This window comes from Amblyomma mixtum, chromosome 5 (assembly GCF_055824585.1).
Source record: "Amblyomma mixtum isolate Tamu chromosome 5, ASM5582458v1, whole genome shotgun sequence".
NCBI classification, from domain to species: domain Eukaryota; kingdom Metazoa; phylum Arthropoda; class Arachnida; order Ixodida; family Ixodidae; genus Amblyomma; species Amblyomma mixtum.
This window is the reverse complement of record NC_143016.1, coordinates 4,935,187-5,223,544: the sequence shown is the minus strand read 5'-3', so window position 1 is coordinate 5,223,544 and position 288,358 is coordinate 4,935,187. Positions and strand designations below refer to the sequence as shown.

General features: G+C 48.7%; 5 protein-coding genes across 8 annotated transcripts in view; 2 read left to right on the top strand and 3 right to left on the bottom strand.

Annotated features, from left to right (window-relative positions):
- LOC149341213 (uncharacterized) overlaps nucleotides 1-43,536 on the bottom strand; it is a 279,591-nt gene extending 236,055 nt beyond the window's left edge. The window contains exon 1 of the mRNA XM_089543164.1: nucleotides 43,221-43,536. Within this exon, the coding sequence (XP_089399290.1) occupies nucleotides 43,221-43,257 (37 nt within the window). The 5' untranslated portion in view covers nucleotides 43,258-43,536. The remainder of the gene's footprint in view (nucleotides 1-43,220) is intronic.
- Nucleotides 43,537-55,780: 12,244 nt separating this feature from the next.
- cold (coiled) lies at nucleotides 55,781-70,518 on the top strand. The gene is made up of 4 exons (XM_089543158.1): nucleotides 55,781-55,902; nucleotides 56,209-56,328; nucleotides 59,326-59,504; nucleotides 65,232-70,518. The coding sequence occupies exons 1-4, from the start codon at nucleotides 55,860-55,862 to the stop codon at nucleotides 65,316-65,318; spliced, it is 429 nt and encodes a 142-aa protein (XP_089399284.1). The 5' UTR covers nucleotides 55,781-55,859; the 3' UTR covers nucleotides 65,319-70,518.
- Nucleotides 70,519-74,023: 3,505 nt separating this feature from the next.
- On the bottom strand, nucleotides 74,024-174,802 carry alpha-Catr (alpha-catenin related). Of its 3 annotated transcripts, none has more exons than XM_089543156.1 (17): nucleotides 174,708-174,802; nucleotides 101,415-101,598; nucleotides 101,067-101,227; nucleotides 100,190-100,309; nucleotides 97,880-97,969; nucleotides 97,020-97,259; nucleotides 96,296-96,499; nucleotides 96,140-96,226; nucleotides 95,891-96,049; nucleotides 94,102-94,194; nucleotides 93,573-93,782; nucleotides 91,345-91,395; nucleotides 90,563-90,745; nucleotides 88,783-88,860; nucleotides 86,477-86,599; nucleotides 86,250-86,333; nucleotides 74,024-83,685 (listed from the first exon to the last, which is right to left on the bottom strand). In XM_089543156.1, the coding sequence occupies exons 1-17, from the start codon at nucleotides 174,795-174,797 to the stop codon at nucleotides 83,527-83,529; spliced, it is 2,316 nt and encodes a 771-aa protein (XP_089399282.1). In that variant the 5' UTR covers nucleotides 174,798-174,802; the 3' UTR covers nucleotides 74,024-83,526. The 3 variants fall into 3 exon arrangements, with proteins under 3 accessions (XP_089399282.1, XP_089399280.1, XP_089399283.1); XM_089543154.1 differs by lacking the exon at nucleotides 174,708-174,802 and adding an exon at nucleotides 135,863-136,333; XM_089543157.1 differs by lacking the exon at nucleotides 174,708-174,802 and adding an exon at nucleotides 135,863-136,333 and having other exon boundaries at nucleotides 74,024-74,206.
- Nucleotides 174,803-175,189: 387 nt separating this feature from the next.
- Nucleotides 175,190-186,165, top strand: LOC149341210 (ATPase family gene 2 protein homolog B-like). The gene is made up of 9 exons (XM_089543153.1): nucleotides 175,190-176,399; nucleotides 178,233-178,400; nucleotides 179,336-179,503; nucleotides 180,666-180,878; nucleotides 181,358-181,499; nucleotides 181,580-181,614; nucleotides 183,036-183,152; nucleotides 183,699-183,821; nucleotides 185,751-186,165. The coding sequence occupies exons 1-9, from the start codon at nucleotides 175,323-175,325 to the stop codon at nucleotides 185,874-185,876; spliced, it is 2,169 nt and encodes a 722-aa protein (XP_089399279.1). The 5' UTR covers nucleotides 175,190-175,322; the 3' UTR covers nucleotides 185,877-186,165.
- A 446-nt stretch (nucleotides 186,166-186,611) lies between these two features.
- ash1 (histone-lysine N-methyltransferase ash1) lies at nucleotides 186,612-254,068 on the bottom strand. Of its 2 annotated transcripts, XM_089543151.1 has the most exons (29): nucleotides 253,855-254,068; nucleotides 249,295-249,477; nucleotides 246,322-246,753; nucleotides 236,938-241,552; nucleotides 235,739-236,183; nucleotides 232,006-232,164; nucleotides 230,469-230,546; nucleotides 226,351-226,458; nucleotides 224,229-224,394; nucleotides 223,626-223,674; nucleotides 223,194-223,302; nucleotides 220,885-221,039; nucleotides 218,434-218,632; nucleotides 216,363-216,471; nucleotides 215,186-215,353; nucleotides 214,405-214,586; nucleotides 212,325-212,608; nucleotides 211,558-211,612; nucleotides 209,341-209,473; nucleotides 206,816-206,966; nucleotides 204,044-204,135; nucleotides 200,708-200,794; nucleotides 200,373-200,457; nucleotides 199,370-199,625; nucleotides 196,107-196,191; nucleotides 194,246-194,427; nucleotides 188,847-188,919; nucleotides 188,629-188,709; nucleotides 186,612-188,369 (listed from the first exon to the last, which is right to left on the bottom strand). In XM_089543151.1, the coding sequence occupies exons 2-29, from the start codon at nucleotides 249,412-249,414 to the stop codon at nucleotides 188,268-188,270; spliced, it is 8,760 nt and encodes a 2,919-aa protein (XP_089399277.1). In that variant the 5' UTR covers nucleotides 249,415-249,477; nucleotides 253,855-254,068; the 3' UTR covers nucleotides 186,612-188,267. The 2 variants fall into 2 exon arrangements, with proteins under 2 accessions (XP_089399277.1, XP_089399278.1); XM_089543152.1 differs by lacking the exon at nucleotides 226,351-226,458.
- Between the last annotated feature and the right edge of the window lie 34,290 nt (nucleotides 254,069-288,358).

The window sequence follows — 288,358 nt, the reverse complement described above, 5'->3', positions numbered from 1 at the left end:
CACCGGAAGGCAGCCTTTAGCGTAGCACAATGTATATAGACGAACCGCGCGGGCCCACCATAAAAAGAAAAAAACGATGCAAAGAAACCGCGGGTACGAAAGAAAGGATGGGTACGCCTTGTGCTAAAGTGCACGGGCTGTGTTACAAAAAAAAAAAAAAAAGAAGATCAACGCGCAAGAGCGAAGCTTTCCCAAAGTGTAGTGTTCGTGAAAAATGTCCGAAAACACTATGCGCAGCAGCACACAGAAGTTATCAGCCACAAGATTACGAGAGCTATGCATATGAGCTTCGGTTGTCGCGTGGGCAATGACGTGAGTGAGCAACTCATCGGAATAATTCCGGGGCGGCGAAGAAAAAGAACCGCACCGCGAGGCCCGGAAGAATAAGAAGAGAAGTGGATCTGATTAAAGCGCACGGCGCCCTTATTATCGTCGCCCCTTTTCAGGCGGCTACTCCAATCAATGCGAGGAAGGGCGAGAAAGCAGCAAGAATAAACTTCGAGACACGCGAGGCGCATAAATATGTCGGCGAGGCAGCGCCCACCAGCGCTGGTGGGGATCCGCGCTGCGCTGCGCACCGCTTGCTTCGCCGCACAGCGCCGCGGCGGCCACGCGAGTCAGCTTTACGATGGCCACGCACAACATCCACTTGGGCAGTGTTCGGTGGCCGCGAAAGGGGAAAGACCTGAAGCACCGACCGAAACTGAACTGATTTACAGTCGAACCTCGTTATAAAGAAACGGTTTATAATATAATAATGGATATAACGAAGGAATGACGATTTCCTTAGGAGCCGCCGCGGTGGCTCAGTGGTTATGGTGCTCGGCTGCTGACCCAAAAGACGCGGGTTCGATCCCGGCCGCGGCGGCTAGAATTTCTTTGGACGAGAAATTCTGGAGGCTAGTGTACTGTGCGATTCAGTGCACGTTAAAGAACCCCAGGTGGTCGAAATTTCCGGAGCCCTTCACTACGGCTTCCCTCATAGCCTGGGTCGCTTTGGGACGTTAAACCCCATAAACCAAACCATTCCCTTTGGAATCACAGTCAACACGAGCTATAACGAAGCTACGGCTATAACGAAGTAATCACCGGGCCCCTTGAACTTCGTTATGAGGAGGTTCAACAATAGTTTGTACCACATCAAAATTAGGGAAGATCAGCTGAAACATCGGCTGGAAAAGGACACTCCGACCGCAGCGGTGGACTAGTAGTTTGGAGGGATCGTGGCTTGAGCATCCGACTCGCCTGCGAGAGGTGCAGGTTTCGATTTCCAGAGTAGCAGGGTGCCCATCATTGATACAAAGGACACAGCCTTTCCCCTGGGCTTGCTGCGCGACTTCTCTAGGGTGAAATGCTTGGGAAATGGGTCACTTTGACCTCACCTCGAGTACAGAGAAATACGGTATGCCATGGAGCTCAGTAGTCAATGATGTTTTTGGGCCACAAAAACTCGTCACCATCAAAAAAGACATTCCTTCGCGTCTATCAGTCTTCTAGCTTTCCTCGCTCCTTCCGAATATTTGAGCTCGTGTCCCTTCATTCAGCACAGATTTGTCTGCGCTGCTCGCAAGAACGCGTTCCCAGCAAAAAGAAAAAAAAGCAGGATATGCGCAGAAAAACTCAACGGGAGCAGCACTCCTCGCGGCCGTCGATGGCGTTTTTGCTTGGTGGCCTGGTGTCTAGTTAGAGGCACCGATAACGAGCGTAAGGTAAGACAGCTTAATTTATGGTCATTTATGGTCCTAAATACCATACGGCGTTTTTAAAGGGACGCTGAGGGCAAACTTTAGTGGCTGTGTATCGACAGACCATGGCACTGTGACGACACAGAATGCCGGAGCTTTTACGCAGATCAGCTACAGAAACAAAACGGCCGGTCGTACCAAGGAGACTTCTGAAGACTCGCTGTACATGCACTGAACGATGGCCCTCGGCTTCCCACCGTAGCTCAAGGATGAAAGGCGTGGCCAAGAGCATTAAGCTACAGAACAACTCATGCCGTAACTATCCCCCCCCCCCCCCCCCCCCTTATCATCATTTTTCATACGAAGAACTACAACAGAGTGACCGCTACGCCAAACTGCATGCTGAAACGTTCAAGTCTAAAAAATACGACCCAAGCAACTTTAAATTCGTGCAAAGTCAGCAGTTGAATGCGAAATGATGGAAAACAAAGGCATGAGAGAGTGCTCCTTAGGTCGCTTTTCCATTCGTCCCTCTCTTAATCTTCGCCTTCTTTTTGTGCCTGTATAAAAGGTTTCTCGCAAACCCCTCTTCCTCCTCCCTCTTCCGTGCTCCTCTCCCCGCCTGTCGGCAAGACTGGCGCCAAGGAGCGGAGCGCAGAAAGTGACAGCCGCTGGTGGACGCGCCCGATCATTCGCTCTGACGTCCAGGCAGCGCCAAGGACGCCGGCGAGACCTGCGGCTGCGGACAAGAGCCGACAGCTCAAGGAGAAAACGGCCAGCAGCGAACCCGAGGCTGCCGATGCAGGCTTGGAAGAGCAGGAAACAACGCTACGCTCGTCTCACCGCGGACAGCGAGAAATGCAGCACACGAACGCGGGGTAAAAGGGGGGAGGGAGCTGAGGAAAGAAGGCGCCCTCCCCATTCCCCATTCGGAGCGTCAGCGCGCTGTCCAATTCCCTAAATGGAGTCGGCTATTCGCGCGTTCCGCGGCGCAATCCAACGCGCCCACGGCAATCGCTCTTCTCTTTTTTTTTTCTTTTCGCTTAATTCTCGCTTCTCTTTGGCCACGGACACGACTGCTCTCCTCTTTCCAGTGTTAGCATAGCGATGCCAAAGGCACCGACAGCGCGCGGGATCAGAGGCGAATAAAGAGGCGCAAAACTAGGGAGGGGGCGCCCCGTCTCCCCATCCGGCGCATGCGAATGCCAAGGTTTCCCGGGAGACGTCCCGGGAGCCGGAATGGAGAGCAAAAAACAGTGCGCGCGTGAAAGAAACGACCCAAAAGCCCTCGAAGCCACAACAGAACGGCGGGTCGTCGTAAACACATAATCGGCGCCCACGCTGATTGGGCACAGACCCCGAGTTTTTCTTGTGTTGGCGACTCCGCGGCGACTTTGAGAGGCACGCATACAGTTGCGCTATAGACGGCGCGGCCTCACGCCTGAAACAGGGTCATCACTGACGTCACAGACACACTGTGCGCACCGGCCTTGCGCTAGTGTACACTCCTGAGAAAGCGCTGTATCCAGTGCTGCCACAGAACAAAAATGGTTCGCAGAAGCCACTTTGTTCAGATGTTCAGCGCGACTTTTCACTGCAACAAAACAGACAGTTACAGCTTCTCCATCATGACCTTTCCTCCATTTTCTTCTCCATCCAGCTGCAAACATTGGCAACAATGAGGCCAACTTGAAAGGGCTGCCACAAATAGCTTCAACAGAGCCGGTAAGCAAAAAAAAAAAGTAAAGGAACTACGGTGGCGTATGACCAGCCGCTTTGACTGACATGAACAGCCTCATTTATTACGCGCAGATCGAGAAAATCCACAGTGCATGTCTAGTGTCCGACATAAGGTACACATAAGAAAAAACTCCGGAGGCAAAGCAAGGTAATTTCTGTGCTCCGAGATAGGCGCAGAGGTGACAGGACGTCGGAACAACGCACTCACAGCAGAAGAACGTAGCCACGTTTCCGGGCCGCAACGACCAACGATGCTCACTTACCTGCAAAGAAAAGAAAACATACGAAATAAGAACACCGGGAAACGTACGCTATTAAAAAGCACAGTTCAATGAACATCAAAGAAGAGCTATAAACACATAAAAAAAAACGAGATTCTGAAGTCGCGTGCAAGCAAGACATGGAAACGCCATAGTGTGCCGGTGAGCCACGCAATGCCGAAGGCCAGTGCACCGAGCTATCCACTACCTTATGCCTTCTTATTATGTAGTATGGAGCGCGATAGTCCGGCAGCAGAGCCAGCTGTGAGCCTGAATTGCATGCTGCTGCGGCCCCCGATGCGACGGGATACTGACAGGCGGCCGTTCACTTGACCTGCACGCGGTGAGGTCGGTCTCAGATTTGAAGAAAGTACCAGGGTTAGAAGATATCGAGTGCCTTTCCAAGAGACACGGTGCCGTGCCGTGCCGTGTGGTGCCGTGTGGTGCGGTGCGGTGCGGTGCGGTGCGATGTCGTGCCGTGCCGTGCCGTGCCGTGCCGTGCCGTGCCGTGCCGTGCCGTGCCGTGCCGTGCCGTGCCGTGCCGTGCCGTGCCGTGCGATACGATGCGATGCGATGCGATGCGATGCGATGCGTATCAGGCCTTGGAAAACACCGCCGAATTTTCCAAAAAACCCAGAAGACGCAAAATCCTACAAACAACCACCATGGCTCGACAAGATACATAAGTTCAATAGTTCATTCGTTCTCCATCCACTAGAAGCGTCCAATGTTCCGTCACAACATGTTCCGTCACACATATGATATCTCACGCAAAACAGCGGCAACGCAGGGTGTTGCACGGTGCGTAAAACCGCCAAGACAACGGACGCAGACACAGGGGAGTCTACCGACGACCTCCTTGCATGCAGCTCACAGTGCGGGTTAAAGAAGAGCAGGCCGATCAAATCGCAAACAGAAGGATGCAAACTAGTCAGCCAGTGATGACAGGCTACTTGTAATGAGCTGCGTCCTTCGCAACTTCAATCACCCGGGCCGTTCTTCCTGCTCGTGTGTCAAATCGTTCAACGCCACGATCCCTGCGGGATTCTGAGCGGCACTCGCTCAGTGCGCGAATGAAACGACCCTATCACTAGAGCCTGCAAACGACAGCCGCAAAAGATTCGCTGTTCATTTCCCCAGGACCCCATAAGGGAACGATGACAAAGAAAAGGAAAAATGCTACAGCCACCACCTTTTTGCTGTAGCGTCTCGAAATTCCTCATCCTTCGTACAAGAGGAGGCAAGTTCGATCAAGCGCAGGTATGCCCCGTCAAACTTCGTTCTTCGCTCCACCTGCAGGCTCGCCCTTCACCTCGTTCCTATTTTCACTGAATAAGCAAAAGGAGGGAACACAGTGGGGCCGAAAGAAAAACTATAGACAAGTCGAGTAAAAAAAAGAGGGGAGCACGCATGCACACAGCGCGACACAGTGGGGCGCCCGACTGCCGTCATTTGCCGACGACTCCGAAGAAAGGAAGCGGTGGGTGAGGAAAAGAAAAGGCGAACAAATGTTGACTCAACGAATGCACAGAACAAACAGGCGAAAAGCAGAAATCAAACAGGGCGCTGCAGACTCTTCAAAGTGGCCCGGAGAGTGCGGGGAGACTCGCGAGAACGGAAAGTTCCCGTTCCGGCGGGAGGAAGACGACGCTCGCAGGCCGAGCGGCGCGTTTAAAAGGTATTACATGCTTCGAGACAAAAAAAAAAAAAAAGAGGAAATAAGAGAAACGGTTCCTGGAGGCTCCGGGACCCGATTGTGTTTGCTCCCCTCGACGGTTTGCAGCGTTCGCAGCACATGCACGTCAGTCATGCGCTTATACGGCCATGGCCTGCCTTTGTCTATGTACGACAAAAAAAGGCTGCCTGAGGAAAACGACGACAGGAAAGCAGGCAGTCAAGCAAACTTTCCCAAGATTCAATTCCGAAGCAGCGATGGAGAGACAGGGTTCTCTAAAACGACGCACTATGTAGAACGTCTCAAAAGAAATACTAACTGGAATGTTGCGTCGCGTTCGTTTCAAAACATTAGTGTGATACGGTGTCGAGTGACGCCGCTTGGAAAATATGCGATCGTGAGACACGGGGTAATTAACGCAGCCAGAAAAGAGACTCCTGTGCAGAGTTCGTAGGTAGCGAGACGAAACGCCGATTGACCTGCCTGCTTTGAAGCGCCACATGAAGACGGCCGAATGCGAGCAAGGCGACCGAACAGTCTCTCAATCAGCACCGAGTGTTCAGGGAGGACGAGTGCTCAGGGAGGACGAGTGCTCAGGGAGGACGAGTGCTCAGGGAGGACGAGTGCTCAGGGAGTACGAGTGCTCAGGGAGTACGAGTGCTCAGGGAGTACGAGTGCTCAGGGAGAACGAGTGCTCAGGGAGGACGAGTGCTCAGGGAGGACGAGTGCTCAGGGAGTACGAGTGCTCAGGGAGTACGAGTGCTCAGGGAGAACGAGTGCTCAAGGAGGACGAGTGCTCAGGGAGGGAGAACGAGTGCTCAGGGAGGGAGAACGAGTGCTCAGGGAGGGAGTACGAGTGCTCATGGAGGGAGGACGAGTGCTCATGGAGGGAGGACGAGTGCTCAGGGAGAACGAGTGCTCAGGGAGGGAGAACGAGTGTTCAGGGAGGGAGAACGAGTGCTCAGGGAGTACGAGTGCTCAGGGAGTACGAGTGCTCAGGGAGAACGAGTGCTCAGGGAGGACGAGTGCTCAGGGAGTACGAGTGCTCAGGGAGTACGAGTGCTCAGGGAGTACGAGTGCTCAGGGAGAACGAGTGCTCAGGGAGGACGAGTGCTCAGGGAGGACGAGTGCTCAGGGAGGACGAGTGCTCAGGGAGTACGAGTGCTCAGGGAGAACGAGTGCTCAGGGAGGACGAGTGCTCAGGGAGGGAGAACGAGTGCTCAGGGAGGACGAGTGCTCATGGAGGGAGGACGAGTGCTCATGGAGGGAGGACGAGTGCTCAGGGAGAACGAGCGCTCAGGGAGAACGAGTGCTCAGGGAGAACGAGTGCTCAGGGAGAACGAGTGCTCAGGGAGAACGAGTGCTCAGGGAGGACGAGTGCTCAGGGAGGACGAGTGCTCAGGGAGAACGGGTGCTCAGGGAGAACGGGTGCTCAGGGAGAACGGGTGCTCAGGGAGAACGGGTGCTCAGGGAGAACGGGTGCTCAGGGAGGACGGGTGCTCAGGGAGGACGGGTGCCCAGGGAGGACGGGTGCCCAGGGAGAACGAGTGCTCAGGGAGAACGAGTGCTCAGGGAGAACGAGTGCTCAGGGAGAACGAGTGCCCAGGGAGAACGAGTGCTCAGGGAGGACGAGTGCTCAGGGAGGACGAGTGCTCAGGGAGGACGAGTGCTCAGGGAGGACGAGTGCTCAGGGAGGACGAGTGCTCAGGGAGGACGAGTGCTCAGGGAGAACGGGTGCTCAGGGAGAACGGGTGCTCAGGGAGAACGGGTGCTCAGGGAGGACGAGCGCTCAGGGAGAACGGGTGCTCAGGGAGAACGGGTGCTCAGGGAGAACGGGTGCTCAGGGAGAACGGGTGCTCAGGGAGAACGGGTGCTCAGGGAGAACGGGTGCTCAGGGAGGACGAGTGCTCAGGGAGGACGAGTGCTCAGGGAGGACGAGTGCTCAGGGAGGACGAGTGCTCAGGGAGGACGAGTGCTCAGGGAGGACGAGTGCTCGAAAAAGACCACGCGCATGTCGCGGTCTTCTTTGCATGCACAACGCGTGCTACGATTCCTTCCCTCTAAACTAAGACACCAGCTCAGAAAGATGTTAGCTAAGTAAGGAGAACGGCACTTCCTAACGCTGCGTGCTGCTGCGGCCTTCGGCACGGCACAGCTTTCCGTATTTTCACCAAAAAGCGGCGCCAAATCCCTCCAGCGTCGTTCGGCCTTCTAGCACGCCGCTTCGCTCTACGCGTATACTAACTTCTATAAAGAATAAACGCCCACACTGCAGTGATGAAAACAACAGAGGAGCAGTAACAGCATTTTTTTGTATGATTGCGGAATAAAAAAATGAAGCGTGCCACCAACAATAAGGGAGACTACCAAAGGAAACAGCCAAACAAGGAAAGGGCCGAGAGCCGATCTGTGAGAAATGGTATGAACCGCGATGACAATAAAAAAGAAGAAAAAACGAACTGTTCGTCTTCCCCCTCCTCCGAGGGTGACAGCGAATTCCGTATCGTGCACTACCCCCCCCCCCCCCAACCTTCCGCTTGAAACACGTGACCTCCACAGATGACACATTTTCCAGGATCCCGACTTCGTAGACTAGCTGTCGCTTTATACGGTTCAGGCCCGCCTGGGCCAGACTGCCTTCAGCCAGCGGGAAGGAGCAGTTTTCTGCGGCGACATACTACGCCGCTACCGCTAACCCTGGAGAAAATACCTCACAAAGGTATAGTAACATGAAACTGCGGGGAAGAAAAGAAAAAAAAAAGGAGAAAGTGTGCGTACGTGAGCGCACCTCTTCTGTTGTGAAACCAGAGCGAAGTGCGCTTAGTGGGTGAAATGTCTTTATGATGGGAAAAAAGAAAGGCCTACCCCAGGTGGCGAACAGGGGTTGAAGAAGGCATATATAGGGCACGGGGCGACGCAGGAAAGCGCGAAAGAGAGAGAGACAGAAAAGAAACAGCGGAATCCGGGAAATTAAGGAACTACAGAAAACTCGAGGACGCTCAGCACGAGGCGTACCGAGAGTAAGCAGAACCGATTCCCGAATTCCCGGGCAAAGCAGCGATTTGTAAAACTCTCCACTGATTTCTGTAAGACGTGCACTGGCTGCGTCTTGCCTCGCTAACCGCTGTTCCAGATGTGCGGGCATAGTTTCGGTTTAGCTTTTGTTCACGGCACAATGCCTGTCCTTCTTTTCATCAAGCCGTATCAAAGCTCGCAAGTCCTTGACCATGACACGCCTGACACGCGAGCTATTGCCATCGTCTGAAATAAAGCGCGGTCCTTTTCTTTCAAAACGTGGTGGTTCGAGGGCTTCCAAAAAGTTGGCGATGTTCCCAACGTTTACGAAAATGCCAACTGTCGGAGGTTTCAGTGTATCGAGGTATTGTCCGAACCTTTACACAGCACAGGAACACAAAATCACTTATAGCTCACATTAGAAGCTAAGAGTACCGTGTGCCCTATTTCTTTACAACTGCTAAAAAAAAAAGAAATGTCATGCGTTTAGGCACCACACTAGAGAACAGTGCCCCAGAATGTTCGCGTCTTGGCGCTTTGCCGCGAACGGGCCGCTTCCAGAAAATCCGTTATCCCGCTCTGAGCACAACAGAGACGCTGCGCTTCGGAGAACCTAAGCCTATACCTTGCTTGGCTCGGCGTACGTTATCTCCAGCATCCCAGAGTCGCTGCATGTCCGGCCGTCGATTCGCCTATCCCCCCTATTTTTTTCTGTTTCGGCAACGGCAACTGGTAATCCTCCCCGCCCTCCTCCTCGAGGACACGCCTTCACGGGCGCAATAGGATGCACGGTCTGATCGGGCCGCAAATCCAGGCTACTTTACTGGCACGGCGCAGCAGTCGGAAGATCCCAGAGCGAAGCACTCGCCACCGCTCGATGGCTATAGCGCTCGGGGACGGTCGCGTTCGATTCCTGGCGCTCACGGAAAGGGTAAAGCCGATGTTATTAGCAATTTCTAAGAGCACTTAGTAAAAGATTAGCTTTACATGACAATGCGTAAAGAGTGTAATGAAAACATCCTCACTCCTTTACTACTGAGAGAAAGACTCAAGGCAGGCACGCCAAGGTTGTTTTTATCGCCGCAGCCTTACTTTACTCCAACGAGAGGCGAACAGTGGCGGCCAGTGACGCAAAAGCCCCTTTACGATTCCCATGGGGGATAACGCCAGCTCCTGTCAAGCGTTCGCATGGGCCGCCAATGTCTCGATGCCGCCCGACAAACCAGCGGCTACGGAACCCTAGAGTCCGCGTTATCCCGCAACATTGTGGCATCGCCTCCCATTGAGACCGCGGCCTTGCACACACTCCTATGAGAGCGACGCTGAGCGGCGAAAGGAAGGATAGGAGACGACTTCAGCGACAGTCAGAGCTAGCACGGGTCTCTTTCTCGAAATGTCAGCCTGTCTGAATTTCCCTCTTTTAAAAATAACTTCGCTTCCTTTCAGGCTAGTGCGTCTGACATCGCAGTTGAGTCAGACAGCGTGCGCATGGTAACCTCTATCAGCTGCAGAAACACTTTTTCGCATCCCAAAAGCGTCTCCCATGCATCAAAACTCTGCGTTCGAACCGCTCGAACAAACTCGTTTATTCGAAAATCGACACCGTACCCCCCAAACCAACAAAGATGGAGCTCTGTGGTGTTTTTTCTACGTTTTGTCCTTGTCTGCCGCGCCGAAGCATTCCTTGAAATAACACACAAAGGCGCAAACACCCAGGCCGTAATGCGAGCCTCGTACTGTTCAAGATGCCAGGTTAAGCGCCCTACAGTCCCACGGTCCAAGAACCATATACCGTGCACACAGCATCTCCTAAAGAATCCGCGGGACATCCCGGAGTCGGCACCACTCTCCAGTCCCGATAAACGCCTTCGGAATTGATCCGGAGAAAGCGAAGATGAGTGGCCTTCAAGCATGCCTCCCTCAGGGGCTTAGGACTCCATTCTTTTCTCTTACATTTACTTTCGGACCTTCGTATAGCAACGCGGCTTCACCTGTATACCTGCAGGGAACAGGGGACCAGTGGCGCGAACGATCGCAGCTCCGAGTCGACTCCCTGCCCAGATTAACTCGGTTCCGCCCCAGGGCATCGGAGCTGTCTTTTCGAATTTCAAGCCTTCCTCTTTTGCTCAAACCTCCTTACAGGCTGTCAGGTGCCGGGCCGACCCAGCGAGGGAACTGCGCCGTTCCGCGTGTGAGCCCGTTCGGCTCCGGAAGCGTGGACCACGGACGCCCTCTGAGCAGCCCCGGGCAGCCCTTATAAATATAATCTTCGGGCTTTTCGCACCTTTCGACGTTCCAGAAATGCAGTTAAGCGGGAGAGAACTACAGCATTCCGTTCCTGTGCTCAGCTTTACCAAATTATGTCGCATGAGAAAAAAGTAGACGCAATGACTTAAAAAAAGCAACACAACGAAATCTGATCAACGAAAAGCGAGTGGATCATAAGCCTGGTAATTAAACATAGCTACGTTACGATAATCACAAAACGCTGGCCTCTCATGACAAAAGCTACGTACGCTATGCCTTTTCGGCAAATAAGGAAACAGTACATGCGGAACAGCTTTCAGTGGGCGCCACTGGCATGAACGGTACGTCCTCTCTCTCTCTCTCTGTTGCTCGTTCGTTCCTGCATCGTTTCGCTACTGGCCGCTGCCGACAGTCGCAACGCGTCCATTCGCCCCTTCATCACTGCGCAGTTACTCTGGCCCGTTAGAGGGACATCGATCAATTTTTCGTTCCTTGTTAAAAATTTATTCTGTGGGTTTTTCTCGCTACGTTGATGTTTCTCAGGCGGCAAAAGACGCATTTATTGCTGAGAAGAATTGGATTCAAAACTGGGACACTTCTTTTAGCCCCAATCGATTCAAACTCGTGAAGACAAGGCCGAGAAGGAATCCGTGATTACCGCTTGGAAGCAAATGGCGGTGCAGCCTAGCCTCAGGGATCCGCACAATAATAAAAAAAAAAACAGGGTCTTGAAGTCACAGCAGTTTCCATGCGGGAACACCCTGTGGTGGCAATACCTATATACGCATGCATTTTTTTCTTACTTTTCTAGCTTATAAAACCTCTGTCTTCACTGTCTGTCTTAGACCGCGGGGGTCAACTTCAATTTGTCCCTAGTGCCCCTAAACTCGAACATGCGGCTGCCATTGCAGCTGCTGCCACCGCTACTACGCGAGGCTTCATCTCCACTGCACTCCTCCCTCTACTGGACAACCACAGCGATCGAAGATAATATTTGCGAAGGCGAATAATTCCAGTTCACAATAGAAATGCTTACATCATCTCGCAAAGCAATAACAATGGCGACAGAAACCTGGTTACACGAAATTACTCGTGGCTTCCCGTGACTACAGTATACTGTTGCGTCACCAACATAGAAAGAGCTCCAAGGCGAAAAAACAAAACAAAAAGAGGTGTCCCCGGCCATGTTCTGTAACGCTAACTTGAGAGTGTAACCTGCGTGTCGTCTAAATGGAAACAGCGGCGGGAACATGAACAGCGACAGGGAAACCTCTAGGGCGAACGACAGGAAAAGTGCCGTCATTGCATCAATGGGGAAAAAAAATTAGGCAAGAAACAGAATTAGGTAAGAAACTCGAAACAGCATCCGAGTGAGCACGAAAGACGCCCCGAAGAAACCGACAAAGAACGAACGGAGCTACACGGCTGCGCGACGCTCCGCAGCCACAGCGCGAGCATGCAACAACAAAATAAGGTCGCCGAGGGCACAGACACCGAGGACGGGTTAATTAGCGCAGAGGGGACCTCTGGGGTGCTAACGCTCAAGACGGCTCTGCCCTCCCTCGTCCAGGTCCACACGCGCCCGACGAGTGTTTTCTCCAAGAGCTGCGTCATGACTGGAAGGTTAGAAAACCGCAGCTGCTAGCCAGGCAGCTTCGTATTTTCACCCTCTCCTAACCTTCTTATCCGCGCCCAGGTCTCTGACCTCCCAGTCTTCCACTCGCTGATTTTTTTTCAGTGCTCCTCGAGACGCAAGCGCGCTCGGCAGGCACCCGGCTCACTATCTCTCTCTCCCCTCCCCCATTCTAGCGCAGTTGCTTGGCAGCCGAGAGGGTCAAAACGCATCTTGATAAAATGCTGCGCACATGCGGGACAGGTGAAATGCGGGCACGGGCGACCAGCCTGCAGGGCAGGCGCGGAGAAATATGCGCAAGGCACAACTCCCGAGAGGACCACGAAGTGGAGCCAAGCCCGATGCGTGGACGAACATTCACCTCAGCCTACTTATAACGCAGCATCGCTGGCGTGCGGCACGCTTGACCGGAAGTAAAAGAGCGGACACAGCCGAGCACGAAACTTGCTCTGTCGACAGGCCGAAAACGGAAAAGAAGGTGGCCTCGGATCTCAAAGAGCGGCTCGCACAGATCGGTTCGTTGAGCGTGTCCGCGTGCTCCGAAAAGCCGCACGAGGGATCAGGCAGTATCGCGAACGGGGCGGGTCGCTGGCGAGCGACACTACGCACAAGAGGGCACCACGGCAGAGGGGCCGAGGAAAAGACACGAGTCGCACGCGGGAAACGAATCTCATTTCCCGCGCTCAGACGAACCGCGGCAGCCGAAAACTAACCAGCACCTCAAGGAATTAAGACCATCGGTCGCGATGGCGGATGTGGAAGAAAAGGTCAGCGCGCACACTCGAGAGGAGAGATCAGTCCATACGAGGGAGAAAGGAGATAGCGCGCGGCAGGCCACGGGGACATGGACTCTACTTGTGGCCCAAAAATGTTGAAATGTTGATCTGATGTATTTATCCCAGGTCTCGCGCGTTTTACCAGCGTTGATTAATATAAATTAATTGATTATTGATATGCTCTGTTCCTAATAAATGATTAAACATCAATAATGGAAGCACAACGCTGGTGATCATTCTTCAGACGTTTTCGTACACAAGGATGGGCTTCACAGCAAAGCCTCGTCGTTCTATACAAAGGCAACTTTCGGCCATACCGTACCAGTGTTTCCCGCAGAAAGTGAAGGCGCCCAGGTGCACGGCAAAAACCAGAGAGCTTGATTTAGAAAGCTTTAAAAACTTACAGAACAAGAAAGGACAGCTCCAAATGGGACGACAGAGTCTACCGAGACGCACGGACGCCGGGACAGAAGCCCTTAGAGCGCCTCAGAAAATCCCTATTTTGCACGGCCAGTTTTCTTCGCCGACGCCTCCACGTGACCAGTGAATGTAACTGCGTTTGCCTGTTGCATGAAACAAGGGATACCGACTTCACAAGTCAGGTTTGCAGTGGGGCCATTCCACGGCATATGACCCTGACTTTCCGCTCGACCACATCACATTTCTTACAAAGAAAGAAGAAAAGGTATTTCGTGTCCCTGCGGTAAACGCTTTCCTCCCTCGCTTTTTGGCGAAAACTTTTTCGCGCCACGGCCGCCCCCATGAGCTTCTTGAAAGTTTACACTTATGGCATCCTTCGAGACTTCAGATCGTGTCATTCTTAGCAGAACGTTCAGTTGGGCGAGTTGGTATAAGTTCATATTGGAAAAAAGGAGCGCACAAAAGACAGAAGACCAGAAGAAAGAATGACTTGAGGATGAGCTCTGCGTATTAGTATTAGTAATGCTTTCACATTAAAAGAAACGTTTATCTACATTATGTACAAGTGTTTATGTACAAGAGAGCGTAGAGGCGTGCTTAAAGGGGCTCTCAAAGGGACTCTCAATAAAGCTGCGACATTCCTGGGAGGTTAAAGGACGCCACTTCACAAATATCCTCCTTCACGATTTTTTTTTTTTGTCATGCGTTTTGTAGAAGGTGAGTTATCTCTAGACAAAATTTGAATTTCAACGTCTTCGCACCTTTCCCTCTCCTCTCGTAACTTTTTGCACGTTGAGAGGTTGGCAGGGCCCCGGAATAATTTCGACCACGTGGGGATCTTTGACGTGTCTGTGCACATTAAAGATTCCCAAGCGGTCTAGGATAGGATAAGATAACTTTATTTAGCTCTAGCGCAAGTGCTCTTATGCGCGTCAGATTAATCCATCTCCGCAACGGTCGGTTGCCCCTATTTCAGGGCTCCACTGGATGCTGCCGTCAGCTGAGCTCGCCGTATCAAACCGTTCTGGTCATCGCGGCAGTCGCTGGAGAGCAGACCCTCCCATTTCTTCGCAATTGGGTTTGGTATAACTGGAACGACGTCGACTTTTTGGCTTGCCCATGTTATGGGATACAGTGTAGGTTTTTCATGGCACCACGGGCAATTGTGTTTTGGATATTGTTTTGTTTTGGATATAACCCCGTTTGTAGCTGTCTCCATGTGACAGCCTCTTCTTTGTTTAAGGATTTGTGCGGTGGTGGGTACCGCATCCTGCTGCCTTTGTAGTTGTTTAGTATGGCCGAGTATTCCCGAGGTACTGGCAGGGATTCCTCAAAGTCGTTGACGTTGGATGCTCGGTAGTTAGTATATCCTCGAGCTATCTTTTCCGCCTCTTGGTTTCCTGCCACCCCTGTGTGCCCCGGTTCCCAGATCTTATGTTTGATCGGCTTGTGTGGTTATGCATCTGTTTGTTGTGTCTTACAGTCTACAGAGCGGAGTACGCGGAGCGCTCTGAGACCGACTCTGCCGCAATGATAGTTGCGGCAGGCTGCTTGTGAGTCAGTAATAATTGTCAGTGACCACCCAGTCCGATAGCCCTCCGCTGCCGCTAGAGCGACGGCCGCTTCTTCAGCCTCGGCTATCGTGCAGTCTTGCAATGAGGCGCTGGTAATCTCGTGTAATTCCGAGTTGACTACAGTTGCCACTGCATTGTTGGTGTCTTGTCCCCTGGTCATGGCGTACGTGGCAGCGTCCACGTACACTGTTGTATCCTGGGATGCGTGTGTTTTCTGTAAGCGGTCGGCCTTTGCCTCTCTGCGGTCTTCGTGGAGGTTAGGGTCCATGTTTCTTGGTAATGGTGCCACCAAGCCACGCAGGTGGCCGACTCTTGTAGCCTATCCTTTTTCTGGCGGAGTGAGCCAGTATTAGTCCATATGATGATGTCGCCGGCATGAATGGGTCATCGATTTCTTTTAGTTGCTTCGCCAGTCCGATCATGGCCACGTTGAATAGCGTGGGTGAGATGATCGACCTTTGAGCTGTTCCCTTGTTAGGCATTCGAAACTTCTCTGACCGAAGTTCTCCTGTACCGATGGTTGCAGTTCTGTTTGATAGGAAGGCTTTGACGTAGCTGTGAATCCTTCGCCCGCAGTTCAGGTCGTCCAGGCCCGTAAGGATTGCTTCGCGGCTCACATTGTCAAAAGCCCCTTTGATGTCTATGGCCATTATTACGTTTTCTCCGCCCCTAGGAACGTTCCGAAGTACTTCTTCATATAATTGAAGGAGTACTTTTTGAGTTGATAACTTTGCTCTAAAGCCGAACATGCTGTGAGGGATCAGTTCGTTGTCTTCCATGTAGTTTTGAAGTCTCTGCGTTACCACTCGCTCGTATAGTTCCCCAGGCATGACGTAAGCGAGATCGGTCTGAGATTTTCTATGTGCAGTTTCTTGCCTGGCTTGGGTATCATCACCACTTCGGCATGTTTCCACTCCTCGGGGACTGTTCCAGCTTTCCAATGTTTTTTGAGGAAGTCTGTCAGTTCAGCGACGAGCGCATCGCTGAGGTTGCGAATGAGTGCGTTGTTTATCTTATCCGCACCCGCGGCCGTATTTCTGGTGGCGTTTCGTATGACCGCGTAGACCTCTTCTCGTGTGATGGGTCTGTCGAGATTAGCGTTATCGTCTCTCCGGTACTTCCCTGTATAGACCTTTTTCAGGTGCGCGCGGCCATCTTTCGACAGCAGCGCCGTCTTGCGTCTGGCCGATTTCTCCGCCATGTTGGCTTATGTTACTTATGTTTTGATTTTGCAAAGGTCACAGACGACACATATCTTAGCGACATCAGCAGTAGGTGCTCGCGTGTAAGGTATGTGTAGCTGAAACAGCCCGCAACGGCACAGCCGCCGTGGCTCTCTGTGTTCTTCACACTGCTCCGCTTCAAGCCGCCTTCGCTTCCTGTAGTTGTTTGAACAGCAGACAACTGCGCAGTGGTTTCCCGAAGACCTCGTTTCAGCTTTAATCGCACATGCCCCCAAATCGGGCTACTACAGCTAAGCAACCGCATGCAGTAAACACGGAGAACCGCAGAGAACGCACGGGACGCACGGACACCGCCTTTCCGCACCAGCCAGAGAGGAGGAAAGCAACACGGCGGCGTTCGGCGCGCTGGAAGCGAGGCTAAAACTGAAAAAGGTCTATAGGTCGGCGGGTTAGCGCTATCAAAGCATTTGGCCGTCGAGGAGTTCCGAGTCAGTGCCCTCGAACTGGTGAATCAACCGGTATATGGATTTATTGTTTTCTGCTTTTGTATTAGTCGGATCAAGGAGCGCTCTAAGGATATGCCAAGTCCGTGTCGTGCTTAGCACCCCAATCCCTGAATTGTCGCGACACCTCTTTCTCTCTTCCTTCTTTTCATTTCCCTTTCTCTTCATGCACGGCGCGGTTGAGGTGACCACCGAGAAGTGAGACAGTTACTGCTCCATTTCCTTTCCAAAAAAAAAAAATAATAACTTTTTTTCTTCCGCCGGTCCCATCACGGGAAGGAGAACGCCAGCAAGGACGCTGGCTGACGAGAGCTCACCTACGAAAAAATCCCGATAAAATTGGAATCTCTGCATCAAAGAAAGCCAACGCGGATTTCCAACACAGCAAGCCCTGTGTACAAAAAGAGCACGACAGCAAGCAAACCAGCTGTGTTCCGGATGGACTGCCTAGCGGCCGTCATCGGCGGAGGATGTTTTCCCGACAACGTCGCAACCTTTGAGCCACTGAAATAGCCTACAGGACTTTCTTTTTTTTTTTCGTTGATTTCAACGCCTTGCAAGAAGTAGAAAATGATAGCACGTGCGCAGCGGATGCTCGTTTCCGGGACGACAGGAGCGCGGTCGACAGCGAAGCAGCAGCGTCGTCGACACGGCAAGGCAAGCTCAGGCTTAAAACCGCGCCTTGAAGGTTCCTGGACAGCGTATCAAATGTGCTCATCGCAAGCGGTGCAGGTGCAGGGCCTACAGGCATAAGCAGTGAGAGAGAGAGATCACCTCACTGTCATCACACCAATGACAACGCCCCAAGTATACAGCTGAGAAGCATGGCTTTTACGGCGACAGCCGCTTATATGGGATACTACACCGAGTAGTCGAGTAATCAATCTTTTAGAAGAGTATTCAGGTTTGGACCTGACAAAAGTTCTGTAAGCCAAAAGCTCAATATGTCTAGGAGTACGCTTTAATTTACGTGTCAAGAAACAAAGCTTAGAGAAAGCGGCTGAACAGATCTCAGAAATATGAGTGACTTCGCGGCTACCACCGGATGTTTTAACTAAGCCATAGCTTAGTTTAGCCAGTACTTTCTTTAGCATTACACTGAACAGATTATCTGTATAATTCAGCTTGCCAAAGACTGCATACCATTCGATGCGGCACGAAAATAAATTTGGTTCTTGCCGCGCTCGTACTGAAATCGAAATGAGATCTCACTCCTCCTTACATCATCACCGAAAAAGACGAAACCTTGATTGCCACTGGAAGCAGGGAGTGGATACATACGTAGAGGGCGGGGGGGGGGGGGGGGAGATATATTTAAGATAAGAAAACTATGCTCCCCCCTCCCCCCCCCCCCCCCCTTTTTTTTTTGACGATAAAAGTCTAAGAAACGCATGGTGCAAATGGGACCGCCGCCTCCAAAACTGGAACTCCACCCATGGCTTGAGGCGAAATAAAAATTCACAAGAGCCAGAACTTTCGGGCAACCACGCTGCTTCAAAGTGTCCACCGTCCAGAGGTCGTGCGCGAGCGGATGCGACGGCCGCTCTACGTGTTTACCAAAAACACCCAGCGATGGAAGAGATCCGCCGCAGAGCAAATGCTAGATTTGCGCGCCAGTCGGACTGAGGCCAACCACGGAGCAGGGCTACCGCTGGAGTCGACGGGTCACCGGCCCGCACCCATCCATCAGACCGCAGGTCGGTACCGCGACGGCCAAACAGTGCAGTGCAGTCTGAGGACCACCGTAGAGTAGGCTGTCAAACTGCGACCACAAGTAAGCCTCCGGGACATATCACCTTCCCAGAGGCGAAACTGTGCGAGCGACATCCTGCACCAGTCTATAGCGTTCACTCTGCATGCGTTACGATCGGCCGCAACGCAAGTCGATTCGCTCTGTATTCTGTTGCGTTCGTCATCACGGCCTCCGCAGCCTTCCCTGATGCAGCTATTTCTATAAAAATGACGATCGCTCTTATGGAAAAATCGTGCACGGTCAGCACGTGCACTCAGCGCAGTCCGTACTGTTTTTCAACGGGCTGCACATATAGAATATCTAACGGGGAAGTGCTGAGGGTAGACCTACATGTTTTGGCAAAAACAGCTGCAAACAGGAATTATACAGCGGTTAATTGAAGGCCAGTCGCCCTGTAGTACTCCATTTCTTCAGTCACCGACTCATCACCGTCGCGAGCGCCGGCGCCAGGCGCTGTCTTAACCACAGAATAAATAAAATCCGCTCCTTCCGAATACACGCAATAAAAGAGAAGAAACCGCGCAGTTCCGGGCATGGGAAAAAGCAGCGCGCACGGTCTCCACGCGCTCCGAAGGTCGCATCCGCGTACAGCAGGGCCGATAGCAAGGGAGCGATGAGCAAGACGCGGGCGAATGCGGCGATCGGACGCGGTCGCTAGGCCGCACACACTCCGGGTAGAGACGCGCCCGCAGCGTGTGCATGCTCGTATCGAAACGCGGAAGGATAAAGTCAAACTTATCGAAACAGTTTCTCCGATGCCGATACTGTTCCGCAGATGTATACGACGGAGCTTGGCGCATTTGTTCGTACAGCGTGACTGGGATAAGGAACGCTGCGGAGAAGGAGCCGCGCGTATTAAACTGTGCACACATTCATGTGGACACTGTTTTCAAAGCGCGCTCAGCAAAGGCGGGACCCTCTCTTTCCAGCTAAATGAGTTCCTGCATTCGTGTGGCAGCGCAGGTAAAGTGAGGACACAAAACATGCACGGTGAACGTGGTCGATAATTATCGGCCGCTCAAGTTGTAAACTGTGGAATTAAACGTCCCTGAGAGACACATGAGCTATGAGGGACGCCGTAGTGGAGGGCTCCGGCCACGGCCTCCATGGCCGGGATCAAACCCGCGACCTTGGAACCAGCAGACGCACGCCAAAGCCACTGAGCCACCGCGCACGGTCAGTTCACGGCCCTGTGCGCCGGCAGCTGCAAGAGCGGAAGGTCATTATCGTGTACTCGTGCAATAGTATACTTGCTGCGCCCTTTTCGAACGGCAGTGATGCATCTAAACACCCATTCAAGAATGGGTGTAGCTTTGTACAAAGCGCCTATCGTACGACTGTCTGATCGTTGATAATTGCCCTTTTTGAAAGGGTGGAAGTTATACACACCACAAACCACCCCTAAGGGTGTAAAAAGTGGTTTACAGTGCAGTTGTACACAGCATTAAGCGCATACTGTAAAAGACGGCATACACGCGAACCTCTCCACCATTTCGCTCGGTGAACATTGGCATCCCCATCGCGAACCGCTGCGGCGGCCACTCGGCAGTTTGCCACATGAAACGCGCCTCTCTGGTTAGACCGAAGGGGGCGGACCTCTCCTCGCTAATGGCAGTTTTACTGCGGCGACAGCACCGAAGACTTCCCGCACGCCGCTCCGGCTGTTTTGCAGCCGGCAGACCCCACCGCGCTCGCCGACAGTTCGCGCGACCTTGTCGCGGCTATGCGCGCCGAAAGGCGCGCGCGACCTTTTCCCGGTGCACGAAACCACGCCAAACGCAACGAACAACCTCTCCCGCGCTCGCTCGCATCCTTGCACGAGCCGTTGGCGGCGTACAAGCGCCACGCCCTCTGAGTGACTTCGGGATCGACAATATCACTTTGTTTATCATTTTGCGCGCGAATAGAGTTGAACCTCGTTAAAATGAATTTGAAAAGGTCGGGCTATTACTTCGTTATAGGCGTAGCTTCTATGTAGCTCGCGTTGACCGAGCTTCCGAGGGGAAACGTTATTCCTTCCTTATATCCATTATTTAGTAATAAACCGTATCGTTATAACGAGGTTAGGCTGTATACAAAGCAGGCTATAGGACAAATAACAAAGGATAGCTAATCAGTGGCTTGACAAGCAGCGCACCGTGATTAGGTGCCTGAAACAAAGCTCAATAGCAATCCGGCTAAAGACTACAGGAAGCTGCGGCAAGCCAGCGCAGCTCGAGGAAGCACACGCGGATATGACGCGGATTCTCGGTAGCGGAGGAGATGCTCGGAAAACTCGCGCCGTCCTCAAGTCACATCGTTGAGCTGAACGGCTCAGTTCCTCTAACGGCAAGCTTTGACGGTGCTTGCCTTCTTGGAAGGCCACCACGCATCTGGCGGGAAGTTGTTTCGAGCCCAGAGCCAAGTGTGAACGTTGCAAGCGCACGCTGGAGCTGGCCAATCGAGCAGAAAACTGCGCCGAAGCTGGCTCTCGGCACCAACCAGCGCATCACATTCACTTGCGAACTCTGCACGCAACTTTCAACAAAATCCGCAGCGACGAAATACTGGTTTTCTTTATCAAGGGGCGTCCCAAGGACGTTCTAAATTCTTTGAATTGAAAGTGCCTGTAGGAGTCGCACCTATTGTATACTCTACCGATGTTGTTTCTTAATCTGATTCTATGGGCACCCCTGTATAGCACTCTATTCTACCCAGGCTACACCGAAACATCGGTAAAGTGCTAAGGCTGGACCTACGCAGATGCTCCCAATTAAAAACGAAACTGATCTCGTGCAGCTTGGAAGCCAGCCAGTAAAGCTGCGAACGGAAATTGCTAACCGACGACGAAAGCCTTCTTGAAACGCAAGCGCAGCCGTCTTCCAAGTCGCTTCGGGTCTTGTGGGTGGCGCGCGCAAACGCGTGAAGCGCGCTCTCCCAAGTGATCACTCCCATGTTGTCAATGTTTTTATTCCATATCATCATCATTACAACTGGAACATCGTGGCTGCTCTGAGTGTGCCTCAGGCAAGCGACGGAGGAAATTCCACTGCACGCCGGTTCCGCGATCACTGTAAGACGTTCATCGAGGCCGGGCGCATAGGACTGCCCGCTTATGCTGCCCACTCTTCCTTCGAGAACTCACACAAAGGAAGGCCAGCCACAGTGCACAACTTGAATTCACGTCTGCACTCAGTTACGTCACGAATAAATCGAAACTTGACGCGCGGCGCCCACGCCTTCGTTTCGAAGTCGCTGTGAAGGAGCAGAGTAACCGCGGCGCGGCGGTGCGCGCGCGGCAAAAAAAATACATCTCGCTACAAGAATAAAGGAGCGAAGATTACGTCAACACGGCGCGACAGACACATAGGCCGCTAAGCATTTCAAATGCAATCTTTCCGCCAGCGCGCTCGCTTTTGCGAGAAACAAATTACGTTACTGAGCGGGGCGGCGGGAAAGAGATCTCGGGGAGCAGCGCCGCGGCAGACGACGCGCGGCACTGCTCGCTGGCAGACGACGAATGGCGCGCAGCCGAGTGAAAACCCGAGGCGGAGCGAGCAACGAAACAGACGACGACCCAGCAATATGAAAAACCGCAGCTCCAAAATGGCAAAGGGCCGCAAAGCGAGACAGCGGTTTCCCATTTTCGGTCCACTCGGCGCGGCGTCTGGTGGTCGTATCTCGCTGACTGCGGGAGGGAATATGCGCCATCCGTTCTCCTCCAGGGTTCCTTTCTCCGGGCGAAAAGTAAAAGGACGCAAGCGCGCATGCGCGCTGCAGATACACACAACTGTACTTGCAGTTTCCCCGCTATCGTGAACGCTTTGCTCTTTCTCCATACGAACAGTGACGCCCACCGCGCAGCGTGCGAAGAGAAAGACGTAAATGCCAAGAGTGCGAAGCACGCGAGGAAGTTCTCACGGGGCTGGCGTTCTTCACGCATTAGTGCATGCATTTCTACACGACGCCCTCACAACCGTACGCGCTGCAGTCGCGAGAAAGAAAAAAAGAAGCTCGCTTTTCGTGCCTCGAGCTGCGCGAAACGGCGATAAGGAAGCCCGTACATGGTGCGTGGGCGCGAGCCCGAAGCAGTTCGCGCGTTTACGGCGCTCGTCACAAAGCTCGCCGTTCAGACGATTTCAACTTCCAATGGCATCTCCAGCGCGAGGTGGCTGCAAAGCTACGCATCGATGACCCGCTAGCGATTTCGAGGTGACGCACTCTCCCACCCTTTCCCCCTAAGTGACTCTCGCGCCCTCTAGGAAAAGAAGAACATATACTAACATATACTGGACACAATAGGGCTCCAAACGGTTTTTCGTGAGCGCACGGAAACAGCGAAAGCGCCCGACTCAGCAACGCCTGAACATTGACATGACACGATTCGACAGGACTCATTTTTCAATCAGAGCGACCAAGTGGAGGCGCACCGGCTCTAATCACTTGAGCCCAGTCCACATCAAATCGCACGTACTCAAATTCATACCGCGTCACATGAGCTCATACCTGCAAAAAGCTGACTTCCACTTAAATTCACTGAGACTCACACCACACTCTAAGCGTAAGATCGAGTTTACGTGGGCCACAAGACCAGTTTGCGACCCACGTGAGAGCAACCCTTAACGGGGTACAGACACAAAATTTCGAACGATGTGATCTTTTTTTTTTCATGGGCGTAAGAAGATACCTTCCAGCAAGTTTCAGTCGCTGTCGTTGCGTGGAAAATAATTTTATATGATATTGAATGTTGTCCGAGCAGCCGCTCGGCATTTCCACCAGCACTGAGTGACGTCAAGGTTCACTTGCCCTAATTATAGCGACGCCATAGAACAACCAGTGCTTGACGGCGACGCCGACGTCATCAGGAACGTGGTAGTCCAGGCTGGCCGATCGACCGGCAGGTGCACCTTAGTGCTGTCACCAACCGAAACCGAAACTGCCGGTACAAAATAGTTTGTAATTATTAACGCTGCGCACTGCTGTTTTGAGCTCATTTTAATTTTACTAAGCCCGTAGGCCCATTTCAAGACAAAAGAACGGACGCCCCAAAATCTTTGTGCCTGTGTCCCTTAAAAATACGCGGTACGCTTATGCTTCGCCTTTAAGAATAGAACATGATAGCGTTATCGGGTCCGGACTGCTCGCATCGCCTACTCAATTCACTAATTCTTAATTAACATACCCATAATTACTCATGTACACATCAGTACATGCCTCTGACAATTCATTATAAGTTGAAGACCACAATGCATTCCCTATATGTACCCAAATTCTGTACATAGATGCGCATTGCGTCAATTTTGTTCTTTGCTTACTTTGTGAATGCCTGGGCTGCTGTTTCTCTTTTTTTGTATTTACCTGCATTTATGTGCTGGGTTGCTGTATCAACCCCCCCACTGTAATGCCAAATGGCGCTGTGGGTAAAAGATAAATAAAATAAAATAAATAAATAAATAAAATAAATAAATAAATAAAATAAATATAGTTCCACCTTATTCAGATTGAACCAAGGAAAACATTGCACCACTGAAATGAATTGATTGAAATGTTGAAAAACTAAAGCCTTCGTGGCATATGGGTAGCGTACCGTCTCGCAATTCGAAGGTCCTGGGTTCGATTCCCTCCCAAACCCAGTTTTCTTTTAAACTCATTTCTCGCTCACGGCCAGCGACACCGACACCGGCTCTTCTGCGACACAGCACCCTTAACGCTGGTCATATTAACAGTCTGTCGAGCTGCTCTTTTTGTTCATTGTTCATCACAGATTTAGTGGCTGGTATACGCTAAAGCAGCGCTTCCCTTTTAAACCATCAGCTGGTTACAGGGCAGGTGAGTCCCAACGGCAAAAGATGTCGCCTACCGCGCCTCTCCCCTTTACTTTCTTTTACGCCTCCGGGCGAGTCAAAACTGCTTTTCTCCTTTGCCACATAATTAGTTATCATTATCATTACGTTAAAAGCCTGGTTGGTACAGGCAAGGTGTATGAGCGAAGTATTATTTGTTATCATTCATTCATACGCCTCAAGTAATATTTGTATATAAACACTACGCAGTCCTCACACAAAACATGTACAAGCTAAAACTGTCACTACTCAGTGTTTGAGCCGTACAGCGCCTATCGGATATCGACGGCGCCTACAGTCCGAGAAAATCAGAGGACAAGAGAGCAGGCGCGGTGGAAAACACAAAGAAGCGCGCGCGTGCGAGATAAAGGCAGGCGAGGGACCCGGCTCGCGAATAAACATTTTGCGACCGGGAAACTGGCGCAGGCTACCAAAGCGGAGGAAAATCGAATAACGAGAGTAGAGGCGGCCCGTGACGTCCTTAGGAAGACGGAGCGCCGCGCTGGGATTGCCGGAGCATGATGGATGGGTCACCGAACGAGGAGATGCGCCCCCGCCTCCCGGCGCGCTCGTCCCGACGCAGGTGAGCGGGATGGAGACGCGCATCACGACCAAGCGCCGGACGGCGCCGATGCGAGGCGCACTGCGTCCGCGCTGACCGGACAGGACGTCGACCCTGGGCCGGCGGCTCGTCCCAAGTCTGGGACGGTGCCTGCGTAACGTAGACGCTCCAGACTGACAACTGCCTGGACAAAGCGTGCGACTAGAGCGTGGGGACGCGTTTTTATTTTGTCAGAGTAGGCTTTGGACACGGGCACAGAACCGCGATGAAGCTTGCTTCGTTCAATACGCGATCCGAACTAGCGACAATGTTCTTCCTCGACCTGCCACGCGACTGAACTGGAGTTGGGGTCGCAAAAAGTGGCGCGGATAAGGCCTATTCTATCAGCCTCAACACTCTTAATTTTGAGGCCAGAGCTCCGCTAGAAGTCGTTGGTTGTCTGCCGAGTCCGAGTGAAGCCAAGCACTCCAGGAGGAAAGAGGAGGCAGTGATACACGTGTATAGTATGCGTTTTATATCTACCCTGATCTCCGTCAGTCGAAGCGCGCCACAAATCACGCTGACGGCCCCGCAGCCCACGGCTACACTACTGGCTCAGTTTTGTTGGCCCGCTAATGTATACATGCGGCGCCGACACAAGCTCACTGGACCACCAGGTCCTATCGTCCGCCACCGCAAAAGACGCATAATTAGCTCATAGAGGAAGCAAAGCACGCCACCCAGCGCTCACAGTCTACACACCGCTCGCGTCTGTTCCAAACTGGATCAAATTGTGAGTGGTGCATTGGACCGCCTTGCACGAACCTCGCCCGTTGACGAAGGCGAAAATCCTCGAACGATATACCACAGCGGTCGCCAGCTCTGGAGGCCCGCCAGGCACCGTTCCCTCATTTATATGCAGCCGTCGTGGCTGGGCGATAGGCCAGCTGGACTGTGCCACACTTTACATTCTTTACTTGTAAATAGATTTTCTCTTCCCTTTCCCTCAGTGCTGATTAGCAAACTGGAACGTTCCCCTCTACCCTCCCGAACGTGAACTTATAGGTGGTGGGGGGAGACAGACACGACCCCCCCCCCCCCCCTCTCGTTCTCCCTCAAACAAGCGAGAAATTTTACACGGGAAAGCTACATACAATCCCATTTTTTTTTTTTTAGACGAAAATAGGGCAATAAATACATCGGTCAAATGGGGAGCTTCCAAAGTTGAGTGTGGCCTGAGCACTGCCGACCAACTCTCTGCATGCGAAGGGTAACGGGTGGTAAAACGAACACGGAGGTAACTTCCGCCGCGAAGGTTTCCCTCGGGCTTTCGCGCGACTCCTGCCAGAGATTACTAGCGCTCGCCACCAAGCGGCCATCGACCACAGCCAGCGACAATTGCCACGTGATCACCACCGAGTGACGCGGCAGTAGGCAGCGCATATACATCAAACTAAAGACCAATATAATTAGCGCGGGCGCTGTTTGTCTCCTTGTTGACCGGCGGGGTGCGTGGCATCGCTCCGACCTCTTTGGTGTCGCAGTCCTTCCCCCTCTCTCCGGCACCGCAAACAGCATGTGCCGCGGCGGCTCTCGGGGCCGATTACGGCTCAAGGACGCGCGGCTCGCCGCCGTCGTGCGTGCGTGCGTGTGTGTGAGAAAAGGCCGACAAGTCGCCGCCCGCCTCGCCAGAACCAGTCCGAGCTGCCAGCGCGGCGCAAGCGAAAGACGAGAGCGACTTGAAACTCGCCGCCGCTTCTCTTCAGAGCGGACGGCCACGCTGCGGTTGTAGAACCCTTCTTTCTGCTCGGCCGCCGCAGTGGCCGGCTCGTGTGACCGGAATATTAGGGCGAGGAGGTGGTGAGTTTTGCGAAACTCCGGTCGGACATCGCGACGGTGCCAGCAGGGCAGAGTAGCGGCACTGCGCGCACGCCGCACTGGCGCGCAGGCATAGGCTTTACGACAACCGCTGTATGAGCCTGGCTTCGCCGTCGTCGTACGCTGCAACCGAACACTGCCGTCTTCGGTGCCGAGAAGATTGCCCAAGGACATCTGTGGGCGGTGAACCCATGGAGACGGGCAGGGCGACAAGCCTGGAAGTGTCCTGCACTTGCTTTTCAGCCTGCAAGCGTAAGCTACTTGGCGCTGCACTGGTGACAGGGAAACAACGCGGAAAAGAGAAAGGAAATAAAACACTGAATGCAGCACATTACATACACTAATGTAATACTGAGGTGTAGCAGCGTGAAGCAAAGCCGTAGCGGCAATCAGTAGAGGTATACATCCAAAGCTGTTTGCACATGAGGGAGGCTTTGCTGGCTGTGGGTGGTTGCGCCGTGGCCTGAGCCAGTGTGGTTCATTTTCTTTATAGCAGGGGGTAAACTGAAATGTACAAAACCTGTGACCCTGTCTTGGTACTCTGAAAACGATGTCTGGGCTCCAAGAATAGTGCGTGTCCATTCATTTTTCGTTTTCCGTCACTTGCGTGCAACGGCGGTAATCTAAATATATCACCACCTAAGCGTAACACGTGGCAAAAGTGTGATGGACGTGAAAAATGTGCAACGGTTAGTGTGCAACGGTTAAAAGAAGGCTGAGCGTCGTGTGAAAGCAAAAATAAAAAGAGAGAGAGTAGCCTCGGCCACGAGGAAGGCAGTAGGTCGACATAGAAGCAACCTTTACGGGGACCTCCGGCTGACGCCGCTGAAAGGATAGCCGTCGGCATTCCCGTGGGATCTCGGCGCACCATCCTGCATGAAGAGCTGGAAGTGCGGAAGTTCCCTCCAGACGGGTTCCCCCGAATCCCGGCCGAAGAACAACGCTTCACGCCTCGCAGTGCATGATGCAATGTTGGCACGCGATGACGTAATGAACAGTGCTCTCAATCCCATCAGTTTCTCACAATGGATGAGACGTGGATTCCGTTTATCAATCCTGAAACCAAGTGGCAGTCGGCTCGGCGATACCACACTTATAAAGGCCGCCTCCGAAGAAATGTTCGCTAACCGCCAATGCTGTGTAACTGATGCTTGCAGTTTTGCGGGGAAAGCCAAAGCGTTAGTATCTCTGCGTTCCGGAAAGCACAAACATAACGGCTTAAAAACAAATGAAGATGCTAAGCAGAAGTTTCTTCCAGCCTTCAGGGAAAAAAAAAACGATCAGAAGGGACTGTGTTTCCACTAAGATAGTGCTGCCGCTAATGGGAAGGCGCGTGTTCAAAACTGTATTTGTGACGGCAATTTTGAAGTGCTTTCCCATGCTCCATGCTTACCTGTCTTCACAATAGCGAGTTTTTTTTTTTTTTATTTATTGCGAAGCAATACTACTTTCGCTACCACCTCAGCACGTGCCGTGCCGCGGCCGCATAGCCACGCTTGACCTTTCGCGTGACCTCGCTGCGTGACGTCATACCATCTGTGTAAAAACGGGGCCCCATCTCACGCCGTCGCCTTGCGCGGCGCATAGCCAGGGCCGCGGCCTGACTGCGCTCTTCTCGTCAAGCCCATGAGATGCCGCCTCCAGCCTATACGCTTCAGCAGGTTGCAAGGAGAAAGCATCAGCGAGCTACGGAGACAGAAGAAGAACGAGAAGAACGGCAGCAGAACCACGTATTGCTTCGCAATTACCAGGCTTAACCAAGCTAAGCCACAGCCTTTTTTTTTTTTTTCAACGCCCAAAGACTCCCACCGGTCACACATTTGCAAGCCATTTCGCTCTTGGATCAGATTTTCCGGTGGGAGAAACAGACCCCCAAAAAGAACCGTTTGCAATGACCATTCAGTCACAGCGTTATCGGCGAGAGGAATGCGCGACTCTGCAAGGTATTGAAAAATGAAAGCAGTCGCAGGTTTCGCGAGGCACGGCTTCTTTTTTCCAAGAATAAATTTATTTATTTATTTATTTATTTATTTATTTATTTATTACAACCATCCCAGCGCAAAATTTCACAAGGCTTTGCGTGAGGGGGCGGGGGAGGGGGAATATCACAGAGAGCATCTCAGGTGAAGATTTGTATATGCATACATGAAGACTGAAAACAAGAGGTCCCTTTTCTTTGTGAAGACGTTAAAATACACTTCAACAACGAATAGCAAAAAGTGAGGATAATAAAATAAAAACAAGACTCAAAGAAGAAGCAATGAAGCATACGTCACAGAGCCTAGTTACTACAGATCAATTTCTCATAAACTGCAGTGCTAGACATATTACAGCAACAATGAAAAGAAAAAATTTACCATCCAAATTTTTCACTTTTCCTACTCGTTGAATGTTAACTTTGAGCCTTGGATCCCACGCGGTACCACCAAATTTTGCACTTTTTCTACTCGTTGAATGTCAACTTAGAGCCTTGGATCCCACGCGCCACAGACCTTAAAACATAAACTCTCATCTCATATTCGGCTTGCTTCAGTAAAACACTGGTGGATAATTAAAATACTCGGCAGCGACGACGCGAAGCTCCGTGATCGCTCCGGCGCAAGCATCACCGCCCTGCGCAACCACGCGGAACGGATTCGCCAGCAGCGCGGGGGCCGCGTCCTCCCGCGCTCCTTCGAGACGGCCTCTCCCCTGCACTTCTATCCACCTCACTCCGCCATTTTTCGCTCCTTACCTTCTACACCACGCCGTGACATCGCAGGCGCTGCTGACTACTCGGGCGTATAGTTACATCTACACACAGGAAACGCGACACAGGAGGAGGGGGGCGGAGCGCGTAAGAACAGGCTGACTAAACAACTGGTTCCAGAAGGACACCACTTCAAGCAAGGCCAACTGCCCACGCATAGACGGATACGAACCACAACGGTGGCACTAACGGCACAGGCATGGGCGGGCTGAGTTTTTCGGCCACGTCATTTCTTCTCGGTCCAGCGTCAGAAGAGAGCCGCGTACGTTCACGTTGCCGGTGTCATGAACACGTCCCCGTAAGCGGCTGAATTTCCCTCAGGCATACAAGGGAAGGGAAAAGAGATGCTCGTTAGGACATACATGACGGAAACCAAGGGATATAGGGGATGTTTCTTTATTTTTTCCAATTTGTGGCGTTAATTATTTAGAGATTAACAGTGTAATTATTCTATCTCTTAAACATAATTGATAAGAAAGCAGAAGAAAAAACAACCGAGTGCCACTGGTGGGATCCGAACCCACGACCTCCGAATTTCGCATCCGGTGACGGCTGTCCATTCTTCTCAGTTGGTAGAACACAGGACGCGAAATTCGGAGGTCGTGGGTTCGGACCCCACCGGTGGCAGGTGGTCGCTGCCTGCTTATCAATTATCTTTAAGAGATAGAATAATTACACTGTTAATCGCCAATTAATTAACACCACAAATTGAAAAAAAAGACATCCCTTATGCCCCTTGGTTTCGGTAGCTGCTGGCTTCCGTCATGTAAATTTCCTTCGTGTTGTGCGCTGTCTCACGCAGCCGTTTGTTCCTCGCCGCTGAAAACCGTCTGTCCGCGGCCTGTGGTCAGCAAACAGCAAAGTGAAGTTGATGGGCCACAGGAAGGCCACGCGACTTGTCGCTAGCTTGCTCCGGCGGACTTCGCGCGCTTTGCTCTACCGCCGGAGAGCCTAAATTTCATCATCACGAGGTCAGTAACGTCCGGCAGAGTGTAGAGCTAGGCTCAATAAAAATCTCCGCTCAACAGCGTGGCACTTGCGGTAACCGGTGCGTTGTTCACGGTGCCACGCGACGCGCGCACACGCGTGTTCGGATACACCGCTTCCATTTTTGTAAACAACTCAGCAGGGCGCTGCAGACGTCGTCTCGCGACAGTCAACTGTTGGGGAGTATCGCCAGCTGCGCCGAACGACGACCAGGGGCTGCCACACGCGACGCGAAGTCGCGCAACTGGCCCCCGAGGCGGATGCAGCTGGGAGGGGGCGGAACGAGGGGGACCCTCAAGAGCATGGGCAGTTTAAAAGAATGGCTTCCAAACCGGGCTGCTGCACCGCCAGTGGCATCTATTCGGGCGGCTATAGCAAACTGCGGGAGTAGCCAGGTTCGAACCCGACCGCGGTGACCGCGTTTCGATGCCGGCGAAACGCGAAAGGCGCCAATGTTCTGTGCGATATCAGTACACGTTAAAGATTCCCATAGGTGGTCGAAATTATTCCGGAGACCTCCACTATGGCACTTCTTGCTGCCTTTCTTCTCTCACTCCCTCCTTTATCCCTTCTCTTAGGGCGCGGTTGAGGTGTCCACCAAGATTTCAGACAGTTATTGAGCCATTTTCCTTTCGCAAAACAAGACAAAAAACACCACCAATTGATCCACCGAGCTATTGTGGGCAAACAACAGCTGACAGCCTGACGCAGAAATCCAGCCAGTTTAGAATAGGTTTGGTCTGTTTTTTTGGGGGGTTTAACGTCCCAAAGCGACTCAGGCTATGAGGGACGCCGTAGTGGAGGGCTCCGGAATATTCGACCACCTGGGGTTCTTTAACGTGCACTGACATCGCATAGTAGACGGGCCTCTTGAATTTCGCCTCAATCGAAATTCTACTAGGAGGGAACCTGTCCACGTAGGCCATATAGCGTTTCACTCTTGGCGTGCCACGCTATCTGGGCAACCCGTGCGCACACCTATCGAGGCTTCGGTGGGCCAAGGTATAAATAGCAATACTAAAACTGACCTCGATGTCTCTGATTTTAACCGAGGGCGAACTACATTTTGGGCGCCACACTAGCCACAGCGAGCAGGCACGCTAGCTTAGGAAGTGTCGGGTTCCTGGGTAGAGACGGAGTATGCATGGTTTCGGAACGCCGCCATTTCCGACGGGTCTGTTGGAGCACGTCATCAACACAAAATCACGCGCCAGGACTTGAAACGGTGTTTGCTTTCGAGCATACGCCAGCGCGTTGGCGGTACGCCATTCAGCTCCAGGCAGATATATCGCGTTCCACGTGCAGTACAAGAAGACACCGCATCGCGTACGTGTCACCACTTGCTTATTGCGAACAAGTGAGGCAGAGTGCAGGTAGGAATGAAAATGCGAAGAGCACCTGCTATGCGTCGAAGAACTCGAGGCGGGCAGCCGAACGCACGGCTGCTTCGACGCTTGCGAGTTCGCCCTCAAGTGAGCCCGCGCTCGCCGAAACACGGGGCTCGGGGAAAAAGCGTCGCTGCCCCGCTTTTGTTCCCACCGCCCATCTTCCGGTACTCCCCGGCGTTTCGCGAGACAAAAGGCTACAACGAAAGCCGAACGACCCGCGGACGCAAGCGCTGGCGCCTCCGACGTCGCGTCACGCGAGCGGCGCTCGTTATCGGACCACGTTTCCCGCCGGGCCGCCATCGGCGAGCGGGCGCTTCAAGCGAACCGTAGCGCAACCCGACCTGAGCTGGGGGGACAGAGATTGAAGAGATAAATGCGCGGAGGGAGGAGGAGTGAAAACTAAAATAATAACAACAACAACGTCCGACGGGCGCGCACATAAATCTGGTGCCACAGAATACACGCGGCCAGTCGCGCGCGGACGATGTCAGAAGCGGAGCAGCCGCGAGTTAATGTGCGCCTCCGGTCCACTGCACTCGCGACGTCATGGTTCATTACGGAACGGCGCGCAGTTCGCCACCGGCAGATGAATCCGCGCTAGGGAGCGGATTCAAAAAGCCCCGACTTGACGTCACGCATTCTGTCTTTCCGTTAACGCATAAAAGCACGAAAGCATCTCCAGCAACTAACAAAAAAAAAGGAAATACACTGGAACAAGCAACCGTGCCGCTGTGCAATACCACACCCGCTCGCATACCTTAACATCCCTCCTCCCTTGATTTCTTCGGAGGGATATAGGTTCATTCGCGGAACGAGTATTTGCTGCTGCTGCTTCTGTAGTCGCCTTCTCTTCACTTCGAACTCTTCGGCCGCCTCTCTGTGGTGGCTGCGGCAATGGAATTCGGCTGATCAGCGGCTCGAGGTCGCGATACCAATCCGCGTCGCGGCGGCAGCATCGCGATGAAGAAGAAATGAATATGAGGCCCGTGAGCTGTGCGATTTCGGTGCACGTTGGAGAAGTCAAGGCGGTCGAAGTTATTGCAGGCCTCTACACTACGGCGACTCATTTTTCCCTCCCACTTTTGACGCCCTCCTTCTTCCCTCGGCCGTAGTTAGGACCGGGCGTGCCTCCTGAGTGAGACAGTTAATGCGGCAACCCTTCGTCCGCTCCCTTCTCCTCTTCCGCCAAGCTACGGCGACTCAACTCTGGACAAAGCTTGGCTGTCGGCAGCACCACGGTCCGCGGCCAAAGTCGAGAGGTGGCGACCGAGACTGAGCCACGGGGCCGAGAAGATAGACGTGTAAGAGAGTGCAGTATAATATACCGCTGCTCCTCTGGGCTTGACACCCGGCGCGCACGTCCGACGCTTCATCGCGCCGCGGCAGTCGCCGAGTCAAAGAGCTGCCCACCTCACGGAGCTCTGGCCCGTTCCTAAGCAAGTCCTCATACAAGTGGCTGCCCGCCAGACTCCCATTTATCGCCACTGAAAGAGTGCCTCCAAACCCAGCACCTCGGAAGTCCGAACAATATTTTCATACTGCTGCACCAGAGGGAAACCTGCAGCCATCATTGTGACCCAGCTGCCATGGAAACTGTAGAGACCATAACACAGTCAGATTCGAGCATGCTTTAGACTTCTTACACCAAACTGGGGCCAATTTGGCAGCATGTGTGTCAGCCTCATCACAATGCATTATGTGCATTACTATGTATCTCGCCTTCTGCCTACGAAAAGGTCAAGCACTCTCGTGAGATTGCTTCATGGTTCGGCATTCTTGGAACCTCTGTGAAACCAGCGCCTCCACGCTGGTGAAACAATGCAAAAGAGCCTGCAAGATACTGAAGTCTGAACGTTGGCAGTAAACAGGGGCGGATTTGTGTCCGCGCTATTTCTTTGTCATGTCCGCAACTAGCCCGCGACAGTATACATTTCTGTCATGTCGAACCAACTAGCCCGCAACCGCAACAGTACACTGTTGCGGTCTAGTTGGTTCGACTTGACTGAAATAAATACCGCGGACACAGGACGAAGGTGAACGACCCAAAAATCCTCCCCTGCTTCGTTGAAGGTGAACGACACAGGCACTTTTGAAGCAGTCAGTTTTTGAGGAGGGGGGAGGGGGAAGCATATTAACCATTTACTTCTTCGCCTTTTCTTTTTGTCATTAAAGTGGTGTTCAGTATTGTCTTCCTATGTAGAATTTCTCGCCTGGTGGGGGAAGTCACTCCCCCCCCCCTTCCTGTAAATCCGCTCCTGGCGGCAAGTCCGGTTATGAGTGGCTACGAGTTGTGTCAGCGCTTGTGGCGCGTGTTTTTGTTTGTCCTGGATGTATGCGCCAAGCTAGTCTCATAATGTGTTAACCACTGATTCATTTTCCATTCTGCACGCTATTACTTTATTTTTTCAAAAGCTTTTTGGGCTAGTTGGCGGCCCACACAACTGTCCGACGTTCCCACACACGAAGCAAAGCGAAACAACGCATCACCGCTCTGTACACACCGCGGACGACAGCGACAGGAGAGCCCGACAGACATGGACGCTGTGGAACAAGAAGACCAAGAAATCGAACAGACGTCCGAAGCACTTGTCATCCTTCCCGGCGTGGCTGCAACTTTGTTTCAGTACTTCACTTCAAGATAGTAAGGTACCATAAGCACCAAATGTGACGCGAAAAGGGGCGACTGAATAATCGCACAAAAAAAAATGTTAGCAGCCGGAGAGGGAATACTGGAGTGGTCCATTATTACTTCCAAAGAGCGGCGTTCACTCTTTGGAACTGAAAATAACCTGCACTGCTTTTCAGCCTCCCTCAGGTTTGTTCGTGTTTCATTTGACGGTGACCGTACAAAAAAAAACAGTTTTGAACACCTGTCCTGAACAATTATTTCGTATATACTACCTTATTGTCCTGTTAACATCGACAACCTCCAGAGGGCCAAGCTGCTTCTACTGAGTGTCTCCCTTTAAAGATGACAGGCAAAGAAAATGTAGAGACCGCAACTCCGTTCGTGGTACTTAATAAGCTCATTTGTTTCCTTCCTTTTTTTTCCGCGTTTCGTAATGGCCTTCTGCTCTCCGCAGTCTTCCGCTCGCGAAACGTCCGCATGAAAGGGTCATTACTGCGCCAGTGAGTGCCCGATAGCCAGAGCCGTATACTGTGTGTCCTGCACCTTCAACAATTCGTAAGAGGAGATTCTTTCTGCCTCTTGCCTCGGTTTAGCTCGGCCGGACTGAAAAAATGTCTTCAGCGACTGATTGTTACCGCATTTTCGTTTAAGCCAATGCTGTACTGGTTAGAGGAAGACAAAGAAAAAAACACCGAGCATGGCGACCCCCCCCCCTTTATTTTTTTAGGAGGGGACGCTCCTAACAACCATGCATCCACTCTTATTATAATCTGTTCTCCCGTCCACACACGCGCGCACACACGCACGCACGCACGCACGCGCGCGCACACACACACACACACACACACACACACACACACACACACACACACACACACACACACACACACACACACACACACACACACACACACACACACACACACACACACACACACACACACACACACACACACACACACACACACACACACACACACACACACACACACACACACACACACACACACACACACACACACACACACACACACACACACACACACACACACACACACACACACACACACACACACACACACACACACACACACACACACACACACACACACACACACACACACACACACACACACACACACACACACACACACACACACACACACACACACACACACACACACACACACACACACACACACACACACACACACACACACACACACACACACACACACACACACACACACACACACACACACACACACACACACACACACACACACACACACACACACACACACACACACACACACACACACACACACACACACACACACACACACACACACACACACACACACACACACACACACACACACACACACACACACACACACACACACACACACACACACACACACGGTGGCTTTCAGGACGGTATCGAAAGCTGTCGGGCTCACTCAGGCCGTTCCGTTCTAACTACACACATCGATGCGGAATGCGCGCTCCGCCGAGAGCTTCACAGCCGGAAACGCACTTGCCATCAGATGCCGTAAACAAGGCGGGGGACCCTCACTCTCTCAACAAATGACGGCACGCTTGCCTGCTCCACAAAGCTGAACAATTGCACAAGAGCGCACAGGTGACTAGAACAAAAAAAAAAACTACAGAAGGAATGCTAACGCGAAATAGCTTGGGTTTGGTTCTGTTCGTTAGCGACAAGAGGGATTTGGCTCTGGTCCTTAACTATATACCTTCCGCGTTTTAACGCCACCACGGATAACGATGTGCAACCAACAGCCTGATACAGCTCGGCACAACATACGTGCTCGCAGCGCTTCTGTTGGTTGTGCGCGGTGCTAATGAGAGACTAGCCCCCGCAAAGCAGAATTGCGCAAGAAAGAAAAACAAAACGTGCTTCGCTTTCTCTGCGCAGTGTTGGAGAGCAGCGCGCGTTGCAGGGCCGCACACTTTGTCCCGCTGCAGCCGTAGGCGTCTTTGTACGTGGTTGCCAGCAGTTAATCGACCGTATGTCTCAAGAGGCTATATGACTAAAGAGATCATGCCGCACTGCATAATTCCATAATCAAGTCGTGCAAGAACACAGGGCGGGTTGACATTGCATTCAATATGCTCAGAAGAAATAAAAATATTTATTGAAATAAAGCGGCCGCGGTGGCTCATTGGTTATGGCGCTCGACTGCTGACCCGAAATTAAGATGCGCTGTCAGTGCACGTTAAAGAACCCTAGGTGACCGAGGTTTACGGAGTCCTTCACTATACGGCGTCCCTCATTGAGTCGCTTTGAGACAAACTCCACAAACCATAAACATTTAATGAAACAGAGAAACAACAAACATGCAGCAATTCGCATTCAAGATAACCTAATATCGCTGCAGCGACACATCTTGGCCTCGACAAAACAGCCGTTTTTTTTTTTCGTTTCCTCTTCTCTATGCAAGCGTTTTTATCCATGGAGAATCGCTCTCCGGCTATTGTATAAGCGCCGGGGCGTTGCATTGCATTGCCGGAAACCGTCCAAGCCTTTCATTGGTCGACAAAGCGGTTGAGTGTCAGCGTGAGGTGGCATTCAGACTGTATAATGACATCATCGGACTGACTAAGCATCGCGAACCACAACCATCAGCACAAACCACCGCTGCATCAGCAAACACTGACCACTATAGGAACTTAGAGAACATGACACCCAGTCAGAGCGTAGCGTCACTATTCTGACATCCAGCACGGGCATACTGGAGCTATTGTGTCCCTCGGTAACCTTGACAGCAACTATGATGACGCATTTAGAGGTCGGCAAGCTGACCGACATGTCGGGCACGCACACGGCGCAGTCTCGTGCTGTAAACGGACACCACGGCCACATTGCGATCGCAGGGAGTCCATGAGTAGCATTTTCTGACTCCTTCAGGAGAAGCGAGCGGTCCAGTTGAAGATTTGAAAAAAGAAACGGGATGAAGTTTTCGAGGCACAACCCGCTGAAAGCATAAAAAAAAAAACTGTATGCGGATACCCTGAACGCAAAACAAAGATGTGTGGCTTCGCATATTCCGTTCCGAGCCGAAACTACCGAATACAACAGGAAGACTTGCGTACGAATACATTCGTTACATTTTAGCATGCAGCTGTTCAAATGATCATGCAGTTGAGCACCGTCAGTGATTGAAGTAACACTTTGTGGTAGCCAGTTTCCAGTGGCGCACTGTGCGAGCAAAGACTAGCAAAGACTGCAAACACAAATGTGCGGCAAGCAACTTCGCGTAATTTACCCCTCCCTCCCCCTGCACGGACTCGGACCGCTCCCGTCTCGGCGACGACCATACCCCCTCCCCTCTCCCCTCCCTACATCCCCCTACCCCTTCCCCTGGTCCCCAAGAGTGATGCCACCAACTGGCCAACATACGTCGGGACCAGTACCCCCTCCCAAGAATACCCCAAAGTAATAATCAATAATCATTACCCCTGCAGGCTCGACCAGCGGAAATAAACGCAGACGGGCTAATCTGACGGCTCCAATTGACGGAAATCTCTCCGCATGCTTTTTGCATGTTCCAACAACGTCATCTACGCAATCAAGGAGCGGAGTACCTCGAGAGGGTGTTAAATTTTCGTACTATTGAAAGGCGTTGCGTCTCCAACACACAACCGTCTCATTTATTTTAATTAATCGTCGAATTAACCATCGAAGTTTAACCGTCGAATTTATTTTATTTTTATGTGAATAAAAAAATGTAGAAATGCGTATAAATTAATAGGATTTTTTTTACAGAACAGTTCTTACGCTAGTCAGTGCACCTATTTTTTCTATTTTTACATGTTGCCGAGAAGGTAAACTAATCGACAAAAACGCTGCGAATTGCAAAAAGCGTAAACGCGTCGCATTTAAAATTCTAAACTTGGAAAGACTGCACAGTTAGGGGTGCTAGTAAAAACATGAAAGACGACCCGCTGCATAGAAGTATTAAACGGCATTCATTTCATGAAATTTAACCGCAACAGTTTTTTTTGTTGTTGTTTTAAGCGACAAAAGCATTCTTTTTTATTAAACATCTGCGCCCTACACCCTGCGAGGCTACGCGCGCGCTCTTCACTGCAATGCACACTGCAGGCGCCGGCAAAAGGCGGCACAGAACTGGCTACGGCGCTCCAAAGCAGTGGTGTGGTGCGCTTGGAAACTGCCTGCGAACGATCTGGCGAAAGGCGTGGTTACGAAAAGAAATAAATAAATAGAGCGTACACGTAGTTCCCGGGAGCATAGCGCCTCGCTTGATGCAACTGAGACGCAGACCGAAGTACGCTGCAGACTCGCTCTGCGCGCGGCCGTTGTTCGCAGCTCTGCTAAATGCAGACGAAGCTTCCAGCCTGAGAGCGACAGCTGAGACCAGTGCTCCTCCATGTATCCAGTAGTAATAGTAGTGAAAACATCTTTATTTATATATACAGTATACGCAATTTCAACACCCCAACTTCCCATCCGGCAGGAAGCGCACTCAGCGGTAGGTTGCAAGACTACTGAAAACAGTTCCGCGGCTCGTTTTTGGCACAGAGGTCTTAACTTTGGCTAGGCGACAACATGCCGTTATTATGGCGTAGGTGCAATAAAATTAAAGGGATCAGCTGGCAGCAGGCGTAGCGGCGCATTGGCTTCTCGATATGTCTCAAGGATAATGCCTGGTTCAAGATTCGAGCTAAGCGAATATGCCATAATCCGCGAGCGAAGCGTCTCCTCTTTCGTGAGTTTGGCAGTGTCTACGGAGAAAACACGTGAAGGTCGTTTGTACGTGTCAGTCGTGCGAACTTACACAGACTACATAAGGAATGAACAAAACAGTGCGAATGTGGCTTTTAAATGCTTGCTGGTTTTGCCCCTCTTCCCGGCTGTTTTTAAGAAGAGGTATAGCGGCACTCACACTTTGTTTGTGCCTAGAGCATCAGAAACTATACGCTACTGGCCTAAATGAAGCCACCGAAGCACTTCTGGCAACGACAGTGTGGAAGCTGGGTAAGACTACACGTTTAAGTGAAGTGACATTGGCCCAGGTACTGACTTCGCCGGAACTCTGGTTCAATGTCAGCAGCCAACGTGTTCCGAGGCAAAGGCCATGGCAAGTACAACCGTAGATCAGCCCCGTACATGGTCGACTAGAGACAACTGCTTTAACGCAAGGAGAGCACAGCGAAATCCGTAGTGTTCTCACTCAGCCCAAGATTCACCCTTTTGTGAACAATTAACAAGCAATGTGCTTGCGAGAGTTAAAAACATTCAGACGATGCAGTCGCACTCGTGGACTTTGCTGAGCACTGCAGCTTCACTGCTTAAGGCGCCCCACAATGCAATCATACCACGGGATTAGTATACGGAGACTACGTTGTCATCCAGTGGTCGTACAGTACTTCCCCTCACGAGACAAAAGTGCACACATTTCAGTAAATTGGTTAGTTTTCTTTTAGCGTGAAAGCGTTACTTCGCTAGCAAAGCTGAGAATCCCGAGGTATGTGTGAAGCCTCGACCTTTGACCTTTGCTCCGTCAACGCGAGGAACCGGCACCCCATCCCAGCGCGCGGCTGCCGATAGCGGCCGACGGTAAGGTATAGCACGCGGTTGCCTTTGAGGGGGTGTTGCCTCGGGTGTTTTCACACGTCCAACTACGTTAGAACCCTACTAATTTTTTTTTCGGCCGCTTAGAGCACAACACAGAGGCTGGACGGTGACTTCAGAACGAAATACTGAATTGGAATAACAATCTAACAAAAATTAATTGTTTACTGCGCTTCCAATTACCTGTCCCCTCAATATATGAATAAATTGATATTGTGCACTTCTCGTACTATACATATAAAAAAATATTTCAACTTGATTGAATGGAATCAAGAGTGCATGCGAAGACGTTGGTGACAGTGTGAAGTGCTTGGAAACGGGCGCCAGTATCCAGAGGCTACAGCAAGGTCAAATAATGACCTGTCATCGCCTAATTGCAGGAAGGTAGGAGGGAGACAGAAATAGGAAGCCTGCAACGCGAAGTTACTGAGAAGTCTTCATAACGTCCGAGTGCAAAAGGTGGACCCTTGTCCTATACATGACGACACAAGGGTTTCAAAAGTCGAGACATTGACGAACATGTGAAGCAATCTTTCGAACGCGCGAAAGTTAGCAGCATCCACCTGAAGCAGAGCGGCGCCCGTGACATATGCCTCCTTTCCGCTGCCGGTAGCGTGCATTGCAGTGAAGCGCAAGAGCGGACCAGAGGCGGGGTAGGGCGAAGATGCTAAACTTAAAAAAAAAATTATTTTCTCGCTTAAACTCCGATTAAACTTCTTCCCAAGAATCCCATTGAAAAGTCATACGTGCACTAACATTTCAGAGCAAACGGGCGGTTTTTTTTTTCTTTTTCATTTCGCCTTCGTGGAAGTACGGACGCCTAGGCTGAGCCCGCGCCCGCGACTTTTGGATCAGCGGCCGAACGCCAAACGCTCAGCCACCATCTCACAATGAAATTAACGGCTAAATTTGCGGTAGAAAAGGGCTTTTTTCTTTACCCAGACTTTTATTTGCTATACGATTTGCGTTCTTTTACAGACCGAAAAACTTTTTTGTTTTGTTTTTCATCTTGTGAAAAAAGATGTAGTGTACTGTAAAAACAAATATTTTCCTTTAAAAATTCATAACCCTATCAATTTATGCTTTTTCCATAATTTTATTCATGTAAAAATAACCAAATTTGTATGAGGTTATTATGTTTTGAGCTGAATGTGTCCTCCGATTATCTAAAAAGTTTCATGGCGATACGTAAAACAAATAATTTTTACAACTTTTATTTTGTTATACTATGTTCTGCTACCAAATGCGAACTTAAGATAGTGGCCACAGCAGGAAAAAAAAATTATTCCGCCTCAAACAAGCTCGGAGAATGTTTACCACAGTGATGACATATACCGATCAATAAGTGCGAAAAATTTGTTTTCGAAACATCACCAAAGCCTTCAACGCGAAGTGGTTAACTGCCACCTTAAAACAATGCAATTATCCAGGTTTTGCTAAAACTACTATCTTTAACTCCTTTCCAGCAACAAAGAAACAACCCTCGGACAAAGAAAAACAGATATCAGCTGGGAGCCGTGAAAAACGCCGCGAAGATCACTGGTGTCAAAAATCTGGCTAAAAAAACGCATCCAGTTGCTGCTCCTTCACAATGGAGCCGTTGGTGACAAGGCAGCCGATTAATAATAGTCACAACGAGTCACGGGAAAAGGGAAGGCGCATGGCGTTTCACTCAATGTGGACACCCGAACCGCGCAGTGATGGAGCGCAAACGAGTGAGGTGCTGCGGATTAAATCCAACCGGCGGATTAACTTGAGCAAGAAACCTGTTCACCACCGAGATCTGCGATAGCGAAATCTGAATGAATAGCGCGTGGCGCATGACTTCTCCGTTCCGCCCACTGAGCAACTTTCCCTGTATTACACGAGATCTACCGCGAGAGAAAGCCGCTCTCCAGCACGTGTCCGCAGCTCAGCTCCTCGAGAGAGAGAAGGGAATAAATTTTATTACGAATGAAGGCGAACCAGAGACGATCGGCAGCAAGGAGCAAACTGAGCGGAAGGCGCTCACTGCTTACGAAGGCTGCGAATTTCAGAGGGTGCGATCAATTAGGGAAACAAGAAAAGGAAACTAAATGAAAGTAACAGAGAAACTACAACCTACCGAGGAGCTAAGAAACTTTGGTTGACATCGTTAAGAACACATGAGCGAGGATTTGCGTGGTTGACGCTTTTTTTTTTTTTTTGTAGTCAAATGATACCGAGTAAGCAGGCCATAGAGTGGTTCTGAGAAACCCAAAATCTCTTCGGGTAGCGCCCAGATCTCTCGAGCTGGATAATAAATGCCCAGCTGTGTGCTGCACGAAGGGGCGAATTAACTATCAGAACGACTGGCTGGCAACAACGCCTTCTTTTTAGGCAGCCATTTCCTAGATAGCAAAACAGTTTCCTCGGCGTGACGATAAGTGAAAGATGGGTGAAATGCTCGCGCGCTCGTAAGGAAAGGGAGCAAGCGGACCGCTCCTATCTGTTTCTCCGAAGCGAACGCACCAGCAACAGGAGCGAGCAACATGCCTCCGATCTCGAGTCACACATACCCTCGCAGAGGATATGCGTCGAAGCCAAATTTCTGCAGAAATTTATCGATAGCTCCCCGTAATGCCTGCTTTCAGAGCAGTTTCCCGTATAGTTCCTGACATTTTGCAGTTAAAGAAGCCAACGCAAGTTCAGTCCCGTATTGTTTGATCAATCCAACACGCAGCGGTTCGTGCAAAACTATTTTCTTGCACCAGTGTAGAGAAAAACTGCCGTCTAAAATATGCGACTTAATCAGGGCTACCGTCTGTTTTCTGTTAGACAGATGCCAGGATAAGTAAAGCGTGGCTCAGTAATTAGTGAGGAAGAAAAAATACGCACATCTGGTAAACAGCGTCACTATAAAGCAATAATTACAATGGTATTTCAAGCAATATTCAGCAAAAACCCGCCAATAAGCCAACGAGATAAATACCATATGCAATCTTTCACCCGAGAACTAAATACGCGAAGCGGGAATACAGCGCTTTCCATATTTTTTCTCGAAGTAATCACTCCGATGCGCTCACCAAAACAAACGGGACGCTGGTACAACAAGATGCGCTCGCGCGCAAGTAGTAGCAAAGCGTCGGCTACGAGGCGCCGAGTAGCGCGACCAAAACTCACCGATCGCAAACAGAAGCAGATGACGGGCCGGACCCATGCTTCCGCCACGCTCGCCTTCACAACACTCTGGTGCAATGGAAGTTTGAGCGGAGTGCACTCCAGTGGTTCGCGTATTCCAAATGGGGTGTCGGTTATTCACCGCAACGACGCTGCACTGCTGCCTCGCAGACCAAACGACAAGCCACCAACGACGAGCACACAAATCATCGCGCCGCGCGGACCGACGCGAGGCTTACGTGCCCACACAACGCACAACCCAGCACGAAATGCGCGCTGCTCGCCAGAAGCCAGCGAACCAGCCAGCGACGCTCGCTGCCAAAACAGAACACCAACAAAAATCTCACTCGCCGGAAGTGAGGTCACAGTTAAGTGACGTCATGAAACGGAAGCTACGACGCGGAGCGTTTTTTTTCTTCCTCCTCCTCCGTCGTCTGCTCGCGCTTCGGCTAGCGTTCCGGCGGCATGACGCGCTCGCCGCTTCTCTGCAGCTTCGCGGTTTCTGTACGTTCTTTTTAAGTTTTCGTTAGCTTGCTTTTGTTCGGCCGCGGGCATCGTATTTCCTAGCGCACAGAGATTACAGAAAAGCTACTCCGATCAAATTTCGCGGCGGCGCTAGATTTCTACGAACTCGAGCGCAATCTGTTGAAAAATGAGGCCAGCTTACCGGGCGGAAGCTGAAAAGACTGCACAAGACATTCGTGATTAATTGCAAACAGATTCAGCTTTAGTAAAGCAAAAAAGTGCGCAAAGGCGGTGTATAATAATGCGTCGAATTCGAGCATCCGCTTTGTATTATTATTTTTTTCAGCTTTGGCAGTTTACCTATAGTGAAACAAAATGAACGCGTGAATAGCTTGAGAAATGAGGCCTCTATAATTCTTTTTTTTAGCTACAGCCAACTAAAAAAACACCACTAAAGCACATACCGCGCTCTTGACGGCGCGGAAGTATTTGGCCGTCGTCTGATATCTATAGTTCATCATCCACAGCCCAGTTGTGTGCACGGGACAAATTCAGTTTTGGCCTTGAAGGCATAATGTACTGAATAGCTCGGTCATCAAGTAATATATAGCAGTACTGACGTTATAGGCTTACAGAGACTTGTTTCTGTTAACGTCGAGCAAAAAACATCAGCAATGATGAAAGAACGGATCACCGCAACATAAAATATTTACAAATTTTTTGCGCCAAAATGTAGCGCCGCTATTATGTTCTCTCCATTTCTTTTCTCTAAGATAAGGCACGTAATTATACATAGCAATGAACAAAAAGCTCGAGATTTCAGAAAATTTTGTAAATGATAAGCACGATTGCCACTTTGCGCTTGGATTAGACAGACACAGACAGACACAGACAGACAGACACAGACAGACGGACGGACGGGCAGGCGGGCAGGCAGGCAGGCAGGCAGGCAGGCAGGCAGGCAGGCAGACAACATCCTGGCTAAATTTTATCTCCCTCTGCTCGTCTTTCATTTATATTTACTTTCTGATAACCGACTGCACGTTGGCTGCCTCTAAATATCAAGGCGTCTCGGATTTCTGTGATGGCCTCGTTTCCTGACAGCCGAAGGGTCTGGAACATGCATGTGGATAAGTTCTATAGTGTCTCCCCGTCTTGCGTCCGTCAGCAACGACTGTCGCCTATGGAGTTGAAATTTTTGCCAGCAGAATTCCGTTCTCCAGCAGCCAGCCTTGATACGGAAAAGCAGAGCTCGTACCTTGAGATCATCGAAGAGGTTTCCTAGTTCTTAATCCCACCTTTTCCCGTAAGTCGGTTTACACAACGTTACATTCGCTGGTGATTATTTGCTTAATTCTGTACTTTGGATTATGATCACTCAACTATATAGTGCCTCCTCTTTCCATTTGCATTTATTCAGTACCGACTTCTTCACCTTTACAACTGTCCTCTGCTGTATTTGAAGTGTAAAATTGTTCTTGGGTAAGCAACAGCGTTTGCAAATGGCAAGCCTGGCACAGCTGTGTCTTTCCAAGTTCCGGAAATTATTTCACATTCACTGCGCCTAAAAGGGACCCTATGCATCATCATGAAAACTCTACACTTTCGCTTTCTTCTCTGCTTCTGCGCATGAATGCCCACGCTGTCATTCCTTAAAAGGTAGAGGGTGTTGTTACTGCATGCAGCAAGATAAAACGGGTGAATGTTGCATTCCTATTAACGTGGAGCCCAACCTATATAAAACGGCCAAACAAAGACACCCAGCCTAGGGATCTGCAACAGCGTCAAATACGAGCTCGTACACAAATGGTGAAATTTTTCTGGCTGTCGAAATGGTATCCTAGCACCGCTTGATGTGGCGCAGTTAGGTTTCACCTTGGCGCTTTCGGCCGGCGTAAGCAGCTGCGCGCAACGGCATACTCTTTGAAGTCAGGTTTCAGCTGGACAAGGACATCACCACGCGGGCGACACAGCCCCCGTGAACGAAATCGGAGCGAAATGGCACCGCTAGGGAGGCGCCAAAGAAGCAGCACACAGGCAGCGTAGCACAGCACAGGCAATGTCGCGCGCTGATGACAAAGGTCTTGGCGGCCGGTGAGAATCTGGATCAAAGGAGTTTTGACAGCGGCGCAACTGCCGCCTAGTGGCAGAAGTGTACACTGACACGCATCAAGCTGCGAAGGCTTTTTCACTGACGTGGCTTCATGACAGGGTTCCGCGAAATCTGAAAACAGGGCATGATATGGAGAAATGGTTTGGCCTAGGATATGGGCTTCGGGACATAGGAGCGGCAGTTCTTTAAATCCAGCTACTGGAGGGCGTCTTAATGGAACGCAAGAACGTTGAAGATCCGCTGAAGATAGGATCTACAGGTGAATAGCAACCTTTGCCTACCGATTCTTCGCCGATCCCCCAGTGTGGGTCATCATCATCATCATCATCAGCCTGACTACGCCCACTGCAGGGCAAAGGCCTCTCCCATGTCTCTCCAATTAACCCTGTCCTGCGCCAGCCGCGGCCACCATATTCCCGCAAATTTCTTAATCTCATCCGCCCACCTAACTTTCTGCCGCCCCCTGCTACGTTTGCCTTCTCTTAGAATCCACTCTGGAGTTTTGACAGCGGCGCAACTGCCGCCTAGTGGCAGAAGTGTACACTGACACGCATCAAGCTGCGAAGGCTTTTTCACTGACGTGGCTTCATGACAGGGTTCCGCGAAATCTGAAAACAGGGCATGATATGGAGAAATGGTTTGGCCTAGGATATGGGCTTCGGGACATAGGAGCGGCAGTTCTTTAAATCCAGCTACTGGAGGGCGTCTTAATGGAACGCAAGAACGTTGAAGATCCGCTGAAGATAGGATCTACAGGTGAATAGCAACCTTTGCCTACCGATTCTTCGCCGATCCCCCAGTGTGGGTCATCATCATCATCATCATCAGCCTGACTACGCCCACTGCAGGGCAAAGGCCTCTCCCATGTCTCTCCAATTAACCCTGTCCTGCGCCAGCCGCGGCCACCATATTCCCGCAAATTTCTTAATCTCATCCGCCCACCTAACTTTCTGCCGCCCCCTGCTACGTTTGCCTTCTCTTAGAATCCACTCCGTTACCCTTAAGGACCAGCGGTTATCTTGCCTTCGCATTACATGCCCTGCCCAAGCCCACTTCTTACTCTTGATTTCAACTAGGACATCATTAACGCGCGTTTGTTCTCTCACCCACTCCGCCCGCTTCCGATCTCTCAAAGTTACACCTATCATTTTTCTTTCCATAGCTCGCTGCGTTGTCCTTAACTTAAGCTGAACCCTCTTTGTTAGCCTCCACGTTTCTGCCCCATAGGTGAGTACCGGTAAGATACACCTGTTCTATACTTTTCTCTTGAGGGATATTGGTAAACTGCCATTCATGATCTGAGATAACCTGCCATATGCGCTCCACCCCATTCTTATTCTTCTAGTTATTTCCCTCTCATGATCTGGATCAGCTGTCACTACCTGCCCTAAATAGACATATTCTCCTACTACTTCCAGCACCTGGCTACCAACTGCGAACTGCTGTTCCCTTGCTAGGCTGTTGAACATTACTTTGGTTTTCTGCATGTTAATTTTTAGCCCCACCGTTCTGCTCTGCCTGTCCAATTCATTGATCATGCTTTGCAGTTCATGTCCTGAGTGACTTAGCAAGGCAATGTCATCAGCGAATCGCAAATTACTTAGGTACTCTTCATTAACTCTTATCCCCCAACTGTTCCCACTTCAGGCCGCGGAATACCTCCTGCAAACAGGCAGCGAATAGCATAGGCGAGATCGTGTCTCCCTGCCTGACACCTTTCCTTATTGGAATTTTATTGCTGACTTTATGGAAAACTATGGTAGCTGTGCAATCGTTATAAATATCTTCCAATATTTTCACATAACACTCTTCTACACCCTGATTCCGCAATGCCTGCATGACTGCTGAGGTTTCTACTGAGTCGAATGCTTTCTCGTAACAAAATCCGCAATGTAGTCGACAACGTTGCCTGAATAGCAAGGGCCCCGTAGGACAAGGGACGATGCCTTCAGTTCTTGCTTCCGGAACCTCGGCTCTTCTCATCGACAGGATGTGGCCTACGGAGCATAAGTAGAAGGGAACGACGGCGTGGACACGGAAATCGTAAGAGGCTGTAGCTGCAATGTCGGTGTCGACCGTTCCATTCGTATCGGTTCGCGCTAGCTCAAAGATGTGACGGGCTAAAGTATAGAAGACAAGCGGTGGGCCACCGCCGGTCAGAGTAGGCGGGCAGGAGGACACAGGATGGGCGATGTCTCTGCATGCTTGGCATTTCAGCAGGCTGATGTCGGAGCTGCCTTCTCAAATGATAGCCCCATCATTTGAAACCTCTTCGCCACAGGTATTGTCCTTAAACCCTTTCATGGTGTGTTTTATACGTTCAGCCTCGGTCAGGTTATGCGCTTCGATGTGAAGAGGATTGAGGCACAAGGTGCATGCGTCAATATAGAATGATAAGCCGAAAACAGGCGCTCTTTCTTTAAAACGTCAAACCTTTCTTCAAGTTAAGGCAAGTTGAAACGACATACATAGCTTGTGTGGTGCCGGATTAGGAGTGAATTAGACAATGTTTCAGTTATCTCGAAGGACGAGTGGGTCGGCTGGACCTCTGGGCTGAATGTGCCTCTTAAAAAGACCGCAATGCTCCTCGCAATGCTCCTTGCGACACAAAGCGGACGTCCGTCACATGAATCGTCAACGCAGCGCCGTGGCCGAACACTGTGAAGGGTGTGACCACCCAATTGACTTCGACAGCACCATTGTATTGGAAACGGAAGCTAACCCACGCAGGAGGCTTCTACTCGAGTCGTGGCACATACAGCAAACACGAGAGAATGTTAATCGTTCCCTGGGGACTCTCCCCTCATCCTACGTCCATGGGCTGCGGCCATTGACCCGCAGGTCCTCCACACAGGGGCCTAAAAAGCCAAGCTGCGCTCGCCCGTAGTCACACCGTGAAGAAGGGGCCGAGCCGGTCCCGAAACGTCGTGTTTTTCCTGTATTTTACTTGGTTGGCGTCACTTACCTTCTCCTAACATTAAATTTCCCAACCAGACAGACTTCTGTCGAATGTTTTCTTTTGAGTCCTTGCGGTCTGTGTGCCGCACTCCCCCTTGTCACGCACTGTCTGTGTTGTATGAACGGCGGCAGAGTCACACAAATCGAAGTGGAGGTTCCGGTTCCTGCGAATTTGCGGCCTGAGCCGGGCGAGAAGTCTACAGCATTCCGGTTCTTCAGAAAAAAAAAACTGGCTTTTTTTTCTCTTATATGACTATCTATCGCACTAAAATTCGCTTCAGTTTCACCTTCAGTTTCGTACTCAATTTCGTCGTGATTTCGGTAGGATGTATGTACGACTGAGATTGCCGAGAATGGGCATGCTGAGGCGTATCTCCCATTTACTACGGGAGTTGGGGCCTGACCTCCGGAAATTCACTCCATGCTGAGGCTATCACGACGCGAAGCAGCCGCTTCCCCTGAACTTGCTTCATTACATACAGCGAACTAAGACAGCGAGAGCACCAGCTACACCGACGAGAAACTCTTAGTGCTCACTCGACACAATTGGGACGGCCACAAATCCAAATCCAAAGAACGGCTGTCATCCTAAGGACGGGTTATAGCATATGTAGGTGGCGAATCGTGAGGCTCAATAGCGTCATCTTTTATCTTAGGGACATTACAAACTTGTGGCATCGTAGCCATGAAATCAACAGTGCCACCCTGTTGGCGTCCAGGAACAGTCTCGCTGAAGTCTTTGACTGTCCTACTACATGGAAACATAGCGCCGAACACTGTCTGCGCGGCTGGGTGCGGCAGTGGTAAGGGAGCTTCCCCAGCTGCACTGAAAAGCCATTGCCTCTTGCACGCGGTTATGACCGGGACCCAAAAATGCAGAAAAAGGCAGCTCCTCAAGGCCCAGCGTTCACTGGCGTAACGGGCAACGCCACCAATATATGGAAGAAGGAAAAACCCTTCACAACGGTCCGTCATAAAAATTTTACGGTGGTTGCGGACGGGTTGATCGCAAATTCGGAACCTCTCCGCCGCCCCGCCTTCCTTGAGCTGACCAAGCTGCGGCGATGCCACAGTGCATGAAACGAAGCATACATGCTTAACGAAACATGCGTGCATAATGGGCCCGGCCTTCGCCACTACAGAGACCGAGTGCCTTAGCACCCCTTCATTCCGTGTGCAGCTGCTCCGCAACATTAAAATGACTCGGGCAGCTGCCCTTCAATCCGCTACCTTTGGTTCCTCAGTCTACCGTCAGTTTTCACTCATCGAGACTATACATACTTAAATCGATGTGTTGTTCACCTTCAACTTTCCGGGACCCCACTTCAAGAAATTGTGACGGTTAAAGCTCCGACGTTTATGATAAACCTGTCGGTAACGGGGACTTCGATTTGCTCAGGCCAACAGGCGACTCAGACATTCGGTCTAGTTCGGCGTTTTGCTCCCAATATTATTGATGGCGCCCGCTGACGTGTCGCATGTAACTTGGTCAGAACGGTTTTGCAACTGCGCCTGGTGGCCACCACTGGCATTCGTCGTCTGGCAACTCGCAACTGATTCGTGCTGATTGGGTCTTACGAGACCTTTGCACTTTAGAAAGCCTGGCATATTCGGCCATTCGCCTGGCAAACCGCACCTCGTAACCGTCTGAACTCCTCCGCATTGATAATCCCAACCCCATTTTGATGAGAGAGGAGCACCTCCGGCGCCGCACTCGTGTGTTCTTTAGTCCCTCAGAGTAACTATTGCTCACACCAACTATAGCATCAAACATCACAATCATGCTGTAAAAGTTGTGCACGTTAAAGATCTCCAGGTGGTCGAAATTATTCCGGAGCCCTCCACTACGGCACCTCTTTCTTTTTTTCTACTTTCACGAGAAGAGAATGAACAACTCTGCATTTATGGGCATTAACCCATTAAAGCTATCGGGTCATAAAGCTTAAGTGTCCCCTACAATTTTTGCAATCTTCTTGCGAGTCTAATTATATATGTAGTTTGTCTCCTCGCCCTGGTGAATGACGGAAAGAGCGATTGCCGCTTCCTCATCCTTGAGGATGCTGCTGCATATGATCGAGGTGCAGTTGATTTCCCTTAGCAGGTGGTTAACCACTCTGGCTACCGCCCCATACTGTTTTCTTTAGGTGGTCGCTCGAACTCCGGCCGTCATTTGGAACTCCATGGCCGCACTACCGAGATGTCGAAGCCGACATCCACCGTCTGGCGTGGTTCTGCCAGCACTGAGGCCAACGAGAACACTGCAGCCACGGGGTTCACCCTGGAGTGTGATATGCGTCCTGTTCTGCTTGGAAACGGGGACCCCACCATAGGTCCCTTCTTGATTTTGTTAGAGGATTTTGTTAAATCAACAAACATCTTTTTAATTTGCATAATGTTCCCCTTTTATGTCCTGAGGCAATCAACATAGCTTTTAAAAAATGCAGTCGAACGCGTCGTTGACTACAAATAAAGAGAGCGGACGAACGCTGCCCCACCTATACACGCATGCAGCCTGGCCGAGAGAGATTCAAAGACCGCGGCTAACAGCATATACTATCTGTTCTATGTGTTGCGCTACTCCTGCAAAGGCTTTCATACTGCCACCTACTTTCGAGATAGATCTAATTACTTTTTTTTTCTGCACCGCCGCTTCAGCAGTCACAGTCGTCGAGTGAGAGCGGAACCAAAGTAAAGATTTTGCAGTCTTTACTAGGAGTGGTGGACCATTGGTTCCCTCTGGTGGCTTGCTGGACGCGCGTTTTGATGCGCATGACTTGCTGCAGCCATAGAAACGCGTGAAAAAGGAAAACGCTCAACCGATGACAGCGCGGTGGCAGTGATGGTGAGGCATGTGTCACAGCACCAGAAAAATGTGCAAGGCACCCTCCCAAACTGAGGCAAAGGGGATGGCGCCTGACTGAGACTGACGACAATGCTATGTCAATAACGAATACATATTCTGATACACAAAAGATAAATCACACTCAAGTTGTTGCACTAAGTCAAAAAGGAAATGAAGAGGTGGCTATAGAGTAGTACTAAATAACAAGGCACTACATTCTAATCGATCTCGTGCACATGTGAAGTAGATTGCCGTTTAGATTCAACGGGTGCAAAAGCTTATGCGACATCTTTACCGCCATAATCATCATGCAGAGAGCATGTCAGCGAGTATTCATACATGACATGGAGGAACTAAAATGCTACATGCTGCAAGGAATCGGGAGATGCTTCATTTCATATGCCGGCTTATTACATGAAAATTATACTTGATATCGGACAAAGCCTTTGTTCAATGCCAAATCTGAGTGGGGTCGAGTAGGCGACAACTTTGTTCACGGATAGGGATTGTTCGTGTCTTCTACGTAGTTTGACACAGCAAGCTTGGCCACTCACCGCAATGATACTGCGTTTCCAGAAATCCGAGTTCGACTACCTGAAATAGTCAGGCTGAACCAGCACGCAGTGCCGCCGATGGGCCGAACGATCCCTCATGCAAGAGAAAAGAACGGCTTACCTTTGTAACTTGAGTGCTGTGGGAGCACGATGGTGGAATTGCAGCTACGAGTGAGAAGCAATGCTTTCTAGATCCCTCTAGCGGGCTTAACTTCGAGCACTTAAAAACAGAAAACTTGAGGAAGGCACGGGGTGCTGGTGTTTCTCGGTGGGCTCGTGTCACGCACTCACCTTGAGGACTCTGAGATACGGACACTTCCATCACTACACTGTCATACCATCACTCAAGATATAGTGCCTGAAGGACCCTTGAAATGCGCACGCGAGTGACTTGCACAATAGCTCTCTATAGCAGCGGCCGCAGCTGTTCTTCCATCGGTCAACCTTGTTGAACACATTACTTTTCATGGCGAATATAGCTTCCCCTATACCAGTGTTCTCAAGTGCTTAAGAACAAATAAACAGGTCTGGAAGCTTACGGCTCACGCTAGCAGCTTTCCCCTCATTGTGAGCCGTAAGCTTCCAGAACGCGCATACAACTACATTAAAGACTTTCCGACCGACCGCACCACCGAGCTTCAAATTGATACTCTTTAATCTTCTGTGATCCCCATGAGGAACGCTGGGACGCCGCAGGGCTCCGTGTTGTCGCCCCTACTTTTCAATTTGGCACTGCTTTCATTACAGTGGAACTAAATCGCATCCCTAACCTATACCACACATTCTAGCAGATGATACCAAACTCTGTAGCGATGAATACATCGAACGTACCCTACAGCAAGGGATAGACATTATTGGGGATCATGCAAACGCCCCAGGCTTATCATGCTCCCCACAACTCACGTCTAACACCCGCTGCTCTTTCCATCCTTCGGACAGTCCCAATCAATAGCCGCACCATTTCCACCACCTTGCAAAATCTGAAACAGTCCTTCGGCGGCTGCTTCAAACGCGGCCTCTCCCTATGCCGATCCAGTATGCCGTCATGTTCCCCGGTAGATGTAGCCCCGACTGCGCCCACTGCGGACAACGCATTAATAGAGCCCACATCCTATGGGTTTGTCCCGCTGATCTTCCTGAACCAGAGCTGCAACTCAGTACTTCTGAGCAATGGGAGGTGGCGCTGCTCAGCTCGGACCTGGCTTTCCAACGCCAGGCCCCCGAACGAGACTCCGAAGTCATCCTGAAGCGACGTTTTCTGACCACCATGCGCCGACCTCAAGTTCCGGTTTTCTTTTTTTTTTCAGGAACTAATAATTTTTTTCTCCTCCTCCCCTCATTGTCAAAAAAACTTCCCCAATACAGTTCATTCTTGTCGGTGATGCTGTCATATCGCAAATTTGTGCCCAGAAAGGCTGCCAAAGTACATCTCGTGTCTTAGTACTCTTTGCTGGGATATGTCCTTACGCATGGATAATAACGTAAGGAGCATGTAGTTTCGCCAGTCAATTTAATCAGAATGATATCTTCTCCAAACGATCGCGCATCCAACGCAGTTCAGTATCAGTCACATAGTTCTCCACCAAAGAGTTTTCTCCACCTCCGTCATCTCTTGGAGGGATTCCACCCTTGAAGTAACGGTAGGTAAAGTGGAAATAGTAGTCGCATGGTTCGCTGCTGTCGGTTGTGCACCAGTTGCTTTCATCGTCGAGCCACTCGCGAACTGCTCCGGCACGAAGAGTTCGCGGGACGACCGCACTATTCTGGACCAGAGCGACTTGAGCGCAGGCTGGTTGCCGCTATCCTTGCAGGTTCCCCTGCGCATCGAGCGGGTGCACTCGCGACTGCGCCGCGCTGTCCCCAGGACGGCCTGCTCGAGCAGGGGCTGTAGCACGAGCCTTTCAGCGTCTAGATCACTCGAGTCGTCCCTTCTGGGAGACGAGTCGGGGCCGTTTCCACCGTTCCCGCGCAGCCGGCTGTAGAGGCACACTTCCTCCTCATCGGCGCGTAATCGCGACCGTCGGCGACGTACGTTGTACGCGATCAGGAGAAGCACGAAAAGGCCGGCGACTCCGAAGGCTGCACAATAAGTCCAGGCCTCGTGGCGTGGCTCAAACTTTCCATCACCGCTGGGTTTCAGCAGTCCTGAGAAGCCAGGGCCAGAGACTTTCTCGTCGACCTCGGGGGCTGTCGCAGGTGGGTCCTGCCTTTCTTGCGGCATTTGCTCCCGTTTCGCCTTATCGTCGAAGGGATCTGGCAACTGGCCATGCTCTCTAAAATGTTGCGCTTTGATGCCAGGCAGGAAGAGGTCTTCGCGCAAGTCTTCGACTCCGCCCGTCGGGTGGACTTCATGGGAGAAGCAAGCTGCGCACAAGGCCACGAGTAGTGACAGCGTGAAGCAGTCCCACATTGGGATACAGTTCTTGTCGGCGCCTGCCAACTTGAAGTGCAAGTCTAACGTGGACTGCGCGCGATATACACTGAATAGGTTGTCTAATTGGTTGGCGGACTGGGACTTAGAAACGCGGCCATAATCACTGACCTTGCGGCTGGTGGTGGCCCCAAAGTGATTTTGGACGCGGATAGCACATGCCGTCTTCTTCTGTACATCACGGCACGAAGCAGAGCAGAAAAAAAAAAACGAAGAATACTCAATACGCTGCGAGTACTTGTTTAAAGTGGTACAAATACCAAATATCTCTTGTGTGTTCGCTCTTTGTAATGATACGTAACACATGAAAAACATAAGTCGCCATGCTGGATTCACCTAGGCTTCTTTTTCGGTTTTAACGGCTGTACCAGCTGAGCAGTGACACATGACGTCTAAACTCACGATGCCTGTGGCCACTAAAATAAACTGTGTACAGTTACAAACTTTGACATAGTTAACCACGCTGGCTCGCGGCAACAAAAGCTTCGTAACAGATACGGTAACAAAAATGCGCGAAAGTAGGAGTACGAGAGAAAAATTTAAGACGACGAACAAAAATTCAAATTTGACGCCCCATGAAACCGAAACCAAAACAACATGAGAACAAAATTAACAATCAATTATTTGCCGTCCGTAAGCGAATTTCACATGGTGCTCTATGTATTGCAGGGAAGAAAACAAGCGACCAAAAATTTCGTGTCTGTAGTCTTTCAAACTCTGGTACGTATTCAACTACGTATTCAAATACACAGGCTCAGCATACGCGGCGGATGCGATGTGGCGTTGCCCTTTCGGCTCTTAGCATCAAAATGGGAAAGGAAAATTCAACAAATGTTAAAGTGCCGTTGGAAGACATTATGTTTCTGCATAACCGTCGCTCAGAACAAGGAAAGAGCAAAGGCAAAGACGTAGCTGCCGTTACAGTCGTTTCTGCGAGCATCACGTTTATCTGAATTACTTAGGGCCGCAGTGAAACAAAATATTTTACAGAGAAATCAAATCTCTTCAACTGAAATCGCAATTTAAAGACAATGTTTGTCCCGCAGGTGCAAGCAAATGGTAAACAGCAACTGTAGCGCAAGTAACGCAGCCATCAGAAAATATAAACATGGCAGCCAAAGCTACGTCACTCTGACGTCACGTTCACAAACTCGTCTGCTCACAGTTGACGGCGCCCTCTCGTCTGTTGTGATTCACGCCTCAGCTCACGGCAACGGTTGTTGTTGTTCATGTGGTGTCAAGCTGTGGCCGGATTTTCTTCAAATTACCCCTGTGCAGAATGTTCCCCTGGTTACTGCTGATTTTGTTACTTGCACCGACCTGTAAGTACGGTAGCTTCTGCTACGGCGATTGCTGTTTTATTTAGTGACAATTGCCGCGGGAACTAGCGGCAGGGTGCGGCTGTCTGCGCTTAGTCGACATTCCGCTGGAGTTGTCTAACTTCCGCTGCCAACGAATAAATACCGATGTTGCGTCAATTCGCCCAGAAGTAATTTCTAAGCGACTACGGTGCACCTGTGTAGTAATCTCCGTCTTGAAAGAAATGTGTCTCCGTCACTGGTGCGGCTCCAAAGCGGCAGCTGTGAAGAGGCTAGGTTGATGTGACATAAACGTTGCTGTCTTTGCAGGCTTTGCCCTGGAATGCTATGTGTGCACCAGCCAAGACAAGAACAACGAGAAATGTACTGAGACCATCAAAACATGCGATCCTTCCGAGACGCGCTGCCTTACCGAAGTTCGTTGGGGAAGTAAGTGTGTTAATTGCGCATTTGCAACAAGTGGTTTGCTTTTACCTGTGCTGCTACTTTCGTGTTGTCCCAGTTGAGGTAGCAAGGTGGAGCGCCTGTTTTTTCAGTGCTGTTGCCGTTTCTGAAGTAAAATAAAACGTTTTTTAGAGGTTTTACAGCAGGTACTGGTGCTTACGAACTTGGTTACTGTAAGACTTTGATTTGAGCTAGTTGGTTGTAGCATGACATGGTTTACATGACATGGCGCCAGTCCTGTCTTGTGTGTGTTGTCTTCGTCTTTTAGCGCCAGTACGCTTTTTGCGTAAACCATGCTAGTTACTGTCTTTCGACATACTGTGCTTTCCCTGCATTCGCGCAGTTTAATTCTTTCACATATCCCTTTCGCGATGGGATAATGGTACTTACTTCTGTTCTAGCGAGCGAAGAGGCAGAACCATGATGAGGTTCCATGCCTTATGAATTTGTCCAATACAGAAGCCCGAGTAAAAATTTTCTTAACCCTCATGATAAATTCTGTTCCCTGTGAGGTGGCCGCAGCATTGCGTAGTTTGCCCTGAAGGAAGCTTTTGACTTTGCAAGGTGAACTAGGTGATTGTCGAAATTAATCTGGGGCTCTCTATCATGGCATCCGACTTAGCCCACGTACATCTTTACGACTTTAGACGACCTATACTACTGGGTGGGCCTGGCGGTAGGCGTGAAATTGTTGGGGCGAAATGAGGGATAACCACTCATCACTTGGTACCACCACATATGAGTGTTAGAATGGGATGAGAGGCACAAGGGCCATTGGTCCGCTGGTATGCTCAAAAGAGGTGACAGTTTGCTGAAGTGTGAAGGGGAATAGATGCACTGCCAAAAATATAAGTCCCTCACTGCGAAGCTCAGCTGCCTCTTCCGTATCCACTATTTAGCCCATCATCTGCTTACAGACCTTTCCTATAAGGGCTCCCTAGGTGTCGCTATATTGCTAGGTGGACTTTTGGTGCACTTGACACTACCACGGTGGTAGCAGCAGTGAACTTGTTTGCAACAGTACAGAGAGGAGGCGTTTCAAAATCTCCCTCACATAATGGAAATGTCTGTAGCACCAAGGTATAAAAAATTCCCTGGTTCCTTGCTGCATTGTGCAAAGGAACAGTGGCAACAGCTGATGGATTGTAGGCTTTGCTGCACACACATTACACAGAGCCACACATCCAGAACATATCCTCCAGTGCTATTGGAAATTTAGTACTTTAGCACGTGACACGCAGCTGCAACTTTGTGCTATCTAGCTGCTTGCCTTTGTGCCTCAGTTTGGCTGGCCTGTCACACTCTCACATCCTCTCAGCCGTTTCAGCTCTCCACTTGTCAGTTTGCTACATGCATAGATTTGCCATCTTCTGCTTGTTCTGTTTGCAGGGCTTGCCACAGATGACTAGCTTCAGCCCGCTTGCCCTTTAGATGGACTTTTTCCTAGGTATTCGACATTCATAGTGGCAGCACGATGGCTGCATCCTGACCGCGGCTTAGTACTCTGTCCTAATTGCACACATGCTACAAGAAATGCAATGGCAACCCACGTGCTATCGGCAGAGGTCAAGGCTGGTCAGTGTCAACACAGCCAAGCACACTGCACGCACCCTTCGCTGCTCTTTGCTACTGTTGTTTTTGCCACAGCTCCATTTGCTGCTTTTCTTTTCAATCTGCATGCCTCGCCCTATGGTTTTGAGATAATGCAGCCCAATTAACCGCGGTTTTCTCCATTCCCCCTTGCCATTTTTGTGGCAGCTTCTGCTGCTTGTGCTTTTTTTTTCAGACTCTTTTCTGCCTTCTCCTCACTAGTGCCTTCTTCAGTATTTCCTATTCATGCTTTCCACTTCCCAAGTCCTGCATGTTGTCATGAACACATGCATGTCCGCAGGGTTTCCTCACCTATAATGGCTGTTACCGTAAAAAGCAGACCAAACATTGTATTTTGACACTGTGGCATCCGCACTTACCTTTTTCCTGGTGCTCTTTGTGTTGATATTAGTGTTAACAAAGTAGATTAGGGTAGCCAGTTGTTCATGCGTACTTTAAAAATGAATGTAGCAATAGGAGTGACATAAAGAAGAGATGAGGACAGTATTTGTGCTTCACTAATCACGGAATAAATCTAAGAATTTGTTGTATCGATAAGAAAGAAATCACACATGCTTAAATATCTAAAAGGTAAAAGAAAAATGAAACATGATAACAAGTTATGTCGAATGGGAAGGTGAAACTTGCCAGATGTTATGACGATATTAATGTGCGAGGAAGTAGAGAAGCTGGTTGCTATGTCACCTCAAGGATTGTTAAAAAATTTTTGGTCGTTTTTCCAGCTGACAGGTGGATGATATGCTTATGCATTGTGTTGCCAGTTTCTGTATTTCATCTGCTTCTAAGGTTTCCCTGGACAATTTATGTCTGGAATGCTTGATAACCTGGGTGTGATTAAGAATAGGTAAATGGCCACATGCCTTGCAGTGCTTAGAAAAATGCTCTCCATTACTTATAGGGATGTTAAAGAGAAAATCAGTGGAAACAAGAGGTGTGCAAGAATAGCAGATGAGCCTTCAGGAACTCTACCAGCTGCTTTTCCGCACAGAAAAGCAAATGTTGCTCAGAAAATCGCAAAGTTGGCAGCACTGTTATATCATTTATATCATAATAAACGAAATGGTGAATATCTCGGCTAATCCGAGAAAACGATTGGAGACAAAACCGCATTTCCCACTGCTCGCTCAGACTGTTGTTACAATATTATTTATAAACAGATAGTGTCACTGTTTAGATAGCCCTGAAACTTAATTGATTGTTGCTGCTGTTTCTTTTGTCACTCCTTCTAGAATTTTCTTCCCTTGTAGCCGCCTTTCGCTTACATTTTCGTCCATCTGTTAAAGCATGTTACGCTTTTACTGTTACAGGAGTCGTTGGTTAATAGTTGCATCAAGATAGGTCATTGATGGCTGCTAAATTAAACAATTGCAGGTACACCATATTGGGCTGCTTCTGGAGAAAAACAGTACTACATCAGCAAGCACTGCTCCACAGAGGAGAACTGCCTCAACCAGACCTTACGCTATGAAGATCGCTGTGATCGGATCTGGTACAATGACTGGGAGTGCGTCGAATGCTGTACTGGCGACCGCTGCAACTACTATGTGACGGTATGTGTGCTTTGTTATGAAATGCCTGTTGCTTGATGAACTATGCCATGTAATAGTTGTTTACCGAGTACATGATGTAGCAAAATAAGAATGTGCAGCCAGGGCATTCTGCAGCTCTGAATGCTCTCATTGGCAGCAAAGCATATGATGTTAAGGCTGCAACTTTTTTCGTATTTACTCGCATAATAGGCGCACCCCTAGTTTGGTCGCGAAAAATCAGATTTTTTTATTTCCGCGCATAATAGGTGCACCCCGAACTTGGCACTGTGATCAATACTGTATTTACACGATTGCAAGCCGATGCCTCGCCCCCCCCCCCCCCCCCATCTTTATTTTAACAAATTAACAAAGTTTTTGCTGAACTAACTACTAGTCCTCACTAGTGCTGCTGCCGTCGCTGCTGCTGCCGTCGCAGCTGCTGCGGATCCACAGCACGTACAACGACATTGCGCAGAACAGCCGCACACAGTTTTCAGGGATGCTCACTTTAAACGTCTGTTTGGAAAGCTTCATCTCCGGCCGGAAACGTTTCCGACTTAGGCCCGCGAAAACCTCGGCGCTTGGAGTCGCGTACGAAAATTTAGGCACGCCGCAGTCGCAACTGCCGCACTTATCGGCCACGTCGAATTTCCGACCTGCCGCACGCTTGCCGTTTTCGAGAGCAAACTCCCAGCCGTGTAGCTATTAAGGTGCTTGCCCGCCGAGCGTTGCTGTTTTAGCTCGACGGCAAAGCCACAACCACGATGAACTAACGCGCTAACGCAGATCCCGGTACTTGACAGCAACAAAAAAACTGGAGCTGGTGATGCTGATGGCGATATAGATAGCGAAAGCTCGCGGCCGAGGAAAACGATGATGATGATGATGATGATTTAGCCTTCCCTTTGTAACGGGCGGGTGCCTACCAAAGGTGCCCTGGCTGGATGCACACACACATAAAAACACCACTATCAAATGCGAAGCGACAAACACACACGCAAATACCGACGAAACAGTACTGGTCTAATGTCGCACCAGCGTCCACCACTCTGTCAATCGGCGCTTCGTTGCTGCAACTGCCGCATGGTTTGCCGCATCCGTTGTGCAGCCCTCGTTCGAAGAACGGAAACCCAGCGCCTGCGGAAGTGTAGCGCCCTCGTGCGGTGGCGTTGGCAGCTTCTCGCAGAGTAGGACGATGTGCTCCGTTGTTTCGTCGTGCTCTCCGCAGGCTCTGCACTGGGTGCATTCGACTGTAGTGTCGAAGCGCTTGCGGTACACAAGCGTTGGCATGGCACCCGCGCGTGCCTCAAACAACAGGTGGCTGCCTACACTGTTGTCGTAGAAGCTCTCAACGCAGATGTCCTGCTTGGCTGCCTGGTACACTTCCAGCGTCGACTTCCCCTCCATGGCAGCCCTCCACGCCTCTCGCTCCTGCGCACGCACTTGGGTATTAACTGCCTTGGCCCATTTCCTCGCGTTGTCGGCTCGTACTTCATTTCTGAAGAAGCCGAACTTGCGGCGAAGGTGTTGGAGCCGCTTCACCCATGTAGTCCACAGGCAGTTTTGACTTACATAGTCAAAGACTCTGCGCGCCCACCTATTTTTGTGCATCAGGCGCAGCCAGCCGTCGTAGGCTATTTTGCTTCTTGCCTCGCGAGCCTCGAAGGTAGACCAACCGAGGTCTCCCTGCACTGCCTCGTTAGCCACCCGCCCATGGCACCCCGGCGCCAGACGTCCCACCGCTCGTTGACCACGCTCGAGCCATTCCCTTGTGGGCGATGTCACGCAGATAACTGAGTTCGCAAATGACAATGCGGGCACATGAACTGCCTTCCACAGCTCGCGGACCATACCAAATCGATTGCAGCCCCATAGGCACCGCCTTCTCAATATGTTTCCCGCTCGCTGCGAAGCTTGTTTCAAGTGTTCCTCATGTCTTGCAGCATATTCTGGCTGCGTGCTGAACCTAATGCCTAGGTATCGGTATTCCGTTGCCATCTCGAGGACGTCCCCGTTGGGTAGGTGGACCGGCTGCTCGGCGTCCAGCGGCGCTGAAAAACACAGCACCGCCGATTTCTTTGAGTTGAAGCTCAGGCCAAGTGGTGCCATGGTCTCAGCACATATGTTGATGAGGGCCTGGAGGTCTGCATTTGTCTCTGCCATTAATACTACATCATCGGCAAAGACTAGTGGCAATATCCATTGGTCCTTTACACCACCGCTGATGTAGCTTAGCGTGAACCCCAACTGCGCTTCCAACAGCTTGCGCTCCACCCCTGCAGTGTACAACATATACAGAAGAGGGGACAACGGGCAGCCCTGCCTCAGCCCTTTCTGTACGACCACTGGCTCCGAGCTGACGCCGCACACTGTGGCCACCACTGTGCAGCGTGCATAGAGGCGACGAAGCACGTCGATCCAGGCGGAGGGCACTTCCAATGACTCTAGGCGTTGCATTAGAGGCTCATGTGGTACGCTGTCATACGCCTTCGCGACGTCCATAAAACAGCAGGTTAGCCCACGAGCTTCCCTTCTTGCAACCTCAATACACTGGGTGAGGACAAAAATATTATATTCCAGCCACCGGTCTCGACGAAAACCATTTTGGAGCTCCGTCAGATGCCCATTTTGCTCCGCCCAGCCACTCATCCGCACTTTTAACACCTGCGTGAACACTCTGTACATTACACTTGCCACTGTCAGAGGCCGGTAGTCCCGCAGAAGGCCGCTGTCCCCACCCCTCTTGGGAATCAGTGTCACTCTTGCACGAAGCCAGTCTGCTGGTATCGGTGCACCTTCCAGAATGCCCCCGAAGATATTCGCCATTTGTTTTCTTGACTGGGCTCCGAGGCACTTGACGAGGCCAGCGAGGATGCCATCCAAACCGCAGGCTGTACGCGCGCTGATCTTGCCAATGGCTCTGTCGACCGCTCCACTCGAAACCGTCCACTGCCTGTTGTCCGGAGGTCGTGAGGGTGTTTCCACGCCTTCGAAGACGTATGGTGTGCCGTCAGTTGCGTATAGTTGCCTCGTGTGGTCTGTCAGTATGCGGTGGAGATCGCCCGTCTTTCCCGTTTCTTCATCTCTGATCAGCGGGTCTGGTGTTCTGCCGTCCATAGACGCTACGTACGACCAAAATTTAGCTGCTGCATTTTTACCAGCGGACTTAATCTCTCCGAGCGTCTGCCGATCTGCCTCGGCAATCTTACATTGTATCATTGCTTGCATTTCGTGCTTGCGTTCGAGGTAGGTGCCCCAGGCTGCAAGTGTCTCATCTGTGGTCAGCATCCTCAGAGCATAGCTGGTGATGGCAGTTTGCAAGCCTTCGCACTTTATAGGCAGCTTTCACCTCATCATCCCACCACCTTTTTCTGGACCGTCCTCCTCTCGAGCGGGCCAGAGTCTCATGCCTTGCCATGATGCTACGCAGTTCAGTCACGTACTGGTCGTATGTCGCGGACTCTTCGCGGGCCAGGCTTTCTTCGAATTCTTCTGCGACAGCCTCGTACGCCTTGATGGGCAGGAAGCGCTTGGGAGACCGCCTGCGATCCTGTGGCGTACTGCGCCTAGCAGAGGTTGTAAAGTCCAGTCGTATGCGGTTATGGTCGCTTCCAAGGCTGTAGCGGCCCTCTTCATCTATGTGCACGCGACACATGAGGGAAGCTAGGCGCCTGCTAACAAGAGCATAGTCTATGCAGGTGCGACTCCCCCGAGCACACCACGTGAACGCACCTTGGCAGTCCGCCCGCAGATTAGTGACCTCCAGTGAAAGGTCCTGAGCCAGAGTCTGCAGGAGCTCACCATTGGGATCGGTGTACCCGTCCAGCTCTTGGATGTGCCCGTTGAAGTCACCGAACACAATCATTTCCTTGTCGAGTGCCCAGCGGCTTGCATCTGCTTTGATGCACTGAATGATGATGAGCTTGGCCTCGGGCGCCCTCCGTGGGCGGCGTCTGGAAGCTCCTGTGCGCGTGTGTGGCCTCCCTGATCAAGCGCCCGTTGAGCGCAGCCAGAGCTGATCGCGGAGGCCTCAGCGCGTGCATTTCGAAGGCTATTCCCGCGTGGGTCGTAGAAAGTTTCGGTGCGGCCCCTACACGGATCTTTTTTTTTATATTTTCTTCGGGGAAAACGGGTTGCGGCCTGTACACGAGTGCGTTTATGCGGTATGCACAATTTTGCGAGTCGAAAAATTCCGGAAATTTTGCCCCGCGTAATAGGCGCACCCCTAACTTTGAGCCGGATTTTCTGGAAAAAAAGTACGCCTATTATGCGAGTAAATACGGTATTATGTACAGCTTCTTTCGCTTAAAGGCACAGTGAAGGAGGGGTATGATGACGGAAGCAAGAAGTTAAGCTAGACTGGCAGATTACGGCTTGGGGACTCGATCAGTATTTTCTGCTTGAAACGATGGTTGTATTGCACATAGAAGTTGTCTAAGTGTCTTTGCTCTGTTTACATGAATGCGATAGCAGTGCACCACATTTCCTAAAGTCGTATTGAGCCAGTGCATTGCTGTTTATGTGCACTGCATCAAGTCTTGTGGGATGGAGGCACCATATACAGTGCATGCTGTGAAGGGGTCATCTTTTACCACCTCGTGTGTCGTCTGGCTGTGCTATCCAGCATTTGAGGCACTGCTGCCAGCTCAGGGGGCGGGAATACGCACCTCCCCGTATTCCACTTGGCCATGCATCACCAGTTTACATGCTCTATGGAAGTCGTCTTCTGTGATAGCAAAAGTGATAGCAAAGAACCGGTCTGTGAAGAGGGGTGGACCACGAAGTTGTGAGCTTGTAACAAATGTGGTTATAAAAAGTGCCAGATTCCTTTGGCGAGATTAATGCAGTCAGTGACTGGTTTTTTGGACTGAAATTAGAAATGTCCTGAAGAAAAAAACGTAATTTAGTTTCAGTTTGAATTTGCCAAGTGGCTAGTTAGGTGTGCTCACAGCTTTCCATACGTTTTGACGCTCCTGTGTCACCACACCAGTGTGCGTATGTACACACTGCACCTCGGTAGTGTAGGTTAGCCTCAGGGATCTGCATTTAAAAATATATTTCAGACTCATTTCTAGACCAGTAAGAGCTGTGATCACTTCTTGAAATGCGATGCCTGTGTAAGCTAGCCTCAGGGACCTGCACCTATAAAAAATCTGTCTCGACGCACCAAGGTTGGTTGTGAAAATGGTCGATGGTGGCAACATTTGTATTTTTTTTTTTACTTGCTCTAGTTGAAAGCTTCATTTGAAGTGAGAGTAGCATCTTTGTTGTTAGAATCTGGCAGCTATTGATGCAGGCCAGCCTCAATTTGTCTTTAGTGCCCTTTAAAAAGAACGACGTTTAGGCCTAAATTGGATGGCATGCAGATAACTGCAGTTTATTGTTCATTGGATAGTGGTAGTGAGAAGAGTTCCATTTTAAGCTGCATGGCATCCTGTTTTTTAATCTGCTTTTGATTACATGTTTTAATGAGGATAAGTACTTTATTCAGCAGGCATCGTGGCAAGGAAAATAAGTGGCTGCAGACCATTCATTCACTGCAGCTTTATCACCCAGCCTTCATATTCACAGTGAGCAGTGGGGTTTAAAGTGTGATAAAACTGCGTGATTGTTGCTTGATGTAATGACTGTAGAAATATCTCAGCCTATCAAGGAGGGTCTCTGTTACAGTGTGATGTGTTGCATATGCTCTCAAGTTCTTACTGCAGTAGCTGCACGTGGTCACCATTTCTTTTTGTCTGGTTGTAGCTTGGTGCAGGGCACTTGAGGCCATCAGCGTGGACCAGCATAGCTGCGCTTATTGTTGGGCTGCTGGCCTGCGTCAGGGCTTCATGATGCAGGGGTCTTCCCATTCTCCCTGTTGTCACAGTCTCCATGAATTGCGGCACTTGGGCCCTCGCATGCAAGACATCTTATGCATGGATCTGCTTGGTATGGTCCCACACTTGTAGACATGTTGCTTCGTCAGGAGTGGTTCTCATGGTCCTCCTGGGCTTTTTGGGACCAATCATTATGCACTCTTCTCAGGCAGCAATTCAGCAGTGTTGCGCTAGAGTTCAGGGAAAGGTGAGAGGCAGGAATCTCAAATTATTCGACTGGCAGTGCACCTTTATGTCAATATGTGTCAAAGCTCTTGGGTGTCCTAGCTACTAAAGTCAGTATAAGCTTAAACTCTTTGTCTGAAACATATCTTGCAGCCATGCTCAACAATGTTGCAAGAAGCTTGTCGGTTTCCCACATGAATGCATTTTCTGAAGTCATTTTTAAGTCATCAGCACTATTGAAGCCGAGACCAAAGCTTAGATTTGACACCCGAAGTTACTGGAAAAGCTCATGGTTCAGTTGACATGCACTTACCGTTTGGGACTGATAGTTGATTTTTCGCATTAATATCAGTTGTTTTTCAGAGAAATTGGTGACAAGCTATGGAATCCTTATGGTGCATTATGAAGTAATTGACATATTAGAGCCTTAGCGTAGTTTGATTAGCTTCTGTGACTACCACCTGCACATGTGCAGATGGTCCCCCGGCAACGGGGCATGGACTGCATAGGCACTGTTGGGTCCCCACATAAGCAGATCAAGGCAGCATATATCACAGATTTGCACCTTGCTATAACTCTCTTTTACCTGTAGCAGCCATCTTCAAGTGCATAAACAAAGCAAAGCCTTGGCTATGTACAAACCTGCATTGTCATATTATGTATAAGTGCCTTATGAGGCCAAGCACTCATGCTTGCCTCTAGGGGAACAAGACCATTATTTTGAACTTGTTGAATGATCTGGACTAGAAGGAAATTACGGACAAGTAGAATATGCAACTGAGTGATTCTGTAAAGGACATTAAGGGAGAAATTTTTTTCAAGTAGCGGAGCCTGCACTGACAAACAAACATATTCCAGCTGCACTGTCTGCCACTTGCTTGGACAAATGGAAGAAAATGTCCAGTTTTCTGTATGTGCAGTGCCTGGGCAGATCTGCCCAGGAACCACAATGCATCGTAGCCATAGTGGAAGCTGCTCTATTACTGAAATTTAATTAGCTATGAAAATTCAGAATTACATAGATTAAGCCGTCAAACAGTTTTGTTTCGGTGTATTGTAGTTCTGGGGGTGCTACCAGGATTGTTTATTGATTTTTTGAAGTTTTGTCAGTTGTAAACAGCAAATTTTTCATCATTGTCATCAAATGAAATTGATGGTGAGTGTTGTGACGACGACGGTGACCGGTGATTAAATTTGAAAAAGTGTAAAGCAGCCACTTTGCCTCTCTGCAAAGCATTTATGTGCCTTATTAGACTGGAAATGCCCCAATTGTTCCCTGTAAAAAATTTATGAAAATGAGTCTGGTAGGATTTCATGCATGGAAAATTCAGCCTGCTCATGTCTGGCTACGCTTGCCAGTCTCTCAGTGCTGACAGTGGTCAGCAATGCAAAGGTATTGTGAGGCCAGAATGTCTTGGTTGTTAACTTTCTGTGTTTGCGTGCATATATCCTGTTGGCCAGATTGAAGCTCATGAGTTGTGCAAATTGTGGCACTGTGGACTCCCTAAAAGCAGAGCCATAGTTTCACAGTGTGCATGTGTGTCTGTCTGCAATCCATGCTACATGTTGTTTGTCGTCAGAGTATGTGTGGAAGTGCGTAATTGGTGGCTGTCTCTCTGTAATGAAGTTAAAGTGGTGGAGATGGTGACAGGCATGGGTAGCCTGTAATGTGCAACCCAGTTCATTTTGTTGAAGTTGCTGCTATATGTGTATTACTTACCACTACCCTGTATGCTGTTGAACTGCTGTGATGAAGTTAACTCCGGTGAGCAGCTTTGTGAATCTGATTTTTGATGGCTGCAGCTATTGGAGAGCATAGATCTGAAATTGCCGCAGGTCCCTGTACTATGACCAGGAATATTGGACCATTAAATTTGTGCTTAGGAACTGCAGCGTGCAGCTCAGTGGCGTAAGTGAATCTTGCTTAGAAAGACACGTGATAAATAGTTGCAATTTGCTGCTGTGGTGCGTTAGCGCAAAAATCAAGTGAAGCCTTTATTTTCACCTCCAGTACTATTGCCTGTTGGCTTGCCATATGGGCTTGTACAGTCATGGACAATCTATCCTGAAATCACAGAGCAACGACCAAAAGCTACTGGTGGCGCTATGCACCTACGAGAAAATGAGGCGATAATGTGATAAACAGTAACACGAGAGTGCACACAAGCATGTCTGGATCACCATAGTTGGTCTTACGCAAGCTGAAAGGCGCGCCTTAGTTGTGCCTATTGGTATCATTTCTACGATATGTCCCTGGGCACCTTCTACTATCATAAAAATGTTGATTATTTTTTTTGCGAAAGCAACCTAGGTGTGAGCGATTTCGCCCCAGAGAGCCCCAACTGCACATACGCCAGGAGCGAGTATGAGACAGTCACTGTGTAATTTCCTTTCCTCAAATACAATTTTCATTTTCTTCATTACGGCCTCTCTTTCTCTTTCTTTCACTCCCACTTCCTCCCTTCTTCTACAGATGGAGAGATATGTGAGACAGTTACTGCATGTGAGACAGTTACTGCGTAATTTCCTTTCCTCAAATACAATTTCCATTTTCTTCATTAGGGCCCCTCTTTCTCTTCTTTCACAGGACTTCCTCCCTTTCCTTGTCCTCTTTCTTCTTTCACTTGGACTTTCTCTCTTCCTGTACTTGCCCTTCAGGTGTCCATGACAGAGAATTAATGTGCCATTTCCTTTCCTCAAAAAGCAGTGTGTTCAAGGGGCAAGGCATCACGCTGAAGGGGTGGTGGGGGTTCTGTGACTCCCTGGCAGGGCTACAATACGCTGTCACGTTCCACTGGGTTCCACTCCTCAAGGCGTAATTAATTAGCAGTTAATCTGTAATTAGCCATTAATCAGTAATTTGTCATTACTTAATAGTTAGTGCTTAATTATGTGTGACGTCATTCAGTGATGCCACAGCGGCAGTCAAAGTGCTGCGGAAAACGCTTTCGTCTCTACATACTTCAAAGTCAAAGTGCCCCCTGAGATGCCGTTGCGATTGCCGTGCCCTTGCTTCTGCAATTCTACTCGGGATGGCCATTGGTCAAACCACAGCCAATTTTTGTTGCTTCTGTTGGTCAGAAATGCGATTTCAGAAGTGTTATCACTGTGGTACTGGTTCATATCCTTGCGGCAGTATGGAGACACCAGTAGTTTATGGTTGTCACTTCACCATTTCAGCATAGTCTGCCCATGACTACTGCTGCACCATGTGTGAGTTTGAACCTCTTTTTTCGTGTGTTTCTTGAGCTCAGCTGTGAGGCATGACAAGTTGTATCAAAATAGCCGGTGACAGCGTAGTTCATCATGGTGGAAGGTGTTCTGTTTTGTGGGGATGTAGTTATATTTTGGTTGTATTTTATTGGCCACGGTGAGAAGGTGCAAGGAAAGCTGCTGACCTCATAAGTGAGCAAAAATATGCATAAATGAAATGTTTCAACTTTTTTTAAAGAAAGTAGAGCAGATCTCTGTTCTCAAACTAAGGTTGATATTGTTTCAAACAAAGACACTAAATGTACTGGCATTTAATACCACCCAAGAATGGCCCTGCAGTAATGACTTTCCCATTTCGTCACAGTGTAGGGATAAACAAACCTCCAACAGCTGACAGTGATGTGGAGTGGTCTGAACATTTGTTCAGTGAGGATACCTATGATATATAATCACCAGAAAGCTGTCATGTCATATGGAGAAGCTGAACTACCATAATCCGTTCTTCTTTCTTCTTTTCTTGTACCTTCAAGTAGTAAAGGCAGCTTTCAAGTTTGAGGAAAGCTGCTAGTGTTATGTAGAGACAGTAAAGAAAGGAACGCACTACATTTGGATAAAAACTAGTGTTATTAATAATAATATTAATATAGTTTTGATCACTTCTGCTGGTATGTAAAGGGTACATAACTTCAGGGATCAACAGTTACTGCAGAGTTGTACCTCTTTGTCAGTATAAGGTGGCTGTGTGCTATCTCATGTTAGAGCATTCATGACTTGCCCTCACTCACAGCTTTTAGTGTGTGCGGAAGCCATGCATTGCTGACTCATATCAGACATTTATTACGATCTGGTGTTCAAAAGACCAGCAGCCAGTTGTCAATAATATTAATATCCGTCCATTTTGTGTACATAAAGTGTTGTCAAATATACGTGTTGTGATGTATATACGCACTTTTATTAGGGAGGATCTTGTTAGCATTTTAGTGCATTCTAAAAAGCTACCGACCTTGTCATCATTTTTCTTACATGTTGTGAAGCATTGACACAAATCTGGTTAGTAGTTGGTACTATTTTGCAATGGACATCTACAGTCCCTATCACACTTGCATAGAGCGATTGAGTGGCCCTTTCCGAACTGTGCATATGGTGCTGCCGACAGCTGCTAGCGTTGACATCAGTTGGCCAAGGGTATCGATGTAGGCTGCATTCGTGATTGATCAAAATGCAGGCCTGTGTGATTGAAGAGCCACAAGCTTTGATTGAATCGTGCAATGTGTGTACATAGCGTCAGTGGTTTGTGGCCATCTAGGGCATTTTTCAACCCTGCGTGATAAAGCATTTAGCTTGTTCGCGGAGGTGTAGCAGTGCTCGTGAAGTGATTCATCTTTGCAGCTTGCAACCCATAAACACCAGAGACATGTGCCTCAGTCAGCCACGAATGTATGCAGAATCCCTGCTCATGGCACTCTTATGCAACAGATTTCGAGCCCAGAGGCTACTGCCAAGTGTCGCACGCACAGCTGTGGCTTCTCGACCATTTCAGACAAGTGTGATTGGGTCTGTAACCTGCAGTTTGAGAGAGGTTGTTGGTCGTGAGCCATCGTATCGTTCACATTCCACTATATATTATTTTGTAGAGATGGCTGTTTTATACACAACGTGGTTTGTACAATATATTGTATGATGTATTTTTGTGTCTAAAATCTTGTAAACATTTTTCCAAATGTACAATAAATAAATCAAGATGCCTGTTTACAAACATGGCTTTGCTTACGGCTGGACATGCTGCTGTTTCCTTGTTGAACTGCTGTTTGTTCATGGCAACTACAGACTAGTGAGGGTTGACGTTACTCTGTCGCACATATCTATAAGAGTCACTGTTATTGAGCCTTAGTGTGAGAGAAAATACTGCGCTTTGCTGCACTATTGGTGAGTGGCAATTTATTTCTCACCTTTGTTCAAGTAGAGGCATATTGCAAATGTAAAATGCTCTGATCACTCTATTTGACTCAAGATATTTCAATGGAGACCACACTGCAACAAAAGTTAATGGCATTGGTTGGTTTTTCAATGTGCCAATCAGTTAACTGCTATTATTCTATTTGAGTTTAGATACAGTAATGGTTCCCATGCATTTGTGTGATCCGCAGCTTAAAACTTCCACAACCTGGCTACGATCCTTGTTTCTGTGGCAGCTTTGACATACGTAGCATTCATACTAACTTGCTCGGACCATTTCTTATTTTTTCTTCATGTAGGAGAAAGAGCGTTTTGGAATATGGCCAGAAGTGTGGTGCAAAATGTTTCTTTTGGCAACTGTATGAGGGGGTACCCAAAAGAAACCGAACTTATTTTTGTTTGAACTTATTTGTTCACATTTTAAGCGCAGACCTTCAATCTCCTTCAAAGTACTCTCTGCTTGCAATGATACGTTTGTCGAATCTTTCATTCCATTTTTCAAAACATTGTTTAAATTCATTTTTTGTGATGCTTGACAGTCCCTCCGTCGTTTTTTTCTTCACCTCAGCAACATCAGCGAAACGCTTTCCATTCACCTGTCTTTTCATTCTAGGAAATAAAGAAAGTAGCACGAGGCAAGGTCGGGTGAGTATGAGGGTTGAGGAACAGAGGTCATACCATTTTTGGTCAAAATTGTCGTAGAGACAGGGCAGTGTGAGCAGGGGCATTGCCATGGTGGAAAAACCAGTCACCTGTCTGCCACAAATCAGGCCACTTCCACCACACACTGTTGCCCAATCTTTTCAAAACATCCAAGTAGAAACCCTGGTTAACTGTCTGACCCTGCGGAACAAATTCTGAATGGACGACTCCTCTCACGTCGAAAAAACAAATCAGCATTCTTTTGAGGTTTGGTTTCATCTGACGAGCTTTCTTGAGGCGAGGTGGATTTGAAGTTTTCCATTGGCACGATTGTTGCTTTGATTCAGGAACACTTGAGTTGTCCCCATAGCATCGTCCTTGAACGTCTTTCTGAATATTTCAAGAGTTTCCGTTCCACTTTTTCCGCGAAAAAATCAAAATTTCACCGGCGCGCGCTGTTCACGAAAATCAGCCATTGCAAAAATGACACTCACACAAAACAGTCGTCACTCAAAAACTCTGCCTAAACAAGTCTGACCTCCTTTAGCGACGGCACTCGGCTTACTGACTCTGGAATGTTCGTTCTATGCGCTCCTAGTGGCAAAACGCGGTACCACAGAAGCTCTGCCGACTCAAAAAATTAGTTCGGTTTCTTTTGGGTACCCCCTCGTATAGTGAAGAAAAACATTTGCTGGCATTTATAGTGTCACTTTCGTTAAATTTGCTCTGTTTTTGTAGAAAAGAAAAAAGGCTGGCCTGATCCTGGAATACTCGTGAACAGTGCCAGACAACTGCAAAATGTGCGAAGCTCTAAAAACTTACTTTGTCGTGGGCATCCTTAGTGTGCGAGGCCTGCTTGGAAAGAATCCTGCTAGGTTTTTAAAATCTCAGAAATCCATGGCTCGAATCGCATGTCATATGGCTGTCTGCTGCAGGGGACCTCTACTGTGCACGGATGAGCCATCACACTCACTTTCAGCTGCTCGATTGACAATTGGATGCTGTCTAATAACGTGGTGTGCCGTGTTGGGGTCTCATCAAGATGAGTGGAGCAACTTGATCAGTATAACTGGATCAGCACTGCCATGGCTATTCGTGAACTGATGTTATGTAATTTCATCTGTGTTGCTCATGTGGAATCGTCTCCAATAGCTTTGAAAACCAACTGAACAGTTTTTAACACTGTTTAAGGAGGGAGCACAACTGAGTCCGAATACACTGATGCACTTTATAATGCACGCTATTCTACCATATTCAGTACCAGCTCATTTCTGGTCGACTAGATGAGAATGCATGCGTGTGCACACAATTCATTAGCAATGGGGCCTTTTTAGTAGACAGCCAAATGAAATGCGAGCTAGGTTACATGTTTGGAGATGTTCAAATCTGGTTAGATACTTTGCAGAGAGATTGTGAGATAGAGCACTGTGGGCTCTCGTTGCATGCTGTTTGCTCCATGGACATCATGCTGCATGGTTAAGGCCCCAAATTTTCTGTAGTAAGAAATTCTGGATTCTGTGAATTCAAAGCAAGGAATCACGGAATCTGCTATATTTTGTGGAAGCATAACACGCATACAACATAAAAATGTTTATTTTAGAAACATGCCCCGCATGCTGCAAATATCAAAATCAAAGGTGTCTGTTGGGATTCAGCGTCAAGTAGTGCTTGAAGGAAGATGCTTGTCTGACACAGTGCCCCTGCTCAGTGAATGAATGATCTCTCTGACGATTCTCGAGTGCACAATCCTTCACTTGCTGTGCTAACTCTACCTGCTAGAGGGATGCAGCCCTACAAGCACTGCAGTCGTGTGCCGTTCACTTTCTTTCCTGGATCCGATACAGCAGCGAGAGGAAACCATCCCGAGCGTATGTTACTTGAAACTTAAAATTTTTTCTTTCCACTGCTATTAATATCGCTTTTGAAAATGATGCCATCATCATGACTCTTCCCATAGAAGGATGCGAACGCGTCACTAGAGCCACGGCATTTGACATGCTAGCTTGCTGGAATGGATAAATGAGAAAGCACATGAGCAGAGCTTTAGTTTATTGTCAGATTTTAGCACTGAAGAGAATTTAGATGAATACATATTTACGCGAATAAAACGTTTCTTTTCCTCAACTCTTCTTCTGAACATACCTCACATGATATTCAGATAAATGTACAACAAATATAGCACAAACTTTTTCCCGCTGCTCTTTGATATACATACAGCAGCAAGTTGAACCACCTCAGGCTTGCGAGTTGCCAGGAGAAGCCAAATTCTTGAAGACCTTGGGCCATCGAGGCGAAGCACGGCCTGAGCAGTTTGAGCTTGCGTTGTAGTCAGTATTTTTTTCATTAGGGCTTCTCACTCATGTAGTATTCTTGGAAATACGGCAAATAATTATGCTCCCATCATTCTGTCACTGCTATTGTCCAAAACAAAAATAATAATAAAAAAAAGATTGTCGCTGCTAATCTAAAATTCTGCGAAAAATGCTCATATCCGCAGTTTTTCGCAGAATCGGAAAACTAGGGGCTTTATGTATGGGACACGTCCCGCTGAAAGCATATGCCTGCATGTTAGGCTTACAAAGTGCTGCACGGGTAAATAATGCAGTGCTGCAATCACATTGTGCTCGTCCTCGCTCGGGTACCAAGTGCAGGCAGCATGCGTGTTAAGGCACAGCAGACAGGAGGTTGTGTTAATGTAAAACGATTTTATTCTGAAGGACACAAATGTATAGACACTGGAAGGAGAACATGTGGAAGAACGTAACATTTGCCCAAAACGTAGCATACCTGATTTTTTTTTTTTTTCACATTGCTTGGGCGTCGCATTACATCATCTTAGGAGTTCTGCCCTTGAATGGGAGGCGGACACTGCAACAGTGGAGGAAACGATTGTGCTCGAGATAACAACGTGCAAGCCTCTATTTGGCATGGAGAATGATCTGAGTGAGCACTAAAAAGAAAAGTGCATTGACAGATGAACATCACAAAAGAAAGCTTCTTGAAATGCGAGTACAGCAGGTCATTAGTAGTGGCAAAAAGAAAAGACATCAAAAAATACTTTTTTATGTCTTCGCTTTCCTGTTCAGCTCATCTGCACATAATGCCGAGTATTTAATTATGCTTCTTTCAAACTTGGGTAGAACGAAAGTGCATGCCAACAACCTGCCAGTATCTGTAGGTCTAGTATTTCGTGAAGCTTGTTTGCAAAGAATTCAATCTGTACACGAGAACACGCTTGGAGACTCTGTAACTAGCTATATTACATTCTTTCCAGGACAACAAGGAGGTGGGCTATTATTCTCTGTTTTCTTCTTAACGACATTGCATCTCACCACCAAGTGCATGCCACGTGGCTTAAGGAGCACGTTGTCCATTCCCTACAAAGCAAAGATATGGAAAATGCTACAACACATGCAAGGGAGAAATGTGCGCTTTGCACTCTGAACGCAAAATTGTATCTGCAGTCAAAAACTTTCAGTAGATTCTTTTCGCAATTGCTTGACTACAACAGCTCCCAACAGATCATACGAAGTTAAAAAACATCTTGAGATACCTATATTGCTCACGTTTCGTTGTATGCTAGATGGCTGAAACTCTAAAACACGTCAATCATACCTAGCCTAGTAGATCTGTGAAAACACAACGCTGATTACCGGGGGTACCACGCGCTTCACCTCCGATCTTTGGGGCTCCGCAGCTGGAAGTGCTATTCTCTCACGGGGATCGTGGACCTTGCAGCGAGCCTTGTGAGGCTACTGCAGTGATGGCCGCGCCCTTTTGCCCACTCCTTACCCGGCCACACCCCTTCGTTACTAGATTTCTTCAAAAGCAAGCTCAACCACGCATACTTGGATAGCCGTGATAGAGCGGTACGCAAATGTGTAGACGCCGCAAGAGAGCTGTCGTGATGCAGCCGTATGCAACGCGGTCCCCCCTAATCTCGGACGTTCGGAGATATGTGCTGCTTGCGTGATGCGCGTTCTGTCCGTGACAGCCGAGAATGTTGCCAGGCATGGCCGTCCAAACTCTGGAGTGCGCAAGGAGCTCGTTTCCCTCCCAGAGGGCGACCCTGTGAGGACAACGGAACGCGCTGCCTTGGGCATAGTGGGGTGATTTTGCGGAGCTTCGTTACCGTGATATTGATACGAACCAAATTCAGCCGTCTTCGAACGAAACTGCAGCACGTGGAAAGAAAAAAAAATTAACCTCCACAAGCTCTATGGGCGAAAGGGGCGTGTTGGCGTCTTGATGCTTCCACAGAGCCGCGTGGCGTGGCGCGCCGTAAAGTCGCCTCGTTGTTGAGGCAGGCTCGTGCACAACCAAATTCCGAGGGGACTGGGTGCCGCGGATGAAGAGAATGCAGACTCTTCTTGCTACGTCCCCTCCCCTGTCCCGACCAAAGCGTCAGCAGAGTTGTGGCTTTAGCCTTAACGCGTTCGTCCAAGAAACAATGCCAGCGGCCGCGAAACAGACAAACCGAAGGATGCGCCTCAAACCGCTAACTCTATGTGTTCGGCAAACACCTCCGTCTCACGATCATATAGCGACCAGCAATGCGTAGACAACGCTTTCATATACTTATATATAATATATATTTATTTATTCATTTATTTAAACCATTCTCTTTCACATCAACACTGACACTTATATATGTACATCTATAGAAACAACCTTTGTCTGTTTATTAATAGAGTGGGAGAAATAGTTCAGTCCTACTATGTACACGAAGAAAACTGAAACCGTCGTAATATATATTTTAATGTATTTATATACTTACAGCGAAAAGCAAGCAGAGTGCTGGTGAAAAACAACTATAAAACGTGATTACGACATGCATTACTTGTACACCTTTCCCCTGTGTTTATTATCACCGCTCTTGTATCATTTTGGCCAGCGGGGTTCTGCGCAGCTCTTCCCTTGGGTTTTGCGCATGACATCCCGGCTCGTTCGTCTAGTATCGCAACTTGACAAGTGCGCCTTCCCATCGGGAAAGGCTGGCGCACATGCTGCAAGGAACCGCGTCATCGCTGCTGTGGGGCGAGGAAGGCTCGTGATGACCTTTCACGCACGGCCAGCTTTATATTGCGGCTCATGCTGCATGTTCGTAGGTAGCACAGTCCGGCACGAAGCAACCTGCACTCGGCGCGAGATCCTTGCAGGAACACGTCCGAATGTTCCACCTGTTCCCTGACCACATGTGTGAAGTGAGGACGAGCTCATGATTGGCTCTAAGATGATTATGGGGCCATGCGCTTGCCACGTTGTGCGCGTTCCAGTGGGTTCAATCGCATTGGCATCTGCACGTTGTAGTGGGGAAAAGGCTTTCCGTCTAGTGGCTATAGCTATACTGTGCTTAGAGTTGCCACCTCAGAAAAGTGAAAAAGAGAAGAATATAGATAAGAAATTAAGTTTTCATTAATTTTTTTTGATTGAGAGGATAATTATACGGCTTCTGAGGTCTTTGCATGAACCCCCTGGCAAATGACAGCATGTCTGTTTTAATCAATAGTACAAGAAAATTCTCTTGGCGAGACTGATATCGGAGGATTTGGAAAGAATTTCGTCGAATTGCGGGGAACCTGTAACCGAAGGTGTGGGCGGCGACTCGATTCAGTGGGCAGCTCGATTAGTGCTACTCCCTACAGCCAAGGCCCAAAGTTTATTGCGGTACGGCCGTGGTGTTGGAGACGGCTCCTGTTGTACCGGTTGTCGCCTCAGTAGTGCGAGCTGACGCGAAGAGCGTCCACCAAAGCGGACTGAGCTGACGGCTTGATGATTAAATGGGCTCGACAATACTTTTAGCATAGCGCTTACCGTGTACCGCACCCCGCCACTGCGCACGCACTGATTGGTTCCGATGAGGCAGGCTTGCGTTGTGCTGACGGGAACACGGCGCCCTCGGGGCGAGCTGCAGATGCACAGTGGCGTCTCGCGGTACGCACTATGCTGAAAGTATCTAATGTTACAACTTGCAATTCACTCTGGCACCTGGGTGAATTGAGTGCTGGAAGAACCACTCTGTTCGCATCAGTGTTTCCGTTGCAGAAGCCCAAGTTCTCCATCCGTTCACCCAGGGACAGCTAGGAAAGGGACAAATGTGCGTGCCGTTCAGCGGATTGAACAGGCAACTGCACGCATGTGTGCGAATACCGGCCACGTAGCAACCCTAGCATTGTCACTCAGCCGTAACTGCAGAATGCTGCAAATACACGATCGCTGGGAGAACATAGTTGATACGAGAAAAGAAAATTCCAGAAAAGGAGCGGTTTGCTATTCAACGAGCGTTAGGCCACGAATGTAGAATGCGTTAATGTGGCGGAACCGCACAGTTTGCGACTTTCTGAACGCAGTGTCACATTCTCACTCGGACACATGAGTCCAGGGAAACCTTCCAGGAAAAGTGCTGCCCGTATGCGGGACCGTTTTGCCTCTGCGATGGGTGCATGCATGAACGACCGGTCCCTTGCTACCCTGTGCCATTACACGACGTGGGGATATGTTGACCTCGAAGAAGAACAAGAGAGCGCCACGAAGGGAAAGGCCGCCTGCTGCTGCTGCTGCTACGGGGCTGCGCACGATGACCAGACCGAGTCTCCGTAAATGCCTATCAAAAACATGTGGCAGTGAGAGGACTACACCTAGAAGGGGGAAATAAGGGTGACAGGCACTGCGCACAGGCTCCTTGCTTCCCTATCGGAGCACCAGCCTTCGGCGCACGTGCACGTGGGAAGAGCGGCCAGCATGGATGGGGCGTGCTACCTCAGGGGGTGCGCTATCCTTTCGACTGACAGATATCCACGCACGAAACCGGCTGCAGTGCTTCTGAAAGAAAAAGAATGGCGTCCTTCCCAAGCGTCACGTCACAACTCGGCCACATCTGCGAGTGGTCACTTCATCCGCGCCTCAGTTACATATTCCCTGATATCGGCAGCGCACGGATCATGCTTGCGCTTGATGCCTTCCTAGAGAAAGAAAAAAATGGAAATACCGAAAAAGCCTTCGAGTCGCACGTGCCGCACAGCTCGGTCGCACACGGCAAAGAAAATCGACCCGAATCTGCATCTCCCTAATCCGGTTGTGCGAGAGGCCCGGTTTTCACATGTGCGAGTACCCCTATTAGGCGCTGCTAAAGAGTTGCATACAACAGCCTGTGAAGTACCCTTGGCCTTGAAAGCAATATGTGCTCGCGATCACGCATTCTGTGTGACTCACTGGTCTCTGTTTGGCACTGAACACCCTTGAGGGCGACGTATAGCTTTAGTGTGCATACAAATATGTAGCAGAATGCCATGATCACCCATGCACACACTAAAAAAAAAAAAATGAAAGATGGAGGAGCCTATATGTTGCTCCAGAGGATACTTTTAGACCAGCGCTTTTATTGCATCTTAGTGTGGCACTTACTAGGCTACGTCGCTTTTGACACCAATATATCAGCTACCGTAGCATTCCGAATATCGAGCTGCGAATATTTCTGTATGCTGCAATCTTGCTACAAAGGTCACAGCAGGTGGGTACACATAGCTCTGTCACAAAAAACTCTTTCCGCTTTTCGTCCACGAATGATTTGTTTTCAGACCAATCTTTATCGCCCACTTGATAAACGTGACAAACTATACCACAGGTAGCGACAGTGGATACCTCTGTCCTATCGCATGGTTTATCGCGTTGAGAATGTTCTCGCTTAGAAGTGGTAATCTTTCTTCTCTGGTTCGGGTACACTCTAAACAGAAATGAGCAAAAAGCTGTCCTCTAGCGCACACCCTTTTATAAAAGAGTACTATAGAGGAGGGCTTACTCCCTTTGTACTCCCATTTAAGTGCATTAATGTTTAGAGCCTACGTTTTTAATTTTAAGAACACGCAAGTTCTTAAAATTGAAATCGATTGGCAAACGTTTTATTTTTTCTGTCGCCTTCTCGACGAAATAGCAGAACCATTCGCTTGGTCGTGGTGTGAGCACTACATTACTCAGACCTTTACTGAGATCCCTTTTTCTTTCCTAATCAAAGTGCATTATTGCAGTTGGATTCCAGATACTAGCCAGCTGCCTCAGCGCCAGCCGCACTTGAGCCTGCACTTGCAGTGACTCCGGATGAGAAACCAAGTGCATCCACAGGCTCTTTACGTTTGCGTGCCGGACTATCAATAGAACGCTTTCTGCACGCGCCAGAGATCACCTTTGCATTGTGCGATGTGCATAAATGCGCCCATGACGGTTGGATGAATGTTGCGTTACACAGCCAAGGAAAAGCCCACGCGCTGCTACACCGACCGACCGCTAGTGCCTGAATGGACAGCGCAGCCAACGCTCTTGCCTTTCCTGGTCATTCGAAGGAAGCGCTTGCCTGGGACGCATGATAGAAGTGAATTTGTGCTGCTGCTGACATTTTAACGTATGCTAGGTAGGCAGAAAGAAACAGGAATGCTCCTGTGCGAAGCCGTGTGCAGATGTGGCGCGTCGCCTTTTAGGTGCATGCCTTCGCCTGCCGTGTCGCTCCGTGCATAAAGGACAGGATTCTTGGGATGAAAAAGAAAAAGAAATAAGAAACAGGGAAACAGTAATCTATTAAGGAACGCCGTACATTAGACACGATCACAGTGTATGGCCGACGGTTCTTAAACTTCCTCTCTGCCTAGAGAACGGTGTGAGCACTACATGTATGTACTTACATATATAATATATTTATATTTATATATGCGCATGTGTATGTGTCTGTGTGCCTGTGTGTGTATGTGTGTGTGTATACATTATACATATAGGAGGAAGGTTGACAAGAGAACACTCCAGTCCGGAGGTAATGAAATTGGAGTCCTCGAGAGAAAAGCAGCGTTCTCGGGAGATTCGACGTTGACTTTGATGTATACTTGAGACTGCGCCTTCGTGGGGACACTAGTGGCCCGCGGCGTCCCCCCGGCTTCCCCATCTCATGACGCACCACCTGCGGGGATTCCCCGGCACCAGTGAGAAGCTGCAGCTCGGTTGTGCACTCGCAGGAGAAAGCAAGCAACGCAGGCGGACCGCCACAGTGTAGAGCTACTGGAGAAGATTTCAAAGTACCGCATCCCCTTTCCTCACGCCGCCAGGCATGGAACTTATATGGCTGCCGCAGCCCAGTGTTGTTAGAATGGCGAGCACCACCCTTTCCGTGAATTTGCCAAGACTGGCGCCCTTCCAATGCCCCCAGACTGTCCTCTAAGACCTGCAGAGATGCAGAAGGTGCTGCTTAAATGAGTTATGAAAGTTCTTCCCGATTTCTTCCGAGTGTTAGTTGACGATATTGTTGAAGTTGGATGCGCCAACTACGCAGGGCTTCATCATTTGTAATGATGGCCTTGCAAAGGCAGATACTGGGAACTTCAGGGCTGGGAACTTCAGGCAGCGACAGCCATATTCCTTCCAAATGCGTTAGCGTGGAGAGGAGGTATGCGGTATTCTGAAGAAAATTTCCAGTGGCTCTAATAAAGCGCAGCTCGCCGGTGAAGCGTGCCTATCAAATTTATTGTATCCTTGAAGGGAAAAAGTTCACGACAGTATAGAGGCGCATAAATTGAGCTCGCGCTTGTCATAAGGCACAATAAAAAGGAAATCGAGTGAGACGACGGCTGGAGGCGCCGCAATTTGGATGACGTCAGCAGCAGCCCGGGGAGTCCCCGCAGTCGCGCGCAGCCGCCGAGGCAAGCCGCGGCCAGCCGAAGAGCCCACGCGACGCGTTCTTCGCCAGCGTGCACAGATACGTGCTCGCACACACTCACTCATGCTTGGTGGGGTCGCCACCACAGCCGCACATCAATTCCGGGCTCATCAACTCCTACCGGAAGTGGGGCAGCGCATTCAACATGTGATGATTAGAACGAAATGGAAGGCTCGCTAGTGGTGCTTGATTCCGCGGGCAGGCGGCTGTCAGGCGCGTCTGAGTGAAATAAATGACACCTGAAGAACGGCTCGTGACGACCTCCTGCTGATGTATGCTCCTGAGCACGAAACAGATTTAGCCCGAGGCGAGCGTACAGATCACCTGCGCCTTTAGGAGGGCGCCAGTAGTGAAACCAGAGGGCCCTGTCGGCGAATTGTCATGCAGCTCTGGTCGACGCGGGGCTCGAGAGGAGGATAAAATGAGGCGCACTCGGATTGTTTTGTGCAACCTATGCGCTGGCCGACGGCGACAAGCGCACAAAATGCACGCGCAGATGCGAGACGAGGGAACGCGTGGAGGCAATATTGCTTTCGTCTTTGGCTCTTTCACCCGCGGGGAAATGTCAGGGAAGACGAGGCAGAAATGGGAACGGGGAGCGACGACGTCTCATCCCGGAGGAAGACGTCTTCGGATACCGCACGCGGAGGGGGACTGGCTATTCGGAAGACTTTAAGACGGGGAACGTTCGAGAACGCGGATGCTCCGGGAAAATTTGTACGTTTCTCACTACGGGAAACAATGGAGGCCGGGGCGACTATACAACGCACTGGCGTGTAGAAAATGGCAGCATGGAGATGAGGTCGGCCTCGGTACTCGGAAGGCGAAGCCGTGGCATGACGTAAACAAACGAGGACCATGGGGAAGAGGATCTCGCCTTCCTGCGGTGTCCGAGAGCTCCGCCTGGCGCCCAAGAACACATGATGCAAAGAAGGGCGCCTCCATGGCGGCCAAAGTGACCACAGGCTGTGCTGAGCGGTTAGCGACATCTATGGATGATTTTGCAGTGCCTTGGCTCACTCAGTCCCACTTGCAGGGCAAGTGTTTCGCACTATACGTTTTGTCGAAGATCTGCAGCTGCCGCTCTGTACCGGCCGACCGCACGCGCAGCCTATAGAAATGGCATAAGTCGCATCAGCGTAACTGGCCAAGTCCGGAACAGCGGCCAACGAAAGACTGAGCGCCGCCGAGTGGCGGCGACCGTGTTAACTCCACAAAGAAAAGAAAGCTTTCATTTTCTCAGCTGTGCACACAGTGTTCCTTGCAATGTAAATCTGCCCCATTGTCGGTGCTGGTTCGTCACTCCTCACGTTCTCCAGGCAGGTTGGCATCATAGAGTACATCAGGGTTGCTTCTGAAAGACGCACAGCAGGCTGGCATTAACAGCCTGTCTACTTGCTCTAGAAGCAGCGTGAGTAACGGCACACAGTTAAATGATTTCCACGCGCAAAGTCGCCCGCTCCGTCGGAATGGCACCTTGGCACATGAGTAACTTAAAAGAGGATTCGTAATGTCGCACTCCCTGAACGGGGTAGGAGTGCGATGAAAATGGGGGAAAAAACCGCTTCAGGGTCAAAACCCACCCACGACTTGACGTGCAAGCGCGCAGTCTTGATAACCGGTCAGCAAGGTTGCGGTATCGGCACGTGACTAGGTTTGCTTTGGAAAGTTCATCAGCTCTTTGGTCAAATGTAGTGCAAGCGGATCACACACTTTTTTCAGGAAAACGCCAGAGTGCCCTGGTTGTGCAGGGAAGTTGAGGCCAGCGGCCCGGTTTGGAATGTTCATAGCCTCGGCGGTGAAAGCAAACTGGGCTTCGCACGCACTTGGGCGTAGTGTGGAAAGGCTCCTTTTGGCGGGTGCTTAGTACTCAGTGCGTCGAGCAGAGAAGTGGAGTTGAGGCGTGATTTTGAGCTCGCAGCTGGTTCAGTTCCGGCGACTGGGCAGCGCACGTCAAGAGTGGGGCAGACAGGACTACATCTGCTCTGACCACCGACCGGCAGTAACGCACTATGCGTGCAATGTGGCTTCTTCTGGGATGCAAAAGAAGGCAACTTGGAATTTAGAACGAAGACCTGGGTCTGTCACATCACAGGACATTGTTCTGGCCGTGCAGTGTTTCCAGCCAAAGGTTAGAGATTAGTCGGTTATACTGACAAAAAAAAACAGACATAACAGAGGATGGTATGCCACAAGAGCATGCACCTTCCTCAAAATTAGTGGGCATACACAACAACTAAATACTGCCGTTGTGCGGGTCGATGATCAGGGCAGAACCACCGAGCCACAGCTAGGCTGCTGGTTGAGCGCACTGCAGCTGCCGCCGAAGCCGCGCTAGGCGCGCGGCGAGCGCCGGCAGCCGTGGGCGTCGCTCACCGACGGCCCGTGACCGCGGCTGCTTAGTCCCGCTTGGATTTTGACCCTAAAAGAGTAAAAAAGACACCCTGGTGCGGCGGGCGTCCTGCTTGGGCCTCCGGGGGCCCATCCCGAACTGTCAGATGCCCGGGTCTGATGAGCTGACTGCGCCAGGGCCGCCCTTAGACCCAAATCCTGCGCCGCCACCGCCTCCGTCGCTGTAGCTGTACTCCTCGTCCTGGTAGCCGCACTGAGAGTGCGCCCGGCCACCTTCCGAGCCACGGAAGTCCAGGTTGTACTGGGCCCAGAGGCACGCCGCGGTTGGTGTGCGCGCATGCAGACAACAGACTGCCGCCAAAGCTTTGGCTGCAGCAACTACGAAAGCTTTCAAAGGACTTGCATGCAGTAGCTCCAAAAATAATGTCTAGCAAAGTTCCTCATTGAAGACCTTTTCACAAATGCTACGTTTCCATAGCGTTTTGAACAAAAAGGGCATCAGCCATTTTATCTTGAGTGCCGTTTGTGTGCTTGCTATGATGCTTGCTGCAAGTCCTTCCTCAGCGCTACAGTGCTGATTTCTGGTTAATGGTTAGTGAACTTTACATACCAAAGCAACACTGGAGGTATCAGCATAGCAGAGAGTTCCAAATTACCTTCAACCGATTGGGGTTCTTTGATGTAAAATGAACGCTCGCTATAGAGGCGTTTTTGCATTTCACCCACTACCACTTTGCCAGAAGACATATTTCAACGTAGCTAATTACTCGCAAGGGTGTTGCAAAGATTTCTGATGCAGTTGAGTACAGTAATGGATGGCAGTGGCCATGATGGACAAAGAAATTAAAACAATGGACCTGTTTTGGGGTTGGTATGCTGTCAGAAACGTATGATACTAGCAGCACAAAGGTGTTTACGGTTGCATTGCAGTCTTGCAGAATTGCAGCATCAGCATTTTTGTTCATTGAAGCACCACTGTGCCTGAGTCACACTCACCCTGCATCCGTCAAATTTGAATCCTAATATTACAGTCCAAGAAACACTACTGTTAACATAGGAAGTAAAGTACACCACATGCTGCCTTCTCCTCTTTCTTTAAAGGGCCCCTGACCTTCCTCTAGTTGAAAATTTGCTATAACCTGGCTTTGTCAGGCATTGTCTCTGGAACATGCGGCGGAAAAATAATTTTGAAGAGACTCATTAACAGCAGAGTTGCACCCGCTGCAATCAAGCGAATTTGTCAGTCATACTTCCCTCTCACGTGCCCTCTCAGCGTTAATTTCTCTCAACCATCCAGGCGACAAGCCTTCTCAAGCGAAATTTCCCTTCCACCTGCGCTTTTATTATAAGGGGAGGTGCGGAGTATGTCAGGTGCCTATGTTGTGGCCTCGCCTCACTAGGCTTTTTTTTCTTTTCCAGCAGGTTCACAGCAGCACTACATGCACTGGCCGGTGTGAACCTGTTGTCTCAAACGATGCCTCATGTTATGTCGTGCTATGCGTGAAACACAATTATCAGTTGGAGAGGGGCACGAAACATGCGAGCAGCTATCTCCCAAGATATGCGTTCGCTCTAAAATAGGAAGAAATGACTGAAGCCTTCGGTAATATTCTAGTATACTGTACCTTGGGTGCCAGGGCAGAGGATGAGGAGGTTAATTTTGTCAAAAGAGAGCACGAACGGCTTTGGTGCGAATGTTCAATGCCTTTCAGGCCATGCATGGCTCTAATATTTTGCAGAGATGATCATAACAGCCCGATCTATTCACAGTGCTAGTTCATTTGGAATGTTCAAACTTGGCCAGAGGCACTTAAACGTTACACAACCCATTTCTGCAATTACAGTTTAAAGGGCAACACTGGAGGATTTTTGAACACATTGAGTCTATCGGTTTATATTCCTTGAACTGCCTCTCTCAGATGCGATGCAAAGGTTTTTGGTATTATGCACAAAACAGTTATAAAACAGAAATAAAATGAAAACAGAAACTGAGTTTCAACCAACACGTCACAGATGCTTCCACAAACCTTTCCTGTGTGCATCTTATGGCTAAATGTGTGACTGTAAGTGATGACTATAAAAATTATTTGCCTGAAGTGACCAAAAAGCAGCTTGAAATTTTTTCCCTCCAGCAAACGCGGATAGAATATTGGTGGGTGGGCTGCTTGTAACATTACACACGCAAGGTTGCTTGTGAAAATTTTCTGGATTGAAGCAAATAAGCTGTAAATTTTAAAATTAACTTGCGCTGAAACAAAACGTCACATGGCATCAAAATCTGACACAAAGGACCAGAACACCGAGAGAACCTACTGTAAATGTTTCAGTAAAATGCGTGGACGTCAAAAACACTAGGGAGTTGCCGTTTGAAATGTACCACACTAAGGATGCAAAGTGTAAGCAACATTATGTTCAGTGGCTGCAGGTAACAGTGCCTAACAATCAGAATAAGGTACTTAAAGGTTTGGCCGCAATAAAGCTTAAATGATACGAATTGAAGTGATATGCATGTAAGCAAGAAATATTCCGAGAAAAGTTCCAAAAAAGGCAACTTTATCCATCCGGGAGAAGAAAAACCTCCACAGTGTACTCCTCCAGTGCTGTAATTAAATTTTAACAAAGGCACTCAAGATAAAAACATGGATGCACAGAACATACTTAATTGCTGGGTTAGTGTTAGTGATGTATTAGATCTTGCTTTCAGGATAATTAGAAACCTATTTTGTTTTTACAGATTACAAATAGAAATGGGCAATACGTGCATATTAGTTATACAGGAACATCCACAGAACATTCGAAAAAGCCAGAACAGCACTCATGCGAGTGACATGTGCACTTGCTCAGTGCTGTGTATTTTTCACTTACCTTTGTAGCACAGACTAAACAGGTTGTGACCACTTTGGATATGACATTCATCAGGTTTTTTGTTTCCTGGATGACATTGTCAACCTGGGAGAAATATAAGAGGAGGAAGATGTAACATTTACATGGACAACAAAAGGAACAACTATTACTGCACTGAAGCTGGCCATCACGAGCAATGTTCACACAACATCTGAGGGTTGTGTGCGCAGGCAGGAAATGAAAATCACCTTAGTGAAAGTGGCTGCCTTCCCCACTGTTGGGTTCTTCACCGTGAACTGCAGCTGCTGGACAAATGTGGGTACCTTATCCAGAAACTCAAGCAGCTCTTTCTTGTGCTGTCCCGTGGGTACCTGTCGGAGGGTCACAAGAATGTATGAACCGTGCACTTTACCTTAGCACACAATGAACAAACAACTGAAGGCCTATTATCTGTATTTTGCCTATGCTTTTGAGAAAATTAAAATTTGCATACTAAACAAAACTTTCTGGGCCTTCAATTCCATTACACCATTTTCAAATAAGTTCTAATTTTCTCAGTCGTAAGTGATGCTAATGTAAGTTCAAATCAATAAAGAGGCAGGTAGCCTGCAGGATAACAAGATAAGATCACATTTAAAAGAAAATAAAGTAACAGCAAAACCAAACACTGACTCAACAATAACAGCAAGTTTCAGAATGACAAGACATGCTGCTGTGGTGAGCAAGAAAAATGTGCATAGGACAATCGCCCTAAATGTGCTGTAAACAACAGTGGTAGCTGAGCCCAGACATGTAGTTTAGAGGGATGCTACTAAATGAAGCGGCTGAGATTCACTTTTGAGAGATGGTTTGTAGAGGAAGATTTGAGAGACAATAATGAGACATGGTTGTGTGGGATACTGTTATAGAAAATGCTTTCTTGAGAAATGCTGATATACAGGGTCTGTTCTGAAAGTAGTAGGACTGGTTTTTTCCTGGGCGAACGGGCGGACGAGAGGCGGTCTGCGCATGCAGGATCGTTGAAGGGGGATATTGGGAATGCTGGGGAAAATCGGCAGTCGGCTCTTGGCCTTTGAAGAGAGGAGGTCGCTTGTACTGCGAACCCCTGTCGAAACGTCTCGTCACGCAGAATCATAGAGCGTTTACTGGACGAGTAATATGCGATCAAATTTTGTGTAAATCTTGGTAAAATGGGCAAAGAGACTCACGAAATTATTAAGGAGGCCTACGGTGACGCTGCCATGGGTAGATCAGGTGTTTTTTGAGTGCCACAAGCTGTTCTGAGAAGGTCAAGGAAGAGTGGAAGACGACGACCGCTCCGGACGCCCATCAACCAGCAAGACCAACGAAAATGTGTAGCGAGTGAAACATTTACTGAAGAGTGATTGTAGGATGAGTATTAGAATGATTGCTGATGTCTTGAGCATTCCTAAAACCCAAGTTTTTGAGATCGTGACAGAAAACTTAGCCATGAGGAAAGTGTGCACGAAGTTGGCGCCGGGAGTGTTGTCAGAGGAGCCAACGGCCAACCGGAAAGTGATCTGCCAGGATCTTCATCATGTGTATGAGGACCCTGATTTTTTGCCCAGCACAAGGCGGCAACGCTGCCTCAGGCCCCCTACAGCCCCGACTTGGTCCCGCCAGACTTTTTCCTATTCTCGAGAATAAAATCTACGCGCAGGGGGAAACATCACGGATCGGTAGAGGCGGTTCAACAGGCCGTGACGAGGGAGCTAAACACCATTCTGGTCCAGGCTTTCCTGGAGGCTTACGAAAACTGGAAAACTCATTGGCAGCAGCGTGTAGGTGTGGAAGGGTGCTACTTTGAAAAATTCTAATCGTTTGTATTATTCTCTTGAATAAATTTTATTAAAGAAAATGAGTCCTACTACTTTCAGAACAGACCATGTATTGTTTGTATCATGAGGCGATGACGACGATGGCTTTGTGATCTGTGTAAAATGACAAAAGTCGGGGCCGCGACGGTGCTCACGCAGGCATTCTTGACGCATGTTATGTTGTTATGCTGATGCATATTATGAACAGTAAGTGATAAGCAGTCATTCCTATCATTATTATTTTCATATCACTGAACCCAAAAGTTCACACACATGATATGGATGTATAGCTGAATAGATGAATAGATTCTCCTCAGTAAAGTGCTGTCTTTCAGGCATTATGTGGCTCTATGCAAATGTAACGATGTCATTTTCTATAGCTTTCTTCTGTTGCCACATGGCTGAGCTTGGGTGGAAGATAATGAGTAATTGATAAATTTGCTCTCGCTCTTCCATCCGCTAGCTGTCCTGGTTAGCTTATTTGGTAGAGCAACTGCCTCAGACAGGCGTTGGTTCTAGATTCAAAACCCAGACTAAGACGAAATTTTTTTCAACTACGAAGTTACTGTAAAAGCTGTGTAGCTGTATGGCTGCGCTTGGATCGATTCTAATGAGTTATTACTCCCTTATTATAACCTGCTCCATCTTGGGAGTTTGTCTAAAAAATGCCACAAACGCCACACTAAGTAGAGTTATCAGGCTGCTACTCAACTTACCTGGTAAGAAAACTGTCGTACAACCTTATAGAGCTTGTTGGCTTCTTCCGCAAAGAATTCAGCTTGTGTAAATAGATCCTGTAAAAGAGAAACAGACAAAAATGTTGCCTAAAATTAAAAGCAAGAAATCAAAAAGAGGGGCACACACACAAAAATGCCAGTAGAATATATTGCTGATATTTGCCATCGCTCACTACTGCAGCTGATGTTTGCTGTCTTAACCATGTAATGCCAAAGTGATGCAGACATTGAATTAAAAAAAAAATGAGTTTCCAGAATTTTGTTATAGCTGCTCTCTATGTTGCAGAAAAATAAAAGCTGGTAGCTTTCTCCTGATTAGGCAAATGAAACAAATAGCAGAATATGAAAACATTATAGCACCTGCCAATATAGCAGTGTACCCATTGAAATTTATGCAGTTTTGCCAGCAGAGTTGGCTTTCGCAGTAATTTATTGCAGTCCCCCAGTATCTCAGGAATCTGGCACCGACTTTTCTTCAATAAATATGCTGAGAAAAGTGCATTGCACAACACTGTAAGGAACTGATATACTTTCGGAGTATGGAAGAATTACTCACAATTTTACTTTCCATATTATATGTAATATGTTGGGCATTAGTACATGGTTAATACTTGCCAAACCTCTGCGCACAGTATCTTAAATGCTGCAACAACAAAGACAACAGGTACAGCTACTTTCTGTGCTAGAAATCTCTTTGACTCTTCTTGTATTCAGGCAAAAACTGGCACTGAAACACTGCTTTTTGCTAGTGCACCTGAGAAGCAACTGCATTACAAATCAGTGCTTCATGCCAGATACGTCCACTCCAGGACAAAGGCCTCCCCTACTGGTCTCCAATTAATCCTGTCCTGCGCCAGCTATTGATACCCTATCCCCGCACTTTATAACCTCATTCATCCACCTGGCTCTCCCTGGAGTTCTAAACTTGGTTATGCTCAGAAACTCAAATGAATGCCTGGAAGGCTGGTTTTACACTGCAAGTGGAACATGTGTTGTACTATCATTCCTCTTTCTTAGGTGGAGGACTTAGGAGTGATTCATTACATCAATAAATATTTCTTTCCTTATTGAGAATGTATGCTTACCCTGAATTACCAAGACATACCAAAAGTCTTCAATGCCACGGTCTTCTTACGTCAATGAGTGTTGGCCTCATTACTTAACTTACTGATGCCCCTCGTATCCAAGATTCATTTTGTGTCTTATCAGTTAGTTTTTGAATTTATACAATGAAACATACTGCAAAGATTTTTGAACATCTCGCCTGCCTTAATTGTAAGTTAAAATTCTAGCCAAAAGGTATTACAGTCATATAAACTTGTCAAGAAAAATTCGAAGCGAACAACCTCGTCCCCCTTCTTCCAGCCCCTTTGCTAGCTCAAGGCGCGCGTGCCGCGTGTTATTAACATTGTTTCTCGGATATTTAAGTTGAACAAACTACTGTAGCACACTGCCCACCACTGCAGTAAATTATCCAACATTACAGACCCGTGTGAAATAGTACACCATTTGTCAGTTACAGAAGCCTTAAATACGAATTCCACGCTCCTCAAGAGTTCCGTATGGCTTTTTAGCAGTTCTGGCGAGTTTCTAGAGTACAGATTTTATCTAGTCTGCCAGCCACCCCCACTGGTTAAAGCACAGTCCGCTATTTCGGTGCTCTGGCCGAAGCGTGCGCAAATAGCTGCCTCGTTCGACTCTTTTCGTTTGTGGCTGTCGGCTGAGCGAAACGAGCGAATCGCTCGTCGAGAGGGCGTGCCTGTGTGGTCTTGAGGTCGCCCTCTCCTCGAGTGAACTGGTACATGGAGAAGGCCATCTGAGACATGGCGCGTGCCCGGCCTACGATGTCGTTCTCGGCGGCGGGCCACTTCTCCGTCTCGGCGTCCATCTCCGACGTCAGCAGCTTCATCTCGAGGCCCAGCTTGGCGATCTTGGCTTGCTCCTGCGAGACCACGCGCTGCGCTGCACTTCTCCCAAGGCGTGCGTCCGGCGCGTTTGGAGACACGCGGTCATAATCAAGAAGTGGGGTTGAGTGCACACGGTGTTGCCTTTACTGCTGCATCGCATCTGCTTTGAACGCCGGTTACATCGGCCCAAGCCCAACAGTGAGGCTATTTCAGACCGCTGTTTAAAACGACAGGTGCGCCGGTACAGACAGCTCGTAAGGCTAAGTATGCAGCCGGCTTCTTCATTTAATCTAAACTGGTATTAAACTACTTTTTCATGTTCAGGCTATCAGGCTACAGCCACTAGGACATTATCGTAAAGGAGGACACAGAAACAATGTTCCACAAGACAGATTACTGAATATGCACAAAGGAGTACAACACTTGAAAGACTTTGGGAATAGTTTAGGAAACAGTCAAGGTATCCCGCACAAATGTTCCAGAAACAACCGCCTGTGGCTTCCAAACGCGAAATCTGCCACAGGGGTGTGCTGCTGCCACGGACAGACATGCAAGGACCGGTCACGCAGTAGGCCTTGAATTACGAGAAGTGTGAGTTCCGCGACACAGTACAAACTGCCGCAAAGGATGATACCTCAGTGTCAAGCTTCATGGGCTTGAGTGGCTTGCTCGTTGTGCCGTGGCGCTGGAGGATTACAAGGGCAGGGGAAAGGGAGGACAAAAAGAAAGGGGCAAGGTATGAGAGCCGTGCACGTCGCAATAACGTAGATGAGACACAACGGGAATGCAACAAAGCCGTTGAAGCCAACCATACAGACTGTGGAAACCTTCGAAGCTTCTTTGATTCGAGACGAAAGGGTAGCCATACGTTGATGGTTGGGAATACATAAGCAGACACCAACTCAGAGCCATTTCTCCAACCCCAGCACATATTTTTCAGTGTGCGCACGCTTAGCGAACGGTGGGCGACTTTCATATGCGCGTCTAAAGAAAAGCATTATTACAGAGTAATATTGTCAGGTCCTCGATTAATTTAATCCGAGCTTTTGTTTCTTTTGACATCACGTGTTCTAAGCGAAGACGGAAACTGACTGAGCTTCTTTGGCTGACACACGTTCACGCAAGGATGCTGGCCGATACCATAACGGGATCTCATGATACCGATAAGGGAGAGGCAGATAGATAACCGAGATGGGAGTATAATAGCTAATAACTTACTCTTCACGTAAAATTGAGGAAAACAGTTCGCTTTTGCTTGTACGGTCTCGGATGGCACAGTACTACTCCAGCGCAATAGGTATGACAGTGAGGACACGTGGTAGTGTATGCATGAAGTACAGGGAAACGCGTAGATGATGTGATATCCAGTGCTCATGGTGTCTGCCTCTCGCTTTTCGTTCTTGTTTTTTTTTTTTTATCGCTTGTAGCATGTATCGTCGCGTTACAAATGCAACCCTAGCAAATTAATATGTTTTATGAGGAAAGGAAAAACACAGCTTTTGTCTAGGGAATGGATGGAAGGAGTAGTTAAAGGAGGCTGAGAAAGAAGTGCCGCAGTAGAGAGCTCCGGATTAGTTTCGACCACCTGAGGTTCTTTAACATGCACTAACATCACACAGCACACACGAGCTTCTAGTGAATTTTGCCTCCATAAAAATGTGGCCGCTGTGGCTAGGATTCTATGTTGTTGTTGTAATGGCTATGAATTAATAAATATAACAATGGAAGGAAAAGATGTTGCTGTTCCACGACCTCGTTTCAAGCAGCCGTACGCCACAGCCACTGAACAGCCGCAGCCGGTAACCAACAAGCCTATCTGTATTCTTTAAGTGCAGATATCCGTATACTTGGAGAATAAAGGAGGCGTGACTTTAATAGAATCCTTTGTTGTTATTTTGGCGCACGCCCCACGAGCACCTGGAAGAGCGACGCGCGTGCCGGCGGCCTTCCGACCGCACCAACCTAGTTGTGGGGGACCCTGTAAAGGGTACTCTGCCACAAGCATACCCTTCTTGCGGAGAAGCAGACTAAAACTGCACCGCTCGCTCATTAAGACAGACACGCACACAAAAAAAGCCAACAGACATTTCAGAACAAACAAACATTGCACGAAGATTGCAGTGCTTCGAAAAAAAAAATGTGCTAAAAGGTGTTTTATAACTGACAAAGCATCCAATTTTGTTGGCTGTCTAAAGAACTGCAAGAAAGCAAAAAAACTAAAGGTCGTAATGGGTGCCTAACAAACGATCATTCCAAGCCACAGTCGGCACGTTGCCTGTCCTGCTACTCGTTATAAGTTTATAAAAGGTATAAAACTGTAATACAAGTCACTCCCGCAGCATCAGTTTTAAGTAAACCGCAATGGGTCAGTGATTTCCTCAGTTCCAGGGAATGTGGGCGTGTTTGGTTCAGCGCAGTAACAGCGTAGTCAAGAAATTTCTTGAGTTGAGAAAAGCACTAGCTCGAAGCCCGGTATGCGGCGACAAATAGCTAGTCGAAAAATCCTGTCGCAGGTTGAAAAGCAGCTTCGCGGGTTCGTCTAAGCACTCTCTCTGCGTGCCGAATGACCAAATCCGCCAATAGGTCTTCCACGCATCACTCATAGATCTAAGGCTGTTAGGCCTTTAGCCAAGCCAGTAGCGGTGCAGTACATGATGTACTGGCAGCGTCAATACATCGCGCACTGTGTCATGTGAGAGTGTCGGACCTCGCAAGGTAGAATAGGTATGCGATTCACTAAGGGCTCGCTGCTATGTGCCGACTGGACCCGCTGTGGTTACTGTGCCACTCGACGCAGTCACTGGATGGCGGCGGATTTTCCAAGGGAGCTCAGAACGAAGCGCACTGGATTTCAGGGCTCACCCCGGGCCTTGGCAGCGACATGTAGACGGATCGCGCGCCGTCAGGGCCCTGGGTCGGCGGCGGCGGCGGCCGGCACTGCTGGCTGGCCTCTCGCGATATGGAGGCCACGTCGTTGACCAGCGACTGCCACACCTCCATGAACACTTCCAGGTTCTCCTTGGCGATCTTGCTCACCGGGTGCGTGCTCAGGGTCTGGCACGCGCTCACCACCTGCGCCGACGATGCGCCAACGCTGGTTGCATACTTTCGCAGTGCAGAGGCCGGCCCCACGTCGAAAATAAGTGGCCCCTGGTGATAAGCACCTAAATTTTAGCCTTACCGACAATGCAGGGAAGCCGCAAGCAAAGATTCGCTATAGAGGCAAGCACTTCGAACACGCACGCACGCACGCACGCACGCACGCACGCGCGATTCGCGAGGCTTGAGTTGCAGGCTGCGAGACACTTGAAATGTTAATCCTTTCGACGGCCACGTTGTCAGAAGCGCGAGCTCGGCACGCGGTTCGCGAAGGCGGCGGCGCGGGGCTCACCTGGGAGCCGTAGACCTTGAGGCAGGCATCCGTATTTTTGGCGGTCACCTGGAGGGCCTCCGTGCTCGCCACGTGGTACAGCAGTCGGCACACCTGCAGAGTCGCATTGGCCCAGCTCATTAGCACTACACATCGAGGGCACAGCGCACAAAGCACGAGAAAGTAACTAGGATGGTTGGAAGCTCCAACGCGACCGCTACTTGGATGAAAGCGAGGTTGCACTCTAGCGTATCGCCACTGCGTCCTGCTTCCTTGCAACGGACTACAATCCACCAATATATAGCTCAGGTCCACACTTTACTTTAAAGAGCGTGTGACTTTCAGATTTCGCCAACGACATGGCTTTACTGCGAAAGAAAATAACGTAAACGTCAAGTACCTGTGCCGGCTCATTGTGCGCTTTTCCGCACTACTATGGTGATGACTTTGCGATCAGCAGGTTGATTGGCAGTGCGTCGTAAATTGTCTCTCGGAAATAACAGCAATCAAAGGGAGTTAAAAAGGTGATACTCCCAGTCATAGAGAGGTCTTTTCAGACCAGTGAACGAATAACTGACTACGAAGTAAAAACAAATAAAAACAAAGCCATCAAAACAACAAACAAAATGCAGCAAATGTGTCGCCATATGCGGGCGACCCAGTCGTGGCGTGAGATTTTGTGACGTTCCGCTCGAAGTTACGAGTTCGACCGTTCTGATGAAGCAAAGTTTGTCGTTATTTTGCAAGCTTCTCGGTTAAAAAAGAAAGAAAGAATAAACCAGCTTGCGCGCGAAACGCGGGAAAATTTATAAAAACATATTCGAAAATAATACTGGACCAATAATGTGAAGAACTACGTCGTACACTATGCTTGCAACTGCTGTCTTTGTTGCTAGATTATTACCATCAAAACCACAGGACGAGTTGCGTTTATTATGGCAGCAGTTTTTGGAACACAAGGAAAGCTTACGAAAACATGAACTCATAAAATTAGGACTCCTTACGCCTCAGAATCAGCAGAAACTGGCATATAAGCTCCTAATGTTAAAGAAGGTCAGTTAAAACCGTTATCTAGATTTTTTTCTCATGAAACATTTTTACTTCATTTAGTATATTCAAGCAATCTTTATACAATGATTTTTTTTTTAAATTTGCAACATGCCACACTTTGAGCACAATAACTTATTTCAGCGATGTTTTCATCAAAGTATTGAATATATAAAAAAAAAACTTCGTTATATCGGAGCCGAATTTGTTTCTCTTTTTCTCGTGTCGTTCCAAAAATGTTAATTCTACACAAGCTAAAGACTTCTCGTCCCTTGTTTTACAGCGACATCTGTTAATGTCCCATTTTCCAGAGATTGCGCCGTCCGTCATCTTTCGTCCGCAGAGCGGAGTGAGAGGAGGAGAGGGAAAGGGACGTGGGGACAGGGAGCAAGGGGCGAGGTGGTGGGAAGGTGCTGTCCACTGGTCCATACCAGGCGCCTGCTAGCGCGAGCTTCTTCGTCTTTCTCTTCGGGGCGGCGCCCAGTGGGCTGCGCCTCCCCCATCCCAGAGCAGTGGCGAAGAGAAACGCGAAGAGGCCTATAGGACCTTCGTCTATTTCTGGACAGCTGCTTCAGCTAACTGTAGACACAGGTCAACGAAAGCATTCAAAGCTGAATTCCCAGTCCCCTCTGCCGGCCAGCACTGCATGCGTATGTGCCCGCTGCACAGCGAAGCGCGTGTTCGGCTGACGGACTGCGGCGCAGTGGCCGGTCTTACTTCATGTCAGCCTTCAGCGGCGGCTAGGGGCGTGCACAGTACGCACCTCCTGGACATGTTCGGCGTGTTCGGCGAACTTGTCCGCGTACTCTTCCAGCCTGGCGTGGTCGCCGGCGAGCGAGGCGTTCTTCAGCCGGTTGAGCAGCTCGCCCTCGTCCATCGTCTTGAACAGCTCGTCCGCGTGGTCTAGTGCCGTGTCGCGAAGCTGCAATCGACAAAGGCGTGAGGGGCGCCCCCTTTCGCAAAAGGCAAGGAAGCCCCACATGAGCGGGAAAGGGGCAGAATGAAAGAGCACCTGTTGTTTGAGGTCTGCCGTGGCCCTGAGCGTCTGCTCAATTGCGTTTTCGAGGTCCTCGTTGGGAGACGTGCAACCTGCTTGGTCCTGCGGGAAAAGAAACAACACTGCAGCCAAGCAAGCGGGATTCAGGGCGGCGGCGGTGGTGGCGCGTACCAGGCTGACGCCGATCCTGAGGAGCTGGTTGAGCTCGAGCTTGGCCCTGTCGCAGAGCAGGAGAATCTTCTCGCGGTGCTCGTGCGACGTGTAGGCCGAGTCGGTGAAGTCCTGCGTGCGCTCCACCACCGCGTCTAAGGCACTCGACAGCCGCTCCCGGCAGCTGGGCCCCACCAGCGTCATGCGCATCGTCTCCACCAGGTCCTGCGTTACGTCGCTCACCTAAGCACCCTGGTACTAGCACGGCGCGTCCTCACAAGAGTGAGCCCGGAAACGTTTCTGTCACAGAAATGATAATTCAGCATCAGCCAACCAGTTCCCGTATAACATATATTAGGAATGGCCAGAAAAAAAAAAAATGGCGCTCTTCCCGCAGCGTCGATTGGTACACCGGACTTGCTACCGAACGACATAAATTAGAGTGAGCATTCGAAAAGAAATAAAAATGTTGTCATGCCCGCACCTCCTATTCCACATGACAGAGGGTACGAGGTCAGGAACTAGTTGTCCTTTCGGGTTGGCATCCGTTCGAACGTGCCAACGTTCCACATCGTCCTACACCTTCAATCCCAACATTACCCACTCACCATCCCCACAATCAATCAGTGAAAGACATCCAGTTAGTCCTGTTCTGCGTCGGCCGCGGCAACCCTATCCCAGAAAATTCTCCGTCTCCTCAGACGCTGCGCAGCGTAAAACAGCACAGGGTGCGCAGATGCCGCACCTCGAACATCTTGACGGCGTTGTGGACGGTGGCGCAGCGGTCGAACTCGTCGAGGCGCCAGGAGCCCCGCCGGGCGCCCTTGCGGCGGCACTCGGAGGAGGAGGCGGCGCAGGAGGCCAGCTCGGGAATGACGCCGTCCTTGACCACGAAGTGCACCAGGTCCATGGCGCGGCGCATTTGCAGGAACACCGTGTCCCGGTTCTCCCGCGCCGTCTCGCACTCCGGGTGCCTCAGGCAGGCCTGCGCACAAAGGGGGGGAAAAGACACCAGGTATACTTATTCCCTCCTCCCGTCCCAGAAGTAAAATAGCACTCCGTGCCATCGCCGTCATCGTGGCCTCAACGCCCACTGCTCTCCCCGTGGCGCGAGCATGTGCTCGAACACGTAATCGGACACGGGGTGGATTTACAGAGTAGGTTAAATGGCCCCTTTACACGAATGCAGCAGACCAGGCATTACGCCTCAATCACGGGGAAGTGGGTAAAACAAAAATAAGAACAACAAAAAACCCATTCGCAAGTGAACTCTTCGCATTTTGCATCAACTGCACCGAAAGCAGGAAACCATTGTAATTACGGTGTGGTATATTACTTCCGAAACTATTGTTTAACTTGAAGCCCGCCATACGGTACCTGATAACATTACAGTTACGTTCATTTGAAATTCAGGATACTAAAACTTTGTACGGAGAGCTTTAATTAGCCGTAAAGTTAAACCGAAACAAATTCTTTAAAGAGAAATAAAGCAATAAACATCATCTAGATGTGTACAAAAATGACACGAAGTCTGCACAAACGTGAGCGCGTGTCTTCGCGCGCGAAGGCGCGAATGTGTTGCTTAGCGAAGAACACGCTACGTACTTTCGATGCAGTCAGCAGCAACATCGTGGACCTCTCGAGGATCATCCTTGCCGAGGCCATCTGGGCTCTCCGTTTCTCGTCCTTCATGTCCTGCAGAGAACGACCTGAACATCAGATTCAGCCCTTGCTAGCCTGCAGAGCGAGGTACTTGCGCCGTGAGAACGAAAGCAGGTTTGTTATGGGGCCAACATCAGCGGCGCGCCTTGCTACAGCTGAGGCTGGCGCAGGCAGACGTCTCCACTGATAACTTAAAGCCAGATGATAATGTCAAAAGAAGAAAAGAATGTAAACTGTTGGGTTTTTACCTTTAACCCTCACCTTTTCGTCTATTTCAAAAACCGCATTTTGCATTCCGGTAGCCAAAGCCATGGCGAGTTGGGGAGAGACGCGGGGATTACTTTAACGAGAAAGTGCACGTTAACAAACAGAGCGACTGCGACTTAGCAATGTCGCCATCACGTGGCGAACTATGCGAGCGCCATGACAGAGACAAATATTTTGAAAGGGTGGCGGAGGCTGAAGAAGTCTCAAGTGTTGTTTAAGCGGCATACAGGAATGGCAAACAATTCCCATATCCGGCGCTTAGTTTCGACACTCGTGGCAGATGTTCGTGGTGCTTTTTGTGACGCGTTTTCCTCGTGAAGTTACTGTTTCCACGGTTTCAACGAAGAATACTAAAACTTTGCACAATGCGCCCCAAATTATGAAAGTTTGTGGTATATGTTGTGTAACGAACTGCGGGTATTTTAGTTCTAATTGAAATGACTGTTTTTATGTTGTCATGCGCCAATGGCGCAGTTGGCTTTGCTGTGCGAAAGAGTGGTGCTTATAACAGAAGCTCAGTGCGCAGCTTGGGTCACCGAAACAAAGTCTGATGCATAAATGCAATGGCGCCTACGAAGATTCCGCCGTTGTCGTTCATAAATGGCGCCAGCAATTCATCTAAACTGAATTCGCGTTGGATTAGTATTAAAGTGGCGTCACACGAACATGGAATGCAGAGGCGTACCAGGACCATTCATATCATTCGTACCATTCATTTTCATTAAGCCGGAAGAAGCTTAGTCTTACAACTGCCTTTACAAATGCAGTTCCCTACTGCCCTGCACGAAATTCACTGCTTTCACGTTTACTTTAATATGCGTGCAAAATTCAGGTGCTCCACGCAGGTGATTTGTATCCCGCGATGGGAAGAATTGGCGCTAACGGTGCTGGCTGTACTCTGTGAAGATGCTGCAGTTTCACACGTATGTTTTACGGAGGAGGAAACTGTTCGTAACTAACGGCACTAATGTGGACAAAACGTCAGTATCTTGACGTTTGAAGACATTTTTTTTTATGGAACTTTACAGAGGTGGTCTTGAGGTGAAGCAGTAGGGACAATCTTGCACAACCGAGTCGTTGCACTATTTTTATTACGTTTTCTCAAGACGGCGCGTCCACGGACTACATTTTGTGATATGTGAAGGATCTGAGACAAGGGCGTGGAATCAGACATCTCGGGTTAGCAATTTCATAAGGACATGCTGCAGCGCGCACTGCTGTCGACGGATCTCCGCCTATAAGTGTTACGCGCAAAAACGTTGCGCATATGCCGAGGTTTTGTAAACGAACTTGAGGCTTTGGTTTCACTAAATTGTTCGACACTCGTTTTTTATCCCCAGCAGAGCAAGAAATAAAAAAAATGTGCAAAGTTATGAAGCAGCTGTGTGGGCTCCCTATATACTAACAGATCTGAAATAGCAAGGCGTCCTCAATCCACAGATGTGCCACCTTGGAATAATCGTCAGGATACGGTGTGTTAATTTTCGACAGCATCGGCGGCACCATAGCGAGGAAGAACTTTATGTCTCCTAATTCGTGTCAAGGCGGCTGGGAATGCAGTTAAGCCAGCAGAATGCGCTCAGTTTGCCATTGTTCGCAGCTTTATACCAAAACGTAAAGCTTTCGCGGTAGCAAACGAGACTACCAAGAACTTGAGCGACACAACTACCGTCACTTAGAGCACAGCGCACAGGAAATACATTACGTAGACACGAGACAGCGCCTTCATAAGGAGACAAAAGCGACAATAACCAAAAAAGCGGCAATAACCAGTACCGCTAATGCATTACAGTACAGTGCAAGACGCATTACCGTCTATTATAGTGCAACCTCCTGGCAAGCTGCTATAAAGTAAGACAACTGCGAGCATCGGGCTGTCTTACGCGCTGACACCATACGAGCACTTTTAACGCAGGAAACCAGAACATATGGAACACTGCAGGGATAACTGCACCGCACGGATGCTCACAAAAAGAATGTACTCACGTTCTGCCTGTCCCCGGTGAGATGAGCCAGCTCAACCATTTCGGTGCCGAACTGGCTGAATGCTTTCACAAACTCCGTGAAGTTAGCGACATTCTCAAGGCGATTCAAGCTTATGGATACCTGCGCACAGATGACACACATTACAGAATGAAGGCAGTATAGGGAACAGAGGGACTCTTTCCGCGGCAAGTTGTGCTGCCTGCCACCTGCTGCGCACACTCGCCGACGCACACCAAAATCTCGCGTGTTCAAGCTAATATTTTTCCGGCACAGCAAGCAATTAAAACAGACATCACCCCCAGCGGCATTCGAACACTAACGCTTCGCGCACCTGTTTCTTAACATTGCGTACTTCAGTAACATGATATCTATTCCCAGGCTAGGCACTGCTTCTTCACGCACCTTCGTAAAGAAGTTTGACGAGAATGAAGAACTAAATTCTGTGCTACACTGTCATTTTTACAAAGAACAAGTTGGAAACAGGAACACGCAAACAAGCAAATATTTGAAGAGTGTCGCTTCAGCAAATTGTGAAATGCAGTATACCGTAAATTATGGCAGTACAAATCAAACGTGCGGAATTGCCTACACGCCACTGCGGACATGCGAAGGGGAACCCTACAAGCTACAATGCAAAAACAGGGAGGCCCTAAAGGATGCGGGTTAAGGTTGTGGCTACGTATCTTCAACATCCGACGACAAAAGTGAGAAATAGAGCGGTCGTTATCAGACCCTTATTCGCCTTTCATCTGTCCACGATCGCGCGCAGGAGAGCAAGAACGGATCGAGACAAAAGGCTGATTCATTCCGGCTCCGTTCTGCGCTGACGCAGCAGTGAAAAAGTGGCGGCCGCCCAGACGAAGACGTTTCGACCTACCCTGTCCTTTGCGCTGAGAAGCTGCTTCACCACGACGGTGTCTGCCAAGAGGAGCACCCGCGTGACGGACGCGAGGAGGGCGCGGGCGGCCCGCGCCAGCGCACCCCGGTCCTCGGCCGCCTCGTCCATCCGCACGTCGCACAACTGCTCGATGCTGGCGCCTGCGGAGAAGACAGAGCACGCGCCGCTGTAGAGGCTGCGCCGCTGCAGAGGCTGCACGGCCCCGAGGGAGTAGTATACGTGGGGACAAGCGCAACCTGCGCTCTGAGCGCTTCTTCTACGGCCCTGTGGGGAGTTAGCACTGTTGAACTGCCAGCCAGTGGCGGCATGCAGTGTGTATATCCTTACCGGCGGCGCGTGCGCTTCTGCACGCGTCGTACATGTCCAGCTTGATCTCGACGTTGTCGTCGGCCAGGGCCTCGCCGACAGAGACGAAGCGCTCCACCGCCAGGTTGACGGCCTGGCCCACGCGAGCCCGGACCGCCTGCTCGCTGCGCACCGCCCGGTCCTTGGCGCTCACCAGCGTGCTGATCTGCGAGGACAAGGCAGGGCAGACCGCGCGCATCAGCGTCGAAGCTTAAGCCGATGTGTTGTGGGGGACACTTCTTTTGCTGTTTGTAAATCTTAGAGAAGCGGAGCAGTGCACACGACGGGTGCTGTTCGACTCTCCCGAGTTAAGTGCTCCAGCACAGTGCTGGAACTGTTTGGCCACCAAATGAAAGATGCGGGCTTCCTCCACTCGCTACAAGCTCATGCAGCAGCGGAACAATAAAGCGACGGCGAAATCGAATTCAAAGACCGATGGGAAAGCCAGCTGCCCTTCAGAAGCACCAGACACCTTCTCATCCCACCCTCTACCTAGCGGGCTACCTACTCAGCCACCAGCACCCTCGACCCATCTCCGCTCACCTTCGCTGTCTAGAAAAATTTTGTCGCGTGTGCGAACCCTGGTATAGAGTAAATGGTTTTCCACAAGAAGGATGACTTCCAGAGAGGATGGTTTTCTATTAGAGGAAAACCATCAGCGTAATCATCAAGGCTAAACCCAAGTGCTTTCACATAATTGTAGTATCAGATGTCTGATCATCCCGTATTTTTCTTTTCGTTGCTCGGCTGCTGCAGCCCTCCTTTTCTCAGTCGATTTTGGGGCAGTGCTGAGTCCAAGTTTCAATGATTTTCTTTGTTTCTTTTCAGGTCCACTGCAACAAACCACAATAATTACTCACTTGCGAAAGCAGCACATAATTACATAAGGACGAGAGCAGAGTCCAAAGTCGAGTGATTGCGCCAGCACATTCGAGCGTTTCGAAAACAGCGGCCAACGCAGATTTTGTTCGGAGTACACTCTCGCCGTCTCTGTCGGCCCATCACTTTTATCACTAAGAAAAAAATGAACTAAACCCTTAGCGGTGCCTCTGACCCTGTGTAGGCGCCGGAGACGGAGTGAGGGCGCCGCACGAAATGCTATTACAGAAGAACGACATCAAGCTGGCTACCTGTTTGATTAAAAACGTAATGAGACACTTCGGCGCTGTTAGGAGCAGTGGCTACTTATGGCCTTGTGTAGCTTCTAATTGCGGTTGTAGAAAAAGCAATACCGATTTGCGTAACAGTACTCTGCGCAAGTAAAATACCAAATCCCACTTAACAAGTTATACTGCACTGCCCGCACGCGGTAAAAAATCGACGGAGAACTCTTGCGGCGAAGCTGCGACAGCGCGGGGCTTTCTTTCGCTTTACATCGGTCGCCTTTCCACTGCGTCTTTGAATTTGATTACATCGTCACATCTCAGTTCCGCTGCTGCGTGGGCTCCTGGCTGGTGAAGATGAATGAAGGACATCTGGAAGGTGGATGGGGATGGTTTAGGGTGGAGGAGGGAGGAGGCTTCTTCACTTGTTTGCTCTCACACGCCGACGCCGCGGTTTGGGGAAATGAGCCTGCTACTGCTATCACAGTAAAAAAAGAAAAAAATTGCCGACGATTAAGGTACTTACTAATGCGAAATTTGAGCGCAGCTCGTTTGCTGTTTCAGCTTTTCCGATAGATTGAGGCAAATAATTTGAGCAAGACATGTATGTACAACTACAGACAACTTGTTATTTTTCACACATATTCCTTCTTCAAGAAACACTGCACTAACAGTTCTTGACTGTCATGAAGGAAGCTTTGTGGACGGAGGAATAGATGGATATATGCTGGACTTGCTGCACCAATGCCTGGTTCTCAAATACGAGGTCTATGCAAGTATTTCGTGAGGTTTTCACAGCCGTGGGAGGCGTTACGAGCGATAGGAACGGGATGTTCTCCCGGATAAGTAGTAAAAAATTCCTGATTGTCTCTATATCTACATTAAAGTGCCCTGCCATACTGGCAGGTGGCAGTTAATGGTTGATCGCGAGAGTTCGCTCACCGTTGTCAGCGCTAATGCATGCAGCCCAGATCTCTCTCATTACCCCACGTACCTATAAGCGCGATTCAGGCGTCCACTGTCCCAGGGAGCCAGTTATGCACATTTCCTTTCCATAAAATGAACGGAGTGTAAAACGTTGTCAACGCTAAGGCCAATGAACACAACGAACGAAGAAGACCTAAGGCTTCAGCGCCGCGTTTTTGGCACAACGTTGTCAATGCCAACGCATGCAGCGCACATCTGTCACTACATCACTGGAGGAATGGAGCAGCATGCTGAGAGAAACGCGAGAACGATGCACAAAAAGTGTAAGGAGAACGACAGCAACGTCCGAAGTAGACGCACACCTCCTCAGGCTATGGGAAGCGAGATGAAGTCTCACCAGAAGATGGCGGAAGCAAAAAACACAACAGGAAACTAAAACTAAAGATAGCAGAAATTACGGCAAAGGCGGAAGAATACGCGATGCAACTCGAGAAACAAAATTGGGAACAACTCAGCGACTCGCTTAAAGGAACTCTAGGCACGGCCAGAACCTGGAATCTCTTAAGAGCACTAATCGATGCGACCAAAATAAAATCTGAAAACAATAAAGCTATCCACAGGTTCATCCACTCCTTCGAGGGATCAGACATCGCCCTACTGGAGAAGACACGAGAAAAATGTTTCGGCGATCACAACCCCCAGCGATACCAAGGAACGTATCGAGGAGCCGAAAACGAGAAACTCGACCGCCCCATAAATTTGGAAGAGGTTTACGCGGCCATAAGAAACACCACCAGAAACACGGCAGCCGGAGCGGACAGAATCGACAACGCCTTAATCCGCAACCTGAGCGACGACCTCATACAAGAGCTCGTCAGCTTTCTCAACAAACATTGGGAGGCGGAGATGGTTCCCGAAGACTGGAAACACGCCGAAGTAATAATGGTACCTAAACCTGGTAAAAAGCTACAAATTGAAAACCTCAGGCCCATATCACTCACGTCATGCATTGGCAAGCTTTACGAGCGATTGGTAACTTTAAGACTGCAAAATTACATGGAAGATAACGACTTTGTACCACATACCATGTTCGGCTTCAGAGCAAAGCTCTCGACGCAGGACGTTCTCCTCCAAATACAAGAAGATGTTCTGCGAAACGTACCTCGGACGGGAGAAAATGTCATAATGGCCATGGGCATCAAGGAGGCATTCGATAACGTCAGCCACGAAGCGATCCTTACGGGCCTAGACAACCTGGACTGCGGACGCAGAATCCACGGCTTCGTCAAAGCTTTCCTGTCCGATAGAACTGCCACCATCAGCATAGGAAACCTTCGATCGGACAAAATTCGCACTCCAAACAAGGGAATACCCCAAGGGTCAGTTATCTCACCCCTACTGTTCAACATAGCTATGATAGGCCTAGCTCGAAAGCTAGAGAACATCGATGGCATCAGGCATGCCATGTATGCTGACGATATAACTGTCTGGACAAACACGGGCTGTCTCGGAGAGAAGGAAAAAAGGCTACAGCAAGCAGCCTCTTGTGTACAGCAATACCTCGCAGAAAGAGGACTCGCATGCTTGACCAAGAAATCGGAATTGCTGAGAGTCTGGAGAGGCAAGCAAAACCGGACCGTCCCAACCAACGAGGGCCTAAAACTAAACGTCTACCTAGAACGGACGCCCATACCGGAAAAGACAACAATAAGAATTTTGGGCACGTGGGTTCAATCCAAACAGCGCAGTACTCACCCTTTTAACCTGCTCAAATCAACAACGCTACAAGTCGCACGCATGATCACCCGCATCACCAATAGGCGACATGGCATGCGTGAAAAGAACACCCTAAAACTAGTCAGAAACCTAGTAGTTAGTCGAATCACGTACAGCCTACCCTACCAGTACCTTAACAAAAACGAAATACAACAAGCGGATGCCCTGCTACGCAAAGCGTATACGACAGCGCTCCGACTACCGCGCAACACGTCTACAGAAAAACTCATGGCCCTGGGATTACATAACACCCTTGAGGAGCTACGAGAGGCGCAGCTTGAGTCGCAAAAACTCAGGCTGTTGCAGACAACGACCGGAAGAGCGCTCCTACAGAGGCTCGGATACCGAGAGCAGATGCGAGAAATGACGAGGACGGAAACCATCCCCGACGAGCTTCGCAAGACCCTCAAGGTAGCGCCAATACCAAGAAACATGGATCCCAACCTCCATCGAGGCAGAAGAGAAGCGAGGGCCGAAATCATCGAGAAAACATATGCTCCTCAAGCCACGACCGTGTATGCAGACGCGTCTTGGAGAGGAGGCGACACCAAAATCGCTGTGGCGGCGGTGGTCGATTCATCTTTATGCGAAATGACCAGCGCGTCTCTCCGAGGCTGCACAGCTGCAGAGTCTGAGGAAGTAGCCGTTGCTCTAGCGGTGGCGGAGGGCTATAGAACCGGGCGGTCGCTAACAATACTCACGGACTCTCAACCAGCCTGCTGAAATTACATGAATGGCAGGATAGGTCGTCACGCGCTCCGTATACTCCTCGCAGCGAGCGACAGAATTAAAAACCAGGAAGAACAAAACGACAAGATCCCACACAAAATTGTGTGGGTACCGGGGCACAGGGGGGTGGCAGGGAACCAAGAGGCCGACAGGATAGCTCGAGGATACATTACTTTCCGAGCATCCGACGAGACCGCGGAACTCGCGCCAGCACCCAGGGAATACTAGGCCATACTACAAAACTAGAGAGGCAGAAGAATACGATATCCCCCGCCGCACAAATCTCTCAGCAGAGAGGAAGCTGTAACTTGGAGACAATTACAAACAGGCTCTTTCCTAAACCTACATAAACTAAACAAAATGCACCCTACGATATTCGCGGATAAATGTCCCTGGTGCGACGAAAAACCTACTCTATATCACATCACATGGGCCTGCCAAAACATAGACGTGGTCCCCAAAATACAAAACCCGAGTGCGGAGCAATGGGAGACTCTGCTGTTCAGCGACCGCTGTGAAGACCAACAAGGTCTGGTACAGCGAGCTCAACGGGCGGCAGTGGCCAGCGGAGCCCCTAACTGAGGGTAACCGACCATTGATTAGAGGCGGACGACTTCGACAGAGAAGGCTCCTGGGGATAGAAGAACCAAGACGTATCTGAAGATGCCCCCGAACCGCAGGAAAAAGCATTAGTGGAAATAGTTTTCCCTTCCTTCCTACCGCCACGTAGCTTAAAGTACGATTGAGGTGTCCACTGTTATAAGAGGGCAGTTATGCGCCTGCCCTCTGATTCAGGTGTCCACCGATTTCTCAAAAACCAATTTACCCATTTTGCCCTCTGCTGTCCAAGCTCCCGCTCCATTGGTTTCGCTGCTTAAAGCGCGACTAAGGTGTCCATTCCTGGTTACAACGGCGACGGCGACGCAGCGAAACGCAGAAACGGGCGCCAAAGATCTGCGCTGTAAAAACTTAGGGCACTAAGAGTGCTTACGTGCTGTGAAGAGGAACGCTTTAGTGTGTCATCGTGAGCATTCGACCTCGACAGAGGTTGCGCTCTGAGAAATGAAACGAAGACCAGCCTCCGAACGCGGATTCCAAAGACACTGAATACAAAGGTTCGAGAGAAACACTCGGACACTCGGTTCACATACCTGTCACGAGCTAGCCTGCAACCTAACAGACGTGTCGCATGAAACCACCCGCAGCAGTGTACGCCGAACGGTTGCGCACAATTTCAATACCAAATCTGGTTTTTGTGGAAAGTAAATGCCGCAGTAACTGCCTCACATCTCGGTGGACACCTCAACGGCCACCGGCCGGGCTGCCAACGTCATGAGCCTCCGGGACATGAACGTTTGAGTGCAGTGGGGCCGTGCGGGGGCCCACGGACCTGTGTGTCCCAAACTCCCCAGTTGTAAATGAAGTTTTCACCACCACCACACCTCAACGGCGCCTTAAGCGAAGACTTAAAGAGTCGGGGAAGGTATAAAATTGAAGTTTCATATGTCCTCGGTACGAATCCCTGTTGCAAGCTAGCCTCAGACTTGACTAGCACATGTTAGCTATATGCAACGAGAAAGCGTATGACGCCACCCGGAACGCTGTACGACAAACGGTTTCGTCATAGTTTTGGTACGAATGTAGTCGGGAAAACTTGCGCCACAATGAGGTCAGCCAGTGAGGAGCATATATGGACGAACGAAATGTGTATGATTGTCTGACATGGCGATGCTCGGCTTGCTGTGTGCGTCCTACGGCTGGTTGATGACGTCACCCATTTTTCCTGCCATCGTTAGGGTTTCCTGAACCATCTGCGAGTACACACACTAACACACGCCGCCGAATTTTCTCGTAAAGAGACTAATAATGCTTTCGTATTAAAAAAGAATTCACCTAAGCAAGTATCACAGAACAGTCGGTACGCACAATTACCCCAGTAGTGTAGCGCAGTGTTCTAACATGGAAACAAAAGTCTGTTCGTTTACTCCCACGAAAATTTAATTCTGTCGGCAAGCTTTTAGCGTGAATCTCAGATATTTAAAAAAGTTTCCAGACTTCGAACTCTTCTAATATTGAATGGCAGAAATGCACCTGATGAGTACTAAATGGTGCCGTAGAAAAGTTAGCCATAATCCCTACAAGCAAATATAGGTCGCTAATTACACTTAACATTACTTTTATGGGTAAACGAAGATGACCGACGTGGAAATAGCAGAATTGCCCTTTTCGAACCCCTTTAGACAATGGCTCATCAATCATCGTCGATCGCTGAAAGCTCGTCAGGAACACTTCCCGGCAACGCGTCACGTGAACCGCAGCCGACGCGTCACGCCAGCCTCACTTTCTCTTCCTCCTCTTCCGTCCTCCTCTTCTTCCCCTCTCCTCGTTCGGTTGTTCGCGGAGCGACCGCTTAAGGGCAACTGCTCCACTTTTGGAGAATTCTGCGTGATTCGAGGATTCAAACCTATATAGACTGCACATAAAGCATGTCAAGTTTTTTTTTTTCGCTAGCATTTAAAATGTTGACGTAATCGACGATTAAATTTTATGGTTCTCCTGACAGCACTGAAGGAGTGCGGAGAAGCTCGGTGTGACGACACGGACGGTAAGATTTCAAATTTCTTCTGCCGTCAACCACACTGCTGTATGTCGTCGGAGGCTGCAAAACTGCGCTCGGCAGGATTTGCCTTCTCTGACGTTGGTTTCCTTCCTTCAAAGTAAGCGTTTATGCGCTGAAAATGTACCGGTACCAACGATGACGTCATCATGAGCACCCCTACCCCTCCCCCACTCAGTGCTGTGTGCTGCGGAGAAGCTTGAAGGTCGTCATGATTTTAAGCAGCGATTACGCCGCCATTTCATACACTTCCCCAAAAGGACTTTGCATGCTTTACCTGCAACTTTCACACATTCGACCCTTTTAAGCTAATCGAATTATAAAACCACTGTAGTTGCCCTTTAATACGAACACGCGTTGTGCATTAGGTGCGTTATGTGTGACGCCTCAGCTCTATACAGCATTTTTCAGCAGGCTGATTCAACAAAAGAGAATGGGATTGCAACGCTTTTTCTCGAAGACAACTCGTGTCTGACGGTGGGCAGCGTATTTCTGGCTGTGCAGAAGAAGGTGCTCACAGTATTTTACGCACTGCTTACAGAAATTCTAGGCACTTCCAGTTGGTCACATCGAGTGTGATCAGCGCATGCCTTGCCGAGACGAAACCGGTTTTTATGCTGTTTATACAGGGTGGCTGAGCGAGGCCGTTACGGCGGAGAGAATTTCTAAATAGGTATGAAATAGCTAGAAGCCCGAACAATCTTGCTTTTCTTACAATCTCCACATACAATTTGGTTAGAACGCGACGCGTATTGTTGCGTGAGGGTGGTATCGGGGACGATTGGTCTTTCTGATGTGCCACGTGCGCCATGGCATCGGCTGATGCATTTCGGGCTTTATCGCTATGGCTCTGTAGCCGTTTGAACAAAATTCCAATATAAAAACTCATTCGTCTTTGTCTAGGCCACGTAAAGAAAACCAATGCTCTCCGAGGCTAGCAAAATAATAAAAGAGAAATAAAAAAGTGACGTTTAGAAACCCGCACGGGCCCCTCGTTCACAATGAAAGCGTAGAAAGAGTGCTGCGGCTTACGAGCAAAATGGATGGCACAGTGATCGTGTGTGAATCTTGGACTGATGTCCTAGCGGAAAAAAAATATAGGGGGACGCCTAATCCCATTATGTGTTGGCAATGCGATATCATTAGCAGCTGTTGATGCCTTCACCGGAAGTGTCGTCACTTCCGGTCTACTGACGTAACTTCCTTTCAGCCAATGACCGACGACGCAGTTAGGCCCCATGAATCTTCTGAAGCTATCGCATGTATTAATAAGGAGGAAGAAATGGATTTCGGCGCAGTGTGTAGCGCAGATAACGGACAAAGACGGCGGGGCCACAGAGAACCAGAAGGACACGTGAGATGAAAAAAAAAATTGCTCGGGTGCGGTGGTCGCAGTGAAGGCTAATAGGTGATCTTTAAGAGATGCCTCCGTCCTTCAGTACACGTTGCCAGTGCTGATGGTGATTATAATAAAGTCTCAGATAGACCTCCGTGTGTCCGGTTGATCGAATGAGTGGCAGATATCGTGGAACATGATAGCGCAAAAAAATACGACGCACACTCAGACTGTATGAATAAGCGCCACATTCTTGTGCTCACAGCTTCATAGTGGCCTTCACCGACTAGCCCAGCAGCATGTTTTGTTAACGTGTGGGCAATGATTCAAGAAGAAGGTGGGGCGCCAGAGATTTTCGGCATTAAGGCCAAAACTTGGTTACTTAATAAGCATTCCTATGTTGTTTTTTTTCCGAGTGACACTGACTTCATATAAGACGCAGTTTCTCAGTTTCATCTTCGCACCTATTGAGCACCCCCGACTACGAAAACGATGCACAAAACGTCCTCCCACCTGCGCAGCATGTGATCGCGATCCGATCGGGGCTCGCACGGCGCTCGTGCCATTCGGACTGCGCAGCCGAATAGTTGCGCGCAGCAGCGCCAACAAGGGGCGCACCGACGGAGCCGCGGCGACGCGTTGATTGATGAGCGTCACCGCCCAGGAGCACGCGCGCACACCCGGTAGTACAGGGTGGGCCTCGCCTATTCACCGGCAGATCGATGCCCGCACGGTCGCGCACGGAAAACTCAATAATACCACCAGCTGCGGCAGAAATCAAATAGGCGCGGTCCCGGTGCCGTCGCCGGTCGGCCTTGCCCGATTTCGGCTGATTACGGATTCGGCGCCCGGCACGGTAGTCCGCCCACCTCGCGCGGCGACGACGACGAGACGACCAGTGCCGCCGCAGGGAATACCAATCGTGGCCGTCGGGGGAGCGGTCCTGTTCTCCGCTGTCTCGTTGGTACACCGAGGATTCGCGTTAATGCGTCCATCGACCAGATGAGAACGTCAGTGCGCGCGAATAGCGGTGTGCGCACGCTGGCCGAGCGGTCGACCGCGCAAAATTGGGGAGGGGGTGGAAGTAAAGTCACCGTTTCCTTTTACGCCCACCCACACTTACGCACGCGCATACAGAGTATCGTCGGTGCGGCGTTCCGCTGCCGATCACGCGTCTGCTGGTTCAATTTCCGGCAGCCGCATTTCGATGCAGGTAAAATGCAAAAAAACAAGCGAGTGCCGAGATTTCGTTGAACGGAACGCAATCCCGTGTGGTTGAAATCGTTTCGTATAAACGCTGTGCTGCGACGTGACTGATGGCATCGGTACAGAGTTAATTTTTTTTTTCGGTTTTATGAATCGATGATTACGTCGCCTCCTCCATTACAACACGCTAACGCGAAAACGTGCGACCCCTAAGTAAACACGAGCAAGTTCACGGCCAGTAACTTGCTCAGAAGTGGGCCTATAACCCGTGCCGTGATCCTCTGCCTCTACCGGCGACGTACAACGTCGCAGGAGCAGCACGACTGCACAAGATTGCGGCTGCAGGCAGTCAACCGGTATAAAGACTCGTCAGCGCGCTGCTTTTCCGAAAGGCGTGTTATAGTGCGAGCTCTGCTAGGACTGCGCAGCGTCTGCTCTGGGGCAGGCCCGGCGACGTCGAGCAAATTCTGAAGACAGAGACACTAAACGCCGACTCCTCTTGCCAGGTCCCGCGGCTCCCTCAAGCGTACACAATAGCGGCGATGTCAGGCCGGCGCCCGCGTTCGAGTCTTCGCAACTCTGCTACACTCCACAGAACGGCTCGCGTATACGCATGGCGCGCGCAGCGACAGTCCGGCATCGAAGACGGGGTCGTCCGTGTTGATGCGAGCAAGAGCCGCGATCACAGGGCCGCTGGGACGCCGCATCGGCGTTAACCTAAAGCACACAGTGCCTCGCTGTAAAGTCGCAGTGCCAAGGCACTTGACGAGCTGCCCGTCGGGCTTCCTAACTGTAAGCTTCACAATGAACACGGTCATCGCCAAGGAAACAGAACATGCAGCTACAAGGGAGGAACAGAGTATACAAGACAAGCGCTGATCCTCACCTTAAGGCTGATTTGAAAGAACACGAAATGTATACTTATTCACGACTAGAGTGCCCTAGTTCCAAAACAAAAATTAACGAAGAATTAATACTACAATCAGGTGCATCATGATAGCGCAGCTCACAGACATGCATGACAGTCGTCTTGCATGACTATGCTTACGTGTGAATATATGTTATCGTGAATGTCAAAGGCCTCAGTGATTCTTCTTGTCAGTTGGACCACTATGTCTGCATATAATATTTGTTTCGTTGAAACGGGGAGTTCAGGGAAAAGTGCGACGGCCTTTCTTGGAATGCGAGGCCAAGTACTCACGCAAGCAGTCACTCACACGCCTTCCTGTTTCCTAATAATAAATGTTTTGCATGTGAAAATAACAGTGTATACACCCGGAGCACAAGGTTATACCTTGGTCCTGGATATGCATATACTTCGTGTTCCTTAAAATAAAGCTTCAGTAGAGAGTCATCGTTTGTCTTGTCTATGCCGTTCGTCCTTTGTCGCTACGCTTTTTTGCGTTAGAAATGTCCTGTCAACTAGTGGCAATTTCATCGACCTATAAAGGGTGCGACCCAATATGGCGGCGTTATGGAGCGCTGCTTCCGGGTTGAGCCTACTTATAATCGCATTCGTTTAAAGTTTCACGATGTACCCGCGCCTGTTTGCCGATGGTGGCAACCTCGCGTGAACCAGCCTTTCCTTTCCTTAGGGCGTAAAGGAATAAGCGAGAGACAAGGAAGAAATGGTTGTTTGGCGTTCGAACGGACGGCGCGAAAGCGGGGCTGTAGACAGTCGATGCGAGCATTGGAGAGAATTCAAAATCAATAATATCGACGATGAAGACTCCTGTGTAACGGGTGAATGACGAGACCAGAAGCGCATTTTTTTTTATTAAGCACTGCAGGCAACCAAGAACCAGCGATTGCCAATTTTTCGTGTTGCTTCGCGGAAAACAAGGTAGTAAAACTTAGTAGAGCAGAACGTTGGGCCAGTTGGTGTAGCGACGTATTCAAGAAAACTTTGCGCAGAATAACACAGGCTCCCTCCCGTCTTGTGTTATTCTGTGCAAAGTTTTATTGAATATGAAGATAGTAAAGTTGGCCAGAGACTGCAGCCTGAGCTTTAACTGATATAGCATCTGCGCCCTTTTGCGTGTCGTCGCGTTCAAAAATTTTATTGATGAACTATGCGCCATTTTAAAAACCACTTCATGCATAATAATGCCCCGTGCCTTGCGCCGCGCGTCCTGGACTGCGCTCAGCCGGCAAGGCTTCAGCTCTTTTTTCTTGAATAGCTCTTTTTCTTGAATAGCAAGTAATAGCTCTTTTTTCTTTCATCCTCGCCTCGCCTGTACTGTTTTCAGCTGTACAAAAAACCTTCCGAGGAGTGAAGCCGACGCTGCAACGAAGATTCTCGTGCTTGCCCGCAACATCACTCAGGCTTCAAGGAGTGCTCCAAGAAACTCTAAATGCCACATGTACAACCTCAACGCCGCTGTGTCCCACAGAGCGCGGTGCTATCCATTTGGGATGGCTGGCTCACCAGCGTGTGGACAGGGTAGGTGCGACTGCGCGCCCATTTCACCATGTCTTGCCTCCCCTTGGACAATGAGCGAGTATAAGCTAATGTGGCAGTACAAAATACTCCCCACAACAGCCCAGAAAATCTGCGATGGAATCGGGAGACAAATTTCTGCGGTCCTGTAAGCGAGGCTCAGATAATCAACGCAACGGCGTGCTGCGAAATAGGAGAGCTAAATGTGTGGAAATCTTTCAGGGAAAGCCGCTCAATTCCTTGCAATAACCATAACGCATATCTTTAGCATTTGCCTAAGCCTATAGCTCTTTTCCTTCTAGAATTGTAGATTGCACGCGTGACTTCTTTTTTTCAAAAGTGAAAAGTGTCGTGAAAAAATTAAAGGCCAATATCACCATTGTCCACCTGAATTGTCTAAAACTTTATAGACAAATTTTTAAAACCATTTTAGTAAGTCATAGCGAAAGCATAAGTTTTTAATTGATTCTGCTGTGCGAAAGAGGCGGTTGACTCGCTGCAGAGCATCGCCTGCGAAACCTCATTTCCTCCTCCATGTGAGGCGAAAAAATCCCAATTAGGAAGCGAGAGAGGCAGGGGGACATCATTTCTCCAGTAAGATCAACCGCGTGTTTGCAGAAGGTATCCAGAGACTGGATTGGGAAGACCTGGGGATAAAAGTTAATGGAGGATACCTCAGTAATCTCCGATTGGCTGAGGACTAGCCGAGGACGTCACCTTGCTCTTACTGAACTTCAGGGAATGAATTGCAAAGCTTGGCCGAGAACCTAAATAGGCCAAGTAGAACGATATGCGAATTAATATGCAAAAAACTAACGTAACGTTCAACAGTCGCAGAAGGCAACAGCAGTCTACGATAGATAGCGAAGCTTTGGAAGTAGTAAGGGAATATTTCTATTTAGGGCAGGTAGTTACCGCAGATGCGGACCACGAGAGTGAAATAACCATAGGAGAATAATATTTATGTGGAGTGCATCTGGCAGGCATTCCCAGGTCACAAATAACATCTTACCAGTATCCCTCAAGAAGAAAGCATAAGACAGTTGTGCGTGGCCAGTACTTATATACGGGGCGGAAACGTGGAAGCGAACGAAAAGGTTGAACTTAATTGAGGACTCTGCAGCGAGTTATGGTAAGGAAAATTATAGGTCTAACGTTAAGAGACAGGAAGAGGGTAGAGTGGGTGAGGAAACAAACACGGGCTAATAACACCCCAGTCGAAATCAAAAGGAAGAAATGGCCTTGGGTAGGTCATGTACTGCGAAGGCAAGATAACCGCTGGTCCCTAAGGATAACGGAGTGGATTCCAAGAGAAAGCAAGCGTAGCAGGGGCGGCGGGCGGATGAGATTAAGAAGTTTGCGGGGATACGGCCGCCGCTGCTGGCAAAGGACAGGGTTAATTGGAGAGACATGGGAGAGGCATTTACCCTGCTGTGGGTGTAGCAGTGCAGTACTGATGATGATGAGCAAAAAGTGTGACAGCGTATCGTACAGCTCAATAACGCCAATGCAGCATCAGTCGAGCGATGCCACTGAGCACAGTTTTCTGAGTAAGCCTCGCCACAAATTACGCAACAGATGTGTACACATGAGATGAAAACATATTAGTACTAAGTAAAGTGGGAGGCACACAGCCAGAGAAAACTGGCTGCCGTGATTTCTCCACCAGCTATTCACACCGTCTAAATCCCATGCGAAATTAAACGTCGTGTTCCGTCCTGATCAGGCAGTGAGTAGAACAGCTTGTGCACTCCCCTGGCGTACAAATGGCTTTAGACGATGCATATTCCTACTCCCTTCAGCTACGTAATGTGCCACTGCTGAAGTCCCTGGTCACATGCACACTTAAAAAAATATTCCGTCAATCGTTGAATCTGCCGCACGCTAATAACGAAACCGTCTGAGCGGCAGGGAAGAAAAAAAAAAAAGTGCCTCAGCAACACACCGAGTTCCGCTTAGCGATGACATGCACTGTGTAACTACGTAACAGAACGTGACAATTACGCAACAGAACGGCGGTCTTTTCGGTTCACGTCGGGTAAACCTATAAGATACGACATGACTTGGTTCTAAACTTTGTTCTCTTGCAGCGGACACCCCTTCCCTGGTGTGGAGCTAATAAGGCTGCAATCTGTGAATTACGACAAAGTGTGATAACACGACTACTAAAAAAGCCAACAAAAGTCAAACCGCAGTCGTTAGAGTCAAACTACAGCCTGCGTATCCACTTGCAAAGCACAAAGAGAAAGACCATTCCGGCGGTAGACTGAGGGTAACGCGTCCGGCTTCTGACCAGTTCCGCGGTCCGATTGTCCGCTTGCATGCGGACTTGTTTTATATATATATATATATATATATATATATATATATATATATATATATATATATATATATATATATATATATCAAGACTTCTTGTTGAGGAGGTACTTCTGTAGGATGTCCGTCACTCCTTCGACCCGCTCTGGCTAAACAGGAGTGGCCAGAAATCTTGAAAAATGTGTTAAATATTGGACAAGCGTTTATCCTCAAAAAGATAGCTGGAGTTCGTTACCTTTAATGGCAAAAAAGGTGAATTGTAAACTGTGAGGTTTATAACATCCCTAGCGGGTTCGATCCGGCTGCGGCGGTGGCATTTCGATGGAGGTGAAATGCGAAAGGCAACTATGCTAAAGGCAAATATGTCAACACATATTAAGAAGCCCCAGGTGGCCTAAATTAATCCGCAGCCCTACACTATGGCGTCACTCATAGACCATCTCTCGCTTCGGGTGTCGCAAGGTCGCAAGCGGCCGGCATTGAATCTTGGGCTCAGCTGCCAAACGACCGTTACCTTTAATAGTGTATAGCTGAATATGTCAGAAAATGCATTTGAATCAGTCACATTTCTTTGTCACGTACAGGTTTCAAGTGAGTACAATGGCTTCTGCCGTCCTTTACTATAAGCAAAGAATGCAGAAGCTGCAGGTTTCTTAGCAACAACGACAACAAAAAATGCTCGTTTTTGATGAAATTAGACTCAAACATTTGCACCTAACGCGATTTCCTCAACACTGACTCCTGCCGCGAATATCGGCAAGTAATCTGCTCCAAGTAGGGCTGAAAGATGGAATGATCACAAATAAAACCGGCCTGAATACAGCCGTAGAATGCAATGAGGTGCTTTGCAGCTCTCTCAAACATTTTCGTGTCCGAAGAAAAATTGGCAGTGGCTTAGCTCTGGTTAAGCCTGGATATACAAGCGAAAATCTGCAGTTATGCTTTGTTTGACGTCATGGCTGTCGCAGTTCGCGCGCAATGCACTGGGAGCACCACGATAACGGTGTAGGCAAGCGCGTTATATAGCCCTCCTTCCGCATGCGTAGTAACTGTGGTAAACACACGCGGCTGCAAGTAGCGTCACACGAGGAAGCCGAGCGCGCCGATGCACACTCGGTAAACACGCGCAGACCGCGCGAACGACGGCGAAGGTCGACCGGGGGAGCCGCGCTCGGCGGCGGCTCCGCCGACCACCAGCGGCTCTCCAGCAGGGTTGCCAGATTGGGCTATTAATAGCCAAATTGGGCTACTTTTTGTCCGAGTTGGCGTCAGAAATTTCGTTTTGGCTATGTGGCTACTTTTGGGCGACATCTTTTTCATGCGTGAAAAAAAAAAGTTACTTTTTGTCCGAGTTGGCGTCAGAAATTTCGTTTTGGCTATGTGGCTACTTTTGGGCGACATCTTTTTCATGCGTGAAAAAAAAAAAGTTAAAGTAGTTATAATGTGCTCTGTTACAATTATGCAGTGACAGAAATAAAAGGCATGCTGAAATCAAAATGCAGGCTATAGACCTTTGCAGTAAGGGCGCCCTGGGCGCTCCCATACTGTTCACTGGGCTGTCGTGAGCACCACGCACAAGCACGGTGGAGGCTGCGTCGGAACCGGTTTCCGACAGTCGAGAGAGAAGGCGTTTCGACGACTCGCTTTCCCGATGCAAAGATCTATAGCAGGTTAAAGAAATTGAGCGCGTCTGCTACAAAATGACAATTTCTAAACGCTGTGTTCGTGAAAACTTGTGTGTTTCAGGCGGTCAAGGATCATGGCATTTCGATATCTTATATAAAAAGTGGACACTACGTGAAAGTTGCCCCCCGGAACCCGCGCGCGCGTGCCACCGAACATAGACTGTTGCCGTCTGCACATGTGAGCGTTCTCCCATTGACGGTGCACCGCGGGTGACCATGGTACCAGAATGGAAGGAAAACACTAAGAGAACTTAAGTCTCCCTACGTGGTGCGAACGCGTAAGCATTAAATGCTACTGTTTCGCTTCTGTTGCCTGGTTTCGTGATCCTCACATGTTAACCGTTAACCGTAGACGTGGTCTATAGTGGTTTGGGCGTCCGCTTCGGCTGCGGTAGGTGGCTGGTTGGAAAACCACCGCCAGGCATGCTCTTTTCTTGTATTGTTTATTCTGGTTCTGTGGACACATTCTGCTAAAGATACGCATGAGGCAAGTAATGCTTACGCATTAATAAGGTCTTTTTCTGTTTCTTCTTATTCTCGTGGTGGACACAGCAAGCACGCCACTCGCAAGAGCCTACGCTTTTTCTGCAGCCTCAAGAGGCACACGTGCAGCCCTCGAGATTCATCGCGAGCGACGCGAGAGCGCCGTGTCCGTTGCGTAATCTGCATGCACTCATGCGGAGCCATGGAGCCATCCTTCGGCGCGGCGCGGAACCCACTGTAACTAACGAAGGCGGCGGAAGTTAGTGGCATGACATGGCATTAGATCCGTCGCTACGAGAACTTTCAGAATGAGCAAGTGGGCGAATTACAGCCCCCGTCAAAAGTATACAGCCCAAGGGGTTTGCTTCGGAGCTGTTTAGCGTGGCTCCCTGGCGCACCAAGCAGTCCAAACTTTAGGAGGATTGAGGACTCAATGCCTTTTCTCTTTCGAGAGATCACGGTTGCTGAGGGTGCATAACGAGCCATGCTGCAGGCCTCACAATTAATCAAACCACTTGGGCTGTATACTTTTGACGGGGGGTGTATACATCCAGAACTATAAAAAGAAATGGAAAAAGGAGCCGGAATTCAAGGGTAATATGATTTTCTCATTATTGTGAACGTGCTGTTAGACTGAAGATAAAATCGACAAAGATTATCATCTAATGGTATATATTCTTTATTTATTCTGAGCTTATGCATATCGTAGAATGTAGCTTCAAGAAGTTGCATGCTAGATGCTTTGAGGTGACGCTCTCAGTGAGAACCTTTTTCTTAAAGCATAAAATTGAAATGTGAGGCTGCGAAAGTATACAGTAAGGTATTTTCACTGTCGATGTGTCTAACCTGCGCACGAACATTTAAAAGGTGAAATATTCCTAAACTAGAGTTGCGATTGCGTTATATAGCGCCGCCGTTCTTTCCCGCGTGCAGACTGGCTGTCGTCGCCCGCCTCAGGTGATATGGCCTACTGCCGCTCCTGCAAAGTGGAACTGCGGCCCCATCTTTATGACCTGGTTAGCGCACCTGGTTAGCCGCACTGGTTAGCGCGCATGACGGGTGCGAAACGTAACAACGGAAAGAACACGCCGTGCGCACCCCCTCAGACATCATGTGCGGGAAAGAAATCTAATATGTAAATATTCCTGCCGAAAATTAATTCAATATGCTTAAGAAATGTCGTCACAAAAACAAATATTTTGGCTACTTTTGGGCTACGCAAAAATTTCGCTTTTGGCTACGTTTTGGCTACTGCGGAGGCCAATTTGGCTACCTGAGGTCGGAGCCATCTGGCAACCCTGCTCTCCAGTGGCGTCACGCGGCGAACTCGCGCATGCGCAGCTGTGGCTAAAATTGATTACGGCGCACGCCAGACCCGGTGTTGACTAGCCTCGTGAAGATTTTCGCTTCAAAATTCACTCTGGTCCCGGGTGCGAACACGGGACCAGCGCATTTGCTACGCCAACTAAATTAAACGTAACAGCTAGCAGATGGCAGGGCGGTAAAAAAATTAATGAACACGGAGCGTAAATGCCGTTTGAACAGAGGTTTAAAGTGCCACCCTAACTTGACAAGCGGGGAAGGTTGCGTGGCAAAGCTTTACTGTTCTGGTCTCCCTCTCTCTTTCATTTACGTCTTTTTATTTACATTATTTAAAGGACCAATATTATGAAAAAAAATGGTCCTTCCCACTGCTGTCGGAAGCGGAAGCGCGAAAAGCGAAAGACGCGCAAGACAGACCTCCTGCGAGACAAGCGCGGTAAAACCACTGATATCGGGGGCAACGACCTCGACCAATGCCGCTTTATCTGCGCATGGACGTTCCCGTGTTCAACGCAGTAGTGCCAAATCCATCGCGGTTTTTTGCAAGCATGCCGAAGACGCCATAGACATCGCTAGTTTTTCCATGCGAGATTTCTTGTGGAGGAGACTCTCATCTCACGTTAAAAAAAAAAAAAAACACATCGTAAGCAGCATTCGTTTTGGTATCATGCTTCATATCACTATCACTGATCTTCGCTGAGCATAGGCGTTTTTCTCGCCAAAAGCGCTAATTCCTCGCTCCTCAACCGCCTCAGGAGGATTTAGAGCGAGATTCAACGCCTGCTGTGGACGGAGTGACTTCCTGCCGAAACACAATCGCTTTAATCGACGGAAGCCGGGAAACGAGGCGCCCCCCTTCCCTTTGACCGGCCCCCGCGTACCAAGGTGCATCGGCCGCACCAAGGCGGCCGAACGAGAAACTGCCTGCTCAGCCCCGCAAGAGCTACTCCAGGGTACAACGTCCCGCAATGCGTTTTCCGCACATGCAGCACGGACAAAACATAACGAACGTGGGCCAGGCACGCGTGAGAAAAAAAAAATAGCGCAAGGAGAACGGGAGGGAACGCAGGTGAAGGAGACGAAAGTTAGCGCGAGTAGTGCAAGGCAGCGCCAACCGCGTGGCCGAGTTTCGCGCGAACGAGGTCACGACCGCGTGACCTTTCCCGGAGACCAGGTTCCTCCCGTCGGCCGCCTCGCGGCCCGTTTTCCCGCGCGCGCTCTCCCTTTCAGGGCGGCCCCAGCCCGCGAACGCCGCAGCAGATAAGCGCTGGCTGTAAACACGCCACCGGCCGAAAACCTCGACGTAAACGTGCAACGCACTCCATTTGTAGGCGACGTGCGTACCCACTTGTTCCGAGTCTTATAGGATGCCTCTGGAAGAGGCCGGGCCTTGCGAGCCCGCTTGCGATAATAAAGGTTCCTCCCTCCCTTCACCGCGCCCGGAGAAAAGTTCGCTGACGATGCGCCCTGATATCATAACCACGCTCTTTCAAAGCAAACCTAACTTTTACTAAAGGATCAAAAGCTCCCGGGTGTAAAAGGATACCGCCTGTCTAGTCTGGAAGCGCAAAAATTCTTCGAAGGCGCCATTTGGATCAGCGCAGTTATGAACGGTTAAACTGGCCAGCGCCTCCGACGTTTTCCGTCACCTCTCGTTATTCCTTAAGCGCAGGAATCTACGAAGTTGTTTCGTCACTGCGAGATGCTCGCGATGTTCCGCACCCCGAAGCACCCCTTCCTTCACGGTGGCCGCGCTTTTGTCGTCTTTACCCCGCCGTTTTGCTTGCACCTTATAGTATTCTGCCTTTAGCCTTTCCCGCTATTTATGCATATATTGTGACATCCACCATTTGGAATGCGTAATTGACGGGAGCTGCACCTTTACCTCTCCTCTTCCAAGGCAGCTGCGCAGCGAATGCTTTCAGAGGTCTGGTGTACGAGACAGAACGTCGAAAGGAATGCAGAGAGCAGGAACCCTAGGACTCGACGTTAATGGGCTGTGGTGTTGCGTAAGCATGCTAGACGCGGTCCGCGCCATGCACATAAATAACGCACCCAACAGCGTTCCGCGTTCTTTGTTATCTTGTCGTAGGCTTTTGGGGCTTTCCCCCGCGCCGACTGGAAACACAAACAGAAGCAGATTGCAGTAGACAACGAAGACCACGCTCGAGACGTGACATGAATTCATGCGGCATCTCATTCAAAAATAGACTAAACACGCACAAGTGAGCACGAACCAACGCAGGATTTTGAAACGATCAGTGCGAGTAGTCTACTTCTTCGGCAACAGCTTGCCTCGGCTTTTTTAACCCCATCTCTGTTTACGAGACACAAAAACAAAGTGTACAATAGAGGTAAGGCATTGTCCGCACCGTGTACTAATTTTTTCACGACCTTTATGAAACTTTGCCTTGGCAGTGTATACTATGCGTGGTGGACTAATACAAGAGCACCCTCTTCCGGCCACTAAACGAAGTGAAGCTGGCGCAGTCAGGATAGTCGTGAAGGGGTCTTCGACGCCGGCACTTCGCTGGTTTTGATTGGCACTGGCATGAGGCTTCGCAGTTGTCATACTTACGCCGTTTGGTTCCTCCTCTGAATCTGGAGACACCACCCTCAAGGCACCGATGGCGAGAGAAGCCCGCAAAACCCTATAAACTAAAGGCTAAGTGCGCGATGTAGAGAGCCACACTTCGCTCGTGCGCATCCAAGGGGCGAAACGGATCTATACTCGATACGCAACCTGACGCCCGAGCCCTTCTTTGACGTTCGGCGAAGACGTTGGCCTGATACTCAGGGGAGTGCGCCAGGTGCGCTTTGCTGGGGCACTGCTTGCAGTCGAAACCGGATCATGAAAGGCCACAGAGTCAATTACTCCTCTCGTGCGACCGCGACTCAGGGGATGCTGACCAGCTGATGGTTGAAGGATCGGAATGCACTGGTCAAACGGTCGAGACAGGAATCCGCCTCCATTGGAGTCCTGGACTGAGGACTTCACTTACGATTTCTTGTTCCACAATAAAGTTTCATTAATTAATTCATCAACAACGGCCGGAGAGTCAATTACTCCTCGCGTGCTAGCGCAAAGCAGGCCACACGCCACAGTTACCCAGCACTCGACTGATAGAGCGGAACAAGCAGAACTTAAAAAGAACGACGCAAGCGTCCTTTTGATGGCGCACCACCTCAATAATCATGACTGCCTATGTATGCACTGCCCTGAAGAGGATGATAAAACTTGTTCACAGTTTAAGATTCTCTCTTCTTCCAGGACCGACTCCCAACGATCGAACAGGGAGAAAGCAGTAATAACGCGCTCTCCTTCGGAGCTTACGTTCCGCCGCTGCAATGACCACTTCCGGCCGCCACGCCAAGTGTGCGCCGTAATGAGGGCACCGTAAGAGTAGCGGCGGCTGGGCGGCCGTTACTGGAGCACGTTTCTCCCTCAGCAGAAAACAAGAGCCGAAAGAGCTCAATCAATAGCGGAAGGGAGGGCCAAAACCGCGTACAGGACGGCGATGAAACCGCGCAGCGCGGCGTCTGTTCGACGACACCTCTCGTGGGTGCGAGAGAAACAGCGACGCCCAGGAAGAGCGGGGCCGGCAACAGTGTGCCGTAATAAGAGAGGCCGAGTGGCAGCATCCACGGCGCGGAGGTCGGGGGATGCTGCCTCTCCCGGCTTGGGCGTCACAACGAACGTCGGAAAGGAAGAGGCACGCATCGGTGAGGACAACGTAGCTGATTAAAGGCGTGCCGAGAGGGAGAGCAGAAAGGCACCGAGAGCGGACTTTCGCTTGTCAAGAAGGAGGAGGAAAATCCCGCTGAGCTTCCTCCACCGGGAAGAAAAAAAGATTATACTCACACAAGAATAGGGTCACAACACAGTTTTGTCGTCTAAGCCCAGGGAGCACGATTGACGGAATGAGAACACTCACGAGTCAGTGGAAAAAACAAAAAAAAAACAGCGAACACTCTCGCGTACCTAACGTACACGGTGGCCGACGTGAAGCGGACAACGTACAGAAATAGCAGGGTTGATTTGAAACGGATCATACGGGGCAGCAGCAGCAGTGAGAAAGCGCCCCTTCCCTACAGCATCAACAAAGAAGAGCGCGGCGCGGAGCCAAGTGTCCCGGTGATCATGTCCGGCCGTACGAAGCAAGGGCGGCCGAGGGGAAGGGAGCGGGTGACACGGGGACATCTCGCCTCACTTGGGCCTCGCCACCGTTCGCCACCCCCTCGCTGAATCGATGCCGCTGCGATCGATTCATTGTTCCTCCGGGCCGATGAAGGGAGGGAGGCCGCCGTCAAGTTTCCATTGTTTCGGCGCAGGACGCGCGAAGTGTCGCACGCACGCACAGGCGTCGTTCGCGCTCTGGCGTCAGGGGGAGAGGAAGAGGGGGCGCACTTTCGCGCGGAAAAAACGCGGCGTGTCCTATTTTTCTTCCCGGATTCCAGAGACCGGCCGCTCCTGTCCCCCTCTTTCTCTCAGCTGCGCCCACTTGGGAGGCCGCCCTTGGCTGCCCGTGGTCCGCCCCTCAGGTCAGTGCGTGTCCTCCCCGAAAGCACCACGGCCACACTCTTTCGCCACCGGTCGCTGCTCCCCGACCGAAAGCCACCGCGCCGCCGGCAGATAGCGAGAGGTCCTGCGGTCTCTGTTTCCCCGACCAATGCTTTGTTTTCGCGCCTCCTGCCCTCCCTCCTGGTCCGCTCTGGTTTCCGCGGCTCTTGAAAGCTTAATGGAGAGGCCGCTCGAGCAAGCCGCAGCCTACGCAGCCGTGTGACCGCGCATCGCGCCGTGAATGATTCACGCTGGCGCGGACCTGATTGTTGCCGCACATGTTACGCAGTAGTGGTGGTAAGGGGACGCAAACAAATGACGAGGTTAGCGTAGCGTGCGTACCGCGGCCGAAGCGTCGAGTATGGGGTAACGACAGTGTGGGATTTAGATGTTGCACGTAAGCAAGTCAGGATCACTGTGGCCACTGTCCCGGCTTCCCGAACGCGGGCAATCACGCAGGAAATCACGCAAATGACAGCGGTTGAAAAAGAATATCAGGACAGCTCTGCTATCCGCAGAAAACATGTTTGATGTCCGGTACCGACGAATACTCGTTTTCTCAAGAAACGCGTATCGGCGAACGCATTTTAAATAGGCACGCTGCTAAGCACTGGCTGCCTTGCATTCTCGTTGCACGGGAGCATATGGGCCAGGAAGAAAGAAAAAAAAATGTGTGGTCTACCTCGTCGTCGAAATTAGGCGTAGTCATGAAATGCTTTGCAGGACATGCAGTACATATTTACGGGACCCTCTGTAAATCGGTCTCGGCCAGACATCTTGGCTGTTTGCTGAACGTGCGCCGATGTCGCCCTCTTAATCTTCAAGCAGCACCATGGTCAGCGCGTTCGGTCTCCCGGGTAGCTTTCGCGGCTTGACGAGGCGCCGCCATCATCCGCTTCTTTTCTCCCAGCTGTATACAGCGTGAAGAGCGCCCGTCGCCGCTTTTGCAGCTTTTGGTGCTCTTCTTGCCGCCGCGTTCAGTCCCTTCTTTTTTTCGTGCCCATTAGCATCCATAGCGTTTCTCGTAGCTTTCGCTGCTGGAAGCGCTGCACCATTCCTCAACGCGAAAAGGCGGCCGCCTTCTCAGCTTTGTGTGCAGTCATAAAAAGCCACCGCTGCGGACATAATCAAAGCCTTTTCTGCTCCAGTGTCAAACTCGCGTAGTGAATGCGATGTTTGCAAACAAGCCCGGCTTCTGACGACGATAGTGGCGCCGACGAACGAGCCAGAGTGACGAAATTCCGCTGTTGCGGCCGTCGCGGTTGAATTTATGCCGGTCCAGATACGACCGCGTTGGAGGCTTTTCTTTTTCCCTGCGATCACTATCTTCCCAGAATGTTGAGCGAATATTTCAAGCAGCTCTACTGCGCATAACAGGGAAGCTACGGAGACCGGAAATGCGTTTCAGAGCTTCCACTACGCAATATCATTGCGCTAAACAAGAAGTACGGGACAGCGGGAAAAACGTTGACTGCGTGCAGGTCGCCGGTACCTGCGCGAAGGTGTGATGCGGATGGAGCTGCTACAGCCGTGCACGGCAGAGGCGCTCGTCAACTAAAGAAGAATGCATTTAGAGGTTGCTTTTCAAGGTATCTTGTACCCAGTTTTCAAGCAGAAACTTCAAAAAGTACCCGCAGTTTGAGCCTTCACAATAAATAGAGGAAATGCCACATAGGCGGTCGAAATTGGTATCTCCGCAAAGTTCAGTTTCATCACTAAAACGAGGCGGTATTCCACAGTTATTGAGCAATAATTCTATGCACAGTTTTTGTTCACGCAATAGATGAAATGCATGTACGATGTTTTAATTGCTGTTACGAGGACCGTATTTGAATACAAAGTGCTTTTATTTATTTATTTGCTTATTTGTTTATTTGCTTTTATTTATCGCTTTATGCACAGCGCCATTTGCTTGGCGTTATAGAAGAGGAGAGAAACTGCAACATAAAAAGTACCAGACAATCGCAAGTAGGAAATATCTAAATCTAACTAGTTGATCGTACAAGAACAAACAAACAAACAAGCAAACTAAAACATGAATATCCCAAAGATGAAGCAAAACATTTGTTGGAAGTTAGATGTTGTGGATTCATATACTGGGGCAACCTACCCCAATCATTTATGGATTTCGGAAGGAATGACGCTTGCATGGTTTATGGGGGTTTTTCGTCCCAAAGCGACTGAGGCTATGAGGAACGCCGTAGTGAAGGGCTTCGTAAATTTTGATCACCCAAAAATGAAGCTTTTAGTATACCTGTCCTGCATTTATTTTATTTTAGTTTTAATGCTCTCTGCCTCATGAAATTAGCACAGCGGCGCCAAATCGGGCACGAGTCTCTCCCGCCAGTGGTTTGTTATTGGAAACAACAAAAATGTACAAACACATGTGTGCTCCAAGACGGAAACCTTTTCTTGAGAACATGCAGACTTGACTGCAAGAATCTTCGACGATCCACGCTAACAACAGCATTCACGCATCAAAGGAGGTGCACAAAAACGCAGTCATGCCCCGTGATCTGGTTACCTCGCGTCGCCCGACCATATATTCGAAGGATGTTACAGCGTGCACCGTTCAGACACACAAAGAAAAGCCGTTCAAAGCCATGAAGTTACCCCTTACAAATATGACCTATAGACTGTCTATAGACCATTTTTGTAAGGGGTAACTTCGTGGCTTTGAACGGTGTCTATGGAGTTCTTATAGACTCTATTGCCTTCCTATAGATATTTCCTGTTGTCGATTCATAGTCTATAGATAAAATTCTACTAAAAGTGTATGGCCATAAATTTTCAGACTGTCTATAGACTGTCTATAGGGTTTGTATTGCCTATAGGCTTGTCTATAGGACTTGTCTGTAGAAAGTTTATAGACTTTATAGATGAAAGCCTATGGAGAGTCGACAGACTGTCCAAAGACATTCTTGTAAGGGGCGGTCGCAGCTAAGCTAGAAGTGGCGCCGTGCTACAAGAACACACTGCATGCCACTCCTTCGGGGGTCAAAAGCAAAAGCCTGAGAAAAGAAAACCAGCGGCACGCACGCACAATTCTGTGCCTTGCGCAGAATGATAAGTTTGTGCGTCGCGCACCTTGCGATGACCACTGCGCTAGCCTTCGCCAGTCTGATTACAGACAAAAACGAGACAGACAGCAGGCTTACACTGCGTGGCATGCATTTTTTAGAACAGCATCGTTCGTCACAGCGTCGGCCTAGTATAGTACGTACACCGTGAACGCCGGGTAAAGCGCATTAACAGCAACGCTTCATGCGTCACTGATAACCACCATCGTGAGGAGGTTCGCGTCGAAACAGCACTGTAAGATAAGAGGCGGGCCGTGCAGGGGCCCTCTTCACTCGGGCGTTACTGCACTACGCCGCGGATTCGCGCTCAGTAGCCGCATGCCCCAACCACTGAACCTCAGCGGCGGGCGCCACCAAAAGCAGCCAAGCTGCGAGTGCCTGTCAGTTCTGTCGCCTGACCACCTCGACCAGTTAACTCAATAGAGAGAGCGTGACATATCACCGGAAAGGGACGGTGCAAGGTGAACCAGCAGCTAAGCCATCTGCTTTACTTTTCAGAGCTGTCAAATGATCTCCTATTCACAGAAAGAAAGAAAAAGGCTGATAACACCACGTCTGAAGAAGAACGCACACACGAATTTGTTGCACTGCGAATGGATACGGGCAAAGACACTGTGAAGGCTCTTGGCTACAGCGCTGCCCTACGTTCTCACTGCGGCTTCGCCACGGCGCCTTGCTGCGAGGCAAGGGTTTCACTCGCACAATATGCGCGTCCCTACAAAGCGTCAGCTTGCATGAAAGAAAAGAGCCAGGTAGTTGTAAAGAGACACAGCCGAGTCCACTAACTATTTCTGTCCTGAACACCTGTCGGATAGTCCTCGGCTGTAGCAGACTGCTGCGACAAAATCCATCATGTACTGGTACATAGCTGGCTGCACAAACCGTGAACGTGCGAAGCTGACCCGAGGTCGCCTTTCATTTATTTGATGCTGCGTGTGACTTTGTGGTCTGTTAATTTTGCAGGAACGGCTAAATGGAGTACGTGCCTCGATTTTAGCACTCCACGCCCGTTCATCGAGGCACCCTCTCCACCGAGGCCCCCAATATGGAGGACTTCCTCCAGATTGGCCATATCGTAAGTGAAAACTGGAGCGTCCACCCTGGAGAATGCTATTGTTTCGTACAATTCCACCAGATGCTCCCTCCACCGCTTGTTTTGCGCAGTATTCGCGAATGATTGTCGAACGAAAGCCAGCATGCCACACAGACCGCGTTCCTTCAACCTAATCTCATTTGTGAAGGGCCCCATGTCTCTGTAGAGCCACTAGAAGCAACTTCGTCTGCTTTTCGCCCTCAAATGACGTCACTTTTTTGTATATGTGCGCGCTAGAGTAACACGGAAAACTTTATAGGATATTCTATATGATATTTCTTTTTTCTAATTGCCGTATTCCATTTCAGTGGATGTCCATCAATAGCTACATGTGAAATTGCGACCGTTGTTAACATGCGGAAGAGCCTTGCAAATGACATCTGTGCGGCCCTGATTTATCAGCTTATCTTTTCTCACAGATGAAAGAAACGGGGCTCTGCAAGGCGGCAACACGTGCAGATTAACAATGCAGAGAGAATAGCCACTTTAGTGTTGACTTAAAGCCTCCTGCTGTGACTAACGACAAAAATATTCCGAGACGAGGCACACACGAAACGAGGCACGATGCACACAGTATTAAAAACAACAAAGTACGGAGCTTCACGCCATTCATTTGAATGCCATGAAACTTCATAACTTAAACAGTTACCCCCACCGAGAGCGAGGCCAAACATAGGGTTGGCGCTCACTTACGCGCTCGCTTACTGCAGGTAATCTGTTGCCAGAGACCCACTACAGTGCAATAAAATCTGCAACGACACATAGAACGTGAGGTAAGGAAAGGATTAAACGCAGCCGAATCTCAAACAGGCGCACCGTTCCCATTACAAATACAACCATTCGTCGGTGAGGCAGAAAATGAACAGCTAGAAGTGAGAATCGTTCATGCACGACATCTGTGTCCTCAACGGCCACGTTTTTGTTTGCCCCTCCTCCCGTCTGAAATAGAACAGAAAACGCCACCACAACTTTTCGGTGCACTGCGCAGAAATGCGACAGGCGTGTCACGTTGACTAGGCAGGGCGTCCCGCGGTTAGAAGTGCGCCCATATTGCTGCGCCAAGCCAATTAGCGCGCGCATGCCGAGCTGCGGAGCTGAGGAAAGGCCATACTGCGCATGCGCGAGGAGCAGTGACGTCACACGGCGCACAGCTGGCGCGCCGCCGCCGTCGCTGCGCGGGTAACTCAGAGGTGCCGCCGCCGCGCTCGCCAGTTGCGCATGCGCAGTAGCGGCGCATAGCTAGCGTGCCGGGGCCGCCGGCGCTGCCGCGCGCTCTCCATCGCCTCTCTCTCTCACCTCGTTGCTTTCGCAATCCTCCAGGTCTAACCAGAGCTAAACCACTGCCAATTTTCGCCATTGGCCCGCAGTGGTCGTGTAGTGTTATGACGGACGCTTCTTCTACGAGACCGCCCGTAGCAAGGTTGGCATCTGACTCGATGTCATTCACATAAGCACGGCCAGTGCCTACTGCACGTCAGAGAAACAGTAAAAGGGGCGGTACAAAATGACGTCACAGAATATTGTGAGAGACAACGGTAGCGGCAACCGTTGGGAATTTCTTTGAATGAAAGAAAGCAGTAGTGGAGGGGGAGGGCGCATGACATAAAGGTTCAGGTACAGAGGGCGACAAATCTCTGTCAAACCTTCAGATCGAATTATCTATCCATAATATCTGGAGGTGCTTTAGCGTTCCCCAAAAGAAATGCCACAATATTTATAAGCTTTACTATCGCCATGACTAGGGTCACCCTTCGATTCTTACTACACCAACATTCATCGACGCACACAATTTTCTACACTTTGACTCTTGTTGTTGTTATTATTATTATAAAAATTAATAATATTATCACTGACATCCGTAAAACGCTCACCTCTACAACTGTGCCTGGTGGGTGATTTGAACACAATTCGTTTTCGACGAACGGTGATGTCTCAGAATATTTACATTTGCTCTCTTCGCGTGGCATAGAAAACGCAATAGATTTTATCCCCCGAGAAAAGCTGGTCATTTGCTACCAAGCAAAGTGCTGCACTTGTCAAATTGCGGTCCACGCTTCGAACTATTGCTTATCCTCATCCCTCGATTCTTACAACTATTCCTTATCAAATTGCATCGGCAAAACCGCAACTGGAGCAATGCAGACGTAATGCGTACGGTTGCTGACAAAGAAATACTATGAAGGCTGCCAAAATGTGTGCCAAAAAAAAATATGAAACATTAAGCGAACAACACAGAGCCGGAAGAAATAAGGGACTCGCACTAATCGTACCTGCTAAACGACAGTGCTTCAGTCATAGTTTCAACCAGTATGCGGAAAGACGTTTTTTGGTCTTTAAACCAGCTTAGAGGCGAAGGTAACTCTTATGCTACTAATTTCGTTACAGGTAACCCATCAACAGTTGCAGTTAGCGTTTATCAATTTCTCCCGCGCGCTTCGGAAAACATTTTGACTGAAAGCACACCGCTTTCTACCTTGACAATAAAAAAAAAAACTGTACTTGCTTCTTCAGCTGATATGTGCACAAAATCATCTTTAGATTCCGACGAAGCCATCCAGCTGGAACCTACGACCTGTCAATTCGATTGCTGCAAAAAGATAGAGACGAGCTTTCATACCTTTTCCTTTTCGTACTGAATTCCCGCTCAGACAGTGGTTATAGCCCAGAAAAATGAAAGATGGCAGTTGTGCAACCTCTTCACAAGGAAAAACAAAGAGATCTCATTGAAAAGTAGAGGGTGATATCATTCTGCCCATACTATCTCAAATATCAGAGAAGTAACTCACAGAAATCATGACTTCTTTTACCAACAAATTTTCCATTCTATCCCATGATCAGTTGGCTTTGAGGGGTACCTTTGGAATGATTTTCTGATAGAGTATATGAGAGTTTGAAAATAACCTGTTCAGTGCTGCCTGGTCCTGGGATATTAGCAAAGTGTTTGATATTGTTAACAGCTACAATCTGTTATATAAACTTCACTGCCAAACATTCCACGGACTGTTCTGCGATGTATTCAATACCTAGTTTTCTGGTTGACCCCAAATAGTGGCATTAAACAAAGAACATATAACCAGATGACTAGGCAATAACATTGGGGTTTCTTAGCCGTTTAACGCTTAGTCTTAGACATACGCTAAACGGTATGTCGCGAATTCGCGACATACATTTGCACTCCGTGCACTGATTACTGCGAGGCAGTCACATACAGAGCTTGTTACCAACGTGTTCTGAGTAGCGGGGCAAATAGGAAGACATTTGTTAATTACAAGTTTTTTGCTGCCTTCATTCCCTCGAATTGGTGCAAGACCTTCGATCTGCATGGTCCCTCGCAAAATTTGGGCTAGCCAGACAAAATGGAACAAATGCTAATTGTTGCTAATTGGCGGCATACCGGCTTTTCAATCTGGGTACATTGTCTTGAATTACTTTTTTTTTCTTTGATTCTTTCATAATCTGGGGATTAAAGGCAATTGCGTTTCATCTTCGCTGCTTTTCAGTGTTTTTATTAATGACTTTGCTTCTGCTATATCTAAATACAATGCTTTGTTTGCAAACCGTTTGGGCTATAAAACTGCTGTTAACATGATTAAAAAATTGTGTTCATAAAACAGTGAACTGGCCTATAATCAACTTCTTTAATATTAATACTAAATAAGCAAAACTCCTTTGTTTTAGAAACCCTTTGATGACAACAGCGATTCCTGCTTCAATTTTTGCAATCGGTGTTCGCCAAATTCCTTGGCGAACTTGAGGTGCAACTGAATACACGTGAATACGTACCTCCAATAAAATATACGAAAGTGCTTTTGACGCAAGCATGCCTCGGATGACTTATTTACCCCATGTTTGTAAAACAGTTCGGCATGCTACTTGATTGCTTTCAATCTGCAGAAGCGTGGTGCCCTTTAAAAAAAGAGATGATTTGCATTCATTTGTTTACGAAATATTACGTTCTGCTCTTAAAATCTTCGCTTTATGTCGGCTTCTTTGATGGACACGTGCTTATTTGGTTTTCAAAAACATACTCAAAAATTTGAGGGGACACTGAAGCTCCGGCTTAAGGGTGTGACGTGATAGCGTATTGAGTCAATTCCCACATAAGCGGGTCATTCTCTACTTTGCATCCATAGATCCCTGGGAGTCGTCATGCCCCTCCTAGCGCAGTGGTGCAGCGGTTAAGCGAAGCGCCACTGCCCTGCGATGGCAAGTGCTGCCAGCGATGGGCCTTGTGTAGCCCAGGTTGCTTTTCCCGCGCGACCAATAATTAATTTAGCTGATTTAGCTTCCCACCTGCCACGGTGGAAAGTTTTTTCACAATCCGGTGGCCAGGTTGTGATGACGCTGCAAGGTCACGTGACCCAGGTGGCCCACCTGCCTTCTAAAACAAACGCTGAAAACAGCTTCACACACAGTCTAAGTGCTCTGTTTTGCTTTTTGTTCTACCGATGCGTATTTCGGTTCGTTAGTTTCACCGAGCTGTCAGTGACAGGTGATTGCTGTTGACGACCAACTGGGATTGCTTTCTGCATTCCAGTTTTTTACTCCATGATTGCGTACACACACTGCTATATCTGTACCGGCTCGTTATATTGGCGGTACCAGTCTCAGAAGCCAATTATGGCAGAGACAGGCCCGATCGGTACTGTATCGTAACTTAATTGCAATGAGCGTCATCAAGCATCATCATCAATAATAAACGAACCTTATTGTCTCCATAATCGTCATTGCACATGTTCACGTAAGGCGCGACAACGCGATATACGGCACGCAGCATGGTGCCCTCCCGCCTACAGCCAGCAAATGGCCTAGTGAGGAGCTTGAGGAACAGTGGCCGTCTCCCCATTCACCTGACCAGCGGTGCGGCGATCAAACGCACAGAAACGCCAATTTTGTCGTACGCCGACGCCCGGCGGCAGCGGTGGCGGTCAAATACCTGGGTTCTCGTTCTAGCACTCCTCATGCTCTCGCTCGTGGTGGACTCTGGGTTGAACAGATGCGAATAATTATTCGAGAGAAATGCGCATTTCAGAATTTCAAGTAACTTTACTGTAAACGACGACAGGCTAATAAACTTGGAGAGAGAGGGAACCTGCAGAACACTGGACTTAAAAACTTCAGCGCCTTTTTGAATCCCCCCCCCCCCCTTGATATAAATCTAGAACAAACATAACTGCCAATGAAGCCTACCGTTTTCTAACCGCTGTGAGTTAGTCAACTGGTGTATACACGACTTCTAGCTTGAAATTTCCTTTCGACATACCGGAGAGAGAGACAGACGCACTGCGTTAAGGGCGTTTCTAATTTGATTTCTTCACAGACTAAAGAAACAAATAAAATAAACAAACTAAACAAATAAAAGCCCCCTACGTCCACATGACAGGACAATCCAGGAGCCGTGCGGGACTCTTCCAAAGACAGCGCGCGTCACTGAAGGCCATTTCTGATCTTCAGTCTCGACAGAATAACGGGGTTTCGTCCGGGATTAAGCGGGCGTCGGCGGAGCGCAGGATAACAAGCGCACCAGGTAAAGGCAGCTCCGCGATTGGCAAACGGTGAAAAAGAAAATAACAATCGAGTAACAAAGCATCGCCAGATCCGGGAATCCTCTCATCGTTCGTAAGAAGGGTCGGCACGGCTTCCTAGCCCTCCGGAGAGGTCGGCCGTCCTGCAGCGCTCCTAAGTTTGACAGGCAAAGCACGCTTTACAGGCTTCTTTCACTGACGAGGCCAACAGAGTAGAAAGGATTCTCTCACGGCAACAAACGAACACAAATAACAGTGCGTCTTTGTTATCCAGTGCTTCGGACTACAGGACGCGTACACCTGTTCTTTCACCCTCCCTATACTCGTCCGAGCGAGTGACCGAGCACAAGGAAAAGAATGACGAGCATAGAAAAACGAAAAGAAAAATGAAACAGATTGAACACGCTTTTTGTCTCAGCCAGGCCAGTGAAACACAATGCGTTGCCGCCTGTCTTGTCTTGCACCATCTAACATGTGCGTAAGCGACGACCGGTGTCTCTCGGCGTAGAGCGGCTCTGCTGCTTTAACAACCAGCCAACGCACGCACTCATCTTTTACGACTCCCAAATGGACAGGGAAGAGAGGTAAATTCATTTGCAACGTCAGTCACGCGTGCCATCGAGAAGAAAGCTTGTCCAAGGTTCACACGGAATGCGTGCACGCTGTACTGTTATCAGTGCCATACCCAAAGAGCATTTGAAGTATCACAGAGTTTGTCAGTTTGTTAAGCTGCAGAACAAAAAAAAAACAAATTGAGCAAAAATATAACGACAGAGCAAGTCATCACTACTTTTACGATCAACTGATGCGTAGGCATGAGGGTGCAGACATCGTAAATTTTCCTTCACGTCGGCTTGAAGTACATGCGCATCTGTACATGTCTTGGCAGGCATAGGTAGTCCCTTTCTTCACACCAGCGCCACCTTTAAACCAGGCCGCACTGCCTGCTGTTTTTCTACATTTTCATTTTCACTGCCGTTATTTACTGCGCAGCAGCCACTGGACACAATTATATACGAGACAAACGCCCACCACCACAGTTTAGCGTGCGGAAATCAACATAACTTGCAGGAAAAGTCATGTGAGAAAGTTCTGAGACGCAAGAGAATATACCACACCGCAGCGCCCCACGCGTCTTCTTGTGAACAGAGTATACGCACGTGAGTGCTAAATGTGTCAGCAACGGAAATATAGGTCGCCTTCATGTTCTTGACAAACCCTTAAGCTTCGTCAAATGCAGAAAAAGGTGGGGGCTTTAAATATACTTTCGTAACCCGAGGTTTCTTTAGCCCAAACGTGCACATCTACATATCACAGATTTGCTTTTTCTGCCGTATAAAATGCAGCCGCTATGGAAAACAATCGTCTTCACGGCCTCAAGCAGATTGTCTCGGCTGCTGGCCGAAGCCGAGGAACAGATGCTGGCCAGTGATGTTGGCGATCTACTGCATCCGTACGCTAGTTTGCTGGCCGTAAAAATAATTTCGTTCAGTCCTGCCGTATCACTTCACACGTACCTTGAGTTTTTAGGGTATTCTGTCTCACTACTTCTCGATTTCGTTTTTGCTATTCCGTACTTTACGATATTAAGTTTAGAAACTGCATGTCACGCGGTACTAACACAGAGTTCTCGTTAAGGACCCTGCACACCAAAGACGCAGGGCACTCATTCCTCATTTACTGAAATTGCTAGCCAACACAAGAAAGTGTGCTGTAGTAGCGCGACCGCGGACGCCTTCCAAGCCATTTACGACCACACACACACCGTTCGCATGTCCCCGCATTCTGCTCACACTGTTACAAGACTACTCAGTGCGCATCGCGCTCGACTCCAAGGTGGTCCCGTACGCGTGTAGCTTATCGGTCGCGCCTTCCCCGAATCAAACTGCCATCCGAGGTACTATCAACAAGCAAGTTTGAACAGCGCTCGGTAGCTTATCGATTGTATGTTGTTAAAGCGACGAACACGCTTCGTCTCGCTGTTTTCATGCGCACACGCTTGTCTGACGGGCCTGCAAACCAACAAGTGTGGTCCAACACACGGACGGCCGTTTTCCGCCGCTGAGCTTCGGAGCAAGCAAGCACGCACAGACAGGCAGGTACGTATCGCGCTGGGTTCAACAAGCCGGGTGATCGGAGCTGGCGGACCGGTCACTCGCCGGCGCTCCGTATCGGGGGCAAGGTCGCCCGGGCGCCGCGTGCGAGGGGTCCACGACCGCGTACTCACTCGCCGCGGCGTGTAGCGCCTCCGGCCGTAGGGCTGCTCGAACGTAACTCCGGGCAGGGGCGATTCACAGTCGGCGAAGTTGACGCTCGGCGAGCGCAGGCAGCGTTGAGTCATGGCGACGCCGCTGACCAGCGCGGACTCGGAACGACGGACCCGACGCCGCGGCCCCGGTCCCCACGCATGGTCTTCCCGCAGGCTGCCCGTAGTCGCGGAGCAGGCCCCGGCGCTCTCCAAGGAGGCAGCGGCAGCCGTGGTCCAGGCCTCGCGGCCCCGTTCGCTTGACCCCAAGACCGTCGTTCGCACCGACCCGCAGGGGAACAGCCGGGCAACGGAAGATAAAAAAAAAGAAGCAGGGGGGAATAGGGAGCAGCGGGAGGAACCCGCTCCGAGGCGAGGGTGCCGACAGCGCTGGGCGGCGCTCGCTGCGTCCCAAATATGGCGCCGACCGGTCACGTGGGAACCCCGGCGGCGAACGCGAGGAGGCACTGCGAAAGCACAACTCGGCCGTGGCCGGTCAGGTGGCGCGAAGAATGCAAACCCAGTTACGGACAGCCGCCGGTGCGCGTCGCGTGGGTCGGAGGGAAGCCGCGCTCCACTGCGCAAGCGCGACGGGAAAGAACCGAGGGAGCGCCGACGGAGAAGGTGCGATCTGCAGCGCACAGGTGGCAGCACGCGGCGGGGATTCGGTCCCGCTTATTAACGGAGTCCCGGATGCCGGCGAGCTGGCCTCGGTGCACCGGGATGCCCGAATCGCGGAGAAAAATAGCACACCTGTCAGCGGCACACCTCGCGCGGACACCGCGCGGGAAGGCAGGGTGATAACGAGGACTCTGCGGGGGAAGCTGCCCGCGAAGGAAGGGCGATAGCCGAGTTTCAATCAACGCCGAGGTTGAATCGCCCTCTCTCCTCGCGTGCTGCTTCGGAGGACGGCGTCTCCTGTGCCGAACGGCGGCCGGTCCCACCGCGACGGAGGACGTTTTCTTCCGGCACGATCGCGAATCACTGTAGGGCCTTCCTAAAAGAGGGCTCTTCCGTCACAACAGGTGAAGAGAGCTTTCTCGCCAACAGCTGGATACATTGGCGCCTTTCTTCGAGTCTGGGGCTGCAAGCACGCCGGATGACCGTTCGCAGCTGAACACGCCAGATATTACTCGTTCGCTAGCTGCTACTTCAGCCGACCAAAACGAACTACACCTGGAAAATGCTTGCACCTACATGAAAGTTTTTTGGAGGCTGGCACAATTAAGCAAAAGTTAGAGTAAGTACACAACTTCGTCATGTACCGGAAATTTTCAACAAGGGTTTTCGTGTTGGGCTCCAGGTTTAATCAAGGGCGTCCCATCGAATGACCAATTATAATGGCCTCTTTAACGGAAGTTCGTTGTCATTGGTATAGTCCCCCTCCCTTAAGGAGCTGCTGCCAACGGTTTCTGCACACTGTCGCAGAATAGGACGGCTACTGGCGGCGCACTGCATTGAAGATGTATCATGCAGCTTGAGAAAACGCTATCTAGCCTTTAGCGTCAGTCACGCAGAGACTCCATTCCTCTACGACGGTAGGCGGAGGCTACTGCACCGCTGGCGGGGAATATCAAAAGTTATGCGCTCCTGGAAGATACAAGACAAACTTACGTATTAATGCAGCGCAACTCAAATCTATCGCGCGCAAAAAAAAAAAAAAAGGTGAAGGCTACAACTCGGGACGAAACACTTATTGATCCCGTCTCAGAGTTTTGTTTCTCACAATTAGTGTTTGTTACAAAACTGGCACGCGTCGGTATGACTATTAACAAATACATCATAACTTGATTTAAAAAGGCACCCGAATGATTAGTTAATAAAAGTCAATAAATGTCTGCTTCTTGCCGTCTGTCTCGTAACCTACGTCTTGATTAGCCCATTGCTGAACATGCACACATGTGAATATGTCACGCGAGTAAAATGACGGTCGTTTAGCCCTCGTAACCTCACATCGAACTGGCGCGCAAGTTATGACGCCGATGTGGTATAAGCGACAGCGAATCGGTGGAGAAACGATATCTTGCTCGGAGTCTGCACATTCATTTCCGCCCTGACTCGTTTCACGCCTACGAGGAACAGCCAGCGTCTCGTGGTGCGGCAAACGTTTCCTCCGCTCTGTTCACGTCCCCGCACGTGTCCTTGCCGGATCACTCGAAAGGCGTGCTATCGATCACCAAACACGCCCATCGCCTGCTACGGCGTTGCTCACTTGCCCCTCTTCGCGTCAGGACGACGGCGGATCCCGCGAGCTGCCCCGTAGTAGGGCCGGCACGCCGCTTTCGCATGCGGCCAGGTGAACTCGCGCCCTGCGCGGGGAGAGCGTGCTGCCCTGTACAGCACTAAGCTGTCCGACCAGCGACAGCTGATCGAGCGTGCTTGCCGAATCATGGCCGCCAACGGAACCCTTGACTGAGGGCCCCGCCCAAGAGGACATCGCCACTTCTTCCTTCGATTCGGGGGCAACACTTTAATTATTTTTTTTCTTCTCCCTCGGGGAAGAGTTACGTAGTACCGGCCTACTGGAAGCACTGCACGCAGGTAGATAAAACAGCGGGCGTATTTCCTTTAACGATCGCAAGAGCAAACGCCGCAGGTTTCTTCCAGAGCCTGAGCGTTCTGCGTCGCTGTTCGTTGACAATAACGGGCGGCGAGTTAGGACTTCGTCGCACCGGACATACATCACGACGTGCAAGAGAACGAGAAAACAAGCTAGCCATCTGCGCTACTCTAGACAGTCAAGTCAGTAAAAGAAAATCAGTTTAATCAAGACCGAAGTAACAGCAGTCATTGTCGCTCTAGCCTTCTGCTGAACAAAGAAAGAAAAAAGAGAACTGCCTTCCATTTGGGACAAAGAGCGTTGGCGTGACAAAGCCGGCTTTCCTTCGGGCGCCCTGCGAAAGGCTGGCCAAATTGAGTTTAACGCACAGAGCAGCCAGATGGGAGGGACGGGCAAAGTAGAGCAAGAGTCGTTTCCGTAATGAGCAGAGGAGATTACGGGCCTGCCGAGGAGGGCGCGCAATACACTGGGCGCAGAGGAAAACACCGTTGCTCCTTTAATCTCGCTCGCGAACAAGCCAGACAGAACCCGCCGAAAGCGGCCGCGGACTCTCTGCCGCGCCGAGAACGGCGGTGTGTAAGAGCAGCGGCTACTTATTCGAAGCGGCGCTAGACGCTCAACAACTGTATCACAGATACTTGCGCCATGCCATGCCGAACAACAACACAGCGGGCGGCATGCATCACATAGCCTCGACGCCTCTTCCCACATTTCAATGCGACCGAGGACGACATGCGAATGACGTGACTAAGTGGCCACCATCCACGTGAGACATAGATGCTTCACAACAATAGCTGTGAGTAGTAGAAGTAAAAACATTTATTGTTGCAAAAGGAAGAGTTAGGGAGTAGAGGGTGGGGGATAGATAGATGTGGAGCTTCAGTGGTCGGTCTTCCCTATTCCAGGATCCCGTTGGCCTCCGCCGCTGCCTTGGCCCTCGTCACCAGCATAAGCTGTGTGCTCGGGTCGGAGTCAGTCAGGAGGGCCTCCCACTGCTCTAGACTAGGGCTATTTATCTTTGGTAATAAAGGGCTTTTTTCACAGCCCCAGGTGACGTGGTACGTTGTGGCGTAGCCCCCACACCACACGCACTCTTTCGCGTATCTGTTCGGCCACATTTTATGATACATGGCTCTGCTTGGGTAGGTGTCTGTTTGTAGTCGTCTGAGCGTGGTGGCCTGCTCTCTGTTGAGGATATCCGCCGGAGCCGAGTACTTCTTGCGCGCTCCCAACAACGCCTTCATTGCCTCCCCGTAAGATTCTGGCGTGCTGAAGGGTTCGGCCGGCAAACCCGCCCTCCGGTTCGTGAACCCTCGGACAACGGTGTCTGCCATGAGATTTCCCTCAACCCCAGTGTCAGGGACCCAAATGATGGTGTGTTGAATGTTTGTGTTGTTTGATCCATGTCTGTGCTGTTTTTGTTCGAAGAGGATCCTCGCGGCTTTTCGGCCGATCCGCCCATCTCTGTATGCCCTCGCTGCAGCCTGAGAATCCGTCGCTATCCAGTAACTCAGTCCCTGCCGATTGGCTTCAGTCAGGGCTAGAGCTATGGCGATCTCTTCCGCTGCTTGTGTTGTCCTTGTGCGCACTGATGCACCAGTAATTATCTTCCCATTGGCGTTCACTACTGCTACTAGCGTTTTCTTTCGTTCTGTACTTGGACGCGTCAACATACAGAACCATCTGTTTCTTCTTTAGGAACCTGTCCAACTCCAATGATCTCGCCGCCCATCTTCCTTCGTGGTTCTTCGGGTCCATGTTTCTGGGCACTGGTTGAACTCCTTCGAAGACAAGCCCTTTGGATGGGGTTTGCCGAACGTTCTAGGACGGGTTATAGATGCTGCCAGCCGTACACTTTCTGAATCATTCGTGAAGTTGTTCAGGTCAGCGTCCGTCTGTTCTTCCATCAGCCTCAGAGACGTGTTCGGTTCTGCTGCCGCAATCACGTGACATCTCATAACGCTCACCTCGAGCGCTTTTCTGCACATGGCCTCAAGCGCAGGTTGCCATCGAGATTCTGAAGATGCTCTTGACTCGTCCAGCTGCACCAACTACTTGCAGCGCTACTGCTGACAAGCATATAGACGCACTTTACCCGAAACCAACTAGCCCAATAAGCCACTTTGATATAGGCATTGTTCATGCTCTAAGATACCCGTTAGGCGTGCCTTCCACAGTCTTGCGAGGATGGACTAATGGGTATAGTCGCAAGGGTTTACCCATTCCTTGACACCATTTCAGGTGCGCACTTAAGAGGCTCTTTGGGTCCCAAGTGTGATATCCCAGTGTACTGTATTTCTAGTCTCTGCAAATTATGTATTGTTAATTATTGTACATAAATGCATTAAATTAACATCACGGGCGAAAAAAAAAAAAACTGTTACGTGTTAGCTTTGCTGCGTATATAAGGCGCTAAAATCGGCGAAAGCTACAGTTGTTCTGCTGCCTTAGCTTTGCTGCGTATATAAGGCGCTAAAATCGGCGAAAGCTACAGTTGTTCTGCTGCCTGTATTTAGCTAACGCTTAATAAATACTGTAAGCTCAAAGACCCAGAAACCTTGTGGCAACCTGTGCAATCAGAACGATCTCAACGGGCGCACGGTCACGTGCCTGGCGCAGGCCACGTGACCTGATGTTGACGGTCTACGCTGTGAATGCTGAATCAGCCGGGGAGGGCTCGCTCGCTGTAAAAATCGCAATTGACCTAATGGTTAAAGGAGCCTTGAGGATAGACTGAAGTTGGCATGAATCGAAAGGTTACCGCGTTCTTGTGACAAGTTGGCCGCTCTCACCAAGAACGGAGCTTTCATAAGCTATAAAACACAGAAAACAACGCACAGGTGTCGCCTCCACTGGCAGATTTCGGAAGTAAACTGCGGTGCGTCGACACAGTTTTTTGCTTGGATCTCGGAGGCTATATACGCTATACCACCAGCATGGGCGTCCGGAGGGGGGGGCAAGGGGGGGCGGCTGCACCCCCCTGGAAAATCACTCACTCGAACCGTGAGTGATGGCCGCACGCCAGGGGCGGTGGTGCGCTCAGTCAAAAGGGTAAAAGCAGCCCCGCATGGTCACATCTGCGAAATGCCGCGTCCGGGCGTGCGTCGTTCCGCCGTTTTCAAACCACGCCATCGTTAGCTCTACTGAAGGGCGACCTGTTCCAGACATACAGCGGCACCGGCGAGCATGTGTTTCGAGCCGCCTTGAGATGGGTGTCTGTTTCTTTGATCTCTAGAGAGATAGCGACACGGAGGCAGACAGTGCACGGGGCATCTTGTTTTCGCCTATCGTTACGCCGGTCACCGATGAATTCTTAAGGAGGGAAGGTAAAATCAGCCGTGTCCACCCCCGCTTTGTCGGGCTGCTCAGGGGCAAGCGGGCGATGAGTTGGCGCCGCCGCCGCTCGCTGTCTCCTCCGATCCACGGGTAGCGCAGTTCGGTAGAAGCGCCGCTTTCAGAATCTCCGGCAAAGGGGATTAGCTGCTTTTGTTCACGGCGACGCAGTCTCCCGAGGCGCCCCCACACCAGCGTTCTTTGCGTCTTCTGCGAAAACCAGCGCCTTTGGTCAACGCAGCCCGATGGCGCCTGCCTGGCTCGCCTGTCACCTCTGGCTGGGCCTCAAATCACAACAGCGCCCATGTACTGTGCGTGTCAGTGCATGGTAAAGAGACCCAGGTGGTCGACATTACCCGGAACTCTGTACTACTCCATCCCTCATAGCCTGAGTCGTTTTGGGGCTCTGAACCCCATAAAAACACAAAAACAAATTTTCCGACTGGAGTGGCGAGTGTCCCTTCCCCTCGGAAGTTGCGCGGCGTTCCTTTCACCCCCAAAGTGCGCATTCGGGGATACTGCGGCAAGTAAGCCCTTGCACGTGTGCGCGCCTCTGTGTTTGTGCTTGGGTGTTTTTAGTGGCCGGTTGTCAGCGAAGCTGAGAACAACCAAGACAGCGGACGAGAAAACGACGAGCGGAGAGCAGTGTGTGTGCGGTTGCTCGACTGTGCGGATGCGCAAGCAAGATGGAGCGAGGTGTATGAAGCTGCGAGCGTGCATTTATCTTGTAAATAAGTTTTCGTTGTATATATAGTCATCTTTTGTTTTCAACGTACGCGTTCAACAGTTTTTCCAATCAATGTGTATGATGAGTGTGCACCGAGAGCGTGTAATTAAGCACAGAAGTGAATTTATCACACGTGTAATTACGCAATTCGCCCAGAAAAATCCGAGGCGCCTACAGTTGCTGTTCAAGGAAGACTGACTGAGTGACTGTAGTTGTGTGTTTGTGAACATATTGTGCTGTGTGCTGGTCATCAATCCGGGTGAGTCGAGAACCCGTATGCAGCAAGACTGAGCACTCTTCTCCACGAAGTGATATAGCATCTTTTTGCATTTTTATTAATTTTAGTTGTTTCTTCGTTGATAAACTCCAATGTACCTCTCCTAGCCGCGCTTTAATTTGCTGTTTGTAATTTTTCTTTCATGTGTGCATTTTGTTTAATTTTTATTTATATATAAATAAATAAATTTACTCCGCAAATAGCGCCTTTCTGCTACGAACATACCCCCCCCCCCCCCCCCCCCCCCCCGGGGCACCAACGGGGCCCCCCCCTGCAAAAAATTCTGCGGACGCCCTTGACCACCAGTCACTTCAAAATTGCGACCACTGAGTCATTTTCGGGGAAGACGTCATGAGTTTGGATCGACAGGCGGAAAAATAAATGCAATAAATGCGTCTTGTGCTGCCGGATAGACGTTAATATACCCAGAAAGAGAAATAGAATCTTTTTTTTTTTTTTTATGAGGAACAAAAAATTGGATGGAGTGGCCCTTTTAAGGCGAGACTGGGGACAATTAGAAGTTAGCCGCAGCAGTAGGGTACCGCGTTGTAGTCACAAAGAGCCCACTCTTACCGAAAAAAAAGAAGGGGGTTTTATAAGCTAAAGGAGACCAAAAAACAAAATACAGGAGTCACCATCTACAGCCGGTTTTCGAAGTAAAACCATACGTCCACAACGATTCCTGGTAGGGGATCCCAGAGGCTATGCTACACCGCCATTCACTGTTGGTTTCACTAAGCACGTCATGAGTTTGAAAGGACTGGCGGGAAAAATTTTAAATCCAATTTTCTTGCCGCTAGATGTCTTTTGCTGCCGCCCAAACGTCAACATAGCCAGAAAGAGTCAGAGAATTAATTTTTACTAGGAAAAATATTTGGATAGCGTTTTCCTCAGGGCCCTTAAAGTCGGTTCCAAATAGGCTAGCGGCCGCCGCGGTGGCTCAGTAGTTAGGTGCTCGACTGCTGACGCAAAAGACGAAGGTTCGATCTCGGCCGGAGCGGTCACATTTCGATTAGGGTGAAATGCTAGAGGCCCGTATACTGTGCGGTGCCAGTGCACTAAAGAAAAAAAAAAAGAACTAGGTTATCCGGAGCTCTCTACTATGGCGTGCCTCATAGCCTGAGTTGCTTTTGCTCTGCACGGACGTGAGTTCGAATCCCGCTCGAAATGCACAGAGATTTTTTTTCTTGTTTATGAAAGCACGTCGTTTCTTTTCACGTCCTTTGAAAGCGCGAGGCGTCACTGTCGTAGCGTAGCCGGTTGACCCAATTTCTAGGCACTCTTATCACCACTGCGCACTTTTCCCTTGTGTTCCTTTTTTTCCCCATTAGCGCCGCGCCCGCTGTGATGAGTGGCGCTGTAGACGCGCGGGCCTTAGAGTGTAGAGGCCCGTTTCTTCCTCTTCATTGTCTCACGCCGTGATCACCTCCGGATTCGCGTGCAAAGGACCGACGCGGGGACCCAGACACGAAGGCCACCCTGTACAAGAAGCGCGAAGGGAATTGCAAGCGGGGGACGCGCATAGCGCGAGCGCTCCCCGCAGGAATTACTGCGGACACGCTCGAAATGCGTGCTAACGATCACGCTCTACCAGCCGGACGCTGCCCCCGCAGAAAGGCTCCAGGCTACGCCGCTGGGCAGATTGAATCGAAGCGCGAAGAAGAGCAAGAGAGAGGTGGCGCCGATCACGCTCTCGGGTGCGTTGCATTCAAGCCGAGCGGGAGGCAGTGATCGAGCGCGACCCCAGCTACAGGGCGCGGCTCGCCTTCGTCGACGAGGCTCAAGGCGCCAATGATGTTACCGTGCGTGCTGCGACCGTTCCGACGGGAAACTGCTGGCTAGCCTCAGCCACGGCAGCACCCGATGAGCGAGGAACGGCGCTATTTCGGGGCCGCCGGGGAATCGATGCACCCCCGCACTGAATATCGCTTCCATACGCCCTCCCTTCGCGCCGCCAAAGGAAGTCAGCGAGGTACTTCCTCGGGAAAACTGTCTCGTGGAGTCACACTCGTTGGCATAATTGCTTCACTTTTCAGCAAGTTCAATGTTGATGCGGTGTGTCTTGAACGGAAAAGGAGGTAGCCCACAAGGATGTGGCACAGCGGAGCCACCTCTCTGCTACCTTCGACGGATGCAAACGGGGGCAAAACGGCAGGAGCAATGGCGTCTCGCAGCTCGGAGGACGAGCGACCACGCAACGAACAAACCCGCAAACGCAGCCATCGGAAAGGTCCCATGGCGCGCATCGAACGTGAAGGAGCGAAGCACAAAGCGCTGCACTGCGCGGGGCTGCGCTCCCTCGCGGAATTACTGGCCTCCTACTGGCGGCCAGATAATTGCGTACACGGCCGCTACGCAGCCGCGGCCACGGCAGTGTTCGGGAAGCGGGCTCCTCAGTCTCGGTGCTGATTGGGTTGGCGCGGGGATGACTGTGATTGGTCACGAACAGGCGCTGAGCAATCAGCCAGACAGCTGCGGGCCCTTCGCCGCCTACGAAGATGGCATACGCGAGCGGTCCTTCGAACGCGTTAAAGGCTTCCGAGTTCGCGCGCGTTTGCCGGGTTAAATACGCTGTAGGCCAGCCGAGACAAAGCCCACGATCCGGTCGCAACGCCTCAAGCACATCTTAATGCGCTTGCTTGCAGCCGGCGGCGGTGTCGAGCGCGCTCTTATCAATAAGAAAATTTGCCCTGTTTATTTTTAAGTCAACGGTCTGGAATACTTTTAAACTTCTGCACTGCCTCTATATAATATAATTTGTTCCATTAATCACAGACGCCGTACAGTCAAACCTCGTGATAACGAAACTGTTTATAACGAAATATGGTATACACCGAAGGGATATACATTCCTCCCAGAAGCCTCCGTAGATGCACGTGTAACTGGTATAGTGTGCTTGACATCGACATCAGGCTTGTTTCACGTGCCATGCGGCCGAAAACTAAAACGCAGAACAACTTTCCTTGAACACATACCCGCCATCATGACTTGCCTTCAGTCTGGCATACGCATTCCCCAGAAGACGCTTCTGGCATGCAGTGAAGTGTTGCGGCCCGCGTGCTCGCTAGCTGCGCGGCAAAGCCAACCGAAGCGCGTACTCGCGACGAGATCGCAGCCGTACGCCTTCCTTCAAAGTGGTCCGTACCCGCTTCAGCATTGAAGACAGGAGCTCATATTAATTCAGTATGCTCCCAGGCTTCACGCACTCTTGGTTATTTACGACGGAACCTAAAATCAGCACCACCTGAAATCAGACAACTAACTTATCAGACATATGTGCGCCCAAAGATCGAATACGCTTCATCCATCTGGCACCCTTCACAAGCATACCTTACAAATGAATTAGAAGTCATTCAAAACCGAGCGGCGCGGTTAATCAGTTGTGACAGTTGTGTCACTGCACTAAAACGAGCCCTTTCCCTCATAAGTCTCTAATCATGTCGCATCATATCACGCCTATGCCTCCTTCATTCCTTTTTCTACCGCCTCATTAACAGGCATCCTTTGCTGCAGCCGCCATCAAGAATATCCCCTCGCCTAAACCACAGTCATCCCGTAGCTCTCATGAAAGGCCGCACGTCAGCGATTAATGATTCATTCCTTCCAGATGAAATAGCCCGATGGAATGTCCTGCCAGATAATTATGCTTCGTGCACTGGTCGAGCAATTTTTCGCACCAAACTAGCCAGTCACCTGCGGTTTACGCGATGTTTTTTGCCTTACCAAATAATCTGATCCTGTGCTGCTGTCTCTTCTCATGATTTTTTTGCTTTGTTTCGTTCCTTTGTTTTTTGCTTTTGTTATTGTTGAGTTGGTTGGTTTGGTTTGGTTTATGGGGTTTAACGTCCCAAAGCGACTAAGGCTATGAGAGACGCCGTAGTGAAGGGCTCCGGAAATTTCGACCACCTGGGGTTCTTTAACATGCACTGACATCGCACAGTACACGGGCCTCTAGAATTTCTCCTCCAAAGAAATTCAACCGCCGCGGCCGGGATCGAACCCGCGTCTTTCGGGTCAGCAGCCGAGCACCATAACCACTGAGCCACCGCGGCGGCCTATTGTTGAGTTGGTATCAATATGTTGTTACACACTGTTCTTGCCCCCACCTTATGGAATGCCCACGGGCCCTTAAGGTTTCAATAAATGAAATGAAATTAAAAAAAATATTCTGAACAGGTCTCTCCCTGTCTTCTAAAACATTTAATTCCTCCAAGATCCACTTTCTAGGCACCGAAGTCACTTGGGAAGCCGAAGAAACGGGCGCGCGTTGGCGAGTCTGATATAATCCGTTGGTGTACACTCTGCGTCACCCTTGTGCAGAGTGGTCAAGCAGTGCGCAACAATCAATGAAAACTAAAATCAGATAGCAGCCAATGGTTTTCGGGTAAAGAGCTGGTTCGCACGTGGTTTGTAGTGCGTATGCGGCTCTATCTCCGCGCAAAGGTTGATTCAAGAACTGAGTATAACTGCGGCGAGGTGTCGTTTCATTTGGCTTGGTTTAGGTTTGGTTTATGGGGTTTAACGTCCCAAAGCGACTAAGGCTATGAGAGACGCCGTAGTGGAGGGCTCCGGAAATTTCGACCACCTGGGGTTCTTTAACGTGCACTGACATTTGGCGTCCAGTGCGCTGCTCGAGCGCTTTACACAAGGGTGGCGCATACCGTACGTATATTCGGCCGTGTGGTGCCGGGCGCTCGCTGAGCACACCGCACATCGGCGAAACACTACACGCCAACTGCGTTATCCTCGGTAAACAACGTGGCAGGTAAGCCAGTTGACATGCGAAAGTCGCAACTAAGATCGTGTACCGCTATGGCGAAGCAATGGCTATAACGAATAAATCGCGCGGCCCCTGAGACTTCGTTATAAAGAGGTTCAACTCCAGTGCAGGTCGTTGGCTAGGTGCTAGACTCTCATTATCTATTTCTTGGCTAGTGAAGGGATAAACCCAGTGAAGTTCACCGCAAAAAGGCAGTCCGGTGTGATGACTCTTGTTTGCCATTGCAGCAAGCGTTTGCCATTGCAGCAAGCAAGAGCGATGTGAGAACTTTAAAAGCGGCGTAACGTCCGTGGAAGACATTGGCGTCGCAGGTAGGCCGGGCGCACCAAGCAGCGACGCCAGAAATCACTGCACCAGTACAGAATCACCAGCGAATGAAAGTTGCCGTGTGAGTGTGAAGAAGATTGGGCCCTGCATGAAAATATAGCTAATCACAAGCAGGCCACTTAGTCCATGATGTTCTGCTGTACAAAAAAAAAGATAAAAAAATTAATAGGCGATCCAATGTGATGCGACAAATCTGCGACGGCAGGGTGCCGACCATCTCGCCGCCGCTTGCGTTTTGCGTTTTCTCCTTACTTGTAATTCGGCTGCTCGCACTGGACCTTCGCGTCTTTCCCGCTTCACTTCCACTTTGGCCGCTCGCCCCTCTGAGTGCTGGCGGGCCCAGGGTAGCTGGCGCAGGTCGCCGCACACGACCCCGTCCGCGCCGGCAAACGACAACAGCTAGTTGCTGTTTATGGCCCGCAGAAGTTTGTCGATACAGTCCAGCATGTCGGCGGACATCACGCTGACCTTGTCGATGATGACGCTTTTCACGTTTCAGAACACATACCGAAATGTGTTGTGTTTAGGTAACTTGTACTTAGGCCACGGTCCTGCCACATCGCGGTCAGCTTGAACGCAAAGTGCGCAGTCACTGCACCCACTGCGACGGTGGGCTTTACTGATGATAGAGCATGCGATGTACAGCCCCCGTCAAAAGTATACACCCCAAGGGGTTTGCTTCTAAGCTGTTCAGCGGGGCTCCCTAGCACATCTAGCAGCCCAACGCTTGGGAGCATTGATGACGCAAAGTCATGCCTCTTTCGAGAGGTTACGGTAGCTGAGGATGTGTAACTAGGCGTGCAGCAGGCCTCACAAGCAAACCCCTTGGGCCGTATACTTTTGACGGGGGGTGTACATATGCGTCGACATTACGACCGGCCAATACTTCCACCGACGTTGTAGCGCGTGTTGTAGACGTCCATGATCAACTGAAAGAAAAATGTCCGCGCATACCCGGTAACACCACGGAGGACTTGCAGTGGTTCGCTCCCGAGGTTCGCCCGCCAATGAAGGCGCAGCGCGCTAACGTCAGGCGCTCTCTTGTAAACGATATATACGTCACATGTCTAATGAGATTATCGCCTCCTGCCCCGGTCGGCACTACTGAAGTCGCACCCTGGGCAACAAAGTGACGCCGTGACGTCACGTGAACACCCCCTACAGGCTATAGCGTCAGCGAACACGAGGCACACGCATGTGCCATGAACCCAGCGCTTCGAATGCTTCGCACGGAGCACTGCAACTTTAGTGAAAGGGGTCCGTAAAGCTGTCTTGTTAAAAAAAAAAAGTACGTCTAAGATGCGTACTACTTCATTTGACTGCAGCACTAAAAAGTTGATGTGGTCATGCCTGTGATAATTGTTTTGCAGGGCTTTGAAATACGAACTATACTTTTGCAGGCTGAGGTGTTCGAAACGGGTCTGCCCCCGAAAGGGCGCAGCGGGGTTTGCGGAGCCTCTTCTAGGCTGGACGACGAGCCCGGGGCGTTTGCACCCTTCCTTGTCCGGCGGTGGGTTTCGAACCAAGAACCGCCCGAAGCCAAGGCGAACGCGCAAGCCACTCCCTCTCTTAACCTTACCACCTGCCTGCGGACGACGACGACGACGCGAAACCGAAGAACAGAGCGTTTCTGAGAGCACTCCAACAGTGCAACTACACGACGTCCGGTTTGGAGCGGACTGCTAAGCATTCCTAAAGTCAAGACAGGGCGACGCAAGCTTAGCTCACGCATAAAAGAAAGCGACGCTTTTGCCGAAAGCGCAGGCACGCGTGCTTTGCCGGGCTTTTCCCTCCCGCCTAAAAATAGCGCGTAGCCTGGAGAGACACGTTTCGGCCGCTTATGACCCGATTCGATCGCGATCGATGAATGGATGGCGCGATTAACCTCGGGTAAGAAGACAGGAAAGAGAAAAGAAAAACACAGCACGACGTGCCACCGACAAACACGAGAAAACGGCTGGCCGAGGAGCATCTCTTTCTCCGTCGCTTCACTCGACAATTAATGCCACGACCATGAAGATGTCGGACAGAAGTTGTGGGCTATGTTCGCGTTTCTCGCCGGAAACAATGCAGCAGAGACACGCGCACGACACGAACGCTAAACGAAACAAGCTAGAGACTATGAACAGAGCCCGTTCAAGAAGAGGGGAAAAAAAAAAAAAAGTCACCGCAAGTTTTCCGCAGTGCGACGTCAAAATAACCGCAAGACGCCGCTCTTAAAAAAGATCACAAAAACACTCCTTCAACATAAGCGCAAGTGCCCCGTGGCATGACGTAGCTCCCCGCAGCCCACGGGTCCGGCCCGGTTCCAGACCAAGGGCGCTGACGAAGAGCGCCACTGAAAGAAGACGCACCCGCCGTTCGTGACCCGCTCCATTAGTGCTAATTGATCACGGAGGTCCCTCGCCGAACGAACTGGATGCCCCGCTCACTGCGCCGCGGGAGCACATTAAAGTAGTTGCTCTCCGGCCGGCGTCCATTTCTCGTCCAGTCCAGTTTACACCGAAGCGGGCCGTCCTTCAAGAGCGGCGCAGGGCCGGTGTAGTACGTCCTCCGACGATACCCGACCCAGCCGTGCCTAGTGGTCGTTACTCTAGCCGGGATACGGCTCGATGCGACGGGCAGACATGCGAGGAGGGGCGTGAAAAAGGAAAGGGCACCCTGGGGGCCAAACCAACGACGGGCGGAAAAAGGTCCCGCGCGCGTTCCTGCCCCTCCGCACGCATCGATCTGCGCGAGGAGACACCCTCCCGAAGCGGATTCCGTCTCCTCCTCTGGGCTCCACACCAAGTTCGCTACGGTCTTCTTCCTTCGCGCCCGGGGGTCAGAAACGGCCTCGTTTCCTCCAAGTTGTACTCGGAGCTTGAAGCTCTCCTTCTCACATCGCTCACTGCAGCCGGTTACCATTTCCACCGCGTGAGGGTACGAACAGTGGTCTGCGTTTTCTTCGTTTGCCCGGCGATTCTGCCTAACTCTCTCCTCCGAAACACGGCTTCATCGAGCAAGACGATGCTTAACGTCGTTAGGTACCGACTTACGTGGAACCTGCGCGACTCCAGACTGGCGCCCTCGCCAGGACGCGCTTCCCCACTTTCCCTTTTCGCTCGCGATCGACAACGAGAACCCACCCCCGCACAGGAACGGAAGAAAGGGAGAGACGTGGCAGCAGGAGCATCGCCCCTCCTCCCTTTCATCCTCTCGGGACAGAACGGGTCGTCGTTCTCTGCGAGCGCGAGGAAAGTTGGCCAGCGGCGCCGTTTCTCCCGCCGCCTCCTCTCGCTCGAGGGTGAAACGAGGCAACTCCATTCCGACAAGGCGCCCGCCTCGCGCACCATTTGTCGACTCCGGGGCGCCACAGGAGTTCGCCCGGTGGGAAAAGGAGTGTTCGCTCGAGGCACGGAGGATGGGCGCGCCAATTGGCCTATCTATCAGTGGAGGGCCGAAGCGGAAGACAAAACGTTCCCCAAACGAACCACACTCGATGTTCACCACGAACGTAGTCGCACGTAGCACGGGAAATAAATTAGCACAGTCATGGGGCGCTACGTCGAAATACAGGAGGGATGAGTATGCTTCACCACGATCCGCAGCTGCGCCACTCCACCACCAGGGCAACTGTCTCGAAAGGCAACTGGGCTGTTAGTGAAACCTCAAAACCAGTAAGCGCGTTAATATCTGCGTTGTCGTGCCGAATTGGGCCATTACACATCACGGAAGGCCCATAATCCCACAGTGGGTGCTACCACTGTGAAACACCGCGCACAAGGAGACGGAACGCTAATAAAGTCGCTAGGGATCGCTCGGGCTTCGCTGCAGACGCACCTCAGGTTAAAAAGTGTAGCCTCACAAAGGAGAGGGAGAGAGAGAGAAAACAAAAGAAGAAACGGGACGCGCGCGCGCACGATTATTATTGCTGTCAGGATCCTTCGCGCGACAACCGTGACGGATCGCGGACGGCTGGCTTTGCCGCCGGAGGCGCTTACTGACAAATGGCGGGTCTGGCAGCGGTCATCGGTCACCGCCGCGAAAGACGACGCGAGCGCCACGGCCGTCTACGCGGCAGCTGCGGGGCGAACCCGCCACCGAAAAGGGGCCGGCCGCACGAATGAACTTGGCCGTACGCAAGCAGCAAATAAACGCTACAGTGTAAAAAATGAGATCTCTAGCTGTCATAAGCAGTGGATCTGAATGCTTCGTATACGCTTGTTGTCTGTGAGCTATGTCCAGGGTTAGGCCGGGCGAAAGAAGCAGTGCAAATAAAAAAAAAAATAATACGACGGAGTTGCTGAAGGCGCGACGGTCACATAAAAACGCCGGTAACTACGCATTAGTATCCGCCCAAGGGCGGCCATACGGCCCTAAGGAAAGCTTTCACAGAAAGACAAAAAAAGTAGCTCTACCGACTAAGTTAACCGGGACGGCTAGCAGATGGTGGGCGAGAACGAATTGACCAATTTATAATTTGAAGTAGAAACGGTGTTAGTCAAATGTGTGCGGGAATCCCCCAGCGTGGAGTAGATCCACTCATTTGACCAACCCGCCCTATCACCTGCTAGCCAGCTCTGTTAGCTTAGATCGCAGAGCGACTATTCCGGACACGCGGTGGTCTCGAGTTCGACCCTCGGGCCGGGACGAATTTTTCCACTATGCTGTGGTGGTTCAGTGTATAGGACGCTCGCCGCTGTATGCCTGTATACTGTTATCCGACCGCGGCGGCCGCGTTTCGATGGAGGCCAAACGTAAAAGGTGCTCGCGTGCTGTGCGATGTTAGTGCACGTTAAAGATCACCAGATGGTCTACGTTGTTTCGACGCCCTCCACCACGGCACCTCTTTCTTCTTTCACTCCCTCCTTGCTCCCTTCCCTCAAGGCGGGATTCAGGTGTCCAACGAGAAAGCTGTTACTGCGCCATTTACGTTCCTTTTTTTCTTTCTTAGCCGAGCTTTATTTTGTTGCCGTATAGCTGCTCATGGAAGAATGCCAATGACTAAATGCTCCCTTACTACAAATCTACTCTACCTTGGGGTATTCCCCTAAAAACTTGATTAAATAAGTTTCGCTTTCAACCCAACGCAGCGACTGAAAATGTGCGATCGGTTGTCTTTGTACGCGACTGGGCATAGTACAAGTCTTGAAGCTGAGTCTCATGCTGCCGTCCTTGTTCATGTGTTCATGATAAAGAAGGCGAGTCATGCATTTAGGCCGCCAAACTGATAATCCGAGCGTAAATAACGATAGGAAAGCAGGCCTTGTACGCGCTTGGTCTCGGTAAGAAAGATGAGTCATGTCAACGCTTTATGAACTTCCAATACAATTAAGTCACCTGACGATGACGGCCTTATTCGTATAAGCTACGCTTTGAATAGCGTCCTTGTTCTGAGAGCGCGTCAGTATCTCTTACGTTAAGTGGCTTCGTGACATCGCGTCTTAGCGTCTTACCGCTAGTTGAAAGCCGCAGTCCCAGCTAGTCCCAGTGGCAACAACACATGAACACAGTTCCTCGCGCCGCGCCGCAGTCGACTACAATCCACCCACTACGCATCGCAACTGGTCCTCTTGTACACCAGTACTGACGATAGTTTTCGGTTCCGACACGCCTTGGCACCGTATGCCACAGAGGAAACACACCGCTGCAAAGGCAGTACGATTCGAGGATTCTCACGGCCAGTCAGCTGCCACGCACCGTTTCTGACCGGGATTTGCATTTGAGCTCTGAAGCGCGGCTCCTCTTGCATACTCGGGGACTTTAATCTCCCGAAGGCGGGATGAATGTAACTCCTCAACCCTCCCAATCTTGACTGTCAGATGTGCTTAAGAGACACGGCTTGGAAGCAAATCCCTTGGGCTGTACATTTTTGACAAAGACTGCGTACATCACATATATAGCGGCCTGTGTTCGCAACTTTGCTGGTATTTCCGCGTCTGTCAGAAGAGAACAGGATTGTTGTTTCGCGATACCAATATTCGCCGAGTCACTCTTTAAGTTAGCGCACAGTCAAAAAAGCCAAAAGTAGCTCTGTTATCAGGCATGCGCGCCGCACGCGGTTAGTTACGACAGATTCAGACAGAAGGACTCTGATTATGCCACTCAAAAACACACGCGAAGCAGACCGGACAAAATTTCGCCAGAAAGGCAACGGCGGAACCACACAACAGCCTACGGCGTGCGCCTTCATACTCCATCCTAAGGGCGTCAAGGAGCGTGTGTTATCTGACCATGAGCAAGGTAAGCAGAAAGAAAGCCACGCGGAGCTCGCTGAATTCCAGGTCGATAAACTCAGCGCTGACGGCGCAATAAACGATACCGACTCTTGTAGCAGACACCCATTTTCCTGTTTTCTTCGAGCCGAGGCGCACTGCAGCTGACGCACGGAAGAGCACTCAAGAGGGTACACAAAAGTTATCGACGTCATTCGAAATCGACGCGACAAAGGCCCAGTCTCCAACGCCCCAACGAGATTGTATTTTCCTGAGAGTCTCCGCGAAGAACGATCGCTGGACGCCGACATTCGCTCGCGAAGACTCTCCGCGCTTCCACCGCTCTCACTCACCCTCTATCTCTGGGTAAACGTAAACGCAGAGACCGCAAAGAGCAATAAATGTGACGTCTTAGAGGAGCACCAACAGCCGCTCGTGGATCGAGGATAGCTGGCGGAAAGGCGCTTCTTCCCGTTGTTGACACAGGCGTATAAGCGCAGAAAAATCCGTGAGGATCGGCGAAAGCGCTGACTTAGCGGCGACGACGGACCGTTCAGAGAACCCTCGGACTTGACTCGGGAGTTCTTGTCGAGGGAGAGAGAGTACTCTATACGCGACGCTTTTCCGCGTACCACGCCCACTGCGCGCACCGTCCGTCGAGGACGTGCTCGCCTGATGTTAAGGCGGCTTTCTGCAAAGGCTGGAGAGTTCAAACATTTCGCGCCTTCTCGCCTGTCAGCCAGGTAGACCTGCGTACGATTCCTGCACACTCCACGCGGCCGCTCAGTGGTTACAGCGTTCGGCTGCTGAGCACGCGGACGTGGGATCAAACCAATGCAAACAATGCAAAAGACACACATGTTCTGTGCGACGTCAATGCTCGTTTAGAACCGCGGGAGGTCGAAATTAATCCGGAGCCCTCCAACACGCCGCCTCTTTCTCCATTTCCAACAATCTCGCACAAAAATTTTAAAAATTGCAACATTGTAAGCTACTGTTATGGAAATTTCGAAGCTAATGGTCCATTCTTTGATATGTAACTATTTCGTTTAAAGTGTTGACCAAATGTTTAGGGGAATCCCCCAAGGTGGAGTAGAATTGTAATAAGGGAGTAATTACTCATTGACGTCCACCCAAGCACAGCCATACGGCTACAAAGGAAAGCTATACAGCTTTCTCAGAAACCTCGCAAAGAAAAAATCATCCTGATCTGGGGTTCGAACCCGGGACTACCGCTTCACCGGAGCAGTCGCTCTACCAATTGAGCTAACCGGGACGGCAAGCTTGTGGTAGTGCGAGAGCGAATTGATCAATAACTCCAAGTGGGAACAGTGTTGACCAAATGTTTAGGGGAATCCCCCAAGGTGGAGTAGAATTGTAATAAGGGAGTAATTACTCATTGACGTCCACCCGTACGTTGCTTGGGCGGCTGTGCTTGGGTGGACGTCAATGAGTAATTACTCCCTTATTACATTTCGTTTAAAGTGTTTCCATCGATCGCATCGGACTGTTAAAGCTGCCATAAAAAAACAATGGGGAACGCTTTTGACGATAGCGAAAACGTTAACTGAAAAAACGAAAATGCAAGACTGCTGTCGGCTTATCTGCGGACGTATTGATTGCTGTAGTGAAATCTTACAATATATGAAAGAACTGCGTTTGTTTTTTGCTGTTTTGTTCTGTGTTATGATGGTTTCCAAACCTTCCCCGCGACCTGTTTCTTTAAGGTTTTATCTCTTTGTCTACTGCAGCGGAGGAGGAAACGAGAAAGCAAGATATAGCCGGTGACCATGCTCTCGAGATGTTCTCACCGGGAGAAACAACAACAGTTTGCAGCGGCGAGGCCTCTGCTCCGAAGAACGGGCCTCTTCCCGGACACCGCCCCGGCCGGCCCGCGAGACGCAGCTCCGCCACGGATGGTGAATCAATACCCGAGACGTCAATGCTCTGACGAATGTTTATTGTCGAGCGGCTGCCGCTGCTCACTGGGAGGACGGAGGAAAGGAAGCCATTCACCTGGCGCTCTTCCAAGAGCCGGGGACACACGCCGACACTGGAAGAGCAGGCCACGGCTCGTCGCTAGCGGCGGACAAGGTGGCCGGTGAGGGAAGAAATAAGGAGAGAGAGTCGGGCGGGAAAGATCCAGCAGAAGCACGTGGCAACCGTCCTCCTGTACATCCTCCGGCCCCTTACTTCTGGCGTCACTTCCGATTCGGCGTTCCGCTTCCGGTCAGGCCCTTTTCTCCCGGAAATACGAAGCGTGCAGCGTTAGGAGCTCGCCAAGTAGCCGGGCTGCTGCAGCGCACTTATTTATTTATTTATAAATGTCCTCAGGCCGATAAGGACAGTAAAGGGGCAAGGGTTTATACAAAACTACAAAGGAACATAACAAAATAAGCATAAATGTAAATAAATTTGCTAGTTGTAGAATGTTAGTTCATGCATTCTTGAATAGGCGGTCATCATCAATCAATGCCAGTGACGCAGGAAGGTGATTCCATTCTTCGGTCGCTGTGGGACGTTAAACCCTCATAAACCCGAACCGATAAATAAAACGAGCAGAAAAAAGCTTGTGATCGAAACTTGAAGCCAGGTTAGAATTTACGGGTCCAGTTTGTACGGCCGCCGTGACGCTAAAAAGTGCGCTTAGTATATCGCTTCCTGAGGCGGTTGCTGGCAGATCGGGGTGAAGAAAGTAAAGAATGCTCCCTGCCCCTCCAAGGCCAACCTGAATCGCAATCCAGGACAGCATTCTCGTTAGCCTTTTAACGCACTACGGCCGTCGGAGTGAAACAAACAAAAACAAAAAAAAGCATACGCGCGTTCTTCGGCGTGCGGGCAAATTGATCTAATAAGTGACACCGGCGCTCTGGGCAACCTTGCCGCACCATGACTGCATGAGTGAAGCGACTCTAGTGTGCAACGCGCCGGGGCCAGAGACAGGTAAAAACAACACGTGCCCTCAAATCTCTATAGCCTGAATTCTTCATGCGTGTCATCTGCATACTGCTGTGGTGCCGAACCAATATGGCTCCCGCGTCTAAGCGAAGCCGCCCGCTGCTCTGGCAAGGACACCTTCCACGCCTGCCTACATATACGGAGACCGTGAGGTGCACAGCAGGCATGCATGGGCAGTATCGAAGATACATGCGTCTTCAGAACTATCTTTTGATACATTTTGTGCACAAGTATTAGGTATCGCTTGCCAAAAATGAAAGTATCGGAATACCGGGACCAGGAGACAGGCTCACCGTTATGGTAGAAACAGCACCCTTTCACCTCTATTTGAATTCTATTTGAAGCTGCCGTGGTTGCCAAAAGAAATGGAAGTCTTTCGCCTTCAGGCTCAGGAGCTTACGGAACCTACGTTGTTTGTAAGCACGATAAAGGTCACGCACTCTTTCACACTTGGGTCGATGTGGTCATCTGAGCCGGCAACATTGAACACATCAGCTGAGGCATTCTTTTAGTTTGAAGCAGGAACGCTACAACAAGCAGCTTTACTCAAGAGGCGCTAGTAAAACATGAGTTTCTTAGCAATACCTCGAGGATCCTAGAGTGGACGTGGCTATGCTTCACTCTTATCCGTTCATAAAAGCACCTTCATAAAATACAACGCGGCTATGTGCTCGTGTGCTCTTGTAAAGTGGGCTTTCTTTCATCTGCTTCGCTTAAACCACCGCCCCATCGCGGGGCTCTTTTGGACCGGCGGTTTGCAGATATGTTACTAACGTTAAGTAAAAAAAAAGAGTCTAACTAAGAGAGATTAGCAAGACATGTTATGCCTAATAAAATCTTCTAGCCATTTTGTTCTTTGCTGTTTTTCTCCTAGCCTTTAACGAAGAATCTACAACTTCAAACGTCTGTTGTAGTGCTGGGGAAACAACTGTTCGGTTGCTCATGCAAGCGCACTGAGCTTGCACCTTTCAACACAGGGTAAAGGCAGAGTAAAACAGGTAACTGCTGCAGTAACGAACGAATAGCACAGAAAGAGTTTCAAGTTTATTCGTATGTAGTCAAGTGCTCACAGACCACTATCTTATTTTTGGATTGTACTCGTAAAACTTTTATTTCCAACCGTTTGAAGACCGCTTTCTTAAAAAAAAAAAAAGAATTTGCTAGGTTGCTTACGGAAGTGATCGTTTCAACGTCATTGTTGCTTCGCTCCAATGAAACATTCCGTACCCATTCGACGAGGCAAACTGAAATTACCGCACAAAACACGCTCTGTCGAGCACCACAAAAAACGCGCAGAAAACGCTTCCCGCCTTTAGCGGGGCCCGCACGGTGCATTTCCCGGGGCGATTCGTTGGCGTCGGCATCGAAGCGACAAGTGTTTTACGCCGGCGCCCCCACCTCCGTCGAAACTCAGCTCCGCGATATATGCTGCGCGCCGAGAGTTGCCGAGGTCATTGGACCAAAGACAGCTGGTTCAGCGGGCGCAGCAAACAAGTGAGGCCATAGGAGCCCTGTACTAAGGACTCCTCTCAGTTCAGGGGGCTCGCAGTTCTTTAGTGAATAAAGTTTGCCACCACCACCGAAGTCGGAGTTTTCCCGTTCTCCAGCCTCTTCGCTGCACACGTGAGCACGCCGTCGTGCTTCACAAGTGCCGCGTGCTCCGTATAGTTTCTGCTTCCGCGGTGCAGACGGATGGTTTAACCGTTTGGGAGTGCCTCTGGCGTGCCTGACGACATTCGCATTTAGATTGTTTCGTAAGGTCAAGGTTAGTGACAGCGATCGAAAAAGAAAACGCAAGAACATTTCCGTTCACAGGAAAGCGGCCGTAATCAAAACAGTTGCATCGGCCTCGAAGAAATGTCTGACAGTGAAGGACTTCTACGTATCTCTGAGCACGTTCTCTTCAATTCTAAGCAACAAAGAAACAGTCACTAGCGCCGCCGCCCGGGGTTTGAAAGGAACTACATAGCCGTAGCTGCGTTACAGCCGGTGATGACCGAGCTCCCAAGGGGAATCGTCATTCCTTCGTTATATTCATTACTTCGTTATAAACCGTTTCGTTATAACGAGGTTCGGCTGTATAAAAAAGCTGATATCAGTTGTTTTCGAAGCACTTGAGCGAACTTCTGAAACGGTTCTTCGTTAGCCCCTGGTCTGTGCCGTTTTCATTCTCCACAAGGCATTTCTGTCTTGCAGCGAAGTGTTATGGCAGCACACTCGTATGTCATGCGAAAAAGCCAACCAAAACGGGCATTCGCGCCGAAATCACCGCTGCGTGCACTTTTCACAGCAGCCCGTATCGTAGCAGGTAGAAAACGGAGTTACATACGCGTCCGCGTACGAATAGACCAGATACACACATCGTGTAAAAATGCACCAGAGAGCCGCACAGGAACCGGAGAACTGCATTTCGCGCGCGCTGCGACCGACCGAGGAATGCCGCTTAAGCCATCGAATGTGAGGCTATGGAGAGAACACGCTTCTGACGACCTACATTACAAGGAGCGTACTGCCTTACTACTACAGAACTCACGACGACAAGTAGCCGACACCTCAGGTAGGCCATCAAAAAACTTTATCAACGAGGGTGCTGTACCTTTATCACTAAGCAGGCACGTGCCTCACCTAAAAGGGAAGAAACACTAAAGAATTTCTGCTCTTTGGAATGACGTGCTTGACATCAGTACAAATGAGTCACCGCGTGCAATTTTTAAACGACCAGTAAATAAGTTATATGTGAATTTCTTCCGTAATACAGCTTCGTTTTCTGTTTAAGCAGCCGAACGGTGGCTGCGACATCACAAGTAGTGCTGTGGTCACGTGAGACACACAAGAATTTTTATATAAGCGCCGCTCTTGTCGCTTTAATTCGTTCCAGCCTTCCCCAGAACCGAAACGATAGTGGGAAGCAACTATTATACTGCAGTTTTTGTACACTCCCGGTCACCTCAACCTGATTTACTCGAGACGTCATAGCACCGTTCGGCGGCTGAAAACGAAACAAAACAAATATTCCGAGGGGTACCTTACGAAATTATGTGTTGGCAATGCGATAGCACCAAAAGCTGTTGATGCATTTTCAGAAATGACGTCACTTCCTGTCCGGTGATGTTACTTGCCTCAAGCCACTCAGTGAATTTAACTTCCGACGACACATTTTTTTTTTTCCGATGAGCATTCAAATGCTATTGCGTTAATATAGTGGAGAACAAACTCAATTAAAAAATTGTTTATCAGGCGCAGCCTAATGACACGTAGTGATCGGTGTTCACTGCTGTTTTGTGCCCCACTGCAAAGAAGAAGAAACGCAACGAGATATTTCACGTCTTCACCTATTTACACGAACACGCGTTCATGCATGCTCAAGAACAGGACGCCCATCCTGTCTCCGCTGGAGACTGCCCAAACAGCACACAAACCCCACAGGAATACCCTACTGCAGAGGCCAAGAAGGTAAACACCGTTCGTTTGGCGCAGTGCCAGGCACTCGGACCTGAAGCAGGAAAGACTGCGGTCACCGCACCGGGAGCACAACAAGCACATCACTCGTCGAGAGGCGACGAGTGGAGAAAGCGTGCCGGTAAGGCGCCGGACAGGCTCCTCTCTGTGTCCACATCCACAAGCAATCTCTTGTTCGCAGCTGGACGCTCGAAGCTAAAGCGGGGACGTCGCCCAATCAGGCAGCCTCGTTGTCGAGTAAGTGGAAGGGGGAAAAAAAAGAGAAAAACATAAACGTGTAGTGTAAATTTCTCTCCGTCAGCAGATGATGAGGGGGCAATGCAGGCGCGAAATGTGGATTCACGCGAGGGCACCTCGACCAGCGCTGTCGTCGGGGCATGTGCTGCCGGTGACGCGTCCCGGATCTCCTCTCAGACAGGCAGTGGTGGGGTGGCCCGTTACCTCGATCGTCGCGCCAGATTACGCAAACGAAAATAGACACCGTGGGGCCGGCATCGAGCCGCTCGGCGGTCTCCGCCCGGTTGAGAGAAGAGAAGCGTCGCAGAAGCAGCGGATGCCAGACGCGGATGTCCATGCGGAAGCTCGGACAATGCCCACTCCTCGTCTCAATTTAGGCAAAAAATGGTAGGGTTTTAATGTAATTAAACCGAGCAGACGTGCGAAAGGATGTGTTTAGTCTGACTGGGTTCATGGTATCGTTTTGCTGGGTCGTCGGCACGTTTGGCGATCAGGTAATGCTGACGTGATCTGTCCGCGCCGCAGATGGAAGTTGATGAAGACGAAGACGTGCAATGCACAGCGCAACTGTCGCAGATTAGCCTAAATATGATCGGCCACGGAGATGGCATAGTGCTTTTCTGCAATGGCCAGAGAATCTAATATGTTCTTGCCGCCGCGGGTTCGAATCCCAGTCACGGCAATATTTATTTATTTATTCAAGGTCAAGGCTTCAGCGATGGGCCGGCTTTTGCAGCTTTGGTCGTGAAGAAGAGCATTCGATCTAAAAAGTTCAGATTACTGTCTTCTTTCACTATTAAACATGTATCAATGTAATAGTTTTGACCTGTAAAGTATATCACATTCATCTGCGTGCTTTGCATGTTACAATGTAAGGGCTTTGTTGTCAGTTTCTGTATTTACTCAGTGTGCACATATACTGCTTCAGTGTTAATAAAATTGTGTTCTTTTGCTCGCGGCTGCGCGGTGAAGAAATCTAAGTATACTGTTGCTCTGTAAACCTCCGTATCCTTTATTGCAGTTCATCATTGCCTGCGCATAAAGCAGCGCCGTCTAGCCGCTGCCAAGCTAAAGAGGGCTGCGACTTTGTTAAGCTCCATCTGACAGGCTTTTCTGCGCGTTTCTTTTTTCAACTCAGAAATAAACGAATCTTAATTTCAGTTTGGCCCGAATTCGCGCATGACGCATCTTCGTGTAAACAAATTCCTTTGACATCGTGGTCCCAGAACGCTGCCACTGTGCGTGTATAAGCACATGCCGGATCGAAACTGATCGTGTATACGCCCTGCAAACCACCGCATGATTTTACACTCGCTAGCCCTTCGCGTTTCAAATCACATTCTTCCTTCAAACGACAAAGCTGCTTACTTATCTGTTCTGCTTGAGGTGCTAAGGCAAGTAAAATAGGCATGCAACAGAAGAGGGCATCAACAGACTCTTCGGCTGCACCGCTGTACAAATTAAAGCTAGACGGGGACGGGGGTCAATTAACCTTACCTTAGAATGCTCAGTTCGGATCGTTAGCGCATTCTGGAGCATCGAGCAACAAATCCTACGAACCCTGTCCGCTGGCACCAGTACGGAACTCGGATGACGCGCATCCAGGCCCGGCCCCGCAGTCGGGAAAGCGGCTCAGGGAGCGCCCGCTCGCGTCCGGCGAGTATACGGCTCTTCCGCAGTCAGTGCGCCGTGCAATATTCAGCGGAACCGTCCGGTGCGCGGAGCGAGAGCATCGTGTTCGCGGGGCCCGGATGACCGCGGTGCGAGCCCCCGCACGACGCGACGACTGCGATAAATAATCGCCGAACCTCCGCGGAGCGAAGCAGGATTTCGGCGGTCGTCGTCACCGTGCGAACGAGGCAGCCGGCCTGCAGGAAGCGACGCGTGCTCACACGAAAACAACTTCACGAACTGCGAGATTGAGCTTTTTGCGGTACTGATGGATTTACTTTTACTTTTAACCGGATTTAATTGACTAGATTCAGTGTTATATTCACGATCACAATCAACGTGTTTTAATTAATGGCTCACAATCTGGCTATGGTCCAGTTAATTAGGGAGTCCCGTAAGGGCCTGTTCTGTGACTCGTTCTGTTTCTGGTGTATATCAATGAGATTGTACAAGATGTCTCATGCAAAACGCCTGTGTATTCTGATGACTGCCTAGTTTATCACTACATCAAGTGTTCTCTTACTCTGATTACCTACAACGTAAATTGGGAAGATGCAGATGCCTCTGAACCCTTCTGTATATCAAGTTGCCTGCTTCATTCGTAAGCGCGATCTATATTTGCTTCAATATACACCAGCACTGTTACAGCTGCTGCGGGTCACTGAGTCTATATGAATTTTCCTCTAACCTAACTTGGTCTAGACAGGTCGAACATATATAGGCGAGAGCTTGTTGAATGTTTCTGCTAAAACGTAGTTTCGGGACGGCATTTCCGAAAAAAGAGAACTATACTTTATTTTACTTACGTAAGATCTATGCTTGCGTGGTTTGGAGCCCCCACAAACTAAAATTCTTTCTTATATGTTTGAACGAGTACAAAACCGTGCAGCTCGATTTATCTGTAATAACCAATACTTCACTATTAGAATGGGGCCCAAAAAGCAGGGGCCGAGAAAACGTGCACTTAAAGAGGCGCTCCACAATCTATTTCGGCACAGCTAGTCTGGACACGGGAACTTATTATCTGCCCCCAAGTTTTGCTTCTCAGAGTAAGCACACATGAAAAATTAGGGAAATAAATTGCAGAACTAATGTATTTTAATGCTCATTTTCTTCCACAGCGCCATCAGTCAATCAACTACCACGAAATGTTACCGAATGCCAGCCTGAGATGTCGTTTCGGGCTCTGTTAGACGTAACAGCATGCGCGATTGCCATTTTTTATTATTTTAAATTTTATTATGCGGGAGCTTTCTGCCTCATGCAAACATTGCGTATCCACCCCCCACCCCCCACCCCCACTCCCCTTGGCCCGTGCACACATACAACAGTAACGCCATTCGGCCAACACACGTAAAACGCATCGTCAGCCAGACCTATGCGAAGCGTTATCGCTCATTACCGCAGTGTTTTGCAAGAGAGGGCACGATCCAGGGCTCGAAGCTAAACCACGCCAGGGCGCCAAATGAAGGCTGGCTAGGAGCGTTAGACAGCCCGGACTCGCCCGAGAAGGGACACGTAACACGGGGTTTATTCTGGGCGAAACATAAAAATCGCTATGTGGACAAGGAATGCGCCAGCACTGAACGGGCAAAGAGAAACCTATTCTCACAGCGGCCGCGGAAAGAAAAACAATCTCGCGCCCGTAACGACCATTGTTTATCGCGGTCCGGCAATGTTCGGGTGGCAGTGCACGTCGGCGCCCGCCGCTTAACCCGAGCATCGCGGCGCCCTTCTGCGCACGTCTGCCTGAACGCCGCCAGCGCGTGCGAACTAGTGGGCAAGCCTTTCTGCAGCACTAATCAGATCGCCTCCCGCAATCGACATCGGCGCACGAGCGACGAGCGGTGCTGCGGCTCGTTTTGTGTCTTTAAAGGAGCCCTGAAAACACCTTTCCAGCACAGTAATAAACTCTCTCAATCGCTAGACTGTGTTCTCACGAGCATTCAAGCCAAATAATACGCTTCTGCCTGCAGCAGAGAACCCCCAATCGCGCTCGAAAGTTGGCGAGACCTTTACGAAGACTTCGTCAAACTCGCGCACTCCTTAGTGTAACGCGTCTGCGCATGTCGGTTGATGAATGGCAGTTGGTTCGATTATTTCAGAAGTCATCCAGCTACCATGGCCACGGCCGGTCAGCCACGTTGCGCCGTTGGCAATCTCTGGCCTCCCGCACGCGTCAGTAGCCCGGCGGTGGGGCCCAGTATTGGTAAGGGCGGCGAAGGAGCGCCCACCCTTGAGCGTGGTGGAGGAGGAGCAGGAAACATTTGTTACAGCACCTCGCCCGCAGAATACTAATTGGCATTTGAGAGAAATTCGAATTCGGCTGTGAGTAAAAAAATAGATAGTATGGGTGCCCGGCCACCAGCGGGTTGAGGGGAACGAGGCTGCTCACGCGGCTGCCCGAGCGTTCCTTCCCTCGGGTTCCGCTCAATACCCCGGTTCTGCCGCGGCAATCGTACCAATACCGCTAATCTCTTACGCGGATAGTACGCCTCTGCAGGGGGTACTCCCGGGACCCGTCAAGGGTCTCGACAGAACCGAGGAGTGCCACCGTAGACGGCTCCAAACCGGGTCTTTCTTAAATCCCGCCGTACTAAAACACGCGTACCCGACATTCACGGGCAGGTTTATATTCTGCGGGCAGTATGCTGACCTGTACCACATGGTGTGGGCGTGCCAGCACAATACACAGCCGTTATAAGTCAGGCTTGAGCGTGCAAAAAATGACGACAGGAGGGAGAAAGAAGGGGCGACAATGCTGATATTCAAATTCTGACTGCAGGTAACGTAGCTTCTACGAAACGCATTAAAAAAATTAGGAGACAATTACGTTACGTGCTGAGAATACGATAGCTGTAGTTTGAAGTCCGCTCGGCCTGCTTCTCCTCCTCCGTCACTGCTACTCGCCGCATACGCTCAGCGTGCAGCCACCGACACTCCGTTTTCAGCAACATACTTGCGTGGCCGCCTACTCCACTTGGAGGGTTTTCAACTATGGTAGACACACGGCGTTGAATCTGGTTCCATGCCAACCTGATACGAGGAGCTGTCTAGGCACGTCTGCACACAACCAAGCGCACTTGCCAAATGATGCCGAGCTCACACTGCGCTCGGCAAATCATGTGACCACCGCACCTGCGACGCCCGACGTGCCACTGGGTTTTTTCTCCTCATGAGGCGTTTAATGATGACGCGTTAAAAATACTTATTGGAGGATGTTCGGGAAGTGGCGTCCCTTAGCATCCCAGGTATATAGCAACTTCATTGAATGGTGTTGCAAAGCCCTTTTGACGCCCCAGGCGAGAAATTCGAAAGTGCTGCGTGATGCCGGTCAAGTCCGTACATCGAGCTGCAGTTTGCGGCAAGTTCACCATCTGCTGATTATCTCCGGAGCCTGCCTTTTCTTCGCAAGGTGGATGCATGTCTAAGCGGCCGCAGCGTCATTTCACGACGGGGAGGCAACACGCAGGGTGCAACCCTTGCCCTAGTGACCCTTCCTCCTCCGGCCGGCTTTCTGCCGTCCGACCAGTTTTTCTCCCGTTCGGTTTTCTGCCGGCTCCCGTCTTTGCAATGCCGTGAGAAAAGCGTTGCGGTCTCCTCTGCGCCGCTGTACGCCTTTTTCACAAGCTGTAGCGCCTTCTGGGGAGTGCGCGCTAATTCATTTGCTACCCAGAAAACCGGTCAGAAACAAACACACGTGGAATACACAGACGCGATGATGATAATGGTGATGAACGGTAGACATCCGATAAGACAGAGTCAGACCAAAATGTAAACAAGAAAGTACAAAAGAAAAAACGAAGGGAAACAATGCGGCAAGTGAGTCCAAACCGCGCGGCGCTGCTTCGCCTTCTCCGCCTACCCAGCGGCGGAGGTGATCCGAGACTCCTCCGAGATTCGGATAACCTGCACCGCTGTTGACGACTTCCGACTGACATGGAAAGGCGCCGCGCTGAAAGCATAGATTGCGAAAGGTCCCTGCGTCATCTGCGAGTTAGCATGATAGGTCTGCATGCTCGCAAACTATGAGCGCACTCAATGCCTCCATCACGACAGAAACACCTCGCGCTACTTCGACGAGGAGCCTGACAGCGCTTAAAGCACAAAAGAAGGGAAGTCCAGCGGCGAGTCGTCGCCAACTCCTCTCCGACAGCGACCCGCCTTCGCTCCTAGTTCCTGAAGCACATTCCAGACCACTCATCATGCAAAAAGCAAAGTAAAGGGGAAAACGCCGCAAGGCCCAACCCTTTCCAGGGACAGCAGCAACTCCTTCTCCTGCAACTCACTGTCCCTCAAGAAGAAGAGAACCCAGTCCCTGAGATGGCTGAAGCCGATGCCTTGCAAACTCCTGCTTCTGCTTCCCCAGCCACACAGAAGATTGTGGCCTTGCTCTTTACTCTGAACTCCTCGTCAACCGCACCGACGACGGACGCCAGCCGCACGGTCTCTCCGACGCCTACCCCAGCCACGCAGACGACAAGTATCGCTTCAGAGACTCCCGCCCCTGCGTACCTTGCCTCCGAGTATCCGCCCTCGTAAGACCAAGCGGCAAGCCAAATCCCATTCCAAGGAAAAAAAAAAACCTAGAATCCCGGTCAGCTGGAAGCCCCAGAAGCTTCCCTCGTCAGCTCCATGGTCGGTGCGACGGTATTCTTTAAACCTCGCCAGCGCCTCGACTCCCTCCGGCACGAGGTTAAAGAGGACGCTATAGTGCTCACTTCTATGCGCATCCAGGAGTACAAGTGCGCATGAGCCGTCGCCACAATATCATCGCGATTGATGTCACCCCTGAAGACTCCGTCAAGACTCTCCTCTCCGATTGGACATTCCTGTGCGATCCTTCAAGGCCCCCTGTGGCGTCCTTGACACCATATATAGGAAGCCAACCCATCTATCTTCCCCTCAAACATTGCCGGAGGCTCAGAAGCAGGTCTGTAAATCCTGGACGTCAGGAGCAGCGGTCCTGCCATTAGAGCCCGCTTCACTTCCACCACTCCGCCTTAATTTGTCTTCATCTGGGGGACGCGCTGCAAAGTCCGCCTCCAGAGCACGAAGCCATTGGTTTGCTACCGCTCCAGTGGATACTACCACGTGAAGGCAACATACGTAAATGCTTCACGCTGTCTCAGGTGCAAAAAACTATGAGACGAAGGATTTCAAGACGCAGTCCCCCAAGCGTCCCCTCCACCCGCGTCTCTCTCAAACTGACCCCCCCCCCCCCCCCTTCCCAACTCCTTTCTTTTGCAGGTGCTGAGCAGTGCTATCCGCACAGGGCCGCAAAACAGAGCACCGTTTCTCCATTTCACCACAGTACCACTTTCTTACACATCCTCTGCGCTCCCGCCACCTCATCCTGTGTGAAAGCCGGAAAATCGCTGTCCAGGAGGAGTGCGATGGCAGCCGTCGACACCTGAATACCCAAAATGGCGGCATGACCACGTGACCAAAGGTAGCAGCGCCAATGCTCTCGAGCTGTACAGGGTCACATACTGACTGTAAAGAACAGACCTTTTCGATAATGCCTGCCCTGGCGTCGCAGTATACCGCTCGCTGGACACTTGTGTGCAACTGGCGCTAGCACGATGGAAGTGGCGGCGGAACCGGTTTGCAACGGTCCAGACAGGAGGACTTACGACATCTTTGGAGCACACCCTTTCCACATTTTTGGCAACTGTGGTGGCAGTCATTACGGTAATGCCTCTGCATATCCTGGCGTTATTAATCTATACAGATCAAATTATTGTGAACATGGCGATTTTTTTTATCATGTGATTCTGACTAAGTAACTGAAGGTCACAGACAACATCCCTGCACCGCTTTTAAAACCAGCGTGCTTAGAAGTGCGAAACTAGTCGCCAGACAAATTTCAACTATTCTTGAAGCAGTAAATTGTAAATTGTGAGGTTTAATGTCACGAAGCGACACGTGGGTTATGGGGGACGCCGTAGTGCAGGGCTCCGGATTTAAACGGGGATTTTTTAATGTGTGCTGACGTATCGCACAAGGACACACGGGCGATTTTGTATTTCTCCATTGAAACGCGGCCGCCGCGGCCAGGATTCGATCCCGCGACCTTGGGATGAGTAGCCGAACGCCAAAACCACTGAACCACCGCGGCAGGTTCCTTGAAGTAGTTAGTAATTAACTGCGTGTATGCAGGAACCCAAGGCAATAACACGATTGCGTCGCAGATGGTTAGCACCACCTCCTCTCCATGCCTTAACCAGCTGCCATCGGCACCCGAAACCTGAACCTTCCCTGCAGTGCGTGCGTGTCCACGCCCCTGCAGTGCTTTGCATTTCTGCAGCACTTTGTTCAACCTGATATATGCGTATACGCGGTGCCGCAATAATGACTCCGGAGATCCAGGGCCGCCGTCCCCTCCATCTCTCGCCCTTGGGAAAACGCACAGTGATCGGACGACTTGGATGCTCCCCAAATGAGCTTCTAACGAGTGCCGCAAGGCCAAACAGCACCGGACGCTAATCAGCCTTGAGTATTCATTAGCATAGCTAGGCGACGGAACGGCCTCTCATCTCCATTTTTTTCTGAAGTATCCAAGAAGCCTGCATCCTTCTTATTCCGAGAAGACATAACTGATTCCCTTCGCGAAAGGACGGTGGCGGATGAGCGCCGAAGTAGCTCAGAGTCTCGAGTCAAGTCCATCCTGAAATACGACCAGCGGTTCCTTCAAACTTATTTATTTCGCGAGTGAATTACTTGGGTGCATTGCCACGAAGCCTTGCGACGTTGCGGCAAACGACGGCTTCTCCCTCGGAAGCACGCTGCCGCGCTGTGTCGACACGGCGTTGGCAACGTGGCGAAGCCGAAGTGATTGCTGCAAAGCCCCGATAAAGGCCCCCCACCAGTGTAAGTATCCCATTTTGATCGGTATGGGCAAGAGCCACTTTCGAACACCGGTGAACGAGCGACTGGGGGTGAGCGTTTTGTATCACAGCTGAGCATTACACGCCCGCAGGCGTCTTGAGGATGCGTGGCGTTAGCAGCTTTCCTGTCTTCCTGCAAATCAAAATTCTTGTTGGACTGATATCTGCTTTCCGAAATCCCAGCAAAGACTTTTCGCACCGCTCCGCTCTCGTGGTTGAGGGACTACATACTTCTCGGGGAACAACACAGTTCCCTGAGAAGTATGTACGACAACAACAACAACCAGCTCCGCAGCACTGCAAATCCGGCTATATATATATGCCCATAACGTTGCTGAAGTCAAATGAGAAACAGCCTGGTCTCTCCGTAGCCATTTTTTCTTACAACAACGCTTCAGTGGTTTCAGCCTTTAGCTTCGGCATTTAGAATTCCGCATACAATTTTCTGTGGTGCTTTAAATGGAGCACAAGAGTGGTGATCGTATCCGATGCCATTCTCAGCGCGTTTTCAGAACAGCAGCCAGCTTCAGTTCGAGAAACTTTCAGGAAATTTTCCATATGATGCTCCGCGTGCTTATGCGTCTTGTGGATTTCCTTGCGGATGATGAAGCAAATCTATCGTCGCAATGAAGTGAGCGCACAGAACCGATTGTATCAAAGATGGGGAAACGAAACTATGTCACGAGACAGCGCACGGGTGTTGATACTAGAGGCAGTTTCACGGGACGACCCTGAGGTTATTGTTGCGGACTACGCTAGGTGTGAGCGATTTCGCGGAGCCCCGGAGAGCCCCAACTGCGCATGCGCGAGGAGCGTGAGGCAGTTACTGCGTAATTTCCTTTCCTTTCATTTTCATTTCAAATTTTCATTTTCTGCCTTCCGGCCCCTCTCTCTATTTCTTCTTTCATTCCCACTTCCTCCCTTCCTCTACAAACGGATGACGGGTATCCACCGAGATATGTGAGCCAGTTACTGCGTAATTTCCTTTCCTGAAATGCAATTTTCATTTTCTTCATTACGGCCTCTCTTTCTTCTTTCACTCCCACTTCCTCCCTTCCTCTATGGTGTGGTTCGGGTGTCCACCGAGATGACAGAGAATTACTGGGCCATTTCCTTTCCTCAAAAAGCGTTGCGTTCAAAGGGCAAGGAATCGCGCCGAACGGGTGGCGGCGTTCCGTGGACCCCCTGGCAGCGCTACAACACGCTGTCGCGTTCCACTTCAGCTTAAGCGAAGTTTCAGCGTAATTAATTAGCAGTTAATTATTGGTTTGGTTTATGGGGTTTAACGTCCCAAAGCGACTCAGGCTATGAGAGACGCCGTAGTGAAGGGCTCCGGAAATTTCGACCACCTGGGGCTCTTTAACGTGCACTGACATCGCACAGTACACGGGCCTCTAGAATTTCTCCTCCAAAGAAATTCCAGCCGCCGCGGCCGGGGTCGAACATTTAGCAATTAATCAGTAATTATCCAATAATTAGTAATGAACATTACTTAGTAATTAGTCATTAATTATGAGCGACGTCACCAGTGGCACACAGGCAGTCAAAGTGGGGCGGGAAACGCTTTCGCCTCTATGCCCTTTTCAAAGTGCCCCCTGAGATGCCGCCGCCGCTGCGATTGCCGCGCCGTTGCTTCCGCAATTCTACTCGGGATGGCCATTGGTCAAACCACAGCCAATTTTTGTTGCCGTCATTCGCGTTTTCTTATTTAATACGGCTCAAAATACGCAGTGTCCAGATTCTAGCAGACGAAAACTGGGGTGGAAGCGATCGTCGCAAAAATGCTGCTGCAGCGAGGGCGTACCACAGCTTCACCCACCCCGCAGGCTCCGTTTCAACGCGCGCTGAGAGTGATAGATCCGTTTATTCTTTAAGGCGGAAGCCTTTAATGCCTCATCGCTGTAAGCAGGAGTTGTCGACAAAAATGTCACGCTTTTCAATTGGTCGAAATGGGCGCGACGTCACAGTGCGCGAATTTCAAGCGGGGCCAATTGTAATGTGGCTAGTAACCATGCAACCAACTAGAGGAATGGTATAGTGATGCTCCAAGTAAGTGGGACTGAGTTATTTCATTTACAACATGCTGCAAGCCTCAGTTGATGCTGTGGCAGTTTTGAGACATAGTATCACACACAGAAAAAAAAATCAGAATAGTGATAACGACATACATAATGACGGACGTATATATCACAACGAGTCCCTCATTTCCCGACCGTTGTCTGCTAAATATAAAGCTTAACGAGGGTTAATTTAGTTTTGGCAGTCTTGATGCCATAGGTAGCAAAGAGAGTTCTCGCACTGCTGTTGCTCTCACCGTGCGATCACGTTCCACGGGGCACTTGCGGTGAGGACGTTCTGTGTCCGTCGCGATGGACGAAGGTGGCGCTGGTGTACACTCTCAAAGCTAATTTACAAGCAACATAAATGTCCTCGAAAGTATACAAGTACAGAAGTTTGGACAGCCGCCGCCATAGCTCAGTTGGTACAGGGTACCGTACGCAACATACGGAGGCCGTGAGTTCGGATCCCACTGGCGGCATGTGAATATTTTTTGTTCTACTTTCTAATCAGTTATCTACCAGGCAAAACATGATTACACAAGTAATTCCCCATTTGTCAACGTAACTAATTCCTCTATACTCTTCTTGACTGGCTTCAGTGAATTAGCTCCTTTCATATATTGGTAGAGATAGAAACGTTGTTAGCGGTACATAACCTTCATCATTATCCCGTCTAAATCCACTGCAGGACAAACTCCATTAGTCTCTCGTCCATTTTGCTCTTCTCTTTCCCTGCCTCTCAACGTTATCGCGTGTTGTTGCGCCTCCTAAATTTAATTTCAAACCTTTCCGTTAGCACATATACGCATGAATTCGGCCTCGCATACAAGCCCTCAAAGCCGTTATCCACGCTTCCTTCTTAGGAGATATTCGTAAGCTACACATCATTATCTGACAGCGCTTGCCACTAATACACACCGACCTTATTTATTTTTTTGCCCCTCTTTCGCATGTTCCGGATCTGTAGTCGCTGACCTAGATATGAGCGTGATTCCTTTACAACTAAAATACTGTTCCAGGCATGTCGTATAATGTTGTTCCTTTTCCAGAGTAGTGGATACTCCTTTAATTTGCTTGACAGTAATTATAAGCCAACCTAGATCTGTGTGTATTTCGATCTCAAACATGCGCTGCAGTTCCTCCCCTAAGTAATCGGAACTAGGCAACTAAAATGTTTGCCATCAAATTTCAGCTCATCATACTCCAACCCTCCAAATTCATACCTTTTGTACACGTGTGGTTACACAACCTCTCGGCTCTTATTTACGCAAATAAGAGCGGAGAGGTTTTGTAACCCTACCTAGCTGGCGCCCTTTCCGATAAGTGCTCTCAGTTTTGCAAAGGCCAATCTCTGCTGTGTATGTCACTGCAGATATCCTCAAGCGCATTCGCATACGCGCTCCCTCCGCGCCCTGGTTATGCAGTGAATGCAAGGCTTGTTAGTGGTGCTTAGAACAAACAAACAAACAAACAAACAAACAAACAAACAAACAAACAAACAAACAAACAAACAAACAGAAAAATGAAACTGGAGAGGACACTTAAGTTCCACCGTAAGAGTATGACGCGGCAGCAAATGCCCAATTGGTCATTCCCGACTTTACATTCATAGATCGCTGGGAGTCCTCATACAACTACAGGTGCAGTGGTGCAGCGGTTAAACAATGCGCCATCGTCCTGGCAGGTGGCTGTTTCAAACACAGCCACCGGAATGGCTTGTGAAACCCAGGTTTCTCTTCCCGAGCAAGCTGCGGGGAATTTTCGCTCACGCCACCGGCGCCATCGCCGACGAGGACGACACCGGGTTTTCCGTGTGGGACCCTTATTTCTATCCCGTGATGTGTGGGAGTCATTCTGTATTGTCTAAATTTGCATACTTAGCTGCTTTAAAAATGAAATAGCACTCAGGCATGGCAAGGGGTATATTCACAAATTCCCGCATTATACGGCACAGCATGTGAAATAAACTAACGGCCTTCACGAAAATTACGGTAAAGAAAGCTGAATGTTTTAGTATTTTGTTCCATAGTATCACTGTAAAATTCTTACCTTCTTCGTGGTCATCTAAAGTCGCCAAGGAAATAGGCCGTAGCCTAGCTCCTCCAACATTTCCATCGACATCTTTCTTCCCTTCCATTTCTGTTACAGCCTTCCATTTTTCACGGTAACCGTGCTTTAATTTTCTACCTGTTGCCGTCAGTGCTCACAGAAAAACCATGATATGCATTGAAAAAAAACGACCACGACAATGAAAGTCGAGCCATCATCCTTGAAAAAAAAAAAAAAAAGATATATTCTGTTGTCAACAAACAAATTTAATGACCGACCTCACAAGTCTAGTACACGTTCAAAATATTTGGATTCCTTATCAAACACACTGCATATGGCCCAACCCAGGCATGCTCGAGAAATGCAAATGCGCACATGCACTTCTCTGTCTCTTTTCCGCCGTCTTATTCCCTTCATCCCTTCTTGCCAGATAACCTTTCCCACCTGAAGCACACAAGAAGCTTACAAATAAGAGCCAATTTCTGATGATAAATAAAAGAGCCTACTCTTAATTCGATGCTACCAAAACATAGCAACAATGAAAACAATTTTTTCAGATCGTCTCTTTATAGCGAATTCAATTCAATAATGGAGGTTTTTAAGTTCCACTCATAAGCGAATTACAACAAAAGATATTTATACTTTGCTTCGTCAGCAAACAAACACTGGTTTTGTGTAAACAATCCCCCTTCGTAGGGCTGTGGAACAGGACCGGCGAATGCAAGGCAAGCGCACAGCTAGAAGGAATTACCAGTTAAACTAGTTCCGGCCATACGCTGTCTTTTCAGAACCCTTGTTTCCATCTGGCTCTAGCTTTTGTGCAGACGTAAACAATGATTTCAAGGCTTTAGACGGCCGATCACTTATTACCCATAGTACCAAGCAGCTTATTAACGTAAAATGTTTTCTGCTATATCCACGCACGCGCTTTCACTGCTTCCTAGGACGAGGTCAATCGTTAAACCGCTGCGTCGCTTGTTTTCAGAAATAACTCTCACCGACCAAGATATTTTCTTAACTGCTGTATGCAAGAATATTTTCACACAGTGCAAATCGGCCATTTGAAACCATAACGAATCGCGCGAATCACTGCTGCACGAGTAAACAGCCAGCGCGCCCGATGTGCCGGCGATTGGAGAGTAGCGGATCGTCTGCGTCCGAGCATCGATAGCAGACGAAAACGCGCTCGTCCAGGCACGCGAGCGGCGGAGAGAGCACGTTTCCACAACTGTATCACCCGCTGCACAACTAAGGGCACCGCAACGGGCGTAATGCGAGGCACACTTGCCCGGCGAGTCTCACCTGTTGCACCAGGGGGGCGATGGTCTTTTCGATGGACTTGATTTTGATGTCCAAATTCCAAGAGTCCGACCCACAACAGGCCGCAGCCATTTTGGCAAAAACAGACGCCAGGGCAGCGCTCGGGTAAGGCGCCGCGGCGCTGCGATCACGAACGTCGGAAATGAAGACACAAATAGTAAGTACGAGCCATAGAGTTATCAACCTCGTCTACCCCGTTTAATTTATTACTGCGCTTTAGCTAATAATAAAACTACTGAAACAAAACTTGCTGTTTTTAAAATTATTAATTTCTGGTTATGGCAAATAAAATGTTGTAATGATGTGTTTCTCAGCATCATTCATTTATTACGTTAAAAAAATATAGTATTGCTAGTTATTATTGTTTTCAGCAAACGGTTAAAGCGAAAAATGCAATATACATGACACCATAGTACTGGCAGCACCGGCAGCACTGAGCCGAGCCTCTGAGCCGCTGAGCGGCAAATCCGCAAGTGCGCACGTGTTCTATGTTTACGTTCAACATGGTTCAACACCAACCCATCGTGAACTGCTGCAGCATGGAGCCATAGTGCGAAAGCTTTTAACTGTCATCCAATTTTGTGCCGTGAACAAAACATGACTTTAGCGTATGCTGGCAGTGACGATCGTCTTGAAGGATCCCAGATCTGTGAGGTTCCAGCTACATACTTACTTGCAAGAAACTGTCGGCCGCGGTCGCTCGTCAAAGTGACGGTGGTCGGGAAAACGTACTTGTGTGTTGTGTATCCACATCGGTATACGAGTGACGTTGCCTACATTGACAGGACTGTGGAACTCAGAGTTAATGGCAGTGACACTACTGCCAGCACGAACGACGTGCGCATTGATCTTCTCGGTCAAAGCCAGCCTGCCGACAGCGCTGAAGTCACTGTTGTACTCAAGTCTGTGCATGACTTGATCAAGTGGCATGAGGGTCGCCGCGAACGATTTGCCAACTGGCTGTCCAAGATTTTGCGAAACTATTACGTGACAACGGGATCGACATTTTTCTGCCCGTCCAACCGTCCCCTCGCGCGGCTGTGCGCGGTGCATGCGATCGTCATCGACCAAGTCTTCCCGAAGGAGGACGCCTGCAGAATAACAGGAAACACTAAAGTAACAGTTTCCAACGTCACATTCAAGTCGGAAGAAAACGATAGCGTGCTATTCTCAGATGTCTGGGAACAGGCACTACGAGAACCGATGGAGCTGCTTGCTAAGCTGTGCACATTTCCGCACAAATACCCCGAGACGCTCAAGAGTGTCGGGCTGCGACTTCAAAGTGGAATCTTGCTTACGGGGCCTCCAGGCACTGGCAAAACTAGCGTCGTTCGTCGAGTGGCCCAAAAATGTGGCTCTCACTTACTGAGCGTGCGAGGGCCGGAGCTTTGCCGTTCGGCGCCCGGCGACAGCGAGGCGCTGCTCCGCTCCGTGTTTGCGAAGGCTGCGGCGCTCAACCGAGTGCTACCGTGCATCGTGCTCATAGACGACGTGGACCTGCTGTGCGTCCGCAGAGGGTCCTCATCGTCGCAGCACGCCAACAGGCTCGTCACGCAGCTGCTGACGCTCATGGATGGCTCGGAGGACAGGCGACACGTCTTCGTTGTCGCCACAACGACCCGACCGAATAACATCGACCCAGCCATGCGTCGACCGGGACGCTTCGATAGGGAGGTGACCTGCATTTCGCTTCTCAACTCAGTGCACTGTGGTTCTGGCAGGGTACTTCCAAGCGTCTGAAAGAAACACCATTGCTACCCTAAGACCTGTGCCACACGCGCACTTAAAATGGCAGTAAATGCTTAAGGCCTTAAGTTTGTTAATGTCATTATTTTCGGAGTTGGTGCTACACGTCCACATTTAATGCCATTATCGAAAGTGACTATGACGATAACGCTTGCAAGGTAGTCAGAAGTTTCATCTGAATATAAACATTCCTAATGAGCACAATATATCGGGAATGTTGTTCAAATGTAATGTAAAAACGATTTTCTAGAAAATACGGCTGTTCCTGCTTTACAAGTCGAAAAAGTTGCCATAAACTCGCATACCAACACCCAAGTCGAGAGTACCTGTCAATAAGGCTGGTTAAAACGGCGCTCTTCGCATCGAAAATGCAGTATATAAATGCCTCATCTGACTGAAAGTTAAGAATTAACCATTTCCTACTGGTTAGGAAGTTGTTACTAACAAAACTGCATGCTTTTCTGCGTGTGGAATGGGAACGAGAGTACCCATTGCACGGGCGAATGAGTTGTCGCGAACTCAGTAGGTCGCGAATGGCAGTAAGGCTAATGCCATTAAATTTACGCGTGTGGCACCAAACGAATGACATTAAAACTTAAGGCAGTAAGCACTTAATGGTATTAAATCTGTCCGTGTGGCACGGGTATAAGTCACCATAATACTGCTTTGTTCTGGTGCTGTCTGTCGCTGATGTTCACATATCTGCTAGCCGATAAAGAAATACCAACGCATGAACTGCCCTAGGCAATGCTGTTCTTTGTTAACGTGGCACACCCAAGCACTGGCTGCGGATGTAGATCAAGAACTTAGTGCATCAGAAGCTTATGCAAGGCATAAAATAAAAACGAATATATGTCAGGAGTCCGGAGTTAACAGCCTTACTTGCAAGGGCAGCTCCCAGTTGCTGTCATGACGTCTTACTTTTCCCTTTTCTGATAACCTCTTTTGGGATCTCGTAACACATGGAGCATTGTGCCTTCTACACTGTCTTCAGTTTTGGTTCTGTTTGTTCACAGAGGTTGCCTTGCTTCCATCAAGCGATATTTGCAAGCGACAGGCAGTGCATTGGCTAGTTTTTTTAGTTGCATTTTTATTTGCGATACTAGTTTCTAACACACATGGCCTTAATATCTGTCTAAATCGGCTCTTCTGAATATCATTTGCATGTGTGGTTTGTGTCAAAAGTAAATGGAATACAGTATTGTGATCTATTTGAGCTGATTTTCATGTAACAGGACATTCAATAGTGTATAAATGCAGCATTAAAGCATTCGCACCTGGTTACGGCGTGCCTTTTAACCCCTTAACAGCCAACAGTTCGGACCAAACCGTGCCAAAGCAGTCTTTCACTTTTTAGGGATCTGAACTGAAACCTATTCCTCCCAAAGCTCAGAAAACATAGAAAGGACTGTTTTACCACAGCAAAAAAACCGTTATTGATCATGCTGCGAACACCATGCTACCTTGTTGGAAAGCCACAAAATAATAGGAATATCGCAGAATTATGGCAATATGTTAGACAAGGTGGGTTCGTCAAAAGCCAGTATGGATGTTGCAGCCAAAGATGAACTGGGCTTGTCTAAGGCTGTAAGAGGGTTAAATTCCACTTGGTCTTGTGTCAGTACACTTTGATTTCAGCACTTGGTTCCCTTTATTTCTGACGCCAGTTGCACTTTTGCTAACTGCATTTACTAGGCTGTGTTTTGTATCCTGTTAAAATCTTGATCCGTGTGAATATTCATATTTTTTGTCATGTTCCAGCTGTTGATGGGGGCGTTGTCAACTGAGGAGAGAAGTTGCATCTTACGGACTGCTGGAACAAAGCTGGGCTTGGACTTGAGCCATCTTGTGCTGCCCACATCTGGGTTTGTGCTTGGAGACATGATGGTCCTCCTTCGCGAGTCTCTCATGGCTGCCGTGAAGCGCACTGTGAGTGGATTTTGCAACAATGGTTTCGTCACGTTGACTTAGGATAGTTAAAGTTAGAATTGAGTTCGGGAAATAGTGTGATAGAACACGATGTGAAACAATCTTTGTTGCGCTGTTTTTAATTACCTGGGTTCTTGAAACAGAAAATCAGCAGACTTGTTTGCGATGTAGCATAAACAGTTTTGCACTTCCGTGTGTCCTTGATTGTGCTTATTTCTGTGAGCGGTCATCTTCCCACATTTTAAAACTATAAAATGTTGGTCAAGCATTGTCAGCCACAACTCGGACAGATTTCAGCTTATCCACACACCAAAAGTGGTGTTCATGATTCTTGCCCTTTTATAATCTAAAAAAGTCCTTAGTTTGTGATGGAATACTGGGTTATTCAACATTGAACAACCTGTTGCATGACGTGTCTGGTTAAGATTCTTCTGGTGACATACTTTCCAAAAGCTCTGCAGCTAATTTCTCCTAATTTTCTTCACATTTTTGTTGCATTAAATCTTTATGGTGCTTTGACGTAGACCCTCTTGTCCAGTAGCTCGAAGAGAGTTCAGTGAACTGCTTAAAAATATGCCTATAAATACTACAGGGCTTCAAATCTTTCTGGATAGATTGAATGTGGTTGGTGACATATGCAATGAATTTTTAAGAGCTGTGTGATGCTATATATAGTATTTGGTCTGCACGTGAAAAAAAAAAAATGTTCTTATCCTAGTGAGGCATGGACATTGACAAGAATCATTCAAATGGCTATGTCGGCGCCAGCGAAAGTGCAAAGTCTATTCAACTATTTCAAGCTGCTATTGCTGCTCCATGCAAGAGGGCGTGGAGACAGGTTGTGCTAAAAGCAAATCTTGGCACATGGTAGAACTGAACAGCCATACGTGGTGCGGAGTTCTGTCTCATTTTCAACAATTTCCTTCTTTTTACAGTCTTCAGACCACACTGAGACATTTGTCACAGAGAAAGACTTTCAAGCTGCTCTTGCAACAGTTCGATCAAACCTGAGCAGCCGTCTTGAGTTTGCTGTTGAAATGGTTCCTCGATTCTCTTGGAAAGAACTTGGAGGTATAGCAAGCATACAGAAAAAACTACAAACAGTAAGTGCTGCTCCCATTTATTCTGCTTTCATGAAATAATCCCTGCAATATGCGGGCTATGCTTTTTCCCACTTTATGCTCACTGTTTTGCAATGCTTAGCATGTTCCTATTTCCTTATATTAGCCCTGCTTATTCATGGCTGACTGTGTTTGTTGATCAATGGAAAGCATCAAAAAATTGTTTTATTACAGTATGCGTCAAGTTTGTGTTTGCAGCAAGCAGCACGGGGGTAAACATGTCACCTTATCTCAGTCTTCACACCATACTGTGCTATCCTGGAATTAATGGCTGTTGCCCTCTTTTGTTTGTTCATTAAGGGGCCCGGTGACAGCCTTTGATGAAAGTACCATTTATTTCCTTTTGGAATTCTCGTTATCCTCTCAAACTTGCTGTGTGCTTAGGATGTGGTGGCTCTACAGAGGTAGGCCCAGTGATCTTCAGCTGCTTATTTGTTGGCATAATGCACCATTCAGTCTTCTTTCTTGACTCCGAAGCAGAGTGGTCTCTCCCTTGCTCTTTTCTCACGGAGGGAAACTGGCCACTGGTGGCACTTCATTTTTAGTGATGCAGTGAAAGCCACTGCAGTGCAATGGAAGCCATAGAATGGAGGGAACATAGCAACAGGTCAACAAAAATGTCTCAGGGGCTCTTTGCTGATCAGTTCAATCTTTCTGCCCTTACTGGCTTGTCAATGTGCATGGTACTGAGTGTAGAATGTTTATGCCATAAGTAAATTGGGAAGGTAGTGAGTGCAGTACTTGTGGTGATGTGAAAGAGCTGTAACAGATTTTCATAGCTGGCTATGTGCAGCAGACATATTTCTAAGTATCAAATGCTTACAAGTGGTGTTGGCTCGGTTACATTCGAATTTTCACAGGTCATCACAGAATATTGCTGTTCTTTAATAGCCCTGTAGCACTTGCACAGTCATACGTGGAAATGGTTGTGTCACTAATAATGAGGCTGCATCAAAGGTGAAATGTGGGCTAGAAGGAAGAGCTGATAACATTGATCAACGGACAAAGGAAAGTGTCAGAAAGACACCATTGCCAATGACCGCTGCAATTTTTAACCCTTTCATGCCAAGTGCTACTTTTGCCAATGGGATGGAACTCTCTTTGCTTATGTTTGTGACACTGGGGTCCTGTCGTTTGAATGCAGGCAGTTGAGGGCCCTCTGCTGAATCCAGCAGCCTTTGGGAGGCTTGGAGTTTCCCAGCCAAGAGGTGTGCTGTTGGTAGGGCCCCCGGGCTGTGGTAAGACTGCCATCGCTCTTGCACTCGCTGCTAGCTGCCCAGGACTGACACTCTTCTCCCTTGGAGCGGCCAACGTGTACTCTCCTTTTGTCGGAGATTCCGAGAAAGTAATCACTGCGGTGAGTCTGGTCTCCTGTTAGTTTACTTGCCACTGGAGGTCAAGTAAAAAACTCAAAGTTCAGAAAAGCATGAGACCTAGCGCTAAAAACTTGTTAAGAAGCAGGTGTCGTCACTATAAAACAAAGTACAATCATGACACTGTGATGTGTGCTGAGCAGTAGAATGTGTTCTAATAAGGGAGCAAATTACTCATTGGCATCCACCCAAGCGCAGCCATACGGCTACGACGGAAAGCTATACAGCTTCCACAGAACTTCGTAGTTAAAAAAAAATTCATCCTGGTCCGGGGTTCCAACCCAGGACCACCGCCTCACCGGAGTAGTCGCTTTACTAACTGAGCTAACCAGGACGACAAGCTTGCCGTCCTTGCATTTAAGATAGGAAGATGCTGCTTTGGAATTGTTCAGCTGCCGGTTACGTCAGGCCGTTTACTAATAGTATGTCAGTTAACTTTTTCATGGTGCCTTAAATCTTGCAGGTTTTTCGACAAGCGAGGCTGAGAGCACCAAGTGCTATTTTTATGGATGACATAGACACTCTAGTTGGCCGCAGATCCGGCGAGCATTCAGGAGCACAGGACCGTGTTCTCTCTGCACTTTTGTGCGAGATTGATGGGATTGGTTAGTATGACTGATATTTTCTTTTTGTGTTCTGTTCTTCAACTTTTGTAATCTGATACTTACTTATGCATTGTGTGCAGGAAGTGGTGCGCTTCAAAGAGGTGGCAGTAGTGAGGTGAGTGTCGAAAGGATGTTTTCAACCACAGTGTGCTTGGAAAAACATTTTTTCAATGCTTGTTAGAAGGGAACACTAAAAAGGAAAGGACCCAGGTAAATATCTGTTAGTTGTCCCACAACCACAAAGAACAACCTCATAGCAAAGTTCCGGTAGTTGCCTGCCAGGTTAAAGAGGTGTTACCATTATCGTTATTGGCTTTGCTGAAGGCGGCTTGTAGGCATATGGTCCCAATGAAGAGAGTAGAAAGTTTTAGCGTGTTGTGAGTTAGAGACACTAATTAACTACAAGCATATGTGGCAAATGCAGCTAGGCTAGCACAGCAACGGTAGCAGTGGCAATGTATTAGTACTGAATTGACTTTGCCACTGTCCGGCTGTGCTGAAACTCTCTAACAACAGCGAGACTACCAAAGACAAATACGAGTCTTCTTTTCGCACAGAAAAGACTGACATTTTTTGCTGTATCAGCATAGATCTTGCTAATCAGTACGTACACATACATTTTTATGTGTGGATTGTACATCTGGCCCCTGTAGACTATGTACCGGGTGTGGACAGTCTAGCAAAATAATTTTCTTTTGAGCTAGAATTGAGCCCTGCGGACCATACACAGGGTGCCAACTGTATACTGGAAATTACAGTATCTCCAGCTTTAAAAGTCTGCTTCTACAATAACTGAGCGATTACTCTGTTTGATGCATATGTTTGCTTGAACTACACACATTTTTGTAGGATGAAATGATCACAAACAAATATATGCATAAGAACAAGATGGAAATTCAGTGGCATAAAGTTCTATCTTTTTGTTTTTTTCTTGCTGACCCTTACAGTTTATGACCTCTGAATAAAAACAAAACGGGGCTGTGCTTGGGGTACGTGGTCATAATCATCTTGACCAAATATTACTGCCACAGGCACCGTAGCGAGTCCACAGATTTGAATGAAAGACCACGTGTAGCACCAGCTTCTTGGTTGGTACTGGTGTGCATGTTCTGACACCATGATCAAAACACCCTGCCTTGATCATAGGAAATGCAAGAACGTGGCAGTTCCAGTGGGCATGCCATTCATAGCTGGTAGAAGAGGCCTGCTGCCTCTCAGAAACCTGGAACTCTAACCTGAGCTCACCCAGTGCTGAAGGCTAGCCAATGCGGCTTGCCAACAGCAAATGTCACGTGGAGTGCATGACAGTGCACACTTTGAACGGCGCTATTATTCCACCTTTTCTAAATATTTTGCCAGCAGCTGTGTTCTGGATATATTTTGTAAACCATAGAAAACTCACTGTCCTGACACAAAATTCATCAGGTAGAGTGTAGCTGTGTGGGCAAAAATACCGGGAAAGAATCTCTGTCATAGTGTGCTGTCGCCTCTGCAGCAGTGTAATAACAGCACTTGAGGACATGATTGTGTTGGCAGGGATGGCTAAACGTCGTCATGATAGCCACAACCTGCAAGCCGGATGCTGTTGATGATGCATTGCTAAGGCCTGGCAGATTTGACCTGATTGTCTACATCCCGCCACCAAATGCCAAGGTGAGTTTGTGGCTGCCATATACTGTAGTTGAGCATTTTTTTAACAGCTATCTCTGATTTAGTTATGCTTGCAGTGTAAAAAAACCACGCATAAAGACACGGGCAGAAAACTGGGCGCGAATAAAATAATGCGCAAGGGTGTACCACTGATGGTGCAATAAATACAACAGCAATAATTCCTGTGTCCGTGCTTTCCCGTCTTTTCCAAGTGCATCAGCTAACAATTGTATAAGTCGTGCTCAAGTGCATGTCTCGCAGCTTTTGTGAAAGGCATAGAGCAGTGGCTTAGTGTACACTGGGCTGTGGCACTAGAGCATAAAAGAATTAATGTGTTTACACAAACAACTTTTTTTTACTTTTAGTATGTATGTTTAATTGTTTAATGCACGAAAAGCCTTCTTGCACTGCATTTGGGGTGGTGGCTGGCACTGTTTTTGTGGCGCCTGTTGCAGCACTGCCACCTAATTACCTGCAGTATTCATACTTGAACTTCACTGCATAGCTGTAGAGAAACTTCGTCAGGTGCATCTCTGCTTCTACATGCAGGCCCGAGAAGAGATCCTGAATGCTCGTTGTGCAAAAATGTCTCTTGGAGAAGTTGACTTGGCATCTCTTGCAAAAAGAATGGAGCACTTCAGTGCAGCTGACATCATGCACCTTTGTCAAGCAGTGAGTGAAGTGCACCGTACTGCATTTAGATTTCATGATTGCATATCATTGTACTCGCACACACAGTTCAGCATTCCATGATTTTAGGGTTTAGCTATTTGAGGGGCTTGCTTCACTGCACCCTGAGGTCAGTCAAACAACCAGAAAGCTGTTTCAGTGCTTGAAATAGCTTTTCAGTGCTTGCAATTTGTGCTGCTGTTCTTGCTGCTGTCCTGTTGTTCGTGCTTCCATTCAAGCTGATTTCTTGCCTCTTGGTGTCCCTTTCTTGTTCTTTCCACCTTTCTTCTTTTGTGGTGGTTTAATACAGGTTCTGTGCGTTTTTCTACCTTTCAAACTCTCACCTTTTAACCTCATCCCAGGTTGCATGCCCTTCCAGTGACTTTTGAGCATCCCACTATTACTGTATTGCTTTACTCAGGGCTGTCTCTCATTGTTTTGGTTTCTTCAATTTTACCTTCCATTCTTTGCTTTTTGCCTCCCCACAGTTGTGCTTGCTACATTTCATGCCACGTCTCGGGCAAGTCCTTTCTCTTGAGCAAAGTATCAGTGACTGCTGTACTGGCCACTCTGCGTAATACGGCCATGGCCAGGCACTATTGTGCTAAGACATGCAACTATGACCCACACTGTTCTCCAGTCTCATTCCTGTTTTATCTCTTCGGGAGTAGATGGATTTTTCTGTTCAGGGGCATCTGAAATGGAGCATGTGTGAACTTGTCATACCAATGTAGTGACGTGTGCCAGTGCTGTCGCACTTAATAATTATCGGGTACCTCATACACCATTCCACTTGTCCCGGACTTTCTTTGTCATGTTTTACTGCAGAGAGCCATATTTGTTCCCTTTAAGCAATATTCACGTGGGCGATGAATCCCTTCCTAAGCAAGGGCGACTGCGCACATTACACCTGAGCGTAGGCATGGCGGTGCATCTGGTCACGCTCTGGCGGTGGACACTGGCGCAAGTGACGCCCTCTCTCTGCGCTTTCTTTTTATTGGTGGGGCCTGAGCAGGGTTTTTATTGCGTCTGGAAAGTTCATAGCCCGAGTTCTGCGAGGTGCCCACAATGGCATTTTGTTTTAGCAAGTGGTTCAAACGGTAACAATGATATCTCCCTCAGCTCTCGGCTGCGCATGTTGACCCATTTGAATACAGTGCAGGGAAGTGAGTACCGCCGGAAGGAGATGTTTGGGCAGCTTTCTGTGCCTACTTCTATGCTGGGGTCCCTCATGTGAATGCCGCTTTAAGTGCAGTTTCGAACCCTGAATGAAGGTCATGTTTTCTGCGCTGTCCAGCTAACAGCAGCAGCGACATTGCAGCATGACAAGGTGCTTCCTTTTCTGCCCATATTTTTACTGGAGGTTTGCATTTCTTTCCAGCACAGTTTTTAATGTATAAAATGCAGTATATTGTTACATTTTGGCTTTCCCAGGTCTTTGTCTAGTCTCCTACGTCTATTTTTATTCTTCTGCATAAATGCACCTGTGTAAGACACCAAACATCATGAAATGGGCCAGCATCCCTTATATAGCTGCTGCTGTAATACATGGGCTTCATTTCAAGCTCGCCTTCATAACAGAAAAGCAGCACTCGTGTTTATATCCACAGACGATAGCCTCAAAGAATATATGGGCCCCTAAGGGAGCTCTGTTAAGTGCAGCAAGAAAGTACAGTTGTGGGCAAGTACAAGCACCTTGCCGTCATCTGACGAAGCCCTCATGCAGAGCGGCAACCTTGGGAACATGAGGGAGGTGGTACTGCATAAAACACAGTTAAGGTATAGCACGAATTAGCCTGCAAGCTTTTCGATTGCACTTCTCTTCCTCCTGTTGCATTGCTAGGCAGAGTTCTGTCTGTTGTTGCTTGTGGGGTGTGCTGCAAGCTATGCTTATTTCACTTTTAATTGCACTGCCACTTTTCTTTTTTGCAGGCTGGCCTGCAAGCCATGAACGAACTCGGATTTAAAGCGCTTAGTGTGGAGCAGCGTCATTTTGAGCATGCCCTAAGCAGCACATTTCCATCACTATCTCCAGAGCAACTTGAAGTATTTGAATGACAGTGTGTCCAGTTTTGCCCCATCACTTAAAGCTGTTCTTATCCAGTCTTAACACAGACTGAGCCAAAGTTATCTACCTACGCTCTCTTCGTCTTTCACTGTTCCATCAACTGCTTTATACAAAAGCTAAAAACAGGCTAAACCGATGTAGTATTTAAATGGAGCAGGTTACATAATTCATACACAGGTGCTTCTCCATGGCAGCTCAGAGCAGTGCTACAACTCGCGAAGTTATAGAAGACTGGGAACGCTGTTAAACCTCAATAAAGCAAGGACTAATTTATCCAGAGTTGCGACTTAAGAGTCCATTTCGTGATCTTAGTTCCATTAGAGACCATGCATTTCTTTATGCTATTCAGTGAAATAATGTTTTGCTGCAGTTCCAATTTAAAAGACGCCTCACACATTACTTGCACACATCGGGACCCCTTGTGACAACCAGAAAAAATTGCTGGGCAATTTAATCAATTATATATGAAAGTTGCAACGGTAAATTTGAATGTTGGATTCCCCATACGATTTCTCCCTCCATCTCCAACATGTGCTATATTCCAAGGGCTTGTTAACCGCTCTCACACTTTCATGACTGATGCTTGGAAATGGTGTTGCATGTCTTCAGTGAACTACCTTGTACCTTAGTTGTTGCCTTTACCAAATCTGTGTACAATAGCAAAAATGTGCTGTGCTGGTACCAATGCAAGCTTCAAGAATGAACATAACGCTCATATGCAGATATCATTTTTGTCAAAAATAACGTTTAATACATGAAGACACGGCTTAACACCAGGAAAAAAAAAAAAAAAAAAACATGCTGATCATGTAAATGTGAACAGAGCAAGGGTTCTGTTATGTACAGATAATGATTTGCAACCGTTTGAAAATGAAATGGTGTATCCCCACAAATGTGATGACCTGTGCAGTGAAGCTGCATTGAAGTATCAGCTAACGAAAGAAGAAAAAAAAAATGCTTCACAAAGCTATCTCTTCCTCCTCTTTAAAACCACTGAGTATTTATATACAATGACTCGAAATGGCATATACTTTCTCAGAAGCTAAAATCCAAGGTATGGTGCAACACAATTAAAAAGGCCTTTAAAAAAATTGTAATGGGTGCTTTCTTTTTTTTTTTCACAACGGTTGCAACATGATAAGTCTATTAAGGGGGCCTGTAGTGAACAATATGAATTCTTGCTTCTGCAAAGCCTCATCCCCCCTTCCCGACAACACATTATAGTAAGGTAAAAAGAAATTGGCAGTTTAGGAAATGCATACAGTACAAAAGGTGTAGACGGGGACATGGGAGTGCAGATGAGCTGGGACCACAAAAAAGGGCAATGTGTAAAGTGCAGCCACAACATGCTAAAACAAAATAGAGTAACAAAAGCAACATGTCACATATAAATAAATAACAGAAGCCTCGGCATGGAGACCTCAATGCTTTGCATGATGCAGCATCCATGCTTTGGCTTTCATTCTCGGCGATAATGTAGTCGATCTACACAGACAGCCCGTGCTAAACAAATGACCCACAACCCGAAAGAAAGAGACTCACTGTGGCGAAGAAGGCTATGCCATCACCTGAACTGATCGGAGACACCACGTGGCTACAGCACCGCATGTGCTTCTCAGATGCAGCAGACAAGTCATTTGGCATTGCTGCCCCACCCGGCTGCAGATAAGTTCTGCCTCGCAAAAACCAGGAAATACATTTGTGCCACACGAGCTGACTAAAACACCAGTTCCTGATATCACACAGCTAGTCGCACAAGCAGCAAAGCTGCGGAGAAGCTGTTGCATACACTTCAATTTACGTCAGTTTTGTACTGTTCTCTTTTCGAGACGAAAAGCAAGACAGAAACGCAACACAGGGGCAGGTATGGCATGCACACTGCAAACGTGGCCAAGTGCAGAAAGTGTGCGGTGGTGCAGAAATCAAAAGGGGTAGGCGCAAAACATTGTGGGAAACATGACAATTGAAATATGCTGCTTCAACGGTCAACATTTCGAAGAAAGAAGGGAGAGGCGATGGTGAACCGTGGCTCCCAGATGAAATGCATGATGGGCCATGCGATGCATATAAACGCCGCCGCGGCATTTGTGAAGAAGGCGACCGAACAACAATGGCTGTACAAGAGATGCACGCTTCCCGCAGCACACCTCCAGAGGTCCTGCCTCCCAGGGTGCAACAGAAGAGAACACCTTGCAAGCAGCACCACTGGTGTGGCAGCCTACTGCTTTTCTTCTGGTCTGCTTGCACCCGAGGAGACCTGTGCGCTTGCAGGGCAGTGACGGGGGAGCCCTCCATCCTGCACTTCTCCATGGAGCAGCTTCAGTGTAGGCGTCACTGTGATGAGCATGTGTGTTGGAGCATGGATGCCGGGAAAGCGGTGGCTACCGCCCGGACGACGGAGGCATGTCAGCAGCTTCCTCTGCTGCTGCAGATGCCACCAGGCGACGTACAACCTTGGCCAGGCGCTCCTTCTTCACCTCCCGCTGCAAGCAGCGAAAAGTTGACACTGAGTCAGCCAGAGTGCTTTTGGTGGGTCAGCAGCAGAATTGCAACTCTGAAGCCACTGTGTTTGAGGCTTCAGCCAGTGACACATCTGAGTGCTCTACAAAACTTCAAGAGGCTAGCAAGATCCCAAGGAGAACAGAATGGGATCGTTGATGAAAAAGGCCCCCCCTTTTTTTTTTTAGGAAACTCTATGCAGCTTGACTATATTTACTAGGCATCAAGGAGTTTTAGACTTACATCAGCGCTCCGTTCATCAGGAAAGCCATGCGTTGTCTTTGCCCGGCTGCGTTTCTGGTACACAATGGGATTACTCCGAGGCTAAGCGGCACCACAAAAGAAAGAAGGAAAACGAAAATAAGGACACACTGCAGTGAAGTCAAATGCGGCGTGCAGTAAAAAACAGTGGAAGGGTCAAGACGCTGTAAAAACAAACAAAAAGTTTTCAGAACACTGACCGAGTACGTCCTCTTCGGGGTAAGCTTTACGTCAAAAGCATCAAAGGCGTAGCTTTTCATACAAACAGGAAACCTGCAAATTAAGAACAAAAAAAAGGGAACAATGTCAAAGTGTCCCACTGCTACTACCAGGCTTTGCATATTGGGCAGCCCTCGAGTCGAGTAATTGCACATGATCTCACATGACACACACTTCAGTCATACAGGCAATCTCCAGTGCTCAGGCAATGCTACAACTGTTCCAATGCATGCCTGGAAACTGCTGCCGTCAACTGCTTGGGTCACCACAAACGCGGGACTACTTTCAATTGGAGACGCACACGCATGGTTGAGTGTTGCTTGCCTAGGCTCTTGAAACAGCCCAGTTAGCTGATGCAAGCCATGTGTGGCTTCACCAGAGCGCTGCAGCTCGCAGCTATATAAGCAAAGGCAGCTTGCGTGGTAAAGCACTACGGGTGCGCCTGAAAAATTCTTGCGCCTCTGTGTTATGACACTGCAAAACTCCATTGCAAGTTGCCTATAATGGGAGCAAAATGACATTTTAAAAGTCATGCAACCAGGCCAGTAATTTCAGCACATCCTTTCTTCCTACCAACTAGCTCAAACCACCATTTTGCTCCTTTCTTCCTAATGACGAGTAATAGCTTTTTGTTGTTCCATGCCACTAGCATAGGTGCATCCTATTTTTGCTCTCGTACAGCAGGCGAGTGTAGTGACGTTTTTGTCCTTTCTGGTGCAAACTATACACAGAGATGGCTGAGCAGTGCTGAGGCACCACTGCATAGCAGCACGGCCTCCGACAAATCGCCAGCTGAGTGTCATAAAATGCCTTCAGCATGTTGCACTAGCTGTATTCCTTCTGGCCATTTCGATGTGCTTCACATGCACTGAAGTTAGCGCATGTGCATCTCGTCAAATGCTGAGATGCCTTCTTGCAGTGCAGTTTCGGTACGAAAAAAGATGTACATTAATGTGCGAAAGGGAAAGAAACGACTAAATTTTGGCAGTCAAAATAGCAAATCCACCCATTATGTGACTGCATCCATTATATGAGTAGATATGGTATCAGTTCTGCAATTATACGAGAAGGAGATTACACGACATTCAAGCACCACTTTGAAAAAAGTGCGTGAAGAGAACATGCTGCACGCACTGATTCGAAACTAAACTTATTTTTAATTCAGAGGGAACAGACAATATACACTACAGTCCACTTATAACGGCCGCAGTTATAACGAACGCTAGCTTAATACAAATGAAGGCGGATCTACTGCTAAAATATGTATTAGAGCAATGGTGATGCATGTCAGATACAACGAACAAGTGTGGCCGCTCAACGCACTCGGTTACAGCGAACGAGGAGGCGCTTCAACTCTGCTCTGGAGTAGAAAGCCCCCGTTTCTCTCGGAAGCGGAGAGCGACAAGCACCTCCAAGCCTCCGTCACACCATCTCCCCCAATTTCTAAGAAAAGAATGTTACCCCCAAACTAAAAAATAAAATAAATATTGTGGGCTGATTGGAATGCTGACAAAGCTTTTTGCCAGATGCGACTGTCCAAATGCATGCCTTGAAAGGAGCTGGTGCAAAGTGCAGTAAGCTTTGAGTTACCGTCCTTCAATGTCCGAGCATGGAAGGGAGCTACCAGCAGCCCGTGTGTGTCCTCAGGAAGACCAGCAAGGCGCAGTGCTTAGGAGGCTACATTCTCATGCACACGACCCAAAGGGCTGGATGATGCGTGACATTTTGTTTGCTGAGCGTGCCAGCAGGCATAAATTTGCGACTTGTGATGGAGTCTAGTTCTAAAGCGCTAACTGTAAAGTGCTGTGATAGGGTCTAGTTTGAATAAACACATGCATACAACAGATTTACACTGTCTGACTTGGTATTTTTGGCTGTAACATGGGAAATCCACTTAGTACGAACCTCGGACACAACAGTCATGACCATCAGGTTCGTTATAAGTCGGCTCGACTGTATACCAATCCATAGACAAACATACAAAAAACAACAACAACAAAGGCAATCAGACAACCAAAAGCACGGGAGCCAGAACTCAGTCCCGCCACATGATGAATTCTCCTTCCTTGATTTGACGTAACACGTGCTTTTGGTTGTCCGATTAACTTTTCTGTTTTTGATATTCTGTATGTGTGCCAGTAGATTGGTATACAGCAGAACCCTCTGTTACATGCTTTCTAGCACTGCACTTCCATGAGCCAGTCCCGCTCTAGATCCCACAGAGGTCCATACTATACAAACGCGGCTGTTACATTGCAGGTCTGGCACTGTTCCCTTGTGGTTCGTTGCAAGTTTCACCTTGTATAGTAGTTTACCCCTGCTGGCTTATCGACAGCCTACATTCAACAAGCGTGGAAAAGCGATGGCTGAACTCTACACTCCATCAGCACATGACTGCCACCGTGTATGGCAGCTTCTGACGTGCTTCACTCATGCCGATACCACCCACGGTTATCGGTGGTGTGAATTTGTTGCGCTGCTGATGATGTTCATTGCTGCTGAGACAAGACTCCAAATGACTAAGCTAAAAGGAAGCTATGCCGCGACCACGGAGATAGAAGCATTTAGGAGGCGAAAGTCGCCTCTCTCCCGCGACCGCAGAGAGTCACAGGCGCTGTCTGCTTCCTTCGACCGCCGCCGGATGCCGCCCTCGTCAGGTTCCCGAGGACGACGCGCGCTCGCGCCGTCGCGCGCATTTCAGTGCTTCCGCGGGAGAGTATTTGCGCGGCCAACATTTTCTTCACAATAATGTCATGCTGCCCTGAGTTATCGTGCGGTAAAACGTGGCTTCGTAGTACGGGAGGCAATCGACATTCGAAGTCTAACCGTTGATGTTTCCTGCGGCCCATTTTGACCCGAATACCCAAATAGAAGAGCTCAAGCATGACTAGCTACAATGGACCGCTCCACAACAAGATGAAAGAGGCCGCTCGGTGACACGAAGCCGTATCGATACGTGCAGTGCCCAATTAGCAGTGACAGCGTTGTGATGCCCTTGCAGCTAAAGAGGCAGGGGAGATAAGGAGCCAGCTGGGCTCGTTCATCGTGGGATTCGACCCGCCTTACAGGGAAAGTACAGCGTTTGGAAGCCCACTTCGGCGTCCCTCTGACCGCAGGGGATGAAAAGGGAGCGGTGCAATGTTAAAAAAAAAATGTGAGCCCGTCCGTGAGCTGGCTAGTTTAGCCACAGCTACAAGCACGGCGTCTACAACTACTTAGCCGCCGTTCTCCGTGCAAGCCGGCTGGAATGGTAACATTCTTGATACCCCATCAGCGGCCCCAGACCACAAACGGAGGGGTTCCCTGTAACACCCCGCCAATATATTCCCACACTGCTTTTTTTTTTTGCACGCTCCGCCGTCCCCACGGAGATAGAATCGTCCCGAAACCGCGCCATGCACCGCGCAGCGCGGTACCTCGCGCTGCCCAAGCGGGCACAGCGGGCACCGCGCGTGAGCGCCATCTACTGCGCGCCACGGAAACCGACCTCCCTTCCTCTCCTCCACGTGACGTTTTCTGGCCGCCCGCGCCGGCCGCGGGGGCCTGGAGTTGCGCCTCCTAAAAGCCTTCTATCTCCGTGGCCGCGACAGACGCTGCGCGAGCAGCACAGGTTGGCTCTGTGGCTTTTGTTCATGTCGTATGCTTTTTTCTTGTCCCCTGGAACTTAAAACGATGCATTCTCTAGGTTCCCTATCCTGCAAGTTGCTGTACTGTTGCCAAGGCTGAAACTGAAAGTTTAAACTGAGGGCTGCTCGCGGCCCAAAAGGTGCTGCACAGAGGAAGGGTGGAGGGGGCAGTGTTGTGCCTAGTAGGTGTGCGTAGGAGAAGTTTTCTCCCACGCATTACCCTGTTTCCCAGAAGACATGAACTGCAGGGCACTGGCAAAGTTTGCCTCCTCCCACAAGCCTTAGGGCAGGAGTCAGTATCGGATTTTCCGGGCAACCAGATTATCCCACTGGTGTGCATCATGCTTGCCTGCATAGGTGCACCACAGAACCGAAGTTGCATGAATAGGGTCTATAAACTCTGCCTGTCCAGATGGCGATGTCTTGTGGCCACACTGGCCCCTTCATGGCGCTCCTCATATAGAGTGCGGTGCAATGAACTGATGACGGTCTGTTGCACTGAGCATACTATGCAGGCCAAACGTCCGTGCCAGAGTTCTATCCGAGGAGGTCAACCTTAATTGCATTTAATTCAACAGTATGTAGAACAAAAGTGCACTAAACGGTTCACACAAGCTATGCCTGTGAAGGCAGACAACAACGTGACCAAGAGTTGAGTGGGGAGCCTCAGTCTGCTCAAGTGCATTCTGGGGATAACTTAGCTGGGTTACCGTATTTACTCGCGTAATAGGCGCACTCGCATAATAGGCGCACCCCTAGTTAGGGCGCGAAAAATCAGATTTTTTTATTTCTGCGCATAATAGGCGCACCCCGAACTTGGCACTGTGATCAATACTGTATTTACACGATTGCAAGCCGACGCCTCACCACCCCCCGCTTCCCAATCTTTATTTTAACAAAGTTTTTGCTGAACTGACTACTAGTCCCTACTAGTGCTGCTGCCGTCGCAGCTGCTGCGGACCCACAGCATGTACAACGACATCGCGTAGAACAGCCGCACACAGTTTTCAGGGGTGCTCACTTTAAACGTCGGTTTGGAAAGCTTCATCTCCAGCCGGAAACGTTCCCGACTTAGGCCCGCGAAAACCTCGACGCTTGGAGTCGCGTACGAAAATTTAGGGACGCCGCAGTCGCAACTGCTGCACTTCTCGGCCACGTCGTATTTTCCGACCTGCCGCACGCTTGCCGTGTTCGAGAGCAAACTCCCAGCCGTGTGGTGCTTGCCCGTCGAGCTAAAACATCAACGCTCCGCGGCAAAGCCATAAACCACGATAACTATCGCGCTACCGCAAATCCCGGCGCTTGACAGTAACAACAACAACAAAAAAAAAAGAGCTGGAGATGCTGATGGCGATATAGATAGCGAAAGCTCGCGGCGGAGGAAAACGATGGTGATGATGAGCTTGGCCTTGGGTGCCCTCCGTGGGCGGCGTCTGAAAGCTCCTGTGCGCGTGTGTGGCCTCCGCGATCAAGCGCCTGTTGCGTGCAGCCGGAGCCGATTGCGGAGGCCTCGGCGCGTGCATTCCGAAAGTTTCGGTGCGGCCCTTACACGGACCCTTTTTTTTTTTTTAACATTTTCTTCGCAAAAACGGGGTGCGGCCCGTACACGAGTGCGTTTACGCGGTGTGTTCAATTTTGCGAGTCGAAAAATTTCTGGAAATTTTACCCCGCGTAATAGGCGCACCCCGAACTTTGAGCCGGATTTTCTGGAAAAAAAGTGTGCCTATTATGCGAGTAAATACGGTATTACGTACCGGGGCTTGTTGATCTTGTAGAAGAGCCGGGCACTTTTATCAACACGGCACTCGCAGATGTAGACGTCTTTTTCGGATGCACCCCGTGGTCGGCCCCGACAATAGGTGGCCAGGTCCAGCACCCAGCAGACACCGGCCACGCACTCCAGGGGCAGGATCTCGTACAGGGGCACACGCAGAACCTGCACCCAAGACATGCACATCATGGTGCTGCTTGCGCTGCTAGCCTCTTCGGTTTGTGGCACTAGCATGTGACAACACAATTATGGCTAGTAGTAGTAGTTTTTTCACAATGACGGCCATTCCTGAATATGTAGGCTACATTAGATGCATTTGGTGGGACATTGAAAAAAAAAGACTGGGTGAACAGGCCAAATGGCCTCGCAGCAAGATGATGCTAAAAAGAGAAAATTCACTGCACTATGCATGACCAAAAGTTGATGTGGTTGTCAGCAGCACCATAAAACCACACCCTCAGTTGACCCCGCTACGAAAAAGTGTTTTTTTTTTTTTTCCTTTCACAGCTGCTGATGAAAAAGTTCTTGGACAAAGTACATTAATCGTCGCCAGAAAGAATTCGTGCAGCCGAGCATGACTAGAAAGAGGGGGATGCCCACGAAGGGCATGATCACATGACCATCCCGTGCACATAGCCCATGCCTTGCGCTTCGAGCTAACATTCCCAAATATCCTTGGGAAAGACACGTTTGTGCTCGTAGGCGTTTGGCAACTGTACAGCCGAGCGTGACTGAAGGAAGTGGGGCAGGGACCCGCATGCATCTTTCTGTGCGCAATCATTATTGCACACAAGCAAGTGTTGACTTTCTGCACTACCAGTTGCATAATCGCACGTCAATTTTTTTGTCACCTTTTTCTTTCTCTCTGTCCTTTTGTAGCTACCACTGCATTGCCTTCCCTTCATTTTTTTGCCCTCCATGCATCTTTGAGTGCCCTGAGAGTGTACCCACCATCTAGACGCACAGTGGAGGCTCCGATACTGCATGATCACCACACCCTTTTTTTTCCCCTCTTACCTCGCTCCTATACCACAATGCAGTTGTTGCCCACTCCACAATCAGGTACACCCTTTGTAAAAAGTTTAAAGCCCAGGAGGGGGGTTTGATCACAGTGAAGAACCGCGTAAAACTCCTTGCCAGCTACTTTCAACAGGACACAAAGCAAATTTGAGAAACTAAGCCGCCGCCTTCTTGCCTCTTTCTATTTTGCTAATGAGTGAATATTCGTGCACTCAAACACAAAGGGGTTCCTTGGCACACTGCGAACGCTTCCAACTCGAAAGATTGTCGATTTATCTCTGGTTTCGTTGCGGTAAATGGAAGCAGGAAAAGCACAGAGCAACTAATAATCAGCAATGTACAGTAATTGTTAGGGTACTATTTATTTATCAGTACTGAGCTGACTTCTTTTTGCTGTCACCTGCTACAGTAGTCAGATAGGGGGTATCCTAGCAACATGAAACTTGGTTTGGTTTATAGGGGTTTAACATCCCAAAGCTGCTCAGGCTATGAGGCACACCGTAGTGAAGGGCTCCGGAAATTTCAACCACCTGGGGTTCATTAACGTGCGCTGGCATAGCACAGTACACGGGCCTCTAGAATTTTGCCTCCATCAATATTAGACCGCCACGGCCCGGATCGAACCCGCGTCTTTCGGGTCAGCAGCCGAGCACCAAAGCCACTGAGTTGCCGCGGTGGGCAACATGAAAGTGTTCTGTGCATACAAAGTATGTGCACACTAGCTCTCAAGAAAATGCTCTGTGGTGTACTTTTTATTTAGTTGCTAATAACAGTGTGCCAATTTACAGTATGTTCCTGCATTCAAAACTGTCAAGCTTGCATACCTCATTGTGGTAGAACTTGCGGGTTGGCTCGTGGAAGGTCTCGTGCGGCCTCAGATAATGGTGCCCATAAATGAACTTCTCTCCCCTGCAAGCAAGCAGAAAAGCAGTGCACAGGTCAGACAAAGGAACAAAGCAAGATGTGGCACACAGCCACCAGCAGTTTTTCTCATTTTACAGCTGCAGCACTGGGTGAACATTAGGGGTGTACAAATATTGTACAAGTATTCTACAAATTTGAATCAAACTAAAGTCAAAATCTGCTATGATGAACGCCCCTACAATGAAGTTTTTCCTATTCTTTGTCAACATATTATGCAAACCAACTTCTTTCGGAGCAGGGTTCTGCTTAACTTTTTGCGAAGTAAAAGTGAACTTGGCAATTTTTTTGCGATGTAAGGAACATATGAGGATGCCAACTTTTCATTTTTTGCACGTCCAAAGATGTCTACAGAATTTATTATCCCATTTAGTTTTGTCAAAAATGTACTTCAAATTACGCAGCCGAAATAAAATCGTTCCTCCTCCACAAATGGCACCACTGACACATACACATGGGTCAGCACACAACGACTGAATGTGGATCATGCACAAACGCATGCTCAAATCGTTGCTGCACACACTGCACAAATTATAGAATACCGCATAAACTCGTGTAAAGGTGGCACTTTCTTTTTAAATCGAGTGTAAATTTCGAAGGTGCGGCCCATATGAATTAAAAAAATAACGTATAACTATGTTTTTTTTCTTCTCAGTTATCTGTGGTCCTTACACAAGATTACACAGTACTAGTTATGGTTCAAGGAGCTTGTCGATGTCAAGTCTTTCCTCTCTAACCTGAAAAAAAGGAGCAGTGAAGCGAGTAGCAGGCTATGTAGGGACCATGAACGATTAAAAATACTACAGCTCTTCACAGCAAGGACCACAGACACAAACTAGAATGCTTCATAGCCACGACTCTTTCATCAACAACGGAACTAATGCTTTGCTTCCTCTCCTATCCAAGTTGCAAAGTGTTCTAGGTTTGGACCCAAAAGTGTCGCAGACACAAATACCATAACTGCGAAATCACCTCTGGTGCGGGAAGATATGTTCTTTTTCCAGCATCAGAAATATCGCTTATTCGGAGAATGGAAGACCTTGCAAAACATATCAGTAGATGGTGAGGTGGAGGAGGCCTGATATAGCATTAATTGGCCGCCTGTACAAGGGATGTTGCGTCAGCACAAAAGCATGTCATGTGAGTCATGTTTATGTGTGTTATGCATTGTGGGCAACAAGTTTCTAGCGCAATTGCAACAGTGTGAGCCATACCTGGCTGGCGCAACACTTGCGGTTTCGTGTGGTGCGTGTTGAGTATGTGTAACTCTTCGCAATTAAAAAAGAAGGATTCTGCTGCCTCAGCTATGAGTCCTCTCCCCCCGGTGACAGGCTACTCACACACTGCGGATGGTAGGAACCTGGTGCGTACAGTAGAAACAGCAATCACCCTCCACCGTCAAAGGCTCAGCTCACCGCCATTGTGAAAACAAACTTAACATGCTATAGTCGGATACAACTTAAGTCTGCAGTGAAGCTCCGCCCACGTTCAGCCTCAGTGCACAGGATTCCTCCACGACAAAGAAGTATAGTCCGTTGCTTAAACGTTTCTTGTTACGTAAACAAGAAGCTTAGCACAAGAAAAAAATTATGAACTCTAGAATTCTGATACGTCGATTGTTTGATATAATCAAACATTAAAAATTTGGTTTAGTTTACAGTTGCGATTGGCCAACGGAGTAATACAAGACGCTGTGAACCGCGGCCCAGTGTTAGCAGCTGCTGTTTTTGTAAGTTGTATCCTACTATAGTGAGCATTTCAAAATAAGGTGGTTCCGACAGCGAACTGAGCATTGTTTCCACAGTTGTAAAAGTGTGCGGTTGTACTTTTTGCAAAAAAGTGTGAATAATCTGAAATATTATTTTTTTCCATACTTTGAGGGTCCAAATTAGGGATGGAAGTTATATGGAGAGGCGAGTAATAAGTGCTAAAATATGGCACGTTCCTCTGCTGCTTACTAAGGAGGCAACAAAGTAATGTATGCACTTACTTTTGTACCAATAAAAGAGGGACCAATGAAGGACCAATAAGGAAAACCAATAAGGAAAATAAGGAGGACCAATAAGGGAAACGACCGATAAAGTGGTTACTGGAAGTGTCCACTCTGCCCGTGCTGACTGGTTGAATCCCCATAAGCAGAGGTGATGGCTGTGTGATGACACCTGACCCATTTTTACCGTTACGTCACCTTAGCTGAAGCTTGTCCTATAAATACTTGCAATATACATTACAACACTCAAAAGCAGAAATGGAAGGCTGTGTCCGAATGAAAGGCAGTAAAAACTTCTATGTAACAGACATGAGCCGAGATGGTAACAGTGACGTTTGCTATTTTTTTTAACAAGCCACGACGTCCATTTAAACATGCCCACTTAGTGGACGCTTCCATGCTTGGGTAGTAGTCTGCAGATGAGGTGTGAAACTGGCTGTTACATAAATTCTAGGAGCATGCCCTTGTGCTTGCTTTACCATGACCCAGATTTTGAGCCTGCACCACATTTCTGCGTATGGTTTATAAACAGTGGCACAAAAAAAAAAAAATGCCCACAGAAATATGTGCACAGGGGCCATGAGCATGAACGAAAATCTGCACACACTTTTCACTGCAGTGATTAATCAAACGAGCATACCACTGAGCAAATCACCAGAGGCTCTTAAGAATGGCAAGAGGCCTTTCTTTTTTTCTAAGCATTCTAAATTTAACTTCTTCATTGATATTCAATTTAAACTAAGCATTTTCTTAACTGCTATTTGACGATATTGGATTCAAACTCCAATAAAATTGAAACTTCACTATTTGTAAACTAAGGGACACACAAAACATTTCAACTAGAGAAGAAATTCTCATTCGAACACAACAACAAACCAGTAAATGGACTTTCTAAACAGAATTTAAACAATGAATGAGTCAGAACAGTACCATGACTAGGTTCAACTCTGATGAATGGGCATTGAAACTGCAAGAAAAAAAATCAGCTCACACTCCTAAGGCAGCATTGTCTTCTTCTTCATCACACATTCTCCCCACTGCACATACATATCCTGATGGTAAAGTGGGGGGTAAAGCCACTTGACACTTTTAGACACCGCAATCATCTGAAAACATTTAATGTGATGTGCAAGCACTCTTGCGACCGAGGAGGACACCCTTCCCGCTATCACGCACCGTTCATTTTTCCAGAGGCGTTCCACACGGAAGATGTCGAGGTTCCCGCCTTCATCCGAAATGGGGCTATTGCTGCCATGTAGGTTCCGGAGGAGTGTTGATTTCCCTCCACCTTCTTCCGCCTCTTCAGTCTCTGTGCCGTCAGCACCTTCAGCACCTTCACCTCTTTTCGAAGACTTCTTGTCCCCACGTGTCTCTTGTGACACGGGCTTCAGTGGGCTTTTGTCTTTGAACTTGCTCAAGTACACGCAGTCCCCTGAGGATTAAAGCAGTACGCTTGCCTTTGCACCACATGCAGCCAACACAAACTTAGCCAACACAAAATTCAGGCGTACTGTACAGCAGGCATTACACCTAGCTCCAACAGTTACCCGGCTGAGAACAGATATCGGTGATGGCACCATCACTAAGGTCACAGATAATTCATTGGTAGTTAATTATCCACAGACAATTTTATCCACTGAGATATTCTTGACACAGGAAACCTACATGATACCCTCAAATTTGTATTGCCTTTCTATCACCATGACTACATATGTACCAAACATGATTCAAAATTTCAACATCAGTAGCATGAGTTCTTTCTAGTGCCATCTCCCCACCAACAGCCACACAGGAAACAGTATGTACTATCAGCAACGAATGAAACGTGAACAAGAAAACTGAGATGGCAGCACAAAAACACCAACGTATGAGCTCGTGTATTGGAAATACAAGCGCGGTTGAACAACACTTTGAAAGAAGAGTCTTCGTGCCTTCGAAATTAAAATAGCAGGAGCTAGTATTCAGCTTTCCCTTGCTAAGAGCTGCTTATTTTGCAGTCCATGGTTCAGTTGTACTGTTCGCATTTCATTTCTTGCTGATAGTACATGCAAGCCTTTGAACCTAGAACTTTAATTATAGCTCTGCACAGCTTACAGAAATGCAAAGCATGAAGAGGGACCTGCAGAGGCACGCATCTGTACTGCTTAATTTTTTCAAGCTAACACAAACACTCGCTCACCTTGCTTAACTTGCAGACTCCCTTTCAGGAGTGTCAGGTACGACTGAGGATCACCCTCAGCCACAGGAGGTCCCAGGGGAATTTCCTGGTAAGATCACATCAAAATGCGCATCATCAAAAAGTGTGACTATCTACACTTACATTGTACAAAAAAAAAAAAAAAAAGCACTTAACACTAAGTTAAAGCAGTGAACGCAATTGTTTGCACAGCTAAATGCATCGTTCCACAGTGAAATGGACGGCTAAGTGAGCTGAATGCATTCACGAAAAATGTAAGCATGAACAAACTACAAAGCACTGTTCAGATTTTGCCAGCATAAGATGCAACAGCTTACCAGGTTGACTTCTCGTGGATTGCACAACTCGCACAGGTAGTTCTCTATGTCACCATTCACTCCCATGCAGTCACAATGCTGCCACACCTAGACAACAGGAAAGATCAACATGAGATGCCCGACAAATATCCAGTTTTAAAGAGACTGTCATCACTGTCATAATTCTCCATTCATGTGCAAAGTTGTGTGCATTTCCTTTTGTTGTAGAGCAGCAGAAATGTGTGCTCGTCACAAGATGTTCACTATGCTTGCTGTGAAGTCTGACACATGTGACGATGGCCCGTGCAAAGAGGCTCCACTGCTACTGCGTTGCACCATGAAGGAGGCCATGGAAGCCCTTACCATTTTGGAGCAGTGCTGCCGACAGTATGCACGTGGTAAAGCATTTATTTGACGGAACTTTCACATAGTTTCCATCTTAGAATCAGAGCCAGTCCTGCACCAAATAGCTTCACTATGATACAAATTATTTCTGGCAGGTTCTGGGGGCCCAATCGATATGACCATTGGATAATTCGAATGATTTTTTTTTTTTTTTCCCGGTCTTCTAAAGTGCAAATTGCGATTTCACTGCACTATCGTGATCAAAAGTTTGAGGGATGTGAGTGTGCGGAAAATTTTTTATTTCTCCACAGTCACGCAACCCAGTCACCTGAAATGTGTCCAGGTATAAGGGGACATACAGTCGAACCCGGATATATCGAATTCAAAGGGGATCAGCAAATTGTTCAATATAGCAAAAATTCGATATACAGATATAGGCTAAAACTGCACTCACGATCATAACAACTGTGGCTTACTGTTTGAAACAGCCGCGAATCACATAGTATGGGCACGCAATGTGAAAGCGCTTTATTTCACGGAAAAAAAATCACTAATTTTGGGCTGCTTTTTCCTCTGGGAAACGAAGTTGAAAACACTGGTCTTGATCTTCTCGAGACTGCCCAGGTGCGAGAGCCCAGTGCCTTCCATTTCGCCGCAACAGCGCCGAATCAGGCTGAACGCTGACACCAGTTCAATGGCTGTGCACGGACGCGTTTCTTCAACAACAGGGTTGCCCTCGTCGTAGCTGGAATCGACGTCTTGAACGCCAGCTATTCTGGCCACAATGTCCTCATCAGCGAGGTCGGCTACCGCTTGAACTCCGCTGTCAGCGTTAATGAAGTCCTCAACAGTCACTTCGGATGGAACGGCACCGGGAAAATTGGACAAGTCCCGAAACGCGTCGTCCAAGCACTCATCATCATCTAAAGCTTCCGGACATTCATCTCCGGCCACTTCAAGGCCTGCTTTGCCAAAACAGTTGGCTACTGTGGCCTGCTTCACGTCGCTCCAAGTGCCGGTGATCACCTGGATTGTGCCGAGCAGGTCAATCTTTAGATCGGTTGCGATGCGGAGGTTTACGAGGAGCCGTTGAATAAGTCGCTTCCTATAGCCTACTTTGAATGCCTTTATGATACCCTGGTCGAGAGGCTGCAGTCTCGCTGTGGTGTTCGGTGGGAGAAACTTCAGTTCGATGTGCTGCAGCTTGCAAGCCGTTTGATGGGCCGAACAGTTGTCTACCAGAAGGCAAACTCGGCAGCCCGACTTGCCCAACTCAGTGTCCCAAGCCTGCAGTCATTCAACAAAAAGTTGACGTGTTATCCAGGCCTTCCTATTACAGCCGTAGCGGACGGGAAGCTATTTGCAGTTCTTGAAGCAGCGTGGCGACTTGCTCTTTCCGCTCACGAATGGCCGTAGCTTGCACGAGCCGTCCATGTTGGCCGCAAGCAGCACTGACACACGCACTTTGCTCATTTTCCCGCCGTGACATGAGGTCCCACGAAGAGCGAGTGTCTTATTCGGCAACATTTGCCAAAAAAGACCAGTTTCGTCTGCATTGAAGATTTATCCAGGCGAAAACTTCGCAGTGATCTTCGGCCACTCCTCAGAAAGCCACTGCTGCATCTCCTGGCTGCTGACAGCCCCACTTTCGCCTGAAATGGCCTTCCCTACAATGCCGTGGCGGTTTTTAAACCATTGCAGCCACCCAGCGCCACCGCAAAAGTTCTCTTTGCCAAGAGCCATAGCAAACCATTTGGCCTTTTCGATTAACATCGAGCCATCCATGGGAATATTTTTCGCTCGGGTTTCAAGAAACCACGTACAGAGCGCCTTCTCCACTTTGTCAAAAGCAGCAGGGCGCACACGACACGCTCCCAAGCGACTTTCCTCACTTGCTTTAAGCTTGACCTCCTGCTTGTTTTTTAACAACGTACTTAAAGTACTCCACAGAATGCCGAATGCGTCTGCCACGGAGGACTGCTTTTCTCCATTCTCAACACGCCGGATTACCTCAAGCTTTGTTGCAAAGTCCAGATTCTTCCTCTTGGATGCCATAGCTTACCAGATGACAGCAGTCATACACGCCACACACAGCGTGTTGAAACACAAGGCGCACACAACAAAAACACACGAGGCGCAGAAGGCGAGTGGCAGTCAACGCGGCTGCGAAGGAACGACAAAGGGAAAAGAAAGAGCAGGGAGAAAGATCAGCAGAATGTGCCGTCGAGGGCGCTCTGGGTGCAATCGCCCCTTTTCTATGCTTCGGTTTTCTTTCTTTTTTTTGAGCGCTCTCATCTCTCCAGACCCACAAGCGACCGTGCCAGACTCCTCACTTACAACTGGTTTTCTCTTTCCCCAGGAAGCGTGGCTTGGAAACGTCGCCGTGCGTCTCCATGCCGCGCACCCTCTTCGCTGAGCTCCAATGACCTTGCCCAAGCACACGCCAGCGGTACAAGAGGAGCGGGAAAGCTCGCGCCGCCGGGGCGCAAAAACGGGGGAACAAAAAAAAAAGCCCTGTGTCTCCGTCGCTAGGCGGCGGCCGCGTGTGCGCATAGGAAGAGCCTGCTGACTGACTGCGGAAATGTTCTCCGCTGAGGACTGGACACGAATGTCTTTGGGGAAAGCGCACCTTCCAGGGGCGCGGTGCGACGCGGCATTCGATATATCCAATGTCCGGCAAAAATGGGATTTCCTATACTGTCCTATACTTTTACATAGTATTTTCAAGGGGGTAATCTGTGTGTTCGATATAGCCAATAATTCGAAATATGCGGGTTCGACTGTATATGCTCTATCCGCTGGCAACAATACCACGCGACTGGGCAGCGAGGTTTGGCTGCAATGAACTTTTTTGCGAGAACACGCATCCCATAATAGTCTGAACGCGATAGTACCTTGAAAAGGCCTGAAAATACCACAATGAACTGCAGTGAATTTTTTTTCCCAGGCATGAACAACTTCACCTGTCATACAGCACTGAAGTCACACTAAAACAAGAAACCACACACTCACAAAGCACTTTTCGCACTGGATCATGAGGCCCTCGTCCTTGAAGATGTTGCAGACGCACCGGATCACCTCCTCGTCCTCCTCCGCAGGTTTTTCTTTTCATCACGAGAAAGAAAAAAAAGTGAACAGAGCCAATTTCAAGTTTTGCAAAGTTACAAAAGCACACTTGCATCCAAGGTCAAAAAAGGGAGAGAGAAAACTCTGAGCATACTGTGGCATTCCAGCAGCTCCGCTAAAACCAAAAGAACTGCCGCAATCTACACCTGCGCCTAATTTCAGTTGCGATGACTGTGAATGCAGTCCTAATGGGACAGCACACCATACACTGCAATGCTGCAGTGCTGCTGTGCCTTGTTAATATGGAAAGTATTTGTCTATAATCATGAATGAAAAAAAAAAGGATTTCAGAAAAAAAAAAAAAGGCGATTAAGATTTGCTTCTGTGCACAGAGCAGTCTTGTGGAGCGGATATTAGACATAATTCTTCCCAAACTAAAGCCCATCATCTCGGTTGCCATTATACTCTATAAAATACAGTGCCATTTGAAGCACCTCGCAGGCCATGGGTCCTAGGTGGAGCCTCTCCTCATACGGCTGTTCGTGTGTTAAAAACTGGTAGTACATCTGGGTGGCTGAGAGGTGTTGAATATGGTTGTCAAGGTAGCAAAAAATCTAAATTTAAAGAGCTTAAGGTATTCATGCAGTACAGCAGAATAAAGACATGTTGAATGGGTATCCTGGCTGTTGTAAAGCATGGCAGCTTCACAGAATCGACAGCACATAAAAAGAAATTTAATTGATCTTCGATTTATCACTTAATCAAGTTGCTCTTTCATTGTCAAATTTGATTGCAAGCATGTGGCAAAAATGCACACATGGAAAGTACTGCATCTGCATGTTGCTGTGTGTCTAGTCAGCCTGAATGGACCCACTAAAGCAACTGCATTGATGACATTGAGAGCTCCACAAATTTCAATCAATGTGCTAAGAAAATATCCCTGGCAAAGTTGCTGCACTGACCTTTATTCAAATGCCATGATAATGATGGGCTCATTTCATTTTCAAGCACTTCATTTATAATTCAAGCTAACAGTATGTGTATTTCACGGATCTGATCAGCAGTCAGTTTTATATTATTTTCTTTCAAATCAAGAATTTCGTACTCGCAAACCACTAAAGGAAAAGAAGAAAAAAAAATTACAAGGGCACTGAAGTCTTCTTTAGTGGAGAAATAAAAAAGCATTGCCTTTGTTGCTGCTGCTGCGTCTGACTACTACAGCACTTCCACAGTTTGCGGTTATGAGATACTATGACACTTTGTTATATCCAGTCTTGTTCGTTATATCCGATTTTTGGTTATGACATACGAGGACACCAAGAACCATTGCCTCACAATTTTAATAAATTGGCTTTTGAGGAGAGGAAAGGGCACAGTAATGACATCTGGGACACCTCAACCCTGCCTGAAGGGAAAAGATAAAGCCTCAGAAAGCATGCAATTGAAGGTGAACATGTCATTGGTCCGAACCCCTGTCACAAGCAAGCCTCCAACTTGACTAAAACCTGTAAGCCACATGCAAAGAGAAATGCTGTGACACCACCCAGAGCGCTGTACAACAAACAGTTGCTCAAAATTTTGGTGCAAATGTAGTCGGGAATACTGCCACCACACTGAGGTCAACCGATGATGCCATCCCTGGGATCTCATCTAGACCTGGGGTATTCGCTAAATGTAGTGAAAACCATCACTTCTTTCAATCATTCCTCACACATCTATTTCATTTATTCCTTAATTGGTTACTACATGCTACACCACACAGTCATCACACAATTAAATCTGACTCTGAGGTATGAGGTCATGTGAGAGGTACCACTTCCTGTGGACACATTGCGGACGTGGTTCAGACAACTTCCAGTGACGGCTTTTCCTTCGCATGAGGCATATAATGCTTTCGCTTTAACCCTTTGAGGGTCGAATTATTTTGAAGAAAACTTTACCAGGTGGTCAAATTACTTTATTACGGATCTTGAATCTACAAAATGTATATAATCGAGAATAAATAGTAAAAAAAAAGTTAGGAACAGTACTTTGGTGACAGCATCACTCACAACTGGAAAATGTTCAATAGAATAGCAACGGTGATAAGCAAGCTAAGAGCAGCGCCAATAAAGATAGAAATCAACTTTGGCAGCCCCTGCAAGATAGTGCTGACAAAAAGAAAACTCAAATTTCGCGCGACTCCGTTGCGATCACGCGGCGAAACCAAAACTACAAAAGGGGTGTTGCCGCAGTCTGTGCCGCCGCCACGGTGTAAGAATAATTATTCTTACACCATGGCCGCCGCGGTAAAGCTAGACATAAGTTCTGCTTATCTCCGTAAGAAGGCAGCACAAAATCCAAACACTTCTTGTAAGTCCTAATAGGTGGCAGCACCCCCCAGTGAGCACGCATTGTTCTTTTGGCGCAAAATTTCAAACGGAAGATCGAAACCATACCCGTACGGCAAAGACCTTGCGGGACAGAAAACCACCGCCGTACATATACGGCAAAAACCTTCAAAGGGTTAAAGAAAAGACACCTTTACCTCTTAAAACACAAAAGAACCTTAGACGAAGTATCAGGTGGCACAGTAAGAAAAAAGGAAAGGTGATCATGGAAATCACTTTCCTGATCATGGAGAGCACTTTCCTGCCATAACAAGAGTGTGTGAAGAGGCATGCTCTGTTCAGTCAAGATGCATACATGACAACGCGGGAGAAAATAAGAGGAACTCACCGTGATTGGCCGAGTAAGTGCTGAAGTGCGACGGCACTGGCTCTCCAAGAATATCTTCCAGAATGGGCACCACCAGGTACTTGGCTTCTTCATAACAACGTTTCAGCTTGCCCACCGATGTCATCAGTTCTGTGTTGTCCTTGTGATACAGCTGCACATTTCATGTCAATTAAAGCGCCAGTGAATGACAATAAGCTTTGCTGAACTCTGAGTTACACACAAGAAAGAGTGACCCCTTAAAACTCTAACCAGCATATATATCAAAGAAACGTGATTCGCTTGAGATGAATTGTATTTAGAGATTACAAATACCAAACATTCGGATCGAATCGAATATCGCATAGTTGACTATTTGACCGAATATTTGGGATTACAGATTATTTGCACAGGCCTAACCAAGTCGTTTCTGCGTTACTTTGTCATAAATGCTCGGTTTGCGTGGGGTTTTACTATAGTGGAGTTCCAGTGTACCGTTAGGTGTCAACATCACTACATCTACTGGTGATTTTCACAACATTGAGGGGGCACCTAAATGGATCCAATATGGTGGTGATACGGGGTACTGCTACTGAGGTCAGCCTATGTGAGAATCCTGCTTGTTTGTCGATGGAAGCAACATAACGGGAGTCGAGCAGTCTCCTTGCTCAATGGTGTAAAGGAATAAACGAGAAACAACAAAGAAATTGCTATCTGGCATTCGAAAATGGCCAGTATGAAGGTGGAGCGGTAGAATAAACGAGAAACAACAAAGAAATTGCTATCTGGCATTCGAAAATGGCCAGTATGAAGGTGGAGCGGTAGAATAAAGCATATGGGGCGAGTTTGTGCATGATGAAATGAATGGCGGCGCAACGACCACAGCACAGGAAAAAGACAACACATGCAACAATGCATGCGAGTAGTAGATGGCTGATGTGCACTTTGGAGAACATTAAAATCAATGGCACCGAAGACGAAGACTTTTACCCAGCGGATGAATGACAAAATCAAATGCAGGTAAGCAAGACCTACTGATGCTAATGTGCCCTGATGCTTTGCATGAAACAAGCTACAAAAGCTTGGCAGTCGCTGTCACTTGGGTTCAAAATGAGCCCTTTCGCTCCTTTCACTCCTTTTGCTTTTCTTTTGCACGTTCATACATTTTGTTAACAATGCGCTGCATTAAATAAGTACAGATCTCTAATGTAGAGATGGAAAGCAAGACCAAAGAGGTCCCCTTTTATCGCACACCGTCTTCAAGGAGCAATCAACCACTCCGTGTGCTCTCTTGCTCGTATGCAGTGGATGGAAGGCATGCACCATATATTGCCTCATATAAGTATATAAAAGTATATAAAGTTTTTTTCCTTTCTTTTCTTTTTTCCAAAAATGGCCATCTCAAATAGATGGTGTCCCAAGGTCTGCGAGTTGAGAAACTGACTTATATTCAGAGTCAAATAATACGCGGCAATATACAATAATAAACGTAAGGCCTCTAACATAAAACTATTTTGTTCAATCCTGCTAAATTCTTGTCATCCACCTCTCTGTGTGCAATTCCAGCGACACTGACAGCAAAAATAATCAGAATAATATGCAACTAGAATAGTATTATACAATCCCCATCCCTCTGTGGGAAAGTACTACCTTATAGTTCAGGCAAATAATTTTAGTGCGATAGAATTAGGAGGGCCATTAAGGTGGAATCTGTTCGGCAGCGCCGGTAGTGTCTGTGTGATGCCTCCCCTGCCAGGTGGTGTTTGGGGGGATTTCCCTCTAGCGAACTACCCTATGTAAACCGCCTCCCAACCCCCCTCCAGTTGTAAGGAAGAGGAGGGTGACACCGAACGATCAATGACTGGGCAAAAATGACAATGAGTGGAAAGAAAATGACCTGGACCAGAGCAGGCCTATATGCAAAATGGCAGCCTTTTGAAGAACAATGTGCGAAAAAATGAGACTTGCAGAAGCTACTCCTTCTCGCACTGCTCAGGAAGGGCAACCTGGGTCTCACAAGCCCCATCGGTGACACGTGTTAAGTATTGTGACACGTGTTAAGTAAGTTAAGTATTGTCCTGAGTGCTCCCTATCTAGCAATATCCACTGCATTACTTCACCTGACGGTTCTCAGACACAACATAGTCAAGACTTTTTAAAAATGCCATCTAAACGCTTCTTTGTGCACAGCAACAAAATAAGTGGGTGAGCAAGCAGTCACAGTATGACTGCTAATGAATCTTGTTCATAATGACTATGCAGCAAATTAGCAAACTAAAACACATTTTTTTTTTTTCATTTTGGGGAAAAGGTTTGTTCTCAAAAACGAACAACAAAATTCTGAAGTAAAAAAAATAGTCTGCTAGTGTTGCTCTGCACAATTTTACAATGAACAAAAAAGTTTTTGGTTTGGTTTTTTGAGGAAGGGAAATAACGCAGTATCTGTCTCACATATCTCGGCGGTTTTTGATGAACTTTTGTGTTCTCTAAAAACAAATAAACAAAAACTGCCACTAAGCTAACTGTAAATGACAAAATTAGTTACAAACCTCAGCATTGTCAAAAAGAAGGTTGAAGTCAGCTGCAAAAGTCTCCAAGTCCTTGTACTCCCCCGTGATGATATTCTTCTCAATATTGTTGAGGTCGATTGGTGTGTGGATCTTCTCAAAGTAGTCAGGGCACCTGTTGAGGAATTATGGCAACAAAACTGCTCCAACTTCGCACGTTTACCGCAAAACCAGTGCCTTCACATAAGCGTTCCTCAGAAAAATTATCTTTGCACTCAGTGCAGTGAGCAGTCTTCAGTGGTAAGTTTCTCACAGCTCCACTACAGCTCCAATATGTGGTGTGCTGTGCCGGACACTTTAATTGCATGTTGGCAGCTTTGAGCTTCCATCGTTCTACCACACGGCATTCAAGCTTTCCCCTCTTTTTCCCCCCGTATGACATTCGAGACCCTCCCCCCTCCCCTTTTTCTTTTCCAGTCGCCAAAGTTAGGGTGTCGACCTACACAAAGCATGGACCAATATGCGATTAAATACACTAACATCACTGCAGTGCAGTCAAGCCCACATGAACTGTGACCATCACGATGCATACTAGGGATATGGCAAGGGGTCTCAGACCTCGCAACATTGACCGCTCCCTAGTGGTCAATGCTACTGTTGTTCTCCCAAACACAGGGCCTTGTGTTCTTTTTTTTTTATGACGGGTCATAAATGTACAGATCTGTCGCACCCGGGTCAGAGTACAAGAGACAGCAGGAATTAACCGTGCCAAGAGTGCATTCGTTAGCCCCACCAGTTATTGCCTGTGCAGTTAGCAATAGAAAGCAGATGGAACATTATGCAAATTAGGAGGGAGGAGGAGCAATATTTAATCACAGTGAGATGGCACTCTGGCCTATGTTAGCGCCTTGCTAGCCTGCTTAGCCAAACAAGCACTCAGCATGCCCCTCAGCCTGGAGCAGATGGGAAGTAGTGCTGCATGACCACTTTTGCCTAGATGACTGCTGCCTACGAGATTCTCACTTCAGAAGCACTCATGCATCCGTACAAACCCACCAAATTAATGTGCTTTTAATGAGCCCAAAATATGGCTCGCGCTAGAGTTTGACTAAAAGCTGACGGCTTGGAACGTTTTCTGAGCATCGAAACTTGCTGCTACACAAACGAGTTACACCAGTGCATTCTTCCTTAGAACTGTTGCTGCCTGCTGCTCAGAGGACAGCATCCTGACAAAAACGCAGTGCCATGCCTACACACCTACCAAGCAACATCATGGAGGCTGTGCAAGTGGTGCGCCCACGAAAACATACCACTCTGCTGCATTTCACTCGTACTTCTAGAAGTAAGGGTTTTGACAAAAACTTGGAGCAGTATAAGACGACACGTCTGGCATTGCAAATCACGGTCATGGCAGTCCAGCGTTCAGTTATCGAGTGCTCTGGTTATAATTTTCACTGATGATGAATCACTTTTTGGACGTGGATGGAGTCAGCAAATCTGCATGCCAGCTGTGTATCACTCAACCACATGCCACTCTTACTTCTCAAGATCTCAGCGAGAGGCAGGATAAAAATGGGAAAGAGGTAAAACTAAGTGCAGGATGACGCCTATCAAGGTACTTAACCTTTGGAACATTGAAAAATGCTTGTCTGCACTTCGGACATACGTCAAACTAGTTTTTGGGCGCCGATATAGCCAGAATGAAGAGGCATGCTAGCTTTGGCAGCACTTCATGCTATGTATAAATGGAGTATAGACACAAAAACAGCTACACTTTCATTTTCTCTCTCCCACTTGAATTCCCCTCTTCTCTGAAAATGGAGAGGAAGATTTCCATTTCTCCACTTTGCCACCTGCCAACCATGGCAGCTGGCAGGATTAGGCTTCACCAGGACAGACAATGCCTTTATCACTAGTGACCCACCTTGTGCTAGTGCACTCCACCTGTCAACTGTGGCAGGTGGCAACTAGCAGGTGGAGGATTCATCCGTAGAATGGATGGCCTTTTTGCTAGCGAGTCATATAATGCTAGCACACTAAAAATTACACACATCGTGGCTGCGTACACAAACACTGCTTTGACATTAAGCCCAAAAGAGTGACATAACTCTACATGACATAACATAGGAGTCTGACCATCCACTTGCTGTAGGATCTCCATAATATAGTCAATATCTTCTACTGCACGACCAGGCCTGTCAGGTTATGCTCACAAGCATGCAAGCCTACTTACAACATTACAAGCATCATGTAACTTACTTTCGCTTTGATGGAAGGTTGACAAACGGCGTCGACAGCACTTTGCCATTCTCATCTGAAAACAAACAGTGCAGAATAGGTGTAAATACAGGATGGCAGAAAGACGCAAGACCAACAACACTGGCTCTCTCTATTTTGAAACCTGCCCCAATCACACAAAGCCCAATTATCAAAGAAGTGGACGTGTACTGAGTGTAGCACTGTGCACCCAAAGAAAATAGCACTACAGTATTTACTCGTGTAATTTGCGCACCGATAATTTATTACCCGAATTTATATGCATATATATATATATATATATATATATATATATATATATATATATATACCCAGAAGGCATCGAAACTCCCTTGGACGTCCCACAGACATCCTAAACGTCCGCAGGACGTCCACGAGAGCTTCAGTACCCATTGGCATATATAAAATTTTACTTGCATATTTTGCGCTCCCTGCTGCACAAGCACACAAGTCTTAATTTTATTCATTTCGCCACTGCGAGCAACACTGTAATGCACCTGACTCGCGCTATCTCGACGATGTCATGCCCCCCAATGCTTTAGATGAGCCAACATCTTTGTGCGCAACCCCTTTTTGTATGCAGCTGGCACAGCAAGTGATCAGAACATCGACTGTGGAAAGCACAAAAATTTATCCCCCCCCCCCCCCCTCCCCTCCCTAAATGAACAAGTGATTGAACACTGCTCTCCGACCAGCATTTCCTTGATCTAGCTCCTTTCGTGCTCATACGCAAACAACAAAGGAGGCACCTTTGCAGGCCAGCACAGAGCTGCAGATGTCTCGGAAGACCTGGGCCAAGCGTGCAGTGCGTGCCAGCTGGGTGTTCTCCTGTGCCCGGGCCAGCTGCCGGGTGCGCACCGACCTGGACGTGTTGAGTGCCGTGAATTGTGTCCGGAAGGCCTCTTCCTCCCGCTCTTCTTCCTCTTCGGCACCAGTGGTGGATGCAGCTGTGAGTGCACCCAAGCTGGCAGGGTGCACAGCATGCTTCTTACCACCTGCCGCAGCAAGCTCTGATCCTCCCCCATGCGCTTGCCTGCACACACCAGAGGGGCAGCCAACACTCAGGGGCCAGGCATTCAAACTACAGTCACAGTAAAAGGAGTGAAACAGGGCCTCATAAACATTGAATGTGAAATGGAATTTAAATATGCGAACTCAAAAAGGGCAAGGGGCAATGACAGTTCAATCCCCTTCTGCCTTTCTTGTGCCCTTTCACTACACTTACTTCAAAAAATAAAAGAGTAAAACAAGGCTGGCCATTCGCTCCTGTATGTCTGCCTTCATTTTTGTTTTTGTCACCCCCCCCCTTTTTTTTCCAGTAAACACTTTTGTCTCTCCCAATAATTCATGATGAAACAGAAAGCATCCTTGGAAATCACTGCATCACTACTGCCGCCTAGTGAGCCAAATTGTAAAACAGTGTGAACAAGTACAGGCTAGTAGTAATTTACTGCATCTGAAATTCAACTACCAACTGCTTGTCAACTGTACTGCTGCTCAGTTTGTACTGTGAGCTTAAGTTTGCAAAAGAATCAGTCTGTCCATCATCTGAAAACCCGCGGTAATGAACAATGACAACATTTGCTTCAGTGCTATCCCACACTGACACTGAAACTGCGCAAGACCACTCCACTAACTTGGGGCCTGGTGTAATACAGCCACAGCATTGTTAAAATTTATCAGGCACACAGTACAGTAAAACCTCGTTAAGGCGCAATCACTGCAATGGTAGTTCCAGTTAGGACATGGCCGAATGAAGTCCCCGACTCGCCTCATGGAGTAACGGTCTGCACCCATCGCCACTGCTACTGCTACTGCTTATCGTTGTCATGTGACTTGGCTTCTTCGCAGCATGGTAAACACTGACTCCACAGTTTAGGTTGGCCACAGCAAACTTTCGTTTTTCTCTTTCTCTATGTGCAGTAGCTGTCGTTGCTGTGCTGCAGGCTGACCTGCCTCACTGCATGGTTGTGATCTGGCCCACCTCTTTGCATTGTCACGTCCCTGGTGTTGGCATGGACCACATGCTTCCCAGTCTAGTGCTTCCCAAGTGACATCACCTCCCCACAGCGTGTCTCGCGTTGGGGATAAGTTTCGAGCGTTGTTCACTGCCGGCAATAACATCTGTGAAGGGCTCTTCGTAGAAGTTTTGCAGCGGGAAGGTGCTGCAGAAACTATCATCTTTTTCATATTTAGAGAGATAGTGCAGTTGAGACTCCTCCAACATGGTCCAATAATAAAATTGTTGCCTCTATCACTGGTGAAACGTCATCCAATGCTAGATGCCGCCGAGGAAGCTGAAGACAGCCCGCGCCCTACTGTATGTGCGCACTAGACGTGTGTTGCCTGTTCGCCAAAATGTGAGTCTAATACAGCAGTTGGGACCTGGTTTAAGTGCCTCGTTTAGGAAGCTGCGAGGTCGCCTTGGGGGCAGGCATAGATGATGAATTTCTGTGATGCAATGTGAATAAAAGCTCTGGCATGTGTTTTCCTTCATTGAATACCTTAGGTATCATTCTTAACCATGTCAGTTGATATATTTATTAGCGTTCTTCGGTTAGGGCGTACTGTCGCTTTGCGCATAATTTTTCTGTGGCCCCACGAAGTACACATTAATGAGGTTTCTGTGAGTCTCACTTTATTCTTATCACCCTGATCTGAAGTAGCCTGCCATGCAGATCACCAGGCTGACACCTCCAGTGAGCAGTAAAAAGTGCCTCCTCCACATCTTCCAACTACAGAAGCATTCAGATAAGATGCAAACAAAAAGTAGCAGCTTGAACAAAGCATAAGCATTGAAGAGTATAAGCATGATGCACGGTTACTCACCGGTCACGTGACGGTCTGTTGGCACAGGATCGCTTGGCGCGATCATAGTTGCGCAGCAGGAAGCAGCGATGTTTCTGGACAAAGCACCGCTGCTGATGAGAGAGTGGCTTCAGCTGCAGCTGGCTTAGTCGCGCTGTTACTGTGGGCTCTGTGACTGTCGTACCGCCTTCAGTTTTGGTTCCCTGTTTGGGGACGAAGACTAGAGTTGCTCACTTTCCACTAAGGAATCACGATCACAAATGAAAGCACAGTTGAACACGGAAAAATGAAATTCTTGCCACACGAATGGTTCACATGAGCAGCAAACACAGTAATCACTCTAAAATGAAGGTTTCCAGACCTTCTGGTTTCCCTGAAGATACACCTAGTGTCTCCCACCTGTGGCTTTTCCATAAAGCCTCTTACATACCCCGGATGGATGACAAGACCAGATGCAGCTGTGAGCTCATCTTATCTAAACATATGAATTAGGTCATATATCAAGCTTGTGTTTCAAGACCATTTATTTTAGAAGTCTCGCTTGGCAATGCAGCAGTGCAATATGTGGATCAACCAGAAAAATTAACCGTTGTAACCATATTTCACTGTTTTCAACACATTCATAAAGAAGTCTCCTACATGGCTACATGACTCATCCACTTCAAGTCATAATACTGTACTCCCACTCATTTTTGAACCCCCAATTGCCTTCTCTGATGCTCACTGAGAACCTGAAATATTCACGGCTAAAAAGTATTGTGCAAGACAACGACACATAAACAGAGAATAGCAAAAGATGCACCTCTCGCTTCTGGCGCAGCCGATGACGCTCGCGCTGCTGCTTTCGAACGGAGCGACTTGAAGTGCCCTTGGTGCCTTCCTTAGCCTTGTCCTTGGCCTGTGTGTTGAGGCGCTGGCTCTTGCCTCCAATGAAGCCCCGACACTGGCCACTCCCACACTTGCACTCTTGCTGTTGATCAAGAAAAATCGCAGCACTAGGTTACAGAGAACGCGCCTCATGCTACCACGAACCAAAGTATAATGAGTAACCCTTCACTCTTTGCAAAGCCACCCAACATTCACGTGAAGTGTGTGCTGCATGTAAAAAATAGAACTCATGACAAAAGTGCACAGCAAGCTGGCACACAATGTTCCCTCAATTCTCACACACTCCTGACACTTTACCCAGCCACTCAAATGCAGAAGGTGTAATCAACATGCATAAATACAATTGAACCCCGCTTCCAATGAAATTTGTCAGAACAACATTTTGAATTCCAGACCAGTTGCCAATAGAGCCAATGTGTGACAGTTCTCACCATAATGTATAATTCTTCACATGGTGTTCCACTTAGACAAAGTTTTCACGATCCAATGCTAATTTTGCCTCCTGATCAAGAAGTAAAATGATAAATCTCCACACACACATGTTTGCAAACCTGAGGAAATGAATAGCATGTACCATTTTTAACTTTCTTACCTAAATTGACTGACCACCGTGTGTACAAATATCAACCTGTCACAGGCCAGAATCCACCGCCCCTTGCTGTCTCCCACAAAGTGCTTACACAGCGTGCAACGGATAGAGACAGGGGCCAAGACACGTCTCCGACAGCACTGTCACAATACTGCTACACGGTGCAACTTCATTCACTGGTTAAGTTTTGATGACTGCAAGCAGCAGGTAAAGCGAACTAGAATTACCACAGCAGTTTTCTCCATTCTCTCTACAATCAGATGAAAGATTTGCTCAGACTCTTACAACAGCAATCACACATTGAAATTTTGTATTCATTAATCATATTGTTACTTCATTGGGTATAATGTTATGCTTGGCTGAAACCACATTTGTTTTCGAGATAGAACATACCCATTTTACGAAATGAAAGACTGGAGGTGACATTTCACAAACATCTGCACAACATAAATTTCATGGAATCTACGGCAGCAAGCGCAACTACTACAGCTTTCTCTCTCACCTGGCGTTCATTGTTGAAGTTGTGGAAGTTGTAGTCATAGCAGATCTCAGTGTTGCTTGGAATGTCCTTCAGAGCAAACAGGCCAACACGATAGTATCCGTTCACAGACCTGCAACAAAGTGGACAAGTAACATTTTGTACAGCTTGATTCAAGAAGTTCAAAGAGATTCTAGGTTAAAAATCAAGCCCACCTATTCAATGCCAACAGAGTTCAATTCATGAGCTCAAGTTTTCATTACAAAATTCAAATATGTTGAAATCTAGCCTGTCAAAGCTAAAAAAAGAAGAGCCACCAGCCAGGGGTTTGAGCAGCCTGCAGGTAAAGCTGTGATCCAAAGAGCACGCCTACTCTAGCACTCAGCAAAGAGCACTCCTTGTCGCTGATCGGTACTGAGCACAATCTCGGCTTCGATGTGAGCCAAATGTCGGCTGCGAGGCTTCTACAATTCAAAGCCGAGACATAAGGCAGGCCTTTCACAAGGCAGAAATGACCGAACAGATTAAGAGAGGGGACTTGCAGGAAGAAGCGAGTGCTTCAGGACCCTCCCACACCATGCCCAACAAGCAGCGGCGCTGTCTGAGCTTGCCATCACAGCTGCCATCACATGCTCAATGCAACTGCATGTTCTTCTTTGTCAGTTATGTCTCCTCCACTGCAGAGCCACTACAGAGGACTCCTTTTAAGTATTACAGTCAGGTGCTTGGGTTGCGTAACAAAATAATGCTAGAAAGAAGGCCCAAATTTTTACAATGCACTGAAAAAGTTTATGCTCTGTTTATCTTAACACTGTCTCTCTTGAGAAACTTTTCTCTGTTTGTACTTCATATTTATTAAGTTTACTGTAACCCACCTCTTCCCATCCTCCTTCACCCCTTAGGCCCAAGAGCCACACCCTCTAACCTTCGCTCACTCACTACGTCTCTTGTGTGCAACTTCTATGGCGAGATTAAAATGTTCTCACACCAATCTAAAGGCTGTCCACTCCCATCACTCTGTTTTCACAGGTGCTCTGCTCAGGGGTGACCCTCCTCATTACTGTCCAATCATGACAGCTGCTGTAACAAAGCACCAAGCACACTTGGCAAGCTACCTGATACAAACAGTGGCATGACCCGGTTTTATTATTCTGACTACAGTTTGTCATCAAAACTTAAAAGGTTACTGCTGCCACACACAAACTCTCCCTGGCCATCCTGAAGATATAGGCCCTGCTTTTGCAGGTATGCACACTGTTTACTCCAGTTTAGTCAGTGTCTGCCTAGCTAAACACCAGATGCACTGCTAGTTAAAACAGCAAATGCCTTTTAAATTCAGTTAGAGCTAATGTACAGGGTCAATCACACTTAGAGTGAACACGGCTCCGCGTGGCCACGTATCTGCGGAGTGCCACTGCATCTAACCCGTTCATGAATCAATGCACAGAGGGGCACAAAAAGAGAGACCTCAACATGGTGCTTCTTGTCATCTGCTCCTTTGCACAGGTTTGCTACCGGCTTGGTCACAATGGTGATCCGCGTGTGTGCAACCACGCGGAGCCGCGTTCCCTCTAAAAGTGATTGACCCTGTACAGTGTACTTGCATTTCAAAGCCACATCAAGGGGTCTGGAAAAATGCTGTAGTGGAAGGCTCTGAACTAAACCTGGCCGTATGGGGTCTTTTAGCATGTTCACAGCAGCATGTAATGTCAGTGGGTCATGCTGTGTACATTGACCGTGCTGCAGCAACATATTTGAGGAAAATGAATGCAAGGCAACACTTGTTTTATTATCTGATTCCGTTAGGGACAGCTTTACAGTCCATCCCTGACCTAACACAATAAGAATACAATGCTCAGCCAATGCTATGTGGACATCTGATGAAAAGCACCTCATCAGTGCTGCCCTCCCAATTTAAGCACAACTGACAACGTATATATGCTCAAACAAGCAACAGCTGGAACTACTGACATATTTGTAGAGCACTTCTATAGCTTCCAGCTGTGTGCCAAGCTTTGTGATTTGTGATTACAAAGGCACAAGATTTGCATTCAACTAGCCCATGGAAGGTGGAAAGCGAAATCCCATATCTCACCACTTCTGCATCTCACAGTTGGGGTCGCAGGCATGGTTGACAAAGCGTCCCTCCCCTGCCATACGGTAGCCGTCAATGACCATGCCAGAGTCCAGGTTGAGGCAGTAGTGATGCTCGTCATTGCGGTAGCGCTCAGCCATACGGTGCCGAAACTCCTGCTCGCTTACAATCTCTCCTACATACTCGAGGATGAACTCACCTGCACGATGACACAATGTGCACAGGAACATACACATGAAGCAGTGTTTGAATAAGACCGGAAAAGATCGGCGCGCATTTCGAGGGCCCGAACAAGGCAAGTTCCCTCACGTGGAGGAAGTGCTGAACTACGTGAAGAGGCTGCGCAACGAAGGATGTGCTGCATCTCACGAGCTCATTCAGAACCACTCACGGGCCACTGCAAGGAGTCACGGCATTCCTATTCTCGAATTTAAAACCAGCAGGGTTGGACAACTTGCTTTACGCGTCGGAACGACTACGCCTGAGAAGGTGTATGACGCTATGTCAGCGGCTGCCGGCGGACTATGAGGACAAAGTGCGCGAGTTTCATCGCTTTGTGATATGTATCCGGGAGGAGAAGAAGTTCCTGCTTTCTCAGATTGGGAATGCCGACCGAACGGCGATAAACTTTGATACGCCGCGGAACAGCACTGTGGACCTGAAAGTGCACGTGAGTACAACGGCCGTCGAGAAACAGCGGTGCACCGTAATGCTCGCTGTTACGGCGGATGGCAGGGAACTGCCACCGTTCGTTATATTTAAGAGGAAAACTCTTCCAAACGGCACCTTTCCGGCTGGGATTCACATTCGTGCCCAAGAGAAAGGGTGGATGTCGGCACAACTGATGGTCAACTGGCTCAAGACAGTCTGGGGACGGCGACCAGGGGCCCTTCTTCTGCCATCGCTCCTTGTCTTAGATAGTTTTCGTGGCCATTTAGACAAAGACGTCCGGTGCCAAATGAGCGAGCTGCGAATAGACATCGCCGTAATTCCGGGTGGCCTAACCTCAGTGCTGCAGCTACTTGACGTCTCTGTTCAACAAACCATTTAAGGACAATGTGCAGCGGCTGTACGCTGAGTGGATGGCAGCGGGCAACCACGACCTGACACCGACTGGTAAGATACGAAGGCCAACCATCGACATGCTTTGGCGATGGATTTTGGAAGCTCAAATGACGACAACGACGACGAAGGTGCGAGCGACGCGAGCGAAAGCCTCGACTCGGAGAGTGAGGCCGAGTGACAATGCGAGACTGAGCCAAGCAGTGTGTGAAACAAATTTTTTGTTGTTCACATCGCATCCGTGGTTTTTCTATAAAGGTAAGGGTGCGATTGCATTTTTTATCCATGTTGTGATTTAATCACCCGAAAAAAATTTTTCCCGCATAATGACCCCCCCCCTTCCCACTCTCCACCCCCCAACTTGAAGTCAATTTTTCAGGAAAAAAAGTGGTTTCATTATGCGAGTATATACGGCAAAAGGGCGCTGTGGCTGTGCTCATAAATGGCGCGAGAGCGGCACCATGATACAGCTGCAACACAAAAGAAAGCAGCAAAACAAACGAACTGGAAGCACAACACAGTGTACACTTCGCACAGATATCCACACTGGAAAACAAAGCTAAACCGCTTGCTTCTATGAATTGGAATAGAAACAGCAAAGTTATAAAGACAGACACAGGATGCATGCAGGGAAGCATGGCACCTATCAGAATGATATTGTTACGTGCGAAGGCATTGTGGACGGGGTCAAGTCAGGGTTTGGTTGTGAGCAGTGGGTAGCCTGAAAGCCCAGAGTGAGAGGGAGCCGTGATCACTCCGTGATCTCTTCAGCACCTTTTCAGCAAGAAAAATTACATCAGAAACCACTGCAGTTGAACCTTGCTATGTGACCAAAATGGTCAAGTAAAATAAAACAGCTAGATATAGGTAGCTAAAATTCATAACATGACCATGTGACCACCATCTTGTAGCTCCCATCACAAGTGTGAAGCAGGAGAGGAGGGGCAGGAGGCATGTACGGTATGTCGCGCCCAGCAGTCTTAGCACCCTGAAGCTGTACATGACCGATGAGAGAAAGCACAGTGGAGGACTCCAAATTAATTTCAACAACATGGGATTCTTTAATGTGCTTTGACAGTGTAGAGCACACAGGCATTCCTGCATTTAAGCCTCTATCGAAATGTGGTCACTGCAGGCGAACTCCACAGCAACTCAGCCACTGCGCCAGGTGGATGAGGGAAGAGCAGGAAGGGAGTGTGTAAGAGGGAACCACGTGCGTGCAGGAAGGGCAAACAAAGCAACAGTGGGGGCAACCTCACGATGCATCAGCCACACGTCACAGGTGCCGATAACCAATCATTAACACGTGGTGCTGGCGCAGAAAGTGGAGCATAAAGAGTGCCATGCATGTGCTATATGAAGCATGGCACTATTAAACATCACACTTACCAGCCTTGATTGGTTCTCGCGTGCGTATTCCCCAGCCCCGGTCACGGGTCATGAAGCGCTCCAGGCCTGGGCTCCACTCGTGCTTCTGAATCTTCTGGTTTCCACATTGTTCGCCACAGGGGCACAGCGCGGGCGAGCACTCCACATACATCATCCTGCAGCCATGGAGAGAAGCACAATATTAAAGGGACACTTAAGGGAAATATCAAAATAAGCAAGACTCATACATTATTCCTGGGGAACACCACACTTTTTTTTCTATGCAGAAAGGTGGTTGCATTGGTGAGAAAACAGTAAATGACAGTCCGGAAACTCTTCCACATTCAAAGCACCTGCGAAAAATGAACTACCGCAACATCATTCCAACCAGAGGCATCACATCCAGGGATGGAAAAAGTGGCCGGAAACAGAAAACTGAAAGTTTACATCAGTGGGCATGGTGGCAAAGTGAAAGCGCAGGCCACTTCCACCCCCGACTATTTCGATAGGGGCTCTGGTTTTATCACGTGCATCTGCATCTCGTTCCAACTCACGCGTACGGCAGAAATAGGCTTCGTGGGTGCGAGAAAAACTGAAATTGCCAAGGGCAGCCACAGACTGCAGAACGAACTGCTGATCGAGCTCACACATACATACACAACGATAACGCGAGCATGTGGCCTTCAGTGCATTGTGCACTGTCACGAAGCATACACGTAAGCTTCGAGGGATCCTGAAAAGCACGCGAGCACCATTAGAGCTCTAACGTATCTCATTCAACACCACATCTGAGCAAGAGACTACACATGCATTTCTCACCATAAGGTGCACTGCGCTATTGATGATGGCAAGTTTGTTGACTAACTATGCAGTAAGTATGATCGACACAACCCTAGTGATTGAATCTGCTATGGTCATTGAGATTTTTATTGGTTTATTGGAGTTTAACGTCCCAAAGTGACTCAGGCTATGTTATTTTTATGTTCAGGAATTGCTTCCTTTGGGTTGTAAGCGGAAACGAACAAAAGTGTTTTCCGCTCAATTATACTCTGCTGCCTGCTGGCTATAGCTATGGACAGCAGAAGCATGCATAATCTTAACGGACAATGCATCAGCTGGTTGAATGTTTTTCTCGCAGAAAACCCTGCCTTGCGTGCCGGCGCCCCACATACTGTGTGCATGATGGCCTGTGCTGGGAAGCTTTTTTTCTTTAATGAGGCAAAACAGAGGTATCAGTGCATACATGTGGTACTTCTCAGATATATTTCAGCACATCTAAAAGCATGTTCGGCTTCCCACTGCGCAGAAAACATGGAAGACCATACACTTGCATAGCACTTCACATGCTGACGCATTTATGCATGCATGTTAAAAATAAAGAAACAAACACTTCGCAATTTCACAGCGCCCGCAGCCTGCACAAAGTAGTCCATTTAAGGCTGAAGTGAGAATGAAATCGCTTCATTGGCTATATAGTAAGCATACACACCATGAATGCCATTTATAGTTTGTGGCTCTGAATTAGCTACGCACAAAGGCTACACACAGCTTGAGTGCACAGAATGAGAAGCAAGAGCTTCAGCACTCGTGTTTGAGACCAACCTTTTTCTCCGTCATATGTTTTGCGCTGTTTTAGTTAAGAGACCCTTCACATTGTCGGTTACACTCGCCACGCTGCTTTCCTTGTATTTTGATGGGAAGTGTCCGTTGAAACGGCGAAACAATGTTTGCCCATGAATACATCACTCATCACTGCTGCACAAATCTTCAAGTGACAGCGCCAAGCGCATCTCACCTTTGCGCAATTTTCTGGCTTATAAAAGCAATGTTTTCGGTAAAAATGACAAATCTGCTATCAGGCAACCCTAACATATCAGTCTAGCCTGACTTAGTACTTCCCTTAAGTGCCCCTTTAAATCTGCCTTGTAGGTTGGTAATGTGACTGGAGACTGTAGAGCTAAAAATATTGCAGCAAGCCAGGATATGCCCAAAAGTTGTATTATGAACTAGGGAACAATTGCAGTTAACACACACATCTGACCACAGACCCGAAAAACCACTTCAAAATTTTCATCCAGTTAAAAGATGTTTAAAATCTTCCTTCCCAATCCACTTTGGGGGATTCTTCACACATACTGGAAAAAATGGTTTTACGACTCTCGTGATCCAAGCAATCTTCACAACACCGTTGATGTTCCATTATGTCTAGAGCAGCTGCATTAAGATCAGAAGTTCATCAGCACATGATCCAATGACTGGCCAAGCTTATCTACCTTGTTCATAAGTGCACCATAGCCGCAAGCTAAGAATTTCCGAAGTTCCATCCTCACCTGTTCAGGCAGTCAGTACCACAGCCTTTGTCAGCCTTCACTTTGGGTCGCATGCAATTGCAGCTCTGCACCTCATATTTGGACACCGGCTTCACGTCGACATATACATCTGTGTACGGGGACAGCAAGAACGTCGTGTATGAGTACCACAGCATTCTGCTCTGAGCAGCACTGACGAACTCATCGCTGAAAAATTTTAAAAAAAACTAGGTGGGAACTTTTAAGCAATAAAACCCCACACGAAGTATTACTAATTCAATGCAGTACTATGATATACTTTCTGCGTGCAATAAGTAAGGAATTAAAATTTAACAATGCACAGAATACTTACGTAGGGGACAGCAACAAAAGCAAGCTCTGAATGGACAGCCAACAGAAAGAATTATATATAACTACTCTGTAGGCAGAAAGTGTGTGCACAAAAGCACTCACTTGACTTGATTCGTTTGTAGTTGTTCACAGGATCATAGCTGTACAGCAGCTGCAATGAAAAAGTACAACAGATGCAAGTATAGTTCTAAGCGGAGAAAACATGAACCACACATGCGAATTAAACAAGCTCGAAGATACTGTCAGCAAAGTGACAGCCACAAGCTGTTTCTGTCATTTCAAAGCATATTCTAAAGCAGCAAAACATTTTCAGACTCTTAGAAAGGGTTTCAGAAAGAAAAAAAAGAAAGATAAACGTTTTACTTTAGCACCAGACATACCGTAATTACTCAATTTTAACACAAACCCAATTAACACGTTCAAAAAACAGAAAAAGACTTCTTGTTAAGTCAAAAGTCTCAACTCTAAAGCGATGTTTACCTCTGCTTTTACCTTAGTACTCATTGTTCTCAGACAGGCTTATTTATTATGACATGTAAACAGGCATAACATACTGTATAGGCCCCAGGTAACATGCAATCAGTGGCTGTGCAATGGTGCATGAGCTTCTGCTCCAGCAAAACAAACGTGCCAAGAACTGTTCCCCCCCCCCCCAAAAAAAAAAGAGGCAGCAAGAACCTATGAAAGCACAGACTTGACACTCACCTGCTTGTTCTTGTGCAACCACCAGATGTCGTAGGAGAGCTGAAAGTCGGACCGCTTTTGGCGCAGGTACTTGCCCGCATGGATGGGCGATGGCATCAGGCTGGTGCACCGCTCCTCCTCCAGGGGTGCAGGCTGGCTTCCTTCCTCCTCCTCCGTGCTTGGCTCACTGCACACGGAGGAGCACGCACACCACTGCCGTGGTAACAACTCTCTCTCTCCAGGCCAGAAGATCGGAATGAAGGGCACGCAAGCTAACCACCACCCACAAATGTTCATGCCTCGACACATGTTGGTAGACAGGCAAGACGCACCTGTACACACTTCCCACCTTTAGGACAAAGTTGCTGACATGGATCCTGCGGCTGACACTGAAAGAAGCAGCCCGCTACTCAATCACAGCTGACATGTCAAGACAAGCATGACAACACTCCAACTTTGGAGCACAACTGCGAAACCACGCATTTCTTTGTTTTGTTTTCAAGAACTGTGAACTTTCTTTGGAACCAACAAATACAAAGACCCACAAAAGAGGCACACAGTAAAACCTCATTAATTCAACCGTTGTCAATATGGAAATTTGAGTAAACTGGACTGTTCGCGCAGTCCCGGCCAACATCCAAGTAAGCCTATGGCGTTGGATAGTCATTCATTTGTATGCAACTGGGCTCACAACATTAATTCAGATGGGCTCCAGAAGGACGCCACATCGTGGCACAATCGGCAGAGCAAGCAACTGTCCAAATAGCCCTCCTCACGCTCCAATGCACACGCAACAGCAAGTGCAATGATGACTGGAGGACCCCACTGCCAAAGAATAGCCTGGCCACATGGTTTTGGTTTAACATTTCTGAGCTTTGCACCAGCCCATACATTGAATGGGCATCAGCCAGCCACCCTGGCACAGTTGCCTGCCGTTTTGTACACTGAGTGATGCACCACAGATCTTTCCTTCTTCAGCCCACACATTGAATGGGCATCAGCCAGCCACCCTGGCACAGTTGCCTGCCGTTTTGTACACTGAGTGATGCACCACAGATCTTTCCTTTTTCCTTCTATAAGACATCTCACCATCCAGGTGTTGATACACTTCCCTCAATTCTGTCTGCATGATTTTTCCATTCTTCCACTGCATCGAAACTGCATTCTCGCCATACCCTGCTCACAACTGGTGCGGTAGAGCCTCCTTACATGTGATGATGCCACTTGTGAGGAGGCCTTTATGTTATTGCATCAAGCCCCGAGGAAGGTCACGGTGGTCTTTACTAATGTGGAGCAATTCTGCTCCAACATTGCTGACAGTGTGCACTCTGTAAAACTTTTGCTAAAACTGCGAAAAACAAGCGTTGCTACAGAGTTTTCATATCAAAAACAGACAACGATTGCCACCAAGGTTCTCGCCAAATAAATTTACTATTAAAAAATTTATTATAAAAGACAGAAATTCACTTAGATGCGAGCAGTTTCTGGCCAGTTTTTCGGGGCCATTTGATAATTCATCCTCTGAGTAATTTGGAAGTTTTTCCCAGTCCCTCTAAGTCTGAATCAATGAGGTTTAAATGCAACCTGCTCAAAACAATTGGGATGAATGTTTCTGAATGCATCACATAACTTTTTAGACATATCTAGTACTCTAAAATAAGAACTTAAAGCAGCACAAATAATTGTAAACGACCAATGCAGGAAGATATGGAAATACTACAGTTTGTGTAACATGGCTGCCAATAATATGCCGTTCACTACATTTACGCGTGACAGTCCATTTTTTAAAAACTTGATTACAGTCGCGTGACACAACACCCTGCAGATGTTTCTTATATTTTTTCTACACAGCATAATATAAACGTGAAAAACAGAAAAGGCCTCAACTGCCTGCCTAAACATTTTTACCCCGAACCATATCCAAAAGGAACTAAGAAAGGGCACATGAAGAGAGCGCTTCCCATGACAACAACTGCTGTTGGCACTGACAACCCTCTATCCTAATGCTTCCATGGGCTGTCCTCCCTACCCTCTTTCCCAAGAGAGAGAAAGACAGGGAAACTTGCACTGCGTCCAGCCACAGAGTGCCAGGGCTGGGCACAGTGCAAGTTCTGTGGTAAGAATGGCTTTGCCGATGCAGTACCAGGCAGGCTCTGCTTTGATGGGTGGGGTTGCCATTTCCTCAGCGGGCACAGTGCAGGTGGTGGTTAGGTAGAAGCCGTCAGGTGAGGGTGCCCAACACAGCACAGCGCTGAGGGCAGACAGCAGCAGCAGCATCAGCATCAGCAGCAACAAAGAGGGAGAGGACAGGAAGAGGGAAAAGAAAGCAGAGCGCAGTGACAGGGGCAGGCACGGCCTCCTCAGAGCAAACTGCCTTGCAGTGGACCATTGGCACGACCCTTTCAAACGTGGCGCCAGCTGTACAAAGACTGCCTCCAGCCAAAAGAGCTTCCTTTACAAACCGCATTTTTCCTCCCTTGAAACCTGCCCGCCCCCTATCAAGCAAATTTCAGACGGAAGGAACTGTCACATCTGTCTTCCTTCAGAATGGCCTACGCTGTGGCATCAGTTTTGAAGGCAGAAGTAGCAAGACCTCTCTGGGCACAACAGTGAAGACAAATGCAAAAGCATCACTTGGGAAAAGTGCAGTTTTGGTAGCAGTTCTGCCTTGCACAGGAACCAGCCACACAATTAAGCAGGTGGCCCATTTCTCTAGCGGAACAAAGGTCCACCCAAGTGAATGTGCTGCAATACGCAAAGTTAGTGTGTTACTGCCATGCATGCAGTGTATGGCAATGAGCACAGCGCAACACATTCCACATCGACAGTGCCATTCGTCCCAATACAGAAGCCGATGAATTTTTCAGACCCTGACAATTCAGACTTGTACTACATGTGGAGCTAAAATGTTCAATTTTTCAGATTGAAATAGATGCCAGAAAAGTCTGCAATTTGATTTTCAAGATAACATAGATGCAAGCGTGCATCACTGCCACAACCAGCCAAATCGCTGCTGTGGAAGGCAGCTTCTTGAATTCAAATGGATTCATTCCGAGAGATAAGCTTGGGCTGTTGTTCCTCATTGTAGCCAATCGAATTATGGACACACTCTATGTTCCCATCGAGGTAGCCTACAAAGAAGAGTGTGCACATGATCATGTAAATAACAGAACAGCAGCAATGTACATCATGGCTCAGATGTACCGTATTTAATCGCATAATAATCACACTTTTTTTTTTTTAAATTGACGCAAATTTAGGAGTGCGATCATTACGTGGGGTAAATCTTTCACAAAAAATTTTTGAGCACCGAAAATGCAAACAAGTTCCAGGCAGACAACCCTTGTCACACGGGCGTGCTACCTGCGGTTACGCCACTATACGCGGGTAACGTGAACTGAGCTTGGCGACCTCGGTTCATGTTGTTAACCTAGAAGGTAGAGTGCGAAAAGCGCACGAGCTGGCCCGCACTGAATCATGTTCCAAGGGCAACGCATCAAAATAGGCAGTGTGTGTAGTGCTGCGCGACGGCGCTTTTATGCAGCCTTTGATCTCGTCCGAAGGCGCACCAGCACACAACAGCAACATCCTGTGGCGCTCAAGCTACGCATTTTACCTCCGTCACGTCGAAAAATGTCCAGTCCCTGCCGCAGCGTTAAATTAGGTGACATATTCGCACCGCTTGCAGCACCGAATTCCGCGCTCTTACTGCAATGGTGCCGCCCGCGAGCGCGGCGGACGACGGCACTGTACTCCCTAGTCGTCGCTAGGCCTAACTAGTTTCGTATCGAAGCCACTGCGGATGGCGCTTTTGAATTGACCAACGCTATAATGAATGTTCTACTTATGATGCTGCCTTACTGACAACCTAATTGCTTCATATTAAAAGAAATATATACGATCGATTTCAGCGACCCCTTAGCAGCGGAGCTGGCGTGCAAGCAGATCGGGTCACTCATGCTACAACGGCAGCTGCGAACGTAAAACTAGCTTGTATCGCAGTTATTACTCCTACCAGCAACTCGGTACAGACCAGCGATACTCAAGGAGGATTCATTTTTGACGTCCTCGTATCCCAGGGCTTATTATTCACGAGAACAATAGAGTTTAGCCAGATCACCGCGTCACTTTGTTCGTTGCACTGCAACCCAGAACGGTGGCGAGCCTTGCGATAATGGCAAACTGTGATTCGAGATGACCGCAGTTAAGTTTAGTATCCGTGATTAAGCATAACCGCATTTAGACTGCCCGTGTGACTGCAGGTCAGCCAACAGGCGGCTGCCGCTGCAATGCTGACAGAGCAAGATGGACACCTGCACGTGCAATCTGTCAGACAGATAGCAAGTACGATCATCGTCGGCGAGACTCGACATCGTCGACAAACTGCAGCGGCAAGTTCGGGGTGCGATCATTACGCGGGGAATAGAAAAATTGAATTTTGCCAACAAAATTTGGGGGTGCGATCATTATTACGCGAGTGCGATCATTATGCGAGTAAATATGGTAGCTTATGCGAGGATGCCTGCAGGGAAATGGGGGGGAGCAGTGGAGGCTCACTTCCCCTCATGAGCTTCTTCGTTTTCATGAATGCGGTTTTGCAGAGAAACCGACACTGTCCGCTCTGTCCTCGGCATTGGTTCTTGGTAAGGTTAACAGGACAATCCAGCACTGCATCGCACATTTTGGTACTGATCACATGAGCCGTGGTATGGACATGACAATACTGTGACTCTTGACTCAAATACAAGCTAATATTGTTGCTTGCTAGCAGAACATGAGAAACGATGACAGTCACACACGGTGAAAGTCACACATTTTCAAGCTGCTTTTCTCAGCAAAAGGATACCTTCGAAGTTCACAAATATTTTACTGACAGTTTGATTATTCAGGCCTTCTGAGCCTGAAAGCTCCATCGGCAACTGTAACTTAGTTTGCAGCATTCATGACGTGCCTGCACTGTGCAGTAAATAGGTGAGAAGTGCCAAAAAATTATGAAGAAGCAAGCTGGTCACCATGCAGCTGCAGCAAAAGTGCATAAAATTTCATAGCACTGAAAAAACTAAGCTGCCTTACACACAGGTCACACACCCTAAAAGTGAGGGCGCAGCCAGACAGTGCCCATCCGGGGCACCAACTTGGTCCTGCTGTCAAAAATTTTAATTTCACGGTTGCTACATTTCACAAACGTCAGCACGCAGCTGTACGAAACAACCAGCACAGCAGAGTACAACAGGAGCTCCAGCTCCAGCGGCCCCGTAGTCCATTTGCTTGGAACTCTTGGTGCAACAAGAGTGCAGTGCATCTGGGACGGTACTCTGCTCGTTCCCTTTGCCCACACTCTCGCCAAGGCAAGCTGTTCCATGTGCTTCCTACTCTCATCTGCCACCTCAACATACTTTTCAATGTGCCACCTATACCACTTTTGGCATAGAGTTCCTCAATATTGCCTAGAGGGAGAGCAGGCGACTTCTCTTCATCCACTATAGAGGAGCACAGGAATGCTGGGAAGATGAGGTTTCTCATTTGGCATGGAACTTGGATTCAGCCATAACAATACGACTCTTATCGCAGCAAACCTCAAAGAAATGCTGTGAAAATTTCGTACCAGACTAACACTTGTGTTAAATTTATTGCCACTGCAGTAAATGCTCGTTAATCCGAACTTCAAGGGACCAGAAAAAAATGCTGGAATTATCCGAAATTTTGAATTATTGAATGACCCCGAGATAACTTTTTGAAGGAGACTCTGACAAAAATAAATTATTCTCTTTGCATACAATCAGTACTGCTCGATATTTAAAGGGGCAGTGAGGACAAAAAATTGGCCTGTGTCGATATACCATCATGTTTCTTGCCAGCATATCTGACCTGTTTTGTCTTTATAAGTGTTAATACCTCTCATTCTGCCAACAATATTGAAAGTGGTAGGACCAGAACACAGCTGAAATCACAACAGTGGGGTGAAAGGTGACCATCATAGTGCCTGCTATATTTTGATTATACACAATAACGGGATTCATACAATGAAATCCCTTGAAAAAGACATTACTTATGCAAAGGATTACTAAAATCTTTTGTATGCAGTGCAAAGCAGCATGGGGCTATTAGGTATAATGTTGGAATTTAGGAAGCCACGACCAAGTTTTCCCACATCAAGAGCAGCACACTGTGTAGTGGATGTCAATAATCGCAGCAACGAAATTTCAAATGTCATTCTGGAGCACACAGAGGTCAACAAGAAAAGCTTTAAGGGCATCTTACTTAAGGTTCAGTGAACTCAGCTGTTCTGGCAGTGATGTCTCTGTATTTGTCACTTCCACAGCATCTTTAGATGGACCTCTGCAAATAGAGCAAGCGACAAAACAAACAATTTATTTTCTAAAGATGCATTCAGATGTTCAGAAAATCTGGGTCAAAAATCTGTGTGCCATTCTTTCTTACCACATCACTTCTACAAGCCAGTGGCAAACTTAGCCAAAAATGTGCAATGTTAATCAGTTGCCACCATTTGCTAAGGAGCACAGGAACAAACTAATGTCCGCTTTTGTAATTTACACTGTGCACATCTTGCAGTTCTTAAGAGCAGCCCTTCTATACTAATTTTCGCTACGACTAGTACCTACTTGAATTGTGCCAAAAATGAACTTTCTCATTTTTTTACTCCTTGTATACTTATTTAGTTGGCAGTGCTCGACAAAATTAAGCAATGTAACACCCAACACACTAGCTATTGCACACAAGTCCACAACTGTGCCACAAAGACTAATGACAATCACGAGAACGAAATGATCAGCGAAGGTAATCTTTAGCACCTGACTGGCCAATGGAGTTCAAATGCCGAAATAGTGTTCCCTAGTTTCTCCTTTCTGCCTGTGAGCTGTCCACAGTCACTGTGCCGGAAGTGGGTGGTCTAAAGTGAGTTTCAGGCAGCACTAAACCCACAGCATCTTTGATGGTTGTCTCAGAATTCCTGCCTGCCCACTGAATGCACGCCCCACCCTGCGGTGGGCACAAATGACAACACATTGGATGCAGTACTAATGCACACAATGCCAAGAAATTACTGTGAAATGCATGCACACCTTGAACTAGCAACAGGCACAAAAGTACCTATGCGCAAGCAAAATGGACTGACTTGTGTTGGTCACCCGCGTCACTGTTTCACCGCAATAGGCAAACTACTACATACCCTGCAATGCATGAGGCAATGGCTTCCACCACCAGGCGTAAGTTGACTCCCACCAGCAGTTTGAGTATTAGTACATAGGTGCTGCTTTAGCGTAATTTCACCTAAAATACTGGAACTGTAGCAACACGTAGCAAGCTAAGAGAACTGATGCAGCATTCCCACTGCTATGGTTGGATCTGACTGGGAAGGACCGAAAACCGACCAAACCCCGCATGCCCAGGTCGTGTTTGAATCAGCAGGTACGTAATAGCCCACACCTGTTCAAACGATAGGAACCACCATGGCGTCTCTAGGAACCTGTGATTCCAAATGGACGACAAGTGACAGCAAGCAGGCTCAGGATTGATAACATTCACTGTGCTATGCTAGTTGAAAATATTATTTTTTGGTTTTTTACTGACGCAGCCTACATCAACCTAGTATGCAGGAAATTAGCATGTCATATTGCAAGTACTGAAAAAGCAGCACTGGTGCTGTTCTGCACCAAACCCTCTTTTTGATGTTAGATTATGACTCCATGTGGCACCATGTGTACCACCGGCTACGCTGTCAGATCAGCATTTGTGCAAGTGCTGAAGCATTTCAATAAGCTGCCACACTACCACTCACCCATCTTCCTTAAAACAGCTAGAATAAAGGCCAGCCTTCAGGTACTTCTTCTTTGGGAGATGGTGCTCACGGCGCCTTCGTCGCCGCGTGCGATGGGTACCGTCACCTGTCGATGGCTTTGTCACTGTCACCACCGGTGTCTCTTCCTCGGGTGGCTCACTGGACACAAAACATCTCTCGTTAGAATTTTAAATTCAAGCAGTGCGTTCAACACAACTACATGTATAAGCTGCATCAGCAGCACGTGCATACCTATTCAAACTTTTGGTTAGACTGATCATGTGGCCAATTCCCACCACTTGTGCAGAAAGCTACTGACCATGCAAGGACTGCTAGGCTCAAGTGGTAAGTACAGATGGGATCAAGTCGCTTTGGAGCACTTTTTGGAGCAGAAAAACAAGCTTTTGGAGCAGGAGGGTGTGTGTGTGTGTGTGTGCGTGAATGTGTACCCGTGTGCTGGTGCATGTGTGCACACTGGAAGAACAGTAAATGAGGTCCCGGAACAAGAGAAGTGCACAAATCAATGAAAACTGCAGTTGTCTTTCTTCATATCGTGAGCACCATGTGCATACCACAAAGCCGTTTACACTTTTGGTCAGAGTTGCAACACATGTTCACAAACTAGAGTGACAACAGAAAGGAGACGAACATGCAATTGGGACTGCACGTCCGTCTCTGGGGCATCTGGTTTTTGCTGCAAGTAACTGCTACATATTACATCCCCCCCCCCCCTCCAAACCCAAGGGGTCTATGTGCCGACAGTGAGGAAATGGGCTCAAGTTGAATTCAGTTCAATTTTTTTCTCAATAAATGGTTGATCATTTTTCTTCTTGACTTGTTATATCGATGACTCGCTTTATACGAGGGGGTACCCAAAAGAAACCGGACTTATTTTTGTTTGAACTTATTTGTTCACATTTTAAGCAAAGACCTTCACTCTCCTTTAAAGCATTCCCCACTTGCAATGATACGCTTGTCGAATCTTTCATTCCATTTTTCAAAACATTGTTTAAATTCATCTTTTGTGATGCTTCACAGTGTCTTCGTCGTTTTTTCTTCACCTCAGCAACATCAGCGAAACGCTTTCAATTCACCTATTTTTTCATTCTAGGAAACAAAGAAAGTAGCACGGGGCAAGATCGGGAGAGTATGAGGGTTGAGGAATAGGGGTCATGCCATTTTTGGTCCAAAATTGTTGTAGAGACAAGGCTGTGTGAGCAGGGGCATTGCCATGATGGAAAAACCAGTCACCCGACCGCCACAAATCTGGCCGCTTCCACCGCACACTGTTGCCCAATCTTTTCAAAACATCCAAGTAGAAAGCCTGGCTAACTGTCTGACTCTGCGGAACAAATTCTCAATGGACGACTCCTCTCACGTCGAAAAAACAAATCAGCATTGTTTTGAGGTTTGGTTTCACCTGACGAGCTTTCATGATTCGAGGTGAATTTGAAGTTTTCCATTGGCATGATTGTTGCTTTGATTCAGGATTCAATTCAGGAACACTTGAGTTGTCCCCATAGCATCGTACTTGTACGTCTTTCTTAATATTTCAAGAGTTTCCATTCAACTTTTTCCCAGCAAAAATCAGAATTTCACCGGCGCACGCTGTCAACGAAAATCAGCCATTGCAAAAACGACATTCACAAAAAACAGTCGTCACTCTAAAACTCTGCCTAAACTAGTCTGACCTCCTTCAACGACGGCACTCGGCTTACTGACTCTGGAATGATCGTTCTATGCGCTCCTAGTGGCAAAACGCGGTAGCGCAAAAGCTTTGCCGACCAAAAAATTTAGTCCGGTTTCTTTTGGGTACCCCCTCGTATAGTTTTGCTAAGGAACCAAAGTGTCCATATTAACGAGGCCTGATTGTACCAGTGAAGACTGATTTTAGACAACAGTTGAATTCTGCCAAATTTAAGGTTATCTAAATTTATGTTGACTTTCAGCTATGCACTTAGGCACCTGCATTGCTGTAATTGTAGACAGGCATCTGGCTGTTAGTGACAGCAACAGCAATGTCAGCTTTTTTATTCTAGAAGCACTTTATGCTTAATGCTGTGCGGCAAAGAAATATGGCCATGCTGGTGCATCAAACCGAATCCAGTATGGTGCATGTATTATGTGTTGTATGTACTACACTCAGTCCCAAATGGGCTGCAGAGCTGCAGCAGTAAGCACAGCAGCACAGATGGGGCAGAGGAGGTCATGTGATGCTTGCACCATGAATGGTGCCTGCGAGTGGGTGCAGCTACGTGAGTGCCAGGGGCGTGCAGTTTTGGTTACGTGTGCCGGGATGGCCATAATTCGTTGCACCACAGCATTATGCATAAAAGAACTTTTGAAATTAAAAGACAAATACAAAGAGGCCACCACTAACAGTCAACAACTCCCTAATTACAACACCGTTTACAACACCAAAGCCGGTCGTGAATTCTGGTGCTATGCGAATTCCCGACCTATCCACATACAGTGGAGGGCATGACTACAGTAAGATCTTGGCATGTCATTCGCTTTTTCTTTTTTTTTTTGCATGACAATAACACAGACAATGAGGCACCGGGCCGTAAACTAATAGCCGGATCAGTGAACTTGGACGTATTTACAGTGGCTGCTGGCGCACATGTAAGGCACGAAGTTGCTGATTATTATACACTACACATGACACCTGAGAATCCAGTTTTAGTTTTGAGAATTCAGTCTTGAAGTGCGGACTTCTGACGTAAGATTGACGCAGATTACTCAGATTCCATCACAGTGTCACAGCATGTAGCAGGGTCAGGTTGCACAAACTCAATTGAGAAAGTAGCACATGGAAAGCTACGCTACACTTATTTCACACAACACTTATTTCACACAACAAGGGATTGAAAGTTCAAACTAGGCATGTGCGAATAGTGTTTTTTTTTTACTTCGAAGTGAAATTGAAGCAAATAGTAATTTCTTGAAAATAATTTTGAAGCGAATATTTTAAATACTTTTGGCAGACCAAGAAAGGTTAAACTGTATAATAAACAGTTTCAAAATCATGTATTTTTAAAGTATAAGGTCGTTGCAGTGATACCAGATATACCAGACACAAGATATAATGGTACATATAACAAGACATCACTTAAAACAATCAAATTCTCTAAATTTACCTATTCTCCCATAGCCCCTATGTTATACAACGATAAAATTATCGGTGAAATTATGGCTGCAATAGAATTCTGGCTGCTCAGAAGGTTTTTCCCAGCAAAACCTCTCAAAGTTTGATAAAAAAAAAAATAGTATTGTGAAGCGAAAGCGGTGAAAACTCCACAAGAAACCAGCGTGGCAAAATCCGTGAGGTGGCTTTGGATACAGCCTTGGGTGCCAAGCGCTATCATCGCCGTGTTCCCTGGAGGGCGGTAGGGAAGAGCTTGCATGGCCGCTGCTGCGCGACCCTTTCTTACTCAAATGTAGTTTCTGCCTCTTTGCGCATTCGTGAACTGGGCTGCATTCGCACAGGAGCGCAGGCACGCAGTGCACAGTCGGCGCTTTGGCTAGACGTGTGCCACAGTGCCATCCCAGAGGAAATATACCATACCGAAACCACACGCAGCAAGAGCTCCGAAACATTATTCGCTCGCGAACAATACCTTGAAATTTCGAATACCAAACATTCAGATCAAATCAAATCTTGAATACTTTACTATTCAATCAAATACTCAAAACTATCGAATATTCCCAGGTGTCTAGTTAAAGCTCATACCTGCTTATTGAAGATGAAGCCTTCTCCGAGTTGCTGTCCATCTTAGTCTTCTTTTTTGGCGGCTTGCCACATGCGTTCGTTGCTCCCAAACCAGATGAGGCACAAAAGGTGGAGGAAAGTGATGCAGCTGATGTACAGGATGGGGAAGCCACACATGGCATTGTGCACGATGACAATTCGCTGTCTGAAGTCGGAGCCAACAGGGATACAGCTTGCTTTTTCAGCTTAAACTTCTTACTTTTGGGAGCCTCTTTCAGTATCTTGGCCTTGCGTTTTGCTGCAGCCAGCATTCTGGCCTTGGATTTGGCCTTCACCGGTCTTCCCACCTTCCTTTTTGCACCGGCTATAACCACTGCTTCGATCGCCTCGGCAATGGTGTCAACTGGCAATGGCTCCTCAAGGGCTTCTTGTACATTGTCGTCGGCAGCTTCATTCTCTGTTATTTCTGCAAAGAGATGACTACATCTATTAGCGCCCTGACAATATGCCTTCCTTGCAAGTGGCACAAAATGATTACATGTGACTAAACTGACGAGAGCTTAATGCTGTGGATACAATATGCAATACTAAAGCAGTGAAGTTTCTATGTCAACAAGTTTTTTCATGACTGTGAATCTTGCTGAGCCTGCAGTCAAAAAAATCATGCTCACCACACTGTGTCGACAGAACATAACAACACACACCACAATATAGTCCTGAAAATACGAAGTAAGAGCTCCTAAAGAGCATGACAACAAAGCATTTTATGAACATGATCAAAAAAAAGGGGGAGCCTGATAAATCTTCTATCAATCTGCTGAATAAGAAAGAGCTGCCACTACAACAAAACAAAAATGCTACCATTGTGAGAACTACAGTCTTTATTTGTATTGTTTCGTGCCAAGATCTCTCTCAATGTCTTTTATACTTTGCAGCATATCATTCACCACTTTTCTGCAAAGCAAGTTGAAGTAATCCATCTCATGCTTGCACTAATTGCCAAAAAAGTAATGAAGTATGTCTAGTCCACTAAAAGTTTTTAACCACTGCTTGCTACCATTTTGCACGGCTGAAACAGGAGACTTAATACTTCAGGAAATCTTGTAATTAAATGAAAAGAATACCATTTCTGTTCCATGAATAGCTTTAGAGCAAAAGCCAGAAATTTGTCTACGCAACCTTCTTAACACAAAAAGAAAAGCACATTAAATAAAACTCACCTAATTCATCCACGTCAGCACTTGTATTAGGCTCACAGGGCTCTGGCTTGATTGGCTTTTTGTTTTTGGCTTTGCTGGACTTCAAAATTTTCTTTTTTGGCCCGCTTTTCCTCCGTTGTTGAGGCAGCCTTACATTTTTTACGTTTTTTTCAACCTCCTCAGCTATTTGATCCATCTGGTCGACTTCAGCACTCACTTTTGTCTCACTGTCTTTGCCACTTTCTTTTGCCTTGCTGCCAGTTTTGCCATCATTCTTTTTACTGCTTTCTTCCATTTCAATCCCAATCTCTTTACCACTTGTGAGTGGAGGATCCTCTTTTTGATTGGTTTTTAGGTTTTTGACTACTCTGCTTTTCTTCCTCCCTTTGAATTTTCTGGCAGTTTTCGCCTTGGCTGGGACTTTAGCTTGCTCTGCTGCTGGTACTTCCTCTGCTTTCAGTCCATCATCAGCTGCAGCAGTTGTGCCTTCTTTGTCCACTTTGTCATCACTGTCTTTTCCTACGTCAGGCCTTGCCTTGCCTACCTGTCTGCCTCTGCTGGCGGCTTTTTTGGTTGTGGGTGCACTGGAATCACTTTCTCCGCTTGGTTTATTTTCTGCCTTAGTATTGCCGTCCAACTTAGACCCATCATTTGCTTCTACCTTCTCACCTTCCTCTCTGTGGTTGCCTGCCTCACCTTTGTTGTCACTACAGCATCCACTGGTCTCCTCAGACCTGCTGCCACTTTTAGCAGCAGTTCCTAATCCCTTCTTGACTGTTTCCACCTCATCGCTGGCACCAGCTTCACTATTCTCTGATGGTTTAGACTGATCGTCCACTTCACAAGCATCACCAAGTTCTTGGCTGACTTGTACAATGGAACCATCCACTGCCGTGGTAATGTCTGTCGGCAGCTCCTTAGCCTCTGTCGATCCCTCAATTTCATCAGCAGCACTGTCTACTGTATCATCACAGGCAGATGCGGCAACAAGACTACTTTTCGCTGCGACCCTTCTTCGCTTGACCTTTACGAAGCCAGTCCTGTTCCTCATCTTTCGCTTCCGATGCTTCTTGACAATGCCCATTGGTTCGTCCTCTGCAGGCAAATTACTGCTCACACGTTCTTTTGATCGACGCGCTCGTTCAACAGCTTTAAGCAGTTTCTGTTGCTTCTGCTTCAAAAGGGATATTTTCTTCAAGGGGTTTTCAGGGTCACTGTCATCTTCAACAAGCATGACTGCTTCTCCATCGTCGCAACCATCCGTTTGCTGAGCAACCAATGCAGACAGCGGAATGTCATCATCATCATCAGCCAGATGTGCAGCTGGCTGTGTCTCTGCTTGGTCTTCAGGCTGGAATACAACCTGGGGCTCACGTGAACACACAGGCTGAACCTCGAGCTGAGGTTCAGGCTGAGATTCAAGGTGGGATTCTGTCATTGATTCCGTCTGGGATTCGTCATGGGACTCAGTAGGCAATTCAGGCTCGGATTCTGGCTGGGAAGTAGGCCCCCTCTTAGGCTGCAACTTAGAATGGGATTTGCAGTGTGTCTCGAGCGGTGATTTAGGCCCACTTTCTGCCTGCATCTGATGGCTTGAATCAAGGCTCTGGCTCAGCTTAGTTGGCGACTTCGATCTGGACCGCGACTTTTCGTTCAGCTTGGCTGAGTCGAGTGCCTCGTTGAACTTCTGAATGCAGCTCTCAATAGTGTCATCAGCAGGAGGTACGGTGGCGTTGTTCTGGTTGCAAAGCCTTCTCCTTGCCATCGAATGTGGTTTCTGCTTCCTACCCTTTGATGCAGATTTCTTCTTCAACCCCCTGACATCCTGAACAAGTGGTTCTAATGTTACAATGGGGTACATAGCCTTCTTTGCTGCTTTAGTAAGGACAGGCATTTCACATCGTGGCAAGGTTGGCATGGCTTCAGGTGGGCTGCTGGTGTTCTTGGTAACATCTTCAGTTATCAAAGCTGTGACTGTATGCTTACTCTGGCCCTTATCGGCTGTGTCCAGAGGTTTGGGCTCTTTATCACTATCTGTTTCTTGACTTTTGTCTTCACTAAGAAGACAATGTCGCTTTTTGAGGGGTAGGCAACGATCCCCTGATGGAGGTGTCAGCATATCTGGAGGGGGCTCTGATGTTATTGAAGGAGGTTGTTGCACCTGCTTTTTCACTTTCCCTTTCTTCCCAGGCACTGCCTTCACTTCGTCTCTGTCTATCTTTCGAACCTCGGCCTTGCCAGCACTGCTCAACTGCCTCAGCGGCCTTTCGGAAGTGCGCTTTGGGCGCAAGTATTTCACCGGCTTGAAAATTGCAGGGACATCGTCAATGTTCGCAATATGCAGTGATGCCTGCTTTGATATGAAGACGGAAGACAGTGCATCAATCAGAGCATCCACTGACTCGCAGGTCATAGTGGCCGCTAGACGTGCAGACTTCCGCAGACTGCTGCGGCGGGTATGACGCAGTGGTTGCTGCACAAACCTCTTCTTCTTCATTTTCCGCTGGTACATGTGGAGCAGATGTGTCTGCTCCTCAATGTTGCATTCGCGAAGCAAAGCATCCATGTCAACAGACACATCGGTGCCCTCCTTTTTCGCAGACACTCTATTCTTCCTCGTCTCCACCACATCAGCGCTCGTCTTTACTGGTACACCCTCGAGGCAAGTCTTGCGTGCATCAGACATATCCTCCTGTTTCACCGAGCTGCTCAGGCATGGCTTCAAGTCTGGCACATCACTCTTCACCTCTGGCACTGGAGTCGTGTCCACACCGGCATCTTGCTCATATTTTTCCTTTCGTGTTTGCCGTAAAACTGGCTTTTCCACTTTTACAGCAGCTGACTTCTTTGCAATATTCAACTTGGGTCGCCCCCTTTTGCGCCCAGATATCAGCTTTTCTTCACTCTTCTTAACTGCAAGCTCTGCATTCTCAGAGTTATTCACATCAGGATTCTCCCTGCCGTCTTGTGCTGACACAAGCGGATGTGGCGATGGGGCAGTCTTTATTTCACCGGGGCCCTCTTCTACCATCTCCTGTTCAGCACCTTTCCTCTTCACAGCAGCTTCCTCACCATCTGCTGTCGTTTCAAAGTCGCTCGATGCCCCCGCTGTGTCATGAAACTGTGTGCTAATTGAGTCGTGCACCCTCTGCACAAGCTGGTGCAGTTCGCTGTCTCCACTCTCCGCTTTTCCGCGGCTTCGTGCACTGGCTTTTAAAGTAGCACTTCGCAGTGGCCTTGTGCTGGAATTTACAGGTGGCCTCTCTGCCCTAGATGGCCTCAGGTCCCTTGTTCTGACTGGTGCACTCTTCACAATGGCTGGTTCCTCCCCATCTCGTCTCCTTCTTCTGAGCCGTGGTGGTGACACGGCACTGACCTCCTCTGCAACTTTCCTCTCCCGGCTGCTGACCTTCCTGTCGCGTTTCCCATTGCTCGAGGAACAAGACAGGACAGGGGGACACTGGCTTTTAAGTCTTTCTTCTTTTTCACTGTCAATACTGACACTTTTGCTTTGACTGCAGCCAGAACTTTGAACTGGCTCCAGAACCATACAGTCCAAGCGTGGAGGTGTTAGCTGTGGTGGGGGTGGTGTCAGATCCTTGAACACTTCTGTCTTTCCACTGACTTCATCCAATGAAGAAACCTGTTCCACCAGAGATTTAGCTGGCAATTCACAAGAGCGGTACCTTTTTGTTTCACTTCCACAAATGTCAGACTCTTGTGAATTTTCGAAGCACCTAGGTACACGCTGCACAGGTGATGAGACTGCTGTCTCTGTGAGGCCTGAACCTATGCGTGGCGACTTCTCAGAAGTGTCAGTGACATGCAGCACTCTGCACAGACTCTCTGCAGCCTTGACAGTGTCAGCCACAGGGTCCAGTTCACTGCCAGGTGCGCACTGCTTCTTGTCTTGCACTCTGTTCACATCAGGCAACTTGCACTGCTCCAGGCGAGGAACCCCAGGCGACTTGTCAAGGGTGTCTGTGAGCACTGGATCACTGCAAGCAGCAGGAGCTAGCTCCTCCTGCATAACACGTTTCTTGTCAATTTCCTCATCATGGCAACTCGTGTGTGCAGGTGAATCTTCACGGCAGCTACCACGATGTGGGGAATCACCATGACAGCTCACACGTTGTGGAGACTCTCCACAAGACTGGATCCCACTGTCAGGTGAAACATTTGCTGGTGCATCCATGTTCAGGTAAGGCAAGGGCTGCCCAACTACCGTGGCGCAGTCACTTGCTGCTGAGGCAGGCTTCTCCACATTTCCTGTGATGTCTGACGTGACTGCAGCAGTAGAACTTGTTTCAGCCTTTGTGCAGGGCCGAAAGGGAGATGAAATCCCAGTGTCACTGCTCTGATACGCACGATATCCAGAGGACTTGACGGGCGTGCGGCAGGACGAATAATCTGACACACTGCATGAGCTTTCCGAGTCCGAAGAGCTTGAGGAACTGCCCGAGCTCGAACTAGACCCCGAGCTTGAGCCAGAACCTGAACCAGAATTAGAACCGGAGCTTGAGCTTGATCCAGAACTTGATGAACCACTGCTTGATGAACGAGAGCTGCTGCACGAGCGCGAGGTCTTGCGGGAAGAAGACGTGTAGCTGCATGTGGAGGGATCTTGATCCGCCATCTGCATGCAAACAGCACAGACCTTGTATAACAAACTGCCATGGGTCAACATCATCTGCAAGAGTGAACTGGCCACTACTGAAGGTTGCAATTTGCATGTAAACTGCTCAAAATAAAATTTTTTGCTAAGTTATGAGAAGTGCACTTCCCACTGAAAAATTTCAGTTTAAAAATACAGCTATGTGACAGAGTATACAGACCATTTCTACAGAGAGCAGCCACAAAGCAATCTATTGCCTCCGTACAAGAAAGCTGCTCGTAAAAGGGTTACACCTGAAGTTATGATGTACTATCGGGGACAAAAGTGGTATACTCCACGCAGCGGGAGCCGGAGCAGCGGAAAACTGCGTTGCAACGCCATCTACAGGCGGCATCTCGGACCCAGATAGCCAATCTGTGACCTTTATTATAAGCAGGCATGTCGCTTGGCTCGTTTCATGGTTTCAAAAATGCGCTGCTTCAACTACAAGTTAGCCACGCAAGCGCGGGCATTTGATCACATCATGACGGTGCACGCGCCGGCTCTCAAGCCATATCTTGAACGCGCGTTGAAAAAAAGAAGACACAAAATGAAAAAAGGGCCGCCAGACTGCTACTGCTGCGGCGCCGCTCAGCATTTTGGCGAGCAAAAGCACGAAACATTGAAACGAGCCAAGCGACATGCCTGCTGATAATAAAGGTCACGCATTGGCTGTCTGGGTCCGAGATGCTGCCTGCAGATGGCGTTGCAATGCAGTTTTCTGTTGCTCCGGCTCCGGCCGCGTGGAGTATGCCACTTTTGTCTCCGATAGTACCATCATAGCAAAAGTAAGAGACCCCTCACCCAGTGCATGTCGAATCATGCCACACTGCATGCAGGTGCCGCCTGACAAAGCACTCCTGGTGTCGATTATGGCATGCTACATCGGTCTCAGCACCAGGAGTGCATCATAGGTGGCACCCACATGCAGTGCGGCATGGCTCGGCATGTGCTGCACAGAGATCTCTTACTTCTGCTCTCAACAGAGGCTTTTGCAGCACTTTTTATCATGGTTAGATCCAACAGCAGTATCCCGCATGTATGTTGCACTGCAGAGAACTTTCCACGTGTTTCCTGGCCACTGTTCAAACTGAGAACACTGCAAGAAAGCGTCAAGGACAGTCAAACGAGAATATAATGAACGTGGATAGAGTGAATTATGTTTTATATCGAATTCCTCTAGCACACACATGTAAAATATATAATTGTAATTTTCTCTAACAAATTACACATTAGATATATCGAACTCGGAGATCAACAGATGTAATGAAGATCAAAAGTAAAAAAGTAAAAAAAAAAAAAACGCCTCCGCGGTGGCCCAGTGGTTATGGTGCTCGGCTGCTGACCCGAAAGACGCCGGTTCGATCCCGGCCGCGGCGGTTGAATTTCTTAGGAGGAGAAATTGTAGAGGCCCGTGTACTGTGCGATGTCAGTGCACGTTAAAGAACCCCAGGTGGTCGAAATTTCCGGAGCCCTCCACTACGCCGTCTCTCATAGCCTTAGTCGCTTTGGGACGTTAAACCCCATAAACCAGACTGAACCAAACCAAAAGTAAAAAACAGCACTCAATCCGGTCTTCCATACTCATGTGGAGCCCGAATGACTAGAGCGGCAAACAAAACTACAAACAGCCCTGTAGTTTTCGATCCCAGCTCCACACACACCTCAAAGGTTATCAGAAGTTCGCTCTTGTGATACCAATCACTCGTCCAAGGAAGCGACCACCAGCGTAATTGAAACAGGCAAGCAGCGCTCAATTCAAATTTTATTTAGCAGAACCAATTTTCACACTAATTCACAATTTTTTATGATGCCTGGAGCCCCACGCATTGTGCCATAAACGAATGCCGGCACGGGGCAGGTACTACCCGCCACTCGTCTAAAACTACCTTATGCCGACCCCCTATATCGCATGGTTGTTTTTCCGAAAAAAGGTCGACTCACACGCGACCCCACTAAAGTAATAAGCGATGCCGGTAAACTAACCCTCCAACCCCGACACACCACTCAAAGAAATGGCGCAAGCCGGCGCTGGGTGCAGTTAACCCGTCATGGACACAGAGCAAGAAGGATCACGTTGCTGGACAAGATCAGGCACACATTTTTGCGGTTCGCATGCCATACCATAGAGTGGTTTTGTGCTGGGAGTATTTGAGCTGGGGCCCTTCACACATCAAGCGTCAGCATCGCTAGGCGTCACCACCTCGCAGCTACGAGGGGGTCGCAGCTCCACCGGTTTGCGGCAAAAACGAGATCAGGAATTCCCACGTAGCACCCAAGATCTTAGAATTAACTGGGCTGGTGCAAGCAGCCACTTCGAACTATCCAGTCAAATTTGCAATAGAAATTACAGCCATGCAGAAATTCTTTTAATTGTTTGGGATATCAAATTAACCGTGTTCACACTATCAAGGTTTTACTGTATTTTATTCAGCTCCAGAATTCAAAATTCCTAAAGCTTGCAGCGGCAATTTTTTGGCAGCGATTGCGACAAACAATATGCAACTGGTTGCTGGCTCAGTGACTGGCTGAGTGTACACTCTGTACTTGATGGCTGGAGAGTTTCTCCTTAACCTCTCGACACCTCTCAAATTAGACTGTGGTCCAGTTGCACTAACGGTGACGCTGAAGCATGTGGGTTAGCATTAAATGAGGTGACACTATTACCTAACCTCCTTGCTGTGCATCAATGTTTCTCTGCAGTCATTCTGATGTACAGCGATGAAGTTCATACTCTTATGCTTATGGAGGTGCAGCTAGGTTGGAAGGTATTAAGCTTTGCTTACTGCACCAGCCCGAACTATAAGTTGGTAGTTCACTGGTGTCTGCTAGACCTGAACTGCACTATCTGTTGGCACAATTACTTCATCTCGCGCATGTGAGCTGCCAATGGCCTTTTACCTTCTCCTCACTGCAGTGAGCCCATGATTAATGAACAGTGCAGCACTTGACCAGCTCATTTGAATGGGCAAACTCGACTCCCACTACCGGACTACCCCAATATGCAACGTTACTGCTGCACGACATAACAAATACAGCCCCCACAAGCCTTTGCCTCGCCCTCTTCATAGCGTCACAGGAGCTCGCGTTTACCGATAAAGTCGTGGAAGCTTGCAATAATTAGAAATGACACGAGAACGAAAGCTCGAAAGCATCTGCTTGCTGGCGTGAAACCCATGTGGCTGTTGTAAGCATGGTAACCGCAGCATCAAAAAGAACAGCAGCAGGGTGTCTTGGTCAAACCATCAAGATGTGCAAGCTTCCTGTACAGGGTTGACGTTGGGAATATTTTAAAAGGAGCCAAAACGTGAGCTGAAAGTAGCCAAAAGTAGTTATGCCATTCAATCTTGGCACCAAATTTGTAGCCAAATAGAATAGATCCGATATTACGAATCTGACTTTTATCGAAGAACAATAACTGTTAGCATTTTAAATCAACGCAAGAAACAGAATAAAGAGCACAAAATTTTTGAAATTTTTCTTGGTTTTCAAAGCGCAGGTATATTGCGAATAGATGAATTATTAAGTGCTCTGTGTGCATAGATAGTGTGATCTTGCGAGTCATTTTGTAACATTCTATCCAACAACCCAGTAGGACACAAGCTGTTTTAGCCTTGAAGCCGTAGGGTGAACTTGATTTGTGTAACCACTGTAATGCAGTGGAGCATCATATTGTTGCGCACTTTTTTTTTAACAAGTTATCACAGGAGAACACTTGCTCAGCATCTGAGTTGGAAACTCAGAGTGACAAAATTTTGTGCCTTATTGAGCCAGGTATGGAAAAGGCCATTCGCCGCAAGTGTCTTTGTAAGATCCGGCCACTGTGTGCCACAAACTCAAACATGATGAGTGATCAATGTAATGCCATTGTTTGCAGTCGCCGCATTTCTGACTGCAGCTCGATGGAGGAACTCCCATAAAAAATGCAGTGGCAGCTTTAGTGTGCCTTCGCTGTCCTTCGTGTTTTCTTTGTCATCAGGATTGATGGCATGCAGCTTCTGAAATGCGAAGCCGCTGCAGGACTTGTCTCTGCATTTACCTCAAGAACTGGAAGCAGCGGTCTATCACGGCTCCTTGACCTAATGAAATCTTTTCCCTGGAGATGTCCCTTATTCAGCGTCGCTCTGCGCGCGCATGTAAGCTACATAGCTACCCTAGCCGTGCGTGGGGATGCCTCGATGCTCACCGACCCTTGCGGCTAGGATGGTTCAAGTTTAAAAAAAAATGGCTAGTAAATGCGCCAAAATAAAAGTTCAAAGTAGCCAGGAAGTAGCCAGGTAGCCAATCTAAAATTTCCGTCGCCAGACAGGTTTCAAAAGTAGCCAGTTTGGCGCAAAGTAGCCACCAACGGCAACCCTGTTCCTGTACATCATCAGCAGGCAGTGTTCCAATTCAAAGCACCCAAAAAGCCACTACAAGCGTGAAATGGGCAAAGGAATAGGTCTGAAATCCGAAGTTTTCATTTGCTTGTATTCTGTACCACAAATTGAATAACTCAGGTTTCTGAGCACCAATTTCTGTCATTATTTTTTTAACTGACATCCACCCAACACAAAGAACCTAGTAGAAAGCTAAAATTAGCAGCCTCGAATACGCCGCAATGTCCCTTTAAGCTTGCAACAACAGCAGCTGTGACAGCAACAAAACGATGTATACTCCAAGTAAGCTCGCTGTTTTACGGTGTGATCATGTACCAACTGGCCCGGCAACTATCCTTAATCCAAGTAAGCAAGTCCTCGGTGGATGCTCACCTTTCCTTTTCTCTTCTCCATGCAAGAACAGCGCGGCTGGCGCAGCCCTTCCCCCTCCGCGGGACTCCGCGAACGCCTCCGCCTCCGGCTCTTGCGCTGTTTTATGCGGAGCCGCACCGCAGATGAGCCACTAGCCGAGCCACTGCCACCAGCTGACATTGCTGCACAGGCTGAATCCTCAGCTTTGGAAACTCGCCGAGCGGCAATCCGAAGCTTGAGTGGATCATGTGTCTGCTCTGGCTGGCGTACAATAGCGAACTCGCAATTAGCCGGAAGAGAGCTGCTTTCCTCGTCTGAGCAGCTGGCTGATGAGCATGAGCTGGAGGATGTGGAGGAACATGATGATGACGATGAAGACGAAGAAGAACAAGACGACGCATCACTGCTCGCCTCGCTGCTGGCACTGCTGTTGCTCCGGGCCCTCAGGTGACGCTGCAGAGAGTTTCATGCATTATTACAGGACATTACAAAAGTTACAGTTAAAGTTACAGTTAAAGTTACAGTTAAAAGAATGTGCCAGGAGCATCAGAGAATATAGCGCATGTCATATTACCTTTTAAAAGCTTTGACAACCTGGGCCCCTTTGAATGAACCTGCCTTGAATTAAACCCTCAAGCTCCCTCAAGAGTTGTGGGTGACTACTGAAGAATGCAGTTGGGGAGGGGGGGGGGGTCCTATTTACACAAAGCATTTCTTGAATTAGGTTTTTCATGGCTTTATCATAGAAAATTTCTTGCTGAAAGGAAGGCGGACCTAAATTGGACCCAAAGCTCCTTGTACTCTCTTTAAAGAGCTTCCCTTCACCCCTTATCACATGCCTCCGTGAGTCTCCAGCTGCACTGAACCTCCCCAGCAGGTGACAAAGCAACGCCTTTTTCACGACAACTGCCAACACAGCCCTTAGTACTGCGCATACATATATGGGCAAGTCGATACAGAAAGCTTTGGAAGAGTGCTAAGACTAACATACAAAGGCTGCCACTCTGCATAAGCATGTTTTTTTGTAAGAACATGACCACCATTACATACTTATGACCGGAAAAAATGGTTATGCTATCCAATCATTTCATCATAGGCACCAGCAAGATTGTCCTTCACTAGAGTGGCAAGTTCTGTGGAGCACTATCACACTCAATATAACCTGCAATGCGTCCGAAATGAACAAACTAGGCTACTGCTTTACAGCGACAGAGAGCCCCAAACATGCAATAACGTTTAGATTACAGCCATGCTCAATTAATAAGACCCTTATCAGTAAGAATGATCACAATTATGCACAAATTTTCTGGGACCAAACTTGCCTTGTTAATACGAAAACTTGCTGTCCAGACAATGAACAGGACGGAAATACAATGAGCCTACTAGGACACCTGTAATTTCGTTGCACTAATATGAACAATGATACAGGCAATACCTAAGTTATCCTAACCAGCTGCTTCCTCTTCTGTATCTTGAATGCAGTTTACCATTGAAAGCCAGTGAGAAAAGTTCAAATGCCTGCAGAGTGAAGGCTTTTTGCGGTTTCATGCTTTAAAGTGCAAAGGCGTACAGTCGACGCGCCTTCCCATTCACCGTACTGCATGAATGACAGGGGAAAAAAAACTCTCTATGCAATTTCTGCTTTTTTGAAACTGGGTTCTGTAGGAAACATGTCAAAACACCATGAGACAGCATTGCGCATCTCATGGACAAAAAAAAAGACTTTCAAAATGCTATAGGGATCTTCGTAGAAAGGTTCATGCACTTGCTTTGCTTTTCTGCAATCAAAATTCATGGAATGGATCTTGGCCATTTTTATCTACTAAAAAGAAAAAAGTCTTTGCAATGGCTCCTGCGATATTTGTCTAGCCACGTGACCGCATTCTCAAGGACAGCCAACAGACACCAAAGGCTATAAGAACTGTCTTCTACTGCACTGCACACTTCATGACACAGGATGATGTACCTGGAGGTCCAAGATTTCATGTAATCTCTACTTCAGAGCCCACCACTACACGCAGAAGCAGACTAAATTCACAGTGTTTTTTTGTGTATAATCATTTTTTCCCTCTGCAATTCGCTATTACGGATGACTCACTTTATGAGTAGCTTTGCCTGGGAACCAAAGTTTCATTATTAACGAAGCAGAACTGTACTCAGTTCTCTACCCTGACCCCTAAATGCTCAACATTCCAGCCCCACTAGACTTGCATTGCTTAATGAACTGAGCTTATAGCACGTTTAACACATTGCAGCATATATTGACCACGATGGAATATAGTTAATCTGGTGGCCAGCAGGACCGAGACATTTTAGTCTGACCACGGTTGATAACACGTAGCAGAATGGGGAGCAAAAGTTTCATATCTGCTGTCTGGTCCAGCAAGTACTTGCACTTCGAGCCACAGCTCTTAGTCAAAACAGATGTGCCCAATGCTATGACACAAAAGAAGAAATGAAACACTATCTGCAATAGTGTAGGCCAGAAAACTCTTTGAGCTCCTTGAAACTCATTCTCTTTAATGGGGCACTCTGGTTTTATCTCCTTAGTGGCCAGGCAAAATGAAGCAATGTGACATGGAATGTTACTCGGGCAACAATATAAAGTGAGCTGTTGGTCTGGCTGCCAGCATGCCACCAGCTGCGCAGCACCGCGTGGCCCTCTTCCATTTCCTCTTCCTGGGTTTAGATCATGCTGCATCATGTTTGGCACCAAGAGTTCAGTCCATCGGCAAAGAAAAGAAAATGGTGTCTAGAATTGTAAACTCCTCAGTTAAAAAAGCACTCCACACCAGATAACTGTAGAACGACCAAGTGGTCAAGTAATACAAGGAAAAAAGCCTGAGGAGTCGAGTCCTTACTGGCATAGCTTACTGCAATGGTCACAGCGCCCCTGCCATCGTAGCTACCTAAACTGTGGGCACAGTAGCAAGATTACTTTCCTGGCAACACTGCTAGCAAAGCAGCCAAGCACTGCCATCTAACTGCACTCACATGTGAGGTACATGTTCGCTCATCCAAGCGCTGAGGCAGAGAAGTTGCTCCTGTGCCAGGCACGCCACTGTGAGCTCCACTGGGGCCCAGCCGCGGTGCCTGGCACCTGCCGTCGGCCATTGGCAGCCGCTACGTGCTTTCTCTGCCACCCTCCAGTGCCAGCATGGCTGCTACCTCCACCTCCTGCAAGCATCCAGCAGATGAATTGGGAAGCCATGAGCCACACTTCAGCGCAAAAGAAAATAACACGAGCAGTCACAGCTGCGGCCAAAAGGGGACACTACAAGGCCACAAACTCATAGGGCCCCAGCCACCAAAAACTGTTTGTACGGCACAATATGTACACCTCACTGATGAAAGCTTTAATGGGCCATGGCTGTCACTTCAACTGAAAAATCCAGAACCTGGTGGCACCATCTAATGACAACTCGAAATACTTAAACTTGGTGATGCGAAAGAAGCGTCGCTTTTTAAACCTTTCTTTTTTACATCAAAAGACACCCTCAAGAGAGTGCGCAAACCATATCAAAATTTAACGAACACTTTTGAAAGGAAAAAAAGCACACTATGGGATACACTGGTAATACCCAACTTTCACCCCACAGCACCGCTTCAGCCTTTTTAAAGGGACACTGAGGAGAGCTCTATTAATATTTTTTTTATAGCAAAATCCGATAGTTCGGCATTTCATGGCTTTGTTGCCACTTGGCCGGCAGCGAAAGATGCCTTTATTTCTAAGAAATTTGGATTCGAAATTGAAAAAGTTTTTCCCGCCGCTCTGATTCAAACTTGAGATTCTCCTATGACGACACAGGACTAAGTGACGTGAAACATGACGTGCACATGACGTAACGCAGACTCCGTGATTTCTGGAAACCAGCAGTGCGGCCCAGCAGCAGCCGAAAAGAAAGCTACCGCCGGCCGCACGTTGAAGGCATCTATCGGCTATTGTGGCCGTTGCTTCGTTTACGTTTGCACCGGCGTTTTGCCAGCGTTACAATGGATCCCGTTCTCGAAGTCGTCAACGAAGTTCTCGCAAATAGACACCTTTAGCATACCGTGTACCTTGTTACCGTTAGCGGAATACCAGGAGCCCGCATACCACCGTGAGCATGCAGGCGCTGATTGGTCCCGGCGCTGCAGGAGCGCGCGTAGCTGTCGGGTACGTGGCGCCATCTGGCGACGTCAAGAAGATTTGCGCATGCATTTGCTGCGCCTCAGTGATTCATGGCTTCTCGTGTCCTAGTGTTGCTAGAACTATTGGTTCTAGCAACACTGTTTTGTCCTATGACGTCATGAAGCTTGTACTTGCGAGTTTGGCCTGTGGCGGCGATACCTGTATTTTGGTTCTTGCTCTTTTCTACGTTACAAGAGCTTTGTTGTCAGTATGTAATCAGGAGCTGATATTTTGTTGATGCAAGTCTACTTCAATTTCTCCTCAGTGTCCCTTTAATGCAGTTTTCAACGTGACACTAAAGCTATAAATCCTTGTTCCATCACTATTCAAGTGCCAGATTCAGTCGATATTAGGAAAGACCTTTTCATTTCCACGATAGCATCGCGCTTGTACTGGTTAGCTGTCAGTCCCTTTAACCAAACTGTTTATCATGAATTTAGACCAGGGCATCCACACTGATCAAACCACACATAAAAGCAGATGCATCTACTAGCTCTTCAGTACATGCAGGACCCATGCACAGACATATCTTTTACTAGAGATTTTCTGGATCCCATGATATGGATTGGACGCATCAACTTTGAAATTATGACACAGAAATCAAGATTCACATGCAGAAAATTGCCCACACAGAGGTTGCGATGTACTGATACGCTCTTGAAAATGAACTGAGCCTTGGCCCCATATATCCTGCCCCCATAAAATGATTAACAAATACTACAAACTTCACTGCTAAAGGCTACAATCGTATGACCAATACTTACATGCGGATTGGGAGCATTTTGGGAAGTACTGTAAATCTTCTGCTTTGATGCGCGTTTTCGCGTTAAGCACGAGCATCACGTTCAGGTGTAACAAAAGATGGAATAAGTGCGTTCAAGTCATGCTTGCCCTGAATTTCAGTACATAAAAGTGCACAAAAAATGCAAGCAGGACGCCATAACAATATGCTTTGTGTTCTACTCTTCAGTAGAGTAAGAAACACCTTGCTGTTCAATGCACTAATACATTTATGTTTACAGCCTTATACATAGCCATGCTTTCTGATAAGCTGAAAATTGGAAATTATTTTTCTACAGACAAAATACATGATCAGCATGAACCATACAACTTGTATACACCAAATCACCACAGACCCTTGCTGTTCCAGAAGTAAACAAATGAACTGAAAAGAAACGCAGTCATTCCAGCCCGGCAGGAAGGAAAGTCAGAAATGGACATTTTGGCATGTACCACGTAACTGGGCTCACTCTGCTCTTTAAATACAATGACAGTCTTTTTTTTTCTTTTCAGGGTGATAAGAGCTGCAAGCTCTCTCTAGAAAAATTTTGGGCCCATTCCCTGCTATGTGACAAAGGAGCAGTTGTCACTAGGAGATTAAAACCCAAGACTAAATGGTTTACTGGAGGTACTGAATGAGATTTCCAAAAGCCCTTTTCCTAGGAAGCCCTTGATATTTCCCATCAAGCTGCTCTTATTTAAGTTTGCCTGATTCCTGGGTCATTTGGTAGTGCCTGTATGTTCTTACACAATCTCATTTTTAGGCAATTTCTTATGCCCAACTTCTGAGAAGCTCAAGATTCAGAACGGCCCATCATGTCTGTCTTACGGGGAGTCTGGTGTGCGTTCTATGTAAATGCTATAAAAATCATATGGGATCAGCACACACACACAGACATAGGTTTTGAAACATGGTTCATATACAATAATAGCAAAAAGGTTACTGGATAATGCTTCAAACTGAATTGTCCGCTCATAAATATTCACTGAACAGTGATAAGTTAGTCTGGTCCATCCCTTCATGTTTGTATGAAAGGGATGCAAGATTAAATGAAAACCCAAAAACAAGCAGGCAGTCATTTTCTGCCACACATGTTTGTGTCTAACATACTGCTCCTAAGCATTATATTGACCTGCACAAGTAAAATTTCACAGTTCCATTATTAAAAGGCGCATGTCTGTGCTATTCACCAGACACACAGTGTATGCCTCTTTGCTCACTTTAATGTTCTATTCACAGCCAGACTAGTTATTAATCCATCTGTTTTAGCCATGTTCTCAAGAACTTGTAACAGGTTTCCAGATGCTATTGCAGCAAGTTCTAAATAGTCATACGTGGCGTGTTACGGCGGCTGCACATACATTTTGAATGTGACCTACTCTACCTGCACTTCAAACACACATTCTGACAGGATTGTTAAAACGCCCATGTCCGACGATATAGACAACCGCTATCCGGCCTTTTAACACTGCGCGAAAAGCAGAGGACGAGTGAAAATAAAGCTGCTACCGGAGCGCACGTCACCACATGAAAACTCCGCAGCTATTCCCAGCGATTTTAGTTCACACCGTTCACACATCGTTCGTGCTCGCAAGATATTCAATAGGACGACCAGAAACGAACTCGTAACTTTCGACGAACGGTTGCGGAAGCCTAGCAAGAACCTACTTGGCGGTCATCGGTTAATTCATGTTGCGAGTCTCAGTTACGAACTACAACGCCCGGGACTTCAACAATGCATTAGCATGAGCGGTTTAGAGCTTATTGGACCAGCTAGCTATGAGATAGCAGAAGCAGCGTGCAGAGTGAACTCCCCATCGGAATATATATGTCGATTTATTGCAAATAGCACCAAATGAGTGAAGTTCGCGCCAAGCAACTTAGGCATTCTAAAGGTGACCTGAGACCGGGACACACAAAACGAACACGAAATAAGAGGACATTTTGGCTCGTCGACGCATGCGGTGCGGTTGACGCTTGGCGAGGCGATGTGTTGGGTCATCGTCATACTCGACCCGTCGAGGTTAGACGGGCTATCTAGTGGTAGGACCGCCGAACGGTAGGCGATTCATAAGTTTACCATGACGCTTTCCGGACCATGCACAAAGGCGAGCAAATGTTTAGTGTGCGGTTCCTCGAATGGAAACTACCTAACCCCCCCCCCCCCCCCCCTCAATTTCTTTTTTTTTTCTCACCAACCCTCTTATCTAACCGCCAGGAAATGGCACAGCGCCGCGTTCAAAACGAGCTTCTGAAACCGTCCACTATACCACTGAAGCTCAAACTACACAGGCGTTCAGCTCTGATCTAGCATAAAGAATATTCACACTAAGTTCACCGCATGGTAACTGCTACGGGGGTTGAAACACACGCCGCTCTATCACATCACGTCTTTTCTCGCGAAGTTTGGAGCGCGCGTGGCGATCACCCGCTAAGCGCAGGCTCGCCGAATGTCTCACGAGAAAATTTTACTTAAAGTCAGGTACGACGTACGGCAGCCATTAGACAACAGGCGTTTGTTAACCTCTACAGATCAAGCCTCAGCCTAGCGGAGGTGGGTAGGGTCTTGTCTCGCGAGGTACTAAAATTGCTAGAAACTCACCTTTTCACGCATCCATTGCAGACCGAGTAAGCCCATATCTGTGCACACCACCAGCGAACACGCACAAGCGCTCCTCCAGCCTCATCGTAAAAATTTTTCAATAAAAACGACAAGCGCCCAGGTAGCCTCACAAATGGTGTTTTTCTTGTTTTGAGGACGAAAGCGTTGCCTTCAGGATAAACACATTATGGCCGCCAATCAACATGGCGGGAGATTCTCGCGGGCGCCGTTGGGAGAAATCCGGAAACGGGATCCACGCAAGTCTCTAGTGCTGGAGAGCACAGACAACTTTTGGTCTGGTTTGAAATCGGCAGCTGCTTTTCATTTATCGCTCTTTATTTGCAGGCGGCAGCTGGTTATCGCTTCTAGCTCTTGACGATCACACAAACGATGGCTGGCAAACTACAACCACGCGATTTCTACCCGGCAAGTTTCAAATAAAGACTTGTGTCCCGAACGAGTCGTCCTCTGAAGCCATCTGGCGCAAAAGCAACGTCCGCACTCCCATGCATGCTCTCCACATGCTCCAGTTCGCTCTTCCGCGTGCTCTGTTTCTGACATGCGTTTAGATGGTGTACGTTTCGATTAAGGTGAATCGCAAAAGGCCCACGTGTGCTGTGCAGTGTCGTGCAGTGTCAGTGCACGTTAGAGATCCCCAGGTGGCCGAAATTATTCCGGAGACCTCCACTACGGCACCTCTTTCTTCCTTTCTGCCGCCGCGGTGGCTGAGTGGTTATGGTGCTCGGCTGCTAACCCAAAACACGCGGGTTCGATCCCGGCCGCGGCGGCTAGAATTTCTTTGGCGGAGAAATACTAGAGGCCGGTGTACTGTGCGATGTCAGTGCACGTTAAATGGGCCCCAAAACATAATCTTAGTTGACTGATTTGCCTGTTGATCGCATACAGTGAGTTACAATGGTGCTATTAGCGTCGGTAATACCGCGTATATTCCGTTTTTTTAATATTTTAATATCCTCCCAAAAACAAATTAATGGCTCTGATGGTGCCCCCACACAGTGGCGGGTTTTAGCAGCGGATATGACATCACCTGGCGCGAGCTTGATGATTGGACAAACAGTAAATATACTGCAAATTGTGTGAATAAATAGAGACACATTTTGTCACCTGTCGGTGTTTTATTTTAGATCAACAAAAACAACTTGTTCGTCTTAGACAAAAGCCCTGCAAAGCAAGTAAAATAAAAATACACCACCAGGGGCTCTAGCATAGAACAAGTTGCAGAGAGCAGGCAACCATGGAGTGCAAACTTCCGCGACGTGCTCTGGCAGGCTGTTTTGATTGGCTGCGCCAGGTGCCGTCATTGGGAGAGCGAAATAGGAGTGGGAAGCCCCGCCAAAATCAAGTTGAGGGCAGCGTTTTGTTTGCTTGTATTTTGAAATTTCTTCATTGAATAACTCCCGTTCCTGTGCATCGATTCCTGTAATTCTTTTTAAGTTAGCATCTGTGTGACAAAGAAGCCACCTGAAGTATAGCCGGTATCCCCCCAAGCAGTGTTTCGCAGCCCCTTTAAAGAACCCTAGGTGGTCGAAATTTCCGGAGCCCTCCACTACGGCGTCTCTCATAGCTTTAGTCGCTTTGGGACGTTAAACCCCATAAACCATCTTTCTTCTTTCACTCCCTACTATATACATTCCCTTACGGCGCGGTTCGGGTGTCCACCGCGATATGTGAGACAGTTACTGTGCCGTTTCATTTCCTCAAAAACCAGTTTTTCTTTTGCCCCTGTGCTGTGCGATGTCAGTGCAGCTAAAGATCCCCAGGTGGTCGAAATTATTCCGGAGCCTTCCACTACGACACCTCTTCCTTCCTTTCTTTAGCCGCCGCGGTGGCTCAGTGGCTATGGTGCTCGGCTGCTGGCCCGAAAGACGCGGGTTCGATCCCGGCCGCGGCGGCTGAATTTCTTTGGAGGAGAAATTCTAGAGGCCCGTGTACTGTGCGATGTCAGTGCACGTTAAAGAACCCCAGGTGGTCGAAATTTCCGGAGCCCTCCACTACGGCGTCTCTCATAGCCTTAGTCGCTTTGGGACGTTAAAACCCCATAAACCATAAACCTTCCTTTCTTTAACTTCCTCCTTTATCACTTCCCTTACGGCATGGTTCAGGTGCTTTTTTTTTGTTTTTTTTCAAAGTGCGCCATGAGGTCAGGTGTTCACAGAGATGCGAGACATGTCATTTCCTTTCCTCAAAAACCAATTTCAAAAACTAATTTCCCACAGCACATGGGCCTGTTTTGAGTTTCGCCTCCATCAAAGCATGGTCGAAATTATTCCACAGCCCTCCACTACGGCGCCCCGCCTCTCTCTTCATTCTTTAATTCTCTCGTTCATCTCTTTCGCCATGGCGTAGTACAGGTGTCCACTGAGAAGTGAGGAAGTTGTATTGCTTCTTTTTTCTCAAAAAAAAGTGGAGGGCTCCGGAATAATTTCGACCACATGGGGATGTCAGTGCACGTCAAGATCCGCAGGTGGTCGAAATTTTTCCGGAGCCCTCCTCTACAGCACCTCTTTCTCTCTGCTTTCAATCCACCATCCTCCCTTCCCTTATGGCGCGGTTTGGGTGTCCCCAGAGACGAGAGATAATTACTGCGCCATTTTCTTTCCTCAAAAGCCAATTTTTTTAAATGGTTAGGGGGAACCCCCAAAATGGAGTAAATTTGTAATAAGGGAGCAAATTATATACCCGCCGCGGTGGCTTAGCTTCGGCGAGCGCGGCTTCGGCCGCTTCTTTTTGAGCAGCGTCCGCTCCGGCGGATGCAGTTGTTGCTGCGACGCGCGTATTTTCTTTCGTTTTTCTATTTCCTCTGATCTTTTAACTCTCCTCTATCTGCACGTGGCAGCGGTGGTGGCTTGGCTCGAGCCAGTAGCAGGCCCGTGCAATTTCCTCTTCATCCTTCTCTCAGTCACAACAACAACAACAACAACAGTGGTAAGGCGCCCGTCTACCGAGCTGGAGTACCCGGGTTCGAACCCGACCGCGGCGGCCGCGTTTCGATGGAGGCGAAACGCAAGAGGCGTCGTGTGCTGTGCGATGTCAGTGCACGTTAAAGATCCCCAGGTGGTCGAAATTATTCCGTAGACCTCCACTACGGCACCTCTTTCTCTCTTCTTTCACTCCTACCTTCCTCCCTAGCCCCGCCGCGGTGGCTCAGTGGTTACGGCGTTCGGCTGCTGACCCGAAAGACGCGGGTTCGATCCCGGCCGCGGCGGCTGAATTTCGATGAAGGCGAAATTCTAGAGGCTCGTGTGCTGTGCGATGTCAGTGCACGTTAAAGAACCCCAGGTGGTCGAAATTTCTGGAGGCCTTCACTACGGCGTCTCTCATAGCCTGTAGTAGTAAAAACATTTATTTTTGCAAAAGGAAGAGTTAGGGAGTAGGGGGTTGGGGATAGATAGATGTGGAGCTCCAGTGGTCGGTCTTCCCTATTCCAGGATTCCGTTGGCCTCCGCCGCTGCCTTGGCCCTCGTCACCAGCATAAGCTGTGTGCTCGGGTCGGAGTCAGTCAGGAGGGCCTCCCACTGCTCTAGACTAGGGCTATTTATCTTTGGTAATAAAGGGTTTTTTTCACAGCCCCAGGTGGCGTGGTACGTTGTGGCGTAACCCCCACACCACACGCACTCTTTCGCGTATCTGTTCGGCCACATTTTATGATACATGGCTCTGCTTGGGTAGGTGTCTGTTTGTAGTCGTCTGAGCGTGGCGGCCTGCTCTCTGTTGAGGATATCCGCCGGAGCCGCATACTTCTTGCGCGCTCCCAACAACGCCTTCATTGCCTCCCCGTAAGATTCTGGCGTGCTGAAGGGTTCCACCGGCAAACCCGCCCTCCGGTTCGTGAACCCTCGGACAACGGTGTCTGCCATGAGATTTCCCTCAACCCCAGTGTCAGGGACCCAAATGATGGTGTGTTGAATGTTTGTGTTGTTTGATCCATGTCTGTGTTGTTTTTGTTCGAAGAGGATCCTCGCGGCTTTTCGGCCGATCCTTCCATCTCTGTATGCCCTCGCTGCAGCCTGAGAATCCGTCGCTATCCAGTAACTCAGTCCCTGCCGATTGGCTTCAGTCAGGGCTAGAGCTATGGCGATCTCTTCAGCTGCTTGTGTTGTCCTTGTGCTCGCTGATGCGCCAGTAATTATCTTCCCATTGGCGTTCACTACTGCTACCGCCCTAGCGTTTTCCTTCGTTCTGTACTTGGACGCGTCAACATACAGAACCATCTGTTTCTTCTTTAGGAACGTGTCCAACTCCAATGATCTCGCCGCCCGTCTTCCTTCGTGGTTCTTCGCGTCCATGTTTTTGGGCACTGGTTTAACCAAGAAAGTGCTCCTAATTTGGCTGTCAATGTCTGTCTTGTCTTCGCCCTCGCCTTCTGCCGGGTATCCTAGCTTTAGCAGTAGTGCGCGGCCAGCGGCTGTTCTTTTAAGTCTTTCCAGTTGAAATCTGAGCATGGTTTCGCTGTGCTCCTCGTAGGTGCCGTACACCCCCATGTTCATCAGCTTTTCTGTCGAGGCGCAGGTCATGACGCCTAAGGCTTGCTTATACGCCTTTCTGATGCATGTTTCCATTTTGTTCTTTTCCCCTTTGTTAGGTTGTAGGTACGGAAGCGCGTACGTCATCCTCGGTATGATGAGCGCAGAAATGATCCGTAACGCATCTCGCTCCTTCACCCCTTTTCGCTTGTTCGTAATCCGGCTTAACATCCTGCATATCTGTTTCGTGGAGTGTTCCAAGAGCTGGATGGTATGGTCCCGTTTGCCTTTCTCCTGCAGCCACATTCCCAAGATGCAAAGCTTGGTTTGGTTTTATGGGGTTTAACGTCCCAAAGCGACTAAGGCTATGAGAGACGCCGTAGTGGAGGGCTCCGGAAGTTTCGACCACCTGGGGTTCTTTAACGTGCACTGACATCGCACAGTACACGGGCCTCTGGAATTTCTCCTCCAAAGAAATTCCAGCCGCCGCGGCCGGGAGATACAAAAGCTTATTTGTCCGTCTTTCCCAAGAAAAATCAGAATTTATTAGACTTCACAAAAACAAAGTGGACAGGGGAACGCTAGAATATAGATGGACATTCATAGACATGGACATGGACATAGATGGATATAGATGGAATTAGAGATAGATGGACAACCCGTAAGATGCAAAGCTTATTTGTCCGTCTTACGGGTTGTCCATCTATCTCTAATTCCATCTATATTCCATCTATGTCCATGTCCATGTCTATGAATGTCCATCTATATTCTATCGTACCCCTGTCCTCTTTGTTTTTGTGAAGTCTAATAAATTCTGATTTTTCTGGGGAGCACTGCATCCCGCTAAATGAAGCAAATTGACCGATCTCATCCGCCGCTCTTTGCAGTATTTCTTGCTTGTTTCCCGTAGATCCTTTTGTCGTCCATACTGTTATGTCGTCCGCATAAATTGAATGTTCTACATCTTTGATGTTTTTCAGTCTCCTAGTTAATCCAATTATTGAAATGTTAAAGAGCAAAGGTGAGGTGATGGATCCTTGTGGTGTCCCTCTGTTTGGCGTCGTCTTCTTTTCTGACCTAATGTTGTTGATGCCGATCGTTGCTGTTCTGTTAGACAGAAAGGCCTTTACGCATGCGAAGATCCTCTCCCCACAGTTTGTTGTCGAGAGTTCTGCGAGAATGGCGTTGTGGCTGATGTTGTAGAAGGCCCCCGTGAGGTCTACAGCCAAGATTACGCCTTCTCGAGTTCCCGATATTTGTTTTAGTACCGTGTCTCTTAACTGGAGCATCACGTCTTGCGTGGAGAGCCCCGTTCTGAACCCGAACAAGGTATCCGGAAACAGACCGTTGTCCTCCATGTAGTTGCTCAGTCTAGTCTTGACCACTTTCTCGTATAGTTTACCAAGGCATGAAGTTAGTGATATGGGCCTAAGGTTCTCTAAACTGGGTGTTTTCCCTTGTTTAGGTATCACGATAATCAGCGTGTTTCCACTCCGCCGGGACCGTGCCTGAGTTGCTTTGGGAAGTTAAACCCCAATAAACCAACCAACCTTCCCTTACGGCGTGGTTCAGGTGTCCGCCGAGATATGCGAGACAGATACTGCGCCATTTCCTTTCCTCAAAAACCAATTTACCAGCAAATTATACTCATTGGCATCCACCCAAGCTCAGCCATACGGCTACAAAGGAAAGCTATACAGCCTTTAAATGTGCAAATTTACAACATCCTTCCAGCACTAAGCAGTGGGTCCTCTGTCCACATTGTTTTCAACATTTTCCCTCAAAATTCGAAACTTTTACCACCCGTATTCTAAATGGACTATTAGAAGATCATTTAAGGTCTACCTACAAAAATTGCAATAGCAACCGACGCCTCTCAATGCAATGAAAAGGCAGGTGTGGGAATTTTCTGCCCGAGTTTAGACTGGTCCTTTTCGCTGCGCCTACCGGATTTCACCCCTATTTTTCAAGTAGAGTTTGGGGGGTGATAAATACGTATTCCCCGTTTAACCGCGGCTGAGCCAGTTCAAAACCGCGCGGACCCCACCCCGTGGTCGCGTACGCTACTGAGCGCACGCCGACCACGGCGGGCCTTGCTCTGCGGGAACAAAGGAACGACACCATGGCTGACACAAACAAGGCATTTATTGCTATAGCAACAATAAAGACAGCTAGCAACAAAATACACTGAGGAATCTAGGATGTCCGACTCACCAGCACGGCTACGAGCGAACGTTCGCCCACGCTAGGGCAAAGGGAATTTCTCCGAGGCCGGACGGGACGAGCTGAGGGGAACTCGTTTCCACACGAGGACGCCCGCCGACGAAGAGCGAAGCTGCGAGCGAAACGTCCGTTCGCTTCCCGGTGCCGAGGGAGAAGAGATTGATTGATTATTACTTTGGGGTATTCTTGGGAGGGGGTACTGGTCCCGACGTATGTTGGCCAGTTGGTGGCATCACTCTTGGGGACCAGGGGAAGGGGTAGGGGGATGTAGGTAGGGGAGAGGGGAGGGGGTGTGGTCGTCGCCGAGACGGGTGCGGTCCGTGTCCGTGCAGGGGGAGAGGTCTGGGAGTAGCGCCGCCGCCGCAACAACAGCTCGTGGGGGGAAGCCTCGGTGCACTAGGATAGTGTGCAAGCACCGGGCTGGGGGAGGCAGATTCCTAGACCTTCATGTGGCTGGGAGGAGCCGAAGGTCCAGAAGGGTCCAGGTCCAAGGCTGCAAGTCCAGGAGGCCGCAGGCCTTGGGCTGCAGGTCCAGGTTCCTCGGGCTACAGAAGGATGTCCAGGCCGGTCTCCTTGAGGTAGGCCAGCAGGAGCCGGCAGGCGGGCAGGTGGTTCCGGGCCGGGAACAGCAGCTGGTCCTCCGTGTCTGCTGGCAGGCCGAGGGCACGGTAGCCTGCAAAGAGACGGCTACGAGGCAGAGCAAAAGTAGGGCATGCACCCAACAGGTGACCCATGGTGCCTGTATCCCCGCACGATGAACAGGCAGGGGAGGAGGCCATACCAACTACGAATTTGCGTGTCGGCGTCCATGAGCATCCGATCCGAAGTCGGAGCAGGAGAGCACGTTCTCTGCGCGGGATCTTGTCTGGGAGCCGGTGGAAGGGCCTGCACGCAGAGATACGCCTGTCAGGATGCTTTGCCCTTACCGCTCGCCTTAGTAGATGCCGGGCAAAATCATGCGGGGCCACTTTAGTGGTCACGGGCGACCCATCGTTGTGGGCAGCCTTGGCGAGGGAGTCGGCGTCCTCGTTGCCCTGGACGCCGGTGTGGCCAGGGACCCAGTGAAGGGACACCTGATAGCCTGCATCCTCCAGTGCGTGCAGGTGGGCACGCAGGACACTCGCCGATGTCTGCGAGATGTGGGGCCTGCTCAGGAGCTGGAGGGCAGGCCAAGAGTCACACAGGACAGCGACAGGGCCAGGTGGGGTGGTAGACCCGATGAATTCTGCTGCCAGGTGGAGACCTGCCAGCTCAGCTGCCATAGAGCTGCCCGGGAAGGAAAGTCTGCAGGACCGGCTCTGCTGCAGTTGGGGCACTGCCAGAGCCGCTGCTGCTTGCCCTGTGGCTGGCAGGACCGAGCCATCGGTGAAGAGGAGGGTGGTCCCTTTGCACTCTTCCAGGAAGGCAGCAGTGGTCTGGCGGAGTGCTGCAGCAGGGGAGTGGCGTTTGGTCACGCCGTCAAGGTCCAGGGTGACCTGCAGAGGAGGTCGGGTTGGAAGAGGGGGGAGGACTGGGAGGCCCTGGGGAGGCCCAAGTGTCTCCACGTAGAGTGCGTGGAGCTTCCCCATCCTAGAGTCGGCATTGGCCTGCAGGCGAGCACGGAGGGCACCGCCATCACGAACGTGGGCGAGCCGGTCCGTGTGGGTCAGGCCCATCTGCAGGAGCAGGAGGTCCAGCGGGAAGATGCCCGCCTCTGCCAGCGTGGCCGGGACCTGCGATCGCGGTGGAACCCCCAGGAAGCGGCGGATCCATTTCCTGCGAGAGAGTTCCAGGAGAAGAGACCCCGTAGCTCCCCGCGAGCGCGCAGCAAAACGCCATCCGTGGCGCTGGTGTCGCTGCGACGCGAGCGCCCTCCCCTGTTAGTTGAAAGTCACCGAACCGAGAGGAGTGCTTTGCGGAGGAGCTAACCACAGGGAACTAGCGCGCTGAGGGAAAGCGAACGCAGGGGACGAAAGCGTCCCCACAAGTTTCAAGCAGTAGTACTTGCTCTGCGCAAGCTTGATCCTTCTATTACTGCAGTCATTACCGATTCCTTATATTTGTGTTCGTCCCTCGCGTCGCATGTTGACTGTCTCACTTTAAAGCCCTTTTTTATCGCTCCTTCCTTCGCATTTGAGCCTTGTTCATTTGATATGGGTACCCGGTCACAGCAGCGTGACAGTAAATGAGATCACGGATAACCTCGCAACGGCTTCCCTAGGCCGCCTCGTACTGCCCATCATCCTCTAGGTTCCGGCGACGAGCGTTATTAAGCGCGCAAGACACAGCACTTTCAACATCGGTGGAATATTAGCATCTGCAATATTCCTGGAGCCGGAAAATTTGTCAATCTCGGCAGCTAGAAATATCTCTGACGAGGTTGCGCTGCGGTATCCACCCTCTAAATTTCTATCTGCACAGGTCTGGTTTGGCGTTATCTCCCCTCTGTGCATTTTGCCGTGAGCCTGAATCTATCGATCTTTTTTTGGCTCCTTTGTCGTCGTTTCACCTCTTCGAGAAGAAGACTGCTGGAGTTGCCCTTACAGCATCTTGGCCTTAGTCTGAGCAGCCCGCCACCACGCTTGGGTTCAACCACAGGTCTGTTTGTGACACTGTTCAAAATTTCTTGCTGGAATTTCATCGACTGTCTTGCTAAAGCTTACAGTATTTTCTTTTCTATGCTTTACTCTATTTCGAATTAATCTCTTTTTTTCCTCTTTCTCGCTCTCTCTCCAATCCAGACTCCTACCTTTTTTTACTCCCTGCCCTCCTTGTGGTAGACTCCCCATGTTTTGCTCTCCCGTGTGCTTTTATTTTGCCTTTAGTATGTACAGGTGAATAGCAACCTTTACCTCCCGATTCTTGGCCGATCCCCCAGTGTGGGTATGTGCCATCTTTTCAAAGGTTAACAACAACAACAAGAGAGAGAGAGAACAAACATCTATTGTCCAACAGAGAAGGTGCGCGCCCCAACACCCTCGGCCGCAGTCCGAGGATGTCAGGGGGAGACCCCTCCTTGGATGCTGGCCGGTATGTGTTGTTCCTCGGCGGCCTCCTCAGCCAGTCGGACGAGTTTCCGCTGGGTCTCGGGGTCCGAGCTCCGCAGCAGGGCTTCCCAGACTACTTCACTGTCGATATTCAGTGGCCTTCCCGGGGAAAAGAGCATTTCCAGACAATGTGGTCGAGGGACCCCCTCTCGCCGCAGTGTTGACACTGAGCCGATCTTAATTCGGGGAACGTTGTGTTCACTAGCTAGAACTGGATTCAGGTATGTATAGGTTTGGAGTCTGCTCCAGGCTATCGCCTGTTTATTATCTAACGACGCGTCTGGCGATGGCGCCAGTTTGCGCTCTGGTCTGTAGTGTTGCGCAATCTCTCCGAATTTTACCATGCGCTCACCGCTCCCTTGGTCGCGGGGTCCCGAACCAGTCCGGCGGTAAATACCCCGGGCTAGCCCGTGTGCCGCCTCGTCGCCAGGGACGGATGCATGTGTCGGCGTCCAGATTAACTTGATTGCTCTCGCAATTCTCCGTTGTGATAGAATTCTCGCCGCAGAGGGCCAAAATCATGTCCTTACCGAAATTTACGATGGCATTTTTGCTATCGCTGATTATGAATGTTGCTTCCGTGCCCACGCAAGCCAAGGTGGTGATGATGATGATGTCCTCAGGCTGAATGGCACATACCCACGGCGGGGGATTGGCCAGGGTGCAAGCCAAGGCTATTGCAACTTCTTCCGCCTCTTCGGCCACTCTGGTTCTGATCGTTGCGGCCGTAACCGCTTCCCCTTGCCCGTCTACTACCACGGCGACCGCTTTACGGTCACGCCCGCACGCCGCGTCTGTGTACGCCACCAGTTTGTGCTGCATGCTGTTGTAGCGTCGGCCAATGACCTCCGTTCTTTTTTCTCTCCTAACTGCATTGTGTTCAGGGTGCGTGTTCTTCGGTAACGGTGGTACCAACTTCTCCCTGACGTTTCTGTCCAACTCAACTTTTGGAGAGGTCCCCCACTGGGCGCTATCCCAACTCTGTCGAGTAGAGCCCGGTCAGTTTTTGTGCCGCTGAGCCTCTGTATTTGAGCTACACGCACCTCTTCTGCCATTTCTCACCAAGTGTTGTGCACACCGAGCGACAAGAGTCGTTCGGGACGTACACCCAGGTAGTCCTAGCGCTCGCTTTACGCATCTACGTATCAGCGCATCTATCTCGGCTTTTTCAGCCATCTTTAGGTCCAAACACGGCGTCGCGTACACGATCCTACTGAATACAAAGGCCTGCACAAACCTCATCAGGTTCTTTTCTTTCAGCCCTCGTCCTTTGCTCGCTACTCTTTTGATGATATTAAACGTCTGCACCGCATGGCGCTCTATAGCTGTTTGATAGTTTCCCCATTGAAGCCGTGAGACTGTAGCGTCAGGCCGAGGACCCTTATCTGATCTGCCTTCGGGATCTCTTTCCCTTCTACTGATACTCGAATATCTGCTTGTGTCTTGCATCTGAGCCTTTTTGGATTGTATACGAAAATTTCTGACTTATTTTGGGGAGCAGGCGAGTCCCCTTTCTGCCACATATTTGATTATGTCAGTTGCCGTTTGTAGTTTAGCTTCAATTTCCGAGTCACTGCCGCGATTGATCCACATCGTGATATCGTCAGTATATAGGCTGAAGTTAAGTCCCTCAACTTTTTCCAATTTCGCCGGGAGCGCCAACAGCGCTACGTTAAACAAGAGTGGTGATAGTACCGACCCTTGCGGGGTACCCTTGCTTCCTAGTTCAATGGTTGGGGATTCCGCAGATTGAAATTTTATTCGAGCCGTCCGGTTAGAGAGGAAGTCCCTGACGTACCCGAAAGTCTTAATTTCGACGTTTAGGCTGATAAGGCCCTCCAGGATAGCCTCATATTTAACATTATCAAATGCCTTAGTAAGATCTAGTCCTAGGATTACCTTCGCGTCCTTCGACCGCGAGTCTATTATGTCGTGCTTTAGTTGTAGCATTAAGTCCTGGTTGCACAAGCTTGGTCTGAATCCGATCATGGTGTGAGGCATGAGTCCCTCGTGCCCAAGGTATTTGAGTAGTCTTGTTTGCATTACGTGCTCCATGAGTTTTCCCACACATGGTGTTAGCGATATTGGTCTGAGATTCCCGATTATCGCGGGTTTGCCCGGCTTTGGTAATAATACTATGTCCGCCGTTTTCCATTGTAGCGGCAGCTCTTTTTTTTCCTAGCATTCCTGCATATATTTGGTTAATTGGTTGATTCATCCGCCATCCAGGTTTCTAAGCATTCGGTTTGTTATCCCATTTGGACCGGGGGCCGAGTTTGTGCGGAGTTTCGTTAGCTCTGCCCTGACCTCTGCCTCTGTCATAGGGCTGTCGAGTATTTCGTTTGGTTCTCCTGTATACTGCGGGAGTGGGTCCCGCTAGGTGTCACCTATATACGTCGTCGTCAGTTGTGCCACGAAATCCTCGACATCTCCCTGGAATGCATGCCGGACCTTCGCTAGTCTAAGGCTTGCCTGGCTTTTTGTCTTCTCAGGGTCGAGTAGGTGTCTGAGCATGTTCCATGTTTTGGCCAGGTTCATTTCACCTTCCATGCGATCGCATCTATTGCCCCAGTTTTGTTCGCATAGTTTGAATGCGTAGTCTTATATTTCCTTATTATGTCTCGCTATTCTTCTGCGAAGATGGCGATTCCATTTTTGTTTCTTAAGACGCCTTTCCAGACCTTGTTTCGCCTCCGACATGTGCAGGAGTCGACTATCGGCTGCATCTGGCGCGTCTTCTCCTTCTAATATCGTAGCTGCCCTGCCCACGTCCGATTTTAGTTGCTCCGTCCATTCTGCAATGTCACGAATGGGCTCTGCCTCCAGTTCATCCCTGGCCGCCCTGAAGTGGTCCCACTTTACCACAGTGGGCGCCTTCCATCCACTAATCTTGAGGTGTTTCTGGAGCACGATGATCAGGACAAAGTGATCACTGCCGAAATTCAAGCCTGAGTTGTACCACTCTAAACGATTGGTGTTTTTCAAAATTGTGAGGTCCGGGGACCAGTTCCTACTTACGCTGTTCCCCACCCTCGTCGGATCGGAAGGGTCAGTGTCCAGTGTTAGCCCGAGATCCTGCAGATCCTCCCATAGCTGCATGCCTTCCTTTTAAGCACTGTTCAGGGTATCTCCATGCTGGATGATGCGCATTAAAATCCCCAATTATAACGTTTGGGTCTTGTCCACTGATTTTTAGTGCCTTACGCAGCGAGGCTCTGAATTTTACCTTCCTCTGCTTTGGTGAGCTATACACGTTTAACACAAACAGGTTCGGCTCTGTCCGCATGCCTGTGAGAATTTCTACGAAGACCTTCTCAACGTCTCGCGAATCAAGCTCGTGTTGTAATGCATTGTTTTACTAACGTCGTTACTGTCGATTTTTCGCCCTTATCGCTGTGAAAGGCCTGATATCCAGATAGCTTTGCCGGACCCCCGGTTTCCTGCAACCCAAACACTTGTGGCGTTATGGTTAACAAGGCCAGGTGTTGTTGCAATATCGCCCGCTTGCGGCGGAAGCCTCGGCAGTTCCACTGCCAAATTTGGGTGTCAGTGTGACTGGCCATTATGTAGTTGTGGGAATGTATGTACCACATTTTATTGCCAAATGTTTATGGAAACCTGCTCGGTACGTAACCTCTGAGTTTCCTCCGCCTGCTGTTGCAGGGCGGTCATTACGTGATTGATGAAATCGTCTAGCTTTTCCTCAAGCCTCGTCTCTCTAACTTCTAGTGGCTGAGAGAGGTCCACGTCGTGCATTTCACGTTTCACCGGGGTTGGGAGGGCCGCCTCGACCATCGTGCTCTCTTCCCCAACCGGCGGTGACGGCTGCGGTGCCGCATTTTGCGTTCTAGACGCGGGAGAGGGCAACCTAGCCTTGGTTTTCTTGAGATTTTGATTCTCCCGCTTTTGATCTTCTATCTATCTATCTCCTCGCAGCGCCGCTCAGCGGACCAGGAAGAATTTTTCTTTAACTGCGAAGTTTCTCTGGAAGCTGGCTGTACAGCTTTTCCTTGTAGCCGTATGGCTCCGTTTGGGTGGATGCTAATCAGTAAATTGCTCCCTTATCACAAATCTACTCCACCATGGGGGATTACCCTAAACATTTGACCAAAACTGTTCCCATTTCGAACTACTGAACAATTCGCTCTCGCCCTACCATATGCTAGCCGGCCCGGCTAGCTCAGTTGGTAGAGCTAGAGCTCCGCTGAAGCAGTGGTCCCGGGTTTGAACCTCGAACCAGGAAGAATTTTTCTTTAACTTCGAAGTTTCTGTGGAAGCTGTGGAAGCGCAGCCGTATGGGTGGACGCTAATGATCGAGTAAATTGCTCCCTATTTACAAAACCGAAGCCCTTCAATACGGCGTCCCTCATAGCCTGAGTCGCTTTGGGACGTTAAACCCCCCCAAACCAAACCAAATAAAACGAAACCAGTTTTCTTCCTAACTGCGATATCTGTCATGATGCCTCAGCGAGTACATTCAGCAGGCTTGCTGCTGAGCCGAGACATTGCCGAGTCCGGCCGCGTTTCGATGGAGGCGAAAGGCAAAAGACCGGTGTGCTCTGCGATGTCAGTGCACACTAAAGAGACACTGAAGGATAACCAAGAAGAAGAAGAATAACGTGAAGAATAACCAAGTTCATCCTAGAAGAGATTTGTAATATATAACTTCGATTTGATCGTAAAACATTTTATTCGTAGGAAAGAGCTTGGTGCTAAGAGGCCGCGTAAGTGGTCGAGAGTACACAACCCTCGACGACTGTCAGCCCACTCCATCGCCAGAACTTGCGTTCTGGAGTCAGAGCTAGCCAGCACGGTCTCCCACCACTCGAAAGAAGGAGTAATAGCTAGATCACCCGGAGGTGGCTCTATTTTGCAATCTCACAGGATGTGATCGCAATTGGCTCGTTGGCTGCAGTGTTTACAGTTCGGGTTGTGTAGATCAGGCTAAATATGCGCGAGAAGTGATGGGGTGCGAATCGACCTCGTCTGAAAACGACGCCACGTAACCTCTTGTTCTTTAGTCACGCTTTTGTGCGGAGGGGGAGGGGGGGGGGAGATCTCCTCTAGTTTAAAATGATTGGTTAAATCATGATATGTGATCATGGAGTCCTTGAAATTCAGGGAGCCAGACTCATTCACTGCGCAGTCGACGAAGACCTCGGGCTGTATTGTGGACTGTCTCATTCCCATGTGTCAGCCCGTAAAAAATGACTGGTTAAAAATCCACAGGTAATGCAGAGTTTATTTCGCAGGCATGCAAACCTTTTCGTTTGGCTTTCGGAACTTCGAGGCTATTCAGAGGCAAGACCTCTGCTCAAGAAGACCAGCGCGCAATCAATCATCCTTATCTTGTCTTCTTTTCATAAACTGCTGTTGTGTGATCTTTCTATTCCAATCCCCATGAAACAACCGTCAATAAAATACATCCGTAGTTACAAAAGAGCCGATTTCGCTAAGATTAATTCCGAGCTTAATAAGTATTTTCCGTACTTTCTGAATTCTTCTCCTGCTCGAACAATAGATCAAAACTGGCTGCTCTATAAAAATAAAATTTTATCGCTTATTGATGCTTACGTTCCCCTCATACGTATTCGCGGTGATGCTAGGAAACCGTGGTATTCCAACGCACTAAGAAGACTATCGAATAAAAAGAAACGCCTCTACCGTGAAGCGAAAAATTCTACTTTCGCTTCTAAATGGCAAAAATACCTGGCATGTCTTCACCAATATACACGGTTATTACGACACAGTAAAAAGAAATTCTTTCATCAGGACTTGAAGAACATTATTCGTAATAACCCAAAAAAATTTTGGTCCATACTGGCACCACACACTCACCGTTCACGAGACATCACCTTGTTTGACGAACGTGGTGCATCTGTTCCCACAGAACTCCGCTCAGATACAATGAATTCATATTTTTCATCGGTGTTCACCCATGAGCCCCCTCAAAATATACCACCAGTTCCCAATTCAAATTTTCCCCAAATGCCCCCCATTCACATTGCAGTGGAAGGCATTGTGAAAATAATTGATGGGCTTAAAACGTCGAAAGCACCAGGCCCTGACGGAATTCCTGCAAAATTTCTTAAGAGCACTAAGGAAAGTTCTAGCATATTCCTTCAAGTTATTTTCGAGCTGTCATTGTCTACGGGTTTGCTTCCGAAGGACTGGAAAATAAGCAAAGTTGTGCCGGTGTTTAAAGCAGGTAACAGATCAGATCCCTCCAATTATCGCCCAATCTCTCTTACATGCATTGCCTGTAAGCTTCTAGAGCACGCCATATATTCACATGTTGCGTCACACCTCGATCAGAACAATTTCTTTTTTACTAAGCAGCATGGTTTTCGTTCCGGTTTTTCGTGTGAAACTCAGCTATTTGAATTTACCACTGACCTCCACTTAAATATGGACTCTTCATTCCAAACTGACATTATCTTTTTAGATTTTTCTAAAGCCTTCGATCACGTGCCCCATCTTCGCCTCATGTCTAAACTCTCCGGACTGTCCATTGATCCTCTCGTTTTATCATGGATACATTGCTTTTTAACAGGTCGCTCCCAATACACAGTAATCGACAATCATCCTTCAGGCACTACTAACGTTATCTCTGGCGTTCCCCAAGGTTCCGTTCTTGGCCCACTTCTTTTTCTAATCTTCATTAATGACCTTCCTTCCGGTGTTTCATCCACTATTCGGCTTTTTGCGGATGATTGCATCCTTTATCGTCGCATTGTCACTAACAGGGATCAACTATCGCTTCAGAATGACTTACACATAATAGAACGGTGGTGTTCCGACTGGCTTATGCAGCTGAATGTCTCAAAGTGCCAATTCATGCAAGTATCGCGAAAACGTTCCAACATCAGATCTGCATATTCACTCCTGTCAAACACGGTAACCCAAGTCCAATCATATCGGTACCTTGGAATCACTATCTCCAGCAAATTAACCTGGTCGGAACACATCTTATATCTAGCATCTAGAGCATCAAAATCACTTGGCCTCATCCGAAGATCTCTGTTCCTAGCCCCTCCTTCTGTTCGAAAATTAGCAGACGAAACATTCACCCGTACCATACTTGATTATGCAGCGGCTATATGGAATCCTCACCAAGCATACTTAATTAACACCTTAGAAGCCGTTCAAAACCGAGCAGCCCGTTTTATATCCTCAAATTACAATAGACACAGCAGTATCACCAGTATTAAATCTTCACTTAACATCCCGCCACTAGAGCTCCGACGGAAAATCGCACGACTCTGCCTCTTTCATAAGTTATATTACAATTTTCCTGATCTTCGTGACACATTATTACTAGCTCCCATCAGAACATCGCGCCACCTGTTTAACCTCCTCAGCATTCAACGTATACATGGATCGATCTTGGCATTTAATAAATCTTTTCTTCCAACTGCAATAGAAAATTGGAACCTGCTACCCGACTACATTGTTAACGAGCGCGACGCTACTAAATTTCGACAGGCATTAATTAATCACTGTACTGAATAAAAGACACTTCTCAAACTTCACCCAGTTACACTTATTCTTTTTCTTGTTGTTGTTGTTACCGCCTAATTCAGCCTTGCGCCCTTCATTATTGACCAACGTTGTATTGTGATGTATCGTTTTTCATTTTATTGTATTGCATTATGTTTTGTTGTATTAACGTATTATTCTCAGTTGCATTTGCTTTGTCCCCCCCCCCCCCCCCTTATGTAATGCCTCAACAGAGGCCTTTAAAGGTAAAATAAATGATGATGAATGATAATTTTTTTCAAGTGTTATTGCGATATCAGCACCTTTGCTAACCACTTCTTGTGTAGCAGGAGACTGCTCGCCGATAGCAAGTTACCTCTTGAGATTTACCTCATCGAAATTGGTGGTTCGGGCCCGGGCTCTGTAGAATTTTAATGTAGCGGGCCCGGGCCGGGCCCGGGCTAGAAGCCGTGGGTCTGGGCCGAGCCCAGGCCTCAGAATGCGGCCTGTGCAGTGCTCTTCTCCGTGTCTCTCTACTGCGCATCGCATGTGGCCAGCTGATTTAGCTCTGCTGCTCCCCTCTCCAAAGTGCTAAATATGAAGTCCGGCGCATGCTTCCCCAGCCGGCCGCGTCGCCCTTCGCTGCTGTAAAGCCACCCCGTTCAGTTCTCTGGATTACAGTATATGCTTGCATGACTGCCGCCGGTTGCATCCATTTATATAAAACCTCCGAGTTGAAAGTGGCTCGTTTACTTAACGTCGGGACGGCGAACTGCGGCGGCGTTAAGTGAATTGCTGAATGCGGCTTACCACATTGTACGGTTATACGGTCGTATGATGCAATCAGCATATGATGTAGGTGTCTCTGCTTGATGAGAGAATAATTTTGGGCGTGTTGATGGTGCACGCTTAAAAATATAATAGCACACAAAAGAAGAGAGGACGAACGAGAAGACACGGACAAGCACGAACTTTCAACTGGCTTGTGTACTTTGTTGAAAGTATACTCTCGAAAGTTGAAACTATAGTTTCCAGTTGTAAGTTAGCGCTTGTATGCTATAGATTGTATTGTGTCTTATATTATATCATATTGCATTATGTCTATTATAGCTATTATATCTTTTTAAGTCTTCTTGAGGCACAGACACGTGGCTGGATCGTATTTTTTTTCCCTAGACATCCGGTGTAAAGCCAGCATATGCGACAGCTGACAGCACTCCCATTCCTTGCATGTTTTTTCTCGCTATTTCAAGCCTTGGTCTCATAGATAGCAGCCTTGAATAAAACAGAAGCTGCAGATATGGCCGACGTAGTTCGATAGTTGCTTTCGCCTAGAATGCACAGAAGGATAAGTCGAGAGTTACACTTTGACGTAACGCTGCGATAAGCCTTGTATGCAGCTGAAGGCGGATTTTTATTGCACAGTCGAGGCAGTAACGATAAGCGCTCCGTGGCCTTTCGTATCGCGCTAGATTCTTTGCGCACAGGGGACTTGCTCTAACGAATAAATTCAGCCCCCCTTTCGTTCTTATACGTGTCACCTGTCGAGGAGGACTAATTTCCTGTGCTTTTGGAAGAAACAACCCGTCATTCAGTTAGCCACAATAAATGTTGTTTCACATATATTATGTTGGGCTCCCAAAAACACACAAAAGTCATAGCCCGCACCGCAACGTTGTTTCACATACGCTAGGTTTAGGCTAGAAAAAGGAAGAAAAGTATTGCCCTGCCAGCACCTCAGTGTTGTTTTACGATGGGAAAGAGCGAGAGAATAAAAAAATAAATCATTAGAAGGAAGATCATAATGCACCGTACCGAGATATGAGTGCAAAATTTTCGGAGCCCTTCACTACGGCGTCTCTCATAGCCTGAGTCACTTTGGGACGTTAAACTCCCTAAACCAAACCAAACCAGTTTAGTCGTTACAGTGAGAAAAACGTGATTAACGCATACAATTTTCATAAATGTCGTTCGAATGCTGTGTTTAAATCAGAACATCAGTATAACCAACATACGCAGCAAAGAACAAATAAAACAAACAAGCTACGTATAGCTCACATGACACGGCGGAGATTTCCTACTGTACAGACTCCTCGACTGAATACTAGAAAGGGAACTCCTTCCGCGTACCCTTCCAAACCAAACCAAACCTTCCTAAGTGTTGCGTACTGTGCGATGTCAGTGCACGTTAAGGAACCCCGGATGGTCGAAATTTCCGGCGTCTCTCATAGCCTGAGTCACTTTGGGACGTTTGGGACGCAGCCGGCACGTCAGCTCTCGCCAAGCATGCGCAGGCCACGCAATGTTCCGACGCCAAAGGCACGATAACGGTGTCAAAACACCTTATAAAAGCATCTGGTTTGTGGGGGTTTAACGTCCCAAAACGACTCAGGCTATGAGGGACGCCGTAGTGAAGGGCTCCTGGGTTATAAAAGCATCTGTCAAAGTCATGCGTGAGGGTAAAGTGAAACTTATCTGGAGCACGCTTTGGATGATCGTCTGCAATTATTATCTTTTAACAGCGCAGATTTACATGCTACAGACAAATGCAGGCGAAATGACTCAATGGCGGTCTTGGCGCTAGCGCACTAAAACTGGAGGGAACACTCCGCTTTAAGAATGTGACTCGATAGCGTTAGTGGGTTAATGCCCATATATGCGGAATTCTCTATTTTACATTAATATATCGCTGGGACTCCTCATATCACTCCTGGCAAAATGCTACAGCGGTTAACCCTTTAACGCCAAATTAATTCCCGAAAAAAGTTACCGAAATCGCCAAATTTTTTTTAGCAGGCCTAGATTTTCTACGTAATTCTAATTCTGAAATACATTACTTCATTGTTTCCGTTAGAACTAAGACAAACTTTAAAAAAAAAAAAAAGCTCCTCATGAGGGCGGCTTTCCCTCAGTGCATGCCATAGCAATACGTTGCACAACGTACAGAAATGCGCCGTATTTATTTGATCCGATACGTTGTAACACACAGCAGAGGGCATAAACGTTTCTTCGTCATAACACAAACAAGGTTTCATCATTAATATAGTAGTGGGTCAGAGAGCAAATGCGGGTTAACGACATCCTAGTCGAAATCAAGAGGAAGAAATGGGCTTGGGCAGGGTATATAATGCGAAGGCGAGATAACCTATGGTCTTTAAGGCTAACAGACTGGATTTCAAGAGAAGGGAAGCGTAGAAAGGGGCGGCAGAAAGATAGATGGACGGATGAGATTAAGACATTCGCAGGGATAGAGTAGCCGCAGCTGACACAGGACGGGGTTAATCGGCGATATTGGAGGGCGTTTTGCCCTGCACTGAGCGTAGTCAGGCTGACGATGATGACCCAGCGCGTCACCGTAATCGTTGTCGCTCGTGTCGTCACCTGAAACACTCTACAGCTATATATTCTATAGCTGTACATTCTAGGCCCACGCTCATTACCTCAGCGCTGACCTGCCTCGATAAAGGAGACGCGGTCTGGTTCGCTAGTGTCCTCGAGTGAAATTTGTAACAAACTCTGGCAAATCCCCCCTCGTGGGTGTGTGCCATCGCTTCAGAGGCAACGACAATACCCGGAAGATAGACACGTAGGCGCTCTTCTCTGCAGCGCACCTCAGAGCATCGGTGTGCTTCGCCGCAGTGTCCCACAGATGCGGCGAAGCGCGCGTGGAAGGCGCGTTCCTAGAGCAGGAGGCGCCCTCCTCACGTGAATTTCCGCTGGCCAGCGCTGCATCTAAGCAGCCACAGTGCCTGATCACCCCTGCGAACGCTCGAGATGAGGAAGAAAAAGAGTACCGCGTGGCCCAGCGGCCACGAGGAAGCCATGGCAGGCGTCAGGCAGACCTCCGCCTCTTCGAGCGGCCAGCAGTGCTTCGTGCTGTTCGCGTACGGCCTTTCGGTGGTTCTTGGCACGGCACTCCTGCTGCTCTTCCTGGCGAGCCGGTCATCGCTGCTCGGTCCTCGCGCCTCCGTCCCGACCGCTCCGGAGGACGGCTGCTGCCCTGATCTGCTCGGCCAGCTGGCCGCCACGGTCAACGAGAGCGTCGATCCCTGCACAGACTTCTTCCGGTGCGTCCTTTGTTCGCGCCAGGTGGATGGCTCGCAGGCTCCAAAGCATAGATGCTCATTCGCACAGCGAGCCGTACTAGCAGTCGGTTGGCTGCCTTGGCGTTCTCGGTAATGCCCACTGACAGAGCTTTAAGTCAGGAGGTCTCAGACTCCCCAGTAGTATTAACAAGGGATCTGAGACCCCCCCCCCCCTCCGTACTACAATATAGAGACTGTATGAATCCGAAGCAAGCAACTATTCTTATTCTTTTTCTCAGTGGTTGTCGGAAAATTTCTACCCTATAATTTCGATAATTTTTTTATTATTTTTAGTGAGAATCATGAACATGTTTTCTAAAACCCGATAAGGAGAGAAATAAAGTTGGCAGCACTACACAGAGTGGAAGAAAGGAAACCCGTGCCCTCACACCACGAGTCCGTTCAGAGCTGGCTGCTCAGCTCCGAGGCTACAAAACAACGAGCGCACTGATAGAGCATGGGGATCGCTTGTTTCAGGTCTGTGACATAAATTGAGCTAACGACCTTTAAAAAATACTTCTCCCTTTTGTATGAAACAATGTGTAAAACAAGCCGTCAGCCGCTTTCTCTCTCTGCTTTTTATTTCTCTCTCCACCTGTGCTCGAACCCCCCTTCGATGGCGCCAGGTTTTAAGCACTGCCAACTAAATACACATGCATTGGCAATAGAAAGAGGGGCACGAAAAGCCCATTTATTTGACGCATTGCTGCGCCCGTGCAGCGTTTTACAAAGTCAGTGCAAGTGACGAAGCAGCGACCTAGCGAGCATTGCGTGCAGAGGGTCATTCAGGGTGGAACAGAGAAAGGTGAACACGCTATTTTGCACATCTTTTGCACATTAAACTACCAAGTGTCTGCGACAGATCCCAAGAACAAAGGTATTCACAGTGTGAGTCAGGCTCGCAGTCGGTACCCTGTCGAGGATCGAAGGAGTGAAGAGGGTAGATTGAAGGATTGCAAGAAATTGGCCAGCAGACGTCGCGGCTGAAATATTGAGTCAAGTGCGCTAGGTGTAGTAGAACAGAGAGCGGAATGGAATGAGAAAACCGTGCCACACGCAGCCACTTCCGATGTACCCGCATTCTTGACTGGCAGAAATTGCGCCCTCCACCCCGTTCTGCATGCTTTTAGCCGAGGTAAAAACTGACGCAATCCCAAAACGTTTGGAAGAATCTTTGACGTCGCACTGCCGCTTCAAATTGTTGTGGAGCAGAACGTATCCAGCTGTGGATTGAACGGCGCGAAAGCAAGGCGAACGACAAAAGAAGGCACAATACAAGCGCTGTCTGTGTGTGCCTTCTTCCTTTCTCGTTCGCCTTGTGTTCGCTACGTTCCATCCATAATGAACAGTTTCCAACTTTCCCAGCTTTCCATCCTTCTTCAGTGTATACGCAGCTGTGTCCCAAAACAAAGGTTAAAGTATATAACAGTGACAGGTGAAGTGAACAATAACCGCAGCACTGTTCTGCTGCCACGTGCGTGCGATCATATGGGATGCGGGATTTTACAGGTACGCCTGCGGAGACGCGGGGGAGAGGATACGCCGTCGAGACTACGAGAAGAGCTGGTTCTACAGCCACCTATGGCTTCCCGCGCTGACGGGAGAGGCCAGAGACGACGCCAGTGCACTGCTGCGGGGAATGTACTTGAGTTGCGTGCGCAACGACTTCGACCCGAAGCTAGCGTTCGTGGACGCCGGCAGAGCCCTTCGCGTGGCCCTCAACGTGAGGAGCACAAGTGCGCTGAACGTGCCGGCGCTCATCGTCAAGATCACCGCGCTGCTTCGCATCGATTTCTTCGTGCGCGTGCGGTTAGAGCAAGCGCCGGGTGGCCACCGGTACAGCGTGCAGGTCTCGAGGGAGGAGGCTCGCAGCATCGACCAGCAAGTCCTCGCGCACGAAGGCTACACGGCGAAGGTCTTCGACCTAAGAGACACGCCGCTGAACCTGACACCCATCCACGAAGACGTCCTGTGCGCAGTAATGGAGGCGCCGTCTCCACGGAGCGAGCACGCGTCGAAACGCAGAGACGTTGGCCAGGACAGCACGGCCGTGGGCGGCCAGATGATGTGGAGAGCGGCGCTGGAACTTGTGGGCTTATGGCATCCGCGCATGCAGATCTTCAGCGACGACCCTCTGGTCCTTCAGCGTCTCATGAGGCTGTTTATGGTGTCCTGGCAGGATATGTCAGTCTTTTACGTGTTTCACTTGAGTACTTGGAACCTGGTGCGGAGCTCGATCGGCGACCGGTACACTCTGGCCTTCCCGGGACCCTGGCAGGACTCGTGCAGCCGTGAGCTGATGCAGTACTCTGAGCTGTGGGCGGCGGCCGCGGCCTACAAGAAGTCCTCCGCCGCCAGCGACCTCATCATAGCCTCTTTCGTCGACGAATTCTTCAGCCACGTGCAGAGCGAGATCGATCGCCTTTTCACTGACGTTAAGCTCTCGGTCGTGGAGGAGCTGAGTTTCCTGCTTCCTACCCAACGTTTTCGAGAGGACTGGAGCGCTCCGAACGCGAGCGATTCGTACTGGGCGAACAAGCTCATGGTAAACGAGTGGCTGGCCGGCACCGTGCTGCCGTCGAGCAGCGACGATCGGCAGGAGATGACCTCCGCACAAAGGATCTTCCTGGGCGTCGACATCTACGCGGACGTGCGAGACGATGCCGGAGACATGGTGTTCGTAAACGATGCCTTAGTCGGGGTCGACCTGGCCATACAGGTTTGGCAATTCGTGCTCGAAGAATACGTGACAAGGCGGAAAAGTGTCAAAGCCACGCGTTTCCTTAGCTGCCTGCAGAACACCATTAAACACCGGTCCATGGCACAGGTGGCCCTTTTCCTGGCTATCCGGTCGGTACTGAAGATTCGCAAGACGGTGGACTGGGACAGGCTTTCCCTGTCCGTCGGCAACCTCAAACCGCTCTCGAACAGCCGGATATTCTACATCGCGTACCTAAACCAGGGGATTTGCAAGAAGGCGCTTCAGGGCCTCGAGGCGGAAGATAACGTCCGTGCCCACGCAGATGTGCTCAGGCACGTCGCTCACTTCCAAAGGGCTTTCAGATGTTTTCCCATGGCTGTTGAGTCGAGGTACTGCTTCGATACCAACGCATTATAGCCCGGCAGTTCCGTACTTTTCGACAGTAGTGATTTGCGGGCAGTTGTGATCGAGAAATGTTCGCCTTGCACTTTTTTTTCACCGTTAAAGCATGCATTGTGAGAACAGGACGTTCTCCTAAACTGGAAAACTCTTATCGGTATTGCGCTTATAGTGACATAAGCTTTCATGAGGCTTTGCGCGATGCGATTGTAACCACATTCATACAGCTTCAATAAACATAACGATTGATTCCCACGAAGAAGAAAATCCCACCGGCCGCATGAGCTCGATAACGTATCCGCAGATAATGGTGGCTCTTGCCAACATTGGATTGTGCTGTGCGCATTAAACGTCTGTTGAATCCCGGGGGAAAAAAAAAATGAAGCTTTATGGCTGCACCTGAAGACTCGTTCTAGAGGCTATCGGAGACAAATTTCGCATAACGTGGAAGCGCGTACCGAAGTGCATTTATTCGCCATCTGATTCCGATTCGCGTAGCGTTAGCGCTTCGCGAATCGTGGACGTTTTCTTTGCTGAAAAGCATGTCAGTCTACTTGCTGATGCTCATTCCTATCCCACTCCCTCCCCAGCCTCGTACGGGGAACGACTGGAACACCTTACATTAGAGAGACGAAAATTTCCTCCCCCCCCACCCAACCATCACCACCACAGCAATCATTAAGTACATCAGGTGCCATGGATTGGCACACCTGATACATTTTCAAACCTATACTTAAACAGCAAAATAAAATCTACGTTATACAATACCAACGTTTTTAGATCCCAATTGTCCATGGTGTGGCGCTTTCCTCACCATCTTTTACATCACACATACGAGCAGTAGCACTGACCAGCGGAGATCCGGATACATAGCTGCGGCTAGTCCGGGCAGTACGCGAGTCAGCGAAAGCCAATGGAGCCTTGGACCAGATGAGCCACCCAACCTGCGTCGATAACCTTCCCATCACTCCACTTCTCTTTGGGAAATAGTTTTCTACCACTACTACTGCTACCTGCCGACAAGTTCGGGGGTGATCGAAAGGTGACGCTTACAGACACACCACCCCATAGAGTCGGTAGAAAATTTTTTCAGCTTTTTTCACCCTACGCCGTACTGAGGCCTCTTGCAAATGCAGCTCTGACCGCGTGCCCCATGAGGGTTCCTCAGAACAAACGGAGCGCGCGAGTTGCACATTCAGATTCACTAACAAATTTACGGCATGCAGTATACGCACTTGCTGCTGCCATTTTAATTTTGTAACCGAGCGCAGTTCACACGCAAGAGAAGGTAATGAGTAATCGTAACATAAGTCTTCAGCAAAATCATTACCCTATGCGAGAACAATAACAAATATATGTTATTTGCAGACAAAGTGCAAGCTTGGGCAAGTTGGGACTCGTGTAGTTTAGGACTCATGCAGCTCCATTTCGCGGTAACAGCGTCAGCACTACCACCGGCAAGCATTTGGAAGCGTGAAACGAGCGGATGAAATATGACAAAGAGGGCGGTAAAAGGTATGTAAAAGGCGCAGTAACTAGAATGTGCTCTCCGCCATTCAAATTTTCCTTTCAGACACGAAACGGCTGCCATCCTGAACTCTTTCTAGTGTACCAAATTTATCTGTAACCAAAGCTTCCTAAACACGGCACGTTTAGTCCCGTTCCCACTTTCAGTCACCCATCTCAATGTTTGACTTGTTTATTTCAATCAACTAATCTGGATTCATTTTTATTTAATCACTTATTATTATTAATATTATTATAGTGGTTGTCTTCTTATTAGCATTTTAATTTTTTATTCCGTTTTAGTTCATTTTTTAACGTTTTGAGCACGTGTCAGTCACCGCCTGTGTCTTTTATCCCCTGTAGTGGGTACGCGCCATTATCTTCTTGAGGACAAAACAACAACAATAAACAAGCGTATCGCGAGAGTACGGTGCATAGCGAGAGGCTGCAGGGATGTTCGAGTACGGTGCTGTGTTTGCACCGGCAGTGATTTGAATCCTGCTAGGGGCTGTGTAACGGGAAAATCTTTTTTTCCCCTGCTCACTATTTTTGTTTAACGCTCCTATTTTTCTTTCAAAATTTGTGGTGTTTGTCAATGGGAAATTGATACTGTAAAACTTCATCGCTTAAATATAATTGATTAGAAGCAGAAGAAAAAACAACCACATGCCACCGGCGAGATCCAAACTCACGACCTCAGAATTCTGCGTCCGATGCTCTACCACCTGAGCTACGACGATGCATGGCTATCCAATCTTCTGCTTTTGGGTCATTTGTGTTGCGTCCAACTCAACCTTCAGAGTGTTCAACAGCACCACCCTCGTCCATAGCGGCGGACGTAGTGCGACGTGCTGCAACGCCATCGACGGTTGAGGGCCTAAGCTGCGCGAGAACCCGAACGAATCCCTGCAGGTGGTCGAAGTTAATCTGGAGCTGTACAGTACGCCGTCCTTCATGGCCTACGCCGCTTTGGGACGTTAAACCCGATATCCATACCGGTTGTTTTTTTAAAGGTCCAAAGTTTTTTTAAAAAAGGTAAATTGCTTTAGATTTATTTTAGCACTAGGGCTATACTGCAGGCTACGGCGGGCGCCAGGCAAGAGGAAAACTGATTTAATTAGTTCGCTGATTAACTAAATATGTTAATAAACTTTTCTAATTTTTATTTTAGGGGGTGTCTTGTATTCGCAGAATTGGAGATCGTCCTCCAAACACTCCAACCGAGAAAAAAAAAACAATTTTAATTCCAATTTTTTCACGCACGTTACGAGGCGCGAAAAAGTCACCCTGCTAGGCATCTTCACATCGTAACTCAGCGGCGGTGAGCGCCTCTGACGTAGTTCGCTCCGCCCTGCGCTTTGCGTCACACGGCTGACGTCACCTGAAGCCCAGACCGGCGGCCTGTGCTATCGCTGCTTTTTTCGCTTCGCTCCGCGGCCTCACGGAATGCCGCGTTGGAAAAAAACGCACTGACACAAAGCGCAGGGCGGAGCGAACTACGTCACAGGCGCTCACAGACGCTGTGTTAGTGTGAAGCTGCCTACCAGGGTGACTTTTTCTCGTGTCGTAACGCGCGCAAAAAATTTTTTCATGAAAATTTGTTTCTTGGCTGGGCTGTTTGGAAGATGATCTCCAATTCTGCTAATACAACATATCCCCTAAAATAAAAATTATAAAAGTTAACATATTCAGTTAATGATCGAACTAATTAAAGTAGTTTGCCTCTTACCTGGCGTCCGCCGTAGCCCTCATTATAGCCCCAGGGTTAAAATAAATTTAAAGGAATTTACCTTTCTTTAAAAATTTTGGACCTTCTAAAAAAAATTGGCAGAGGCTCAGCTTGGTTAAGCCCGGAAATTGCGAAAGCAACTTCATCCGTTTCCTCGGCCCGCTTCCGCCGTGTCTACCGCCGCTCTGCGCCGATGGCACGAGCTGGAGCTCTGTTTATACAACTGGTATGATGTCACTCCGACCGCAGCGCTCCTAGCGGGAGAAGCGAGAGGCTCACCGCCCGCCGTGTCTACCGCCGCTCTCCACCGACGGCACGAGTTGGGGCCCTTCTCTTCCACAGATTGTGTGACGTCACTCCTACTGCAGCGGCTCTAGTGGGAGAAGCGAGAGGCTCACCGCCCGCCGTGTCTACCGCCGCTCTACGCTGACGAGCCGAGCCGGGGCCATTTTCTTCCATAGATGGTGTGACGTCACTCCTACCGCAGCGCCTCTAGTGAGAGAAGCGAGAGGCTCACCGCCCGCCGTGTCTACCGCCGCTCTACACTGACGAGCCGAGCTGGGGCCCTTGTTTTTCGCAGCTAGTATGACGTTACGTCTAAGGTCACGCTAAAGGTCAAACGTGTCCACCGCCGCGCTATGCTGAAGGGCTCAAAGTGTGCGCAGTATTGCTTTCGCAATAAAAACACCCGGTATATCATACCTCAGCGGCCGTCTGGCTCACAGCCCCCAGTATAGTCAGCAACATCAGACACCAAACACTATACGCCATGCACTTTCCTGTCTGACCAGCATATCACTGTCCACAAGACAGGAGAACGCAATATATGAATCTGAACAATTTCAGAATATTTTGCTTTCCTGCAGTCCTGCCAATTCCGGCCTTGCCGCGCATATGATTCTGACGCCGTGCTTTTCGTCATCCTCATGAGGTCATGGGCGAGCTAGAGTGTCGTGACAAAAATCTCTCTCGTAACGCCTTCAGGCGTGACGTCGCAATCTCTGGGCCGGTTTTTCTCCTTCTGCACGAATCTCTGCGCATGTCATAGCGAAGTCAGCTTACACAAGCCTGCCGATTTGCAGCTCAAAGTTTGGCTCAGTCTCTTGATGACACGACTACTTTGCCGCTGATTGGAACACTGCGCCCACAGTTCCCCTCACAGTATTTGAGTGGTTATTTGTTTGTTTTCTCTTGGTCCGTATTTTCAACAGGTCTTCACGGCGTGAAGTAAAAAATTGGAGGGGACGCTTAAGCTCCGCCTTAAAGATATGGCGCGTAGCGTTAGTGGTTGATGCCCATGTATGAAGAATTGGTCATTCTCGACTTTGCATTCACAGATCCCTGGGAGTCCTCATACCCCTTCCTGACGCAGTGGTGCAGCGGTTAAGTTGCCACCGGTGGGTCTTGTGCGACCCTGGTTGTTCTTCCCGAGCAACCTATCGCGACCAATAATTAATTTAACTGCCACGGTGCGCAGTTTGTTCACAATCCGGTGGGCAGGTTGTGATGACGCCACAAGGTCACGTGACCTAGGTGGCCCACTTGCCTCCTAGGTTGCTTCTCTGGTTTTTTTTTTCCCTGAATTTTTCGCTCAGGGTCAACGACGACGACGCCGGATTTTCAGCCACACGAGCTCGTTAACGCCATTGCGTTAAAAACCGAAAGTAACCATCAGGTGTGGTCTGACAGCTCGGGGCAGCATTTTTGGAAGGCTGTCAGTGCAGTTAATTCCAAGAAATATCTGTCTTACTTAAGTTCCCAGCGTTGCAGTAATGTCCTTTAAATACGCAAAAAAAGTTCATTGCATGTTGAGGAACATCCGTTAAACCCAGCGCTGGCAAACAACGGACGAGAAACAAGCAGGACAAAAAACTGCGCTGTTGTGTGTCCTCCTTGTTTCTCGTCTGCTGTCTGCCAGCGCTGTGTTTCCCATAGCCTTCGCAGCAACAAATGTTATTTACGAGCAAATTTAATTGCAAAACTGCGGATGCTCCTTGTTTTCCTTACTATTTTTTTCGCTTCAAACACAGTTGCTAGTGAAATAAAACATTTACTCATTTTATTCGCTACGTTTTTCGAAAAAAATTATCAGAGCCCTTTGTCGTGCAAATAAATGTTCCCGGGCCGCCACCCTGCTGTAAGCGGCTGATTCCTCGTTGCGTCAAGCGGCGGTGTCTCATCTGACGTCACTGTTACAAATTTGTGATCCGATTTGTGATCGTTCCGTAATATGGCCCCAGGAAGATAGCGACGGACATTTCGACCAAGTTTTCAAAAAACGGCGCCCTACCTCTCGAGCGATTTCATTACGCATGTATAAAGGGGCACTGAGGACAACTCCATGCAATTTTTGTTCTGCGCAAAGATAGATTGTGCGGTTCTTTCTGGGTACGTTGATGTTTTTCTGACGCATGCAGTTACTCGCGAAATCGCCCAGTGACGTCGACACAAGTAATACATTTATGGTCTTTGCTAGCTTATAAAATCCCTCTGTTTTTTTTTAAACTAGCGTCTTTGGTGTTAAAGTGCGGTGATATATTTATATAGGCAAATTTACATTTCTCAACAGTGTCCCTTTAAACAAGTCAGACAGGAGGGTGCACCAATGATCGGACAAGACACCACGGGTATTCACTTAAAAAAACGCCAGACGGCCACTTTGCGATTCATAGCAAGAAAAAGTACGAGCACATCAAACTTTTATGATCCAGAATCAGTCAAGAAGGAGGACAACAGGCTGCCTGCGAAGATCTAGGAAGCTACGGCCTCCCAACATGAGTCCGGCGAACAGCGCGTCAGCACAGCTTCAGAGGCCCAATCGGACAGAGAAGTTGTATTTTTCCTAGCTACTTCAGACAGATAGCCTGCAGATTTTCGTAGTTTCTCCGGTGCTAAACCTAAACTTTTTTTTTTTTTTAAGGCAGAAGCCTTTAATGTCTCATCGTTGTAAGCAGCAGTTGTCGACCGAAATTGTCACGCTTTTCAATTGGTGGAAACGGTCGTGACGTCACAGTGCGCGAATTTCAAACGGGGCCAATTGTACTTTGGCTAGTAACCATGCAACCAATTGAAGGGATCGTATAGTTATGCTCCAAGTAAGTGGGACTGAGCTTAGTTAATTGCTTAATTACCCAATTAGCCTAATTAGCTTTACTAGTCAGGCCGTATAAATAAATAAAACCGATTACGAAATTCGTCGAGCTCAGGAATCGAACCCCGGTCTTCGGCGTGAGAGACGAGTATGCTATCCACTCCGCCATGCCAGCTCGATGGTTTGGAATGAACAAAGGCGCGTCTAGTGAATACGGTGTCTTCACTCACTCTCATCCTCCTCCATTCCCTTCCGGCGAGGTTTAGGTGTCCACCGACAAATGAGAGACAGATACATTTCCTTTCCTCAAAAACCAATTTACCGACGAGCGAGGCGTAGAACCGAATGGGCGATGGCGTTCTATGGACTCCTTGGCAGCGTTGCAAGACGCTGTCGCGTTCCACTCTTAGGGGCGAAGCTTAACATCTTAACCACACATCAGTGACCACACTTTAGGTCAAAAAAGTGCCCCCCCCCCCCCTGAATTTTGTGACACAGTTACTGCGTAATTTCCTTTCCTCAAATACAATTTTCATTTTCTTCATTACGGCTCCTCTTTATCTATCTTCTTTCACTCCCACTTCCTCCCTTCCTCTACGGTGCGGTTCAGGTGTCCACCGAGATGACAGAGAATTACTGCGCCATTTCCTTTCCTCAAAAAGCGTTGCGTTCAAAGGGAAAGACATCGCGCCGAACGGGTGGTGGCGTTCCGTGGACTCCCTGGCAGCGGAGGAATACAGGCAGCACACCCATATCTTCACCGATGGTTCAACTACTAAAGAAACCTCTTCATGTGGCCTCTATGTGCCCTCAACAGGCCATGCCCTTTCTTACCGGCTGCAGCGGAGGACATCCTCTACGACAGCTGAGCTTCACGGCATTAAGGAAGCTGTTTCTTACATCCTGCGCCGAACCGCCGACCGTTGGGTTATCTTCACTGATTCGAAAGCATCTCTCCAGATCCTGGCCAACCTGCTGAAGAAAACGAATCACCAGCCAGTTTCCCTGGACATCGGATATCTACATCATTTAGCTATTGTTGCAGGCCACTGCATAACATTTCAGTGGGTACCTGCTCACTGTGGCATTCAGGCTAATGAAAAAGCAGATGAAGCGGCCCGTAAGGGCCATCAACATCGGAGATACATTAGAACTTTTTTTACGAAATCTGATGCGTCCCAGGTGGCCAAAAGTTTTGCTTCCGAAGAAATGTATCGGCTTTGGAGTTTGCCGACATATCAGTACCAATTTCTTCACTCAATCGACCCACATCTTAGATCAAGACTCTCACCCAGAATTCCTCGACATCTGGAAACACTTTATCATCGACTTCGTCTTAATGCTGCATATACAAACGGCTTACGATACCGTTTTAGACAAATGGACAGTCCGCACTGTGACAACTGTGCCGCAATTGAAACTGTGGAGCATATCTTGCTTGAGTGCCCTGCATATGCTAACGAGCGTGCGTACTATGAACATTGCATGCAGAAGCTCTGCTCAGTGCCCCTTACAATGTACAAAGTTTTAGGTCCCTTAGCCTGCCTTAGGCAACAGAGACTTGCAATGACTTTTCTATTCACATATTTTAAAGACATTGGACATCTCGATAAGCTTTAAATTCACTAGCACGTCACCTTCATACATTCTTCATGCAGTGAACTTCGTCAGCCCATTTGACGGACTATGCACTCCATCACTCCATAGGTTACATCAAAACTCGCCATTGCATCCTTAGTACCCATTTCATGGCCGCATTTTATCTTCGTTTTTTTTTACCTCTTCCACTCTGCTCTCCTGTCTTTATCTCCCAAATTCCCCTCCCTACGCAGAGTAGCATGCCAGCGATTTTTAAACGCCGGCTAAATTCTCTGCTCTTCATTAAAGAGTCTCTCTCTCTCTCTCTACAACGCGTTGTCGCGTTCCACTCCTAAAGGCGAAGCTTAAGCGTCATTAATTAGCAGTTAATTAGTATTCAGGCATTAATCAGTAATTAACCATTAATTAGTGATTTGTCATCACTTAGTAATTAGTACTCAATTACATGTGACGCCACCAGTGCCACAGAAACAGCGAAGGTGGTGCGGAAAACGCTTCCGCCTCTACCCACTTTAGACAGTCAAGTGCCCCCTGAATTTTTTTTAAACAGAACAACATTTCGTTTCGTTTCGTTTCGTTTGTGATGTTTAACGTCCCAAAGCGACTCAGGCTATGAGGGACGCCGTAGTGGTGGGCTCTGGATAATTTAGACCACCTGGGGTTCTTTAACGCGCACTGACATCACACAGTACATGGGCCTCTAGAATTTCGCCTCCATCGAAATGCCACCGATGGGTCCAGGCTAGAACACGCGTCTTTCGGGTCCGCAGCCGAGTGCCATAACCTCTGAGCGACCGCGGCGGCTCAAAGCTAATTGAGATAAACCTATGGAGGACTTTCACTCATTGCACTGTTTTTGGCACGGGCATGCCAAGCACAAACGGAAACACTGCCTCTTTTCACCGTGAGAAAATGGAGGACAGCTCTGCCAGGCTTCCTGAGGATTCCCGGATCCAGACTTATCGCCGCAGCCAGCAGCTGCCCCGGGTCTCAGGACTGAGCGGCGCTCAACGGAGTGCCCGCGTGTATAAAAGGGCAGACATTTAGCCGTCTTTGCAGAGCTGCCCAGCCAACGGACTGGTGAGTGCGCATCGCTTCTTTCGCTCCTAGCCGCCATGGCAAGCAGAGCGCTCGGCTCGGATTCCAGCAACATTCTCGTTAGAATTTTACTTCTTTGTAGTGACAGATGAGGCCGAGTTGGTTGATATTTCTTTGCAAAGAGGCCAAAGAGCATCCATTGTCTGGATTACGCCCGCGTTCTCAACAGCCCATGATTGCAAGTTAACTCTTGATGCTTCTTTCCGACGAATGTACGAGCACTATGGAAGGGAACATTCAACATTCAAATGCCATACGTATTTTTACTTTTGCAACGTAAATTTAAAAAATATTAAAAGTTGCATGCTTTTAGAAGAAACCTACTTGGAAAAAAGTATCTTTATCACGCATACTTGGTGAGTGGCCGCTGACTGTGAGCTAATCACAAGCTCCGAGCATGTTGCTCCGACCAGGGCACATCGTGCTTCTTCTGAATTATTGCTTGCAACTATGATCCGCAACTGCTTCTGCTTTCACATCTGCAACTTAATCCGATATAGGACGGAGTGAGCTTTAGAAGGCGAAAAATATGCGGACGCGTACATTTTGTGTAGCGGGGCAGCATTCGGTAGAGGTGGCACCGGAGATGCCGGTGATGTGTCAGGGCGCGTAAACAAGCGACCACTTATAAGCGAGGTCGGAAACATACTCTGAAGAGGACAGTCATCACCGTCGCCTGTCCACAGCAACTGCATGGCAATCCGCCGCAGGCAAAGAGCTCAGTTGCAATGTGCCTTGCATGCGCCACGCATAGACCCTCGCGTCGCCTGCCTGTTTCCAAGGCGACCCCACCGCCGCCGTTGATAGCCCAAGCGTGGTCCACGAGCATGCTTAGTACAACCGTCCGCATCATCATTGTAGCGCAAAGGTGCCACCGGATTGAACTTTAGCGATGTCTCGGAAGAGCGGGTGCTCTGTTCCCCTGAAACTTCTACTTGAAGCGGCGAATCCACCTGGCTGCAAGGCCCAGTGAACGGGCAATATAAAGCTTACATACTCAAAATTATGGACAAAAACATTTTTGAGGGGAAACCATTTATGAACGCAGTTTTTTCATATAATGTAAGATTTCACTATTACAATC

Excerpts from the sequence above, each read along its gene's own strand:
- cold (XM_089543158.1), top strand. The coding sequence starts at position 55,860 with ATGTTCCCCTGGTTACTGCTGATTTTGTTACTTGCACCGACCT. Across the intron at positions 55,903-56,208 it reads TTTGTTACTTGCACCGACCT|GCTTTGCCCTGGAATGCTAT; the intron begins GTAAGTACGGTA and ends CTGTCTTTGCAG. Across the intron at positions 56,329-59,325 it reads TACCGAAGTTCGTTGGGGAA|GTACACCATATTGGGCTGCT; the intron begins GTAAGTGTGTTA and ends AAACAATTGCAG.
- alpha-Catr (XM_089543154.1), bottom strand. The coding sequence starts at position 135,976 with ATGACTCAACGCTGCCTGCGCTCGCCGAGCGTCAACTTCGCCGACTGT. Across the intron at positions 100,310-101,066 it reads TTCTCAGCGCAAAGGACAGG|GTATCCATAAGCTTGAATCG; the intron begins GTAGGTCGAAAC and ends ATCTGTGCGCAG. Across the intron at positions 83,686-86,249 it reads GTTTAGTCTGTGCTACAAAG|TACAACCTGGACTTCCGTGG; the intron begins GTAAGTGAAAAA and ends CTCTGGGCCCAG.
- LOC149341210 (XM_089543153.1), top strand. The coding sequence starts at position 175,323 with ATGACTTTAGCGTATGCTGGCAGTGACGATCGTCTTGAAGGATCCCAG. Across the intron at positions 176,400-178,232 it reads CGGGACGCTTCGATAGGGAG|CTGTTGATGGGGGCGTTGTC; the intron begins GTGACCTGCATT and ends GTCATGTTCCAG. Across the intron at positions 183,822-185,750 it reads TCATGCACCTTTGTCAAGCA|GCTGGCCTGCAAGCCATGAA; the intron begins GTGAGTGAAGTG and ends TCTTTTTTGCAG.
- ash1 (XM_089543151.1), bottom strand. The coding sequence starts at position 249,414 with ATGGCCGACGGCAGGTGCCAGGCACCGCGGCTGGGCCCCAGTGGAGCT. Across the intron at positions 232,165-235,738 it reads GCTTCATCTTCAATAAGCAG|TGAGCCACCCGAGGAAGAGA; the intron begins GTATGAGCTTTA and ends TTTTGTGTCCAG. Across the intron at positions 223,303-223,625 it reads CTACAAACGAATCAAGTCAA|ATGTATATGTCGACGTGAAG; the intron begins GTGAGTGCTTTT and ends CCCCGTACACAG.